Consider the following 279345-nt stretch of genomic DNA (forward strand, 5'->3'; position numbering starts at 1 on the left):
TGTCTGGAGGAGGGCCCAGGATGGGGGGAGCAGGGAGTGCTCCCCCGGGAGACCCCACCTAAGGTCAACATGAAGGACCAGTGGGGTTGTCCGAAGAGCGCTCCTGGCAGTGCAGACAGCACATGGAATGTCTGACCCTGGGAGGGGTGCCCCAGCCGGGGCAAGCAAGCATTCCCATTTATAGTGGAAGAATTGAGGCTCAGAGAGGGTCGGTCCTTCACTTGCCCCATGTCCTTCAGCAGGAGGAGAGGAAGCTGCAGTTGAATCGGAAGGCGGAAGCAAGGCTTACCTACTTTCTGGGGGTACAGTTCTAGGGCCCCAAGAATGAAGGGGAGAGGGAATGAGCTGGGGAGGAGGGTAATACAAGGTGACATGTTTCTGGGCTGGCCAGATGTGAGCCATGCGGCGGGGTGCTGGGCCGCGTGGGTGGCACTTGCACAAGCCACACGGAGCCTCCATCCTCTGGAACAGTCCACGAGTTCGTGGCTCCCCCTCTCTCCTGACTTCAGGACCCCCAGTTTGCTCTGTGGGTGCCGTTACTTGGAACCTCCGAGAAGCCCCTGGGGAAGCCGGACCCCAAGGCCTGCACCTGCTGCTTTATCCGAACTCGAAAATGGCAGAAGGGGCCAGAGCCTCCCTCCAATTAGTTTGGACCCAAGGGTCAGCTGCTGCAGCTCAGCTTGGTGGAGGCCATGCTGAAGACTGGTCTTCACCCCGGGGAGACTGAGGCAGCTGGGTTAGAAGACGAGGCAAAGGCAGAGGCCAGGCTCGGCACTGAGCGGGAGGGGACAGTGGGACCGAGTCGGCCTGGGAAGATGCATACATTGGGTCTGGTGCACCATGTGTGTCTGATTCCAGAACTTACTCACAAGTGCCAGAGCTGAGGTTGGATAGGCGGGTGTGGACCCAAGCCAGGAGAGGCCTTCTTGACTGACTGGTGGGGGTGGGGGGACTTGATCTGCAGGGCAATGGGGAGCCACGGGAGGATTCTTAATGCCTGGCAAGGTGGCCTGCACCAACAGCAACTCAGGACAAGCTAGATCCCACTGGCAGGAGTGGGCCCAGTGACCTCTGACCGGCAGAGTGGGGGGCTGCCCTACCGGCCCCACCCAGCGCCCCATCCCCCAGGCGCAGCCATGACGGCAGCGCACATCCTTCAGCATGACATTGCAACATCGCTGGGGGAGTGGAGGGTGACGGAACGCCATCCGGGACGGTAATGGCTCCAGCGCCAGGAGGAAAATGACATAAATAATATCCCATTAGAGGCGCCGAGCTGCTCTGCTGAGTGCCTTGTTTCGCGGGCGACATTATGGGCTTCATAAACAAACTCATCCATTTCCCAGTCCCTGCTCTGGCTGAGGTGGGGCACAGGGGCCGGGTGCTGGGGAGGTGATAGGGAAGCTCTGAGGGGCAGGGGCCAGTCGTTGCCCAGCGGCCGAGGCCCACCACGGTCCCTCCCTCCAAGCCTCTGCCCACACACCTCCCTTGGCATCACCGGGCCTGCCGGGCCCGTCCCACCTCCAGACTTTGCCAGTTATCCCCGTCTCCACTTGGAACCCTGTCCCCAGCTCAGTCTTTAGAAAGGCACAACTCAGGTGCTCCTTCTCCATGCAGCCTTCTTTGAGTCCCCATTCATAGGTGACCTCAAGGCTCCCTTAGCTCCCCATGCGGTAGCCAGGCCCACTGGAAGAAGCCCTGGTGACAGACAGATCTGGTTTCCAAACCTGCCCCTGCCCCTTATAAGCCTGCTGACCCTGGGCAAGTCCTCTGACCTCTTTGGGTCTCAGTGTCCCCTGTGGAAGGTGGTGATAGAATATCTACACTTGTGCGGAGAAATATCTTTTAGGCTCGGCTGACATACAGTACATTTCCATAGGTAATTGATCTTCTGGTCCCCTTTGTTTTGTACATAGAAAGGTGGGTTCTCCTCTCCCCAAAGGGACAGCGTATTTTCCTGTCTCTGTCCCTCCTGGAGTCTCGTCTTGGCCTCTGTGCACAGCAGGCCTTCGGGGCAGCTTTGAGAAGGAAGCGAGAGGGTAGTGAGATGGGGAATATGGGCGCCGGGTCTTGCCCCAGCTTGAACATTGATGAGCTATGTGACCTTGAGGGAATTCCTTCTCTTCTCTGGGCCATTTTTCTTCCAAGTGTAACACACAAAGACATTCGTGATTGCTCTTAGCTCCCATTTCCAGGATCCCAGGCTCTGGCTTTGAGATCAGAGAGCATCCAGCTAGGATCCTGCTCTGCTGTGTGTCCTTGGGTAAGGACTGAACATCTCTGAGCCTCAGTTTTTTCGCTGGCAAAATGAAGGGAATGAAGCCCACTTCACAGGGCTGGTGTGATATTTCAGTAAAATCATCAATTCGGTGGTATTTACTGAGCACCTATTATGTGCCAGGCACTCCGCAAGATGTTGGGTGTACAACAGTCTCGTGCTGGCGAGTGAAACGATGATCCCTTCCCCCTTCACAAAGCTCATGTTTTAGTGGAAAAGAGACAAAAGTTAACCGTCACATAAATAACGGTATAATTATCAGTGGTGACATGTGTTATGAAGAAACATAGAACAAGAAGGACCTACCCTCATGCTCCTAGTTCGGTAGGACTTCCTTGCAGAGGTGACACGTGAGCTGGTTATCTATCGCGGCAAAATAAATGAACTTAGTGGCTAAAACAACAGCAGTGATTTTGTTGTTGCTCGTGGTTTCCGTAGATCAGGAATTCAGCAAGGGCTCTGCTGAGTCCCTCCTGAGGTTTCATTCAGATGGAGCTGGGGCTGGGGCAGCTGGGGGCTGCTGGGCATCTCTGTCTCTCTGCACGTAATCTCAGGGCTTCTCCGTGTGGGGTCTCCTGCAGAGGCTGGCTTGGGCTTCCTCATAACATGACATCATCTGGCTCCGAAGCCAGTGTCCTTGACCCCAACTCAGAAGTCAGCATCCCAGTGTCACTTCTATGGCATCCTATTGGTCATAAGCCCACCGTGAATCAAGGGGAAGAGTGTCAAGGTCACACTTCATGAAGAACGTGTCGAATGAAAGATATTGTTGTGACCGTCTTTGGAAAATACGATCTGCCATAGATCTGAAGCATGAGGAGGAGTTAAGCAGCAAAAGAAGAGAAAGAAGAGGGTTCTAAGCAGAGGGGAGGCTGTGCAAAGCTGGGGTAGAAGAGCATATCTGGCTGAGAACTGAGGAAGCATTCATGGACATGGTGGTGAATAGAACAAAAATCCATGTCCTTTAGGAGCTTATGTTCTAGTGGGGGAAGGCAGACAATATGGACACAAATGCATAAACAACACAATTTGGGGTTGTAATGAGTGCTGGGAAGGGCATATATTGGGTGCTGTGATAGAGTGAGCTTAGTGGCTGGGGTATTATTTCAGGCTGGGAAGACCTCTCAGAGGAGGTGGCAGGGGAACTGAGATCTGTGGATGAGAAGGAGCAGGCCAGGCATGCAAAGAACTAGGGTAAGAGTTTTCCCGTTAGAGGGAACAGCCTGTGCAAAGGCCAAGAGGCAGGGAAGGACCTGGCAGTGTGATCGGAACTTGGTGTGGACAAGCCAGTGTGCCATGATGACGGACAGGGAGGGGAGGCCAGATAGTGTAGGGCAGGGAGTTTGGATTTCTTTCCAAGCGTGATAGGGAGCCACGGGGGTTTTAAGCCGGGGAGTCATGTGACCTGATTTTGTAACAAAGCTCCCTCTGGCTGCTGGGTGGAGAATGGAGAGCAGGGGCAGGAAAGGAAGCAGGGAGCCCTAGTGAGATGATAGGGTGGCCTGAGCCAGGATGTTCTCAGTGGGTGATGCTGAGAAACAGATGGGGCTGGGAGGTAGAACCAGCAGAACCTAGTTATCGGATGTGCAAATGAGGAAAAGGAGAAGAAAGATGACCTTCAGGTTTCTGGTAGAGTTAAATCTCATTTTACAGCCCAGAGAAGGTAAGTAACTATCCCATGGTCACACAGCACACCCATGGTACTACCAGAAACAGAAGTCAGACCTCATGCCCAGAATTCAGTGCTACCCTCTGGGTTCACCCTGGGCCTGGGATGCCACTGTCATGGGATTCTTGGTCCTCTCTGTGTCTCTCCTGCCCTACCTCTCTCGTCACCTCCCCTCTCTCCTCCTGGGATGCTGGAGGCTCTGGCTGACGCAGGCCCAGCAGGTGTGCCTTGCCAAGCTGTCGACATGATGAACAGCCTCCCTTGGCCGAGCAGATAACGGTACACACACAGGTCAGGGGGGGCCCATGTAGCCCATCCATCAGGCCCGGGAGCCGGCAGAGGGCCGGCACACCCTCATGCCTCTTATCGGCCATAAATGTGTTTTTCCCCCGAGGTTAACAGGAAGAGTGACAGCCAGGCACCTGACATCAGCAGGGTTGGTGCTCGAAGGAGCCAGCCAGGCCCCCCCTCCCTACCTCCCTCAGCCCCTGAAGGCTCCTTCTAGCCTCCCCCAGAGGGAAGACCTGGCCTCCTGGGTGTGGAGATACTCAGAGCCACAGAGCTGCAGACTCTTCAACCCTTGAGCATCGAATGTGCAGAAACCTCACTTCCTTTAGGCAGGACCATGCAGTGGTTAAAAGCATGGACTCTGGACCCTGCCTAGCCCTCTTGGGTTCAAATCCCAGTGCCGCCACTTATTAGCTGTGTGATCTAAGGCAAATTGCTTATCATCTCTGTGCTTCAATATGAGGATAAGGGTATCTACACCACGGGTGGTGGTTGTGATTAAAGGAGCTACTCTTTATACAGCGCTCAGAACATTGCCTGCCGCAAAGTGCACTGGGCCTGTGAGTAGAGATGAAAGAGTTCTTAAAGACACAGAGTCTTAAATTCTAAGTCATGGAGACACAGAACCTTAAAACTTTTGAATCTTCTTAGGGGTATGGATTTTCAGAATCTTGCTATTTTAGACTATTATAGTCCTACCTGTAGGGGGTGCGCTGAGGGCTGGCGTAGCGGGGCTTGAACTCTACATAATTTCCATCACCTCTTCTACCGTTCTTTCATGGGGACAATTGATACTATCTTGATCTTATGTAAGGTGTTCTGCCAATATAGTGTCAAGGCTCTCTTCCAACCAATTTATTGTACCCACATAGAAATTCTTGAGCATCCACTGCACAGCACTTCACAGTCTCTATATATCCATTCATCCATCCATCCTTCCATCCCTCCATCCATTCATGCAGACATCCCTCCATCTGTCCCTTCCTCCTTTCATCCACCCACCCATCCATCCATCCATCCATGCATCCATCCTTCTCTCTATCATCCTCTCATCCACCCATTCATCCATTCTCTCACCACCCACCTATCCATCTATCTATCCATCCATCCATCCAACCATCCATCCATCCAACCATTTGCCCATCCCTGTTCCTTCCCATCCATCTATTCATCCCTCCTTTTTCTTCTTTCTTTCCTTCCTTCCTTTTATTTTCCCATCCATTCATCCAGCCATCCAACCATCTATCCATTCGCCCAACATATTTGAACGTCTGTTAGATACAAGGCACTGGGTTGGGTTATCAAAGGGTATGAATTGGTTTCAGTTTTCACGTTCTCTGAGCTTCTAGTCCAGCAGGCCAGATAAGATACAAACACAAGTCAGCCAACACAAGATTGGCCAAGGAAGAAAAAAAAAACTATACAGAGTGACAGAAAGAGAACTTTCCTTTCTGCTGGGGCATTAGGGGTGACTTCATAAGGGAGGTGGTATACGACCTGGGTCTTGAAGGACCCTGTCCTGATGACATCACAGGTGGCTTCATGTTTCAAAGGCCTGGGTGGAGGGTAGAACCATTAATAGAGCTGAGGGGAGGAGAACTCGGTGGGGGGGTGGGGGCGGCCCTTAAACACCATTTAGTCCAACTGGATGACTGGTGCTAAGAGCCTCCCTTCAAATACTATGTGAAGTGTTGCTGCAACCCCTGCATGCATACCTCCAGGCTGGGGAGGCTCACTACCAGACAAGGAAGAAGGCTCCCAGAACTCCACTGTACTCCAGGCGCTGAACGGCACTTCCAGACTTGATTTGACTCAGTCTTTTTTTCAAGAAGTATCTTAACAGGACAACATCTTGAGGAACATATTCTGTGAAATAATGTTGTGCACTGTGCATACTTTAAGGATACATCCCATCTCTAATTTGTCCCCCCAGATCTTAGCACATGGAGATGGGTGGGCAGGAGTGAGGGAGAAGCTATTTTTGTCTGCTTTCAACTTTTCTGAGCATCTTTAGGAGCTGCATGGCCTCCTGATCCTGCAAAGACAGCCCCTCCCTCTGTGTTTCCAGCTCCCTCCAGGCGGCCCCAGCTCCTGGGCTCTCATAACATCACGTCCTCTCTCTGTCCCTCTGATCTTAGGGTCCTTTTCCCCATAGCATTCTATTCACATGCTGTGACACTTACCCATAAAAGATATTTTGCAAATGCCAGATTGGGAGATAAATTCTGTACACACACACACACACACACAGAGGCACTCAAAGATACAAATATTAACTATTTCTGCTAGATAGTGAAATATATATATATGTATTTAAAGATTTTATTTATTTATTTCACAGAGAGAGACAGCGAGAGAGGGAACACAAGCAGGGGGAGTGGGAGAGGGAGAAGCAGGCTTCCCGCGGAGCAGGGAGCCCGATGTGGGGCTCGATCCCAGGACCCTGGGATCATGACCTGAGCCGAAGGCAGACACTTAACGACTGAGCCACCCAGGCGCCCTAGATAGTGAAATATTAATTAGGGCTTTTAGAAACTGAGAATAGCTCATCTCTTGTTGCACTCTAAAATGACCACATTTTTTTTTTTTAATATAAATCTTGTCCTGGGACAGTGGTCAATGGCGTTCACTCTGGTGAGGTCTCCCTACAAACGGTGTGAGTCCTTCCTTCCTTCCCTCCTTCCTTCCTTCCTTCCTTCCTTCCTTCCTTCCTTCCTTCCTTCAACAAGCATTTATGGCAGCTCCCTCCTTTCCGTGCTGCAAGCCTGGGGGCGCAGAGATTTCTCTAGCTTGTAAAGAGACCATTTCAATTAATGTGTAAGATCAATGGGTCCTATATATTGGGAGCCCGAAGAGAGGCTGCCTACCTGGGACCATCAGGGAAGTCTTCCAGGAGGAGGTGATGCTGAATCTGAAGTTGAATAGAGTAGAATGTGGAGTGGAATATGAAAAGGTGAATAGAAATTACCAAGAAAGGGGGCCCCTAAAGATGTGGGTACTCCAAAAACCAGCCTGGTTTTGGCCTTGACTCCTTGAGATAAGAGCTACCTTAAGCCCAGGAAGAGGGCAGAAGTAAACTGAGACGCTCTGGCCCCTAGTGGTTATTCTTCCACTTTTGTTAGGGGGTTGGGGTCCATGGGAGGTACTCTGGGCTGGGAGTCAGACAATCCTGGGAGCAAGCCTGGTCCCCCCTTGCACCAGCAGGTGACCTTGAGTAACTCACTCTCCCTCTCTGAACCTCAGCTCCCTCATTGGTAAATTGGGGATAAACAAAGCTTACCTCACTGGACTGATGTGAAGGGCAAGGGAGACGGATGGATGAAGAAGTGCTTTGTAAACTGTTAAGTGCTTTATAAACTGTAGAGTGCTGTGCACACTGTAAAGCTATATATATATATGCAACATGTTAGCTGCATGTCTTAGCTTAGCACACAGCTCACAAGAGAAGCAGAAAGAATCTCAGAACCAAATTATTCTGCCACCTTTTAGCTCTTTTCCCCTCGCTCTTGAAATCGTTTGGGTCTTCCTGAGGCCCCTTATTAATATGCCATCACCCCGAGAGGTGTTAATCCTTATTGGCTGATACCTTACTTAGTGTGGGCACTTTCATTAGCAGTTAACACCATTAGTTAGCAGCTAACTCCTTAATAGGAATCACTTAACATTCAGTGGAGAGAAGAACCTTCAGGAAGGGGGCCAGGAGGGACTCTTCATGGTCTTGAAGCATGGGTGGGGGGGAAGGGGCTCTGAGAGGAGAAAGATTGTCCAGGAGACACCTCCCTGACAGAGCCATCAGTTGCCAATCCACAACTCCATCACCTCTCCCTTGGATCGAACACCCTCCTCCCCGTCCCTCCAAGTTAACCATCCCTGAATCACGTCTGCCATGTTCCCTAGCCGGAAGCCTTGGGCAAACTCCTTAACCACTGCAAGCCTCAGTCTCCTCCTTTGCTAAATGGACCATTCCACTGTCTTTTTGGGGCACCATGACGAATACCATGTTTTTCAAATGTGCTATGTATTTGTAGATGGTGCACAGACGTTTTTCATGTTGATAGTGGTGCAATTGTATCAGTCAGGTTAAATAAAGTAATGCTGTGGTAACAAATGACCCTCCCGCAAATCTCAATGACTTTCAACAATAAGGTTTTAGTTTTTGCTCACACTGCATATCAGTCATGGGTCTGCTTTGATTCTACTCTGTGTCCTCATTCTGAGAACCAAGCTCAAGGGGCAGCCCCTGCCTAGAATGCAACGGGAAAAGAACAAAGGCAAAACTACATGATGGCTATTGTTTTTTTTTTTTTAAGATTTTATTAAAAAAAAAAAAAGATTTTATTTTTAAGTAATCTCTGCACCCCAGGTGGGGCTCAAACTCATGACCCTGAGATCAAGAGTCCCACGCTCCACCGACTGAGCCAGCCGGGTGCCCTATGTGATGACTCGTAAAGCTTCCATTCAGAGGTGGCACACCACAGTTCTGCCCATATTTCACTGGCCAAAGCAAGTCTCGTGGCCTAACCCGAAGTATAATCCTTTGCAGGGAGGCACCTGGTAAGGAGGACAACGAGTATTTTTAAATAGTAATACAATCTACTACAGTATTTACTTGAAGGTGTAACGGAAAAATACATAGCTGTGCATACAGAAGTATATGTATAGAGAAAGATGGAACAAATGGGGTCAAATTGTAAGCAACTGGTGAATCTGGGTAAAGGGGTGTATGGATGTTCTTTGCAACTGTTCTGTAAAGTTTGAAATCATATTAAAGTTAATGGTTCCATATATATGGCGTATTGTTATATAGGATCTATATTCATATATGTGTGTGTATATGATAGATCAGATGAGATAGATATGTATCAGATCGAACCATGATGTCATGATGCCTTGGTTGCTTAAGGCAAGACAAACACAGAAAGAATAAAGACTAATGGAGCTAATGTAAAGAATATCAAATAATAGTTCCCAGTGTGACATTTGTAAACGCAGGACTTGAAGGATAGATATTCGAGAAACCCTTGGTTAAGGTGTATGATGTTCTTCACACTTCATGGGGGGGGAGGTCCTCTGGCTGGCAGCCCCCCCTTCTCCTCCATCCATTGCGGGTAACTTTGAACACCTACTGTGTGCCAACCCCCTGCAGGACACAGAGGATGCAGGGGAGGGTGACACGTGACAGCCATGGGCTCTCCTTGGAGCAGCTCACAGCCACACAGAGGTGTCAGATAGAAAGACACATGTTGGCGACCGGCCCAGGGAGCCCAGCTGCCGGCCGGAGCTGTCGTCCGAGGGACTGGCTGCCTGGTGGCTCACAGTGGGCAGCGGTGTTGGGGGAACCAACCACCTTGCGTCCTGTGGTTCTGGGTGTTCTAACAAGGAACACACGTGTCCTTGGGTCTACATGACAGTATTCGTGTGAGTGTGGGGGCGGGGAGCAGATAGGCAGAGTGACAGTGTAAATAAATACCGTACACTTTCCTGTGTTGCTTCTTTGATGCCAAGATCTGTTGTCACGGGGGCCAGATAACCTATTATTTTTATATTAAAAACAACAGAAGGACTGGAAGGGGCACAAGAGAACTTTTTAAGATAATAAAAAATTCATTTTCTTGATGGTGGCGATGGTTACATGGGTGGATACATTTGTCAAAAATCATTTTCTTGATGGTGGCGATGGTTACATGGGTGGATACGTTTGTCAAAACTCATCCAAATGTACATAGAAAATGGGTACATTTTATTATTCGTAAGTTACACCTCAATAAAGTTGATTTACAAAACAAAATAAAATGAAGCACTAAAAGCAGAGCAGTATGAAAATTATGCGTTTATTTTGGAGACGTTCAGAGAAGTTAAGTAACTTGTCCAAGATCACAGAGCTACCGATGGGAGGAGCAGGAAATGGACCCAGGTATGCTTGACTCCAGAATTGACGCTGTCAACTACGATTAATACCTGCCCTGTATTTACTCACATAAACCAAAGTATCTTCCATTTTTAAAGGCAGCATTCACAAATAGCACAAAATGTATCCCTGAAATAAAGATTTCAGGATTAGGAAGGAGTTAAGTGGTCCCAGAGTTCTGCCTCCTTCCTCCTCCGCCTTTTGACACACACAGATGCCCTTGTCCTTGATCCAATTTGATCTCCGGCCCCTGGAGGGCCTCCTGGGAATCCTCCATCTACTCCTGGGCCAGCCAAGCCTCCCTTATCCTCAGCCTCTCTCTTGCTTACTGCCCTTGTCATACCCCAGCTAAATGTCCTCATGTCGTCCTTATTTTTATTCTTCTATGGTCTGGGAGGCTGGGAGGAGGACTTTTGATTTAGGTGGGAGGCAGGGATCAAATTAGAGGGTTTACCATTGATCCTGTTTATGGATGAACTGAGAAGGCTCAGAGAGGTACGAAAGCTGCCTAAGGTCACACAGTTTGCATGGGTTAGAGTCTGAACCCACCAAGTTCTGTCTGATTCCAGATCCTGGTCCCTTGCCCGGGAAGGCAGGAGGAGGCTTAGTCATGGGGAAGGGGAGATAGAGAGGATGGGAGATGCCCTCCTAACCACACCCCTCCCAACTCCAGAGCCAGCTCTGCTCTGTCAACGGCTGAGAAATCCCCCAGTCCCCGAAGGAATGGGGCTGCTGGGGCCTTTTGCTGAGTGACTGTGGACCACATTTTTCTTAATCTAAATTGAAAACTGCTCAAGTAGAAAAATCATTTCACTGCTTCATCTCAGAAAGGAAAAGAAGAAGGGAGAAGGGAAGGGTGGGGGTGGGGGGGAAGAAAGGCTGGTGGTTGTAGAGGCTGAGTCCCCACCTGCCCTGAGCCTGCCACTGGCTTGACCCCAGCCCTGCCCCGTCTGGCCGCCCACAGCCCTAGGGCTCGATACAGTCAGTCAACAAACACTGAGAGCCCCACTCTGCACAGGAGACTTGGGCTGGGCTCCTGGGACAATAAAACCTTGTCAGGGGCAGCTCCTGTGCTTAGGGGGCTTCTGGTTTCTCCTCTCCCTCCCTTCCTCCTTTTATTTATTCCTCCCTCCCACAAATGTTTATTGAAGACCTATCATGTGTCTGGCACGGTTCCAGATACTTGGGATATAAAAATGGTCCTTGCCTTACTGGAATACCGTGTCTAGTGGAGAAGACAAATGATCAGATAAATAGAGAGCGACAGACTGAATTCAGCTCTGAAAGAACTCGAAGAGAGGGATGAGAGGGTACTCCTCAGACAGGGGTGGGAATTGTGATTTAGGCTGGACAGTCAGGGAGGGCCTCCTGGAGGAAGCCATATTTCAGCAGAGGCACGAGGGGTGGGTCGGAGTTATCCAGGCAAAGGCAGAGGAGTGGTCGGCGGTGGGAGTGGGGTAGCACTTTCAGGATAGAAGGAAGTACTGTGTAGATTTTTAAGCCAGGCTGGTCGGGTTTAAATCCCAGCTCTGCCACTAACTAGCTGTGTGATCTTGGACAAGTTGACTAACCTGTTTGTACCTCAGTTTTTCCACTTGTAAACATAGAGTTATTGTGAGAATTAAGTGAACATATGTACGATGCTTAGAATGATGCCTGGCATGCGATTTTTAGCTAACAAGCAAACCAAAAGTCTCAGTATGTGCAAAGGCCCTGAGGCAGGGAACTACAAAGTGAGAAGTGGGAGAAAGGTCTTGAAACAAGCTTTATCCCAGGACAAACACAAACCACGTACGAGCTGTGGAAATCCACAGATTGCCACAGAAAGGGCATAGGGTCAGCTCCTACATCTTCCAGGTCATCATGGCAAACGTGTGTTAGCACTTTATACTCTTTTTGATATCATTCCCACAACCTGGGGAAGTAGCCATGGTCACCCCACTTAACAGATGAGCAAACTGAGGCCCAGAGAGGCCAAGTGACTAATCCAAAGTCACACAGCTGGGTTTGAGCCCAGGTTCGGCTAACTCCAGAGCTAACGTTTCTCATCGCCGGGCTCCACTGCCTCATTTCTGAGACGTGACAGAATAGAGTTGGTGTCTCGGTTTGACTATCGTGTGTGGGATCTTGGACTAGTCATGTCACGTGGGAAGCAGTTTATAAGCTGCAGCCGAGGTAGGGGGAGCCATATAACACTTAGCCTCGGTGGAGTCACTCGGGACAGTGGGAGGGGCGCTATTCATATTTGAACCAGGGCAGCGTGTATAAACTGGGACCCAGGGTCACCCCAAGTATTGAGAAGGGTGATCAAAAGCATGGGGCAGGTCATCCTGGCTGGCTCAGTGCTCTTCGGCAAGTCAATTTAACTTCTCTGAACCTCAAAGTTTCCCCATATGGGAGGTAATGCTGCCTCCCTCCTGGAGCTGTGAGGATTGACCTTCTTTCAGTCTGTCTCTTTGCCCATCTCCCTGTTTCTCAGGTTTTCCCCTCCATGCTCCCTACTTCTTTTAGGACCCAGGTCTGATTCGCTGTGTGTCCTAAGGCAAATCCTTTCCAGTCTCTGGCTCTGCCCTCCCTCTCCAACCAGAATGTGTTGCCAAGGCTGCTGGGGTCCCATGCCTCTTCCCTTCCTCCCTCAGCTGGCCTTCCTGCCCTGCCATCCATCCCCAGACTCATTTTACAGGTCAGTTCCCTTTAATTAGGGAGGCTCTGAGCCTTTTTCCTGGCAAAATGGAAACTGCAGGTTCATCAAAATCTCATTAACCTCCATCCCCCAGTGGCCCTGCGGGGGTCAGGTCTGCCTCTGGCTGGGGGAAGCCACCTCCCATCAAACCGGGGGCTTGGTCTGTCCGGGGCGGGGGGTGGGGGCTCTGGTGTGCTGGTCCCCAACAATATTCTGGCCACGGCCCCCAGCCCTGTCAGCCCTCGCTGCCTGGGGGTCAAGGGAGAGAGTTGGGTCCTCAGCACTTTAATTTGAAAACTTGCCAGGGGACCTAGGGACATTGGGAGCATAAGGAAATGACTGGCTTCAAATGAATTAATACTTGGCTCGTAGCTGGCAATTTTCTCCGATTTCATGTCACCCGGCTCTTCTTTTTTATTTTTTCACTTGGAAGGCAATGCAGTCCACTGCTGTCTTCTCTGTCATGGTCCTAATGTTTAGTCTGGGACTTGTCTCTGCCTGGCTCTGGGCAAAGAGTGCTCACCCATGGCCCTGCTCTTGGGAGTGGCCACTCCAGGGGAGCTTAAGAGAGGGAGTTTACCTGTGGGAGCTCTGGGGGCCTAGCACTGTCACCTACTTACTGTGGGGCCTTGGGCAAGTTGCTTAGCCTCTCTGGGCCTCATTTTCCTCACCTACTCTGAAAATAAAATGAGATAATGTATCTAGTACCTGGCAACCACTTTGAAAAACACTGTGGCAGTTTCTGATGATGTTAAATACGCCCCTTTATCCCAGCAATCCCAGTACTAACATATGTATTCAAGAGAAATGAAAACTTATGTCCACCAAAGACCTGTATGCAAATGTTTATAACCGCTCCACTCATGATCGCCTGGAACTGGAAACAACCCAAAGGTTCATCAACTGGTGAATGGATACATAAATTGTGGTATGTCCATACATTGGAATACTACTTGACAAAAAAAAAGAAAGAAAGAAAAGAAAGAAAAAGAAAGAAAAGAAGAGAAGAGAAAAGAAAAGAAAAGAATAGAAAAGAAAAAAGAAAAGAAAAGAAAAGAAAAAAGATTTACTGGTATCCAAACAATATAGATGAATCTCAAAAGCATTCTGCTACGTGAAAGAAGCAAAATCTTCTTAATCTCAAAAGGTTAAATACTAAATGAGTCCCTTTAATGACAGTCTGGTAAAGATCAAGCTATAGGCACAAAAATCAGACCAGTGGTTGCCAGGAGCCTAGCATTGGAGAAGGGGATCAATTGCAAATATTTGGGGTGATGGAAATGTTCTCTATCTGGATCCTGGCGGTGGTTGTACTTGTCTGTCAAAAGTCACCAGCTGCACACTTTTTTATTTATTTTTAAAGATTTTATTTATTTATTTGACAGAGAGAGACATAGCGAGAGAGGGAACACAAGCAGGGGGAGTGGGAGAGGGAGAAGCAGGCTCCCCGCAGAGCAGGGAGCCCGATGTGGGACTCGATCCCAGGACGCTGGGATCATGACCTGAGCCGAAGGCAGTCGCTCAACCAACTGAGCCACCCAGGCGCCCTTACTTGGTTATCTTGATGACTTTTGACATTTTGGTACAATCCCATCCAGATCAAGATATGGTGCATCTCCAACCCTTCAGCTCCGAGACTACAACCCTCAAAGTTAATCACTATTTTGACTTCATCACTCCAGGTTATTGTGTGAAGTTTTTGGATCTCTCAGAAATAGAATCAGCCAGAATGTCATCTTTTGTGTTAGACTCCTAACTAGTTATGGAAGTCATCTCTTGAAAGCACAAATCAGATCATGTCATTTCTTGATTCTAAGCTCCTACTGGAGCTTAGAATCCAACTGTCTTTCCAATAAGCATTAGATCGAACCCCAAACCCTTACCCTGCCCACCAGGCTGTGCAAGCTTTGCCCCCACTGGGCACCCCGGTCCCTGCTTGTCCCCCCAGCCATACAAACCTCCTTTCAGTCCTGTGAGCACACGTGGCTTTTTCCATCTGTGTGGTCTCTGCCCTTGGGGACTCCTCTGTTGGGAATGTCCTTCTGCAGGACTGGCTCCTTCCTGCCCTTCAAGTCTCTGCTTCTATGTCATCGCCCTTGAGAGGCCATGCCCAAATATCCACCCCTCAATTATTTATCTTCTCCGTGCCTGGAGGCATCTCTATAACCCTCATCCTGCTTTGTAATGGTTTGTTTGGGGGTTGGTCCTTTATCCCTGCTAAGTCTGAGACTTCCTGCCAGGAAAGGGATTAGGTCAAATCTGTGTGCACATCCTAGGGGTCCAGTCCAGTGCTTGGCACATATGGGGGTTAATACATGTCGGCTGAGGGGCGCCTGGGTGGCTCAGTCGTTAAGCGTCTGCCTTCGGCTCAGGTCATGATCTCAGGGTCCTGGGATCGAGCCCCACATCGGGCTCCCTGCTCCGCGGGAAGCCTGCTTCTCCCTCTCCCACTCCCCCTGCTTGTGTTCCCTCTCTCGCTGTGTCTCTCTCTGTCAAATAAATAAAATATTAAAAAAAAATACATGTCGGCTGAGTTGGTACCTGCACATCGGTTTCCAGCTTAGAAGTTGGGTTCTCACACACCTCCTCACGCACGCCTCACAGTAACGTGGCAAGGACAGTGGGCATCAGCAGCAGCCCCTCCAGCTGAAGAACTTGGAGAGGGATCGGGTTGCCCAGATCACATAGCCAGTCTCGACAGAGCTGAGACCTGTCACCACCCTTTTGTGCCCTTCCCCACCCCCTTGGGTCAGCAGAGCCTGCTCTTGGCTCTCATCCATCTTCTTGTTGTCATTGCTTTAATGCATAACTTACGCACCATAACATCTAAGCGTACAGTTGGATGAACTTTCAGTTATGTATACATTTGCTGGACCCACCCCCAGACTGAGATCTAGGACATTTCCAGCATCTTAAATGCCCCCCATAATGGATCCCTTCCCAGTCAACACCATCCCCCTCCCAAAGGTATCCTAATAGTTACCTTCTCATTTCTAGGACCATGTTTGGTTTTTGTTTCTGAACTTCACATGAACGGACTCATCAGAATGTCCTCCTGGGTCTGACTTCTCTCACTGCAACAATATTGGGAGATTCAACCATGTTGTTGCCCATAGCAGGAGCCTGCTCTTTTTATTGCCAGATAGTATTCCATTGTATGAACGTATCATGATTTGTTCATCCATTCTGTTGATGAGCAACATCCATTCTGCTGTTGTTGTTCGTGTTGCTTCTAGGTTTCAGCAGCTATGAATAAAGCTTCTAGGCACATAGCTCTGGTAGACGTAAGCACTTATTTTGTTGGGTATATACCTGGACGCAGAATGGCTGGGTTGCTGAGTAGGCGTGTGGATGGCTTTCCTAGATACTAGCAAATAGGTTTCTAGAATGGTTGTTCCTTGCACGTTTTAGGAACGCAGAAGCCCCCAGCCTTCCTGAGATTGGATAAATTACAAAGTGACTCCTCTGCCAGCTGCTGGGACCCTGAGCCACTCTGCTCCATTAGCAGTCACAGCAGAGAGAGGGGGTCAAGCTGAGTGGTTGTGCCGACCTTTCTGGTGGCAGGCTGGCTGACTCGCTGAGCCCAGCAAAGGTTAGGCTGCCTTGCATTTTCCCCTCCAGTGATCTCAACTCTTAGGGACAATTAGCCATTAATGGAGCTGGGAGCTCAGAATACTAACCAGACCTGGCATATTCTGGGGAGCAGTTTTCCCCATTTACCCAGGCCGGGGCCCCCCTTGCAGATGGGGTGCCTGAGTGGAGGTCCAGGGGAGGGAGCCTTCATTCCTACTGCCCCTGTGCTTTTTGTTAGGGTTCTGGGTCACCAGACACCCTTTGGTGGGGAAATGGGAGCCACATCTGATGCCATACTGCTGTTGCATGCTCCCAGGGACAGAATGCTCATCACCACTCCTGGCTGCCGCTTGCTTCTCCAGGCATCTCTGCCCACCACACAGTACTTCTTTGTTCATCGTAATCCTATTTGTAACAGCCCTAAATGAAAGTAAGTCCAAAGTTCATTGGAAGGGGACTGACTAAGTAAATTATGTTACATCCAATTAAATATATAATGGATACTCTGTAGCCATTGTGTACGGGAATAAGACAGCCTGGCATCACATACTGCTGATAAGATGCCCTGAGAAGGGCACAACATCATTTCTGCATTATTCTTGCCAAAAATTCATACCCTCAGTCTAATCATGATGAGGTATCAGACAAACCCAAATTGATGGACGGTCTACAAATTAACTGATCAGTAATTCTCAAGTGTCAAGGACATGAAAGACAAGGAAAAACTAAGAAATTATCACAGATTGAAGGAGACCAAGGAGACATGACAAATCGATACAATGTAGGATCCTGGAATAGGAAAAGGACATCACATAGTGGAAAAACAAGCAAAATTTGAATTTGACCTGAAGATTATCGTTGACCTTTGAACAACATGGGTTTGAACAGTGTGGTACACTTATATGGGCAGATTTTTTTCAATAAATACAGTACAGTATTGTAAATGATTTTCTCAATAATATTTTCTTTGCTTTAGCTTTCTTTATTGCAAGAATACTGTATATAATACATATAACATACAAAATATGTGTTAATCGACTGTTTAAGTTATTAGCAAGGTTTCTGGTCAACAGAAGGCTATTTAGTAGTTAAGTTTTGGGGGAGTCAAAAATTGTGTAAGGATTTTTGACTGTGCAAGGGGCGGGTTTGGTGCCCCTAAGCACCCCCCACCCTTGTTCAAGGGTCAGCTGTACTTAATAACATTGTATCAGTGTTCATTTCTGGCCTTCAATAATTATTCTATGATTTTGTAACATGCTGACATTAGGGGAAGCTGGCTGAGGAATCCTTGTACTATTTTTATAACTTTTCTATACAGTTAAGATTATTTCAGAATAAAAACTAGGAGAAAAGATGATAGTGTAGATCCCAGCTTCCTAACCTTTGTGGCCATGGAGCCTTTAGGTGAGACCCATGGACCCTTTCTCTGAATAACGGTTTTAAACCCATAAAATAAAACGTTTAAGCTTTCCAAGAAGACTATATTAAAATACAGTTATCACGGTATTTTAAAATTTCCGATATAGTCATATACATACCTCTTGATTAACATATTCAGTAACGAGATCCAGAGGCAGGTATGATAAACATTGTAATTTCAAAGTTGGGATGAACGTAAACAGTATTTTGAAATACCTGCAACAATCTCCATTTGACGTGAAAATATCTATCCATGCTCACTGCTGGTGGTGAAGTCACAGATATTCACTACCATGGCTTGTTGCTTATATTCAAGTTGAAGAAAATTTGAAATTTCAGTTAGAGGTTAGGGCAAATAAGGAGATAATTTTTCCCTATTCAAATCCACAGACCCCCTGAATTCTATTTGCAGCCTGGCAAAATATCTATCACATCCCTAATGTAAATGTAGATTTATTGAACTGGAAAGAAGCTCATAATATACTGGTAATGGCGGAAAAGAAGGTTATAAAGCAATATGTACAGTAGGATTCCATTTTTGTAAATTAAAGATATGTGTGTGCATTATGCATTCATTCAACAAGAATTTCATGATCATCTACCTGGAGCTAGACTCTGGGAATATAACAATGAGAAAGACAGACACGGTTTTCACCTTCCCAGAGCAGGGGAGCTAGAAGTATTAGTAACGTGCAACAGTATGTTAAGTGATTATTTGGGTTTTTTTTTTTTTCCTTCTTGCTTATCTGTATATTCTCATTTTTCTAAGCAAACACATATTGTGGGTGAAATAAAATGTTTCTGAAAACAAAGAAGAAGAAATTAATCCCAAGCAGAACCCTGTCTGTAGGTAACACATTCCATTGTTCCTAGATCTGCCTTACAGAATGCAACCCCACCTCAGTGCCCCAGAATAGCCTCCAGGAAGAGGCAGATGGGGGATCTTCAGTCTTTTCTTTTTCCAGCTGACCTGCCCCAAGTCCCTTGATGAGTCCTCACCCAAAATCATCTCAGGCCTTTTCACCATCACAGAGACTTTCTTTGGACCCACACTGGTTTTTCCACACTCCTCGTATAGTGTGGCATTGAGACCTGAGCTCCAGACTTACGTTGTAAGGATACTATCACCTCCTTCTTTCTAGACTCCATACTTCTATTTATGCAACCTAAGACAATAATTATTTTTTTAAATACCTTTATTGAGCTCTAACTCGCACACCATGTGTATTAGTTTTCTATGACTGCTGCAACAAATTGCCACAGATTTAGTGGCTTAAAATAACACAGATATATCCTTATCTTACACTTCTGTAGATCAGAAGTCTGACATGGATCTCACTGGGCTAAAGTCAAGATGTCAGCAGGGCTGTGTTCTTTTCTGAAGGCTCCAGGGGAGAATCTGTTTCCTTACCTTTTCCAGCTTCTGGAGCCTGCCAGCATTCCTTGGTTTATAGCTCCTGTCTTCCATCTTCAAAGTGAGCAACACTGGGACAAGTCATTCTCACAATGCCATCTCCTTTCTTTCTCTCCTCAGACTCCCTCCTCCAATTTTTCAGGTCCCTGGTGATTACGTTGGGCCCAATGGGGAATCCAGGGTAACCTCCCTATTTTAAAGTCAGCCGATCAACAGCCTTAATTTTACCTGCAATCTTAACTCTTTGCCATGTAGCCTAACATATTCACAGGTTCTGGAATTAGGAACCCACATCTTTGGGGAGCCATACACACCATACAATTATTTATTAATTAATTTATAAAAGATTTTATTTATTTGACACACAGAGAAAGAGAAACAGAGTAGCAGAGGGAGAGGGAGAAGCAGGACCCCAGAATCATGACCTGAGCTAAAGGCAGACACTTAACTGACTGAGCTACCCAGCGCCCCGACAATTCATTATTTAAAAGCATACAACTCAGTGGTTTTGAGTTTATTCAGAGTTTATTCACAGAGTTGTAAAACCGTCATCACAATCAATTTTATTTATTTTTTAAACTATTTTATTTATTTATTTATTTGAGAGAGACCACAAAAGAGACAAAGAGAGAAGATGAGCGGGGGGGGGGGGGGGGAAGGGGAGAGGGGGAGGGAGAAGCAGACTCTCCGCTGAGCAGGGAGCCCGATGCGGGGCTGGATCCCAGGACCCCGGGATTATGACCTGAGCTGAAGGCAGACGCTTAACCAACTGAGCCACCTGGGCGCCCCACCACAGTAAATTTTAGAACATTTTCATCACCCAAAAAATAAATACTGTCCCTTTCCTCCCAACAGCACACAAGCCCTCCCCCTTCCCTCACCTAGGCAACTATTAGTCTACTTTCTGCCTCTCTAGATTTGCTGTTCTGAACACTTCATATAAATGGGATCATATAATATGCAGTCCTTTGTGACTGGCTTCTTTCACTTAGCATAATACTGTAGCATATATCAATATTTTGTTCCTTTTTATTGCCAACTAATATTCCATTATATACATATACCACATTTTATTTATCCATTTATCAGTTGATGGACAGACATACAGGTTGTTTCCACTTTTTGACTATTATGAATAATGCTTCTATAAACATTCATGAGCAAGTTTTTGTGTGAACGTATGTTTTTATTCCTCTTAGGTATACACATAGGATTGGAATTGCTGGGTCCTATGGTAACTCTGTGTTTATCATTTTGAAGAACCACCAGATTGTTTTTCAACACAGCTGCACCATTTTATGTTCCCACCAGCAATGTATGAGGGTTCCAATTTTGCCACATCCTCACTATCATTTGCTATTAAATTAGAACTATCTTAGTAAGTATAAAGTGGTATCCCTGGTTTTTATTTACATTTCCCTAATGGCTAATGACATAGATCATCTTTTTATGTGCTTTTAAGCCACTTATGTATCTTCTTTGGAGACATGTGTATTCAGATACTTTTCCCATTTTAAAAATTGAGTTATTTTATTATTGAATTGTAAAAGTTCTTATATATTCTGAATCTAAGTCTTTTATCAAATATATGATTTGCAAATATTTCCTCCCATTCTATGAATTGTCTTTTTATTTTCTCAATGGTATCATTTACAGTAAAATGTTTTTAGGTTTTTTTGTAAGATTTTATTTATTTGAGAGAGAGAGCACAGAGGGAGAGTGAGAGGAAGAAGCAGACTCCCCACTGAGCAGAGAGCCCAATGTGGGGCTCGATCCCAGGACCATGAGATCATGACCCAAGCCCAAGGCAGACAGTTAACAGACTGAGCCACCCAGGTGCCCGGTTTTTAGTTTTGGTAAGGTTAAATTTATCTATTTTTTTCTTTTGTTATTTGTGCTTTGATATTGTATCTAAGAGACTATTGTCTAACCCAAGGTGATGAAGATTTATTTGCTCCTGTAATTTCTTCTATGAGTTTTATAGCTTAAGTTCTTATACTTAGGACTATGATCCATTTTGAGTCAACTTTTGTGTATGGTGTGAGGTAGGGGTCCAATTTCATTATTTTGGATGTGCATATCCAGTTGTTCTAGCACCATTTGTTGAAAAGACAATCTTTTCCCATTGGCACCTTTGTTGAACACCAATTTACCATTAATGTAAAGGTTTATGCCTAGATTCTCAATTCTGTTCCATTGATCTGTATGTCTATCCAGTACCACACTGTCTTGATTAATATAAGTTTCTAGTAAGTTTGCTTGTTTGTTTGTTTGTTTAAAGTAGGTTCCATGCCCAGAACGTACAACCCTGAGATCAAGAATCAGACACTAACTGATTGAGCCACCCTGATACCCCTTTAGTAAGTTTTGAAATCAAGAATAGTGACTCTTCTTTTTCAAGATTGTTTTGGTTATTTGAGGCATCTTGAATTTTTTTTTTTTTAATTTTAGAATCAGCTTGTCGTTTTCTGGAAAAAAAAACTAGGTGGAATTCTGATAGGAATTGCAATAAATCAGTATTTCAGTTTGGGAGAATTGCTATCTTAACAAGATTAAGTCTTCTGACCATAAACATGGAATGTCTTTCCATTTATTTAGGTCTTTTTAAGTTTCTTTCAACAATAATCTGTAGTTTTTAGACTACCAGCTTTGCCTGCTTTTGTTAAAGTTATTCCTAAGGATTTTATTCTTTTTGCTGCTATTATAAATGGAATTATTTTCTTAATGCCATTTTTTGATTATTCATTGCTAATGTATAGAAATGCAATGAATTTATTTATTTATCTTAGAGAGAGATAGAGAGCGCAAGCAGGGGCAGAGGGAGAGGGAGTGAGAGAATCTCAAGCAGACTCTGCTGAAGTAGGGCTCCATCTCACGACCCTGAGCTCATGACCTGAAATCAAGAGTCAGATGCTTAACTCACTGAGCTACCCAAGTGCCCCAAAAATACAATGAATTTTTTAAACTTGATCTTAGTGACTTAGTGACTTGTGACTTTGCTGAATTTATTAGTTCTTATAGTTTTTTTCTTTAATATATGGATTCCTTGGAATTTATTATATACAAGATCATGTCATTTGCAAATAGAGATAGTTTTACTTCTTTTCCAGTCTCGATGCCTTTTATTTCTTTTTCTTGCCTAATTTCCATGGCTAGGACCTCCAATATAATCTTAAATAGAAGTGGTGAGAGAAGACATCCTTCTTTTGTTCCTGATCTCAGGGGGGAAAATACATTTGGTCACGTTAGTATGTTAGGTATGGGTTTTTTGTAGATGGCCTTTAGCAGAATTTGAGGAAATTTTTTTCTATTCTGAGTTTGTTGAATATTTTTATCATGAAAAGGTGTTGTATTTTATTTAATTTCTTCTGCATCTGCTGAAATGATCATGTGGTTTTTGTCTTTTATTCTATTGATATGGTGTATTATATTGTTTTCATGTATTAAACCAACCTTGTATTCCTAGGATAATCCCACCCGATCATAGTGTATAATCCTTTTCATATGTGATTGAATTTGTTTTTTTAAAGGTTATTTATTTATTTTTTAACTAATCTCTTTGCCCAATGTGGAGCTTGACCTCACGGCTCTGAGATCAAGAGTTGCACATTCTACCAACTGAGCCAGCCAGGGGCCTCTCAATTTGCTTTGCTACTATTTCATAAAAGACATTGGTCTATAGTTTTCTTTCCTCGTGATATCTTTAACAATCACTTTTTAAAAAGCCACATCACAGTGTTTTTTTTTTTTTTTTAGTGTTCCATGCTTCATTGTTTGTGGAAAAAGCCACATCACAGTGTTGACAGCAATTTTGTCGTCAGAAATTCCCTCCTGCACCAGCCGAGATGTTGGGAGAACTGGACTAGTCCCAGTGGTGACTACAATTTTGAACTTACCCTCTCTGGACCTCATTCTCCTGTTCTGTAATTACAAGGTTGTAAACTCTTCAAAGTCATAGAGTCTCATGGCTGGAAAGTACTCCCAGTCCAGGGCTCTTCCCCTGGGACCACGTCTGAAAAGGTCTTCATTGTCTCCACTGATAAATAAGATAGGTCAGTGCCTTAAAAACAAAGCATATACAAACATGTATATGAATCACCAGGGAATCTCATTAAAATGCAGATGCTGATTCTATAGGTCTAAGGAGGGTCTTACAAGCTCTTGGGAGATGCTGATGTTGCTGATCTATGGACTCTACTTTGAGTAATAAGAAACTAGAATATTGTTTCCCAAACTTTAGTCATATAAGTACCAATTTCATATTTTTTTGCCATATTCTTCTTCCATCTATATACTATTAAAATTTTTTTTCTTTTAATTGGCTAACAATTAAATAGCTTCTCTGGGCAAAATTTAGACTCATTCTAGGCAATAATATACATCAAATCACAGGTTTTATGGGCTAGTTATATTTTTTTCTAACACACATTAACATACCTATTCAAATAAAAAAAAAAGTCCGTCTGTGCATATCCAGAAATTATCTTACGTACCACTGATCCATGCACCCCCAAGAGAGGTGCCACATTAGAACTTCCAAGGGACTGAGAATGTGGTTCTTGCCCTTTAAACATCATCACACTTTAATTGGACACTTTTGACTTTGCGTTTCATGATTTTGCTCCATTTTTCTCTGCTGCAATTTGGCCAGTGATTCCTGTCTTTCCCTCTATTATCCACTCTGATGAACTCAGCTGCATCTGCCAGTCTTTATTCCTGCAAGCGCGTGGGGTGATGCATGCTGAAGACATTGTTAAAATGCTTGAGTTTGATCATATTCACTCTTTCCTGTCCTGAGCGTTGGGGGCTGAGTCCCTGGGCCCCACATCTGGGCTGTGTTCCACAGGCCTGGGGTTCGTGGTCCTGGGCGAGGACGCCTGTGGGAACTAGCCAGACCAACCTACAGGCTTCGCCTGGTGGACATTGCTGGGGGCATGGCTCGACTGGGGCTCTGAGAGCCTGTGAGTTTCCCCTGACATGTCTGCGGGGAGTAGGGACCAGGTTGTTCAGGGCCTTTGCCTGTGTTCTCCAGGAGCGGTGTTTATGAAGCTAGAACAAGGCTGGCTTAGGGAATTTTGATTCCTCTTGTTTCTGCTTACTTGTTTCTTTCTGTACTTGTAGGACAAATCACTTAGCCTCACCGAGCCTCCTTGTCTTCATCTGTAGAATGGGATAGGTGACGTGGGAGGTGCGGTAGTTGACAATCCAGGTCTCCATATCTAGTAGGCTGATTCTGTCGTTTGTGAGGTGTGTGATGTCTGTTTCCTCCTCTGTGGAATTGCGACAATAATACGCCCTCACAGGGACAACGGGAGGATGAAGTGGCGTTGAGCCAGAGCCTGGCACAGAGTGACACACTCAATACACAGCAGCAATCACTACCGTCACTGTCATCGTCATCATTACTGTATAATATTTTTAGCAAATCTGGAATATTCTGATACTTAACATTAGTTTCATCTTCCTCACTCTCTTCTCTTCTTTCCTGTCTTACCGCCTTCCTTTTTTCTCTGCTTCTCACCTTTCTAGATGCATCTGACTGCAGCTGCAAGGGGCAGCCGGAGCTCAGATTGAAAAAATGGATTGTGCTCAGATACTAGAGGGACTCGAATGTCAGGAGAAGGAGCTTGATCGTCAGTCTAAGGGCAATAGTGAGCCACTGAAGGTTGTGGAGCGGAAACAGTACCTAGTGAAAGTGGGGGAGATGAACCTGGCAGCACAGATTGGGAAAGAAGCTGGAGCCACAGAGATGAGACAGCCAGAGGGCAGGGAAGGAGGGGCTGCATCTCTGCCCAAAGCCTGTCTGGGAGAGGCAGCCCCATTCCCTACTCTCATCTTGCCCACAGAACACAGGCGGAGTGCCTTACCTCGCTGTGTGACCTCAGACAGTGCCTAACCTCTCTGAACCAGCAGTAAGGATGAGCCTAGGCCTTGCTGACACCTCCAGGCCTCCGCCATCTTCCAGGCTGCTCCCTGTGCAGAGATTAATTTGTTTACTCCCTTGCCTGGAGATGAACTGAGAGAACTAATCGTCCATCAGCCACGGCTCCCCCAACCCTGCCCCACCCCGCCCCGAATGTCCATTTTCTGGCAAAATATGTCCTTGCTGCTGCCAAGGCTGCTTGGAAAATGCTAATTTTATCCTCGAATTAAAATTTGTTCCCTTACCCTCGTTTTCATAAAAATGAAGCATCCAGAAACATTGCCACAGCGCAGAAGAGAAAGATCTGACATAATTTTTTAAATGCCTTCAATCACACCGCCTTCTGAACACTGCGTCCTCTCACCCTGACCCCCCTCCCCATCTCCCCATCCCCTGAGGCATCATTTACATTTCTTAATAACCCCTCATTAATATTCATGAGAAGGGGCGGGTAATAATGGCTGAGCACACGGCACTAATTCAATTTCCACCCGCCTCGGCGTGTTTACTTAATCACCAAGGGACCCGGGTTACTCAGTACAATTATTTATTCGGAATTAGATCTGGAGGCATCTGGACTGGAAACAGGGAACCAGGAGCAAAATGGAAATCGAATTCTCTTTGTCTTTCCCTCCCAGCCGCCTCCTCCTGACTGTCTGCCAAGGCTCCAGGCAGCCAGCAGGGCTTGGAGGACAAGCCTCAGCGCTGGTCAGGCTGTTGCTGTAGGCATCGGCTTGTGCTGGGGGATGGGGGGTGGGGGTGGGGGTGAATGCGTTCCAGGAGCTCTGGCCCCGGCAGGAATCTCCCAACAACGGTGGCCTAGAGGGTATTGCCAGGCCCAGCGGGGGACCAGGACATGTCCCAGCCAAGAGTGTGTCCGTGGGTGGCTGGCCAGACGTGGGGGCTTCCAGGGGGTGAGGCTGGGTCCTGGGGGTTGGCCCAAGCTGGACATGCAACACGGCCAAGCACTTGATCACAGGACCCCGTAGAGGTGAGAGTCTGTGACATGGGATCTAAATGATGCCCGCTCATCATTCACCCTCAGCTTAACTGTTACCTCTGCTAGGAAGCTTTCCCTAGCCCCCTAGAGTAGGTCACCTCCTATTACAACCAGGATGTGGGTGTTCACACAATGGTTTCCAGTTAGTTTTTCAGGGTCTGTTTCTCCCAGTAGACTGCCGGCTCCATGGGGGCAGGTGCCCTGGCTCTCCTGGTCAACCCCTGTGTCGTGAGCATCTAGAAGGCCCAGCAGAGAGGACATGCCCGACAAATATTTGTTGACTTGTTGACTGACTGACTGTCTGATTCTTGGGCCTCTGTTCCTTATTTGCAGAGTGCGGATAAGAATATCCCCCCTGGTGGAGTTGCTGTGAGGATTCAGTGACTTCAGTGTGAAGAGATTCAGAGGATTTCTGTGTAAAGAGCGCAAAGTGTTGAGCCCAGTATGGGACACATGACAAATGCTCAGTTAGCATGCGATGCTGTTATTCATGTTATTGTCATTTCTGACTGTGGTGGAGCACAGAAGGGTTAACTCTGCTCCGTGTTGCAGGGGGTTGATTCCTGTAGGCTGTGTTTTCCAGGCTTCTGGGATGACCGGTTTCCAGCTGGGTTTGGCCCATGGGAGGCATTGCTGGGAGACTGGAGGCTGGGAGGAGTGGAGAAGCCAGGGTATTTCTCCCTCTTGGCCTCGGGCGGCAAATCCAGCAGTGGCTTATCTCGTCCATGTCTCTAGCCCCCCTATAGCTCCACTGTGGTGCACTAGGGACTGTCCCCAGCTTCTCAGCTCTTCCACCATCTTCCATTTCTTAAAGTTCTTATTTTGTAAAAAAAATCCAGTATTTCCTGGTTAGACACTGAGCAATACACTTCCCTATTCAGCTGTCAGCTCCTGGGGGAAAGGGCTCCATCCTGTAACCCCATGGCCTGGACATAGAGAAGCTCTCAAAAAGTGAGTGAATGAGTGACTGAATGAAAACATTCTGATTATGTGACTTCTCTAGCTAGGCTTTACTCTTGCTTGGTAAGAGAGGGGGTATAAGGAGAAAGAATCTCTCCCTGAGATTAATAAATGTTTGGATTGAAACAACATCAATAATAATACTAATGAATTACTTTGTAAATAGAAAAGGCTTTATAAATAGTTCTGAGCCAGTACATTTCTTTGCAAACTGTAAAGTTCTGTACCCACTTCGGGCTTTCCTACTGTTTCAGCCCAGCTCAGCATTCCTGTTGAGGTGGCTTGCAGGCTGGGGAGGCTGGGAGGAGGGAACATAATGGATTGGAGACAACATCTCAGCCAAAGAACAAAAGGTGGGGAGGCACACAGGGGACAGTGGATGATTTAATCATTATAGATTCATTAAGGGAAGTCTCTTCCCTTCTTTGTTGCCTAGGTGCCCAGCCAAAGCTTTTCATTAGAATTTCTCAGAACTAGGGTCGGGTTGGAAGATGGTCAAGCTCTACCAGTTTGTCTGCCTGACAAGGGGAAGAAGCTGCAGGAGGGGCATTTCTCTAGGAGTCACCTGGGAATAGCAGGGCAGGTGACATTTAGGATTCAGATCAGAGAATGAGTGAAAGGGGATTTCAGAGACGTTAGGGAGTGACCCAGCCTGTCTTAGATAGGGTTCCCCTAAAGCAGAGCCTGAGACAAGAACGTGGGTACAAGTCATTTATTTGGGAGTCCTAAAGCAGACTTTAAGGAAGTAGGAAGCAGGAACGAGGCAGATAGGGAAGTAACTGGTTATTGCTATGGACAACTGAGGTTCGATTTTGGCGGACCCTCTGCTTACTATGTAGACTCATTCACCCAAAGGATGGGAGGCTGGGGCACTTATCCACCAACCCTCATTCCCCCAGGGGTTGAGCTTTGCCCCAAGGGGCATTAATTCCCTCACACTTCTATGCTTTGCCTATGGGTGGGCTGAGCAAGAGACCAGGGCCTCCAAAAAAGCCTTGAGGTGGACAAATTAAGAGGCTGGCCGGGCACTTGAGGGAGGATGCTTCCAGTGCACATGGGCACCGTGCACCCAACTACAGCCGAAAGGTGGAATATGGGGAGTGGCATGGGGCACCCACTCCATCTCCCACCTTCCGCTGCCCCTGATGTTCTCCAGCCCGGGTGCCCAAGCTCCATGGCCCTTCCTTTTTCTTCCTCCCATCCTTCCTTGGGGAAAGAAAAGCTCAAATGAAGAGCCTGCTTGGCCCCTTCCAGACTGAAGATACTGGGGTCCTTTAAGCGAGAGATTCCCTTATTCTAAGATTCTAGGAGCTGCTTGCAGTTTTGTGACAATGGCCCTAGAATGCAAACTCTCCCCTTCCAAGGTTCTAGAACTTTTAAGATTCCACAAAATGGGGAGGGGGTTTTTGCTTTAGGACTTGAGTGGTCTCTGCCATCAGGCCTCGGGACCCCAGATAGGCCGCTGGGGGCAGGGACAATTCTGGAGGAAAGCTCCACATGCCCCTGTCTTCAGGTCTGCTGTGACGCGTGAGGCCTCATTCATAATTGATCCAGTTGCTTGGCAAGCAGGGGGCTGCAGATGCGCAGGGGTGGAGAGGGTGCCCTGGAGAGACCCTTCTGTCCCCTCTGAGGAGGGAGCTGCCTCTGCCAGCCTGCAGGCCCCTTCCACCACAACAGCTGCTTAACTAACCTCTGGCAATTCCTGCACCAGCCTCCCCCGCCCGCCCCTCCCGCTTCCTTTTCTCCTTCTCCCGAGCAAGGAGCCAACTTCCGCTCAGCAATCCTTTACCAACTGCATACTAAGTGCCAAGTGCTAGGTGAAGCATTTGAAACATCTATCACGGATTGGGACCTCCATAAGCAAGAGTATGGGGTGCAAGATATTTATTAGGGATCCACACATGCGAAAGGGAAGGGAGGAGGCAGGATGGGACAAGTGAAGTCAACCGATCCAAGCCGCCGCCCGCCCTTCAGGGAGCTCTGGAGAGAGTACTGCCTGGCAGGACCGTTTTGCATCAGCCCAAATGGCCAAACCTTTAAACCCTTCGGCTTAGTCACCGCAAGCAGGCTGCCCGGGGAAGGGTGTGACCTCAGGCCACAGGCTCTCTGCAGCTGAGGTAGACCCTCATTGAAGGGGTGTCTGGGCAGCCCCTTGTTTTGCCCACCACAACAGCCCTGATCCCACCGGACCCCTGCCACAACCCATCTGTGCAGGAATTAACAAACTTATTTTACAGATGAGTTCACAGAGGTTGAGCAGCTTGCCCAGAGCAGCTTCCAAAAAGGAAGTGAGAGTTGGAAGCCAGGTCTGTCCATGGCCCAAATCTTATGGTCTCCTCACCATAGGATAGTTGTCTGTCTTTTGTGAGTAGGATCCATTTTTACCCATTTCCTGTAGGTGCAAATAGTAGCTGGATGGGGAGCACCAAGGATCACTTTCCCCAAGCTTCACCCCCAAAATGTGTCCTCAGCCTCCTTTCCCTCTCATCTTTTCCCTTTTCCCTCATCTACCTTTAGCACCCTTCTCTTCCCCTACTCTCAGTCCTCGAGTTCCCGGTGGGTCTCCACCTCCTGCTCCAGGACGAAGCATGTGACCAGGCTTAGCAATCAGTGCATCGCATTCCCTTAGCTGGGCAATTGGTCCATAGCTGTCACATGACCGGAGGGGACCCAATCAGAGTGAATTCCAGGACTGTTGCAGTAACTGCCAGAAAAGTCTTGCCCTTTTTAGTTGCACTTGAACCTGCAAAGGTGTAGAACTGTTGCTGTTGGTCTTACTCATCCCTGTGTAACAAGCCACCCCAAAATTTAGTGCTTAAAGCAACAATGACTTATTATTTCTTATGATTCTATAGGTTGACAGTGGTGCTTTTGCTCCATACACATTGGCTAGGGTCACTCATGTGGCTGCATTCAGCTGTGGCTGAACTGGAAGGGCCAAGAAGCAATAGACTGTGTATTGGGGGGGGGGGTTAGGGGAGGGAAGATAGGGGTTAGGGAGATAGGAGTGGTTAGCCCCAAATGCAAGTAATAAAAAGGAGCATTTTTTGCTGAGCTTAAAAATGATAATAACATTGACTACAAGTCAATCTGCTTTTTATCATCACTGCATGCTGGCGATCCTAAACAATGTTAGTGCTAAATACCCCGCCCCCTCCCACTAAGGCCACCTCTGTCCCTGCCCCACCTCCCCCCTTAGTACGAAGGCCTGTCTCAGAGCCTGGAGTCTTCGCGATGATTGTTAGCTGGGGCACCTCAGTTCTCCTCTGTGTAGCCTTTATTCCCATGTGACATTGTCACCTTCTCCAACCTCTTCACGCGGTCCTCCTCTTCTGCAAGATAGCCTGGACTTCCTCACAGCATGGCAGCAGGAGTCCAAGAGGGAGCACGCAGGTGTACAGTGCTCATAAAGCCTCCCCTTGCATCACATATGCTAATCTTTCATTGGCCAAAGCAAGTCACGTGGTCAAGACCCGGTCCATGTAGGAGGGACCCCACAAGGGCAGGATTACTGGGAAGCATGGCTCATTATGGGCCACCCATGCAGCAGTCTACCCCATGGGGCTTACCTATGACCTAGAAAGGAGGGGTCAAGCAGAGCCATGAGCTTCGGGGTGTATCAGGGGCACTCAAACTGTAATTTCAGGAGACTATAATAAAGGGGCTATTTATAAAGGTGTCAGCAGTGTTCAAGGAATTCCACAAAGGATGGTTCCTTTGGGCTAGTAGTACTGGGGAGCCTTCAAGACCCCTTGGCCTGAAGGGCAAGAACAGGATGTGCTTCCTAGGACCCAGAGAGAGGGGCTGTGGCTCTAAGAGAGGGCTGCCTGATGGGAGCTGGGGCCTTAGGTAGTGAGAGATGGCAGGGAGGAAACTTGGAGGGAGAAATAGTCTACTTCCACCTTCTTCCTCCCTCTGACTGCCTGCCATTGCTTCTCACTGGCCAAACCCTACTGGAAGCCAGAGGGCAGGGGAGCTTGCTGACGCAGTCCGTGCAGGTCAGCCTCCAAGCCCCAGAGCAGAGAGGACCAGGATGGAGGGCAGCTCTGCAGGACCTAAGGAAGATATACGTCCAGCACTAAGGACTACTCTTGGGAAACCGGAAAATGAAGTAGCACAGGCCTGAGATGCTAGGTGGAAAGACACTGGATCCTGAATATATCATCTGGGCTCCTGAATCCAGCAGAGCCGGAAGCAGCTCTATTCCTGGGCTTTTTACCTATGTAAGCTAATAAACACCTTTTTCCCCATAGGCCAGTCCAAGTTGGTTTCTGGCTTGTGCAACCTCAAGGTCCCTGAATGATATACTCTCATCGAGGAGCTGGCCCTCTAATGGAATGACTGCATTTCACTCTTACCAGAGTCCTAAGAGGGCCAGAGGGCAATGAACATTGCAGGTGAGCAAACTGAGGCTCGGAGAGGTTGAAGGATTGGGTCCAGGTCATCTGGCTCATTGGCGGCAGGGATGGGACCTGACCTCAGGCCCGTGTCAATGTTCCAGCCACGTTTAGCCACTCTCGGTCTCCTGAATATGCCATACTCTCTTGCCTCTGGATCCTTACTGGGTTAAATAGTGTCCCCCTCCCTAAAAAAGCCAAGTCCTAACCCCAAGTACCTGCACATGTGTGCTTGTTTGGAAATAGGATTATTGAAAATGGAATCAAGTTAGGATCTTGAGATCATCCTGGATTTAGGGCAGGCTCTAAATTACAACGACAGGCGCCCTTATAAGAGAAAGGAAAAGGAGATTTTCATCAGAGATACAGAGCTGAGGCCATGTGAAGACAGAGAGCAGTGGTAAAGACTGGGGTGATGCATCTATAAGCCAAGGAATGCCAAGGCTTGCCTACCACCACCGGAAGCTACGAAAGACACATAAAACAGATTCTTTCTCAGAGCTCCAGAAACTACCAGCCCTACTGATGCCTTGATTTTAGACTTCTGGCCTCCAGAACTGTGAGAGAAGAAATTTCTGGATTACTGAGATTGTAGTAATTTGTAATGACAGCCCTAGGAAACTAATACAGGATCTTTGCACATGCCATTTCTTTGGCCTGTAATATAATCCTCTTCCTTTCCTCAAACCTGCATACCACTCTAAACAAACCTGCACAGAAGAAAGGGGGCCTTTCAAGGAATCGCTCACACTGCCCTCTCGCATGTCTTTCCTTGCCCTAGAGATCTCGGCTCAAATGCCACTTCCTCCAGGAAGACTTCCGTATGTTCCTACCCTTCTCTGTGATTCCACAGTCCCCTAGACTGCCTCTGCCACAGTTGTGCTGGCATTATCTGTTGACATGGCTTGTTTTTCACTCCCCCATTGCCCTGGACACCTGCTCAAAGGCAGGGACTATGCATGATTCCCCTTTGTGGCTGCAAGCTGTGCCTAAACACAGGTCCAGGCACAGCAGGAATGGCACTAATGTTTGCTGCATGGATAAATGAGCGCATGTTCAGTTCCCCTCCAGTTCTGCTCCAACGATGGACCCCTGCCCGTCGGGGGAGTAACCCTTTCTGGGAGCACGTGTGAAATAGCTCGCGCTCACCAGTGGTGCATGGAGGCAGGACACCCGCCCTTGAGTTCAGCCATACCTTAGCTCAGCCCTCCTGCCCGTGATGCCAAGGCCCTGTCAGAGGCGTGACAAACAGCTTGGCTGATGGCTTATAATGTCAGAGATGATGGAAACAGGGAGGCGATGGCTGAAAGAATGGGTTGGGGACGCCTGTCATAACTTTATTTGTGGGAGGTGAGTTCCTGTCAGCTGGGTGATGGATGGTACCAGGGCAGGCCCAATGCAGACCCCGCCACTGCATCTCCCCTTTCTCTCTAAGCCAAATGACTTTGGGGATGAAAAATGACTTTCTTGGGAGAATCAGGGAGCGGGGAACTTCAAGGGAAGGGGACTGTGTGGTCGGCACCTTGGAGCGGCACCTCCTCCCTGAGAGTTGAGTTTTGCCTAGTCCAGCCTGATAGTGTCCTTTCTCCCTCCCTTCCTTCCGAGGAGATTATTGATAATAATCCCAGACACATTACCTGCCTTAATCTTCAAAACTGCCTAAAAAGGAATGTGTACTTTTGCAGATGAGGAAGCTGAGGCTTGAAAAGAGGAAGGATAATACTGTAAGTTGCCTGGGAAGGAAGTGGGGACCTGGGATTTGAACCTGGGTCCAATTACTCCAAACCCCGACCTCACTGCATAATGATGTAATAAAGGCCATGTATGTAGCATGTGCTAAGTTCTTTGGAAGCACAATGAAGAGAGTAATTTATTGGATGGGGAGAAAGTCAGGGAAGACTGCCTGGAAGAGAAGATGTTTGAGTTGATTCCTGCAGGGTGAATAAACTGTCAACTGGTAGAAAGAGGATATTAGGGATTGGGGAGGGAAACGAGAGAGTAGCAAACACTTTTGTTTGCTTGTTCCAAAGCAGTCACTGCCCTCTTTCTCCCTCCTAACAGAACCATACCCATTATTAAACCATTTATGAAATTCCCATTTGCCTCCTGAGTGATTGGTTTGGAAACAAGAATGGGTACAATTCTGGCCAATGAGATATAAGGAATGTTTTCTCAAGGACTTCTGGAAGTCTGGGAAAGGTTTTCTTGTTCTCAGACAGAGAAAGACCCTCTTCTTTTGCAGGATGTGGTCACATCTGTACTTGATGCCCGGAGGTGTGGCAGCCAGCTTCTAAGGGGAGAAAACTAACACACTGATGAGGGCTCAGTGGGAAGATAGGAGGGGCATCACTGAGCTGCTGAATTAATGGTTCCTGCAGCCACCAAACCTTAGAACTTAATCTTTGAGTTGATACACAGTTAATCAGCTAAGCTGGTGGTTTTCATTTTGCAACCTATAGCGCTCTGACTGATTCAAGAGCTAAAGAGGATACCAAGCCACACTGTTGTTTCCAGAGCTTAGGCTTGGAGAAGAGATAAAGCTGAGGGTTGAAGGTATAGGCTTTGCAGTTACACAGAGCTGGCTTCAAGTCCCAGCTTGGCCACTTCTTAGTTGTGTGACCTTAGGCAAGTCACTTAATGTCCGTGGGATTCAATTCTTGGGGATGAGATTAATACTCACATCATAGGGCTCTGATCATAAAATAAGGTAATGCACAATAAGGGCTGCTTAGCACAGGGCTGGGTGCATAGTAAGTACTCATTTTGTTACCCTGGTAACGGCTGTTACTATCATTATTGAATTTTTTGGCCTCCATGGAAGCCTTTATACTCACCTCATACACTCACCCTAACGCATATACTCACCCTAACACTCGAGTTGGCTGATCCCCACTTGCCCAAATCCAGTTTCCATTGTACTGTGATTGTGTAGTTTTTGAGGTCTTGGAACTGCAACCCAAGCTGGAGGAGGAGAAGGGAGGGGCTGGAGTCTGGTCACAGTGCTCACCACACCGTGTCATGTTTTGGCGAGAGTGATCATGCATAGGGTTGAGGTTCTGCGGCCATAGGCCAGCCCCAGATGGACTTACATAAGGGAATTTCCCCTTGGCTGAGGCTGCTTGCAGCTTTCACATCCTCAAGCAACTAAATTATTCTGCATCCTTAGGTCATTGATAGCAGTGAGAAGCAGGTGTCACCAAAGGAGAAGTGCATACCAGGCAGAAGGAGCAGCAAGCATGTCTCCACCCCAACCCAGGCCTTACCAACAGATACCCTTGTCGCTAACAGACAATTAAGTGAAGCTGTAGGCCCGCCTCACACTGTTTGAGCCTCTTTGGCTTGAATCAAGCCTCTGCTCTCCCCACTTGCTCTGTCTGCCTCTCTGTTTGGTTCCCTACCTTGGACTCAATTCTGAAGTCAGTATTTCCAAGGGTCGAGGATGTCCATGGTTGTATGGGCCTGCTTTCATCCTGCCATACCTGACTCTAGCCATATGGCTCCCAAAGAAGCAGGCATGTTTTTCCTTGGCTGCACACCTCTGATCATACTTAATTGGGCCAGAGGTGGGCACCCGACTGGAGCTAAGCCAGTCTGAAAACTTCCATTGGATTTTTATTTATTTATTTTTTAAGATTTATTTATTTGAGAGAGAGAGCTTGCAGCGGGGAGGGGCAGAGGGAGAGGGAGAGAGAGAATCTCAAGCAGACTCCCTGCTGAACACAGAGCCCAAAGCGGAGGCTCGATCTCACGACCCTGAGATCATGAACCTGAGCCAAAACCAAGAGTCTGACACTTAACCAACTCTACCACCCAAGCTGCCCTCCATGGGATTTTTAGACCTAGAGGCAGAGCCAATATCTTTCTTTGTTTTCTTTTTTTAAAAAAGATTTATTTATTTATTTTAGAGAGAGAGTGTGTGTGCATGAGCAGGAGGGGCAGAGGGAGAGGGAGAGGGGAAGCAGACTCCCCACTGAGTGTGGAGCCCCATGAGGAGCTCGATCTCACAACCCTGAGATCATGACCTGAGCCAAAATCAAGAATTGGACGCTTATCCAGCTGAGCCACCCAGGTGTCCCTAGCCGATCTCTTTCTAAGGTAGAAGACGTGGCATTTCAATCTGGAGGCTACAGGTAGTCATGCTTCCCTGCGTGTGGAAGGAGTCAGAATGCAATGTGAGAGGATAAGGAAAGCAGAGACAAATGATGACCAGATGGTCACCCTCTGAGCCCATGGTGCCTGGTTTCCTGAGGCCCAAAGGGGACCATTGCCCGGCCTCAGCCAGGAGTAGCCAATCTTTCTTAAGTAGCAGGAGCCAATACATTCTCCTTGTTGCCTTGAACTTCAAGTTGAACTTCTATCCCAATGTCAAGAAATTTGACTGACACCCTCCCACGTCCTTGTGCTGCCCAGGGCCTGCTTGCCCTTCCTGTTTCAGGGTCTCTTTATGACCACCTCCCTCTTTCCATTTCCAACCTACGCCAGGGGTCCAAACCAGCTCCTGAGGCCCTGGCATGGCTTCTGCCCTTCTTGCCCCACTCACTCGCCCTGGGTGACCTCATTCACCTCCATGGCTCAGCCTCCACAACCTCAGTGAACTTATAACTTCTCAACTTCTAAACTCCTTCATTCCATTCTGGGCCCCATCTGAGCTTCAGGCTTTTCAAGCATGGTGGAGCTATGTTGATCACCTTAACAGTGGGCACCAGAATTCTTCCTGAAAACAACTATTTGGGTTGAGGGGATAGCTTGATAAGCCTCCTTGGGGGCAGGTAGAGCTCCTTAGGGCACAGATGTGAGCAAGCACTAAGATGTCAGGTGAGGTGGCCAGAAGGTGATGAGGTGGGAAGCTGCTTGCCAAGGGCCAGGGGGAGGAATTTGTCATTTGGGCTGGTGAAGGGTTAGAGGAAAGAAGTGCAGAGATCAGGGGCGGGGGTGAGGAACCAGGGGGAGGGAGAGCAAGGTGTGAGACTGGATGCTGTGTTAAGGAAAGGTCAAGAGAGAGAGCAACCCCCTACTCCAGTAGCCTGGGGAATCACCCAACTAAAGGAAAGTGGCATATAGTAGTTAACAGAGCACGTGCAAGGTTTACACTGCTTTATCTGAAATCTGGCTATACCTGGCTGTGTAACCCTGGGCTAGTTACCTAACTCCTCTGAGCCTTGGCTCCATCATCTGTAAGAAGGGAATAGAGCAGCTGTTAGGATTAAGTAAGTGCTGACATAGGTTGGGCCTTGGAACAATAACATCAACAACAAAAAATTGAAGTTCAGAATGTCTAAGGACTCATCCGAGGTCACTGGGTCAACCAGTATGTGGGGAGGCAGGCTGCAGACCCAAGAATGCCTGATCTCAGAGTCCTTCCTGAAGGTAGGTTCATGGAGACAGGAGCAAGGCCAGGGCCTACAGCTCAGGGCTGGGTTTCTGGCAGCTGAATCCTTGCTCCCAGCTGCTGGCTCAGCCCACTGTGGCTGAGAGTTGACTTTGCTCCCCCCCCCCCACTTTTTCTCCTCCATGCTCTCCTGGACAGTATTTCCCTGGGGCTCCCGTTACCAATTTGCAGAGCAAAGCCACGCACAGGCAGTTCAGGGGTGGTGTGAGCTCAGTGGCTCCGGTATTGTTTTTAATTCAATATTTTGTCCCTGTGCGCCAGACTCCTTTATTGGATGAGAACACTGTTATTGGATCCTGCCCTGCAGGAGAAAACGCAAGCTTCCCTGAACGATGGCAGCTAGGTTGTTCTAGAGTCTGATGAGTCAAGGCAGGGCGAGAAGACAGCAGAGAGTTCCAGAAAATCTGGTGGTTACAAGCTGTTCTGTGAAACGCACAAAAATATTAACATATGTATTCTTGACCTTTTCCCTTGCCCTCCCTTCTAGGGAGGACAAAGCCCAGGAGGCAGCCTTCACATCACCCTCTTCCTTTTCCTGCACATCCACTGTGTAACTGGATCCTGCTGAGTTTCCCTTCTCTGTTCCCCATGCCCAATGTCACTCAGTCCAAACTCCGAGCATCTCCTGCCTGACAACTGGTTTACCCCATCCTCCTCTGCTGCCCTCTAACCCATTGTCTTTATGATAGATGATCTTATTTGGGGTCTCCTAAAAGATAAAGATTCAGATGTACAGAGTTTTATTTGGGGAGTGATCCCAGGAAGCACTGGCAGGCAAGTGAAAGCAGGACAGGGAAGGGAAGGCAAAGGGTTACACTGTGGACCCCTGGGCTTGATCCCATTGGGCACTTCCGGGAGCCAGTGAACAACACATAGCTCAGAGGTATCCCACCTAAGGAGTGAGGGAACTGGGTATTTATCTTCTAAGTCCATCAGGTGGAGCACTGTTCTGGAGGATGGGGAAGGGCTTTCATTCTCTGGTATCTCTGACCTGTTCCACAAGCAGGCAAAGCAGGTTCCAGTGATCAGAGAAAGTCCTCAGGTAAAAACACAGGTGCTGGCATTTGGAACTGGAAGTCTGCCCAGTGTATACAGAAATGTAAGGAAGGGCAAGGGCATATGGGTGAGAAGCACTGACAGCATATCTTCCATATAGACACATCCCTTGACTTAAAGCCCCCTGATGGCTTCCCTTTGCTCTTTGGGTTAAAGACCCAAATACTTTCCTATGTTCTACAAGGTCTCTGAGGGCTGCCCCCTGCCCACCTCTGCTCCTCCCTCACCCCTCCTCCTCCTCCTCCTCTCTCTCTCTCTGGGCTCCAGCCTCCCTGACCTTTCCTCTGTTCCTTAAATGTGCTTTGTCCCACCACAAGACCTTTGTACGTGATGGTCCCACTTCCTGGTCCTTCCACATCACCTAGATAATTCCTATACATCCTTTATGTCTCTGGGTCACACAATTCCATCTCCCAGACTGGTCATGTTCCCTCTTTTCTCCACTGAGATAACTGGATTCCTTCTCCTCTGAGTCTATATTAGTGTGATTATGCAGTTAATGTCTGTCTTCCTTACCAGACTCTGAATTCCAGAGCCCAGGAGACTGCCTGGGGTATAGCAAGAACTTGATATTTTGTTGACTGAATGAATGGGTGAATGAGGATTCTGTAGAGTCCTTTTTTTATGCCAGTTGGAATACTGGGTATAGAGATGAATTCAAAAGAAACTAAGAGCAGGGCGCCTGGGTGGCTCAGTCAGTTGAGTGTCTGCCTTCAGCTCGGGTCATGGTCTCAGGGTCCTGGGATTGAGTCCAGTGTCAGGACTTGCCCTTCCTTACATTTCAGTGAGCAGGGAGCCTGTGTCTCCCTCTCCCTTTGCCCCTCCCCCCACCCCACTCGTGCACTCTCTCGCGCCCTCTCAAAAATAAATAAATAAAATCTTTTAAAAAAAAGAACAGAAACTAAGAGCCTAAGCTCTTAACAAGAAGGCCATAGTTACAGGGAGGAGGCAAGGGAGAAGCAGGGAAGATTCCACAGGGAAGGATAAGAAATGAGAGATTGGGCTGGTTTGTGGTGTGTAGACTAGACAGTGGGGCTAGAAATGGGTGAGGAGGATAATTAGGACATTTCCATGTTTGCTATTCAAGAATGGTCCTTTGTGGTTTCGCCAGGAACTTTCCAAGGTTTGTTTGGTTTCTGTATGTATGGGTTCCTTTTGCATGTCACCTTTTATGAAGACCGGCCCAAGGCAGCTCACTTCCTGTGGTCCGTACATGTGTATTCTGTGTGTTCCATCAATATCACAATTTGGTGAAAAGATCACTTTCGAGTCACACTAACTTGGGTTTGAATCCTGGCTCAGCTCTTTCTAGCTGTTTGGCCTTGGGCAGATTGCTTACTTGTCTCTGAGTGCTGGTTTTCTCATCTGTAAAGAAAGGGTAATCTTCTGGCCTTGTGTGGTTGTTGGGAGGCTCAGGGACCAGACAGAGGCCCAGTGCCTGATACATGGTTTGGATGTTTGATAAATAATGCTATTATTGCCCAAACATAGCTCATGACTTCATACACCAACATTAACTGAGCACCTACTCTATGCAAGGCATATTCATTCTTATCGAATCCTCAGCAACACTGTGAGGTAAGTGTTTGAGGAAGACAGTTAAGAGTTCACTGAATCTTACCCCTCTCCTTCTTGAGCCCACGGAGAGACCACATTTCCTAATTTTCTTGTACTTTGTAGTGTCCATGTGACTACTTTCTGGACAGTGGATGAGGGCCGACGTGAAACGCATCACTTCCGGGCTAGGCTCCTATATATTACATCTCTCATGGGCCTCCACACTCTCTCTTTTTGCCCACTGACTGGAGGCTACGTTCCTCAAGGCCCCAGGGATGGAAAGCCACAGACTGGAAGGAAACCGGATGACTGAGTTAGTGTGTAGGAGGCCATGTGCCAAACATCCACTTCTATTTTATGAGCAAGAAATAAACATCCATTTTGTTGTTTATTACAGAAGTTAGACCACTTTGATTATTCTACTATTTTTACCCACATTTGAAAGATGATGGAAAAGAGTCTCTGGAAGGTGAAGTGACTTGCCCAGGGTTGTGCAGGCAGATGGTGCAAAGCCAGGATTCCAACTCCAGAACATATCCAAAATGTAACTGATACCGTTTTCCTCTTTGTCGGCTTTCAGTAAATATTTGTTGAATGGATGCAATTAAGAGTCTTGATTCCCTAGGCTTAATGTTAAGAACCTAGGGGAAAAGTAGCTTAAAGATAAATTGCAGAGTGTCCAAAAAAAAAAAAAAAGGAGAAAAAAGAAAAATCAAGATGTATGGATCTCCTTCACTATATTGTAAGTTTCTGGAAGTCATATGCTTTATTGTACTCACTTTTTAAAAGATTTTAGTTAATTAATTAATTAATTAAAAGGGAGTGGGAGTGGGGAAGGGGCAGAGGGAGAAGGAGAGAGAGAATCTGAAGCAGACTCCGTGCTGAGCGCGGAGCCCAACATGGGGCTTGATCTCAAGACCCAAGCCAAAATCAAGAGTCAGACACTTAATCGACTAAGCTACCCAGGTGCCCCTTTACTGTACTCATTTTAAAATATTTCCCAGCCCCTGTCACAGTGCTTGGTACGTTGTGGGTGCTCAAACATGGCTGCTCAATTGTACTGTCACGAACAGCACAACCTGGGTATTCCCCCAGCTTCTTCAGATGGTGGAGAAATACCTTGAAATCATGGTCCTTCTTGCAGAATACCATGAAATAGTGACAAACTAATTTTAAAATGAGTAAATATATAATTTTGTGCAAAAATCACATACCATCTTGTACTCTACCATAAAAAGTGGAAGCAGGTACTAAAGTTCGGGGAAATGCACTGGAGAATAATTTCCAATAAAGGCAAGTCTTCCCATTAACCCTTCCCTCCATGAATTAGCCTACAACTACCAGTCCTCCACAACTGAATTTTAGAGGAGGTGGGTCCAGTTTGTGGAAGTGTTCCATGGGAGCACGATTTGAAAACCACTAGATGAGTTGGTTGGAATAGGAGGGGTCCATTTATTAATGGACAAAATTTCTGTTTTCATACTTGCTAGTTAGCTGCTTAATACCAACTAGTGGCCTCCCCAGAGCAAGACAACAGGACTGTGTGTGAGCATTTTTGTATTAGCTTCATTTCTATCTCTGCTTTATGCTCTTCTCCTTGGTTCTCTTTTTCTTAGATCTTTTAATTTATGCTACCTTGCCATGTTTTATGTGTCTTTGTAAGCCACCTTAAATCCTTTCTGGAAGAAGGTGGTGGTATAAATAAAAACATATAACCTAAATATAAAATGTAACAAGCTCTATAAAAACCCATTCCTAAAATACCAACAGTGGTCAAGTTTATCATACAGAGAAATAAGATAATTAGAGGTATGTTGCGGGCAAAGGGGGGAGGAGTTGTGTATCCAAAGGGGCAGATCTATGTGATTATATGAAGCCCAAGGTGTGGCATTACAAATGACTTTAATAAATAGTGTGAAGATTAAAAATTAGTTTTATTTTATTACTTTTATAGATATTTCTATACTTTATACATTTATTATTTACTTCTGTAATAGTTCTTCAGGATAGAAATTGAGAAAATAGGGGCACCTGGGTGGCTCAGTCGTTAAGCGTCTGCCTTCAGCTCAGGTCATGATCTCAGGGTCCTGGGATCGAGCTCCGCATCGGGCTCCCTGCTCTGCGGGAAGCCTGCTTCTCCCTCTCCCCCTCCCCCTGCTTGTGTTCCCTCTCTCGCTGTGTCTCTCTCTGTCAAATAAATAAATAAAATCTTTAAAAAAAAAAAAAGAAATTGAGAAAATACAAATAAACAGCAAGAAGAACATTAAAGCCACTGATAGCCCACTACTCAAGAGATCATCACCACCTTGCATCTTCTTCGAGTAAGATTCAGAGACGAGGTCCCAGCAGATCTGATAGGGCTTAGAGTCTGATGGACTAATGCTCCCCAGCCAGGTGATGGGGGTGAGGAGGACAGCGGGGAGGAGGAGGGAAAAGAAGAGGAGGGAAAGAAGGGGAGAGCAATGGGAACAGAAAGAATCTTGTGTGTGGGCATCCAAGGGTAGATGTGGAATTGGGAGGACAAGGTAGTGTCTACTGCCTAGTCTGACTCAGGGATGAAGTCTGACCCTCATTGGGAGAGATGCTGTGGACAGAAGTGAGATGTGGGCGTATAAACTGAACTGCTTTGGGGCCCAGATAAGGGCCATCCAGCACCGAAGAGAGATGCCTAGAACCTATACCTCTGTAGGGCGCTGTCTGATTCTGCTGCTTTGAGGACCCAGTCAGGAGGTCATGGCACCTCCAGAGTCCTACAGCTTCTGGAGTTCCAGAGAGCAATGCCCTGGGCAGGGCAGCAGTGGGAGCAGGGAGGCTCTCATTCCGGTGACGTGGGGGCGGGGGGACAGGTGCCAATGAAGAGGCTGGAGCAGAGGATCCCTTGAGAGGATCATCCAGGAGTACACATGGGCATATGCACGCCCAGAAGGAACTCAAGTCATTTATGAGAGCTGGGCTGAGGGGCTAATACTGGTGGACATGGAAGTCGATGGGACATCATTTATATGCTCAGGATGTCAACCTTGGGGAAATTTAGGCCTTTTAAATATATACATGGATGTATACAGATTTTTTTCTAAACAAAAATTTGAAACTGAAGAGACTGATCAGTTTTTTCTTAATGTGTGTTTCTCATAACACTATTTCCATAGGACACTAATAGGCGTTAATGTGAAAAATGGCTTCTGTGGTCAAATGGGCTTGGAAAACATTGTGTGGAACAAGGTGAAACAGATTTCTCCCTGCAAGACTGCTCAGAGCTTTCAATATACTAAGGTGCCTTGTGATCCTCTATGAGAAGGTGTAAACTCAGGAGCTGCCCCTCTAGCCGATCTGGGGTACATGGCCATTCTCTGCCTTCATTGATATCTGCCAGCAATGGTTCACAGAGTCTAATGGGTACCAATCGAATGCTCAGTTTATCAATAAGTCACGGTGGCTGCCAATGATGGGAATGTCGCTCTTTGGTACCTAAGCTGCTTTGACTTTGTGGCAGTGAAGATGTCATCTGGGGTTGCAGGCATTTGAAAGCTTAACTGGAATCAGAGGCTCCACTTCCAGGATGGACCCAATGAATCTCACTTCCTGGCATTCATGCCCTGTGTGGTCCCTTCCCACGATGAAAGGCCTGGCCTGTGCCACCTATGGAATATTGTAGAAATGATGGACTGCGACCTCTGAGACTAGGTCATAAAAGACATTGTGGTTTCCACCTGGTCTTCGTCTTTCTTGGATGACTTGTTCTTGGGGAAACCAGCCACCATGTTATGAGAACAGTAAGGCAGCCAGATAGAGAGATCCATGTGGCAAGGAACTGAGGTCTCTGGCCAAGAACCAGCGTCAACCTTTGTGTAAGCCATCTTGGAAGTGACTGGCATCTTGACTACAATCTCAGGAGACCTTTATCCAGAAATAGCCTGCTAAGCTGCTTCCAAATTCCTGATCCACAAAAACTGTGTGAAATAATAAATGCTCATTGTTCTTTTTTTTTTAAAGATTTTATTTATTTATTTGACAGAGAGAGATACAGCAAGAGAGGGAACACAAGCAGGGGGAGTGGGAGAGGGAGAAGCAGGCTCCCGCTGAGGGGGCAGCCCGATGTGACGCGATCCCAGGACCCTGGGATCATGACCTGAGCCGAAGGCAGACGCTTAACGACTGAGCCACCCAGGCGCCCCAATGCTCATTGTTCTTTTAAGCCATTATGTTTTGGGATAACTTGTTACCCAGCAATTGATAACTCATATACATCCTTACTGCTAAGGCTGGGTATTAAACAGCTGCTTCAGCTCACTGGTTAAGGAGACTGCTTACTTCCCAAGCCAGAAGTGGTCTTGACCAATGTCCTTTCACTGACCCCAAATAGCAATTGCATAAATAGTTCTCTCCATCTCTTATTATGAAAGCATCTCTGGAAAGTCTGACTCATGAGGATCATTGGTGTGGGGCATTGATGAGGGGAGCCCCTCAGAATTAAGGGTTTATGAAACTCATTACATTTTTTTTTTTTTTTAGAGAGAGAGTAAGCAAGGTGGAGAGGCAGAGGGAGAGAGAGAGAGAGAATCCTAGAGAAGGTTCCATGCTGTGCAGAGCCTGCCGAGGGCCTCTATCCCATGACCCCAAGATCATGACCTGAACAGAAATCAAGAGTTGGACACCTAACCAACTGAGCCACCCAGGTGCCCCGAAACTCATTACATCCTTATGAGCCATTGTGAGTACTGGTTTTCATAGCTTTTCCAGTCATACATATTTGACTGCAGAATCCTTTCTTTGTGCAATGGACATAGTTGGTCCCTACCCTCATCCTGGCTTCCTTCATCCTTTATTCCTAAGACAAAGGCTCAGAAAAAGATGATCTCTCTTATTCTTCTTGATGTTGTTGTGCCTGGGACTGCTGCTGCCATCCTCTTGGCAGGAGAATAATAAAATGAGCTCCAATGTATCCTTCATCCAGCTTCTACAATTATCAACTCACCAATAACCTTTCATCTCTACTTCCATCCACACCCACACCAGCCCCCACCTTGGATCATTTTGAAGCAAATTCTAGTTATCATATTATTTAATATATAGAGTTTAGTATGGATCTTTAAAAGATTAGGACTCTTTCAACAACAGATCCAATTCTATCATCACATGTCAACAAAACCTGAAATAATTCCTTTTCTTTGCATATCCATGACTATTGAGTTCTTACTTGGCTCACAGTATATCTAAGAATATAAATTCTTGTGTCTAATCGAGACGAAGATCTTCTGGGAGAGATTATTACTCTTTAGCATTCAACAATCATCTGTGCCTGGATCATAAATGTCAGTATCATTTGAAGGTTACCTGAGCCCAAATCCCTACTGTGAAATGCATAGTCAGACAGGCTTGGTTTGGGGTATTTCCAGTTACTAACTCTATTCCTGTGGGCAAATAACTAAACTTTCTACGTTTCAGTTTTTACAACTATTTAAAAATATTAGAGTGGAAAGGATCCAGGGATCTGGATTTGGGTGATGAGAGGCAGAGAGAATAGGGACTCCTCCTGAGCCCTAGCAATTGCATTCTGCTCCCCAGAAAACATATCCCCCTTTCCACTGCCCACCCTATAACTCTTCCCCACTCCTTCAGTGCCTAAATAGAGGAGTCAGGCACTGTTACATGTTTTCAATCAGCCCACAATTGCAGGGTAGGAACTCAATATTGGTGATAAATATACTTTATGAGTGTTTTTTGAGGATATTTTCTTAAAGGCTGTTCCAATAAATAATTTACTGAGGCAATGAAAGATGGAGGAAGCTACTCTGATTACATCTTGGAGTAGCTAAAGCTTGAAGTTTAAGGAAGCTAGGCAGCCCACAGCTATTTAAAAACTTTCTGCAAGAGATCATTCTTCCAAGTTACGTTTTTTAAAAAGATTACAGCTCAGCAGTTGGTCTCTTGGGTGGTGCCCTTCTCCCATCTCTGTGGATGCCATTCTGAAATCATCATCATCATCATCACGTTTTTGGACTGCTTGGTGCACAGACCGTAGCCCCCCCTTTCCCCCGTTGTTAGTTTTTTTGAGGTGTAATTGACATAACATTATATTAGTTTCAGGTATACTATGTAATGATTTGATATTTGTATATATTGGAAAATGACCACCACAATAAGTACAGTTGACATCCATCATTATACATAGTTAAAAAAACTTTTTTTCTTGTAATGAAAACTTTCAAGACCCACTCTCCTAGTTATTTGCAAATATTTAACTATTAACTACAGTCACCATGCTATTCATTACACCCCCATGACATTCGTTTTATAACCAGAAATTTGTACCTTTGACCCCCTTCACCCATTTCTATGAACCTCCCGCCCCCACCTCAGGCAGCCACCAATCTGTTCTCTATATCCACAAATCTATTTTGTTTTTTGGATTCCACATATAAGTGAGATCATATGGTATTTACCTTTTTCTGTTTGACTTATTTCACTTAGCATACACTGTAGCTCTTCTGAACTTCCATTTCACATCTTTAAAATTGGAATAGCACAGCATTAGGATTTGGGGTAGGGGTTTGAAGGTATTAGTATTATTGCCCGGAATGAGTCAATCAATCTGTGGATTGATTGGCTCATCCATTAAACCAACCACTAGCTAATGAGTGCCAATTAAATGCTAAGTATTGTGTTAGATTCTGAGGTTATTGTGGTGAACAATCCAGCAATCTCTGGCTTTTTGGAGCTGAGAATATGGAAGGGAAAACAGACTTCAAATGAATGAAAAGCAAATAAATATAGAAACACCAATCACAAATGTTCTGAAGATAATGGTTAGGAATGCTGATAGAGAATCTTGCGGGAAGGAGAGGGACTGTCTTAGATTTTGTAAGTCAGAGGAGACCTCTCTGATACAGTGACATTAAGCTGAAACCTGAAGGACAAGCCTCTCAAACCTTATTTCCTGGAGATACCCAAGAAAGTATTAATGGACCCTCTCATCAAGATAAAATCAAAGTGCCCTAATATGATATTCAAGATCCTCCATGATTAGAATTGCCATAAGATACAGAATGCCCAGTTAAATTTGAATTTCAGATGAGCAACAAAAAGGTTTTAGTATGTTATTAAATATTGCATGGAACATAGTCATACTAAAAAATTTCATTGTTTAACTCAAATTCAAATTTAACTGAATGTCTTATATTTTTATGCACTAAATTTGGCAACCTTATTCAAGATCTTCCCCAGCCACCTCTCCTGCCTTACTTCCCATTTTTTCCTCTGTATATCCTATGCCTTGTCTACAAGAAGTGTTCCAACCTCTATGTCTTTGCTCATGCTGCTTCCTCTGCCTGGGTCACCAGTTTCCTACCATGTCTTCTTGGCAAACTCTTCTCATCCTTTAAACCCCAGTCCAAATAGCACCTTCTGTGGGAAACCTTCTTTATCCTCATTGCAGGGTGCTCACCAAATCTGGTTCTCATAGGGTTTTGCCTTATGATTCTATGTTTTAACGCCTGGTCTCTAAAAACACACAGACAAGATTGAATGCAAAAGAAAGAGTATAGGATGATCTCATTTTTCCTGCTTCTCTGCCCCTTCAATTCCCACTTAACTCCACATAACATTAACACCAAACAGTGCTGGAGTACTTTTCTGTGCCAGGCACCTGCTAAGTGCTTTGAATGCAGCATCTTATGTAAATTCCCCATAATCTTATGAGGTAAATGCAATTGAATCTCCACTTTGCGGGCAAGGGGATGAGGCACATAGAGATGAAGTCGGCTGATGATGTTTCCACATCTGTAAAATGAGGATCATAACGCTATATTCCTCATTAGGCTTTCTCTAACTAGAATGTGGGTTCCAAGAGGGCAGGAACTTGTTTTCATACAAACTTCTATATTGTCAGAGCCTACAATTGTGTCGGTCATTGAGGAAGCACTCGGTAAATGCTTGTTGAATGAATGAATGAATGAGTCACCTTATAACGAAGAGAGCACAATTTAGAGAGAGAAAATAACTTGCCAGAGAGCATAGGGCTAGATGTGGAACTTTGAGGAGAATTAGAATCAGTGGTGTATTGGTAAATGTGTAACAATCAGCTCTCTGAAACACCAAAAACCCTGTAGCATTTGTTTGATTTCCATGGTATAAATACTCCCACTGTGGCTAATTTCAAGCAACCAACCTGATATCAACTTGAAAATTTCCTGAAAATTTATCCATAGGCTCTTGCTATCCTGTTTATACAAGCTGGCTCCAGCTCACCAAGTACTGGGACATAATTCTAAAGGGTACACAGTTCCAAAGGGTACATTCCCAGCATTACTCATCCTGCCTCCTTGAATTAGGCACAGTCCCTACAGCTAAGGGGAGGGGGAGACACCCAAATAATTCAGTTCAAATCGGATTGCATAGGTGATTCTTTAAAAACATAAACCCAATCACAAAACTTTCCTGCTTAAAACCTTTCAATTTATTTCCAATGCTCTTAGCGTAAACCCAGTCTCCTTACCATGGCTCATAAAGCCCATCATGAAACCTCCTCCTGTTCCAGGCATGGTACTGGGCTTTTTGTACTAGGATATAATGGTGAACATGACAGACACAGTTCCTGCTCTCATCAAGTGATCAACCATTAAGTAGAAAATTACAGATGGAGAGATGTGTGCAATAGAGGACGTGCTGGGAAAGAGAATTATGAGGAATGAGAAGGGGCTGCTTACTTGGGCTGAAGATGAGTTGAGGACAACTACTCTAAGAAAGTGACCTTTGAGACCTGAAGGATGAGAAGGAGTTGGATGAGGTATGGGACTGGTGGCCAGGGAAAAGAGAAGATTTGGCCCTTTGAGAAGTTCTATAAAAATAACTTCTGTATAATTGGAGACATGTGGAGATGGGATGGGGAGGATGGCTCAAAATATTGCTGTGGTCCGAATGTTTGTAAACCACCAAAATCGATAAATGGAAATCCTAACCTTCAAGGTGATGGTATTAGGAAGTGGGGCTTTCAGGAGGTGATTAGGTCAGAAGGGTGGAACCCTCATGAATGGGATTAGTGCTTTTCTAAGAGGCTGGAGAAAAATCCCTCACCCCTTCCTACCTTGGAAGACATAGTGAGAAAGTCTGTGAACACAATGCAGCCACACCAGACAACAAATCTGTTGGTGTCTTGGTCTTGGACTTCCCAGCCTCAGAACTGTGAGAAATAAATTTCTGTTGTTTGCAGCCCACCCAGTGTATGATATTTTTCTCATAGCAGCCTGAACGGACTAAAACAAGTATCATGAATGTGAAAGTCAGGGGGCTAAATGGCTAAGAAGATTAAGGGAGAGGTGTAACACCCTTTGAAGGTAGAGCCTTATTTAAATCTCAGGAGCTCAGATGCACTCTTTGAATGATTCTCTTCCAATCATGGCCAACTTCCTCCTACAGAAAACCTTTTTATATCTCTGAAGTAGAAACAAGATCATCAGTTCCCATCAGGCCTTGCATAGATGAATAAGCAGAAGCCCAGAGAGGGAGATGTGATCACCAGCAGTTTCTCAGTCAGTAATAGTTGTAGGCCTTGGATAATATACTGAGTCAGCACTATCCAAAAAAACCAAAAAACAAAACCAACAAAACCCACAAAGGGAGCCACAAAGAGAGCCACAAAGAGAGCCACATACGTAATTTACACTTTCTACTGGCCATATTTAAAAAGTAAAAAGAAACGGGAGAATTAATTTTATATTTTATTTGACCCAATATATTCAGAATGTAATTTCAACATGTAATCAATAGAACTCTTAGAAATCCAGTGTGTATTTTATTTACATTTATGGCACATTTCAATTCAGACTAGCTGTATTTCAAGCCCTCAGTAGCCACATGTGGTTAGTGGGTATAGAACTGGACAGTGCAGTTCTATGCCTCAATTTCCTTATTTGTGAAATGAGGATAAAATTGGCTAGATCATGGAAGGATTAGAAGAGCACAAATAAAACACTAAGCACTCCGCCCTGCACAGTGGGGGCACCCAATAAATCTTAGCTTCTTTGGGTCTTTTCACTCACCGTACCGCCCTCCTTCATGTCTCCGTCCCCCTTTCCCCGCCCCCTCAGGCTCCGGGCGGAAGCAGTACCGTCGTAAATGCAGCGCGCTTTACGGTGGCATTGCCTTTTACCGCAGTGTGGCCGGCTTCCGTGTCACTCGCACTTTTACCTCATTGGCTCTGCGACCCGCTCACAGCGCTTTCCGGCAGTGTGGCTGGAGCTGTAGCGGAGGGGGCCGCGGTTTGGGCGTGAGTGGAGGGAACCCGAGTAGCAGGTGTTGGCTGGGCCTGGAACCATGGATGTGGGCGAACTTCTGAGCTATCAGGTATGAGGGACGAGGAGGGCCGGGGTACCGTCCCCTCCCCGGTGTAGGGGTTTCCGGTCGCGGGACCAGAGTCCCTTCATCTCACCTCCTCTCACCTCTGTCCCCGGCCCGCGAACCCTCACTTCTCATGTTCGAGTTCCTCATTTCACTTCACTCTCCTGAGACTCTCCTGGGTCCTTTCAGCTCATTCCTTCTCAGAACCCAAGCCGCTTCCTTTCAACTCCAGTCTGGACCTCTTCTTACCCTACCCTGGACTGGGGCCTGGTTCCCTTCAACTCTTCTGAAGGCCTCAGACCATCTTCACAACCATCTCGTCCCCCAGTCGTTGAGGTGGTGGTGGTGGGAGGGCACTGGTCTTTCCTGCACTTGAGCCCCGGCTTCTCCACTAACTGGCCATGTGGCTTTTGGACAAGTCATTTTCCGCTCTTTGAGCTTCAGTTTTTGTATATATAAGACGGAGACAGTAATAAGTACCTAGTAGAGTTGTTTGAGGACTCTATTAACTATTGGATATGAAAGCTGATTTTAAAGTGTAAAAGCTGTTCCCATGTTAACTGCCATTGTTGGGAGATGTTTGGAATTCTAGCATGGGATGGGACCCTAGGAATCTTGTCTTCCCTGCGCAGGCGACTTGGTGGGAATGGGTGGCGCAGAGGGCAGAAAGGACTTCTCCAAAGTCACTCAACAAGTAAGAGCTGGGTAATATTAGAGCTGAGGTCTCCTAGCTTCCAGTTCAAAGGTTTCCCCCTCTTTGACTTCCTAAAGAGGCTCCTTGTGAGAGGCAGTAGAACCCTGATGTCTAATATGGTAGCTGTCCATGTGGCTGTTAGACAGTTGATATAGGGCTAGTAGGAGTTGAAAAGTACTCTAAGTGTAAAATCATGCTGAATTTTGAAGATTCAATATGAAAAATAAAGTTTTTATACTGATTTTATGATCATATTGATCAAATCAATTACCTTGATTATTGATCATATTGATTAATCATATTATGGATAATGGGTGAAATAAAATTTAAAATAAATTTTACCTGTTTCTGTTGACTTTTAAATGTAGCTACTAGCTTTTTAGTGTGGCTATTAAAATTACATATACAAGTGATCTTATATTTCCATTGGACAGCTCTGCAGTAGAGAATGGTGATTAAGAGCTATGGGTCAGGGGCCGCATGTTCCTTGGAATCTCTATTTTGCTATTAACTGGCTGCTGTAACCTTGAACAAAATACTTAACCTCTCTATGCCTTGGTTTCCTCATATGTAAATAGGGGCAAAGATGGCACCTACCACATAAATCTGTTGTGAAATGTAAAGGGCTTAGACCAATACTTGTCAAAGAGTAAAAGTTCAGTACATGTTAGCAATTACATTCATGCCACTCCCTCTGCCAATACACAAAGAACGGACCTTGGTGACTCTAGACATTGTAGAAAAGAACTTTTAAACAATGGTTGATACATAGCCAAGAGAGTTCTCTTTTTAAGATAGTTATTGAACATGAAAGAAGAAAGGAAATAGGAGGATTGATGAATGAGTGGTTGTATGTCTGTTTGGGAGTTGTAGAATGGCTAGCCCATTGACTCAGAATATTAAAGCTAAAAGAGCTTCATTCATTTGCTCGAAAAACATTTATTGAATGCCTACTGTGCAAGGCACCAAATCCTCGAGTATACAACATTGAACAAAACAGACAAGGTTCTTGCTTTTGTGGAGCTTGTAGTCTGGTGGGAAAGTAACAAGATAAGTGTGTAAGCAAACAAGAAATTCAGATTGTGATAGGTGCTTTGAAGGGTACGCAGGGTTTACTGTAGGACTGTGCTGTTTGGTGTGGTAGCCACTGGGTACCTGTGACTACTGAACACTTGAAATGTGGCTAGTTGGAACTGGAGAGTGATATGTGTAAAATACACATTGGATTTCCAGGATTTAGTATGACAAAAATTAATGTAACATATATTAATAATCTTTATATTGATTCCATGTTGAAATGATGATACGTGGGATATATTGGCTTAAAGAAAATATTAAAATTAATGTTACCTTCTTTAAAACTTTTTAAATGTGGCTACTAGAAAATTTAAAGTTACATATGTGGCTCATTTGTAACTTTCAGTATATGTTTATTAGACAGTGCTGTGAAAGACAATAACCCCTGGCAGTAGGAGACAGGACCTATTACTTTTGGTAATGTGGTCTGGGAAGGACTCTGAGGAATTGTTGTTAAAGGACTGAAGGTTGAGAAGGAGACAATCATGTAAAAGGGCAGAAGGATCAAGGCAGAGGGAAAAGCAAGTATGTAGGCCATGAGGGAGAAGCTGGCGTAGCCTGGTAGAAGATCAGGAAGAGGATTGATGGAGGTGGAACATGGTGAGTAAGCAGGAGAATGGTAGATGATGAATAGGAGATGTAGGCCTTCCTGTAGGCCGTGATAAGGAGTTTGAATTTTATTTGGAGAGATGTTATAGATAACCTCATGCAGACCACTTATTGACAGATGAAAAGTGAATCCCATTCTGCTAAAGCACTTCCCTGAGGTTGTGGACTAAGGTGGTGGCATAGTTAAACCAGAATCCTGATCTCCTTATTTTCAGTCCTGTTCATTCCCCACATGCACTATTCGTGCAGTTTCCTTTCTGTAAGATTGATGTCCACTCCTCCTGTTCCTAAAAGATGGTACAGTCTGGAATCTAGTCCATAATCAATCAAATGCATCCATCCTTTTGTGGAAATGGTGAAGATCATTTGAATTAATGGATGCAAAAGCTCTTCAAAAATAGTAACATTTTATAGATATAAAAGATGCATTATTTACCTGCACCATCTCTCAAAATCTTTATAACAACCCTGTGAAGAAGGTACTGTCTTTAATCCCTGTTGTACAGATGAAGGAACTGAGGTGCAGAAAAGCACCTACCTCATAGCTGAAGCTCCTAATAACCGTGCTGTACTGCCTGCCTACTCTGTGCCAGATGCTGAACTAAAGTGCTCTTGGATGTGTTCTTACAGTTAATTCTCAACATGCCCTTTGAGGTGGGTGGCATGCCTATTTTATAGAGAAGGAAACTTGAGCTAGAGAGCTCGGTTACCTGCCCAAGGACAAACAGCCAGTAAGGAGCAGAGCCAGAACTGGAACCAAATGAATACCCAAATCTGGTTTTCCATTTTGTTTTCATACTTTACTTAAAAACTTTCATAATACTTTTAAAAGCTTTAAAAAATGAAGAATGGTACACCTATAGAAGAATGCATAAATTTTAGTGCTGTTGATTATAGTTGTGATTTTCAAAGTAGACTCAACATGACCACTGAAGTTCATTTCTTAGGGACATGTTGTCTGATTTGAACATCCCCACCCCCATAGTTTGATTCATTAAGTCTCCTGTGGGACCTTAGAATTTGCGTTTCTAACAAGATCCCAGGTGATGCTGAAGCTCTGGTCCAGGAACTACATTTTGAAAGTGCCCCTGGTCTAGAATGTACATACCTTTTAAAATTTTACCCAGCTGAGATTCTCCTCCCTTCTCATAGCTGTTAGTTTTAGTTTTTTGAGCTTAAGTTACACTTTTTCCCTGCCATCCAAGATATTGAGAGCAAATCACTTAATCTTTCTGGGCCTCAGTTTCCTCATATGCGTAATGAGGGGATTAAGTAAGTCTCTCTGAGGTCTCTTCTAACTTTAAGTTCTGTGATACTAATTATTTAGGCCAGGAATAAAAAAGCTTGATGTAGGAGAATGAATCGGGGCTGAAAATCTGGGAGATTTGAGTTTTAATCCTCCCTTTATCATTACTTATCTGGGTGACTCAGGACAAGTCACTTCCCCTCTCTGTATATCTTTTTACCACTTGTAAAATGAGGGGGTTGAGCTATAAGAGTTGTGGTTGTTTCCTTTCTTGGAATTCAGAGATTAAGGTAAGCAAGGAAAATATGTAATGTCAAGAAGTGTTTATTAAGAGTATTTAATATTTTTTGGGTGCTTCTTAAATTTCATTTTTGGGGCAGTGTGGTGGGAAGATTCCAATTTCCCGCTGAGATTGGTTCTTCTAGTAATAGGGTTAGGCAGTAAGTGCCTCAGTATATGCCTTATATCCTTGACATATGTTAACTATTCATTTGAGAAGACAGGAGAATTACAATGTGGACAGGAGGTGGTAGAAAAAGTCTTAAAGAGGAAGCCAGTTATGTTCCCAATATGGAAATGTACTTTTTTGATGCCTTCAGGCTTAGACATCTCATCAAGAAGTGTGCCCAGCAGTTCCTTGGCTGAGAAGTTTCTGCTGCATAGATGTGCATATGAAGTTCAGGGCATTCTCATTAATACTAATTCCACAGATGTCTGGAAAAAGTTCTTACCTTCGAAGTTTTGCAATAAAGAATTCACATTTAGTGCGGCTTGGCTCAGTGGGAATGACTTGCTTTGTGACATGAGAAGTATTCTCTTTGAGGCAGATTGGGGTCAGGGACCCTTGGTTTTAGCAATACTGCAGACACCCACTCCTTGTGACCTATCAGTAATATCATAGCATTTCCTTGGATTGCAGGGGCTTGTAGGAATTTATAATCTTGCTCCTTTCCCCTTATTTCTTTCCTTTGAAATAAAAAATTTTTAATGACAATAAACTGACAGGAATGGTATTAAAAGGAAGTATTTGAGAAAAGGAAAAGGACCCTAGTCTAACAAGTATTTTTATATTCCCACAGTTACTATATATTGCATGGCAATAATCATTGTGTCTATACTGTTTTGTGTTCTACATTTTTAATTTAACACTGCCAGAAATATTGCATGGGTTTCTACATGGTCCTCATGTTATTTTTAATATGTTCATACTTCTTGCACAAGTGATAGACCAACCATTTTTCCCTAAAATGTTCCTCCATAATTATTTAGAGGAATTATTTATAATTATTTGGTCTTAGGTTTTGGTTCTTGGAGATACTGTTGCAACGAACTTCTTCATTTGTTTGGCATTTTCCCCGTCCCACCTGCCATTAGAAATTACCATGTGCCATCTCCTGTGCTTAGTATTGCATGTACAAAAATTATTAAGATATGGTCCTGGACCTTAAAGAATTCATAACTTGAGGAATGAGACAGACATTTCAACAAGGAACTGTGTGAATAAAGTATTATGGGAGCACAATGTAAGGAATGATTGCCTGAAGAAGGGATGATTTAGTGGGGGTGGATTTGAATGCAGTCATTGAAGAAAAGGGAGATGTTGGAATCTCAGCCACGATGAATGAATAGGAATTCTGTGGGTAATGAAGGAGGCCGAGGACAGTCGTTCTTGACTAGGATTAGTGAGAGCAGAAGCATGGGAGTGAAATGTCAGAGCATTGAGTAAACGGAGGGGAGTGGTAGATGATGGGGTCATCTCAGCTGCAGATACATTAAGGAACACGTTGTGCTCATATGGAATGACTCCTTCATCAGTTTACAGTGCTAACAGCAGTGGGTGTTCCAGTTTTACCACAGTCTTGATACTACTGGTTGTCACAATTTAATTTTGTCTCATTAATCTAGTAGGTATGTAAAGTGTTAAAGTTTGCTAATGGGCATTTTTCCCCTTGTGTGTGTTATCATTTGTATTTCTTATCATCTGCCTCTTTCTCCATAAGGTAGTGTTGTAGTTTGTAATTGAGCTTTTCTGTTGTGTTTTTTTGTTGATGGGGTGTATGTAAGAAACGCTTTAGAAGCCTGAACACATGTGCTCATTCTGTAGTGGCCCCATTTCACCTATAACCCTGAGAATATTATCCTCATCATAATGTTGTTTTATAGCATCGTGCTATAGGCTCTTTTTGCATGACAGTTTAGACTAGTGCTTTTCAAAGTTACTGTTGTTAATGATGGGACTATAAACAACAGATAAAGAACTATTTTCATTGATATTCCCATTTCAGGGTGTTTTCTGTTTCATCTCTTGAGTGGTTTCTTTCTTAAGTTCATTTCCTCTCTTTGCAACTTTCTCGTCCTCTTTCTTCCTGGTGCATTCTCTTCATACTCACAGAACACATTTATGTGCCTTCTCATACACTACACAGTTAACTTAGAGGCAGGGACCAGCACCTAGCAAAGTGTCTCACCCATAATTGATATCTCATGAATGGTTGTTTAAGGATTGAGTGAGTGAAGCAGTATATACCTTCAAATATGTTCTGGTTATTTCCCCTCTTGGAAAGCTTTTGTTCTGATAATCGCGTTTGCTTCCTGCCTTGTATGTCTTTGTTTTCATGTTAGACATCAAGAATGTTTCATGTTAGACATTCAAATATGTTACTTCAGTTTCTGAATTGTCTTCCTCTTCCATATCATCTCTTGATACCCTTGCTGCAAAACCTACATTTTTTTAATATTTTATTTTGAATTAATGTTAAATTTACAGAAATTTGCAAAAATAGTAGAGAGTTTCTGAGTTTTCATATACTCCTCACCCCGCTTCCCCTAAAGTTAACATCTTCTGTAACCATAGTATGATGATCAAAACCAGGAATTCATAATTCTAGTAATTAAACCACAGACTTAATTCGGATGTCACCAGTTTTTCCACTAATGTCCTTTTCCTGTTTTAGGATCCTATCCAGGGTCCCACATTGCAGTTACTTGTCATTGTCATTTTCATTGTCTTTTATGATCTCGACCTTTTTGAAGAGTACTGGTCAGTTGTTTTGTAGGATGTCCAAAACCTGCATTCTTGGAGGTGCCAATACCCTCTGCCAAAGATTTTCTTGAGCCTCATTACTTTTTTTTTTTTTTAAAGATTTTATTTATTTGACAGAGAGATAGCGAGAGCAGGAACACAAGCAGAGGGAGTCGGAGAGGGAGAAGCAGGCTTCCCTCGGAGCGGGGAGCCTGATGTGGGGCTCGATCCCAGGACCCTGGGATCATGACCTGAGCCGAAGGCAGACGCATAACGACTGAGCCACCCAGGCCCCCCTCCCTGAGCTTCATTACTCTTGACTCTTCCTTAGAGTGATTCTATAATCTTGTACCTCATCATAGATGAACTCATCCCTTCTTCCATCTTTCAGCACCTCAATATAGACAACTGTTAGCTCTCTGGCCATGATCTAGGTTTCATGTATCTACTGAACATTCTGGCCAGATGTTCTGGGGTCACGTAATTCTCTGTATCTCTCCACCTGCTCCACCACCTACCCCCAATTCTGCGTTTTAGTCAGGGGTGTCTCTGTTTTGCAGACTTTAAAGAAGCCTTGGAGCTATTTCTCAAAGATGAAAGACAAGGTTTTTTTCCTCATGGATCATAAGATCCTGTGAACAAAGAGGTCTAGCTCCTTTCTCAGGGGTCAAGACGGTGTCAGGATCTGAAAATGTTTAAGCCACAGTTCTCGCTCTCATGGAGCTTGCAGTCTAAGGGTGGCATCCCACAGATTTGAAAACTGATACTCCAGTACACAGCATCATTGCTGTTACAGAAGAATGAACAAAATTTGGTGGCACAGGCAGGAGCAGCTCTGTCATCAGGAAAGCTTTGCAGAGAAAGCGTTACTTCTTCAGTTTTCTCTTTATTCCTTCCTATTTCAGCTGCCACCATCATAGTTTAGACTCTTGGAACCTTTGTCAAATAAGTAACTTTCTGGTTGGTCTTTTTACTTTTGTGGATCGCGTATTGGCATGGTGAACATGGGTTTATTTCTTCTATAGGCCAACAGAACAGTTTTCACCGGTCATAGACTTCAGTCCTATCTATTTCAGCTTCCTTGGAGGTAGGTTTTAATGAGATGCCTAATTTTGGAGGTGAACTTGAGGAAGACAGCCATACCTTTCTGCAGTCCCTCACTAGGTGTCGTTTAAATTGGGGGATGGAGGGACGCCTGGCTGGCTCAGTCAGTGGAGCATTCTTGACTCTTGATCTCAGGGTCGTTAGTTCAAGCCCCACGATGGGCATAGAGCTTACTTAAAAAAAATAAATTGGGGGATTGAATTTATAAAATTTACACCAATAGAGAAATTTTCAGATGTAAAAATAACTACATTGGAGAATGTGGATGGCTCAGAAAAGCCTGTCAGCTCTATTGGAGAGAATAATTCAAGGCACGTGCCCTCTGAGTGTGTCCGTTAGGTGTCTTTTAATGTTAGTGTAGTGAATGAACACTAACTTGGGGTCAGACTGCCTGTGTTTAAATCCCACCTCTGCTATTTGCTATCCATGTGTCCTTGGGTCAGTTAATTAACCTCTATAACCCTTAGGTTTTCATCTTTAAAATGGAGATTTTATAACAGTGTATCTCTGCCCACCATTTAAAAAAAAAATCTCCATTTTACCATCTGTTTTTAAATACAGGATTAAATAAGACAGGGTGGGTAGTGCTAAGTAGTATATAGTAAGCGCCCAGTAAATGTTAGCTGTTAATTTTTAATTATTGATATGATTACAATCAACACACATGCTGTAGCAAAAGAAAAAAATGTTTTTTTTGAATTCTACAAAGCTGCCTCAGTATTCCCAAGGTCGTTGGTCCCTTGGAGATTAAGGTTTAGAATGCTATAAAAGGAAATGAGAACAGTTTGTCACCCACACATGCCACAGTATAGAACTGTTCTCAGTAGATTAAAGCACAACCCTATTCCACCACATAGCAGTCATTGATATCAAGAATTATATCATCAACACAGTAATTCTTTTCCCCAGGTCTCTTTAATATTGCTGAGATATCTCAGTGTTCCCCTTTTCTGGTGCCTGAAATCTCATTTACAAATTACTCCTTTCTTTTTCTTTCTTTCTTTTTTTTCCCCTAAGGTTCCCAAAGGAAGTGGTTAGTTTTGGTTTGAGTCTTGTATGGCTGTAGAGACATTGGAGTTAGGAAAAGTATAGCAGAGATCCTCTTACTTTTTCCAGAGTCAGCCATTTGATTCTAGTATTTCAGCTGAATAGTTGAAAGCCATTTTCTTTTCTGTAGTGTTCTAGGAGTGACTGATCTGAAAGTGTGTTGGCCTAAATTTTAAAACCCCATCTCCATTGTGGGTTGGTAAATAGAAACTAGATTATCTTTGTCCTGAGTTCAGTGAAAGATCTAGTGAGACTACCACAGTATATTTTCATCTGTTAACTCATTTTAGATTATCAGTTGCCTGTGAGCAGATATCTGCTTGGGCTCCTTAGACTTCCCTTCAACTATTTGAATTGAGAAGGATTTGACATCAAGCACAGAGTATTATGATGCTTCCCTCCGAATATGTCTGACTATATTCTAAAGGCAGGTGTGCTTGTTTATTGAACAGATTGTTTGGCGTTCTTTTTTTTTTTTTTTTAAGATTTTATTTATTTATTTGACAGAGAGAGAGCGAGCGCACAAATAGGCATAGTGGCCAGGAGAAGGAGAAGCAGGCTCTCTGCTGAGCAGGGAGCCCGATGCGGGGCTCGATCCCAGGACCCTGGGATCATGACCTGAGCTGAAGGTAGCCACTTAACCAACTGAGCCACCCAGGCGCCCCTGTTTGGCGTTCTTTTTTTTCTTTCTTTCTTTTTAAATTTAAATTCAATTAATTAACATATAATGTATTATTGGTTTCAGGGGTACAGGTCTGTGATTGATCAGTCTTATATAATACCCAGTGCTCATTACAACATACACCCTCTCCAGTGTCCATCACTCAGTTACTGTATCCCTCCACCCCCCTCCACTCCAGCAACCCTGTTTGTTTCCTATGATTAAGAGTCTCTTATGGTTTGTCTCCCTCTCTGGTTTCATCTTGTTTCATTTTTTCCTCTCTTCCCCTATGATCTTCTGCCTTGTTTCTTAAATTCCATATATCAGTGAGATCATATGATAATTGTCTTTCTTTGATTGCCTTACTTTGCTTAGCATGCTACCCTCTAGTTCCATCCACATTGTTGCAAATAGCAAGATTTCATTTTTTGATGGCTGCGTAATATTCCATTGTGTGTGTGTGTGTGTGTGTGTGTGTGTGTGTATGGCATTCTTTATGTGTATATATATATATATATATATATATACACATATATGTATATATACACACACACACACACACACACACACATCTTCTTTATCCATTCATCTATCAATGGACATCTGGGCTCTTTCCATAGTTCGGCTATTGTGGACATTGCTGCTATAAACATCAGGGTGCAGGTGCCCCTTTGGATCACTACCTTTGTATCTTTGGGGTAAATACCCAGTACTGCAATTGCTGGCTTGTAGGGTAGCTATATTTTCAGCTTTTTGAGGAACCTCCATACTGTTTTCCAGAGTGGCTGCACCAGCTTGCATTCCCACCAACAGTATAGGAGGGTTCCCCTTTCTCCCCATCCTCGCCAACATCTGTTGTTTCCTGACTTGTTAATTTTAGTGTTTGGCATTATTTATGTGTTTGTTTTATTAATACATAAAATTGAGGATTACATTTTTTATTTGACCCCCTCCCAAGTTAAGAGCAACTAAGTTAAAATTACTTTTGGAATTTTTAATAAATGTAAGCATTAACAGTACATCAGTCTCCTGCTGGTGTATCATGTTGGAATTCTATTTTCTTCACAGCTTTGGATAAAATAGAAGAATTGTGGTTAGAGTTTGTCTTGTTATCTTTTACTGGCCTCTTCAAACATTAATACTTCATGGGAACAGCTAATAGCTTATCATTATTAATGATAAGGGAAATTTGAGCATTTTAAGGGTACATAATTTTTGACAGAGAAGCTGAAACATGGAGTGGGGGCTCTGGCCAGGAGCAACTGTTGCACAGAGGAAGGTAAAGATGCCAAAGAATCAACAGAATGCTAAAATGCAGCAATAAAGAAATAAGAAAAAGACATTACCATTGATGAATTGGGGGTTGTTGTGAAAAGAAATCCACATTGAGGTTCCTTATTTATTTATTTATTATTTTCAAAGATTTTATTTATTTATTTGACAGAGAGAGAGAGGGAGAGGGAGCGCACAAGCAGGGGGAGAGGGAGAGGCAGGCTCCCTGATGAGCAGTGAGCTGCAGGTGGCGCTTGATCCCAGGACTCCGGGATCATGACTTGAGCAAAGGCAGATCCTTAACCAACTGAACCACCCAAGTGCCCCTGAGGTTCCTTTCTGAAAAAGGTGATATGGGTTGTATTGAATTGCACTAACTCCTCTTTTATCTGGTGTCTTTGGAAAATGTGGCACTCCTCATGAACAGATTTTCCACATAGCAGAAACTTCCAAGTGGAGCAAGAGTGCCAGAACAAGAACTACCTCTTTTTACAAATGGGGAAGGCATGGCACAGGGACGGAGAGTGGCTTGCCTCCGGTGATAAAATGGGGTTCAGAACAGAACAGTGCTTTTTTCCATATTCAAAACTTGAATTTTTCATCATTTTGTTTGGAGTTCTTTCTAAAACAAACATTCTTGCCTTTCTCAATAGGTCAAACTGTTGTCTTAGGGTCATTATTATGAATACATGTTAATTGTGCCCAGATTCTCTCATGATCTTTTGAAGTGTGGAAAGTTTTTACTCCTGTATTAAAACATTGGGAGTGTTACAGAGAAATTTTGAGTTCTTGTGCCTATTGTTTACAGTTTTTCTTGCTTTTCTTTGGTGTAGCTGTCACTTCTTAGTGGTGTTATTTGTTTAATAGGATAAAATAGGATAAAATCTAACCTCTGAGGCCCCTTTTGCTTTCTTTTCACAGTGTCCTGAAAAGTTGTGGTTGTTGGATGATGAATGAAGCATTAGTATTCTTGGTCATCTTTGGATGAACTGTAAAATTTTAGGGCTCTTCTATTAGTTACTGAAGACTGTAAGATACTAGAGATCAAATTAGTGTAACCTGTCTTCATTTTTCATCCAGCATTTCTTCTAGATCTCTTTGCCCACCACTGCCATCTTGGGGACTGAAGAATATCTGAGCAATTACTAGTGCTCACTAATCATGAGTCTTTCAAGAGAAACTAGCACTCACAAACAAGCTTAACCTGGCCTTCTGTGGAGTGCCCCTTTCCTTCATGGCTGCTTATCTTTCTGGAGGGGAGCCATTTACCTGTCTGATGGCCTTGACACTATATCTTTAAGCTAGTCTTATACCCAAATTCACACACCCACTGGCCCAAGAAATCTAAATCGTAGCAATCACCTGAGACCCCATGTGTTTGTTCCTGACCTTTTCATACCTCTGCCCCATTTCTGTCTTGTGCTTTGCTCTTGGCTCTCTCATTTTCTCTCTCTTTTTTCCTCCTCCCAAGTATGTACATCTGTTCTCTGGCTCCCAACTGCTGCCTCATCTAGAAGGACTCTGGCCGACCGGGCTGTGGCTGCCTTATATGGTAAAGCCTGCCTTTGCTGGACCTTTAAGACCCAACCTTTGGGTCTTGGCCTCAGCCATTGGAAATCACTGTTGCTAGCTCATCTGATCCTCCTGTGAAAGGACAATTTGGGCAACATTCTATCCAAGAGGCTTGCAAATTTTCAAATTCTGCAACTTTGAGAATCTACAAGTTCATCTTGGTCTTGTCTTTGCCATTGTTCCTCATCATTCACCAGGGGTTGGCAAAGAACTAACCAGTGTTTCTACGGCATTGTGAAACATGCTGACAGCCTGTGAGCCAGTCTCGATTTTGGAGGGTTAGTAAATTTCATTTAGATTAGTGATCCATATTGAACCTTCCCTTCTTTAATTATTCAACAGATACTTATTAAATGCCTACTAAATGCAAGTTGTTATACTAGACACTGAGACTAGATATGCACAAGACATTTGCAGTACCTTGTCTTTATGAAACTTATATCTAGGGAGGCAAGGCAGACAATAAACAAGAAAAACAAATACAAATAAGTAAGAACTCCCACACAAGCAAACAAATACTACATACACAAAACCAAGATAATTTCAAATAGGGATATGAAGGGGAAAAAATGGGCTGATGTAATAGAGTGATGGTAGAGCATCAGAAGGTTCTAAAAGGCCTTTTTGAGGGGGTAGCATTTGAATTGAGAACTGAATGATGAGAAAGATCCAGCTCTATGAAGAGCTGTGGGAATAGCAGCCTAGGCCTAGGAAATATGCAGTACAAAAGCCCTAAGGTGGGAATAAGCTTGTCATGTTTGAGGCAAATGGCTAGAGCATGGTGAGTGAGAAGGAGACAATTAAGGACAGAGGTCAGCTGTGGGGAGGGGAGGTAACCTTAAAATGTTTGGATTTTGTTGTCAGTACAGTGGGAAGCCATTAGGGGTTTGAAGCTGTGGAGTGCCACAGTTTGGTTTATGTTTGAAAAGAGCACTGCATCTGCAGAATGTAGAATAGATTGTAGGGGAGCAGTCTGGCCAGCTTAGGTGTTCAAAGTGGGTAGAATTTACCTTTGTGCTGCAGTCCCCTGCAGCCGAAGCTCTGCTCTCCCTAGGATAATTGCTTTCCCACCTAGGTTGTTTTCAGAATCTCCCAGTTCTAAACATTTAATCTATGTTCTGGCTTAATCAAGAAGCAACACTCTCCTCGTGCCAGGCTTGGCACAGAAAACATGGGCATGGTGCCTTTTGTTGAGCACCCTGGCCTGGAGAGAATGAAGAAAGCAGCCCCAGTGGACCCGAGGACAGTGCAGCTGACCTTCAGCACCTGGTAACTTGTAGGAAGCTTTGGAATCCATAAACTTTGTGTGCTTCTGCAAAACAGTTGCAGATGGTCTGGACTGATGATTAAATATCACTGCAGTCTCGCCCAGATCTGCTGTGGCCATCCTCTCTGCGTCTGGTTTTACATTACAGTGGGTAATTACAGGGGCACAGCTCTTTCTGGTTGGCTTAGGGGGAAATTTCAGTTTCTGCCAGTTGTGTCGGTGACTGCAGTGAGCAGTAGTTGTGAATGGCTACTTTTTGTTTTCAGAATTAAAACAAAACAAAACCCAACCAAACTTAAAAAGAACTCTCTTTAATGAAAGGGAATAATTGCCTGCCTTTGCTGTCTCTGCTGATTCTCCAGTGGAGTTCTGCCATCAGACTTGTCAGACTTGGTTGGCAGGGACTTTTTCTCCTGAGTTAGCACAGAGATCTGAATGGGCAGAGATAACACAAATAAGTACTGGTACAAGCATATCTGCAGAGGAACAGATTTCCCTCTGACCAAAGGTGCCATTGGTGGGCACCACCCTGATTCTCAGTGCATCTCTTACCACTGATGACAGGACTTTTCAGCAAATAAAAAGAATTGCTTAAGCACCACCTGAGCTGGGCAGTTTTTACAAGACTTTTGAGTTTCAAAGGCCCTCAGGCTGCTCAATCTGCCAGTGTAAAGTCACTGAATATTATCTCCCTGGCTTCTTACTGGGGATCCTTATACCTCATTCAGCATAATGAACGTGGGGAGACAAATTGTGATTCTTCTACTTCTTTTTTTGCCCAAGATTTCTTCTTTCATTCCCACAGAACTTACAAGGACACAGAAAACTCAGTGGGGGAAGAAGAGATGGTGTCTGCCTTCTGGCCGACATGACTTATGCCAGTGGTTGCATGCGGGTTCCAGAATGAAGATTGCAAATCACTCTCCATCTTCTTGGAGCCTGTCCCATAATTAGAAGATTAAACATTTTGTTTAAATTAGTAATTTTCCCCCTACCTCCTCTGTGTGCTTAAAATCACCATTAGAGCAAGATGGAGACTGGTTGTTTGATATTGGGCTCCACGTGCTAGTTGTGATTGTCAGCAAGAGGTTCAGGAAGTCTTACTTTAATTAAAAAAGCAATTTTGGCCATGGTTCACCTTGTGTGAGGCAGAGGCACTTCTGATCATGTGAACTTTTCGATTGCTGAGTACAATGAGTAGAGCTTTCTTCAGGAGCGTGACACTGAGCCTAAAAGGACAGTATCAGGAGGCAGTGTGCAGCTGGCCTTGAAGTATTGCCTCTGCATTAATGGCAGATTTGCCTTCAATTGACAGATTGTGTTTGTGGGAAAAGAGGGTTACTTACAGGGATAGTATGGTCCTAATTTGAAGTGAATGAAAAGCAACTCATAGAGGAGCCTGTAGAAATTGTCATACTTTTAATGAAGTAAAACAGAATTTGTGTTTTCTACTCCCTGTGCCACCCCACCAAAAGAACAAAACAAAGGGCTGGGAACTACCAGCCCACTAAGAGCCAGGTATTGTGCTGTTTGATTTATAGGTGTTAGTGCATTTCATCCTAAAAGCAACCCTGGGAAAGTCAGTATTCTTATTCCCATTTTATAGATGAGGAAAGGAAGGTCACAGAGGTTTAGTAACTTGCCCAAGGACACGAGGAAGTAGATGGCAGAATCTTTTCCCTAATTGAGGGCCCTGGTGGATGAAGGGAGCTTAAAAACAGAAATGCTTTAAGAAATAGAACACAGCAGAATGCTACCATCACCCAGTCTTGGACCTGCCTCAAGTCTACCATGTGTATCATTCTTGTCCAGCAGAATACCATGCACTGGTTATCAAACCCAGGGAAGCAGAACACTCCCGTCAGTTACCAGTCCTGGGGGAGGACTCCAAATGCTTCTGCCCATTGCATCTTGGTATTGGAGTTGCCAGTGAAAACACCATGTGGTCAAATACTGGATGGAATGATGCTTTTTACTCACACAGAGAAGAGACAAAGCAAGACCAGCTCCTGGGATATATGTCAGTTCCTTGTGGCTAGTGGGGCCCTCGCCCTTCCTCTGAAGCTGGTGCAGGGCAGCGGCCTACATGCAGCCCTCTCGGCAGCAGAAGGACCCCGACCTGAAAGCTAGTGGTGTGCCTGAGGGACACTGATGTACATGCTTAAGCAGAGCAAAGGAATACTCACTGAGCATGAAACAGAGACAGACATTGTCACACAGGGTGATGAGCCTGGCACAAGCTGTATGGGCTCCTTACCTCTTGGTAAGGAAGTGTTCCAGGTCTGAGCCCCATTCCTATGCAGCCAAGTGGGGTTGGAAATACTGCATGCGTGGACTGCCTTTCCCAACAGTTCTGTACTGAAATTACTTGGTTTTGTGGCTTTCTTCCCATTAGACTTTGAATTCCTCAAGGACGGTGACCAGATCAGTGCATGCTATGTAGTAAATGCTCAATAAATGTCTGTTGACTGAAGAAAGGAAAGAATAAGGGTAATAAGGAAGAAGGAATAAGGAAATGAATGAAGCAGTGAATCAATGATTAGTGGCTAGATTTGGTTCTTCCAGGTATCTTTTTATGTTGAGACTTAGTGCCTCCACAGTTGCCTTCTCTTTCTTGCCTCTTCTTTCTCAATGGAGAGAGTAGATTAAGCTATGTTTGTGAGTGGCAGTGACCCGATCATTGCCTTAAAAAAACAAACAATAGATGATCTTCATAAAAGCTCGATTCTAATACTGTGGTAATCTGAGAGTTGATGGGCTTTTTTTTTTTTTTTTTTAAACTGGAGTTGTCTGACTCCAAAGCAACAGATTGATTGATCCATTTATTTGCCCAAGATTTGCTGCAAGTTTACTGTGGGCCATAATTGCTGTTTTCTCTTTACCCAGCCTTAGAGGCAAAAAGTAAGAGATAATAAAAACAACAAGATTAGTTTTTATTTCATGTTGTTGTATCTGGCATACCTATTTCCATTTGATTTTTTTTTCTTATTTAACATGTATTAAGTACTTTTTCTGAGTTAGATGCTTCCTCACTAGGAGGGCTTTTTCTGGGGATGAGATGGTGATTTACCCAGGGTCACGCTCTAGTAACAGACTTGGATGTCTGATTACTGAAGTCCATTTTCTTCTCAGTGCACCAATCTCCCACCCCCCCTTTTTTTCAAGGATTTTATTTATTTATTTGACAGAGAGAGAGTTAGCGAGAGCAGGAACACAAGCAGGGGGAGTGGGAGAGAGAGAAGAAGGCTTCCCGCCGAGCAGGTAGCCCGATGTGGGGCTAGATCCCGGGACCCTGGGATCATGACCTGAGCCAAAGGCAGAGCTTAACGACTGAGCCACCCAGGCGCACACCAATCTCCCCTTTTAATGGGACTAGTTTAGCATCAGTTTCCTATGTGCTTTATGTTTTGTACAGGCCTGGGACACACATTGGTTTCTAAAACAGAAAGTAGTAGAGCTGCTAAAAGTTCATGTAAGTTTAAGTAGCCTTGGGAAACAGATCTGTAGTAAGCACAGAAACTGAGTGTTTCAATCCCAGCCCCTCTATTTTCTAGCTGTTTGACCTTAGGCAATTTGCTAAGCAAGCCACCGGAGCCTTGGTTTCTTCACTTGAAAAAACAGGGAATGGGTGTTCCCTACCTAGCAGGGCTGTGAGAGGAGTAAAAAGATAACATAATAAGCACACAGTTAATGGTAACTATTACATAGCTTGGATGATCACTTGGTGAGGAAGCGGTGGAGGAATTCTTTATGGTTTCTTTAAACCCTAAGATTCTCTGACCTCAGTGCCTCCTAAGAAGCCCTTTGTGAGATTTATATCTGACTTTGCCTGTGGAGGCCCATCCTGGCTTACTTACGCAGCTTTGTTTAAAAGAGGTGGCCAAATTCCCTTGTGTGCAGGGTTTTTCAGCCAGTGTCTGTGTTTTTTGGTATGTTTGCCGGGATTCTCAAGTTTCTAAGTAATTTCAGTCTGAGACGAGTTGGATTGATGGCAGGCTGCTTTAACACAGGCGTTACAAATAAGATTAAGGGGTTGTTGCGAAGGTACCAGTGGAGCTCTGGGACCGGCTTTCTGGAGTCCTTCTAAATTGACAGCTAATGGGTAGTTTGCCTTGATGGCTCTCTCTGAGCTGGTTGTAACTGACTAGAGATTCATCCACAGAGGTAACTTTGCTTATGAAAATTCACTTTCCTTTCCTTTCTCCGAAAGTAAAGCTACCATAACGTGTAATAATGTCTTTGCATTGTGCAAAAAAACCATTTGCCTTTGCACTGTTTTCAGATACCTTTTTCTAAGGCAGCCAATTCTTTTTTTTTTAATTTCATTTTATTATGTTATGTTAGTCACCATACAATACATCATTAGTTTTTGATGTGGAGATCCATGATTCATTATTTTCGTATAACACCCGGTGCTCCATGCAGTACGTGCCCTCCTTAATACCCATCACCGGGCTAACCAGTCCCCCCCACCAAAACCATGTTTGTTTCTCAGAGTCCATAGTCTCTCACGGGTTCATCTCTCCCTCCGATTTCCCCCCCTTCATTTTTCCTTTCCTTCTCCTCATGTCCTCCATGCTATTCCTTATGTTCCACAAATAAGTGAAACCATATGATAATTGACTTTCTGTGCTTGACTTATTTCACTTAGCATAATCTCCTCCAGTTCCATCCATGTTGATGTAGAAGTTGGGTATTCATCCTTCCTGATGGCTGAGTAATATTCCATTGTATACATGGACCACATCTTATTTATCCATTCATCTGTTGAAGGGCATCTCGGCTCTTTCCACAGTTTGGCTATTGCGGACATTGCTGCTGTGAACATTGGGGTGCATATGGCCCTTCTTTTCACTACATCTGTGTCTTTGGGGTAAATACCCAGTAGTGCAGTTGCTGGGTCATAGGGTAGCTCTATTTTTAATTTTTTGAGGCACCTCCACACTGTTTTCCAAAGTGGCTGTACCAGCTTGCATTCCCACCAACAGTGTAAGAGGGTTCCCCTTTCTCCACAACCTCTCCAACATTTGTTGTTTCTTGCAAGGCAGCCAGTTCTTAAGGTTTTTTTTTTTTTTTTTTTATATACCATAAGCCTGCCAAGCTTCAAAGAAAACTTTAAAAAGGGGAGAGATGATTCACATAATTTTATTCTTTATTTATATTTCTGTATAAGACAGTTATTTGATTGTCTTAATCCTTGGTAGAGTCCCTTCCTGCCCAGCAAAATATGCGTTTTGCCTTATCTGGTCTACTAGATGCTACTGCTAGGAAGTTGAGTGTCCTAAAATGTTCTTGAAGTGAACAGTTCTTAGTTTAAAATCACTTTAAAGTCAGTTTTATAGCCTTCTTGCAAGAGAATTGTGGTGGGGATAGGAACTTGCAGGGGGAGTTTGTAGGGCAAGAGGCATTCACCCAGGCTCCTAGAGAATTCCTTTTGATCATATTCCATGTGGCCAGGTGGTCAATGTTCTTTCTTTGTTCCAGGTGGAGGAAATATTTCTGACTCTAAGAATAACTCATTCTCCATACTTGTCTTTATTGGGAATGGAGGTGCTTTGCTGACTTCAGTGGTTTGTAAAGCTTCTAGAAATAGTAAAACCTTCGAGTTGAGGAAAATAAAGTGCATCTTAGACAAAGGTAGACATGAAAGCATCTCTTTTCATTGTTTTTGATGGGCTCATCAACAGGCATGTAGTGAGGCCATAACACCAGATACTTTGTTCAAGCTGAAAGAGGTAATTCGGCACTAGAAAGAAAGTATATTATATAATCATGCTATGTTTTCAGACTTTAAAGTATTACCCATAATATTGAAAAATATTCTTTTTAACAGGATACTCAAGGTAAAGTTTGATATGAGTTCTTTCTTCCTTGAAATAAATGTGTCAGCTATTGTGTAACAGACTTATGTGGATAAGTTTTAACTTTTAAAACAAGTAATGGTAATAGCTAATGTCCTAGGCTCCTGGGATCAAAACTGTGTCAGAACCGTTAAGGAATTAATGAGCAACTGTGAAAGACCTTGATTATGTAAATGAATAAAATTATTTCTTACTTATGATTTGGTTCTCACTAATTCAGTCCCAGGTTATTCATCCCCCCTCCTTCCCATTTTCTCAACACATCTTCACTTTTCTTTTCTTTCCTATCTGTGTTCCTGAGAGTATACATCCTTTCTCCCCAACCACTCTTTCTGTTTGAAAGAGGAATGAAGTTTTAAGTCTTGGGAATGACCTCAGAGGCAACTTATAGAAAAGGTAATTAAAGATTACCTTGCCCCACTTTAGTCTTAATGAAATTGTCCATTGCTACAGGCAATATTCCACTGGCTGGAATCTTCTCTGTCAGCATAATTACATGTAACAGGTGTGCCATATTACGTGCAAAACCACTCTGTGGGGCTGCTGGTTGCTGAATGAATACTCCATCTCTCCCCAACCTCTGTGACGAGCGCTTATAGTGTATCTAACCTTTGTGTCACCCGAAATAATAAAGTGAACTTACTGTATCTGAGCTTTGGTTTAAAACTATAAATAATTTAGAATAGCATTGCCATAGTAATTTGTTATTTAATGTTTAAAGATTCAGAGTGGACTGGGTGGGTTCCCCAAATGGTCTGGGGGAGGAAGTTCTTACTGCAGTCTCCATGTAGATGGCACTAAGCTATTACCAATGGGCAAGGAGCAATGACAGAAAAGAGCTTTCCTGGTTAAAGCCATAGAAAAGTAGCAGAAGAGACTTTAATGTTGGTTGAAAGACGATCGCAACAGAGAGAGATGATGAAAATTATGCTTTTAAGATGATAGTTTCTGGGGTTGTGACTAAGAAAGGGATCCGAAGGTTGTGTGTACTGCTCCTGCAAAAGTGAGAGATTTCAGACCTAGTTCTGTCTATGACTTCAGGCTCAAGTCCTGTCACTTCCTTGAGTCTTGGTTTATTCATCGGGAAGTTACAAGGTTGTACTGATATTCTTTGTCTGAATCTGAGTTTTACTATTCTTATCCTTTATATTGGTGCCACCATTAGAGAATTAACTAAGCAATACATAAAATATAACCCAGGATGGCATAAAATGATCAAATACGTAGGTGCAAATAAATCCTGCCTGGCTGTAGGCACGCTAACGACCCAAGGACCTCTGAGAATATGTATACCTTATATACATTTGCTAATAATAATAAGTTATGATTCCTGGGTTTAGCTGGTTCATTGGTTTAGCTGTCCTCTTCCCCCTGTCTCTCACTGATTTAGCAACGTGGGTTGAGTGCCTGCTCTGATGTTGGGCACTGTTGGGTGCTGAGGTGTTAGCAGCAGGGGTCAGATCCCATGGTTCCTGCTCTTGAGGACCCAGTTCATGAATTAGTAGAGGAGGTAGAGATTTATTAATGCATGCATTATGTGCTGGTAGAGGTATAATATGATACACTGCTGAGGAAGCTCAGAGGTCTTACTGGAGTTTTGGGAAGACTCTTAGAGAAGGTGACCTTAGCGCTGGAGCTTAAGGCTGAGTAGGATTTCTCTAGAATGAAGGAGGAAAGGAAAGTGATCTGCTATTCATGGTAGCACAGTATGTATTTACCCCATTCCAGGGCATTGTTTAAATAGCCCAAGGTGACTCCTGGGTCCTTCCCTGAATCTTCTCTAATTCCCTTATTGGTTTTTTGTATAGCTGGGTTTCCAGACCCTGTACTATCCTTCTCATGCATTATTTAGATTTAATGCCTCCTTTTCAAGTGTGGTGGCTAATTCGGTGCTGCAAGACTGTAGCCAAATTGGATGTTATACTTCTAATAGTGTGACCTTAATATGCATTAGCTTTAAAAATATTTAAAGTTGGTCATCCTGTTGATTCATTGAATTGGAGATTTACTGAAGCCATCAGCTCTTTTCTGACTGAATTGTTTTTAAGTCACAGTTCCCCTGGTGGGGACTTTATATATTTGCTATTTTGAATTTAAACAAAGGACTCCACAGTGCTTATACTTTTTTGGTTCAACTAATTATGGTTCTACCTATCTGTGCTGCCATTCATCCACATTTCTCTTTCTGCCTGCTTGAGTAACTTTGTGAAAGATCGTGTTGAGATAAAGGTGTTGTGAACCCTTAACCTTAGTGAGCTGCAACAACATCAAGGAACTGCAACCAGTGGGGCATGACTTGCTCTGCGTGATTCCCTGCTAGCTTCTAGTGGTCCCCCTTTTCTCCAAGTGTGTGCATAACTGTACCATTTTGCCAAATTTACTTCAGATCTTTTAAGAAATAAAATTTTATAAATACAGTTGAAGTCTCCTGTATACCCTCCCCTAATCCCATTTTATTGTGTGTCCCTCCCTAATCCAGTTTATTACCCTTTTAGAAGCAATCACTATCTTGAATTTGGTGATTATTATTCCCACCATTTTTTTATTATTATGTGTGCAACCAGTGATGATTGAAATTTTCTTTTCTTTTTTCTTATTACAAATATGTTCCAGTGAACATTCTTTAAGTATCTCTTCGTGCATATGTCTGAGAATTTCTGTAATGTATATATACCTGGGAGTAGAATTGCTGGGGCAGTCAGAATATATGCATTTTCAGTGTTATTAGGTATCACCAATTAGACCTATACTCATTTACACTCCTATCAGCAAGTTTTAACAGCTCCTGTTTCTCCACATCTTCACCAACACATTGCTAGATTTTAATTTTTTCATTTTTGGCCAATCTGATATCTTATGGTTTTTATGTGCATTTTTTTGATTTCTAGTAACATTGGGTCCCTTTTTATATGCCTATGGAATGCTCAGTGTTTTTTCTTTTGTGATCATAATTGTGATAACATTCCTTGTCAAAAGCTGATTTTAAGTAATTCTAAAAGTGTTGTATATATAGGACTTTGCATTAGCAATCATTAAGAGAAATTTAAGCTTTGGTTCTAGCACCTTTTCAAAGTGCTGTATCTTTATCTTATTTAATCTTACTCTCCGTTATCTTACCAAAGACAATCCTGTGAGATAGAGCAAGGGCAGAGCATTTTTATAAATGCTGCACTGATAAGTCAAATGACTTATCTAAGGTCATGTGACTCTTAAGTGATTCACAAGAACCTAGATTTTTTTCTGATTATTGGTTTGCTGCTCTTTGCATTGTACTATGCTACTTCTTTTAGATCAGTGCAATTCTGTTGTTATTGTTGTTTGGATTGATGTCTGATATTCCCTCTAGCACCTAATGGAGTGATGTTCAAGTTCTATTAGCTTAGTAAACACTCCTTAAGTGAATGAATGAATGATGATGGTTCTGGTGTAACTGACAAAACATTCATAATAAGTCTGCTAAAATGGAGGTAGTTTACCTTCCAGTGATTTTACAAGTATCTGCCTCTGTTAGCCTTGATAAATAAAGAAACTGAATCAACATTCAGCTTTCTGATGCAGCTGCAGAATTAATCAGAGAAGATGTCAAAGTAAATCATGGATGCTAAAGTATAGTTTGTACTTTTAAAAAAAGAAATCTATACACCCTTTGGAGGTGAGATGAATATATATTCAGGCTTTAACAAGAAGTAAGAATTTTTTTGGTGGGGAAAATTGATTAAGTAGAGTCTTGATGACTAGTGATTTAAATCATAAATCACATCCATGTTACTTGTCAGCCAATCAGATTATAGATCTTAAGTGAGAGTCTTGGTGATTTTAATTTTTGATACATTGATTTTTTTTCCCCCCTCCTTGTGGGCAGTTAAAACCCATGTTCTCCAGTAATTATTGTGTTCTCAGTACCTGTTGTTTTTTTTTTTTAATTGGGAATTAAGTAAATGAGAGTTCTGTTTTATATTTGCAATAACTTTGCTTTGAGATTTTGCGTTTCTGGTACTTGGTTTTTCTTCCAGAAAAAAAAGGTAGTAAATTGCCATGATTCATTGATTTTTTTTTTTTTTTTTAAGCTTTAAGTCTTGTAAAGACATAATATGTAATTGTATATGAATACCTGGAATATTTCTCAGATATTTCTTAAAATATGTGTGATAACCCCTTGTTGATATAGCACTTTATAGTTTACATAGGGCCCCTTTGTAAGGTGTTTTAGTCATCACAACAATCCTTTGCGTTGAGGTAGGTAGCATTTTCTGTCTCTGATGGCTTTGATCCCGGATTATGAACTTTGGCTGATGGTAGTTGCAGCATTAGAGACTGTGCGCTTTTTCAGTTCTGGTGCCTTAAGCAAATTTGCAAGGGAGCCCTGATGTTAACTTTGGCAGGTTTCATGCCTGCAAATATTGATTGAGCCAGAAGTCCTAGTTGTAAAATGTCACCAGTGAATGTGCAGCCCGCAAAGGCAAGGGAAACTCATGACTACAGCTCACCTGTGACTTCCAGGTCAGGCCACTCACTACCATCTGGGAAAAATGAATGTTTGAAAACTTCCTTTTATTCTGACAAAATGTAATCAGGCGAGGTTAACAGCAGATGATTTCTGAGCATTTCAAATTGGTTATACCAATCCGTCCACAGCCTGGGTTTGTGACATTCCGTATGTCTAATTACCTTTAGAGGTATCAGAAGGCTTTAAAATTATGAAGCCTAATGGCAGGAAGGAATTTAATCATGTGTATACCTACCTTTCCCCCTTGTATGCGCCCCCCCATATTGAAAGTATTTATTCTGAAAAAGAAAAGGCAATGATAGAGGAAGAAAGAAATAGGATTACTGTCTTGAAATAATCCAAAGATTTTTTTTTTTTAAATGTGAGAGTGGGACTAATCATGTTTATATTGCTTTAAAGAGAAAGATTAAGGACCAAGGAAGAAAGTTGTAAGTTGTAAGGTTTCTCCTCTATTTAACAAACTCTCTGAGTGATCCAAAGATGGAAGGGGCACAATTTAGGGAGGGGTTAAGTTTCTGGTCACTGGAAGTGTTAGGAAGCCCAGCTTATACCCAGTGAAGATGTTTTAAAGGGGATTCAAACCTCAGACGATTGGGTTAGATTCAAGGCTTCCTAAAGTCTGGATGTCTCTAGCGTTTCAGAATTACTGCAGGAGGTTGTGAATCCATACAGATGTACACAGGCATTTTCTGTAGAATGAATCTTGGTCTCTCAAAATTAATCCTTCTCTCTCTCTCCCTGTCTCTCTCTCTCTCATACATGTAGGGGTTAAAAACACAAATGCAATGAAAAGTATTGCCAAATAGATAGTAATATATTTGTCACTGTGTTCTTTCTCAGTCATTGGATATTAAAAGGTACAGTAGGGGGTAGGGTCTGTCATATTTTGACATTAAAAAAAGATTTTCCTTTTAAAAAAGTCTGTTAATGGTCAACACCCTTTCCAACCTTGAGGTTCTTTGATTTTTGAATCAAATGTGTCCAAGAGAGGTGGGAAGCTACTTGTATTATCTTCTATGAGCCAAACTCTGCTGGGCACTTTAGAAACATTGGCCTTACAATGAATCATGGAACACTACATCAAAAACTAATGATGTAATGTATAGTGATTAACATAATAAAATAAAAAAAATTAAAAAAAAGAAACATTGGTGTTTGTGTGCTTAATATATACATATATACATAAATATATGAAAGTGGTTATTGTTTCTAGCTTATAGATTGAGAAAACTCAAGCTTAGAGGGGGTAAGTTATTTTCCAGAACTGCTAACTAAGTAGAGGGACTAGGATTTGAATTTAAGAAAATTTGACTCCTAAACTAATTCTCCATGTAGGGTATCACCAATTGCAAATAAGTTAGCTAGTTAGTATTGCAAAGTAGGAAAAGCATTATATTGGGACTTAGAAGCTTTGTATTATTGCCCATCACAGACAAATTGCTTAAAGCCACTGGGCTCAGATTTCCTTATTTCTATAAAGAGAGGGATAAACTAGATTACCCTTTGAGCTCAACTTTCTGAGTCTTTCCCATTGTTTGATATTTAGGAAATAGTACTTCATGACCCTAGTTGAAAGGCCCTTTTCTGAAGTTCTGAAGCTTCCTGGTGCTAGGTGAAAAATTCCTGGCTTATTATGATGTTATAGAAGATTTTCTTTGACTTTTTCCATTTTTTAATAGAATTGAACATATTTTTTCTTCCATTAACATGAAAGTACATTTTATGAAAATCACCTCCTCCTAACCCAGGTAACTTGGAATATTGAACTTACTTAGACACCCCCCCCCATACACATCTCCACTGTTATATCCTGGTATAGATGTGCTCTTCACATTAATAATTGTGCTGGGTGTTTTCATAATTTATCGTAATGACGCCATTATTGCTTATTATAGAAGGCCCCTTTCTCCCACCCCCACCCCCAAGTCTAATTGAGGTCAAGACAAGACCATAAATGCGATAATATAGATTGCATGCTCAGAGGAAATGGAGTTGGTTTCATAGTGGAGTTTTAATTTAGGATTCGTTCTGGTGATGTAGCCTCTTCCTATGGTACATTACTCTGAGCCCAATATAACTGCATTTTCCCACAGCTCCTCATTATAGCTACAGCTTCTCACTGCTTTTTAATTAAGAAAAAAAAAATAGAGAGGGAGAGAGGGAAAAAGGAAACCTGCAGCTTAGGTTGGATATTGTCTGGGTACGCAGGGAGTATCCTAGGCAGATTACTTATTTAATTTTTTAACTCTTTCCAAGCTTTCATGGAGATGTCTTGATTTCTGTTTCCAGGGGGATGGATATAAATATCATCCATCACACATACACACACATACTAGGCTTCAAGATCTTTGGAAAGTGAAAGCTTCTCATATATATAATCTTGAAGCTTACCATAAGCTTTGAACAAGTGGAAATCCTTTATGTAACCTAGAAAGGCAACCAGCTGTGTGGTTGGATGGTGGCAAATGCTTAGTGAGCATTTATACCGCTCACCACCTATTGGGAGTAAGGCAGGGAATGTAGAAGATTTTTAAAATCGTTAAAGGCTGATGTTCTGGTACATCAGAAGTTAAGAGTTAATCATTTTTTCTCTAGTCTTGTGGGCAGCAGAAACAAAGAAATGACTTTATGAGGAACAGTTTCTTTTGTCATTCCTTCATCTTGAGGGATTCCAAACACCTTTCAGATACCAAAACAAATTAATCTCCAAAGGTGACTGCTAAGAATGGCTTAATCCTCTTGGGATTGGTTTTGTAAGACACAAGGAGAGCTCATGCCTGAGCTGTTGACCTCTCTGACAGGCTGGAGTGTTACATTCCCTTCCTGAATCCAGAGCCCTTTGGCTCTTCTGTAGTGGAATCGGTTTGACAGCTCTGAGATTCTTCCCCACTTATGTATTCTTGCTTTGTTTTGTGTAACTGATCATTCTCTCAGTAGCGAATATTGGTAAATATAATGTAGAGGTTTATTTCCAGGTCAGGGTATTGTTAGCTTTATCATTTTTTTGTGGGGACCTTTCACAAATAGGACTTCAGCTTTCTATGAGTCCATATTTTATGTAGTGTTGCTGGAAAGACGGTTCCATTTTGGCTTTATCAGGGAACAGAAAGCCCTTGGATGAAAGTCCTCTAGACCTGTGGAGACCTGTGGTAGCCAGTATGGTAGCCGCGAGCTGTGTATGGCAGTTGGGCATATGAAATGGGGCTGGGGCTGGGTCTGGGTCGAGACACACTGTGAATGTAAAGTAATATGCCAAACTCCAGAGACTTATTTAGTATGAAAAAAAAGTAAAATATCACATTAGTAATTTTTAAAATACTGATTACATGTTAAAATGATAATATTTTAAATATATGGGATTAAAAATATTAAAATTAATTTCACCTGCTTCTTTTTACTTTTTAAAATGTGGCCCCTAAAAAATTTAAAATTACATCTATGGTTTGCATTTCATTTTTTTTTTTTTAAGATTTTATTTATTTATTTGACAGAGAGCGAGCGAGAGCAGGAACACAAGCAGGGGGAGTGGGAGAGGGAGAAGCAGGCTTCCCGCCGAGCAGGGAGCCTGATGTGGGACTCGATCCCAGGACCCTGGGATCATGACTTGAGCCGAAGGCAGACGCTTAACGACTGAGCCACCCAGGCGCCCTGCATTTCATTTTAATTGGGCAGCTATGTCCTAGACTGTTAAGCCCCTTGATAGCAAAGCAGCATTTGTCTTACATTTATGTCCCCAGTTGCCAGCACAGGCCTTATACATAGTTGGCATTTAATAAATATTTGTTAAAGAAATGAATCCCAGCCTTTATTCTTCAGAGTGGTCAAATTTCAGAAATGCATAGAAACTTCTCTTTTTGGAGTGTTAGTATCTGAAAAAGAGACAACCCTTGTTGGGAAGAACAAAAGTTTTTAAAATTTTGCCTTGGGAGAAAAAAATGGCTGAAATAAAATATCTCTGGGCCTTTGAACAGCTTACCTATCTGTTAGAGGTGGGAGCTGATAACGTTGGTGAAGGAATCATGGCAGAGCACCCTAATGGGTTCTGCTCTGCTCTGCTGGAGAGTTGTCATGAGGGGAGCTCAAGCTGAATGTCTGACGGAGAAGGGAGTTGTAGAAACAGTGAACCTGGAATTTGCCCTCTTAGGGATGTTCTGCTTAGACTATTCCTTATGATTAACAGAGCTATTCTTGTCTCAAGAATCCATCCTGGCCCTTTCTGTCTCCATTTCCCCATTTAGACATGACCCAAATGGAAGCCTGGGACTGCCACTGGGCCACCTTATTACTTGAAGATCCTTTAAGCTCTGCAGTTCTTTAATACATTATTTGTTTTATGAATGGTTTACCAAATATTTTAATTTGGCCAGGGTCTTACATGACTTATATTTACGGGTATATGTTCTTGACTGAAAGTCCCTTGGGCCTATCTTAGTTAGGGTCCTGGAATCATGGTAGATTAGCACACTTCCCAGAGATCAGGTTCAACTTTGAGAAGAGACCAGGTTGTCTTTGCAAGAGTTTATTAAAGGATCTCAGGCGTCCCCTCTCCCTGCTTAGAAAATAGAACTGTTAACCTACTTCTCTTGCCCAGAGATGTGGTGAAGATTAAGAGAAATGCTTTAAGTTCTGCAGGAGGGAAGTGCTATTTCAGGGGAAATTATTAGAGGTCAAAGTGAAACTCTTCCCCTACCTTTGAGATGTTTGTTTTAAAAAAGTAGATTGGAAGATGTATTCCAAAGATGACACTGCCAGTATTCTTTCAGGTTTGCATTTCTTAACTATGGTGGTATTTAGCTTTTTCCTTTTAATTGTGGTCCACTGCCTTTTCTCTCTGCCCTCAGAGATAAACAATCCAGAAATCTCCTTTCTGTGGAGAACTATGGAGCCCGTGCTTTGATTTGACTGCTGCAGCAGCCTCACGCTAATCAGAATCGCAGCAGGCCTCGTTTTCTGCGCCTGAAAGAATTAGTGCTCCCAGGGGGCTGAAGTTCCTTACCTGCTGGGGAGCTACAGATTTCTGGTTTGAAGCCTGCCCTCCTTTAGGGATCAAGCTACCTTTCCTTTCTTTCTCACATGAAAACCACCACGTCCTTTTGCTTGTGGTCCATGGTACCCGGCATATTGATTTTCTTCTTTTTCTCCTCTTTTTCTAAGTGCCAGTAATGACAATAGATTTTTATAATTTTTGTGTTTATAAAAGTAGAATGTTATCATATCAAATGATAATCTATCTCACGGAGGCTAGGAACAGAGTGAAAAATAGCAGGTGGTAACCTACAAACCAAATTGTCTAATGTGAGTTTTCTAAGCAGTGTCATATGCTTAGACTTACTGGCACACCTGGTATGTGGAACCAGCAGGGTATGTGAATATAGAGGGAAATGACTTTGCACACTGGGATAGTGCAGTTCAGTAGCAGTGTGGGTTATAAGTCACAAGGTGAGATGTGTAATGTGTATAGTAGAAATTTGTCTCTTATCACCACCAAACAACTTAGCAGGTTGGCAGCAAATGGGACATTCTCTTCTGTTGGTCATAATAAACCATGTCGCACCTAGCACACTATTAGTGTGTGTAGTTATTATAACATATAAAGAAAAGCTCGTTGAACCTAACACAGATGTCTTCTGTTGAGGAAGACAGAATTGTGTGTATTACCTTATAGTAATAATCTTTTATTTTTGTTTAGTACTGTTGTTGTTTAGCGTTTTTTTTTTTTTTTAATATTTTATTTATTTATTTGACAGAGAGAGAGAGACAGTGAGAGAGGGAACACAAGCGGGGAGAGGGAGAGGGAGAAGCAGGCCTCCCGCGGAGCAGGGAGCCCGATGCGGGGTTCGATCCCAGGACCCTGGGACCATGACCTGAGCTGAAGGCAGACGCTTAACGATTGAGCCACCCAGGCGCCCCCCCCCCCCTTTTTTAAGACTTTATTTATTTGAGAGACAGAGCATGCGTGAGTGTGGGGTGGGGGGTGGGGGCTGAGGGCGAGGGAGAAGCAGACTCCTCGCTGAGCAGGGAGCCTGATGCGGGGCTTGATCCCAGGACTCTGGGATCATGACCTGAGCTGAAGGCAGAGGCTTGACGGATGGAGCCACTCAGGCGCCCTTCATTTAGCATTCTTTCACTAAAGTTTGCAATCTTTTGGTACAAGCTTCCAGTTATGAATAAGTTCTAGGAATCCAATGTATAGCAGAGTGACTTTAGTTAGCAATACTGTATTGTATACTTGAAAGTTGCTAAGAGAGTAGATCTTAAATATTCTCACCACCAAAAAAAAAGGTAATTTTGCGAGGTGATGGAGGTGTTAACTAACTTATGTGGTAATCATTTTGCAATATATATATGAATCAACTAATCACATTGTACACAATGTTATATGTCAATTATATCTTAGTGAAGCTGGAGAAAAAATGGTAAACATATACACACACACAAGCATCCTTTGAAGTTCACAGGGAAAAGGGTTATAATTTCCGTTTGCCATTTGTAGATGAAGAAACGAAGGTTTAGAGAGGTTAATGACATGCCCAGAGCTGCACCAGTAGTAACCTGAGCTGCTTGGATACGTTGGGCTGTTTGATTCCTGGTGCAGTGCTGTTTCTCCTCAGCTCTGAAGCCCATTTCAGTAGTGCTTCATTTTATTCCAATTTAATGGAAGGCCGCTGTTAAGAACTCCTCCGTGGACTGCAGCGTCAAAGGCAAAACGAGGACCTAACAGTGTGGCAGCCAGAGCCCTGGACCAGGAAGTGCCGATTGTGTTTTCAGTGCAGCTGCTGGCTTTGGGACTCTGGGTAATACTACCTCTGGGCCTTACTCTACCCTATTCTTCCATAAAGTAGGACTTCGGAGTCCAGTAGACCCTTGGGTGTTACATAGGTAATCTTCTCTGCTTGAACTACTTGTGAGTGACTGTAGTCTTTCATAGACATGAATTAAAACCATGTGAAGGGATTGGTGTCGGGAATTGTATTGTAACTAGTAAATTGAGCCTAACCCATCTCAACGTGGCTGTGTTCCCTGTGATTTCTATATACACAGCAACTTTTGTGAAGTGATAAAACTTCGCATATTAAAAAAGTTCTGTGAAAAAAAAAGCAAACTACCTTGTAGGTGACTTTAGTCATGTATTTATAGAATCACTACGGGTCTGAAAAAATGACCACTTGGAGCTTTACTTCATTTTGTGGGAGAAATCGTATTGTATGGAGCTTTTCATCAGTGAATCCTTGAAAGCTTTTATAATGTCTGCTACGTGTGCCCTTCTAGTCTTTTCCAGCTCTGGAATCCTGTGTTTCTTTTTTTTCTTTCTCAGCCCAACAGGGGCACAAAACGTCCCCGGGATGATGAAGAGGAAGAGCTGAAAATGCGTCGGAGGCAGGCTGGTCCCCGAGACCGTGGCCGCTATCGGGAAGAGGAAATGGCGGTGGTAGAAGAAACAGACGATGACAAAAAGAGACTGCTGCAGATTATTGACAGAGAGGGCGAGGAGGAAGAGGAAGAGGTAAGGTGGCAGGCGAGGCTGGCCCTGACACGCAGTGTCTGTAGAGTGTCATTTTAGGTTAAATACTTCATTCCTCTGAGCTTTTCAGCTTCATCTATTAAACAGGGCGAAGAATACTTACTGCACAGTATTGACGGGAAGGTGAAGTGCGCTGATGGGAGTTGGGAAGTATTTTTCAAAGTGTAAAGATCATTATAGATAGAGTTTTTAAATTCTTCTGGATTATGTGTCCTAATTGAGGCCCGAGCACTGGACTGTGGGGCTGTCGCTGTTGACTGAGGAGGGTCAGGGAGGCTTCCTAGGCTGGGCACACTGAAGGCACTTCCATTTTTTAATGTAGTCGGTAGTCTTTGAAAGAGGAGTGGCATTTTATCACACTAGTGGAAGGAGGCTTTTCAGTTGAGATGGTGTTAGCAAAGCAGCAAAGGTGGAGAAGTTCAAGGTGGAGCTAAGAGATTAGGTATTTAGGTGTAACTGAGAAAATACAGTTGAGGAAAAGAGGTGCTATTTGCTGTTCCTCAAGATGCCTTAAGGCATACTCATTCCTACCTCTGGACCTTTTGACTTCTGTGCCCTTTGTGGAATGCTCTTCCCGTAAGGCTTTGCATGGTGGGTTTCTTTCTTCTCATTTGGGTCTCAGTTCAGATGTTTCCTCCTCAGAGAAGCCTTTCCTATCTCTGGGGTAGCCCTGTAAGTTATTCTCTTACCACTTTGGTCAGTATATTGTCTTCATAGCATTTTACCGTTATCTGAAATCCTGGTTTGTTTATTTTACTCATTTGCTGTCCTCTCCCCCACCTCTTATGAAAACAGGGACTGGCTCTGTTTTGTTCACAGCTGTATCTCTAGCACTCAGTGCAGTGCCTAGCTCTTGGTAGGCCCTTGATAAATATTTATTGAATGAATAAATGAAGCTAAAAAGAGTAGAGGTAAAATACCAGTGATTAAAAATAAAATGACCTTACCTAAGTGTCTTTTTATATCCATAAGTGTTAACTTGCATGTTATTTCACCCTGGCATTTTGTTAAAAATGAATTATGGAAATGGATTCTTAAGAGCCAGCTGTTTTTTGGTTCCCTGAAAGACATGATGCTAAGTTTGGATTTAAAAAGTGAAGCTGGAGTGTGAATCTGAGAAGGAAAAAAAAATGGATTCATATTCCAAAAAGGTCTTTACTGTGTTGTGACAATAACTCTCTCATTAGGATTTGTACCAGTGCTAATTTGGGGGTCTGCCCCTAAAAGATGGTGACACTTTGGAAATCTGTGGTGGGAGAGGGTCCTGAATTTCCTCTCTGAGGGCAGCAGCCCTGCTAGGCTTAGACAAACCGTGTGTGTAGCACATCCTCTCTCCTTCCTTCCCTCTCGGCTCCCCCTCCCTGCCTCCCTCCCTCCTCACTAGCTTCGGCTCAGTCTGTTAGCCCTGCAGCAGCAGTTAATTGGCAGGTATGATTCCCATGTAGGGCAAGGCTGGTACTGGAGGATTAGGATAGTAGCTGTCATGGGTAAGTGGTTTCTAGCCTGGGAGACAGACATGTAGTGTGGGACCAGGCCTTCTGTTAAGGGACAAGGGAAAAAGAGATCGCTTTGTAAAAATGACACATGGAAGACTACAAGTCCAGGAGTTATTTTCTCACTGCCACCAAAGTCCCATTTGATGAAAAACAAATGATGTTTGCCCCTGTAAAGTCACGTGGACTTGTAAAATATTATTGTCCTTTTTGTGCTATATCACCAGCATTCATCTTTCTGAAATCTCCCTCTGGTTTCTGACGTTGAGCTATTGGAGATACTGCTGTGGTCGATGACTAAGACTGATAATTCAGTTTTCCCCCAGCATTGGAGGGAAATTAAAAGAGGGAAGGCCAAACCCTGGAGAGGCTAGGATTTGGGGGATCCTATGAGAACTGTATTAACACTATTACATTTTTTTTCCTGCAGGGTGGGCAAGATGTTAGCTAAGGGAAAGAAAAGAAGTGGAGATTGAGGTTTCTTGAAAGTGATTTAACCCTTTCTAAAAATTTAGATTACTTAGTGAAATCCTCGTGATACATTGGGTGCATCGTGCCTGTTGCTAGTAGTAACAATAAGGGTTTATGTTAATGTAGTGTCCTGTAGTTTGTAAAACAGTTTTATGCACCTCATCTCTTTAGGTCATCTCCATGACCTTGAAAGAGACAGGTAATATTTTCGCCCTCCCTCTCTCCCTGCCTGCCTGCCTGCCTGCCTTCAGCACATCTTCCCTGGCTGCTTGCTGTGTGCCAGGCACTGTGATGGGCACTGGAGAGTCAGCAGTGAACAAGTAGACATGGGCCACCGAAAGGGATGTTTACTCTGGTTTGGGGTTGGAGAGATTGTCTGGGCTAGATCCTGCCATACCTTTTTTATATGGGTCATGTGAAGGATTTAGAATTTTATTCTGAATGCCAAGTGGATGAATTCAAGAAAGACTTGTGAGGTAGAGTCTGTTGGACTTGGTGAGGGTTTGAGGATTATATTCAGCAAAGTAACATCACCACGTGCCTAGTAAGTAGTGAAGCTTGACTCTGAGTCTTGACTGAGCCAGGGCACTGAGTTCAATTTGTGAAGCTTCTCTTTAAGCTACAGATACTGGGCATGGGGTGGGAGTCCAACAGAGGTCCTCAGGGGCCAGGAGTCATTGATAGAATCTAAGAAATCTGTCATGCCCAAAACGAATTTATAGATAACTCCTACTTAAAACCCAATATATGTTGGCTAACTGAATATACAAAAACAAAACAAAACAAAAAAACCCAACATATGAACATTGAAATTTAATAAAATCATAGCTAACACTTTTGAGTACTTATACAATTATGAGATGATTCAGTGCTTTCCAGAAGGATCAGTTTCTGGTTCTCTTAATAGCAGTCTTTGTATTGCTTTTAGGTGTGAGTTGTGGTCAGTGGCCACAAAAGCTGTGAAGCCAGGAGTTGGGTGTCAGAGAGGCAGAGTGCACTGTAGCACGTGACTCTAACCTTGAAAAGAAACTGAGGAGAAAACATTCTTGAAATTTTATTGTTGATTTTTTTGGGGGAAATGATTCCGTTTACAAAAATTCATTTTATTTACCTTTGTAGTTATTATTCCAGTGTTTGAAATAAGAAAACTGTATGTTCTACTAGTTTTTTATGTCTCCCCTGAGTGAGGTTACTAAATTCTTGATGCTATATCGGGCCTCTCTGATTTCCTTCCCAGTAGCTAGTAAGGACCTGAAACAGTAATGTGTAAGAAATGCAAAGCAGTGACTGTTGCTAATTAACAAGCATTCTTATGGTATGCGCTGTACAAAAATAGGCTGTGAGTTGGATTTGGCCTGTGGACTGGAGTTTGTCGACCCCTGGCGTGGGGATTCCCAAAGATTGAGGTCCACTGTCATTGACTCAGGGTTTGACCTTGAACGAGTTCTTTTAAACCTGAGTGTTATCTTACCTGTACAACAAGGAGAAGGATGGGTCAATATTAAATTAAACTATCTAATACTCTTGCTTATTCCATGCCATACAGTATGCTCAAGAAATATTTGTTGAATGAGCTAGTCTTTAAAACCTTAAACTGAGCTTCCTGAACTAGTTGTGAGACAGAGTGATACAACGTAGCATGTGATCTAGACCCTTAACCTTCTTTCCAGTGGGGGAGATAATGTACTGTATATTTAACCCAGGAAGGTGAGTGGCAGAATGGCATGAAAGAGCCATAGAAAAGAAGTAGTGATTTGTGAATAAGAAATCCCTTTGGACTGAAATTGTTGCTGTTTGTTTCCTTTATACCAGGAGGAACCACTAGATGAGAGCTCAGTGAAGAAAATGATCCTTACATTTGAAAAAAGATCATACAAAAACCAAGAGTTGCGGATCAAGTTTCCAGACAATCCAGAGAAGTAAGGCTCTGTTTTGCTGAAACCCTCTTTCCTCCTACATGTTATGTTTGTTGTTTTTGTTTTGTTTTTCATTTGTTTCGCCTGCTTTGGTTTTTGTGATTTGTCTCAGGAGTGCTAGGACAACCCACATGTTTGGGAAATCACTGGAAAGACTCATAGGGCTCAGAGTCAGTGGTACTCAAGGGCACACAACAGGATCAGCAAGAGGGAAAGACAGATAAGGCTGGACTCTGGAGAAATTCATGTATAGGCTCCTTGTCTTTTTTCTGCCTGGGTTACACGCAGACATGTTCCTTTCTCCAACAGTGAAATACATCAGCACGTGTGTAGTGTTTCTGTCCAGGGAAGCGCATTTGAGTGAGACTTAAGAGTCCAAGATATTTTTGAAAACAAGTTATGTAGGCCTTCTCTGTCAGCAGTGACTATCAAAATTCCACACTACCAGAGGGAAAGCAGAAGTTAAGTGCTCCAGGTGGGCAAAACACCCTTATCATTTAGGGAACCTTTCAAAAGCCAAGGTCCCAGATACCAGCCTAGGACTAGATGCTTGTAAAGATCAGGTCTACTATGTTAACTCTTTTCTGCATTGTTCTTCTCAAGGCGCAAAGAAAACTGACCATGCCTGTCATTAGTGATAGCTTTACTGGTGAGAAAATTTCAAAGGCTTTGCGGTTAGACAGATATGGGTGTGACTCCTACATGACCTTGAGTAAGTCACTTCTCCTTTTTTAGCCTCAGGTATCTCATCTGTATAAAGAAATAAAACCTCCTTCACAGGGTTGTTGTGAAGATTGAGTGAGAATGATGGCAGGTGTTTAGCTCAGTGCCTGGCACACAGTAAGTGCTCACTGAGTGACAGTTCATGTGATTGTCACTGCACCAGCACCTCCGTGTACTGTGAGGTGCTGTCATGAGGAATCTGGTGTCTTTCAGTCCATCTTGACAAGTACTAACATGGAAAGATCACCTGTTGTGTGACCAAAAAAATCAAGGTGTGGAATGTGTACAGTATGATCTAGGTAGGGAAAAAAAATGAATTCTAACTAAAGGAATTGCATATTTATACAGATTTTAGTGTTCTAAATCTCTCTTCCCTCCCTGTCTTTCTGCCTCTCAGGACATACACTTTTAATAAATCTTAATAGGCCCAAGGCCCCTAGGCAATTAAGAGTTGAATAGTACAGTCTTTGTACTCCAGTTTATAGGTTACTAGGGAGACTGACTATAAATGCAGGGTAGAAGGAAATATACTTTAAAGAGATAGAAGCAGAGTGCTGTTAGAGCATAGGGAAAGAAGCCATGAATACCAAGTTAGGGGCTATTGAGGGCTTCACAGAAGAGGTGGTATTTGAGCTTGGCCTTGAAGAATGATTTTTATTTTAATGGGCAGAAGAGAACATGGAAAGGCCTTCCAGGCAATGTGATTAGCGTGAACAAAGGCACAGAGGTATCAGAGGGCATAGAGTCCTCATGGCAACCTAGTGAGGCTAATGTGATTCAGTACGTCCTCTCTGTGCTGTAGATGAGGAGGTATAGAGAGAGGAGAACCTCGTTAACTGGACCCAGGCCGCAACCCTCTTTGATCAGAGCTCAGTCTTCCCAACACCAGAGTCCTGTCAGTTTTGTGCTGACCTCTACCTTATCGTAGCACTTGTCATACTGCATTGTGTCTGTGTGTGCATGGGTGTGTTTGATTATACAAGTAATACATGAATAGACTGTCATAAAAAACACCAACAATGCATAAGTAAAGTAAAAAATGAAAGTTCTCCTTCACTGCACAGACCCCCTTTCCGTTCCGCTACCCGGAGATAGTCTCTGTGAGTATTCCTTTAGATTGTTTTCTGTACATATATTTACATATGTAATTTTTTCCCCTACCTAAATCATACTGTACATATTCTGAACCTTGATGGTTTTACTTACATAACAGGAGATCTTTCCCTGCATGTTTACCTTTTGTTTTGTGACTGGTGCGGTGTGTTTCATGGTGTGGAGATACCGTGATTTATTTACTATTTTTCTTTGGATGGATATTTGGTTATTTTAAATATTGACTTTTGTGAACAATGCTGCAGTGAATGTCTTAGTGTGCATTATTTCTGTGGGATAGATACGTAAGTGTTGAATTCTTCAATTGAAGGGGATGTATTTTAAACTCTGATAGCTCCTGCCAAATTCCATACCCTGGCCTTTTATTCTACCAGCTGGTTTCTTTCCCTAAATTTTTGCCCACGGTGAATGTGATCTTTGTCATTTGTTCTATTGTTACTTCCTTCCTCAGTGGTTTTCCTACATTAGAATCTGTGCCTTTCAGGAGGTAGACTGTGTCTTGTTTGTTTCTGTTTGTAGTACCTAGCACAGTTCCTGCCATACTGTAAGTGCTCAGTAAACAGGAGAGGTCTTACATAGTTGAGGTCATCCATAGTACATTCCCAATGCTTGGAACCTGAGGATACATTATGAGAAAGCTATGCTATAGGTTGATAACACTAGAAATTTAAGAACCACAGTACTTTTTGGAATGCCAATATTGCCTTTCTCCGCTTCTAAGTATACTTCTGTCGGTGTAGAGCAGTGAGTTTCTGCAGGTTATATTCACCATCTACATCTTAGCTACCACAGATGCTCCAGTGTTACAATTCATAAAGTGGTTTTAAGAAAATGTTATTGCATTAAAAACAACAACAACAACAGTGTTTTCCGTCCAAATTTATACACTATTTTAGTTTTTAAGTCACAACATTCAAAAATTGAAATTATGCATAAAGAACATTTTTTTTCATATCTAAAAGCAGGTAGGAAACTGCATTGTGTTTTAACCTTGAGTTCTTGAATTCTTACTGGTGCAGTGTCTTTTATAATTCTCTAGACCAGCGAGGTGCAATTAAGATGAAAATTGCTAGAGCATATTTGAATGAAACTTTCCGGTTGAGATCAGAAACGTTCAAATTTATTTTCCCATATATGCAATTGTCATTTTGATTGCATACCCAAAAATGCCTCTCTTCATTTGGCTGCATTTCAGATTCAATTGACAATTCTTATGCAGCGTCTACTTGGCACTGTGTGATCATTCTCCCAAACATCACAAAAGTAGAGTGTGCTCCTTCTCTCCTTCTCTTCATTTTTGTAGGGCTGGAATTACTTAGTTTATTGGTTCTCAAACTTTTTAGTCTCAGGACCCCTTTGCACTCTTAAATTATTGAGTACCCCAAAGTGCTTATCTTAGGAAATTTTAGAATATACAAGCACACATTTCATTAGCCCTCAGGGCAATGATAGCACCACGTGTTGTGCAGCCCTCTGGAAAATTCCACTGTACACTCCTGAGAGAATGAGAGTGAAAAAGGCAAATAATGTTTTGGATTTACCATAAAAATAGTTTTGATCATATAGACTCCTGAAGGATCTCCGGCCAGCTCCTACCCCACCCTGGGGTCCTAGGACCACACTTTGAGAATTGTTGATTCATTTGGGTGGAAGAAACCTCATGCTTCCTATGTATTGATAGCTGGTTTTATGATTGCAGGAGAACTCACTGGTTTCTGTTGCTTTTCTGGTATTTTTGACTTCACTGATCATTTGCTAATATTCACTCTTGTGGTTGAATGAGAACATCATGCTGGTCTGAAGCAAATGTACATGGGCAGACGAGCAGAATATTCTCTGTCATACCAGATGGAATTGATGACCCCGCCTCAGCCTGGGTTACTGTTTTAATATGTTGCTCTATTGCTTTCTCATTGACCTCTAACTTGATCCTTTCTTCCAGCTGTGCATCAGCTGTTGTTAAAGGTATGCCTAATCCCTAGACAGTCAGTCCTTTACAAATATTGTAGTGTGTGCTTTAAATGAGGAGGCTTATTCTTGGTCAGCCAAAAGAGAAGAAAATTTTCTTTGTTATAGCAGAGCAGACTTGAGGGTACCTAGATTTATTGAGCACCTGCTATGTGCCAACTGTTATTAGGCACATTATATTTATTATCTCTTTTAATCCTCACTATAATTCAGCTAGGAAGCTTAAGGAAGTTGAAGTTTAGAGATAGGTTAGTTAATATTCTCCATCTCCCTTGTCCAGACTGGGGCCCTATGTTCTTTGTTCCAATAACAGTTTTCTTGGGCAACACTAGACATCCTTACAATTAATTGCATTGAATAGGTTGTTTAGATTTGTACCTTGCTAGAAGCTCCATGAGGACAGCAGCTGGGATTGTTTTGTTATTTGTTATTTCCTCAGTACCTAGCACAGTGACTGGCGCTTAGTATGTGCCCCATGAATGCTTGTTAACACACTGCTCTTGGTTACACAGCCTATAAATGTTGTGGCTGGGGTGTAACCCAGGTCAGTCCCATTCCCAAGTCCAGGGGTTTCCTACTCTAGTTCATTATTAATGTAACATTGGGCCCCAGTGGTATTTTTGTGATGTTTCCCTGCTCACAGTTGACTTTTTGCTTGTTTTGTTGGTTTTGTTTTGATAATTTTATGACTTTCTAAACTTAAAAACATTGGGTTAAAACTGCATAGTTGGAAGAAGAATTTCCAGGTTGGAAGGGACTGAAAGGTGCAGTCCATTCTCCCTTCTCCTTCTTGATTTTTTTTCATGTCACCCTTTATTAATTACCCCCAGTGACAAGGATCTAACTTTACAAAGAAACCTGTTTCATCTTTGGCAGCTCTGACTCATAAGATTTCAACTTGGAATGAAAAAGAATTTCAACACATTCTTTTATGAGAGGATGTCTAGACTCCTTATAATCTCAGTTGCTTCCCCAAATTAGTTTCCATAGCCCTCCTAAATAAAGTATGGTTCCCGTAACAGATGTCATATACCTTAAGGGTTATCTGATCTGCATGATAACTCTTGTATTTTCTTCTAAGCAGGCTAAAACCACAGCTGCTTTTGTGGCAGCTGCTTTCCTCTGCTCCTTCCTTTGGCAGGTATCTGCTAGATTTCTTTGGTGGACTAGGGAGTGTGCCCGGTGCTGGGTGTCTGGAGATGAAGGAGTAGTAGTTTCCGTCCTGGCAGAACTATCTCATGGTCTGATTTGTATTGCAGTTACAATTGACTAACACCATCAAGTCCTTTCTACACATGTGCTCTTACTAAACCGTATCTTTCTCACCCGTGCATTTGTACCTGACTTTATGGGTCAGTGCAGTGCTCGGTGTGGATCCTAGGTAATTTTCCTCCTGTTAGATTTGGCCCATCATTATTGCTTGTCAGGAACTTTTTGAAATGATTTTGTCAGCTGCTGTGTTCACTGTCTCTATAAGCTTTGTGTTATATGACATTTGTTAAGTTTGCCATTTATATATCTTCACCTAAGTTCATCAAAAACAGGTGTAAGGGGCACCTGGCTGACTCAGTCAGAAGAGCATGCGACTCTTGATCTCGGGGTTGTGAGTTTGAGCCCCACATTGGGTATAGAGATTACTTAAAAATAAAATCTTTAAAAAACAAAAAACAGGCCTAAGGATGGAGCCCTGTGGGATACTACCAGAGGCTTCTCTTCAGGCTCACATTCATTCATTGATTATACCCCAGGTCCCCACACCTTTTCCTTGTACTCAACGTGACTTTGCTTAGTACTATTTAGTGCCCTTGTCAGTTCTTCCCAATGAACTGTAAAAGTCTTTTGTCAAGTTACTCTCTAGTACTACTCATGTAAGGCAAATAAGCCTTAGGGATTTGCTGAGCCTTTTAGGTTCAAAGATTATACAGATCTGCTGCCCCAATATCTGAATTCTGTGCCAGCCCTTCCAAGTCATGATTCTGATTTGGCTTCCATGCTTTAGGTGATAAGGAACCTAGTGATCTAAAAGGGTAATCTATTTGTAAGCATAGTGAAGGAGCCTTAAAAAAACTGGAATCTTGAGAAAAGTAATTTTGAAATTAGAATAATAAGCAGGTGAGAATAGACAAGGAAGCATTAGAAGAGAAGAACAACAGAATGTTTTGTGGTAACAGGTAAAATATGCCATGATAATGTGGAAGTGTGGTCCTGGCTCAGGAATTTGCAAACAAATCTGTGAAATGAAGTGAAAAACCCATAAAAAGATTAGAGTACGCATTAAAATTTAGTGTATGATAGAGGTGGTATTTCTTCAGATCTGTGGAAAAAGGATAGGTTATGGTATTGGGACAATTGGCCAAACATTTGCAGAAAATAAAGTTGGATCTTTGCCCCATATCATATGCTAAAATATATCTCAGATTTACTAACTCCTAAACATTTAAATATGTATAAACATAGAGATAGTATATCATAAAATATATTTGATCTTAGTGTAGGAAAAACCTTACTCAGGGTGCATGTAAGATAGAGTTCATAAAGGCAAAGATTTAACTACTTAGGCTTTTAAAAACTTTTATGTTAAAAAGCACAATGTACAAATTAAAGGGCAAATATTTTTCGTTGGTTTATTTTTTTGTAACATATGGCAGAGATTAATTTCCTTAATATATAGAGTGCTTATAAATCAGTAAATAAGATGAGCACCCTGATATAAAAATGGTCAAAGGAGAAACAACATTAACAGAATTTTAACTTAATATCAGAAGTGCAAAATAAGAAATAAGTTATATTTCTCATCTCAAATTGGAGGAGATTTTAAATAGATAATACTGGTTTTGAGGAGGCTGTGGGGGAAATAGGCACTTCATAGACTGCTGGTACCTTTCTGGCAGGCTAGAGCAAAATCTGTTAAGTTATGCATACTTTCTGACTGGGCACCTTCCTGGGAATTTATCCTAACAATAATTATGAATACATACATCGTAGTGTCATTTGTTGTAAGGGAAAAGATTGAAAAACCATCTAAATGACAAAGGGGGATTGGTAAAATAAATTATGATAGATCCACATAAGGAAATACGATGTAGCTTTTTAAAATGTATTATTTAGAATAGACATTTCAGATAGGCTTAATCTCCTACACCCGCTCTTGGATTGATTGGTGGTTTCTTCTTGGAACACTGTGTTGAGAAGGATTCTGAAGCCATGTCTGGGCTCAGCAGGGAAGGGCACTGGGTTCAATGAGGGATTTTGCCATGGAAGGAGAAGGAGTGACAAGTGTTCGATACTGGCTTTTCCTGTTGTAGAAGAATGCTTAATGATAAGGGAAATTGTTCAGCCTATGTTAACAACAATGGCAAAAATTGAATATAGAACTGTATACTATGTAGGCTACTTTTTTTGGTCGGGGGGGGCAGGCTATGAGTTGAGAAAAACTACTTAAACCTACCAGAATATTATCAGTGGTTATTTCTGGTCACTGAGATAATGGATGGATGATTTCTGTTTATTTTTTGAAAGCTTGTCTTTTCCCAGTTTTCTATAGAAAGTAGTATTTTATAACTAGAAAAAATATATATAAATGTTGTGATTAAAAATAATAATGGGGAAAAACAGTGGTAAGGATATTGTCTGAAATACAGGCATGTTTTTAAAGAACTATAGTCTCCAGATTTTGTTCCTTGCAGAATCCAGATTTTTGGAGAGGTGGTTTTTGCCCAGCGCCTCAGCATCTGAATGAGGCATATGTAACTTCAAGAGTCCCTGCTTATGTTCCTTTTCTTTTTTTAAATTAAAGCACACTGATATAAAATTAAATTGAGGCCATTTGATTAAGCAGGCATCTGTGGATATAGGGAGACAAAAGATATAATTTCTGTCTTTAAGAAGCGTACATTCTAGAAGGGAAGATAGACATAATAATAACAGCAGTGGCAGGAGAAGAAATGAGAGCAAACATGTAGTGCTTTTTATAGGCCAGGCATTTTTCTTAAGTGCTTTATGTATTCATTTACTCTTTACAGTAGACCTGTGAGATAGGAACTTTATGATCTTATTTACAGATGAGAAGTTGAGGCATGGAGAAGTGAAGTAAGTGACTAAATCAGGTTCAAACCCAGGCAGTCTGACTCCGGAGTCTGTTAAACCACTGCTGGGGCGCCCGGGTGGCTCAGTCGGTTGTGTCTGACTCTTGGTCTCAGCTCAGGTCTTTTTTTTTTTTTTTTTTTAAGATTTTATTTATTTATTTATTTGAGAGAGGGAGAGGGAGAGAGAGAGCGCACGTGTGAGCAGGGGGAGGGACGGGGTGAAGGAGAGGGAAAGAATCTCAGGGAAACTCCACACTGAATGCAGAGCCTGACACGGGGCCTGATCTCACAACCCTGAGATCATGACCTGAGCCAAAACCAAGAGTCGGATGCTCAACTGGCTGAGCCACCCAGGTGCCCCTCAGCCCAGGTCTTGATCTCAGGGTCATGAGTTCGAGTTCAAGCATGTGCAGTCTCTCCTTGGGTTACTTGGACACGATAATACAGATATCCTTTTAGATCTGTCCTCAGTTACTCTCAGTCAGGTATTGTTCAGTTGCTTTACATGGATTGGCTCACTTCCTCCTCAGAGCAAACCTTCCTGTCTTGTTCATCAAAGGCTTACTGGGCATTTCTGATATGTCAAACACCGGGGGAGGGCTGGGAGAGGTGAATGCAGAGCAGTTTTGTTCTTAGCACCTGGGCATAGGTTTGTTGAAAGGTTTGGGTGTGGAAATGTGAGTGGAGTATCATGCTCTGTAAGGTGTGGTGGTGATTACAGGATCCTGGAGACCAGCACTGCTTTACTTTGGAATCTGCCCCCTAATGGGCTTACTGAAGGGAGAGGGTTTGGAGGAAGGCAGGGTATTTTTGGATGGCAGGAAAATCTCAGCATCGTCCTTTGGGTAAGGGGAATAATTGGCCCTTGATCTGAAGTGGCAGGTAAGAGAAACCCTTTTTGGGTTAGTAGGATAACTATGTCAGGGCAACACAGTGGTAATGGTAGCTAATCCACAGGACTGGTGGGCAGGTCATTTAATGCTAAAAATGTTTCAGGAGCCTCTAAAAGGCAACTTGTGACTGCAAGAGTAAGGGGAACCCTGTAATGAGATCTGAATCCAAGATTGATTTTTGTAATGAGGAGATCGATTTCTCAAGGAAATTGTGTGACAGTATGATGTTTGGATGAGTGTACTTCCTGGTTGGTCTGTTGCAGACACTTTGACAGATTGTTTCTCTGTCTGGATTATGTTGCTGTTTGCTCCTCAGTGCTGATAAGTAACCCTTTCCTTTCACTGATGCTGTCATGTTTTCCCCTCCTAGGTTTATGGAATCCGAGCTGGACCTAAATGACATCATTCAGGAGATGCACGTGGTGGCCACCATGCCAGACCTGTACCACCTCCTGGTGGAGCTGAATGCTGTGCAGTCTCTCCTTGGGTTACTTGGACACGATAATACAGATATCCTTTCAGATCTGTCCTCAGTAGGAAGGCTGACAGGGTGAGGGAATACTGTGTACTCTCGTCTCCTGTCTGTCTCTGCTGATGTCTGCTGTCACGTCTGGTGTTCTATTTTCATTCTAATTATCTCCCGTCTTGAAACACACGCTGCTCTTTACTCATTTGAAAATCTGTTTTTATCTATGACTAAATCTTGGGCAATCCTTAATTGTCCTATTTTCTCTTATTAGTGCTGGAATTCATTGTGATGTATCTGTTCATACCTTAATAGCATTAATTTCTCAGGATCTTGATTTTCCAGGTCCATTATAGCGGCAAGGCCAGATAGGATTTGAATCTGTTGATCTAGACATCATTCTGCTAACAGACGGCCCAGTGGAGTTGAGAAAAGAGGAGGCAGTGAACCATGGTAGAAAGCACACTGGAATGTCCAGGAAGACAGGGATTTTAATTTTATTTTGTCCAGTGCTATGTTCCCTATTCCTTAAAAAAGGCTTGGTGCACGGAAGCACATAATATTTGTTGAATGAGCATTAGACCTAAACGGATGATCTAGCTTTGGCTCCCAGCTTCATTTCTAGTGTGAAATTTGATGCCCCTCCAGCCCTTAGTATTGTCCTCTGCAGGAGTGGAGTTAATAACTTTTGCCTTTCATTGTTACGGAGGATTAAAGGAGACCATGTGAGGGCTAAGCAGTTTCTGATACACAGTAGGCACTCAGTGGATGTTACTTTTACCTGAATCTGAACCGTGACTTCCAAAACCATTTTATACTTTGTCTTTGCTCTCAGATGTGCAGCAGCTTTCTGCAAACGGCTTTTGATGTGCCCTTGGTCGGGAATATGTTCATTAAAGCAGATTCTCTTCCAGTAGTTTTTCTGTTTGAATCCAGATTTCCGAAGGTAGGAGACAAATTTAGTAGTCTGCCTGAGTGATATTCACGGGGAATCTGCTGCTGCTTCATGTTATTTTCATCTTCCTGGTAATCTCTCTCCTGAGAGCATGTCTGACTAGGTTCTTTCCTGCTTGATAATTCTCATAGAAATAAATCAGTGAATAATTTTAATGCAGGCTTCTTGAACGGTGCTCTTAAGCCATTTCTGAGACTTGTAAGGTTAGATAGTATTAAGAATCACTCTGTCAGTCCCCAGGTTGCTGAATGTGTTCCTCAGGGTTTACTTCTGGGTTCTGGGTTGTACGAGAACCCTGGTCGATTAGCTTGTTTCTGGATCAGCTTAGTATAGGGTCTCATGAATTCATATAGTAGACATGCTTGGAGTGCTTATTATGTACCAGGCACTGTAGTAGACCCTGAGGGACCATGGACTAGACTGGATGTTCAAGCAGTATCAGTCAATAAACATATATTTGGGTGTCTACCATATGATCAGCCCTATTCAAGGTACTAACTAGTCCTCACAGAGTTAGTAAGGTAGAAGGAGTTCTAGTTATGACTTTACATTTTAATTCATCTACAGAATGGTAGATTTTCAGGATCCAAACAGACCTGAGAGATGACTTAGCCCAGTGCCTTATTTATTTAGTGACAAATCAGAGGTCCAGATGTTGGACAGCTAACTGTTGAAGTTGAGGCTGGCCCTCTGGGCCCCCCCCAGTTTCCAGTCCAGTGTTGTTTCAAGTGCATCTTGAGCCCTCCCCCTGTAGGATTTATTACATCCCTGACAGAGTTGCACAGTGTCATCTGCTACCTTGTGTATTCACACAGGAATCACCAAGTTGTTTCTGGAAACACAGCTCTCGTTCTTTTTTCTGTTCCTGCTAACTCAAAGTAATAGTAGCAGCTTTCCGAAGATCCTGACATTTTGCTGATTCACCAGCCTGGTTCCTGCTGGGGAGAAGAATGACACAAGAAGTGCTGTTCGACATCGGCATACTTGGGAAAGGCAAGGGCACAGATGTTCCAAGTTGTTAAGTTCTGGTCTTTAAAAAGGAAAAAAACAAGTCCCCCTGTAATAACTTTGACAGATTGCCATTTCCCTCCTGTTTTCTGAGAGCTAAACTGAGTTTTTGTTTTTTTTTTCCCCTCTAGTATGCCAACCTTCACCCTACTGCCCTAATGATATTTTTTTAAATCTGATTTTTAATTATGCCCTACATCAGATTTAAAGTGCATTTGAAATTTTTTTAATTACCTAATTTTAATTAGCTGCAGCAATTAGGGTAAATGTCATCGTCCTCAAAGTACAGTTTTTCTTGAAAGTGGTTTCAGGAAGGGGTAGGCCCTCTTGACTTGCGTCTGACACATCCTCTACCATTTCGGGACGTTGATCTCCCAGTAGCAATGCATTCTGCTTCCTGTCTTATCTGTGATCTATAATGGAGATTTTTCTTCAGGAGACACTTGTTAACAATTACTGTTGTACAGCTGTAACTGCCCTGAACACCTTACCATGAATAAACAATTTCATGGCAGTCATGACTTAAATTTTTCATCTTTTTTAACTCTTCATTTATCAACCAAGACCATACGTGGCTGGTTGTGTTCCCGGCAAGCCCAGGTCATCTTTGCTTTGTCCTTCTCTGAGAAAACATAAACTATAGGGATTTTAATTGGATCAGAGGCTGGTTTGTTGTAACCTTAAGAAGCAGAGTTGCGAGAAAACAGCTTGTGCCCCGTCCTTTCAACTGTGAGAAGCAGCTTCAGAGTTTATTCTGGCGCTCTGCATCACTGCTGCTCGTGAGGGCCTGTCAGCGCTTCTGTGCCTCGTCTCCCCCCTTGAGAGGCTGGAGCCCAGCCATCGGTTGCTGCAGAGTGGAATTCTGGTCTGTGAAGAGCATCTCTGGGGGTGAGGGGCAGAGAGGGAGGGGCATACCCCTCACACACTACTGAAGAGTCACTCTGAATGTGCTAGAAGGGAACACAAGGTAGGATCCAACAGCTGCTGCCTTTTAGAAATACTGCTTTTTAGAACCATTTTTCCTTTGAAGTAGGTCGTTTAAATATGTTTAGAGTCCTTTTTTGTGAACCTTTTGGAGTGTTTCTACAGAAACATAAAATCAAAGGTACATTTAAAGATATTTTCTTAAGGTACTGCTAAACAAACAGTTTTTGTGGCCCAGTTTAAGCCATATTTCCTCATTTTGCCTAAAGGAACAAGGAGGAATAAAACAAGGGGAAGGTAAAACCCCAGATGGTGGCTCATCACCCCTTTTACCACCAACAAAAAAATAAATCACCACAGCACCAAATCTATAAGCATCCTATTTTTGTATGTCATTAGCTGCATTCTCAATTTGAGTGACAAGTCAGTGGAATCCTTTCTAAAGTCTTTGTGGTAGATCACGGCATTTATGGACTTCCTCCTTTTTGTGATAAGCCCTGTTGGGTCCTATTGGGGAAACAAGAAATAATAACTCCAGTCGAGCAAAAACACTCACCTACTTACAAATTACTATGTGTGGTAAGTGCCCTTGGAGTATTATGCTCATGAAATGCCATTGGAGTTTTGAGGTGTGAGTCATTTCTGGCTTGGGGGTGATTAGGGAATTGGGCATTGGAGAGGGGTAAGCTTTTAACAGATGTGGAGATCAGAGTGTGTTTCGAGTTTATTTTTATGGCCTGTATCTTGCCGATGGAAATTGCCATTCCTTACATGCTAGAAGCTGATGTGCTCATGTAATCACTACAAACTAACCAGGATATCAGGCTCATGACTTTACTTAAAAAACAAAAAACATCAAGACTACTGCTTCCCAGGTCAGTGCTCTATTCTTTAAAAAAAAAAAAAAAAAAAATATATATATATATATATATATATATTGAATACACCCAATTTGTTCACAGTCTGTTTGTCTCCACCTGTTTGTGACTCAGAAAAATTAGGTCTCATTGTAATAATGTCAACCTAAGGCATTATTACAGTGGGTTGCATACTAATATGCGGGAAGGGAGAAATTTGTTAGTTACAGAGGAGATCATTGGTGCTGATAGGACAGCTCTTTTTTTTTTTTTTTTTTTTTTGGTCTGGGATAATTTTAGGAAGTGGTTGTTAGCGCTGTTCCTTTCTAAACAACTGCCTAGTTTTCTTAGACTCTAGAAAGCCAGGAGGACTTGCAAAGTTGTCCTGTTGGATTTTGTGAAGGACTACTGTGGGAATTGGAAAATAAAGAGCAGACAGACTTTTTTTAGACCAGCAGGGATCAATTGAATTTGAGCAGTTTGGGTCTGAGAAAGCTAAAGCGGAACAAACTGACTGCAACACACCATATTGTCCCAGGGGGTGTGTACAATAGTCAGGGGTGCCATGTGTTAGAGCCCCAGTGTTAATGAGCAGGAATAGGGCTGGGAAGGGTTTGAGCCTCTTAAGGGCTTTCTTCTAATTGGACTGGGATGGAGTTGGCTATTGCTCTAGTGCTTTCCTGCAAACACTGTCTAACAAGACTTGTGTATCTTGAGCTGTTGCTTTGCTGGGAGCTGTTCTCATCTCGATATTTCCAGAATCAAAACTACACTGAAGAGAAGGTACTTCTTTTTCTCATCAGTAGTCTGACATGTCTGATAATCTGTGCAGATAAGTCACCCATTTTTCTGGAGCCTTTTAAGTATGCTCTGAAGAAAGGTCAGGTAAAAAGTGCCAAAATGGCAATCTAGGAAAAGGACCTCTTAATATAACTTTTGATCAGGGGCGCCTGGGTGGCTCAGTTGGTTAAGCGGCTGCCTTCGGCTCAGGTCATGATCCTGGGGTCCTGGGATCGAGCCCCGCATCGGGCTCCCTGCTCCGCAGGAAGCCTGCTTCTCCCTCTCTCTCTGCCTACTTGTTCTCTCTCTCTCTCTATCTCTCTGTCAAATAAATAAATAAATAAATAAATCTTTAAAAAAAAAATATATAACTTTTGATCTTGTTTATGAGTTTTAGGTGAATTCTATGTCCCTGGAAGACTAGGGTGGTTGTAGCCTGCTTTGGACATTTCCCCTGTGGCAATATAGTGCCCTTAGCCATTAGTAGGTACTTAATGAATCTTGAACGAGTGCATTTTCTCCTTCATATTAGTTTGATCTAGGATTGGGAGAAAATTAAGAGTCCAGGTTTATTCTAGGTAGCTCTGTGCCAACTGTTTTAAAAGGAGAAAAAGACCATTGTGTCTGTGTTTTAAAATTCGTCTGCATTAAATGAGCCGTATCTAATTACTGTCCTAATCTAGGAGTAAAAGAAAAAAGTTTTTTGTTTTTTTTTTTTTAAACCCAGATTTGTTCTAATAAATCAGGTATATTCCCTGAATCTAGACTGGTTCATTTTTCTTAAGGAATCCTATTTGAAATGCCTTTTTTTTTTAAAGCTTTTATTTATTTATTTGACAGAGAGAGAGACAGCAAGAGAGGGAACACAAGCAGGGGGAGTGGGAGAGGGAGAAGCAGGCTTCCCGTTGAGCAGGGAGCCCAATGCAGGGCTTGATCCCAGGACCCTGGGATCATGACCTGAGCCGAAGGCAGACACTTAACGACTGAGCCACCCAGGCGCCCCTGAAATGACTTTTTTAAAAAAGCCATTTGCTTACTACATCTTGTTCTTATCTTTTTGTTTTTTGATTTTTTTAAATAACTTTGTTCCTTATGGACACATCTCATTGGAGATTAATGAGATTAACGTTCAGTTTCTGTACCAAAACTCTACATGGATCATACCCAAAAGCAAATATCTAAAGCCAAAAAGTGGAAGTAAATACTCCTCTTTTTCCAAGAGCCTTTGTATTATGGACCATCTTGTGCCCAGCTGGTCTTTTTTGCTTCACCTCTTATTACACTAGCTTATTGCCCCTGTAGTGGACAGGTACAGAGGGAGTGTGCAAGGTGGCCTTTCTACTCGACGTGACAAAATAGGCTATCAAAAACTGTGTTTTAGTAATTCACAGAGAGACAGGCTCTCTGTTTTCCTATTATACTTGGACGGGAGAGCCTTTTACCTTGTGAAATGAAATTGTAACTACAGTGGAAAAACCTATCACTCATGCCCAGAGTCTGCTTGTGAAGAAATGCTGGATGGGCGGCAGACCATGCTGAATTTTCTCATCAAGATTGAGAATCTGCCAGTCTATCTTTAGTTTTGGTTCTCATTCCTCTTTCTGGTCTTCAGATGACCTCTATCTTCCGGGTAATATTACATTACCCAGGAGTTGATTACAATTATGGACTTGTTACTGCCTTGCTGAAATGTTAATTTGGTGAAAGTTAGGAATTTATGTAAAATCACTTAGCGGTAGAATTGATGAAATATTCACCAGACCCAGTAACTGGTAACTGGTTTCATATTTGACTTCTCAACTGAGGCAGGAGTGTAGGCAAGGAGATAACCACTGGAACATTTTTAGAAATGACTTTCCGTGGTAAAATTTAGACACTTATCCTGTCCTATATAAAACCACCACCATTGTCAAACTCTTTTCCGTTTTAAAAGTAGTTCCTAGGTTTAATGTGACACATCTGTGAGCATGGTATAAGACTAATCAAAGAAAAATATGATACCTGGCCCATAGACCTGAGAGGCTGAAAAAGGACTTGATCGATCTGAATGTCTGTAGCATCGCCAAAATATAAAATTAGATCTTCCAACTCATTGTGACCCAGAAAGGAAGACCATGCTGTTGTTAGCCTACATTTTAGATTTTAGAGGCTTCAGGAAAAAGTGAAGGCAACAGTGAGGGCCTTGGCCATTCTGTGGGAAGACTTGACTAACAATCTTTTTTTTTTTTTTTTTTAATTTTAAAAAAAAATTTTTTTTTTTTTTTTTTTTTATTTGAGAGAGAATGAGAGACAGAGAGCATGAGAGGGAGGAGGGTCAGAGGGAGAAGCAGACTCCCTGCTGAGCAGGGAGCCCGATGCGGGACTCGATCCCGGGACTCCAGGATCATGACCTGAGCCGAAGGCAGCCGCTTAACCAACTGAGCCACCCAGGCGCCCGACTAACAATCTTTATTAGAAGACGCTTTCATATTTTCTTTTACTTTGATTTGCCTGGCCTTCGACACACGTGACCTTACTTATTCCTTTTGGCTACTCAGCAAGATGGGCTGGGGAGAGACCATTGCCACCATTGTACAGGCGAGGAAACTAAGCTATAAGGAAATAAAGGGGCTTGGACAGAATTACACGGCTAGTGATAGTTTTGGGATAGTTCAGTTCGCTGAAGATAGGAAGCAAAGATGAATACAACATGACTCCTGTCCAACATGACTCCTGTCCTCATGTTTGCTCTGACTCTTCATCTGTTGTTCTTTCATATACACCCCACCTGTCTCTTGAGGCTGTTGTTTAATGAATATCCATCACATATGAGTTAATAAATACTTAGTTCTGCATGGCATTGTTCAAGGAAGGTAATGATAGTACTTATATGCCTAATTCATATTTGTGTCCTATAGACCTCTGACTCTACAGTGGATGGATGGATGGATACATAGATGAATGTCATATATATTAAATAAGCATGTGAATCGATAAGATTTTTACAATGTATATTTAAGAACTTTTCAAGAGAATATATTTGAGAGTTTCTTAGATGAGGAGGAGGGGGAGTTTTCAGCATCTTGTTTCTTCCTGAAACTTTTAATAATTTTTGGTGGAAATACGTGACAGATCTTTGTAATTACAGTAGGGTCATTAACTAGGATTTACCTGAACCTAGCCCTGTTTAAAGCTGGTATGTATTCGCCTGTCCATTAGTATGAAGTGTAGTGGCAAAAGTATTGTTTTTGGAATCAGATGGACCTAACATTCTCCCCTACTATTGCAGTGACCTTTAGCTAAGTTACTTAACCACTTTGAGCTTTTAGCTTTCTGATCTGTAAAATGGGGATCACACATATCTTATAATGCCCTTGTGAGAATTTGGTAGCACAGCACTTGGCATACTGATGACTTTTAGACATGGTGGTTATTACAGTGGCAACTGTTGCAGTCTTTACTACTAATTCCTACTAGTCAGGGGTAGCTCTGGGGTTTCTAGGGGTTAGTTGGGTAGCCAGTTTTTGTTTTTTAAAATTAATTCAAACAACTTCTGTGTTTTGGTTTACTGTGTGTCAAGTATGATACATGGTCTTTTGTGTCAACCGCTTTCTGGTTACTTGGTTAATGAAGAATAGACTAGACACATAAAGGAGTTTTGTCCAAAGACCTTTAAGCTCTTTTACATATTAAGTTTTGTAGCACTCCGGTGTTTTGGGTAAATATCACTTTAAAGAGTGAAAGAAGACACAGATAGCTTAATTACTTGTGCGTGATGATCAGCTAGTCGGTTATAAATGAATAAAACAAACCTTCCAATAGTTTTTCTTTCAGCAAAAGATGTTCATAAAATACCTGGAACGTCAGCTGGCAGTTGCTAGCAAATCCTATCATTCCTATTACTCTGTCCTGTATCTTTCCTTTATTTTTTTCTTTCCAGTTCTAGTGAAACTGCCCTGATTCTGACCTTGTCTCACTCTGGACTGGTGTGTGTATCTTTTCCTCTAGACCTGGCTCCCCGCCCAGCCCTCACCCTCCAGCTACCTGCTCATCCTGCCTCCCATCTGCCCACCCCTGCCCCTGGCACTCAGCGCTTGAGTGCAGCCTGTATACAGCTGTTAGGTTATTCTTTCAAAATATTATTTTCTTCATAGAGTTCTAGTTGTAATTTTCTCTCTCTCCTCCCTTTTCTTCTGTCCTCCCCTCCCTTCCCAAATCCTCTATGTTCTCCTCTTCACGTGCCTTTGTACATTCCAGTCTCTTTGCCCTTACTCCCGTGGCTTGGCTTTCTCGCCCCTCTGCCCTCATCCTTTTTAGTTGCCGGTTTTCTGATCAGTCTTCTCTAGCAAATCATTCCTGATTTCCGACTTCAGTTTGATTGCTCCTTTTTTAGGCCGTCTGTATTCCTCATTTGTTACATGTTGGCAATTGTCTGTGGTGTATAATTTTTTAAATGTCTCTGATTATTGAATGCTCTCATTTTGTAGATGAGGAAACTGAGGCCCAGAATGAATAATGTATTTGCTTTTGTCACCATCACAGTGCTTTCTTCATCGTAGACATTCAGAAATGCAGGTCGGCAGTGCATGGTGTCCATGTGTGTCCGTGTGTGTGTGTGTGTGTGTGAGAGAGAGAGAGAGAGAGAGAGAGAGAGAGGGAGGGAGAGAAAGAGAGAGAGAGAGTTTCCAAGGTGAGGAAGGGAAGCAGTTTAGTTCTGCCTTCCAGTTTCCAAACATCACTCCTTTTTTCTCTCTTTCATGTTTTCTTTCTTTCATATATATTTTCCTCTTTCTATTTTTGTCTAGTGTTTAATTCTCATTGTTCTTCCTTTTATGTCCATAGTAGCTCAGTATGTGAGAGGAGGGAGCTGGGTGGGGGGGAGGTCTAGCTCAGTCCAGTGTAAAGCCTTCCCTCTACATCTGAAACTGATTTTGTCCTGCCCCGCTCTCTGCCGACCCCTAGCTGAACACCAGCCATCTCATCTCAGAAATCATAACTGCCTTTGAAGGTGAACTGTACAGGGTAGTTCAGATTATACTGAGTTCCAAGAATTTAAATTGTGAGATAGGGTTAAGGGTATTGGCCTGTTTCTCACTGGAAAAGCAGCCTCCTGAGCAATTTATTTGAAATTTTGAAATTTATGAAAATGCAGTGAACCTATGGAATAAGTGACCAGGAAGGCAGCATAAGGAAAAAGACTGAGTCAGTTAAAAACATTTACTGAACACCCACTGTGAGTAGAACCTTGTTGAAGAGATGTTAATAAAGCCACAGTGTATTAAAGGTGAACGGTAATAAAATGATTGACAAGGAAACAGAAGGGAAGCAAAGATTTTATTAAAATGTCAGTAAGGTTTCAGTATATATGTGATACCCTTAACACTTTTCACATGTGTCCATAGCTGTGGTTGATTTGCTTCAGGAATTAACAGATATAGACACCCTCCACGAGAGTGAAGAGGGAGCGGAAGTACTCATCGATGCTCTGGTAAGTTGCACATCCCTCTGGGGTTTTGCAGGTGTGTGTAAGGTGTTAACATCATCACCATTGTCTCTGTGAGTGACACCAGGTGGGTGTGAGCTCCGTGGCAAGGCTACACTGAATGAGGAGAGTAAGAAAGTAGAAATGCAACTTGTGGGGTACTTGATACTCTGGAACTGGGTTAAGGAAGGGGTTACAGAGGCCTAGCATTTATTAAATATCTGCTGTAGGCAGGCCTTTTCTCATTTTTTTTTCACTTTATGTGATCTTCACCATATCCTCTCTGCTACTAGTCCCATTTCCAGCTGTGACACTGAGGCTTAGAGAGGCGAAACAACTTGCCCGTGGTCACACAGCTGGGATTTGAACCTGTGTTCTCTTGGCTCCGTGTTCCTCTTCTTCTGCCCCCATGTGGTGCTGCTGACCCTTGCACAAACGTTTCTCCTCTCCTCCCGGAAGCAGCAGTGAGGACAGATACCATTATCATTTTACAGATAGGGAATCGGAGAACGTTATAAGCAAGAACAAACCTTCCAGCCCATCTGGCCAGAGTTGCAGCCCCTGCCTGTAGAGCCCGGGCTGGTGGATTTCTCTGTACCTTTTTTGTGGAGCCTGGGTAAGGCTTCAGAGTCTTCCAGGCAGCAGCCAGTCATATGGGGTTTATATGTGAGTTAAACCAGTCTGTTCTCATCACCTCCCTTTACACATGAGGAAACCCAGATACAGAGGGGCAGCTCTCCACCGGGTCACTCAGCCCGGCCCTGTGCAGCTGAGATGAGAGCCTGCGTGTTCGGATCCCCAGCATACCAGCTTCCCTCTCGACAGTGAGGCCTCCAGGACTGGAAAGGCACCCCAGCTGGCAAGTGGAGGAGGGAGTCCAGTCCAGCCTCTTACCCAGACACCTCCTGTGGGGCTCTGTCCACCCATCAAGCTGTCTCCCTCCTCTAGGCTCTGTTAATTTTCCTTCCTCTCTGTTGTCTTCTGTGGTCTGGTCTTTTCTTTCTGCTAAGAATGTTAGTAAATCCTGGTTTTGATGCAGTTTACAGTTTATCAAAAATGGCTGCAGTCCCTTGTATTAGAAGCACCGGGGTGTTTGTTAGGCTATATTCTGGCCCCATCCCAAACCCGCTGAATCAGAATGGTTGGGCCTGGGGCCCCAAATGATTCTGACACCCCACTGCTGCTCCACCCACCCTCTCCTCACTCTTTCTCTCAAGGTCCTTGACACTGGCAGTTTCCCGTGTGCCATGCTTGTTGCTGGTGTTTGGTGTGAATAGAGAGGCTCTGAACCCACTGGATATGAAGGCCTGTCTCCTACAGAGTCTGAGGCTGGAGTCCAGCAGGGCTGTTTGTGACTGAGTTTGATGAAAATTTCTATTGCCATTTTTCTTTCAAGCTCCTTCCTAGAGCAAACTGCCACTTTTGTAGAATTCAGGACCTTTATTTTTCCTTTGAACCACTGAGCAGAAAGAAAAGGATGATGTTGGGTTGTCCTTTTGTTTTGAGGACCATCTGAAGGAAGGCTGTGGCACTTGCCCCTGCTCTGTCTCCCCACGGTGTCATTTGTGCAGTCTAACCTTCCAGAGGTTAATTACGGTGGCCCTGAGTGAGCCTTCCTGCCTGGTCCCTGGGCTGATTTTAATTACCATCCGTTGCCTGTACGAGTAGAGGAGACGAGAGAGGAGCAGCAAGCCCGGCTGCTGCCTGTAAAATGTCCCCAGAAACAGCAGTTCCCACAAAAGCCCCCTTTGTGTTTTCTGTGTTGCTAAGCCCACCAACAAAAGCTGGGCCGTGCAGATTTTATTGTTTGTTTGGAAAGAAACAGTTCATCCTCAGTCTGGGGAGCCGTTAGGTAGCTGCTATACAGGGTTTTCTGTTTGTTTAGGGTTTTTTTTTCTTTATTATCATTTTAAGATTTTGACTCTTACAGCTTAATACTGGTGGGGCTGGTGTGAATCACATTTGAACATCCCTAGACTTCTATATATTATTTGCTTGTCTGCAGCCAGTCAGCAGCTATCAGTAAATAACAGAGAACAGAACTGCTGGGTGGTCTTTCATTTATTATTTTTTTTTACCCTTGTGCTGCATTCAGGAAGAAGTTTGATAAGTATTCTCATATTACAAGGGTTGAGTTGTCTTTGTAGTTTTAATTTGGGGCCAATATCAGAGGCCTGGAATTGCATGAGCAGAGGCTAGAGGGCACGGGGCAGAATTTATTGTGGTGTGCAGTTTGCAGTTATTGCCTTGGTCTTTTTCCCAATTGGAAGTCCTGAGCAATAAACTAGCACATTTGTGGGGAGGGAGTGCTGTCCTGGCATTCTTGGGGATCTTTGGGGCTTAAAATTTGGTTCACATCCACTGCTGTTACTTATGCAAAAGGTGAATATTTGTGCTTTGTAACAAATTGATTTGGTAGCCTGGAAAATAGAGTCTTTTCTAAGAGTAGTAAATGCAAGAGTGTATTGCTTTAATGGCACTTCTCTGGCATACCTCTCTAAAGAAGTCTTAGGACTTCTTTAGCATTGTGATTAGATGACAGCCATTTCTTACTTTCTAGTCCCTAAATTTGCCATGTGCTTGGCAGCCCCATGCCTTTGCTCACATCTGCCTTCAGCTTGGCAGGCCTTGCTTCTCCTGGGCTACCTGGAATACTCCCACTCATCCTTTAAAACCTAACTTAAAACTTATCTCTTCTGAGTTTTTTTTTTTAAAGCTCATTCCCCTCCCCCCCCACCCCGCCCCAGGCAGAATTTGTGTTCTTTTAGCACTTTGTATATCCTGGCACTTGTCACATTGGCTTATAGACATCTGTTCATAAGTTTGTCTTTCCTGAGATGTGATTCCCATCAAGAGAGTGGCCAAAGTGGTAGCTCTATCATTTACCAACTGTGTGTCCTTGGGAAAGTTACCTAATCTCTATGTACTCAGTTTCTTCTTCTGTAGAATGGTGATAACAGTAGTGCCTATTGCATAACACTGAAGTGAGGAATAAATGAGATATTTAATAAATCTTTAGGATCGTGTCCAATACAAACACCCAATGAATGTTGGCCATTATCTTCATAAAGGTATTATGCCTGGAACATATTAAGTACTAAGTAAATGTCAAGTTAAAATGACATATTTATCATCTGCCATCAGCGAGAGGTTGAGTTCAACAAACATTTTTTTCTTTCATTTTGACAGATGTTCAAAAAACATTTTGAATGAATACTCAAAAATTTTTTTTTGAAGGGAATGGACCTAAATAAGGCATGGGAGGATAGACGTTTAGCTTTAAAAAAAAAAGGATGAAATGAGTAATGATGATAATGCAAGGCAGAATATTAAGAACAGTTGTGAGAGATGTAAGCTTCTGTGGAAGTAGGGAGGAGGGAGCAATCACTTGTGAGGGGGAAGAATCAGGAAGGACTGCGGAGCTGCAGGTACTTTCTATGGCCTCAAAGGGAAGCTTTAACTGGACGATGTGTGCAGGTGTCCCAGCAGAGGAGGTGGGAATGTGGCCGGGCCATGACATTGGCCATAGTGGTTATAGGAGCCACCATTTGGTATGAAGAGTTTCACAAAAGTGGCTTTGATGTGGAGACTTGGGGGACTGCCCTCCATACCCATTCTTGCACTCAATTAACCCTACTTAAACATTCAACTTTGAAGTTCTTTAGTGGTTTGGTTTGGGCTGTTTGGCAATACATTTGTGCTGCTCAGGTGAGGCTGGGGTTGGCAGGTTTTCAGTTGCTCTAAAGGTATTTATTATGTAAATTTCTGGATTCTATCACTTTTATCCCATTCTCATTTCTGTTAATGTCTTCACCTTCATTTGTATTTGTTCCCAAGCAAAATTCATTTGTTCTTTCATTCACTGAATGTTTATTGAGTGCTTTGTGTGTTCTAGACTCTAGGAATGGCTTATATGGCAGTGAGCAAGACTGACAGAGTCTGCTTTTGTGGAGCTCAAATTCTAGTGTGGGGAGAAGCAGTAAACAAACCAGAAAGCAGATAGTGGTTCTCTTGTTACATAAAGAGTTAAAATAGAGTGATGTGATGTACGGTGAAGTCACGTTAGATTAGATAGTCAGGGAAGGCCTGAGTTCGGCATGCAAGAAGAAACCAGCCATTCGGAAAGGACAAGTGCAAAGTACCTAAGGCAGGAATGAGCTTGACAGATTCGAGGAACAGAACTGTTGGAGCACAGTGGCGGGGAGGAGAGAGAGCGCATTCAGGGCCAGATTGCTCAGGACTTTGTAGGCCAGGGTAGGAAGCTGGGGTGGAATTGCCGGTGTGAAGGGGAGTAACCGGAGTATCTTGGGCAAGGGAATGTAACATGGTCTGACCGAACATTTTAGGAAGTCCATTCTTGGCAGCTGTGTGGATAATGAATTGGAGGAGCAAGAGGAGAAGCTAAAATATTACTAGGTAGGTGGCAACAGGCATAAGTTTTGCATTCTGACCATATTACCATTTGTATCCTCAAAACTTACTGCTTGATCAAGATTCAGTGGATATGTGGGAGGTTTTTTCTTAGTTTTTTAAATATGAAATTTTCAGAACTCATAGCAGGTAGAAAAATTTACTCCACACTCTTAAGAAAGGTTATTGGCAGATTGTACAAGATAGAAAAAGAATCCTTCAAACCTTCTCATCTGTCCTTTTTTTTTTTTTTAATTTCCTCCTTTTCTCTTATATCCGTCTTCCCTGGTCAAGTGGAAAAGGATATCTGAACATGCCCTTGAACTTCGTCTTAGTAGGACCTGCTGGAATATTGTTTAGGAGACCTGCTAACAAGGAGAAGTATCTGGTGACTTACCAGAAAACGTCAGGCTTAAGACAGTCATGATTTTTAATGCCAGAGTTCTCTGGCTGACACTTTGGTCCCTGACCAGGATTTGGTTTTGGTTTCAGGTTTAGTCACAGATCCAAAAAATTGGCATGAAGGTGGTAGACCTAGAGGGAGTAAGACAGAATGCTAATTTGTGCTTCTTACTAGGTGATATCCAGAGCTATGCATAATATAAATATTTTTCCAAGGGTTTTCTGAGCTAAATGTATTTTGACTGCTTTGGCCCTCTTACAGTCAGATAAAATTGCATTTAACCTAGATAAACGTAAAGTTTTATACTTTACAAGCTTGAAAAGGCTGTCTGTTAGAAGTTAGATTTCTGTGGCAAGAAAAAAGATTTTCCTCCAGCCAGATACCCATTCAGTTCTGGGATTTGAATGCGTTGCATACCGCCACTGTACCCGCAACATTTTCCAGACAGCAGAGATGGGAAACATAACTAAGAATCAAGGAAAGGGGAAAAATAATGCAGATAAAGCAGCAAGAAGCAACTGAAACGGGTGAAGCAGTTTGCAGAACCGACAAGCAGTGTGATACCCAGTGGATTTGCAGTGTCTGCTGCTTTAGGATTCAGGGAGATTATAAGTCAATCAGGGTGATTTAGGGAAAAATAAACTGTGACATGGTTCATATTTTCCCCCCAGATGTTTTTCTGTTTCCTCTCACATACTCAAATTGTCCAATTAATTAAGGAAAACATTGCAGTGGATTTCTTTGGTGAAGCTTTTGCTGGCTGCGAGATTTGAGAGTGAGATTGTATCTCTCCTTGGGATAAGAGGGGAAAACCGCTCATTCTCGTATTTACAGGCACCCTCAATTCCGGCATCAGTATCCCCTCAAATCTGCAGCTGGTGTCCTACATTGTTCTTCACACCATAAAGGGCAGAGCCTAGAAAATTCTACCTCATTTATGATTCAGGTTTGCAAATTAGTCAATAATTTCAGCTTTCCCCCCTTGCCAGATACTTCCTTTAAGTGTCACCAAGAAAAAGTAAAGAGGCCTTATTTTAAGATCTGTTTCTCTTGCCATTGTTCCATCCTCCGGCTCAGTTTGAATTGTGTCGTTGGGTGTCTTATACACAAGTGTTCAGGCAGTGTCAGTCAAAGGAGACGTTTCCTTCTCTCTCTTTTCCCCTCCCCAAAGTGACAGGGTATGACTGGAAAAAATAGATGCTTAGAGTCCGTCACTTCTGCCACAACCTTTGTGACTTTGGCCAGGCTAGTTAACCTGTCTGGACCTTTGTTTGCTCACTGTAAAAGCTATGAGGATTGCATGAGAGTAAACAGAACAGTTTATATAAAAGACCTGACTGCAGTACACAAAGTAAGTGTTTTGTTGGTTTATTTGAATTTAGCAAAGTGACTGTCTGTCATGTACCGTAGCATTGCACTACCCCTGGAAGAATATGCCAGGACGAACAAGGGTTTGGTGACTGCCTTCAAAGGACTGGAGTTTTTCTTGGTCTGTGGGAGATACGAATAGTGAATGATCAGATGTCAGAAGGGGTCGAGAGCTAGATTCAAACTCTCTACTTAATTTTTGATCTAGACCCAGGGTAAGGCATGCCACATAATTTTATTTAATCGTGATAACTTACTTCCATTTCCTAAGTGAGGCCGTCAGAGAGGATATACCACAGACGCACGGCAGGTTTCATCTTCCCCTACAGGTTACTGACTGGCTACTGATGAGAAAGTTGTTACCAGATGGATAATCACTTCTTGACTGTGCAGTGTTTCCTTAGTTACCGTCCTGGTTTGTATCAGGCTTACCCAGAGGGCAGTCTCCCTACGGGTACAGATTGTGTGCACAGGGAAGCATGCAGGAGTATAAGCGCTATTTCACCAAAGAAGGAAGCTTGGGTTTTGCTTTTCCTGCTACTGCCCGGTAGCCATTTGGTCTTGGCTAAGCTGTTAATCTCTGAATATCAGCTCTCTATGACATGACTACTGACAGTTTCCTATAAGGTTGTATGAATCAAATTAGAGAAATTTAATTGCTGTTCTGTGCGTTAAATGTAATACAAATGTCAGGCATTTTATTATGTTAATACTGTTCTCAAGAAGGAATTAGAAATTCATCAGAAGTAATAGTTTCATAAAAGCTTAGCGTAGAACGTTAGGAATGTTTTGAGTATAACCCTAAATTTTGAGGTCAGTGTAATGTATGGCAAATAAACTTCCCAACTAAACATCTCTTGGTGCTGTGGTCTAGAAACACGCTTTTGACTTGAGCAAACTATTGACCTGACTTAAGATGGTGCTTTTGCAAGGTGTTTGTTTCAATTACATAGGGAAGTACACTGAACTTGATTTCAGAAGACCTAGGTTCAAGTGCTAGCGCTGGTACTCACTAACTTTGTAACCTTGAATTTTACTTTGTCTCCTAAAGCTTAGATTTACTCATCTTAAGTTAGGGAAAATGAAACCTCCCCTTTCTTTGCCTTGGGGTCACTTCAAGACTCAAAGAGGTAATGGGATGGGAGAGCAGCACACTGTAAACTATGGGTGGTCGATTAGTTCTTTTGTTCGTGCAGGTGAGAAGAAAGTATGGGAATGGGACCATTTTGGGACTGTTTTGTGACATGTATCCCTCTCTCCTTTTGCTTCCCTGTTGCTGAAGGTGGATGGGCAGGTGGTGGCCCTGCTTGTGCAGAATCTGGAGCGCCTGGATGAGTCCGTGAAGGAAGAGGCGGATGGTGTCCACAACACTCTAGGTGAGGGGCAGGGCGACCAGTGATCAGAGACCTTCGTGTTTGTTTTGGGCTTGGTGCTCATTTCTTTCTTCCTTCATAATAGAGTCAACAGCAGCAGTGTTTTCTTTCCTTCTACTCCCAGACTGCCTCTCCAGAAATGAGGACCCTTGTGTAAATTTCATATAACTGCAGCTTTGGTTTGGCTTGGCAAGTAATAAAAGCAGAAATCCACTAAGTAGGGTAACTTCCTGGACAAAAACTGGCTCCTTTTAGCAGAACTTTGCCTTCAAATGTTAGGGTCATGTCTATGCAGGGTGAATTTTTTTTTTTTTTTTAGCTTTAGAAAGTGTATATTTTACAATTTTTAATCCCCCATATTGGTTTTTCTTCCTACTTTCCTTCAGTGGGACTACAAACTTTGGAACAGTGGAGTACCTTTATAAGACAGCTTATTTGAAAAAGAGTTAAGTGTTTATCTTCTTATGTGTAGTTTGCCACATAAACTTAGTTGAAATATTGCTGTTAACTTGGATGCACTTTCATCACATGTTAATTTAAGTGGGTGTCTTTGTAGTATTTCCCTTCCTCCTCCTTGAATCTCCCAGGTCTTTCTCCTGGCAAAGTTGTCGAACCATTAGCCTATTTAAAATTGTGGTTTTGGGTAGTTCTCCTTTATCACTGGTCATTGTCTTATAAAAAAACCAAAGGTGGCATATCTTAAGCAGAGCTTGAGAAATGAATGAGGCCCAGCTGAAGCAGAAATTTTGATGAGATTAGATTTTTCTCTCAAGTCTTTTTGTCTACCACAGATTTCTCTTACAGTTTTATACTCTCTTCTGTGAGCATTATCATAAACAAGAGGGAAGACAGCACCGAGGGAGTAAGAGAAGAGAGAACACAGCAATCTGTAACTTGGGGGCTGGCTGTAGTCTAGAGCTAGAATTTGGCCTTACCATCTGTTAGCCTAATGCTGGATTTTGCTGAATAGAAAGCTTATCAAAAGTCTTCACTGACTGTTAATAAAAAGGGCCTGGTATAATGAAAAAAGCACCAGGCTGGCTGTCTGTAGAGATCTGTCTAGTTTCAGCACGGTCACCTACCAGCAGTTCAGGAGGTTCATCCCTCTCTCATTTATTGAGCACCTGCAGTTTGTGAGGCACTGTGCTAGGCACTGGGTAGATTAAAGATGAATTGGGCGTGGTCTTAACTCCCTAAGAAGCAGGCTGATGGGAAAGCCTTGAACAGAAAGGAAAGATAATACAGGGAGACAAATGGTATAATAGGAGTCAGTGGAGAGCAGTGTGGAAGTGAGGAAGGGTCTCCAAAGGTAGCTGATTGGGGCTGAATATGAAGACAGGTGCGTTTTGACAGAGAAATGTAAGAAGGACCCTTGGGTAGGAGAGAGTCACAGTTGTAAAGCTGTGAGTGGGCGTGGGCTTGGGGAAAGTGTAGAGCTGTACTGTGGCAGTGGGAGGTATCGGTAGCGGGCGACGGGACCAGAGGCATGAGTTTGCCCAGATGGTGGAAGACCTTGTAAACCGAGGCAAGATGATTGGATTTGGCTCTAGTGAGCAACGGGAAGCCATCTAAAGTGTAAGCAGAGGAATAAGATAAGGGCATTGGTGATTAAAATGCATGAGTTGATTTTCCTAGAAAGTGTGAGAAAGTAACTTAGGGGTCTCGTTGCTACTCTGCTAACATGGCTTTGTATTCCACTCCCTGAGGGGGCTGCCCACTGAGTCTTTTAACTTCCCACTGGCTGACACCGGCAGAGGAGTGAGGATGAGCATAAGAGGCATGGGGACTTCTTTATCCCTTTCTCCTTCAAAATTCAGATCTGATGTGTTCCGGGCATTGGGCTTAGAGAACGTGGACCTAACTCTATCTCCTTTATAATAGTCACGTATCCTGGGATATGGAGCAGAAGGGGCCCTGAAGGAAATGAAAGCATTGGATGTGTTAGAATGGAACTATATAGGGGATTTTTAAAAAATGTCCCCCTTTTTAGTATCATGGTTATGTAATAACTTTTTTTTCCTTTGGCCTCCTAAGTTTTAATTTTTCTATTTAGCAGCAATTTGGCCCTTGTAGGAGATAGCAGGACCAATTATATTTGCTTCTGAGTACCTGACAGTTACCTCTGCCAGCATGGCCTTTCCTCTCTCTGCACATTTTTTTGTTCAATTAAGAAGATCATGCTTGCTTCCCTTGCAATATCCAGAGAAAGAGAATTGAAAGTGAATGAATCAGGAAGGGAAGAGACTCTGAATTCACCATCCCCTGATTTTTTCCCTAGGCTTCCTGCCTAGTCAGTCCCCTGTCTCTTCAGTTACAGGTCTCTGGGACTCCCATGCAGTGAGGACTAAGAAGGTCTTCCTGGGCAGATATCCACCTTTCTCTGTGTTCTGCTCTAGTGTTGTTCCCTATTAGCACAGAACATCTAGCACATTCCTTTTGTAAATTTCATCATTTTCAGTTATGAGTTTTACTTGCAACATTACTTGAATTAAAAAAAACCATAGCATCTCCCTGGTTAATCTAATAATGACAACACATCATCTGGCTAAGAGGAATACAGGAAGTGGGAAGAGGAATATGGTGTGTGTCACGGGAAGGGAAGCAAGCTTGTTGCAGATGGAAACAAAATTGCCCTCCCAAATGACTGCTGTCTGTCTCCCTTTAGCTATTGTGGAAAACATGGCAGAGTTCCGGCCTGAGATGTGTACCGAGGCCGCCCAGCAGGGTCTTCTGCAGTGGCTGTTGAAGAGGCTGAAGGTCAGTTTGGCTTTGTGGGACTGCAGCTCACACTGCTCTTCGCTCTGGGCCTGGCTGAAGCTGGCTCACCGGCACAGATGTTTGTCCCTTTCGCTGTGGGATCTAGTTTGGGCATCTTTACTGAAAGATCTCTTGCGTCTTTCTTTGCTTTTCCCCTGTTTGTTTTAAAAGAAGAGGCTTTGAAAGTAGCCTTTAATACCTCTGAAAATACTAAAAACATTTTGTAAATACAAATAAACTCATGTGGTACAGAAGGTATAAAACTGAAAGTAAAAGCTCCCCTCAGCAGATTCCTTCTAGTTCCGCTTGCCAGAGTCTGCCACTGTTAACAATATTTTACCTGTCCTTCCAGAAGTTTTCTGTGTATCTAGGAGTGTGTGTGTTTTTCACAAACAGAATTATACAATATTTTATTTTGCAAGTTGGTTTTTTCACTGAACTACTAGCTGCCTAGTATTCTGTTTTATGCATATACCAAAATTAACCATTCCCCTTTTTATAACACTTATTCACTGCTGTGTAACAAGTTTCCACTGTTACAAGCAGTCCTGCAGTGAATATTCTCATATACACACTTTTTTCTTGCACCCTTCTTCTTCTTTTTTTTTTTTTTATTTATTTGACAGAGAGAGAGAGAGAGAGAGGGAACACAAGCAGGGGGAGTGGGAGAAGGAGAAGCAGGCTTCCGGCTGAGCAGGGAGCCTGATGTGGGGCTCGATCCCAGGACCCTGGGATCATGACCTGAGCCGAAGGCAGACGCTTAACGACTGAGCCACCCAGGTGCCCCTCTTGCGCACTTCCGTTAGTTTAGGATAAATTCCTAGAAGTAGAATTGATAGAGATGGAAGGATATACACATTAACATTTTTGGTGGGTATTGCAAAGTTGTTCTGCATAAAGGCTGCCCCACTGATTTTTTTTTTTTTTTTAAAGATTTTATTTATTTATTTGACAGAGACAGCGAGAGCAGGAACACAAGCAGGGGGAGTGGGAGAGGGAGAAGCAGGCTTCCCGCTGAGCAGGGAGCCCGATGTGGGACTCGATCCCAGGACTCTGGGATCATGACCTGAGCCGAAGGCAGATGCTTAATGACTGAGCCACCCAGGCGCCCTGCCCCACTGATTTGAGAGTATCTGTTTCCCCTAGCAACACTGGGTACTATCAAACTTAAAGTTTCATTAATCTGCTAAATGAAAACCGGTATTTTATTTTATTTTGGAATTTTAAAATCAGGGAAAGAATATTGGCTTCTACTTGTTTGTTAGCTATTTGTATTCATTTCTTTTAACTTACTATTTATATCCTTTTTTCATAATTATATTTCTGTTGGATTGTTTATTCTCTTTTCTTCTTAGTATAGCCCTTTTGACTATCTTTTTTTTTTTTTTTTTTAAAGATTTTATTTATTTATTTGAAAGAGAGAGAGAGAGCACATGAGAGGGGAGAGGGTCAGAGGGAGAAGCAGACTCCCTGCTGAGCAGGGAGCCCGATGCGGGACTCGATCCCGGGACTCCAGGATCATGACCTGAGCCGAAGGCAGTCGCTTAACCAACTGAGCCACCCAGGCGCCCAACTGAGCCACCCAGGCGCCCTAGCCCTTTTGACTATCTTTTTAACAATTAGTGCGGTCCTATAGAGTAAATGAGGAGCAAGAGAGGCAAGAGCTTCTCTTAAGAGTAGTGTTAACCAAAGGTGTGATGGGAGGCAGTTTGGGACTGCTTATATGCTACTGAAATGATCAGCAAGCAAGGATTCTTAGCTTTTCTGTGAGAAGGAGGCATTTGTTCTTAGCAAGAATGATTCTCTAAGTATTCATGGCCTTGCTATGCTTCAGAGTGTCACAGAGATCCAGAAAGTCTGAGGTATGTCAGGTCAGATTTACCCCCCCCCCCTCACTGTCTTGGCAGGGCTCAGGAAGAGTGTTCTGCCTAAGATAGCATATGCCCCATGATTACCCTTCTTTCTGACGATTTAAGTCTTCCCCAATCCTACTTATTTAACCATTTGTTCCCATGAAACCTATAACATAGACTTATATAGCATGACTTGAACATACTCATATTCAGCTAGTCCAGATACTGTCATCGGTGGGTATGGGCACATTTGCCTGGCAGAGTATAAACTCAGTGCATAGTTCAGTAGATTGCAACTCCCTTCACACACACACACACACACACACACACCCCTACCTTTTAGGGGAAAAAAAATCAGGTCTGGTTAATTCATGCATTGTCATCTTTGCAACTTCCTTTTGATCTCCTCTCATGAGTCTTGATGTCCTTTGGTTTTAGGACTAGACTTGTTTCCCCATGTAATTCTCAATTTCTTCTTTCCTCAACATTCAACACATTTTTATTCTCCAAAGCCTTAAAACATTTTGGGAGTGAGGAGTGGAGGGGAAGAAAGTAGGACACAGAGTTGAGGGGATGGGATAGATGACAGGGACCTGAGCTGTTCGTGGGGTGGCCATAGGTGAGAGCTCCAACCTTAAAATATACAAAACAATCCAATAGCTTTTGTCTCTGAAGTCAAGACCAATTTCTTTCAGTTCCTTGAGACTTGATACTACTTCAGGGATCCTTCATTAAACCAGAATGTTAGGCCTCCTCTGCCCTTCTAAAGGTGTTGAAACTTGCCAGTCTTTTTTTGAACTGGTAACAGGAAGGGAAATTGAGACCTTTGGGGGTTTGGCTTGGATTACATTACCCTAATGAGAGTAATAAAGAGTCCCACTTGATAGTCTAGCAAGCTAGTGACTCTTGCCTTTTAGGCACAGCGTTTATGTAATCCTCGGGGCATAAATAGTTACATTGCTGTCTCTAAAACAGTTTTTCAAGGTTTCAGGGTATCTAAACATTAAAATGCTATTTGCTTATTTTACTAGTAAGCAAGTGCCCTTAGAAAAATCCTGTGCTGCCCAGATCATTAATGAGAATCCTGCTTAAGGGTAAGGCCAGCAAGAGGCATGTTTTTAAAAACAATGCCTTGCTCTTTTTTCTCATCATCTGGGAAAGTGCTTGCTATAATTTTCACCATCATAAACATACTGAATCTGAGTGCTGGACCTAGATCCTGACTTTCACCAGTGGAACTCTAAAAAATACAGATTTCCATGGGGCACCTGGGTGGTTCAGTCGGTTAAGTGTCTGCCTTCAGCTCATGATCCCAGAGTCCCAGGATCGAGCCCTGCATCTGCAGGCTCCCCGATGAGCAGGGAGTCTGCTTCTCCCTCTGACCCTCCCGCATTTCATGCACACTCTCTCACACACACTGTCTCTCCCTCAAATAAATAAAATCTAAAAAACAAAACAAAAGCAGTTTTCCAGACCCTTTGTCTCAGTCTCCGTCTTTGGTATATTTTAGAGAAGTTCCACCTACGATTCTAATGGACAGCCCTCACTACTATCCTCTGCTCTCTGGAGATGTGAACATTACTCTTAGCCATTTTTATTCTGCACTACTCCTGCACTAGATTTAACACCCCATTTTCAGTGTGCCGTTCCCTGTTCAAGAACCTCTTTCTACACGATGCTGATGACCTCTCCAACAGATCCCACCTTTTCTGCTTACTTTTAAAGTCCCCTTATACCTGGCCTAGTCTGACTTTTTCATTTCTCATTTTTTAAACATTGGTCTTATTACTTTTCAGACATTTTTTACCTACCCCCTGCTCTGCAAAGGTCAGAATGATTTTGACCTCTGTATCTGTTGTTCATGCTCCTCCTTCCACCAGGAATGACTCCTGTCTTTCTTACATACTTCTCAGTTATTATACACAGCCTTCATTAATCAGTTTAAATCCCTACTCTTCCATGTAGCCACCATCATTTTTAGAACTGAAAGGAAATTTATAACTTCTATCGCAAATTTAAAAAAAATCGAGACCTATAGAGATTAAGTGCCTTGCCCAAATTCATACAGCTAGTTAGAGATAGAGCTGGGATTAAATCCAAGACTCCAGACTTTCTTCACACACCCTTTCCATGGCATTACTTTGCCCCCCAGCCCATTGCCACCCTCTTTCTTGTCTGAATATCAGACATTTTACTTTTTCCATACTGGTTCACTTGTGGGAGGCAGCAGATCTGGGTTCTGACATTTACCTATAACTGTGTGACATTTATCCTCATGAAGCATTTTTTCTTCATCACCCAGCAGCAGACCTTCTTGGTATATGTGCTTATTGTCTTTCTTTAAGTATCCATCAACTCTTTAAAAGCAAGGACTGGGTCTCCATTATTTTTGCATCTCCCAGTTGTTCTCAAGGTGTGGTTCCCGTGGCAACATGTTAAAAATGCAAATTCTTGAACCTACCCCTTGACCCGCTGACTCCACCCATCTTGGGTGGGACTGGCAGTTAGTTTTAAGAAGCCCTCCAGGTGACTTGGTGTCTGGTTAACATCTGAGAACCACCATAGTTTATGTTGCCTGTTAAGCCTTGCTGTTTGACTGATCATCCCATATTTATTCAGTAGTCTTTGAGTAATTCTTCAGTGAGTGGCACCTTGACGAGTCCTCTTTTGGTGCTGGTAGCCTAGCAGTATATAGAAATACTCACGGATTTTTCATCCATTTAATGAAATGTCACTAATTTGTGCTAATGAGGATGAAACCCATTGCAGATGATTGCATTAAATGGGTTAGCAGGTGAGCAGGTAACAGGAGTGTGAGCCAGACCATCACAGTTCATTTTTATGGGGAATACCAGCTTATTAGGATGTTGTGTACTATTGAAAATAACACCAAAACCTAAAGTTTTATTTTTCCTTTTCTAAAGAAACAAAATTAAGATTCCCTTTGTTTCCCAGTTAAATCAGTGTTTCAGAAACAGTTGCAACATTCAGCATATGAGCTAATGAATTGAGAATTGGCTACATGATACTACGTGTACAACTGGTTGATGGGAAGTTCTTAGCCTCCTATGACCAGGAGCTGGGATTTTACAGGGCACAATCTGCTTCAGCAATTGTACAGAGCTGTGGATGTGTCTGAACCTGCCCCATGTGTTCCAGGTACCAGAGGTGAGCTGCAGAAATAACCTGCAGCTTCTGGCTGCGGGTGGGAGCATAATTGTTTTGTACTTTCCAAAAAAGCAGCAGTTCCCAAAGAGGTGAAGTTTAATTTTATTCGAGGCTAGTACATGCTGAGTACAAACCTATGCTTGACTCTATAATTACTCTGACAGCTGAAAGATTTAGGATCACCAGGCTCCTGGATAGAAGAGAGCCCCCAGAAGCTTCAAGTTCCCTTGGTTAACTTTGCAAACTCCAAGAGACCATATCTCCTAAATGAGTTCTCCTTTCTCCTGATTTTAACTAAATATCCTTGTAATTTGGCAGTTTGATATTTTGTAAGCTTGGAGGCCATCGTCTCTGGCTGATATTTAAATAGAAATAAAACTTCCTTGGTGGCTTTTTGTCTTTGGCTAGACGTGAAAGAATAGACTCCTTCCTTCCCACCTGGCCCACAGTTTCCTTTATTTCTTTTCCACAAGATTAAAATACTTGGTTGTCATTATCATCACCATTAAGTTTTCCCCATCTGATATGAGTGTCATGTGTTGGCTGTTGACTATGTGGGAAGCGTTATTCTGGATACCTCACATATATTATTTCTGATCCTTACAACCTTCCAAGTGGGTGCTGCTATCCTCAGTTTACAGATGTGGGAAGAATTCCACAGAAGAGAAGTGATTGCCCCAGCCCCACAGGAATTATGGGGCAGAGCCTGTGACAGTTGGGCCCGGGTATCTCCAAAGCCTCCCCTTCTTGCCAAGGTACTTTCCAGCTGGTACCCCTTTCAGGCTCTGAAGCATTTTAGGGCTCAGTGTTGGGGAGTTACGGGGTCTAATCATTTTGACTTTCTGATTAGATTCCTCCTTCATGCCAGTTTTTCAAAGAACCTATATTTTAATAGAAAAAGTGATGAAATTATAATTTTGATTTTTAAAAGTTTACTTTGGGCAAACTGGAAACTCCTTGAGGTGTCACAGCAAAAGCTGGAGATTTCCTGGGGCAATCAGGAATTCTCAGTAGAGGGGATCTAGCTGTTGGGTGCCTGTGATGTATATACTGTTTAATTTAATCCAACTACCCCATGAAGAAATTATTACTTATTTTTACTTAACATAAGAGGAATCGGGCGAGAGAGGCAGAGTAATTTGGCCAAGATCATGTAGCTGAAAACCGTAAGAGCTGAGATTCTAGCCTGGATGTTTCTGATTATAGTCATGAGAAAAACTTACGTGTTAGGTACTTCCATATTACCTTATTTAATTCTCATAGTAACTCTCCTGATGTTATGTTATTTATTTATTTTATTATTTTTATTAGGATGTTTTTTATTATTTGCTTTTTACAGATAAGAAAACTTAAGACTGAGAAATGTTCCTTGGGTCATATATGCCCACTCTCAGTTCATGGTGCCCTGGATGTCTTAGGAATTTCGTTTTTACAGTGCCCCTCTGCCAGGAAGGACCTAACAATCGTGTTTATTAAGTAGTTAGGTCCAAGCAATTTAATACGTATTTATGTCCTAACAATTTAGTAGCCATTTGAAAAAGTAATACACATGAATTAAAAGAAAAAAAATATTTTTATTTTATACTTAAAGACCACAGTTACTTACTAATAGATGTGTGTGCCTTTGAGTGCTGCACAACTTCTAAAACCTTGGAATCCAGTTGAACACCACCACCCTCATTCCTGCTCTCCATACTGATTTTCACACAGTTCTTTTATTACAGCAACCACCAAAAACCAGCTTCACAAAGACAGGATGTCATCAAAAGAGTATACCTGGAGCTAGTAGTTAATGCAGTGTTCAACAGATGTCAAATGTCACTGTGCTTTCTTTGGAAATTTTAAAGTATCCTGCAGTGCCCCTGTGAATTGAGTTTGACACCCCAGGTACCTCGGCACACAGTTTGGGAACTGCAGACTTTGTGTCACATGGGTGGTACATGCTCATGAGTCAAACCTAGGTGCATCAATCCTAGATTCATACATATATTTTTTAAACATGACCGTGTTAATTATTAAAATTATTTTTAATTCAGTGTAATATTTTTAAATGCCGTAACAATGGACAAGGTTCATGTCTAATTCACCTGTGTGCTTTCATGTTTAGTTCTTTGTCTTGCGTATAGCAGATGCCTAATAAATACTCGTTGAAAAAAAAGAGAAAATCTCCCCCTCATCTTGGAGATAGGATTTATAAAATCAAATAAAGGACAAGAGGCATTGAAACCACAGAAAGGCTATGATGTCTTTTGGCTTCTTTTAGTTACGTGCATCTTGTTTCAAACAAGAACCCTGGTCCTTGAAAAGCTGCATATAAGTGAAGTGGTGTGGCTTAAATCATTTAAAAATACCAATACTTGTAATTTAAATAATTTGAGTAATTTTATTAGCAAATCCTTGATTCTGATAGAGATGCTTACCCCTTGGCTTATCACTGTGTTTTGATTTTTATAAAACTGCTTTCCTTAAAGTGAAACATACTACAGATTGCATTTAAACCCTGGCTGTTATATACTGAATTTCTTGAAACAAGGCCTCAAGCTTGCCCAGGGAGCATACCTTGCAGTCAGTACACGTAAGACTTTGCATTAACAGATCTTTTAACCTAAGATGGTCAGCTTCCTGAAACCCTGTGGGGTGGACTTAGGCTTGACGAGAAAGACGTGCATAGAAAACTGAAAAGTTGCTGGGTGTTGCTTCATTAGGGGCCACTCTTCCTTCTTAAGTACAAAATCAATGTCCAGACAGAACTGTGAATAGCACTAAGGTGATGGAGGTGTTAGCTCTAAGACGAACACTTCCCTGTCCTTTCCAGGTACAGAAATGATTTGTCATTTCAAAAACCTGGATAGGTAGCAAGACTGCTGCTGATTAACAATTGTTGTCTATGTGCCTGCGTTTTAAGGATCAAGGGACGGTAAATAAAAACACATCGATGAGGTTTGGTCCTCTCTGTGCACCTTTATCCAAAGGGGCCTTATTAATGGTGAGATAGTTGAGTCTCGCTACCGAAGCAACAATGTGGACAGCCATAAAAGATAGTCTCTGCAGTAGATATGTCCCCTCTGAAACACCAAGTAGCAGAGCATGCAGCAGGGAAAGAATTGTGGGTAGTAATTTGGGTGTTAAAATATTAACACATTTCTGCATTTTTAATGTGGTTTCCTTTTTAAATAGTAGGCAGATTATGGCACACGAACAGATAGGTTTATGATTTCAAATTAAATTTTAAGCATTAAAAAAATGCAAAAGGAACTACTTTATTATAAATACATTCAACTAATCTAAACAAGAACTTGCTTTCTTTTCACCTTCTCTGATCATCTGTCAGCTAATTTACAGCCTAGTTTTGTGATTGTAATATGTGAACAAAGCTTCATAATGGATTTTAGTCTTAAAATTTCAAAACTTTCAAAACTTTCAATCATTCCTCTAGTTCACATTTGAGTATATACTATGTGCTAGACAATAGTCCCTGGACTTAAAATGGGGAACCTGGGAAGGCTTCACTGAGGAGGTGACTTTCATACCTGGACATTAGCAATGTGAGAGCCATTGTGTACATCTGCCATTTATGGTTTTACTATGTAGTATTTGAGTCTGATTTCTTGAGAGCAAAGGCAGACTTTTTTTTTTTTTTTTAACCATTAACCTGCCTTTTTGCTTTCTAACTTCTACTTCTTTCTAACTCAGATCCTAGTTCTTGTGAAAAATTCGTCCTGGGGAAGGAAGCATGGCCCCTTAACGTTTTTTCTCATTTCTCCTATTTCCCCACAGGCAAAGATGCCTTTCGATGCCAACAAACTGTATTGTAGTGAAGTGCTGGCCATATTGCTCCAGGACAATGATGGTGAGGCTCCCTCTCAGTACTGATATTCTGTTAGGATAGGAGCCAGGCTTGTTTCAGATCATGACAGCAAGCTCTCTTGCCTTTGGCATCCCCTTGCTCTCCCTCTCGCTCTCTGTGCAGCTTTTGTACTCTGTCAAGCTGTATTGATTTTGTTTGCTGATGTATCAGTGTTAGACGGCTGTAAAATCTGACAGTTAGCTTCATTTTTTTCTTCCTCTATTTTTTTCCCCTTTTAGAAAACAGGGAATTGCTTGGGGAGCTGGATGGAATCGATGTGCTTCTTCAGCAGTTATCCGTGAGTAATTCTTATGCTTCCTGTCTGCCGTGAAGATACATGGCCTGCTTTAAATGGGAGGTGGAGCTGGAAAATGTGGGAAGAAATAGGCCGTGTGATGCAAGCCATATGGAGTATGTTGGCAGGTTTGAGGTTACAGTGGAGCTACATAGTTTGCCTCCTTTTCTTAGTCATTTACTCTTTATGACCAGGTATCACTGTGTATCTGCTATGGATTGATTTTCTCTGTCTTCTGATATTTGTCAATTCAGAAGAGGTGTGCTTCCTGCTTAAGTGTATATTCTTGGGCCGAGAATACCAAATTATTTCCAGTTGACCCAGTCCCAAGATTAATCACTTTCTTTCCTTTCAATCTGCCAGTAAAATGGATTCTCTTCATTTAGAATCCAGATAAGCTCAAGGAATACAAGTTCCAATGCTGTGGGATAGAGGTCACGGAGGAGGATAGGGAAGGATGTGGTTCTAGAAGCTGGAATAAGAAATTAGAAAATGGGGGCGCCTCGGTGGCTCAGTCGTTAAGTGTCTGCCTTCGGCTCAGGTCATGATCCCCCAGGGTCCTGGGATCAAGCCCTGCATCGGGCTCCCTGCTCGGCGGGAAGCCTGCTTCTCCCTCTCCCACTCCCCCTGCTTGTGTTCCCTCTCTCGCTGTCTCTCTCTCTCTGTCAAATAAATAAATAAAATCTTAAAAAAAAAAAAAATTTAGAAAATGCCATTTTCTCATTGTAAGAAATGTAAGTCTAGTTGAAATGTTCTGCTGGCATTCTGAAAATACTGTTAAGATTTCTTCTAACAAATCTCTTCTGAATCTCTTTGCTATGCCAAAACCAAGACTGAATATAGATCATTTGGATAAACTCTTGAGTGTTGGGAGTGTCTGAGATGTCAGTTTGCATACATCTGCCATCTTGGTGCCAGCAGCCTGAGTGGCTTGGCCTCCACCCCAAAAAATAGAGCTTTGAAATGTGAATCTGTTCCCAGTGTTCTGGGAAGGTGCTTAGTCCTGTTCCTGCAAGATTATTGATCATTTTTTAGTAGAGTCTATGGGTATGCATATACTGTTAAAAGGCTTTCCTCTTAACATGCCGTATATCTCTGGCAGGGACAAAATGTCTGCTTTTAGCTGTTTCCATGACTTAGAGCCACAACTGCTGTGTGAGGCAGTTCAGTAGCCCCGACGGTTAGGAATCTTCCTTAGGTTGTGGCCCTTGCAGATTGTGGTTTCTTTTAGAAGGGGTGAAATGGGTCGTGGTTGGGCTGGGCAAGTAGAGGGCTTTGGAGGTAACTGGCAAAGTTGTTTTTTGACCTGGAGATGGTGGTTTCAGCTGTATATGCCTTTTATGGAATTTTCTATATCTGTGCTCTATTTCACAGTAAAAGGGTTTTGTTGGTTTGGGTTTTTGGTTTTTTTGCTTTGTTTTGTTTTTAAATCTGCCTCCTTGGAACTATCAATCACTTATGGACCCAGTGGTCAGTTGAGTGTTTTGGTTTTTTGTTTGGGCTGATAGCTATCTAATACCTGTGACTCAGAAAGTCCAGTTTCTCTAACATGGAAGCTGCAGAGAATTTTGTTTGGTGAGCTTCTGCTTCCTCAGTTGCTGGGGTTATCAGGACAGGCAGACTTTGGAAATTGTTGAGTGCTGACTGATGAAAAGATGTTCTCTTATGGCTCTGTGTTTTCTGGTGTCTTTGCTTGACAGGTGTTTAAAAGACACAATCCTAGCACCGCTGAAGAGCAGGAGATGATGGAGAATCTGTTTGATTCACTCTGTTCCTGCCTAATGCTCAGTTCCAATCGTGAGCGCTTCCTGAAGGGTGAGGGTCTGCAGCTGATGAATCTCATGCTCAGGTACGTTTCTTATCTCCTAGTGCTCCGTTTTTTTTGTCCAGCTCCTCACCGTTAGCCCAAATTCCAGAACACATATCTATGGTCTTTTAGTCCATTGAGTTTATTAGATACGAAAAACAGTAAGGCCTTCAGGGGTGCGTGTGCGCGTGTGGCACGTGCCTGCGTGTGTGTGTGTGTGTTTGGTGGGGGGCGGGAGGGTCTTCTCTCAAGTTACAGTGGGTGAATAGAAAGTACATTTTGGTCTGTTTGTGCCCTGTTGTATCAGTTGGTGATATGACTGCTCTCTTGAAGGGAAATGTCTTTTTGCTCCTTCTCTTACTGTGTTGGTTTTGGGAAATCTAGTCATGATCTTCTAAACATACCCTATGTTAATTTCTAAACTTTATATCACATAGACCTATCTATTCCATATGTTTGTCTGTATTTTTCTTGTTGATAGCAGAATATCATTTTTTATTCATATATATTTTTCATTATATATTTTCTGTGAATTGCACATGTGCTATGTGGCTAGCATAGGAGATAAGAAAATGTGCAAGACAGTTCTCAAACTTTTCTTTATAGTAATTTCCTTATAGATCTTCTTCTTATTTATGCTCTAATTCCTTAAGGTATTTAAAATGGATATCATGTTGGGGTGCCTGGGTGGCTCAGTCGTTAAGCGTCTGCCTTCGGCTCAGGTCATGATCCCAGGGTACTGGGATCGAGCTGCGCGTCGGGCTCCCTGCTCAGCGGGAAGCCTACTTCTCCCTCTCCCACTCCCCCTGCTTGTGTTCCCTCTCTCACTGTGTCTCTCTCTGTCAAATAAATAAAAATAAAATCTTTAAAATGGATATCGTGTTTAGTATATTTCATAGAATCCTAATGTTGGAAGTAAATGGGAGGTAGCTTGTGTCAATAACCCTTGAGAAATGGGAGCAGGGGTATGGTGACCAGTGTGGTGTGGGGTTAAGGGGCAATTTTTTAAACTGAGAGCCACTAGACCATGTTTGTGTGGCTGGAAGACACTAATCATTATTACTCTTCATGAAATCGAGCTAGAGTCTGCATTCTTGAAACTTCTATTCATGTACATGCAAACTATGCTAAACTAGATCTTTGAAAAAAAATTTTATAAATTCAATAAATGTATCTATTAAATATAATTTAGAATATAGACATGCAAAACTGCTGTTAAAACACTGATAAGGTACTATGTTAAGTGCTGCGCTTATAAAAGAAATGAGTAAGACAGGATTCCTGCCTCTAAGAAGCTAAAAAAACAGCTCTTGTCACGTAAACACAACCCAACTTTGAGTGTAGATTTCTTTCACTCTTTTTTTCTGTAATTATTTCCTTGTTTTTGCCAGCTTTTTAGTCCTGTCACACATGTAATTTTCTGTACTGTTTCTTTTTAAACTTAACATGGCATTTCTCATGTGGTGACATAATCTTTGTGAGAGTTTTCAATAACTGTATAATGGACTCTAAGGAAATGTAGCTTACTTAGTATTCTGTTGGTGATATTGAGACTATTTCCATTGTTTTGATATTGTAGCAAATTCTTCAATGACCATGTTTTTGTTTAAAACTATTTTTGTATTTAAGATTATCAAGGTATATGTTTCTAAAACATCTTCTCTTTAGACATGTGTAGGGCTGGGGGCACAGTAGACCTCTTCGTTTGTCCAGTGCATACGAGACCTTGGATTGATTGAAAATCTTCCTTTGTGGAATTGCTTTAAAAAATCTATTTTAAAGTGCAGAGAGGGGCATTGGAATTATTCGGAGGCCTTTAGTGTTCAGCTGATTTTTGCTAGCTTTACTCTCTTGAGTCTTTTGTTTGTTTATCTCCTTTACCCTTCTAATTGCCTGTCCTTTTGTTGAAATGACCCGCCTTCTCTCGAGTAAATAGCATATAAAGAAGATGCATTTGGCTTCCTGGGCCTTCTAACCTTAAAACTGTACTCTACAGGGACTTTTTCCTAAGCTTCTTAAAGGTCTGAACTGCCAATGTCTTTGGATGGTTGAGTGCAAATATGAAGTGATGTATTCCTGTAGCATATGGGTTGGTAATGTGCGGCAGTGGGGAGCTGAATAAATAACCAGAAATACGGATTATTCAAACAGGAATGCTGAGATTCTGGGAGCCTAATTAAAAAGGTGCTCCAAAAGCCTTAGAAATTGTACCTCTGTAGGATCTCCTAACTTTTCATTTTTGAATGCTGAAGTTACTGTTAGATTAATTCTTTTCATTAACTAGCTATTTTAGCAGATTCAGCATTCCCTTTTCTCTCTTTCCCATGCTTCTTTGTTCTGTGTTATTTTTCTTCTTCAGACTCCCAAATGGAAAGTTTAATTGGGAGGGATTTTTTTTTTTTCCTACTAGATTCATCCTGATCTAGCAAGAGTTGCCAAGTTGCTCTCTGTTTAGAGAGAAGCCCGTTCAAGACTTGGAGGCTGTAGCACAAGAAGTTTAGGAAAATTCTGTGGTTCCATTGCTCCTAAGTACCACTCTTTACTGGGATTTAGGCATTGAGCAGTCATGAAATGCCCTCCTGGAAAGGTGGCAGTGTGATATAGCATGGAAGAGTGGGTTTTGGGAGTTGAGGTAAATGTGGGTTTGGAACAAAGCTCTTTCACTTACTAGTGGCTATTTGGTGAGTTACTCCAACCTTTCTGACCTCTGACCCTCAGTTTTTCATCTGAAAAATGGGAGTAACGATGCCAAATTTGCAGGGATTTTGTGGAAATTAAACTATATGTAATGTGTCTGGGACAATTCTGCAGCTATTAAAACACTGATAAAGTACCATGTTAACTTACTATGTTAAGTGCTAGGCTTAATACAGAGATGAACAAGACAGGATTCTTGCTTTCGAGAAACTCAATCACTAGTGAGGGAGGCCGATGTTAAGTAACTGCAATATAATTTAATGTGTCACATGAACTGTTCCTCTTAAAGGGTTTGCATATCTGTGAATTTTTTTTTTCTTACATTTCTGATTATTGATAAGTAAAGGTCATTAGCAAGATAGTCATTTACACACACACATGATCACACATGCACATATACTACCCAATTTAGTATTTATCAACTTTATTGAAGCATCATTTATTTATAAGAAAACATGCCCATTTTAAGTGTACAGTTTTAATTTTGATGGATGTATCCATCTTTGTTTTCAACACAATGGAGATATAAATGGCAATGTCCAGTAGAAAAGTAATGCAAGCAAGGTATATAGTTTTATATTTTGCAGTAGCATGGTAAAAGGGTTAAAAAAACAAAATTAATATTAATAATACATTTTATTTAACCCAGTATAATAAAAATCATCTCAACAGGTAATCAATAAAAAATATTATTGAGCCATTTTACTTTTTTCCTACTAAGTCTTTGAAATCCCATGCATATTTACGTCTCAATTCAGTGCTAAATTTTCGTAAAGCACTTGCTTTGTATCTAGGTTTCATAAGATTTATAGTTGAAAAGTAGATTCCCATACCTAAGTTTCTCCAAACATACTTAAATGTTTCCTAATAACTGAATCAAGTATCAGTTTTTAAATTTAAATTTATTTAGTCTGTGTTTTGTTTAGCCTGTGTCACTCAACAGGTGGTTTTTGAGATTCATTCATTTTGCATATATCAGTAATTTGGTTCTTGTTCACTTTTAGCAGTATTCCATTATATTTCTGCATTCCAGTGTATCCGTTTTTTTAATTTATTCACCTCTTGATGAACATTTGGGTTGTTTCCAGTGTCTTGCTATTATTAATAAAGCTGCTTGAAAATCTTTAGACATATATTTTCATCTCTCTAGGGTAGATACCTAGGAATGGAAAGACTAGGTCATATTGGAAATGTAAGTTCACTATTAGAAACTACCAAACTGTTTTCCAAAGTTGTATCATTTTCTATTCCTCACCTTCCCCCCACCCCAGCAAGGCATGAGAATTCCAGCATATCCTCCTCAACAGTTGATGATTAGGCTAAATTTCTTTAAGAATCTTCTCCCCTATGTCACTTCCTCAGCCCTCTCCTTACGCCCACCCACCTACCCACTCCCAAATGTTGAGGATTAGGTTCTAGCATCCTGTGCTTTCCACTATGGGAGCATTTACCATCCTGTGTGGTAGGCATCTGTTTGTCTCTGACTGTACTATAAGACTCTTGAGAACAGAAACCATGTCTTCTTCCTCTTTTATCCCTAGTACCTAGCAATAGATACACATTAGGTTCCCAGTAAATATTTTCTAAATGAATGAGAAAAGGATCTGAGAAACATTTTTGCTGTTTTAAATCATTGGGTTATAGAATTTCTAGCAAATCCCATTCATAGACCCAAAGAATGAGGAGTGATTTATTAAAAGCCATATAGTTGAGAGCTCAATCTTCTGCCTAGATATATTTAGTCCTAGTTTTCCCTGTCAGATTTTTAAAAAAAGATTTTATTTTAGAGAGAGAGCATGTGTGCAGGGGGAAGGGCAGAGGGAGAGAGAGAGAATCCTGAGCAGATTCCACACGGAGCGCAGAGCCGGATGCAGGGCTCAATCCCAGGACCCTGAGATCATGACCTGAGCCGAAATCAGGAGCTGCTCAACCGACTGAGCCACCCAAGCACCCTTCCCTGTCGGATCAGTTTTTGAACCTGACCTTCAAGGCTCTGGGGAATCCAGGCATCAGCTGCAGTGCTGGGCTTGCTGCCCTGTTTGGCCCGTGCTCATGCTGTGCAGCAGAGCAGAAGCCAACACAAGTGTCCACACTTCAGTTTATCCCCCTTTGGGACATTTGAACCTCTCAATACTCTTCCTCCGTAATCCTCCAAGGTATTTCAGGGTTATGGTTTAGGCATTCATTTCTTACAACCTTTCTACTCAAGATCCAGAGAATTCCTTCATGCAGATTTGCAGTCCCTCAGCATTTGTTTATAGGGACTGTAAGGAGGTCTACTACCTCTGCCTTTACCGGACAGGCCTTTCTCCTCTGCTTTATCCTCCCACCCAGGTGTTAGTTTAGTTGTCAGGTGACTTTCTTTCACTCCTGTGTTAAGAGTGTTTGGATTCTACAGTAGTCGACAGAATCAATAAGAAAAAAAAAGCTTTTCATTTTTTGTTTTTCCTCTGTCAAAGGACAGATGAAGACATTTTGGAAAAGAAGAAAAGATTGTTGAGGTGATATTTAAAAAATGGAACTCTTGCTGTAGAAAAAGCAGCAGATAGCCATCCTAGCATCTAGGAAGCCCCCCCAAAAAAGGAATATCTCATTTAGTCATAGTGTTTTGATAAGGAAAGAAAAATGATGGGGTGAGGGTAGAAGGCACAGAACCTCTTGGACAGTATATGCTGTGTATATATAGTATATCCTCCCCTGATGGAGAAAATACTTCTCCTTGTGTGTCCTCATTCTTTGCTTTGAGTATCAAGAATTATGGTCCTGAGAGGATGTTTGCGTGGTCTTTGGCTAGCAGCAGAAGAGTTAAGATATGACTGTGAGCCAAGTGGTATTTTTGTAGTCAGGGATAGTTGAGAGAAAAAGAAAATTTAGGAAAGTCACAATTTATTGTGAAGTTTAACAGAATGATCAGATTCAGAGAGTCTAATTCTCAGTAATAAAACTAACTGATACTTAGTGGGGGGTGGAGGGTGGCCATTATAGAATTTAGCCAGACATGAAGGTAGAGCTATACAAATGCCCTCTTGCCCCCTGGATGGAGACTGGTTTGCCTTTTCTACACTCTTGGTAAGATGGTTGCTGCAAATAGAAGATTTCAATATATCAGGTTTAATTATAGACCGTACTCCAAATCGTTTGCTTCCTGCCACCACAAAGCACTTTTTTTTAACAGTATGTCCTTGTTTCAAATGGTTCAGTGTTCTTTAAGAAACAACAAAGCCAGTGGGAGACAGAAGAATTACATTGTCAGTTTCCTTGAAAATGTTGACATGAAATTTATTACTTCTGTTGTAAAACCCTGTTGCAGTTAGAAAGAGAAGAGACCACTGAGATCCCAAGGGATGTGTACAAATGCAGCTTGGGGTTGTGTAGCGGAAACACAGTGAACCCATCTTGGTTATTAACTGTATAGACAAAAAAAAGAAAGAAAGAAAGAAAGAGAAGGGTACAGAGACACATCCCTTTAGGAACTACCGATTTTTTTTCCCCCTGAGGTTTCTCAGTAAGATTTTCCTTAATCTAAAGAAAAGTGTCTCTGACAAAGAGAACAAAAAAATGGCGATGGTGTACCATCTACAAAGTAAGCTTTTGCAGGCCCAGTTCTGGACTTGGGCTTGAACCAAGTGTAAAGGTAGGCAGGCCAGCCTGGGGAACTTTTAAATCTTGAAATTTTATTCCCTTTGTTTTTGTCTTGTTCTATATTGGTTTTGTTCCTAATGAACATGGGAAGGTCCAAACGCAATCGCACTATTAGTACTCTGGTCCTTTTCAGGTTTTTGTTGTTTTTTAAGAGCTAGAGCTTTTTCTTCTTACTTTCAGTCTCTGGGATTTAACTGCAAAAGCAAAATAATAATGCAAACATTTTAGAAATCAGTTGAGCTTCCTGATAGGGTTGTATACAGTTTGTGCTCCATGCTGCACATACACATCTTGCTTGTTGTTTGTCCAACAAGCAAGCGTTCCCTTTCCCCATTCACGGAATATTATCATTCTTTCTAAGATGGATAATAGTAGTTTGTACCTGTTCTCTGGGAACCAGAAAAACGCTTCAAAGCACAAAGTAATCCTTCCAACAGCCCTCCAGGCTGACGTTACTTCTTCATAAATGGAAAGTGCTGGGGCTAAGAAGGCAGATTAAACTGAAGCAAGATTACTTGGCAGGAAATGGTGGAGGACCTGTCGGAGCCCTTCCATCAGACTTCATAGCTATTCATCATTCCAGGGCTGCTAAATTGTACATATTTAAAGTACACAAGTTGATGAGTTTTGCAGTGTGTGTCGACCTATCATAACCATCACTGCAAACATGACAACAAACATATTTATCGTACCCAAACGTTTCCTTGGGCCCCGTGGTAATCCATAACTCCTCTCCTTCCACCTCAAGTCTCTAGGTAACCATCGATTTGCTTTCTGTCCATTATAGGTTAGTTTGCATTTTCTAGAACTTTATGTAAATGGAGTCATACAGTATGTACTCTTTTTTTCCCCCCTCTGGCATATTTAACTATAATTATTATTTTAACTATAATTATTTTGAGATTCATTCCGTGTATATCAATAGTTTGTTCCTTTTTCTTTGCTGGGTAGCATTCCATTTTATGAATATATCTCAGTTTGTTTATTCACTTGTTGATGGACATTTGGGTTTCTAGTGTTTTTGCTCTAATGAACAAAGTTATGAATATTCAGGTACATATCTTTGGGTGGACATATTTTTCATTTCTCTTGGATAAATGCCTGTGAGTTGAATGTCTGGGTCATATGATAGGAATATGGTTAACTTTTTAAGACAGTATCAATCTGTTTTTACAAAATTGTTATACCCTACCATTTTTATTCTCACCAGCAGTGTATGAAACTTCCATTTGCCCCGTATCCTCACTAATTCTTGGTGTGGTCAGTGTTTTTTGTTTTAGTCATTCTAGTGGGTATCTTGTGCTTTTAATTTTCATTTCCCTTGTGGCTAATGATAATGGGCTTTTCCCATGTGCTTATTTGCCACTCATATATCTTCTTTGGTGGCGTCTGTTCAACCTCTTGCCCATTTTGGCAGGAGGAGGGGGAGTTGTTTGTCTTATTGTTGAATTATAACAGTTCTTTATACATCATAGATACAGTCTGTTGTCAGGTAAATGTTTTACATATAGTTTCTCTGAGCCCACAACTTGCTTTTCATTTTCATAGTCTTTTGAAAAGTTTTAAATTTTGCTGAGATAAAATTTTTAAATTTATTGGAATGATTTTTTTTTTTTCCCCATTTGAGTAAACTTAGGTAGTCAGTGTCTTTCAAGGAATTCATTTTATCTTAGTGGTGGAACCAATTGGCCAAAAGTTGTTCATGAGTACTCCCTTATTTTTTAATATCTGTAGAATCTGTAGTGGTGTGCTCTCCCTTATTCCCAATGTTGGCCATTGATGTCTTCTTTTTTTCCTAATCAGGCTGGCTACCCATTTTGTTGATCTTGTCAGAGAATCAGGTTTTTCTTACTGATTTATCTCTACTACTTTTTGTTTTCTACGTCAGTGATTTCTTCTCTGATCATTTTTTTTCCTTCTGATTACTTGGGGGTTTAATTTGCTATTCTTCTGATTTCTCAAGGTGGGAATTGAAGATCATTTAATTGAGATCTTATTTTTTTTTAAAGATTTGTTTATTTATTTTAGAGAGAGAGAGAGCACACAAGCACGGGGTGGGACAGAGGGAGAGGGAGAGAATCTCAAGCAGACTCCCTGCTGAGTACAGAGCCTGATGTGGGGCTCGATCTCACCACCCTGAGATAATGACCTGAGCCCAAATCAAGAGTTGACCACTTAACCAACTGAGCCACTCAGGAGCCCCGAGATCTTATTTTTTAACATGTTTGATGCTATAAATTTCTCTCTAATTGCTACCTTAAGCCTGTCACACACATTTTGATATGTTGTATTTTTAGTTCAGAATACTTTTATTCAGTTCAGAATACTTTCTGATTTATCTTTTCATTTCATCCTTGACCCATGAGTTATTTAGAAGTGTGTTATTTACTTTCCAAATATTTAGGGATTTCCCAAATATCCTTCTATTTTTTATTTCTACTTTAATACCATTGTGGTCAGAGAACATACTTTACGTTATTTGAATCCTTTTAAATTTATTAAGACTTGTTTTTGGCCCAGAACATAGTTTATGTTACTAAATATTCCTTGTGCATCTGAAAAGAATGTTCTGTAAATATCAACTAGGTAATACAAATAACTCTTATGTATTGATCTTATATTAAGCACCTTTGCTATGTCACGTTATCAGTCTGGTTTTGTTGCAATAGCAACTCTGCAACCTCAAGGACTTTCAGTGACAGATGTTTATTTTTCACTCCTGAGACATCCATCACTGGCCATCTGAAGTTCTGCTCCACATCTTTATTTTCGGATTCATACTAAAGGAACAGTGTTCAATGGGATGTGACTTTCTCATAGCAGAGAGAAAAGGCTGATTAATGCAATAAATCTTTAAACTTCTCCTCTAAAGACACCTATATTACTTATGCTCTCATTTTATTGGCCATAAAAAGTCACATGGCCAAACCTGATGTCCGTGGTGCGGGGAGGGAAGTATAAACAGTGATGTGTTTGAGCTAGCTCATACAGGCTCATGAAAGCTTACTGTGCACCTCTCTTTCCAGCACCATGTTTAGTGGGATCACATTGGTAACTTGAAATCTGGTAGAGTGGGAGTATTTATGCCATGTAAACTGGAAAATAAAACAATCAGCACTTTTTTCCTGGAGAACTACTTGTTGAACTTTTAGTAGCAAACCCCTGGGTATGTACCCTTTTTAGGGAGTAGCAGTTAATAAGTGGGAACAAGATTATTTTCTGTCACATTTCATTTCAATAATTTATTAGTTTGTGCGTGTGTTTACATTTTACTAGCTATGACTTTTAATGCAAGATTAAATAGGAAGGAGTAGTGATCAAGGGCAAACTTTTCTTATTCCTGGGTTAAAGGGAATGTATTTTATTGAGTATAATGTTTGTTTTCAGAAAGGGAATGTATTTTATTGAGTATAAGGTTTGTTTTGAGTTTTTTGGAGATAGCATTTATCAGATTAAGGAGATTTCTTCTCTTATTGATGTCACAGATTTTACATAATTGATCATTCAGTTTTATCAAAAACTTTTTCTGCATTTATCGAGATAGTTTTTTAAAGTATGGTGAAAATTGCATTAACGGATTTTCTAATGTTAAACTAACCTTTCATTCCTGGGAGAAGCCCATCTTTTTTATGTTTTTTAGGATTCTGTATTTTATTTAGGAATTTGATACCAATACCTGAGTGGGTTTGGCCTGTAAGTTTACTCTCAGAAAGCTTTTGTTTGTTTGTTTTAGCTTTATAAATGAGTTGAATGATGCTTTATTAAATGAGTCGAATAATGTAGGAGTTTAATATTAGAATTATTTCCTTCTTGAATATTTGGTAGAACTTGATAGTGATTGCTTCTGGACTTTAAATTTTCTTTGAGAGAAGATTTTTAACTACTGATTGAGTTTTCTGAATGGGTATAGACCCATTCAGGTTTTCTTTTTTCTTTTTTTTTTGAGTCAGTTAGGGAAATTTATATTTTCCTAGGAATTTGTCCATCTTACCTGTTTTCCAAGTTTCTGGTTTAAAATTATTCCTTATGCTCTGTTGGCTTAATATCTGCTGTATCTGTAGTTCTCTCCCTTTCTTATCATACCCATTACTGGTTTTCTTGTGTGTGCCTTTTCTCTCTTTCTTGATCACTCTTGCCAAAGATTTGTCCATTTTATTGGTCTTTTTGAAGAACCACATTTGAGCTTTGTTGATCCTCTTTATTAGAGATTGGCAACGAAGCCAATCAGAAACAGATCTGGCTGAGGCCTGTTTTTCCAAGACCAACAAGCTAAGAATGGTTTTTTGTATCTTAGAAGTGTCACGTATATTTTAAAACACACACAAAGAAAAAGATGCTACAGAAACCATATATGGCCCATGAAACCTACAGTATTTTCTGTCTGGCCCTTTGCATAAAGTTTGCCAACGTGTGCTATTTAGAGCCCTGGTTTTTGGTCACTTGATTGTTCATCTTACTTTACCATCAGCTCAGCCATGGCATAAGTAGTTTCTCTGCATACCGGGCCTACCATAGTGCTATACACCAAAATCTTAACCTCTGTCTTCTACATATTTGTTTTGTTCTCTGGCAATTAGTTGAGCAGTGGTTGGTACCAGTAGTTTATGAAAAATGGCTGGGAATAGAAATGGAAAATTGAAAAACTATGTCTAGCAACATAGAAGACCACCATTATTCTGTTTTAGCGGTGGAGTGTCTCTTAGCATCTCCCAGAGCACCAGTGTTCTTTGGCACAATAGTTTGAGAACAACTATGAATTTGGTTATTTTGATCTCACTGTCTCATTCATAGAAATCCTGGATCCTGGAAGGTGATCTTCTACTCTGGGAGCTGAAAGGAAGTGAACTTTATCGTGTACATTGTAAAGCAAACAAAAATTATTTCATATGGCATTATCCAAGTTTCTTGCCAGGATTAATTTGTGGTTCACAGTATCATTTAAAGACTGCCTGCCTGTCACCTTTTTTTTTTTCCATTTGTCAGTCCCTTTTAATCTCATTCCTAGACTCCAGACCCATATGTTTAAGCTGGACATCACTGCTGTGTCTCATAGGCACCCCAGGTTCAATCTGAATTCAGTCCTTTTCACTCCTAGTACACTATTACTTTGCCTTCTTTTTTTTTTTTTTTTTTTTTTTTACCCATCTCTCTGCCTCTGATACATTTTCCCTCTGTCTTCTGCTCCCCGCCACCAGCAAGTACTTTTCGATCCACAGGTGTAATCTTTCTAATACACAAAATCAGCAGGCTTCATGTTTTGCTGCTGTCCCTTTTGCTCTTTGTATTCTAGCAGTACCGTGCACCGCTTCCCTGAATGTGCCCAGCTTACTGTGTCTTTGCATGTGCTCTTCTTTCCGTCTGCTTGAAACACCCTCTCCCTTTTCATCTCTCTGGGAAAGACATCCAGTAAAGCTTGGTTCGGGCGTCATCTCTTTTGTGAGGCCTCTCTGACTCAGATACGGTCAGCCCTCCTTCCTGCGTTCATGTTCTACTTTGTAGAAGAAAACCTTCACTGTGGTGCTAGGCTTTTCTCAGTATACCCATTGTCTGCATACCTGTCTCGCCTGTGAACTGAGTTCCTGACACACAGGAGCCATGCCTGCCTCTATGTCGTCACCTTCTGTCAGGCACCTGTTAGGTACCTCATGTATTTGATGGAAGAACAAATGAACAAAAAAAGTTATACTCAGAATGCGTGTTTATTGCAAAAGTGTTTTTGTATAATAAAGAACAAGCTAATTAAAACAACAATGGAAAACTTCCCTCTCCCCATCCCTTCCTCCTCGTCAAAAGGTTCATTTTGGCAGGATAAGGAGCAGTAGATGACTGTGTGTCATTTCCCACAACCGCCCACTTTCATAGAGGCTAGCATTCATTTTGGTCCTGGCGTGATCGACAACCTGATGAACCCAGACAAGACTAAGATAAACTACTTGTCCTCCAGTAGAATAAATATTTCAAATAAAGTCAACCCAAGAAAGTCAGGCCAAACAGCTATTGATTGCTAAAAGCCTGAACTTAAGCCCAATGAATATTCCAAAGTTCACCTCCATGCAGCTTGCCTAAATGGTGATCAATATGCAATTACTGCCCCCTTTAAACATGTCTTACACTGCCGACGTGAAGAAGGGTTTTACTTTTTAAATCTTTTGTTTGTTGAATTTGCTTAGGCAGGAAAAAAGAGAGAGAGAGACTTGGCTAAATCAGAGTCTTTTACCTTTAGTATTTCCAACAGTTCTGTGTTATTTGTGAAATGGTTTGAATGTATGCTGCATGGTAACTGAAGGTGTCCTGGTACATGACCATCCTTCATCTCAGGAGGCCTTTTCCTAGTGACTAAACAATGAGGATATTATAGCTTGGTTTCCTAATTTCTGCTCACATCATTATGTGCCCTAGTCATAACCTTTGCAAATTCAGGTTTGTGAAGTAGGATGCTCAAGTCCAGCTGCACCACAACAAATAGATTATTTGCCTAGTTTCCTGTTAGAATTCCAGCTTGGTGTCTTTTTTTTTTTTTTTACCAGTATGGTGTGCAAACTCTTTGTCATCTTTCACTTACACCATTGTCATGGTCTCCTAACTGTCCTCCCTGCTCCCCAGCTCTGTCTTCACTCTAGTGCCTTCATCACATGGCTGCCAGAGTAAGCTTTCTAGAATGTATCCATCTAGTGCCCTCCTTTTCTTCAACATCTCGTGGCTTCTCAACATCTGTGGCATGGAGCCCAGGGGCCCCAGGCAGCACATCTAGGGCCTGTTGTGACCTCTGCCCGCCTCTCCTTAGTCATCTGCTAACCCCGGTCATTCACAGCTACCTCTGCTTTGCCTAGGTGGCATGCTCTTAACGGTCTCCCGTACCTTTGCGTGTGCTGTGTACCCACTCTGTCACCACTGACTTCACTCTCTCCTCTCTGCCTGGCAAATGCTCATTCTTCAGACTGCGTTCAGATGTTATCTACCGTCCATGTGACGCCTTCACTGACTTCTCCCGGATAAAATTAATTATCTCCACCTCTCACCTACTTGGACTTAATCTCCATTGCTTTGGGCTTTTGAAATTATTTATATTTAACTGTCCTTAAATTGCTTAAAGACAGGGAGCTTAGAATTGCCAGCAGCTGGTGTAGTGCCTGCTGCATGAAGGCACATGCTCAGTAGTAACCTTTTTTTTTCTTTTAAACTCAGTAGTTGTGTTGAATGTCATTTGTGAGTATCTGTGGGTTATTTTGATTAATTCTATGGCAAGGGGAGTAAGGTAAGAATATTTATAATACATCCTTGGTCTTTTGAGGTTGGCATCAAGTAAGATGTCCAGCTTTGCTCAGTCCAGGTTTGCTGGGACTGAGAGGTTTCCCAGGATGTGGTACTTTCAGTGCCAAAAATGGAACAGTCTCAGGTAAACCAGGATGGGCTAGCACCAACGGGCCTTATCAACGAGCTTTTTACGCACTCCCCTTTTTTCCACTCACTGGGACTCAATTTTGGCTGGCTGTTTGACCTAAGATAAGCATGCCTTGTCATCCTTAGCACTTTAATAATGCCATGTCTTAATATTGTTTCCTCTACAAAAGACTATCCAAAGGGATGCTATTTCTGATTCCTTTTCTTTGGCTTTCAGGTGAGAAATTGGGTGAAGGGCTTTGGGTTATGTTATTACCACCTTTTTGGTAAGGCTTGCCTCCCCTTGCCTGATAGTCACCTTACTCCATCTGTCCATTCTCCCCTTTTATATCTTTAGTATCCTTATCACCACCGGCTTCTTGATGCTCTAAAAATATGACTGAATTTTCCATATTCTTAAAAATAATAATTAAAAAAAATCTTACCCCGGTTTCCCTCTTAAGCTGATGGACTTTCTTCTCCAGGCTTTACTAGGAGTAACTCACACTCACCCCTCTTACTTTCTCACCTGCTTTGAAATATTTACATATATATCTTTCTTTTCCTATACTCCCCCACATATACATAATCTCTCTCTCCCTCTAAAGTAACTAACACATAATGGTCTCAGAATAAGTGTGTTGAATTATATCTTAACTTCTAGAACCAGTTCTTTACTTGGAGGTCTTATTGTGTCATACAAGGCCTTTGGTATAGCCCATGTTTTCCCCTCAGATCTAAGCTAGGAATACCGTTCCTTTATGCTTCAAAAATGCAGGCTTCTGTCTCTTCTTTGACCATGCCGACCCATTTCCACCGTAGGGCCTTTGCACGTGCTATTCCTTCTGCCTTTAATGTTTTGCCCCTAAACTGTACAAGACCGATTCATCTCAACACTCAGATCTCAATACAGATGTTACCCTTAAAGAGTCCTTCCTTAATAACCTAACCTAAAATATCCTCTTTCATTCTTTTACATTGCATTATTTCCATGACAACACTATCAAGTATCTTGATTTTCCATTTGTCTCCTGCAGTTAAGAATGTAAGCTCTGTGAAGACTGGGTCTTGATCTGTCATATTCACATGAGATGTATCCAGTAAATATTTGTAGATTGAATAATACATGGGGGAAAAAATTATTTGCCGACTTCTACTTTTGCCTGATGATTTCATATTAATTTAGTCTCCCTAAATAGATTTACATGTTTTTGAAAGCAGAAGCCATGTCTTAATTTTTGTTTTTCTCTTGTGTCTACTACAGTACTGAGTAATTCCTCAGTAAATACTGAATATTGGCTTGGTTGGTTGATTTACCAGGTATACTAAGATATGAAATGATTGACTTGTTCCTATCTCATTGAGTGTTAAAGAAAACACTGTAAGGTTATAGAAAATTATACTCCTTAGAGAACTGTTTGCAAGAACAGTAGCCAGTGACAGGGGAAAAATCACCTTTATTTTTTCTTGAAAACAATTTAACTTTCCTAAGTCTAAAAAGTAATACATGTTCATTATGGAAAAATGAAAGATACTGAAAAATAGAGAAAGGAATAATAAGATGCAGAAAGCATTTGACAAAACCCAGCACCTTTCATGATAAAAATAATACCTAAACTAGGAATAGAAGGGAACTTCTCCAACCTTTCATATTAGAGCATCCACAAAAAATCCATAGCTAATATCATACTTAATGGTGAAAGACTGCATGCTTTCCCCCTAAGATCAGCAACAAGACAAGGATGTCCGCCTTCACCACTTATATTCAGCATTGTACTGGAGGTTTTAGCCAGGGCAGTTAGGCAAGGAAATGAAATAAAAGGCATCCAGATTGGAAAGGAAGAAGTAAAACTATTTCTATTTGCAAATGATGTTATCTTGTCTGTAGACAATCCTAAAGAATCCACCAAAAAATTATTAGAACTAATAACTGAGTTCAGCAAGGTTGCAGGATAATGTAAAGATTAATGTACAAAAATCAGTTGTATTTCTGTACACTTGAAATGAACAGTCCAAAAATGAAACTACGAAGACAGTTCCATTTAGAATAGCATCAAGGATACAATACCTAGGAATAAATTCAACAAAAGAAGTGCAAAATTTATACTCTGAAAACTACAAAACATTGTTGAAAGAAATTAAAGGAGAGCTGATAAATGGAAAAATATTTTATATTCATGGATCAGAGGCTTAATATTGTGAAGATGGCAATACTCCCCCAAAATGATCTACAGATCCAGCACAATCCCTATCAAAAAGCCAGCTGACTTCATTGTAGAAATTGACAAGCTGATCCTAAAATTCATATGGAATTGTAGGGGACCTAGAATAGCTAGACAGTCTTAAAAAAAGAAGAACAATGTAGGATTCCCAATTTTAAAACTTACTACAAAGCAGTGGTTGGTAATCAAGACAGTGTGGAACTGGCATAAATTAATAGAATATATTTGAGAATATTTGAGAAGATAAAACTGTGTGTCTATGGTCAGCTGATTTGCAACAAGAATACCAAGACCATGGAATGGGGAAAGAATAGTCTTCAAAAAATGGTACTGGGACCGTTGGATATCCCCATGCAAATTAATGAAGTTGTACCATTATTTCATGCTACATACAAAGATTAACTCAAAATGAATCAAGAACTAAATATCAGAACTTAAAGTATTAAACTCTTAAAAGCAAACGTAGGTGTACATCTTCATGACATTGGATTTGGCAATGGTTTCTTGGCTCTGACACCAAAAACACAGGTAACAAAAGACAAAACAGATGAGTTGGACTTCATCAAAATTAAGAACTGGTGTGCTTCGAAGGATACCATCAGGAGAGTGAGAAGGTGGCCCCTAGAATAGAAGAAAATATTTACAAATCATATATCAGGGACTTGTATCCAGAATAAAGAGCTCTTGCAACTAAGTAATAAAAAGAATTAAGCTAATTAAAAAATGGGAAAAGGATCTGAATAGCCTTCACCTATGAGATAGGAACAAGTCAATCATTTCATCTTAGTATACCTGGTAAATCAACCAGCCAAGCCAATATTCAGTATTTACTGAGGAATTACTCAGTACTGTAGTAGACACAAGAAAAGTAGATATTTCTCTGAAGAAGATATACAAGTTTGTAATAAGCACATGAAAAGATGCTTGACAGCATTAGTTATCTGGGAAATGCAAATGAAAACCACAGTGAGATACCATTTCACACCCACTAGGATGGCTAGAACCAACAAATCAACTGACAAGTATTGGTAAAGAGGTGGAGAAGTCAGAACACTTATACATTGCTGGTGGGCATGTCAAATGGTGCAGCCAGTTTGGAAAAAAGTCTGATGGTTCCTCAGAAGGTTAAACATAGAATTACCATATGCCCCAGCAATTCCACTTCTAGGTGTACATACATCCAGGAGAAATGAAAACATATGTCCACTCAAAAACTTGTACAAGAATGTTTTTAGCAGCATTATTCATAATAGCCAAAAGGTAGAAACACCCCAAATATTCATCAGTGGATGAACAGATAGACAAATTGTGGCATATCCATACAATGAACTATATAATTCAGCCACAAAAAAGAAGGAAGTACTGACACATGCTACAGCATGGATGAATCTTGAAAACATGATGCTGAGGGGAGGAAGCCAGTCACAAAAGACCACATATTGTATGATACCCCTTACTTGACATGTCTGGAATAGGCAAAGCCATAGAGACAGAAAGTAGATCAGTGGTTGCTAGGGTAGGATCGGATGGGAGGGGAGGGGGGTGACAGCTAAAGAGTAGGGGATTTCTTGTCAGGATAATAAAAATGTTCTATAATTGACTGTGGTGATAGTTGCACATATCTGTGAATATACTAAAATTCATTGAATTGTACATTTTAAATGGGTGAATTGTATGGTATGTGAATTATATTTTGATAAAGCTGTTAAAAGAAAGAAAAAGGAATAATAAGGCAATTCATAATCCCACCACCCTGAAATAACCTCTGTTAGCATTTTGATCTATTTCTTCCCAGTCTTTTTTAATACATATTTTTCACATGATTGAGGGAATGTTTCATATAGAATTTTGAATATTACCCTTTGTGCTTATCATTCTGGCCATAGGAATTCATTCATTCTATTATAGACTTTCCTAATTAACAAGTATATAATATTCTGTGCAGATCTATCATTATGTAATAATATTCTCATTGGTGGATGTTTAAGTTGTTTTGTTATTTCCTTCTTTTCCCCCCCATTTTAATGAGTACACCCGCCCCCCTTTTTTTGGAGACTAGAACATCCCCATGAAGTGCCTTATATGAAACTTCTTTTGTTCCCAGAGAAAAGAAGATCTCCCGGAGCAGTGCCCTGAAAGTGCTGGACCATGCCATGATTGGACCCGAGGGCACAGACAATTGCCATAAGTTTGTTGATATTCTTGGCTTACGAACCATCTTTCCCCTCTTTATGAAATCTCCCAGGAAGATCAAGAAAGTAGGAACCACTGAGAAGGAACATGAAGGTAGGGTTCACTGGAGAAGTCAGCCTACTTTAGGAAGAATGGAGGGAATGAGAGCTACTTTGAAAAACTGTGATGTGCGGTTGAGGAGCGGACTCTGAGACCGGAAGGGTCCCACCTTTTTCTTTTCTTCCATTTTCTGTGCATGAAAATGCAGCCCGGAGACCCCAGATCACTGATGGTCTTTGTTGCATTGGTTCTCTGCTTCCTTCAATCCTAGTGGTTTCATTTCCTTCTGGCCTATTAATAAGTCTGTGCGTGAGGGTTTTGTTTTCTTCACTGTAATTTGTAGTGAGGTGTCTCTCTGATGGAAGACCCTTTTGAAAAGAGAAATGAGGTGGCAACACATGTCACCTCCAGAGTGGTGCTTTCATGTATTTCTGTATTAAAGTATGATTCAGCCAACATCAGGAATTGCCGAAATAAACTATTTACAGCCAAGGTTCCCCTTTTTATGTTTCTCCTCCCTGATGGTGCACACTCCCAGCAAAATGCTGCCATGAATTTCGATGTTGTAACCAGAGTAGTTATTGCTCGGCCGATCTCCTCCTCCTATTGTCTGGTGGCCTGCTGCATCCCTCCCCCCACCCCCCGTAAGTAGCTGCAGTGCAATCTGGAAGGCCAGGAATTTATGAGCATTGACAGTTCTGCTGGAGACTAACAGACACTTGCACTGGGGAATTTACATGGTTGGATGGTTATTTTAAAGTGTGGGGAGGGGGCAGAGGAGCTGGTGTGTGTGAAAGAGGAGGAAAAACCTGAGCTGATTGGCCCATTTGGTTGTCTTGTCAGAAGTTAATGTTTGTTCCATGGTTTGGGTGATTTTTTTTTGTCAGTGATTGGTAGAATTGGTGTGGATATCTACAGGATCTTTTGGATTCCTCACCCTTCTGGGTAGAAGTTTGAGAGTTCCTGTCTATCCCTTCTCAAGTGGATTTGGCTTAGCCTTTTCCAACTCAGTGGCTAAAGGGAAGGTGACGTGACTGTCTTCAGTGGTCACTTCCAGCAGTGTCTTCTCTGATCACATCAGCTCTCCAGAGACAACAGAAAGTCAGGCTGGGGTGCAACTGGCAGGGCAAAAAACTGGACTTGAGATCTGAGAACAAGGAGAGAGTTTGGTTCCTCCCCCATCAGTGATTGGCCACACACCAGCTGTGAACACGTTAACCCCACTGCCAGTCTGTTTTCTCTCCTCAGTGGGAATTTAGCAAAAGGAGGCCCCGGGAAAGTGAATGGGTTGTTTTGGAGATCTAAGAGAAAAGTTTTGCAGACAGTCATCAGTCATTGGACACCTGCCGCATTTCTGGCACTACTGGGTTATGGGCTCTCTTATTTAGGCCTCACAACCTCTGAAGTAGATCTGGTTTTTAGGTAAGGGAATCAGCTGAGAAAGGAACCAACCTGTGGTTCTACGGCTCACTGGCTGTGTGACGACAGACTTTTTACTTAACTTCTCTGGACTGCATTTTCCTTTCGGGTCTGTAAAATGAGGAAACTAGACTAGTGAACTAGAAGCTCTGCTACCTATACCTTAAGATTCTGAGGCACAGGCCCTGGTTGTCAAGGCTTCATCCTATCATCCAGGAAACTCACCAGGAACTGCCGTGGCTGACTCGGGATTCTGTTGAGAGACCTGATGCATCTTGAGCATGCTTGAAGAACGGTACAGTAGGAAAACAGCCCTTAGCAGGCTCTTGCTCTGTGTGCATGGTACTGAGTAGAGGAAAAGTGACAGATTCCGTGAGCAGCTGTTTCCTTCTGAAAAATGTGCCCAGTGGCGTGCTGGTAACAGTACATTTGCTTTAGAGTACCTGCATTAGAAATTTGATAACATTATATTAGTGAGGGCAGTGGCTTGGTAAGACAGCTCCTGGAAGGCATGTTTGGCCTGTAATGGCTGGTGAGGATGAGCTCTGCATTCTGAATACAGCAACACCCAGATAGAAGAAATGAACCCCAAAGAGAGAATGCAGTCCTGGGCCTCCTCCCGCCCCTGCTGGCTGGCTGGTGCTGCTCCTGGCACACTGGCCCTCAGGCCTTGATGGGAGTGTGAGAATGGAGGCAGAGCAGAGTAGGGCAGGGGCACATGGTGCAAGGTTTCTTTGTCCTGTCCTCGGGGTTATTCTCCCTGTGCTGGCCCTTCTGATGCAAGTGGACCAGGTGTGTGTAGTAAGTTAGAGCACAGCAGCCTCAGACCACCAGGAGTACCTGCAGACATGCCCAGCTCCTTCTTGCCCCCAGGCTTCTGCCGTGCTCTCCCCTCCGTCTGCAACAATTTTCTCTGACCTGTCTCTCTGGATGCCTTTCAGTCATCCTTCAGGTCCTTAGTTTTTTGTTTTTTGTGTCTTTTTAAGACTTATTCATTTTAGAGAGAGAGACAGAGCATGAGAGGGAAAGAGAATACCAAGCAGACTCTGGGCTGAGCACAGAGCCCAACACAGGGCTCGATCTCATAACCATGTGATCACAATCTGAGCCAAAACCAAGAGTCAGATGTTCAACCGACTGTGCCACCCAGGCACCCCTTCAGGTCCTTAGTTTGGATGTCACTTTCTCAGGGAAGCATATGATGAGCCCCTGGACTAGAATAGAGCCTCCTATTACATGGAGTCTTGGTCCTAGGACTTTGCCTTCATAGCCCTAAGATTATGGAACCAATGGCCTTGTCACCTCTGGGTCCCAGGGCTTAGCCTGGTGCTCCGCATGTGGTAGACGCACAGTAAACATAACTGACTGCATGAATGAACAACCACTTCTCTAAAGGACTGATGGTTAAGCACAAACATGGATTTGGGACTCTCCCTAGAACCCTGCATGGTTGAAGTCAATGCAGTTGACTTTAGTAGATTGTTTGAAAGCAAAAACAAATGGGTTGCTAGCCATAAGTTTTACTTTATTTCGTTGGCTTTGAAATTATGGCAGAAGCCCTCCTTTAGAGCCATGCCCTTAAGAACCACGTCTGAAATTGAATAAAGGAAACCTCGTTTAAAATGGAGTGAGGAGGCCAGAAGGGGGAGCTCTCGTCCCCTAACACTTGCTGTCAACTGCAGACCCCAACGGGAAGAGATGTATCTTGCACTCCCCACAGGAAGAAGTTTATACTTTACTACCCCAGAGGAGGAAGAAAGATTTTCCCCTTGCCCAGCAACAGCCTAGCCAATGAAGAGCCACTACACTCCAAACTCCTGGTTTATATGGGTGTACTTTTGTTTATAACATCCCCTCAGGACGCCCCCCCCCCCCAATAAAAGAGCAGTCTTCTCCTTTGTTCTCTGGACTTGCTTATAGTTTTGCCATAGCTTGAATGGCCTGAATTGTAATTCTCTACTAATCCTGAGTAAAACCATTTTTGCTGGTAAAATAACAGTTTTATTTTTAAGATATCGTACATTATGTACATTATGGATAGAACTTCCTTATATAAGTGAGGCCACCCTATGACAAACTTCTTTTGGTAATCCAACAACTCCTAATTAAGCACTATAGGCTGAGAATTAGCTTGCCAGTCCAGAACCTCTAGAGGGCTGCTCTGTGCTCCCTCCCTTTCTTGTCAAATCTCAGGGACTCGTCACATATGAGAGTGAACTGTCTTTAAGTTCATCCTGGTCCAGTCTCAGCACTTGTCACCTCTCAGCACCTTCCCCCAAACTCTTAGGGTAGCAGTATAGCCTGGTGTGGTACACATAGATGTGCTGCTTATCAACCATGCGATCTTCCTAAACTCTCTGAGCCTTAGTTGCCCTGTCTGTGAAATGCTAGATCTACCACGTGAGGTGGTTGTGAGGGTCAGGTGAAATGACCTATGTAAACTTAGTGTGGACCTCAGAATAGAGTAGGTACATTAAGAAGTACAGGTTCTCACCTCTACCAATCCTGTCTCCACTTCTGCCCATCGTGGCCTTTGTTCCATGCACCCATTCTCCTTAGAGGTCACCAGGAAACCAGGCTGCCCACACCTGCGGGGCGGGGTGGGGCCCGAGGAGGGGGCTGGTATGTGACTGGGAGAGTGAGTGGATTTTACTGGCCTGTGGTGTAATTACTCCATGATAGCTGCGTGAGACTGGGCAGACTGCTTGTTGATGGGCATGTCAGGCGTCATGATATGCTAAATAGTGGGGTGGCGTAAAAACAGCTGTGTTCCCCAAGCCGACAGAAGGGGTTGGGAGAGGAGAATCTCTAGATTAAGGTGACTCTAGAGGGGAGGTAAGAAGCAAAAACCACCCTTATGGCCTAGAATTGCTGGTAATTTAGTTCCGCTTTTGTTGAGTTGGGCTGGAGAAGGACAAGAATTATTGTAATTGAAATCCTTTCAGGTTTGCATAATAAAACCTTCAGAAATAGATCAGGGGAGGCACTTAACTTGGGGGTTGGGTTGGAAAGAAAAAAATTTGCCCTTGGGTATAATAGCATGATTGGCTGCCTCCTTGATTTTATAAGGATTAGTATAGTATGCGTCGTCTGCTTGGTTTAACTGCTTTAGAATGGGAGGGAAGAAGAAAAGAGCTGGGATCCAGAAATGGCATTTGACCTTTACTTCTTGTCTCTTTTAAAATTCTTATTAAAATAGGTCCAATTTTCCTTGTATTGCTTCATTAGGTAGGTGAGTTATTGAGTTTGTAGCAGTTCTAGTTAATTGCGCTGTTTTAACATGGTTCCCCTGGAGGCTGTTCCGAGCTTTAAGGGAGTGAGCTACGAAGCAGTGTGTAGGTGTGTGGTGTGCATGCTGGCATATGCACACATTCTACCTCATCAGCAGTGACAGCAGTTGATAACAGGTCAGTGCTTTAAAGAATGCTCTTCTGTCATCTGCAAAGAACTGTAAGTGATTCCAGCGGACTCCATGCATCAGTAAGTGTGTAGTTGTCTGGTGCTTCTCGGACTCCCAGCAGCCAGGAAGCACAGACCAGAGCGCCTGCCACCTACCCACGTTGGAAGAGGGAAATGGCAAAACCTTTGCTACCATCAGAAGAGAACCGAGTTTGGTCAGCATCAGCGAAAAAGAAACATTTTTGATGCCTCCACAGTGGCTTGTGGCAATGACATGGCATCGTTTGGGGCTGCCTTTTATCAGGGATCCTGCTATGTTCAAAATTTAACAAAGACAGGAACGAAATTCTGGGGGATGTGTTCTTCCCCGGTACTCCATCTCCAGATCCTTTTCCTTGGCTTGTCCCTGTCCCTCAAGCGTTCGGTTTTGCATGAGTTGGCAGTGTCTTCCCTCAGTTGTTTTTGTGTTTTACTGTTTATACTGTCCTTGATTTCATCTGCTTCCTGCAGCTTTAACCCACATTTCTTTGCTGTTGATCCCCAAATCTTCCCAGGCTCTAGTCAGTTCAGCTAATTAACCAGCAGACAACTCCCATCAGACAGGCCAACTCAGCTCATTCAAAACCATACTCATTCCTTCATTGCCCAAGGCTCATCTGCTTTTCCTGTCTGGGTAATGGTCACAGCACCCCCTCCACTCCACCACCCAAGGCAGAGATCCATGCGCCATGCTTCACTCTCATAGTCCCCACATGTAATTGATCATAAGTCCTGCAAATTCTGCCTGAGTCAGTCCTCTCCAGTACGACTCTGCCCTTTATCACCTCTCCTGTCACTACAGCTTTAAGAAGTCTCTCTGCCCTAGCCTCCCAGCTCTGCTGTCCCCTCAAAATCTGTCCTGCATGCCCCCACCCAAATGAGAGAGACACTCCCAGCCCACAGCTGTAAAATTACAGTCTATGGGAGGGGGGGACTAAACATAGGGAATAAAGCAGTTTCACATGTATTTACCAGAAAACCATATTAGCAAATGCAAAAACATACCAAACAAGAATTACTTCATTATTAAGGGGAACAGGAGAACAGGAATGCTTAGCGAGGAAGGCACTGCTGGTGGAAGGCAGAGGAGGGGAATAGGATAGAAGCAGACAGTGCAGGGATTTCAACCTACTGGCTTGTTGTTACCTGTATTCAGCACCTGTAGGAGTGCCTTTACACATCTGATCATGTTTGAGTCTTACAGCCACCCCACAAGGGTAGTGGTATTTCTCATTCTGAAAATGAGGAAGTTGTCATGACTTCAAGTCATATAACGGGTGTCTAAACTAAGACTTACACCCTCAGCTTCTGACCACAAATCCGACACTCATTGCATGAAACAATGCCATCAGTATGTGCTCTTCTGGATCCAAGCCAGCTTGTTCTTCTCTGGGTTGCTGGTGAAATCAAAAGTTCTTGACCAGAAGACCTTGGTTCTAATCTTGGTGCTTTGACCCAGGGGCAGGTCATCATGATGGTGGAGGCTCTATTTACTTCCCCTTTCGAATTGCACAAGGTATTAGGAGCAAATGGCAAAATGACTCAGATTGTGTCTAGGCAATGCTAGTGCCCTTCACGGGGCTCACTCACGGTAGATGCTCAGTAAATATTGGTGGGATGTATAAATGAATTTATTTAACACCAACATAGCATTAACCATGACAGGATCAAGGCAAATGTCAGTAGTTAAGAGCATTGCACAATTCAGGGGATTCTTACCATGTTAACCAATGTATGGTTCTCCCACAAGGCCACTCAGCTTCTGTCCCACAGTAGTGTTTAAAACATATTTGTTTATTCATCTGTAAGAATAGGATTAATACCTACCTCCTTGGGTTAGTGTGAGAATTACTACTGTGAGATGACTGGCTTAATGCAGAGCTAACATCATGTGGGGGTTTGATAAATATTAGCTTATTATAGATTATTATTTTAATACTGACCCTAGACATTATACTATACTAATACTTGTTATCCTAGAGGTTGTAAAAGCCTAGAGGAAGGAGTATTCTAGGGATTCTGGGAATGCTTAAGAAAAGAGATGGCATTTGAGTGTTCCTTGAAAGATACATAGCATTCCTTCTTATACCAGTGAAGGAAATGCCAGAGGGACAGTGGGCGCTGAAGCATATATAGCTAGTTATTGTGATATGGATGATAAAGAATATGGGCTTTTGATTAAGACAAGACTTATGTTGGTGTCTTGGTCTTGTCATTTACAAGCTGTGTGACTTTGGGAAAGTTGCTTAACCTCTCTGAGTCTGTATTTCCTCAATTGTAAAATTGGGATGATATTGGAATATAGCTCATAAGGGTGCTATGTGAGGATTAAGTGAAATAAGACAGATGAAGTGCTTATTAGCACAGTATCTGCTTCCTTAATATTAGTGGCTGGGATGAAGATGGGTTTCCCATTTGTGTTCTTCTTTTTTCTACTCTGTTGGTGATTTTTAAAGTTATCTACCTAAAGAAATGCTTTCCCTCCCTGAATCTGCCATTCATAGCTGTCTGTGGACTATAAACATGTCGGTCCCATGTGGAAGGTAACAGAAAAACCTTCCCCAGAGAGGACATACCAGGGACCCCCTTGTCCCCACGTCTCCATATCGTCTGTAAACAGAAATGTCGAAGATTTTTGTCCCCCTTTTTATATTCCCCAAGCTTGAAAATTACAAAGGGTTGGTTACAGTGGTCAGAACAATGAGCAAGTGAAGAGCGAACGGTATTTAATTTTAAGAATAGCATTAAGTCATGTACTAACAGGCACTTTATGTTAAACAAGGATGGAAATGTCTTGCTGTTGTTTTTGTTGCTATTTGAAAACCTCATAATTGAACAGTTTCTGGATCAATTCCTTTTCTCTCCCTCCAGCTGCTTGTCTCATTCCTGACCTCAGATGACAAAATGTAGGGATGCCGAAATAAGCAATGTGTTTGGGTTCCTTTCATCAGGCTTGAGGGGATGATTTTGAGTGTTGCACATCTGGCTTGCTAACTGGTTCCAGTCATATTAAGGATTTACCCACAGGTCTTTCCCAACTAGAGCACAACATAGTTGTTTGCCAGTGAGGAAGATCGTGAAACAGAGGATTTATTTGCCATCCCGGAAGAAACTGCTCTTTTCTTTTGTGCAGGGGAAGAGGGAAAATAAGCTCATGGCCAGCTCATATTTATTGGGCATCTGCTAATAGACTCAGGGCTTTACAGGTGTACATACTTTATGAATTAGTTTAATCTTTTTAGAGATGAGTCTTAGAGAATTTGTTAATTATCAAATACCTTTTAGCAGGTAAGTGACAAAAGCAGAATTTGAGCCTAGGTCTGCTTCCAAAGCTCTTTCCCACACCAGGTTGGCTCCGGGGGTCTTCTGGTTGGCATCCAAAGACAACGCAGAGCAGGGGAAGGAGGATTATCTTTGGAGGCCGACAGACCTGGCTTCAAATCCTAGCTCTACCCCCAAACTAGCAGGTAGCCTTGGGCAAGTTATTCTCTCTGGATTTTGAATTCCTCTTCAATCAACAAGCCTGATAAAACCTTTCTCAAAGAGTTGTGTGAAGAATAACGATCAAGAGCATCCTACATAGCCTAGCATGTGACAGTTTAATAAATGATAATATAGCTACTGCATATCAGTCTCCTTTCAAAAATAGTCCTCTCAACCTCTTCCAGTTTTTATGTTTACATGTAGGATGCCAATTCATTAACTTTTGTGGATGTGAAGCCCAGTTGTGGACCAGGACTTCATGTATGGACAGGCTGGGTCCTAGCAAGGCTTCCAAAGAGATCGGACAGCCACTATTTATCTTGATGGGCCCTCAGTTATAATCCTGATCATGCTAGCCCCGTCAAAATATATCATATCACGAATGAGGTACCAGACCCTTCTATTTGAATTTGACTCACATGTCTGTTTCTATAGATAAGAGCCCTGAAGGTAGGTTAATGAGGCTTCATTCATTCTTTTATTAACAGACCTAATAAATGATAATATAGCTACTGCATATCAGTCTCCTTTCAAAAATAGTCCTCTCAACCTCTTCCAGTTTTTACGTTTACATGTAGGATGCCAATTCATTAACTTTTGTGGATGTGAAGCCCAGTTGTGGACCAGGACTTCATGTATGGACAGGCTGGGTCCTAGCAAGGCTTCCAAAGAGATAGGACAGCCACTATTTATCTTGATGGGCCCTCAGTTATAATCCTGATTATGCTAGCCCCGTCAAAATATATCATATCACGAATGAGGTACCAGACCCTTCTATTTGAATTTGACTCACATGTCTGTTTCTATAGATAAGAGCCCTGAAGGTAGGTTAATGAGGCTTCATTCATTCTTTTATTAACAGACCACTAGCCCCTGTTTTGTGCCAGGCTTAGTGCCGTAGATGGAAGGTGAACAAGCTCACAGCTAAATTAGGGGGACATAGAAACCTGTATTTATATTGCAAGGTAAAAGGTGGAAGTAAGCGTGAAGCGCTGTGGGAGCAGGGACCAGGGGCTTCCCATCTGTCCTAGGTGGTGAGGAGAGCAAGTGGAGATTAGAAATCACTCCACCTCAGATACATGGCTCTTGAGCCAGTGGTCAGTGTGAGTTAGCCAGGTGAAAGAATGTCAAGTGAATAAAGCAGCATGTATAAATAAAAGTTGGAAAGGGTAGACTGTAGTGAACCTTAAACCTAGCTGCCTATAAGAATCATCTGGAATCTTGTTTCAAATGTATTCTTCTGGGACACGTTCTCACACTTTCCGGTTTCACCAGTCTGCATAATGTCGGCAGATCTGTATTTTTATTAGGCTTCCCAGGAGTATCCTCTGAGACCAGTCTGGCACCAGCCATTGGTGAGAAGAACATAGAGCCGGAGTTGAGGTAGTTAAGCGGAAGCCAGACCTTGAAGGATCCTGCAGAGCTGTTGTGAGGACTGACTTAGTTAATACGTGTATGATGCTTAGGACAGTACCTGGCACATAGTAAGCATTTATTGATGTTGGTGATTATTGCTGTTCTTATATTATTTCATTATGTTATACCAAGAAACGGACTCCCCCCAATTTTTACAGATCATGGTATAGTAATAATTTTAGTTGTTTTGACTACCTCAGCTAATTTGGCAAAAATCTGAGTGGAAAGGATGAAGGAGAAACAATCACTCCTGTTTTTCTTTTGTGTTTTTCATTTTGCCAGGTAGAAACTTAGTTCTCTGGTGACAGCATTAGCTGAATTCTTATTTTGAATATAGAATTTTCCACTGGTACATTTATTATTTTGTCAATATAACTCTGTTAGTTTTCATTTATAACCTTGATGAAATTTTATAGAACTAGTTTAGTATGCAGTGCATCTCCTTTATAGAAGTAAGACAAATATCAGGAATGTAGAAGTAACAGTAGAGAAGTAGCCAAACTTTTTTAGGCTATTTCTCCAGCATTTTTAGGTGGTGCCAAAATGAGGAAGTAACTTAGGGGCCATGCAGCACCTGTGGGCTCTGGTTTATTAAAATTCAACACATAATCTTTACTCAGATGTGCTTCCTAATGTTCTCATTTGGGAGCGTTTCTTGTTCTGAGTACTCTGGAAAGTTTTTACATTCATTATCTCATTTTACCTAATCCCCACAATAACCCCATGAAACTTGTGTTATTACCCACATTTTACAGGTGAGAACACTGAGGCACAGAGAAGTTGTTGTCTTGAAAAATCACACAGCTAGTACATGGCCTTTACTAGGATTTTTCTATGGCTTCGGTTTCTGTTCCTAAACAGTCCTGTCTGCTTCCGTTGCAATTGCCTGCCTTTAAACACTTCAGTCAGCACTGGTCTGTTTTCTCCCTCTGTGGGGCCCCTTTTGAGAATGAGACATAAATCCATAGTTTTTGACCCCCCACTGATCAGTATCACTCAAAGAGCTTTGACAAAATATGCATGCCTGGGCCCCACTTCCAGAATTTCTGAGGACTGGGACTCTGAGCACCTATCTTTGTAAACAGCTTCAGAGCCTGTTGCTTGGCTAGTTCTGAGAACCACTGGCTAGAATGTTCAGAGTGCAAGCATAGATAAGCATCCTTTTTGCTTTCTCTCTGTGCCAAGAGAAGATTCTTGACACGGTGGGTCTTAGGGGGAGGCTTGCTAGAAATGGCTTTGTTGCTTTTTCTCAGTATGAATAAAATAACCTAATGTAGAAAATTCAAGCATTGTGGAAAGGATGGAGGGAAAGTAAAAATCACCCCCAGTCTCACCACCCAGAGTTATTTACTGGAAGCATCATGGACACCATCCATTCAGACATCTATGTTAGGAGTAGGGGTTGTGTATATGTGCATATAATTTTGTGTAAATGGAATCATGGTGTGTGTGCTGTTTTGTAACCTGCTGTTTTTACTCAGTGTGTCTTGGGCATATTTGTCCGGGTGAGTCTTTTATAACAGTTAGGAAGCTAGACTATATTTGTAGAAGGCAGGCTAGATTTTAGGTTACATGATCAGCTTGTGGAGGTGATAGTTTGGAAAGGTCAGCTGTGCTTGGATGGTGATACTGGCTTTTTCAAATATTGTGAATGTGCAGGGACTTTAGGATGGTAAGGAAATGAGGCATTGACTGAAGGCTAATGCATCTAAGGTCCCTTGGTTACAGTGTAAGGGGAGCCGAAGAGGCTTTTCAAATGGTATTTTTTTTAATTGTGTGACTATTTGAATGTGTTAGACATGTTGGCATCTAGCAGTAGATATTATGTGGAAGGGGATAAACTGAAAATAAACTTGTATACATTTCACTGGTCATAAAGAATACAGTTACCTGTGTGAGATGTTTGTTAGTGTCCACCTTCCCGGACTCTTGTGATATTGGATGTGATTTTTATATGCAGCAGCCTGCAGGTTGCTGGGGAAATGCTCTGTGTATTTAATCATGTTGCAGTCTTACTTGTTTGTTTTTTGTTGTTGTTGTGTTTTATGGTGAGAAAATGTCTTTGGCTTGCTTTTATAGTCAGATTGATTTTGCTTGTGGGTGTCCAGATGCTGATGAGCTGTAATTAGCATAAGAAGGAGGTTGGAAAGATGTTGAACATTCTTTTCTGGTAGCCAAACATGATCCCCAAACAGAAATTATTCTCAGGTATCAGGTCCAAGAGAAGCAGCTCTTTTCTCTTTTAGGTGTGGGTCTATTAAAGTATAGGAGTGTTGGCTGAGGAGATCACCACTGAGAATGGGGCTGGAGAATCTTGCTATGATCCATCATGGGGCATGGGGGTGATTTTCTGCAGCTGAGTGCCCCTGTGAGCATAGTAACTTTAAATCCCTTAAGTAGCCTATTAGAAAGGCTCCCTGGGCTGGGTTCAGGGGATTTGTGTTTATGTTTCTACCATAACTCAGGCTCAGGCTCTGTGACTTGGGTTAAGTAGTTTGCCCCCTCCCAACCTGTTTCCCCACCTTTAAGAAGGAAACCGTAACATTTCAGTGTGTCAGAACTGGATAAGATGATGTATGGGGGGAGTGCTTTGTATACCGTAAAATTATGCAGTGTCTAGTGTGGTGGTGTATGTTACGTGGTTTTTCCCTGGTCTGTTCTACATTCCTTATATATATTTTTAACACTTTTCTTCCTTGTCCCTGGCTCCAAAATAGAAAGAAAATGATTGTTAATTTGTTCCCTATTTGCTGCAGGGTTACCATAAAATAAATTAAGCGTATCATTTTGATAATCACTAAAAAATATGCCTACAACTTTCTTAAATGTATTGATTACTAATAAATCATGCCACGGTTAAGTACGCCTGCTGGCTGGCAAACTTGCCAAATAACAGTGTTTGCTAGCCTCGGTAACAGGCTGGCTTTCCTGATGGCGTGTCAGCCAGCGTGAGGTTACCACTGTGACGAAGGCGGCACTGGTGTCATGTTTATGGAGTATTTGCTGTGTTCCCGTGTAGACCTGATGTCAGCATCCCTACCATCAGCCCCGTGTGGGGTGTCGTTAGCTTGTTTCATTGCTGAGCAAACGACCTCAAAGAAGTTAAGTACTTTTTCAAATCATGCGCACGGTTTAAATTAACATCTGCTGGAACCCAAAGCGCATGTTCTTGATCCTATGCTTCAGTTCCCCAAGGAGACATCTGAAAACCAAAAAGTTAAATGACTTTTAATCACCAAAGTGACAATCCAGTAACTTTAGTTATTTCTAGAAATAAAATAGGGTAATTTATAATACTGGCAGGGCAGGAAAGTTCTATTACCAAGTTTTTTGGCATTTGGTAATGTGGGTTGTGAATTCTTTTTCTTTTTTAGGGGCGGGTGTATTTTGTAATGTGGGACATGAAATTTTTTTTTTACTTCAATCTAAATTTTTGAAATAATGAACCTTGTTATAATAAAGTTTTTTCTGTACATTTTATATTAAGTTGGATGTGTTTTTCTAAGCCAGAGGCTTGGCATGGTTCTTAATAGCAGAATAGCACAGCCTTATAGAAAGAACATATGCAGACTTGAGTTCAAATCCCTCACCAGTTGTGTTTTGAGACTCAGTTTCCAGTGTGATGGAGGGGGGTTTCCCCACAGCAACAAGCAGTTCTTGGACACCAGCATGGTCTGCAAGAATTCAGCTCAGTTCTGACACTATCCACCCAGAGATAGCTTCAGATTCCATGGATTGGGGGCTCAGTCCTACAAGACTACGCCCCCCCCCCCTTCAGATGCCATTCGCAAGCCCAGGTTGTTACCTGTTCTTCTGACCAGGTGGCTATAAAATCAGAGGTTCTCAAAACCCCCTCCTCAGGTTCGATTAATTTGTTAGAGCAGTTCACAAAACTCAGAGCAACATTTTACGTACTAGGTTACCAGTTAATTATGAAAGGATGAGTCAGGAACAGCAGATGGAAGAGCTGCACAGGGCAAGTTATGGGGAAGGGGCGTGGAGCTTTCATGCCCTCTCCAGCTGCCACTCTCCCAGCACCTCCATGTGTAGACCAGCCTAGAAGCTCTCCAAACCTGTCTTTGGGTGTTTAGGGAGGCTTCCCTATGTAGGCACGGTAGATTGAACCTGCAACCTTTCTCCCCTCCCAGGAGGTCTGGGGGTGGGACTGAAAGTTACAACCCTCTAATCACATGATTGGTTTTCCTGGCAATCAGCCCTCATCCTTAGGGCATTCCGGAAGTCACCTAATTAACAAAACAAAAGACACCTTTATGGCTCTCTTAGGAAATTCCAAGGGTTTTAGGAATTTGATGCCAGAAAGGGGGGCAAAGACCAAATATATGTATCTTATTATAAGTCACAATACCACAGTAACCTTAGGCACATTAATTACCTTCATTGATCCCGACGAAGGTTGAAAGTGAGTAGGAATGTCCCGAGTGGACAAGAAAGGGAAGAGCTTTGAGGTAGGGGGATAGCATATACAAAGGTACCAGAGCTGTGGTGTGGGGCTCTGGAAGAGGCAGGCGTTCAGTGTCGTGGTCTTAGGGTTAGAGTCTAATAAGCACAGTGAACCAGACTGCTGACTGTATTTGTCAAGGCTAGTTGAGGTGACCAGGAGGGCAGAGGACCTGGGCCAGGACAGCCTTCTCCTAACGCAGCCGGGGGCAGACAGTCCTAGCCGCAGTGTCATAGCTCTTATCTGTGCCTAAAACCTTCAAAAACTGAGAAAGGAAGGAGCCATAGCCTGCATATTGTTGTCTTCCTTGGCTATCATCGATAAATCTACTAAATTTATTTTATTTTTCTAGACCTTTTATAGGTTCTTCTCTGTTAATCCCAATTTTGGTATCCTTAAGGCAGACCTCTCTTTCTGTCTCTTTGGAGTTAATTTGATGGCATTAGTTATAATCATAAATACCTTCTGAAGTTAATCCCATTATAATTCCTATACGTCCACACTAACCCCCATTCTCTTTTAGTTCCTTTCTCAGATGACTACAACATTTTTCTCCTCTTATGGGCTCATTATTGGAATTCTTTCCTCTCTCCAGTCTGTCTTTGCTTCTTCCAAAGCACAGGTGAACTGCCTCTAAAACACATATCTGATCACATGACTCTGCTGCTTCCTTGAGGGCTTCTTCATGGTGGTCTAGGATGAAGTCTAGATTTTTTAGCATGACCTAGAAAACCTGCCCGTTTGGCCTTCTCTTGCTGTTCCTCATTCTCATCCCTGCCCTGTCTCCAGCCTGAACTATTGTAGTTCCTCCATGTCTTGACCACCATGTGTTGACACTTGATGCTTTCCCTTGACTGAGACACTCCTTTACTCCCTTTTCTGTGAGACTGATTACTTACTCTTTGGAATTTCCCCCAAACCTGCTTCCTCCTTGAAGCATTCCCTGGTTTTCCACATTTGTATTCAGACTGGTCCCTTTCTAACGCTCCCAATAGCATCCTCATGTGTGGTGGTCTTTGGCTGGCTTGTTTCCGCTCATTTGTGAGCTCTGCCCCAGCATAGAGTATGTCTTAAGCTGAAGGGGGCGGGGGGGTAGAATCCCTTTGATCTTTTATATCCCTTTGAATAAAAACTCACTTGGAAGAAAAAATACTTTTATTATGGAAGATTTCAAGGACACTTGGATGGTTCAGTCAGTAGAGCATGCAACCGTTGATCTCAGGGTTGAGTTCAAACCCCATGTTGGCCATTGAAAAAAAAAGAAGAAGAAAAATTATATTATGAAAGATTTCAGAAACACAAGGTAGAGAAAATTATACCTTGAACTTTATGTACCCATCACCCAACTTCTGTGATTAACATTTGCCAACCTTGTTTCATTCCCCTCTTTTTTTATTCCCCTCTTTTTTCCGCTGGAATATTTTAAGGTAACCACTAGACATGTAATTTTACCGTATGTATGGAATTTGTAATTTACAAAATTAATAATTTATATGAATGAGAGCCTTGGATTTAGGCATTTTTTTAGCTAGAATATATATGCTAACATTGGGATCTATTGATAGTGTAGTGTCATACTATTAGATGTCAGAAGTAGCTTAGATTGGGGGGATTCTCAGCCTGGGCACTACGGACACTTTAGATTAGATAACTCTTTGTGGTGGGAGGCTGTCCTGTGCATTGTAGGGTGTTCAGCAGCATGCCTATCCTCCACCCAGTGGATGCCGGTAGCACCCCTCATTTGTCACAAGCACACACATAAAAATTGCAGACCGCCTCCGACAGTGGAATCTTCCTCTCACCCCACCCCTTCATTGAGAACTTTTGACATAGAGAAAGAGAAGAATTTTGTAGATTTTGAGAGCTGAGAGCACTGTTCAAAAGACAATTGGGGAAACTGAGGTCCCAGAGAGGAAGAGTGCCATTCTGATTATTATTGTGCTTATGAGTATCATGCTGGAGAAGAAAATGTTTCCCTGTCCCTGTGCCAGTGTGTGTCCCACTCTACCACACAGAGTTTCTAGGAGCTACCAGGGTGACGTCAGAGGCCTGCTGGGGGTGTCTCACCGAGCAGGGAAGATCACGTGGCTAGGCTGAGGGGAGTTCTGGAATACCACAACCAGCAAGGACACACTGCTGCTATTTGCTGCTACGCCCAGTATCCACCGAGGCCGCTCATCATCCCCCTTTACCAAATATTTATGATGAAGCAGGCTAGGGAATTCTTTCCTTGGGAATGCATCTTGGGTTCCACGGCGGTAAACAAGTAGGATTTGTTTCACAGAAATTACTTGGAAGTCACTTTTTGCCAGAAACCATCTGTTTTATATAGAGCAAAGGGACATTGGCAGTTTAGTTTGTAGCTTTGTTCAAAACAGGGTCTCTTTATTTCTCACAACTCAGTTTGCTAAAAAGTACCCTGGAAATTTGGGTGCTAGTAAATTTAGTTCACCACTAGAAAGGCAGATTTGGGGTGACAGAAAGCAAGCTGGCTTTGGGGGGAATGCCTGAGTGGCTCAGTCGGTTAAGTGTCTGCCATCAGCTCAGGTCATGATCCTGGGATCCTAGGATCAAGCCCTGCATCGGGTTCCTTGCTCAGCGGGGAGCCTGCTTCTCCCTCTGCCAGCCCCTCCCCCTGCTTGTGTGGGCGCTCGCGTGCTCTCTCTCTCTCTCTGACAAATAAATGAAATCTTAAAAAAAAAAAAGCTGGCCTTGGGGGTCAGATCAGTCTCTGACTCTCACTAGCTCTGAGAACTTGGGTAAAGCACGTTAACTCCAGTGGGCCTTATTTTTTCTCATCTGTAAAATGAGGAGAATATTCCACTCCAAGGGTGTCACGCATATTAAGTGAGAAAGAGTATGTAAAGCACCTAGCACAGGCACCTGGCACATAACACTAATAAATGCTTTTTTCCTCTTGAGAAAGACCCCTTGGGAAAGGCACATAGACCTCAGGCCCTTCGTGCTTTATTTGAACAACTGTAGAATGGCTGCACTGTGTGTGTGTGTGTGTGTGTGTGTGTGTGTGTGTGTGTGTGTGACAGTGAGGGTGGCAGACTCCTTCATCTGTTTGCCAGTTGTTGGTGGTAGCCTCTTAGTAAACCGGAGCATGGAGTCGTTGTTCCTTAGGATTAACCAGCTTCCCTTATCTCCTCCCTATTAAAAGCGTCATCCCTGGGCGCCTGGGTGGCTCAGTTGGTTAAGCGACTGCCTTCAGCTCAGGTCATGATCCTGGAGTCCTGGGATCGACTCCCTGCTCAGCGGGGAGTCTGCTTCTCCCTCTGCCCCTCCCCCCTCTCATGCTCTCTCTATCTCATTCTCTCTCTCAAATAAATAAATAAAATCTTTTAAAAAAAAAAAGCATCATCCCTGTTAGAATATGATCAAGAAGCATCTTCACAGAGATCACCACATGTTTTTGCAGTGGTTTTGTGTGTGCAAGATTGGAGAACAGTTTAGTTCGTTAGCCTCAGACTGGAAATGAAAGTACTGTGTTAGTGCGGCCCCGAGATGCTCCTGTCCTCTCGCTCTGCCGTGTTACTGGCTAATGGAAGAAGGTTAAGAAGTCAGACTTCAAGAAAATGAACATAAGGCCGCTTTGGGTCTGCAAGCAGGGTTTTCTGGTTTCTGTGGAAATCAGCCAAAGCCCCGGAGTCTGGAGGAAGAGTGTGCGGAGCTCAGCAGTTGGTGAGGCCTCGGTGGCTAGAGGGAGGGCCCAGCAGCCTAACTGTGGGAAGAATGGGAGGAGGAGCCCGTGGCTGTTTGAAGAGCGCTAAGGCAGGCCTGGTGAAGCAGATGAAAGGAGTGAAGAGCTAGGTTTAGATCATTCCCTGAAGGCCCTAGAAACAGGCTCTTCTTTTTCTTTTCTTTTCTTTTTTTTTTTTCCTTTTCTAAACTGAATTTCTAACCTAAAGCAGGCATCCAGGGATGGCTTTCAGAGTGTGAGAACACCACCCTTGCTTGGGGCTGTGATGATCAGCTCTGCTGAGTCTTGGCAGGTGGATACTTGGAAAGTGGGAATTGGAATGGTGGAGAGATCATGGCGAGGGGAGAATGTGGGGGAATTCTGGTACCCAGGCTTAGCCCCACGTATGTCCAAACCCAGGTCGGCTGCCTGGGTTGTGCTGTTCCTTCCCTGACTTTGAGGACCACCTGAGAATACAGGAAGCTAACCATTGAAAAGGACTCTTTTAAAAAATTCAGGGGGATTGTCTCATTTTAGGGCCTAAAGGTTTTTTTGTTTTTGCCTGGGTGTGGGTAGGGAGATGATGGTAACTGTATCATGTCCCTTTCAAACCCCAAGAGAGCTTCTAGGCCACAGAATCAGTTTAAATTCATTTAGGTGGAATACCCCTAAAAGTGATAGGCTACGGAAAAGTACACTATAACCAGCCACACCTGACATTCAGCTGTCTTCATCACTAGAGGTACCAGTCTAGGGAGTCAGAAACCCTGCCTCTGGGCCATCTCAGGCCATTCATACCAGTTCTTAAAAATACTGCCGGGTGTGGGTGCTGCTAACCTAAGTATTGGTGGGAATGCAGAGATAAAACAGAGGTCCTAAAACAACAGGCATTTATTTATTTCTGTCATTACAAGAATGAGGGCTAATAACTTAAAAAACAAAAACATGTTAGTGCTTCCAGCCAGGTTCTCCAGAATATAATGGAAAAGCGTTTAGACCTTTCGAGACAATGAGTCAGAAAAAAAGGGACTGTACCTTTTTACTAGCAGTTACTCCTGGTTCTAGGACTTTCCCCACTGGGATGTCTGGCTAGTTCCAAAAACAAATGAGACTGTACACTCAGCTTTCTTGGAGTAAATACCTGACTTCTAGGCACACAGTGTCTCTTTGGACTTCCTAGAAAAGAACTTACCGGCTTAGTGTTATCAGTTGGGAAATGCAGTTAATTGCTAGTAACAGAGACTGGAAATAACAGTGGCTTAAATAAAATAGATCACATAGAGGTTTATTTTTCTTTCACATAAAGCAAGTCCAGAGGTCAGGACTGGACTGGCAGCTTTAAGATGTCATCAGGAACCCAGGTTCCTTCTGTCATTCTGTTCTGCCATCCTTCTCACAGGGCCAGGGATATTTGTTTGCTTGTTAATGCGCCCCAAGCACATATAAATGTGCCTGGCTTCTATTTTCAAGATTGCCTCATGGTCTTGATCGTTCCTGGAGTTCCAATTACTGTGTCTATATTCCAAACAGCAGGAAAACAAAAGGGAGGGGGCAGGGCAGAAGGTGACATATCCCCACCTGGAAGTTCCAAATCCCCGTTTGCCTTAAGTCTTGACCCAAAGTGAGTCAGTTAGGTCAAGCTAGGTCATACCTAGCTATAAGGGAAGCTGTAGTTTGTTTTTCTGCCTTTGTTTTTTTAAGCTGGGTACATTACCAAATATATATGGGTTCTATTAGTAAGGAATCAGAGAAAATGGGTAGGTAACTGGCGGTCTTAACTAGTCAGGATGCTGCCAGTTGGCATAGAACATCTCTCTTGGGTAGAGATTGTCCAGGCCTTCTCAAAAAAGTTCCTGAAGTCCCTGGTGGCCAGTTCATTCTTCATGATGCCCACCAGAACCAGCATCATTTCCCAGTGCTCACTGCTGCCACTAGAGTGATGGGGTGGTTGTACTGACAAAGCACATTGTAGGAGCCATCGAAAACTACAGGTCGGAGTCATTTTCCAACTGGAGATGGTTGGGTATGCACATAGCAGGCACTTAAAGCTTCATGGACCTCTCCTTCAACCCATCTGAGATATGGGCCTTCCCTGATGCACGAACACTTGACCTAGGGAGCTTCATGCCTTGAGCTCAAACCCTGGGAAGGAATGTTAGCTACCACATCATTCTGTTCTTTTCACTCTGAGCCCTTGGAGAATAGTTGTGTAGCAGAAAGAAGTATTTTTTGAGCATATGTATCCCTTTCTTGCTGCAAGGCATATTTTCCCACAGATTCAAGGTTGTAAATTAGTTAAGCTAGCACTTAAACACTTTCTTAAATCCATAGTGGTGCTCAAACTCTGAAAGGAGGGGGAAAATCCCATGGGAAAGAGAAAATAAATCAACCAAAGGCAACACTTATCATATTGCTTTGCAGTCAGTAGGTGATTAGGCAATGTTTGTGGAATCTCATCGCAACTGAAAAATGAGAATACTGAATTAATTTTGGCTATATTTCAGGTTAAATGGGTTTCAGTGGGCCTATTTCAATGGAAAATGCATTCAAAATTTCAAACAACAGACACATTAAAAACTACTTTTTGGAAAAATAACCTTTAGGAATCTCATCATTTACATTCCAAGTGCTCATCTCTCACTTCTTTTCTTGCCTTTTTCCTCCCGATATTTTCTTAGAAAAATTTTCAAACATACAGAAAAGTTGAAAGAATTGTACAGTAAATGCTCACATACCCACCACCTAGATTCCATAGTTAACATTTTACTGTATTTGTTTTGTCACTTCTATCCATCTCTCTCATCTGTCCATTTTATTTTTTGATGCAGGAAGTAAGTTACAGACATCAGTACGCTTCCCCTTAAACCCTTCAGCAGTAGTATTAGCCTGGGAGTAGGCTACTAGCCTAGAGTTTAATTTAAAAAAAAAAAGCACATAGAGTGAAATGCACACATCTCGAGTACACTGTTTGGCAGATTTGGACAAATACGTAGTCTGTCGAGGTCCAGAACATTACCACTACCCAGAAAGTTCCCTCGTGCCCTTCCCTAGTCAAGTCCCTCCTCCCACAATGGCATCCACTGTTCTGAGGTTTTCACCATGTCTTAGGTGAGCCTCATCTAGAGCTTCATTGTCCACAGACTCAGGCCACGAATACTCTTTGGGGATAAAGCTTTCACTGAGCATACTGTTTTTGAGATTCACCCATGTTGTCGAGTGCATCAATACTTCGTTCTTTTTTGTTCCTGAGTAGTGTTCTATTGTGTGGGCGCATTTTTCCTGTTGACAAACTATTTCAGGTTTTTGACCATTATGAGTGGAGCTGCCCTGAACATTGTTTTTGTGGAACATTTCGTGTACAAGTCTTTTTGTGGTCATATGTTTTCATTGTCTCTTGAGTAATATCTAGGAGTGGAATTGCTGGGTCACTTGGTAGTTGTTCGCATCTCATTTGGTAAGTAGAATCTTGTGATTCAATTAAGGGAAGACTTTACTTATGTATTATCCAGGCCACTTCTCTCCTTTACAGACAAGGATACTAAGGCCCAGAGAGTAGATGGACAAGAGACCTATTCAGAGCCAAATAGAAGACTTTTTTCAAAGTTTGGACTAGAAATCCCTGTCTCTTAACTCTTTTCTGGTGTTCCTTATGTCATACTTTACCTTTTCCCTCCAGAAGGGGGCAAGGAAACTGGACTTCTTTCTGAAAGATCGTTAACTATTTCGATTTTTGCTTAGGGAGAAGTAACTCTTAAATATACCCAAATGCAATATATTGTGGGTATTTGTTTCGTATGTTTCTGTAATGATCTGGATCTGGTCCTGCTTCTCCTCCAGTGTACATTTTAGTAAATCTTCCAGAATGATCTTTCTGGAACACAAATCTGATCATACTACTTATTCTCCATCATGTGTTCTATAGGTCTTATGGGATAAAGTCCTGCCTCTAGTTGAGTGTGCAAGGTTCTTGCTTGCTTCTCTTGCTTCATCTTACACTCTATCACCCACCCCCTGCAGCCTGTCCTCTGTTGTGCTCCTTCATACCTCCATGCCTTTCAGCCTCTTGTGTTTTGTCTAGAATGGTGTTCCTCTTTTGTCTCTCTGATAAATTCCTCCTCGCTCTTCAGAGGAGACTGAAAATTCCCTGATTGATCCAGACCCTCTCAGGGATTCAGTTATTCCTTTTTATGCATATGTATCTCTGACAGCTAACTCTTAAAACCATGGTGTTCTCTTAGGATATCACATTCAGTTTCAGTTGAATTTTCCTGGCACAAGACTAGATGCTGAAGGTATAGAGGTAAATAAGATGTGGGCCCCATTTTGGAGGAGCTTGCCATCTGTTGAGGAGAATCATACAGCAGAGTGGTGGTTTCAGTACGGCATCCTTAGTACTCATGTGGCCAGCAGTGTAGGAGAGCTCTCCTCCCTACAGCCTTCCAGGCATCAACTATTTTGAAATTTTCATCAGATGAAACTACCTCATGACTTTATCTGCAACACTAGTGAGGTTGAATGGTTTTTAAATATGCTTATTGGGTATTTTTAACTCATGAGGAAGATAATCAAGTTTTATTGTAGTGGAACTAATTAGGTCACTTCCTAGCTTTGAAACCCTGGGAGGCAAACGTTTTTTCCTGGCTGAGTCTCTAGTTTCTTATCCATAAAATGGGGAGAATAATAAACATGTTTCCTAGGATTGTTGTGAGAATTAAATGAAGTAACATATACAGAGTACACATAGGCACATAGTAGGTTTACAATAAATATTGCCTCTTTAAGTCCCCGGTCTCTAGCCCAGTGCCTGCCACATTTTCAGGATTCAGTAAATATTTATGAAGAATAGGAATACATGCATTTTGTATATGTGTCTAAAGGGCTATATATAGATGCTAACACAGATCCATCTGTCTCGAGAAGAGTGTTTGATTTGACCTGCATCAATATTCAACTAGAGTGGCTCAGCACACACGCGTGTCTCTTCTTGGGTTACCACATCCACTACTAAGCAGATGTCCATTATAATGGAATGTGAAAGAGGAAAAAAATAATAATAAAGGCAGGGGAGTGTAATGCTGTGGCTTGATTTGACAGGGCGTCCTGCTACTCCAGCTGCTAGTGCTGGGCATGAAGCAGATTAATCTGTATTCTAGCACACCGCTGCTGAAGTCAGGATTGGTTAAATTAGGGTATTTTAAACATCCTATTTGCATCTAGAGTCTTACCAGGAAGCAGGATGTCTGTCCGTCTGGGGGAGATCAGGGGCAGGTGGGCAGCAAGGATGGGCACTAAAACAGAGATGGTTTTAATTTTAGAAACAAGAGAAGAGCACTTCTGTATGATCGCCTTAAGACAGAAGAGCTAATGGCCTTAGACATTCCATGGAAACAAAGGCAGCCCTGCCGCATGGCCTCGAATTTTAAAGTGGCCCCACAAGATCTTGCCAGGACATGGGCCTTATGGTTGAAGTACAGGGACCATTTCCATCCTAAGAATAGAGCTGTGGCTGACCCCTATCTTTCTTAACCGTTTGGGCTGCTGGAAGGCAGGTGCAGGCTCTGAAGCTGGATGTGCCTCAGAGGGGCCCTGAATTCATTGTCCAGCCAGCCAGGCTGGGCCAATATTTAGATGCCAGGCTATCAGGTCACTGGTCAGGGTCCACTTTCCATAGTCCAGCATTTGTATTTATCCGTGATTGGCACTCCTCCCCCACATTTCCAACCTCATTGCTTTTCATCCTCCCTTCCCTCTGCCACACAGATCCTTTCCCAGTTCTTCGTCCAGACCCCCTGCATTCCAGCTTAATGCCTTTGATGCATGCTTGTCCATCGGCTTGGATGCCCTTGTTCCCATTGCCCTTCCTCCCTTCAAGGCTCTTTTCTTGCTTTCTTCTCTTCTCCCAGGCTCAGCTCACATGGCATCTTGCCCACCAGGCTCCCCAGACACCCTGGCTCGCAGAGTGTTTGCCTCCTCAGTTTCTGCCTCTTTCTCATCACTACCACCTCCTGTCAAGTAATTTTAGACATGATAGACTACAAGCACCTGGAGGGCAGAGTCAGTGTCTGGATGTCTTGGTCACCAAACACTGTATCTTATACATTGTAGCGTTCTATTTTATGAATAAATGAATGAATCTGTGTCCGTTCCTGTGTCTAAGACACCTAGAGGCTGCCTCCTGTGGCCCACCTCAGCTTGTTAGGACCTCTTCTTCCCTTTTGGTGGCCTCCTGGAACCAAAACTTCAAGAGATGCAAGCAGGGCACCTCTGACATCTCGGAGGCCTTTCTCTTGGCACAGAAGGAGAAGGAAGTCATTTAGGGATTGTCACTGTGCTCCCTGTCACCTTCTTCCCCCTGTTCCGCACCTCCCACCCCAATCCCTACCTTGGGAGACCTGTAGGAACTAAATGTGTCCATAGAACCCAAAATCCTGGCCTCTGTCTCTCTACCAACTTTCCCACAGAGAACTTGGAGCTATGAGCTCACAACCGTTCACTTGCCAGTGTAACGCACCCAGCTCTGCGTCACTCCCAGGAGTCTGAGAAAAATAGCCAGCCCTGCCCATTCCTTCCTCTTTCCTACCCTATCCCCACCTGAGTTAGGGACCCTTCACACGTGTGCTTTGCATATTCCACGTGTGCCACATAATTGTGTACTCGATCGTAGCTGTTTATTTCTTAGCCTTGCTCCTAGGATGATGAGCTCCTTTAGGGTGGACTGTCTTCTTTCATCTCTGTAGTCCCAGCACTTGCTACATTGCCTGGCACATAGTAGGTACCTAGAAGTTTGAGCTGGTGTATGCGCCACTTCATGCCCTGTAATTAATTGTCCTGTGGCCACAAAACTCATAAAAGAGAAGGTATTTTTCATTTCCTCTACAGATCATGTGCTGTGTTTTCAGTTCTACAGCAAGATCAAAAGGCAAATGATTACCATGGCCGAGTACATTTATTTTTATTAAAAGGTAGGACCATCTCTGCTTCGATGTGCTGTGTCCTTCAGCTTACTAGTAAATAGCCACCGCCCGCTGCAGGGCTGTGTGCAGGTCTCCCAGAACTTGTATTATTTGGCTTTATAGGCAGTCATATATAAGCACTTTATTTTAATTTATTGTGGGATTTAAGAGTCTGAGTGAAGTTGGCCTTGCTCCATCTTAGGGTTAGAACAAATCTCGAGTTACAGAAGATAACCCTACTAGCTGAGAAAGTCAGGCCACCTAAGTTCCTGTCTTTCTCTGCACAAGCTAGTGAGGGTGGCGCAGGCCGACTGAAGTACGTTCAGTGGCAGGCACGCGACCAGGAGGCACTATGGAAGGAGCTAGGTGGTGATCTACGACAGGTGCATGGGCGGAGACTCTTGCGATGTTCCTCTTCAGTACAGCAAATCTCAGATGAATGTCTGTTGGGTACCTGTTGTGCACCTGTCTCATTTGATGCAGTGGATTTAATAGCTGGAAGGGACAGCCCCATTTTACAAACAGGAAAACTGAGACTTAGTGATTAAACAATATGCCCATGTTTTAGTGAGCACCAGAGGCAAGATTCAAATCCAAGTCTGTCTGATCCTAAAGCTCCATATAAGGTTAATTAATTGTTGGCCTTTCTAGAGCAGGTCCTGGGAGTTAGACTTCTTACTGTACCCATGTGCCTTTCTCAGCAGTGGGCCACTAGTAGGCCTGGTTGTTAACAGGCCTACCTATGGATAAATAGCTCTCCTCACACAGAGAGGTGTTGTTAACCTCCTGGGATTTGGACCACCCTTTTTTAAGAATGGGGATGGGAAACGTTAGTCCATCTCATTCTTTACAAAAACAGCGCACACTGTACGAGGCTAGTTGGAGTGACTGCCACAGTCTGGTTTGTACCACTCTGGAAAGACCTCAGATCTGGGTATCCTAGATCATGGGTTCTTAACCAAAGGAGCCATCCCCAAGAGATGGGAACACTCTGAAATTCCATGGAAATGTTACATTTGTATATAATACATTTTGCAAGGGATAGCATGCATAAGGGTTCATCAGATTCTCAAAAGTTTCTTTCATGATTTTTAAAAAAGATAAATTGCAGGTCTAGATTCCAGTGGCCCACAAAGGTATTTTTGACCTGAAGCAAATCACATCCCTTATCAGGGCTATTATTTCTATACTCAAAATTCCAGAGGAGTTGAACCAAAGATTTCTAATTGTCCTTCCAGCTCTGAAAATTACAAAACTCTATGACCCCAGAGAATCGAGCTTTCAGTCCCCTTGCAGATACCCAGGGGTCTAACCCATTGCCAATCACCCTTGAGAGGCCCTTAAAGAGCTGTGAGCTGGGGAAGAGGGGACAAGGGGCCCGAACCACCTGTCTAGGCAGTTTCACTAATTAGTGTCTAAGGCTGGCAGTTGTCTGTTGAGCAGGCGCCCAGCAGGCAGGGGCTCACACTGGCCCAGTTTCAGTACTGGCTCTGTAATACTTCACCAAGACCCTGACCTCCCTACTGAGTGACTTGAAGTTGTAGATTTGCTTGGCCTTCCCCTCTCGGGAGCCTTGTGAATTCCTTTAATGTGTGTGTGTGTGTGTGTGTGTGTGTGTGTGTGTGTGTGTGTGTGTGTGTGTGTGTGTTTTTTCTGCTCTCCCTGGTTTCTGAAGTGGGAGTCACCACATCCACCCCATCTGCGTTGACAGCTCCATAGCCATCCTTCGACTCCATTTTATCCTGTCAAAGTGACAGAGCAGCTGGCCAGCAGATAAACCTGTTATCTTCCCTGCTCTCTGTGCCAGCAGCTCTCCCCGTCTTCCTGGTGCATGAAAAATTGACACCACCTTGGGCTGAAATCTGTTCCTAGGGAGGCTACATTTATTAGTGGCTAATGAAACTGTGTGTGTGTGTGTGTGTGTGTGTGTGTGTGTGTATAAAACTTGGGGTAGCTGAAGCATTTTCCTATCTGTCAGGCACCAGTGACCTACAGCTAACCACAGCACCCAGAGAAAGAGAGACGGAAGGTACCTAAGCTACCTAAGCAGCTTCAGGTCTCCTGAAATTAACAACCTGTTCTTTGCTTAAAATCCCAAATAGGTAAATGCCGTTTGTTCTTAGTATATACCTCTGCAATAGATTAAGGTATCTCCTGCTCCAGGCTGGGATGAGCTGTAAAAATGCATGCTGATATGATCTAGTGCCAAAAAAGATGATTATTCTGTATATTACATTTTCCTCTTTGAAAATTACAGCTCCTGATATCCTCACTGTTCTACCAGCACCCCACCCTCCCATCTTGTTCAGGTATATAAAGAACATTCTCTTGCAACTCTTTCCCCTCCATCTTAATCAGCAAGATTAAAAGGGAAATTTGAGAAGTTCTGGTTCAGTATTTGCAGAACTGCCTAAAACCCAAAGTCTCTTCTTTATTTGGACTCTGGTAGAAATCACCTCTGGAAAGAGTAATTCAGTAGAAAAGAGAAGAGGGGTTGTTATTCACGTCTTACTCCATATGGCCTTTTGCTTCATTTTCTCTCATTAAAATTGTTCAATTTTTTTTAAATCCACATTTACATAATGCCAGTCTTTTGGACACAGTGAGCCCCACATGAAGCACATTGTCAGGCTTTGCATGGTTTAGTTTCTGGTCTCTTTTATCTTTCTTAGTTAAAAGCTTTGATGGTTACCTTTTATATCTGGAAAGCATATAACAACATAGTAAGAAAGCTTACTGTTTAGAGTCAGGCATCTTGGGTTCAAACCTAAGCTCCCCCCACTGACTGAAGGACATGACCTTAAGTAAGTTGATTAACCTCTCTGAGCCTTGGATTCTCCATTTATAAGAGAGGAATGAGAATGGTACCTTTCTCATAGTTAAATAGTGAGGATTCGATGATAAAATTGTGTACAGACCTCAAGTCATAGATACACAATTGGTGACAGTTATTATTGTACCCTACTTACTTTCAACTAGGTATTTGAAGCTGCTTATAGCAAAACAATATGGTGATACTAAATCTTAGCTTTGAATAACAATTTGTCAAAACACAAATGTCAAACTGGGGAAAATATTTGCAGCATATATGACAAAAGGATAATATTCTTAATTTACAGAGAACTCATAGAAATCAAATTGGCAATAAGGCCAAGGCAGTTCACCCAGAAAGTAATACAAGTGGTCAGTAAACATCAGAAAAGCTGCTTAACCTTGTTCATAACAAGAATAAAAACATGCTAATCAGAAGAAGATCCCACGTTTCAACCCCTAGGTTGTCATAATTTTTAAGTTGGATGGTATCCAATCTGAGTTGAGGATATGGGAGAACAGATACTCTTTATATATAAGAGTGTAAATATATATATATTTATATATGAGTATATATACATATACATGTATACACTCATATCTATTATATATATCTATATAAAATTTTGCTTCCATTCTGTGTGTGTGTGTGTGTGTGACACTGAGAGTGGACATAGAATTGGTACAACCTTTGTGGCAAATAATTTGTCCACGTCTTTCAATATATTCTATGTGAATACCTTTTGACTCACCCAATTCCACTGCTAGGAATTTGCCATAAGAATACACGTGCAAAAGTATATTCATGCCAGAAAAAAAGTACCTGTGCCATGATATGTGTACATGGATGTTTATTGCAGCGTTGTTTCTAACAGCAAAAACAAAACAACCAACCAAAAACTGGAAACCACCTAAAATACTCATTATTGAGCAGGGCACTAGTTAAATTATGATAAATAAGGTCAGTGGAATTCTAGATAGCCATTAGAAAAAAAATGAAGTATGTACTGATATGGAAATATATATATGTATTTTTTTCCCTCTCCTCTAAGAATGTACACAAGATACCTTGTAGATTTTTTTTTCCTTGGGAGAGAAGAAAAGGATAATGAGAAGAGTATGGGAAAAGACAAATATTAGGTGTTCAATAAATATTTGCCGAATGCGTTTTATACCTTTATGTATAGTCTGGTTTTTACCATGTGTATCCATTACTTCTATTTTATTTTATTTTTTTAAGATTTTATTTATTAGAGAGAGAGAGAAAACACAAGCCGGGGGAAGGGGCAGAGGGAGAAGCATACTCCCCACCAAACAGGGAACCCCACATGGTGCTCGATCCAGGACCCTGGGATCATGACCTGAGCCAAAGGGAGATGCTTAATGGACTGAGTCACCCTGCTGCCCCTATTACTTTTATTTTAAAATCCATTGGTGGATCATGGAATCACTAATAAGGCAGTAAAAGAAATTGCTTCCTATAGTTGAGCATAAAGCCATCTTTGAGCTTCCCAATAGCCAAGGCAAAGAGGGAACCCCGATAAGCATAAAAAATTCATCAGGAAAGAGAAACATTTTCCTGATCTTCGTCTCTAAAAGGACTCTAGCGCCAAGGGTTGGCCTAAACTCAGATTTCGTCTTGTCTCTCCCCAGCTTAAAATTCATGGGTGGATTCTTGCCACTTTTTTTCATGATCCACCCTTTGCAACCTGACTGGCCTCCCCTCCTCCATGTGGATATGACACTCCATCCAAACTGGCCTTTGCATATATTGTTCCATCGGCCTGCAGTGCTCTCTCCTCTTCTCTACCTAGTTGTCAGCCATAGGTGTTGTATTGGGGCTTTTTGAAGATGTTCAGTTGTTTGTTACCTCCAGTGGGAATCCTTTTAGGTCAGATATCCCTTCTCTGTGCTCCCCAAGTCCCCTGTGCCTACCTCAGTGATGGGACTTGTCACACTGCACTATTATCATTGTTTTGTTTCTGCACTAAATAAGGAGCTCTTCAAGATTAGGGATAATGTGTTGTTTATTTGGGGGCCTGAGCACCAAATGCTTGCCAGGCACAAAAATAAGCAAGTGGTCAGTGAATGAGTGAGTGAGTCGTCTGAAGTTTGAGTTCTGCCTCTTTCACCAGTTAGCTATGCCGAGCCGTCACTGCACTCTTCGCTCCGTCTATACAATGAGAGATTTGGCCCAGATAATCTATGAGAATCTGGCTGATTTCTTTTTCTTCCTCTGTGGTTGTCAGATTGTCATATATACACATGGAGAGTGTTGCCAGTTGTTATGCTGAGTAATTTCAAAGTTTCAGAACTAACACTGCATTGATTATGGCCTGTCCCACATCTGCTCACCAGCTGAAGAGATCAGAGCCTACGATTGGAGAACTGATTATGTCCTCTATTCTGCCTTTCTCTCCTCTCCTTGGCATGCTTAGAGGTTAGAGGACTTTCCCTGACATGTGCCTCCAAAGATGGCCTTGTCTTATCCTACTTTCTCACCCAGCTGAGCTGTTTGGTTCACTGTCCTTACCCTGGGTTCCATGACAGTTTTTGCCTTTCTGTGAAGACAGGTCCTGTGCTATCCACTCTCCACTCCCTGTTCTCTAAACCCTTCATTTTGTTCAAGATGGAGATTATACCACCTCAACCTCAGCTTCACACGAAAGTTGAGAGAGATTGGGGTGAACCTGGGGCATTGTTTTGAGACCAGGGAGGGATATACCAATGAAAAAAGCAGACAAGGATTCCTGCCTTTGAGGAACTGATATTCTAATTGAAGGGAGACAGTGAACAGAATAAATTAAATAAGTAAATAAATAAATAAATAAATAAAACAATGTTTTAGAAGATAATCATGCTGAGGAGGAAAATAAAGCAGCTAAGACTTGGAACTAGGTAGTGTCAGGGTGTTGTGTTTTTAAATGGGGTGGTCAAGGAAAAGCCTCATTGAGAAGATGACAACTGAGTAAAACTGGGCGTGAAGATGGAGCCATGCAGATAATCTGGTGAAGAGCATTTCAGGTGGAGGAAACAGCAAGTGCAGAGGCCCCAGAACAGGAGCTTGCCTGACATTAGAAACAACATTTAGTCCAAGTGAGCTGGGGAGCCATCAGAGGGCTTTAAACAGAGAAATGATGGGATCTGACTTTGGGTTTTAACCTAAAGGATTGTTCTGACTGCCCTATGGAGATTAGGCCAGAGGGAGCAAGGGTGGAAGCAGAGAATATTGAATTGAATATTCCAAGCAAGAGATGACGGTGGTATGGACCTGAGTAGCCACTGTGGGAGCGGAAGGAAGAAGAGGTGGGATTCTGGGTATAATTTGAAGGTAAAGCTGACAAGGTTTCCTGTGAGACATCTCCACTGTTTTTGGCCTGAGGAACTGGAGAACCTGGTTGCCATTAACTAGGCAAAAGGACTGTGGGGAACATGTTTGAGGAGGCAGATCAGGAGCTGGATTTGGGATGTGTTCAGTTTAAAGGACCTGTTGACAACCACGTGAACAGAGCAGGTAGAAAGGTGAACACATGAGTCTGCTTTCAGAGAACAGGAGTGGCCGGTAGACCCAATTTTGGGAGCCATCAGCATGTAGGTGGTTTTACAGCTGTGGGACTAGCATGGGCCTCCCAGGGCGGTGAATGCAGATAGAAGACAGGATGCCCAACTACCTCCGGCAGTATGAGACTGGGGATGTGAAGAGGCAGGGAATGCATCGTATCTGTGCTATGGTGAATGCCTACCGGCGGGTTTAATTAATAGGTGACTTTTTGAGAACTCAAGGGAAGTTTGACATGTGAAGATGTTCTTCAGTCACTTTTCAAATAGAGTATTTGTTGCCCACGCTCTGGGCATTATCTCAAAATAAACTTCACTCTGTCATTTCTCCACGACTAGACTTATGCTGCCTCCTTTTCAAGGTCATTATTCTGGATTTTTAAAAATTCTTTTTAAAGACAAGAATCTCTTCACAGCTAAAGCCTATAACATACCCTTCAATTACCCTCTTCTTCCCAAGGTAGAAAAATAGTAGCTCATAATAGAAGCCTGTGGGTAATGTGAGCTCAAAAAGCATTGTTACCATTTTGAAGTACTTACTGGCCAGCTGCTTCCAAACCTGAAGAAGGAGTTTTAGCTGCACCAGAATGGAAGTGCTAACCCTGGCACCCGATCGTGTCTCTGACTTAATCCCACGATCTTTACCTGGGGAAATTATGAGGTAATTTGAGAATATGATAGAACACGTCTTGTTGTTCATTATACACTCATCTCCTAGCAGACATTCATACTCTGTTCACAGGTTATTTCTGTAAATGGGGGGTTAGTTTAAGGTTCTGTTGTGAACAATCAAAATCAATTAATTCCAGGCGGACTAGAATTCTAACTTAGTTTTGATTTACTTGCTCAAGTTGTCCTTGAGGATATCATCCCTTTTGAATACGTTTCTTGTGCAGCTTGTGAAGATCAGTTCAGGTTTCCAGTGACACAATTTAAGTTCCTGTCTTATTAATCAATAGCAGCAGTCAGGGAAGGCCTACTTATTCGTCCTCCAATAGAACCAGATCAGGCTTAAAGAGAGGTAATAATTACCACTCTGATCACAGCATGTTCCCTTTTCTCCTTCCCAACCCAGAGCATGTCTGTTCGATCCTGGCTTCCCTTCTCCGGAACCTGAGAGGGCAGCAGCGAACCCGGCTTCTGAATAAATTCACTGAAAATGACAGTGAGAAGGTGGGTGTGCCTGCTGCATGGTAAGGCTGGGCCCAGGGCCGGGGGCGGCGGGAGGGAGTGCGGCTAGAAGGGCTCTTCACCTGATGCCATCTGGGGGGTGCTGAGCTGAGCGTTCCTGCCCTAAAACATCTTCTCCAGCATGGCTTTGGATCTCAGGCTTTTCTGTGGCTCTTCCTCTCCTCTCCAGACACATCCTTCTGGGAGTGGTAGCGCCTTGGCTGGCAGCAGCTAGTACCTCAGGGAGATTTTTAGACCCAGTGAGAGTGGGTTGTAATAGGATTTGGATTGGGGGTTGCACAGCATGGCAAAGTCATCAAGAACCACAGGCTTTGGATTCAGATGTTTGGATTTGAACCTGGTTTTGCCAATTTCAACATGTGTGCCACTCTGAGCCTCATTTTCCCCGTCTTTGAAATGGACACATTAATTCCCATCTTGAAGAGTCAAGGAGAGGAAGACTAAATGAGACCTTCCTAGGTGGCAGTGATGGAAGGTTCTGGTATGAACATAGGGAAGGGAGAGCCTGTCCTCGATGGCCTGTGGGATAAGGGAAGGATCACGTAAATGAGATTAGATGCATCATTTACATTGTGATTTAGCATGCCAAACCATAAGAGTTTTAACAGTAACAAGAGCCAGCATATATTTAATGATTGGGGGGCTTAGCAGGTCCCTTTCGTTGTTGCACGTATTCTCCCAACAGCGTGGGGTTTACCCTCTGTGTGGCTTTCGTCCACATTTGCAGGGCAGGAAACAAGCTTGGAGGCATTATGTTACTTGCCCACAATCATGGTCTACCATGGTCACGCTGCTAGTTATGAATTAGATCATTCTAGATGAATAAAATTAAGACCAAAACCCCTTTTATAACTTAACATAATTTCTTTCCTTACTGTGTCCAAGGAAAGGCTGAAAGTTTGTCCTCCTTCAGAGAGAGGTTTATGACCGTCTCTCCGAGCTTGCATCTGACCGTTTTTCCAGCCTCCCTAGCTGCGTAGCACGGGGAAGAGGCCATCATGAGGTTAGGCACAGAACACCTTAGCAATCATGTCACCTGGTGACATTTAACATCTGTGCTTCAGTGTCTTCATCTTTAAAATTAGGGTCACTATCTTTCCTGCCTACGTCTCAGGTTTTTTTAAGGTATAAGGAAAATACTCCATAAACTGAAATATATAAGATGTTGGGGTCGTCATTGTTATCCAGAGAGGATTTGGGCACAGTCCTCCTGGACTCTGATGCCGTGTTGAAGCACCATCTGCTGTTAACCACTATAAGCTCTTGAGTAAATATCAGGGTTGCCAAGAGCCGTGGTGGTGCCAACCTAGTAAAGAGATGGTTTAGAAATCTAGGCTGGTTTCACGGTGTTTGTTCAGTCTTTTGGAAGTCTTAGGGAAAAATGAAACTTTTTCAAACCCACTGAGTATTCCCCGGACCATGTTTGAAGCATGACTTTTGCTGAGTTGAAAACTGCTTTTTAAGTTATTGCTGAGCAGAAGTCAGGGCCTTTTTTCAAGTTGCTGAAAGAATTTTTTTCGTGTACTCTCTTCTGACTCAAAAGCAACTAAAGAGATTTTACTCAGACCTTTTTAAAAAAAGATCAGCTCTGGGGTAGAATCTGAACATGAAAGGTTTCAGTTGGAAGAAAGAAATTTCTGTAAAGTTCTAAGTGAATACCAAGTATGTAACTTCAAGCTCCTTCTCTTTGCAAGAAGGGACTTGAATTTTTTAAAATTTATTTATTTGTGTTTTTAACAACTCAAATTCATGGGAGCCCTCAAAGGGCTGGGAATGCAGCGTCCTTTGGGGAATGGACCTGTGTTCAGACTGTACCCATTCCAGGTGTTGGCTTGTTCTGCCCCAGCTCTTTAATCCATTCCTGCCATGTTCCTAAGCAGAGCTCATCCCGATGTCAGAAGTGGGAGAGTGGGTCTCCTGTTGTAAGGAGTGACAGTGAGATGAATGGGAGCCCCACTGTTCTCTTGCCTTGGTATTCTTTTTCCTTCTCACTCATGTCTCAAATATCTCTCTTTCAGGTTGACAGACTGATGGAGTTGCATTTTAAGTATCTGGACGCAATGCAGGTGGCGGACAAGAAGATTGAAGGGGAAAAACATGTACGTATCCCTGCCTGTCTTTTACTGACTATCGACTCGCATTCCATTTGGATCCCTTTGTACCTTCTCTGTCCACACAGGACAGGCAAGGGCACGGGTACCATCTGCCCTCACGTGCTACCTCACCTGTTGTTAGAGCAGAGCAGGTGACAGTCTGCCAGTGGTTATACCTGCTCTTCTAATAGGAGTGCATGTCCTTTTAAGAGGGAGGACGTGTCGGATTGATCCCTGTCCCCCAGGCGGGGGGTCTGGGTGATAGCACGAGTACCCTTGACATGAGCTGCTCTTAAAAAATCTGGCCAAAGTGCAGTGCAGTGACTTGGTACGACGTCGGCAGAGCTGGCAGAGCGCGTCTTGGTTCACACTGCTGCTGGCTTCTGTAGTCATACGGGAAGGGAAGGAAGGACGCGTGGGAAGGGTGATCACAGGGGATAAGAACTGGAAGGAAATTTCGAGGTCACTCATTGACAGTTGAAAAACTGGAGACCTGGAGAAAAGAGGCTCAGATGCATCACAGCAAAGCCTGCAGACCAGGCTCCAGAGGACCCACCCTCATTTCTTCTGCTCGTGGCTGCTGAGGGAAACGAAACCTGTCAGGTTTTTTCTTGAAGAGCTGTGCTCGCTGTGCTAGTATCCTGCCTTATGTACTTTCCACCTGCTTCCCTTTTGTTCTCTGCCATCTCTGGCCTCTACTTTTCTCATCTGTCACCTTCATCGGGGCAGGCATTCATGTTGCTTAATGTCCAATCTGTATTCTCCCTGCAAGACATTCCTCAGTCTTTGGTCACATCGCCAGAGGATCCTTTCCTTGCTTTTTACAAAGTCTGTAATAGACTTCATTTTCTTTGTGATCTTGATTTGCTATATCACTCCATTCTCTTTTTGTTCTTCTTGCCTTAAGGATGCACTGGAGGCTTTTGACCCTCACTGGTGGGAGAGCCAGTTCAGCCCCTGCTCACATCTGTGTTGGAGCAACAGAGCTGTGGGGCAGACCCAAGTGCACAGGGGACGACGACGCTAGCATTTGCCCTCAAGCTAGGCCTCAGGCGAGGGTGAGAGCCCAGAGGGAGGACACAGTGACCCTGTTGTCTGTGTCCTGTTTCTCTTCACCCCTTCGTATCCATCCCTCTCCTTTCACAAGATATACCTTCATTTATGAATGCCAGTGGACAGGTAGCTGTGGTTATCATGCTCGGGATTTCCCTCAACCTAGTAAGTCCTCAGATGTTTGTTGATTGATTGAATTGACTGACTGGGACATTCTTCGTTTATACAGTGATACTCCTACAAGATAAAAGGCAGGGGCTCTGAATTTTGAGGCTGGACTTCAGATGCTAGCATGTTGCACTCACAGCTCTTTTGTTCTGCCCTCCCACCCCCTTTATTTTGTTCTTTGACTGAGGTTTCCTTTTCCATCTTTTCTTCCCTTTACAGTAACTTGTGCATGATGGACACTTAGTGACTGTTTAAGTGCCAGAGTAATGTCTTCTTTCTCTTCGTCTGAGTGATAATTAGAAAGAATTGAAATTTCCCTAGACTTTTGTAGGGAAACAGCTACGAGACAATGAGAACTCCAGCTCTGACAGAAGACCTGTGTTATCTGCTGGAGGAGATTTTCAGGGGTAGAAAGAGCACCTGGGAGTCGAGGGCCCTAGAATTTCAGGCAGGCACCACCTCTCCATCACTGTGTGCCGTGGCTTGTCACCATGCTTCATGTACATAGCCAGATTCTTAGCAGTAACACGGTATCAGCAAAGGTGATCTCTCAGGTCCTCTTCAACTCAGTGTTGTCCCTCAGGTTCAAGTGCACATCCTTTAGTCACTCTGCCGGCTTTTAGCAGTGGGGTGGAGTTCGAGCACCGTGAGAGGGTGACCAGTGACCACACGGTCCTTCGTACAGAGGAGCAGCCTCCGAGAAAAGGTTGGGTGAGTGGCGAGTCGCAGAACCCTGGATTTGGATTCCAGCTCTGCCACATCCTAGCTCAGAGACCTTGGACAAATGAGTTGACCTCTCTAAACTTTGGTCATCCCATCTGTAAAATGGAAATAACACTTCCCTTTTGGGGTTATTATAAAGTCTGTAAAGCACCTCAATACATTTCTAAGAGCCGCTGCTGCTTGGTGCTCCTAGCTTCCTTTGTCGTTCTTATGCAGCTTTTAAGCTAGCCAGGCAGTCCTTCTCCTGAGGGCATCTTCCTTGCTATCTGTCCCGGAGGGAGTCCCCTAACAGACCAGAGTGTTGGCCCCGTCATATACTTCATTTGAGGGGAAGCTGGAGTAGACGTTTTTCTGACGGAGACCAAGTAAGCTGTTGGGCGTGAGGGAGCAGCATGCGTGTAGCCGTTAGGAAACTTGGCCCGCTTCCCACAAGATTATCTATGATCAGCACTGAGAGGGTGTGAAATTGATTAGCACCGACGGAGAGTAATCGCCGCAGCGACTCTCCCCCAGCCTCCACAGAGCTCCTGTGTGCCATGGGCACCGGGCTCCTGCCATTTCCTGACAGACATCTGTCTCCTGGATGCCAAGGCCGTTTTGCTGGGCACTGGCGAACATTCCAAGGCCATTAGTGCTCAGCAGCCTCAGTGTTGCTCAGAGAGACAGGGCAGGGTGGGGGACGAGGGACGCATTTGTGAGCTGTGCTCTCTGCCAGCACTCGGGCTCCGTCCTGGCAGGTGTAAAGTGACTCGGAACACAACGACCTCTTTTTCACCTCTCCTTCATGCACTCTTCTCTCTTAAGTCATAAACAATTTGCTGCCTCACCCCACCCCATCTCCATTAAACTTGGATGTCCTACACCCATTGGGAACTCAGCAAATATTTGTTGACTTGAATTGAATGCTTATTTCTCAGGCATTTGATGACATTGACTGTCACATCAGTAATGAATAAATATCTCACGCACTTCCATACTTCACCAAGTCTGCAACAAAAAAGACCTTAGGGGGCACCTTGGTGGCTCAGTCGTTAAGCGTCCGCCTTCGGCTCAGGTCATGATCCCAGGGTCCTAGGATCGAGCCCCGCGTCAGGCTCCCTGCTCAGTGGGAAGCCTGCTTCTCCCTCTCCCACTCCCTCTACTTGTGTTCCCTCTCTCGCTGTGTCTCTTTCTGTCAAATAAATAAAATCTTAAAAAAAAAAAAAAAAAGACCTTCGATAACAGGGTCCGGTACTGCCCCAGATAATGCGGGTCAGGTATTGACAGTTTTAGTGTCTCAGAGCTCCCATCTTCCCTGGATACTTGAGACTTCCACGGGCACAGTGCAAATGGCCACGGTTTGCAATTGACCAGGATTCACTGGAGAGAATCCAGTCATTTGGCAAATATTTCTCAGGCACCTGCTCTGTGCGAGGCACCAGGCCAGCCACTGGCAGGGGGTGAGAGTTAGAAGTGCCCGTGGGAAGAAGGGGCCCCAGGAGCGGTGCTGCTGGCAAGGGCTAGAAGTGCCCAGGGAGCAGGGAGCAGTCGACTGCGCCTGGGGGCAGCCTCAGCTGTTTCGTGCAGGAGGCCAGGTTCAAGCTGCACGTTAAGAAATAGACACACATCAGGCATTTCCAACTGAAGAAGAGCAGGAGCAAAGCAGGGGCAGAGGGAGCCAAGTTTGGGGAGCGAGTGGGAAGTTAAATCCAAGGAGCAGAGGGAGAGAAGGGAGAGCGTGGGCTCTAGAGCCCGGCTTCCTTCTGCTTCTGACTGCGGACAAGTAACTTAAACTTTTCAGCCTTATTTTCTTCCTCAGTGGTGTTTTCTTTCTAAGGTGTATGTCCCAACCTGTGTACTTTGGGGAATTACAGAAGGTGGGATTTAGTGACCTAACCCCCGAAAGCTGTTTCACAGGGCTTGGCACATAGCCGGTGGCCAGAGAACCTTTCATTGTCTCTTTAAGGACTGTCTGCACCCCATCACTCCTGCGCACACACACGCGCGCACACACACTCTCTCTCTCTCTCTCTCTCTCTCTCTGTCTCTCTAACTCCCCTGGGACTGCAATATTTTGCGTGATCTGGGTGCCCTCTGTTTCATTAGCTTCCTCTCCCGCACCTGTGCTCTCCTTCCTGCCTTAGCACCTTTGCATTTGCTTCTCCCCACTGACCTCACTCTTCTCTTGCTGGTGCTTCCCTCCATCTTCAGGTCTCAGCCTAAATGTCACCTCCTCAGAGAGTTTTCAGTGATCACCATATGGAAAGTAGCATCACCCCATCTCCAGGGCCCCTTCATAACCTCTCAGTATTTGCTTGTTTACTCTCTGTCTCTGGGGCTGTCATCTCTCTTGTTCATCATATTCTAAGGACTTACATAGTGACTGACATGCATTAAATGAAGGACCATCGCTCATGAGATGAAATTAACATTTGTCTGTGGGTATTAAGGAAAATTGAAGGTCCCGGGTTTTTTTCTAAATTGTTCCTTAACTCTCATTTTTAACCCTCTTCTTTTGTTTGCTCTATGATTAGCCCCATCATCAAAAATATCTCAGGTCATCTATGTAGATTCTGTGGCCTACCTGTGGCAGTGTTCAGCAAGGTGAAACACTCCTCTTTAGAATAGTCTACAGGACAAGCTGATAATTCTACACACATTCAGTTGGAATCACATTACTGCAGTAATCTGTAACTGGCAAAGACTTCCACGTCTGGGGCAGTGGCCCACTGCTTTCATATTGTCTTCAGTGACTGCTCGATTCCAGGGCCACAGTGTATCTGGACATGCCCTTGGGGCTCCTGGTTAACAAGATTTGACCTGAACTTTTAAAGGGCATGTAATTCTTAGTCTTCTAGTGAGCAGCAGTTCTCCATGATCTGTAAATATCCAGGATGCTTGTCTCAGCAGATTTTACCTGACTCCCCAGACAACACCAAGTCCAGAAAATACCAAGGTCCTTGTTACTGGGAAGATGTCCTGACTTCTCATTGGTTCCTTCTGGCTTCCCTCGGTTAAATGTACAGAGATGCCTGGCTTCTGATCAGAAGTGAGACATAATTATATAGGTACTGGCAGGGATTTTTAAAGAGGGAGGAGAGCCTTGGAGAGAGGTTTCCCTTTTTTAGTTCCTGGGAAAATTATACTCAGCAGGTTTATTCAATAAAGTGTTCTCACCACATACTTTGCACTGTAATGACTTACAAATTGCATGCTAATTTTGCCACAGTTAAATCATTCTAGGCTTTATCCTGGAAAGAGAAGGATGGACTCCTTGTAATGAAACAGTATCCACAGGACTTGATGTCTGAAACAGACTTGGACTATTTCCTTAGCATTTGAAACTCATTTAAAGATCTGTACAGAAGGGGATGGAGCACAGGAATGGATGCGTGGGGTATGTGATCCTAAAGCACTGGGTAAGGATGTAGACAGGAGAAGTAGGAGACTGCCATTGATTCTTCTGCTAACTGTGCTGGAGGCTTCTGGGGCGTGCTTTAAAAAGAGGGAATCTTGCTGAGAGTTCCTCTCAGCTGTTCTTTAAGCTAAGTCGTTCCCAGACTTTCTCTGTCCAAGAATTTGCCAGAACACAGCTGGTAGCCAGTAGAAGCCAGTGATGGTGGGTGCTTTTTCCTCTCCTTTAGACACCCACCGATGTAGCCATATGCACGTTCGCCCTCCGTGGCCCCCCTGCCAGCCCCCTTCCCAGTCAGTCATCCTTTCTGCCAGTGGAGAAGTCAGAGGAGCTCAGTTCTGGTCCTGTGCCTCTGCCACTTACCTTGCAGTGTGGCCCTGCGTGCTCTGTTTGGCTTTTGTCATCTTCCCTGCCCTCCTGTTCCAGTGGGGTTCATAGGCTCTCCATTGCTGTCCTCACAGGCTTGCTGCTGGTTAGATCAGGGCTGTGTGCTGGGGACTCCCAAGTGTCCGCTGACTCCCTCCCACGGGACATCACCCAGAGTTTTTTGTGGCTCAGTGAGTTCAAAGCCTGGTCTGTGGCCCTAGCCGTGTATCATCCGCTCCCCTCCTTCACTGCACCAGGGCCAGTCACCAGTTTCACCAGGTCAGAAACCTGGGCTGCATCTTTTTCCTCCTTTCTCTCCTGCTCCCGCCGTGCATCCATCTGGTAAGTTTTACCTCTGATCTCTGTGCAGCCTCTTCACGTTCCCCTGTCCTCGCTACCACTGTGGCCACCCGGGCAGCCAGCATCTTTTCTTCTTGTAGGAGTGCAGCGCCCTCCTCACTAACTAGTTTCCCTGTCCCTAGGTTTGTCCTCTCCAGTCCATTTCCCACACAGTAACCGGAGATTTTTCTAAACTGAAAATGCAGCTATGCCACTCCCCTACCCAAACCCAGTGCACACTGGCTCTGTGTTACCTGCAGGATGGGCTCTAAATTCCTTCCGGGTCTTGCCAGGCCTCTCCCGCTGGGGCCCCTGCCTGCCCCCCTCCCCCGGGCCGCATCCCTCACCACTCCTCCCCCTGTGATGTGCAAAAGCTACTCTGTACCACCTGTGCCTTCCTAAACTTTCTTCCTTTGCCCAGAATGCCTCTCTGTGCCATCTTTCCCATAGCCCTCTCCTGCAGCTGGCTAATTCCTCTGTATCCTCAAGAGCTTTGGCAGAAAAGTCCGTCAATAGATGCATGTTGAGTGTGTACCATGTGCCAGGGGTGCTGCTTAGTGTTGCCATGCCAGGCCTGCAGAAAACCTCCTGGGCCCCCGTGGCCCCCGTGGCCCCCCGTGCTCCCTGTGCACGGCAGCCTGCATGCCATAGACCCAAATCCTGCCTCTGCCTTCAGTTTCCTCATCAGGGAAAGGAGGAGAGTGGTAATACCTATCTTGAAGGGTTTCAGGGAAGATGAAATAGATCAATATATAGAAATCACTTAGAATAGTTTCTGGCACAAGGAAGTATGCCGTAAGTGGTAGCTATTATTGTAAGTGTTTTTGGCCTCTATACTTGTCTCTCTCTCCCTCTAAAGCAGAGTCTCCACAAGCAGGGCCTGATCTTCCTTCCTCAGCAGTCCCAACAGGATTGTTATTTTCTGGCCTTGTGTTCTTGTATCTGCTGTCATGGAAGCTCTGGTTCTCTCAGGGCTGGCTTATATGTTGTCAAGATTCAAATGAGCAGTCGTGGGTATTTTTTGTTTTGTTTTGTTTTTCCAGCAAATTTAGAAGTGGAAGACACACCCATCATGGAGGCATCATGGTAGCTAGAAGGAACATGAATCCTGAGGTCATACGGCCCAAGGTTGAATCTCAGCTCAGCCTCACATGAACTCTGGCAGGGGATGACTTGCCCCGTGCATATTTTAGTTTTCATGGTAACTTTACCGAGGGTCATTTTGAAGATTAATGAGATTGTTTGTAGCAACCAGTCACATGCTTATGTGGGTGGGCTTAACACATAGTCAGTTCTCCTGTGTGGGCCAAGGTCTGGCCTGAGACCAGAGCTGCTGTCAGCTAGTTAGGCATTCTCCCTCCTCCCCCCCCAAAAAAATCCCCCCCTTTTTATTTATTTATTTATTTGACAGAGAGAGATAGCGAGAGCAGGAACACAAGCAGGGAGAGTGGGAGAGGAAAAAGCAGGCTTCCTGCCGAGCAGGGAGCCCGATGCGGGGCTTGATCCCAGGACTCTAGGATCATGACCTGAGCTGAACGCAGACGCTTAACTGACTAAGCCACCCAGGTGCCCCCAAAAAATCCCTTTTATTATTTCTTCAGCCTCAGTTTCCCCAGCTAAAAAGGACTGGCCATCTCTAGGATCCTTCTCTAACAATCTGCCCTATTTTAGAAGCTCTTAGAAGGTTTTATTTTCTGTAGTGTTTGTGTGCACCCTCCCCCCCACACACACACATCTCCACTTACCTATCTTTCCCATGACTTAAACTCTTCCCTTGCTTTTGAAGAAAAAGAGATGGGCCTTTTGTAAATGGTGGGGCAGTTCTTGCCCATGACTACAGACAGTAACTGTGACCCATCGGGGCTCTGAGTCACGTCCCCTCTTATTAAGGCAAGAGGGATTCTTATTGGTTTCATAGCAGCTTCTTTTATGACTGTCTCCTTCCATCAGCGAGGGGCAGCTCGCTGCCTGTCAGGGGCAGATTAGAAATGGCATCCACATGTTCATTTGGAGGCTTGCGACTTGCCTGCTGAGAGAGATAGAGGCGCAGGTGGAAAGGTGGTGATTCGGTAGTGCTCCTGAGGACAGATTAACATTTAAAGTGAGGATATGGCTGGGGGAGGGGAAAACAACACACAACCCTGCAGAAATGGCACCTTGACACCATACGTACCACCTCCTTGTGTATCTTTGGAGATGAATCTGTTTATTTTAGCAGCCCCCAAACAGGCTTATGCTGCTGTGAATTGCAGTCTGTTCTACTTAATGTGCCATTCACTGAATTACCATCTAAGTTTTTATTCTAGCCCTCTCTCATGGAATGAGCAACACAAAACCTTTCCGAGTGTCTTCTGTGTTTCTGACTTTCCCAAATTACATGTGGAATTTGCTGGTCTAGCTGTAGATTCACACACACCCCCGCCCCCTTTTTTATTTTTTAAGATTCATTTATTTAGGGGCGCCTGGGTGACTCAGTCGTTAAGCGTCTGCCTTTGGCTCAGGTCATGATCCCAGGGTCCTGGGATCGAGCCCCACATCAGGCACCCTGCTCAGCGGGGAGTCTGCTTCTCCCTCTCCCTCTGCCCCTGCTTGTGTTCCCTCTCTCACTGTATCTCTGTCTGTCAAATAAATAAATAAAATCTTAAAAAAAAAAAACAATTAAAAAAAGATTTATTTGAGAGAGAGCATGCACTTGTGAGCAAGAGAGCACAAGCAGTGGGGAGCAACAGAGGGAGAGGGAGAGGCAAGCTCTCAGCTGAGCAGGAAGCCTGTTGCGGGGCTCAATCCCAGGACCCTGTGATCACAACCTGTGCCAAAGGCAGACAGTTAACCACTTAACCAGCTGAGCCACCCAGGCACCACTTGCCCCTTTTTCCTTTTTTTTAAGTTTCTTTAATTTACAAGGAAAAGACAGGCCCAGGAAACCACAAGATGACCTCACATTTAATACAGCTGGTTGGCATTAGACCCTAGATACGGCATCAAGAAAAAAATGCTATTTGTTCATATGCTAATACTGGAAAAGGTCTATAAAACAAACTTTTTCCTTCTTTGGACTATGAAAGGAATCGCAGGCTTGGAGCCAAACTTTGTCTGAAGGGTGGATGCAGTCAAAGTTCCCAGCTCCTCGTGAGGAAAAATGAGAAATCCATGAAAGTGCTTAGCTCAGCGCCTGGCACACAGTGAGGATTCGGGACAGGTTGCTGTTGTCATTATCCGTGTGTTGCATCCCATCTCTTGCCGGAGTGAAAGGACAAATAGAAAAAGGTCTTGGACGAGGAAATCACGTTCCACCAGAGTCTTTAACCGAAACTCAGTGACAGTCATTTGACATCTGTCTCAATTTTTCCATCTGTGAAATCTGAAAATGATATTTGAAATGTGCATACCCAACACAGGGCATACCAGCAAGTGAGGTTAATGAAGATACTCTGCTTTCAAAAGTAGAAAGTGCTTCTGTGGCAGTTGGGTTGTCATTGCTTCACAAAGAAGACAGTCACCTTCACTCTCCTCAGAGGTGAGAGTTGAATGAATTAATTTGTGAAAGACTTCCTTTAAATCTTAACTCTCCTGTCTCATTTCAGATACAGTTTAATGTACACACAGATTTTCACTCTGAAATATTTTAAAGTAAGATATGTTTACAGTACTTTAGGAGGTTACTGGATTTTTGGAATTTCTCTTTAATCTCTGTTAATCGTATTGCCGTTTGAAGAGCACTCGATTTTCATGTCCAGATTGTTTCAAGATGGCCTAAAGTAGCAGATCCAGGTCTCGTCTCTTTGTCACGGGGAAGTCTAATTTATTGCCAGAGGATGAGCTCATTGTCAGTGACCATTGTGTCATGTCAGGATGACGCTTCCTGGCTCCTACCTGAGGCCTTTGTCGTGGTGGCTCTTCTGACTGTCTGGGCGCACAACTAAGTCAACCACTTCAGCCCGTCCATATAGACACCCAGATAGAGGCAGAAATCCATCCCATCTGGTGATGGAGGTGCCTCAGTCCTAGATTTGTCCTGGGTTATCAAAGCTAAAAGGAACCTTCTAGAGCATGAGATCAAGGAAGACAGGTGGGGGCCCCTGCCATTCCCCACCCTGCAGTCAGCACAGACAGAGCTAACTGGTCTCAGAGCTCCTCTCGAACAAGCTCCAGTCGGCCCCACAGTCCTTTCCCACGTAGAGCACTTGACAGCCACTGCGGTGAGTTAGAACGGGCGCTCCAGGTGAAACCTTGTTTCCCTTCCCTGACCCAGCGCGGGCTTCTCGTTTCCAAGCAAAGAAGCCAAGGCCACGAAAAGTTAGATGACCTGCCTAAGGACACTAGTAAGTTAGTGTTAGTTTGTTTAGTACTCTGTCCTGTCTTGGCAGAGGAACCTATTTGTAGAATTAATACATCATCATTCAGAAAACTCCCAATGTCTAATTAAATGCTTCTTGTGATGTCAGAGGGTCTCTTAAGAGGGAAAGAAGGCAAGGGAGATTGGGTATCTTTAGAATGAGGTATTTGTGGCCTGTTGTACCCATGTACTAAGTTTAGTACCCACATGCTAAGGGTGTGGAGCTGCAGGTTTAATCTCTACATGGGCCAGCCAGCTTCACTCTTTTTTGTCTAGTCACTTGGAAGCATATCTTATTGGTCAGTTGGGCAGAAGTCATTCCCTCCCTACCGCTAGTGAAGCAAGTCCACTTGTGTGCTCAGTGTTCTAAATCAGACTCCTTTGGTACTTCCAGAGCCATCTATGAGGGAAATAATAGGGTGGGGAGAAGCTCATGATGATCCTAGAATGTTTATATTACTTTTATATTACTTCAAAGACTGAATCCTAGCCAGACGATCATGAGTTGGGTTGTACCGGCAGCTATCTTGGAGTCTCAGATACCCCGAGAAGTCTTTCCGGGGTTAGTTCTACTTCCTTATCGCCAGATCAGTTTTTTTTTTTTTTTAATCTCGTGTCTTAGAATCCCAGAAATGGAGCCAGAAATTCATTAATCCATTTATAATAAAGGTGATATATGATCCTACTTCTTCTTAAGATGTTCCTACAAGAACTGTCCCCAAACTTTCTTATTTTCCATCAGAATGATACATAACCATCTTGCTTCTTTTATTTCCCTTTAAACACAGAGTGCACGTTTGTGCTCAACTTTTCTGAATCCAGTCAGCAGTAAATATTCCCTGCCCACAGAGTTGTAACAGGCTAGATAAGGTGCTATCCTGACAGCAGTCACCTTCACTGCTTGCTGGTTTCTATGATGCTTCTAAAACTGTCAGGACAGAGACTTCGTCTTAGAAGCCAATCTCTGTTTCATCTTTGTGCATGTTCAGCGCATCGATGGTGATGCCTTTCTTGGAGATGAGCTAAAGTCGTATCTCAGATCTACATTTGAAATTTTCACTTTCAAATCATCTGGCCGTATATCTAAAAGTAGAATGTTGAATTGAACGTTGTCAGAGTCTTGAAGTTCTAAGGAAAGAGGAAAAAATGGAGTTTGGCATTGCTCTCTTGGGTCCATCCTTTCTGGATGACAATATTTAGAGAAACGGGAAAGTACGGTATATGCCTGTCTGGTTAAAAGAAGATCAGATTGTGGGGGAGAGTATGAAAAAGGAGAAATCACCAGGGCTCTTCTGACCTATTTGAAGAAACTTAATTTTGCTGCACTCCATTCTTGAGCCTCTACCACTCTTACTTGGCATCTTTCTTTGTTCTCGAAGACAGCTCCAAAATCTGCCCCCACACAAACATGGAGGTGTGAAAAGAACACGGACTTGGGTTTGAATCCCAGTTCTGCCACCCGCTGGCCTTGGGGAGGCTCCTCTGTCGAGTCCCGTTTCCTCATCTAAAATGGGGGTAATAATCCCTGCCCTCCAATATTTGTGAGAAGCAAAGGAATTTAAAAGCACTCAGACTCGGTCTGACACATCACAAGCCCTCAGTAAACACTGGCTGTTCCTCCTAGGGGGATAGATGGTGGCAGCAGTGGGTTTTATTCACACTGTCTCACACAATGCCTCGTATGTAGCAATCAATCAAAAATAACATGATCTGCTGATAGCCAGGATCTTTATAAGCAAAAAACACACTCCCTTACTCCTTTCTAACCTTTCTTTTAGTGATATTGGTGTTCCACTGTTGATCTCTCTCACCCTAGCCAAGTTGACTTTTCTATGCCTTGATCCATGCTGTTACTCCTTCTGCTTAGAATGTTCTTTCCAGCCTGTCCGACTCCTTCAGAGTCCACCTCAAATGTACATTTCCTTTGAAGTCTTTTGACACACACCCCCCAGACAGACATAGTATGTCCTTCTGGATGCCCACGGCACGCAGTACAATTTGAGAGGCCCTTGATCATAGATGTTACTACATTTTTAAAAATTAACAACCTGGCAACGTTATTAGGCTATAATCTCCTTGATTATTGTGGACTCTTTTGTTTATCTTTGCTGCCCCCAGCACATCATACAATACCTGGCCCACAGTCTGGTGTTCAGGAAATCTTTATCAGGTGGATGAATGGAATGTGTTCCACTCCAGTTTCCATGTTGGCAAACCTCTAAGGTTTTGTCACCTCCTCTCTCCTCCATCTGATCTGCTCCTCACAGAGGCTGGTACTATGGCCTCCCAGCCATGCACTCTGCATGGCTCTCAGTGCTGGGAGCCAGTGTGTCTGCCACACAGGAGTTACATATTCTCATTCAGGACATCTCCCTGCTCATGCAGTCTGTGGCCCATCGTGTCTCACTTCTCTGGCCAGCGTTCAGGCCCCCACCAGCTGGCCATCCGAGGTCCTGTCCCGCACCATGTCTAATGCTCCCCCTTCTCCCCATCCACAAGAGTCTTAGCACACACAACTCATTAAACAGCGCTGAACTTCTACCTGCATTTTTCAGTCCTATTTGACAAATGCTCTCCAAGAGCCCACTGTGCTCAAAGTACTATGCAAGGTGTTTTCTAGGGTACAAAGAAGAGTGAAACACACCTCTTGCTTTCAAGGAGCCTACACAGGAAAGAGACACACATCGGAATAACTGCTGTAAGGCAGGTCATGGGAGGTGCTGTAAAAGAGGTATAAGTCCAAGTCTTGAGGGTTTTCAGGACCGAAAAATCCTAGTATCTAGCTGGAAAAGTTTGCAAGTTGGAAAACTTTGAGAAGTTTTCAAAGCTCTCAGGAAAAGTTTTGAAAGGAATATCGCATTTTAGATTTTAACTATATTATGATAGAGATTGGGGGCTGGGGAAAGTACCAACATGGCAAGCAAAGGTGAGTAGACAGAGAGCCGAGGGCAGGCCTGTCTGTTCTGTGTGCAAGGTGGGGGGGGGGGCAGGCTGCTGGTGAGCAGAGAGCAATGAGCAGCATGAGGCCTCTGGAGACCTCATGAGGCCTCATGAGACCCCTGGATGTCCTCATCCTTAAGGCCTTCATTCTGCTGTCTCTCAGGAGCCTGGAAGGGTTACCCAGGAGTCACTTCTTTCCCAGATGCCCTCTCAGCTTAGCCAACCATGATCAGCACACCACCTGTCATTATCTTTAATATCCCCTTACTCTCCGGTCATTTCCTGTGTCCCTGTGGCCTCCCCAGACAGTCGGCCCCTCCATGACTAAGACCAGGGCATCCCCTTACCTCCATTTTCATTCTTTTTCTGCCTTAAATCAATGCTCAGAATGGCACCCTTGCTGCTGGGCGCTTAGCTGGGCTGGGATCTGAGCACTTGGTATTATGTTAATCATTTCTACCTCAGAGGTGAATCAGACAGGATTCCTGTCCCCAGGGAGTCCATATTCTAGTAACTGGTAATCCTGTAATTACGAGCAACTTACTTAACCTCTGTGTGTCTTGAATTTTGATTTGTACAATGGGATTAATAATCTCCTCCCTGCTCTCTTTAAATGTGGTACTCAGGACCATATATATAATGACACTTTAAACCCTACAGCATTATAGAAATGTAAAGTGTTAACAGCAAATGCTTTTTGCATGAGTGGAAGTCCGGAGTAATTTTGCTTCCTGTGCCCCAGCTGCTGAACACTTAGGAGTTCTGGAGCAGGAAGTTACAATTATGAGTAAATGAGAAACTAAAGAGACCCTTCTATTTTTAAACTCCTCAGACATCAGTCCAGTGTTCCATGACTACCTCATGAACATTAGCACTATTACCAGGTTACCAAGGAATTTGCTACTAAATGAAGCTAGGAATTAGCGGTGGTGATTTGCCAGGAAGTGCAGCCCTCCTCTGCCTCAGACGGAGGCCTTCAGGAGTGAGATGAGAAGTCGCCTCGTGTGGCTGCAGGCTGGCCCCTTGGGCAAGTAAAGAAGTGCATTGTCTGCGTCTAAATAGTCTCTGAAGGGTCCTTGTGGGAGATTGATGACCAAGTGGTAAGTCCTTCAAGTTTGGGAGAGTGCAAAGCAGGGTCCCAGGGGCTTTTATCAGTGACAGGAGCCCGAGTTGTCAGAGGGAACCACGGCCATAAAACTACTGACAGAATTAAGAAATGGTGTTGTCGTCAAAAGCATGTGTCAAGCACCTGTCTTCTCAAGCCAGTCTGACAATCATGTGGGATGAGTTCCTCACCCAGATCTTACTCCTGAGAGCTGACAGCCCAAAACAGAGATGTCTTTTCCCCTTCATTCAGTGCATGGATGTTTACTGAGTGGGCACATGAAGACAGAATTCAGTCCCTGCCTTACCAGAGTTCATAGTCCACCCTTATGAAATGAAGGGAGTTGTAGATGGGAGTTAGCAACGGGGCAGGGGGGTGATGGTGGAAATCACTGTGCGAGAGGAGGTCATGCAGGGGAGAGGCATGTTGAGGCATGCTCAGGAATTTCGGAAGGGAGCAGTGTTAGCCTTCCATAATCAGGAAAGGTGTGGTAGAGGTAGCATAAAAGTAGTGCTAGCTTCAGAGATACCCCAGGATCCTAAGGAAGGAAGGAAGCGAAGGCCCAGAGATGGGGAGAGGAGCTCTGGTGGCAGAGGCAATAATAATCCACTAGTTGGGGAACTCAGGGGTGGTGGTGAAAATGTCCTAAGACAATTGTGCCGGTTGCACAGCTCTGAATATACTAAAAGCCATTACATTGTGCACTTTATTTTTTTTTTTTTTTAAGATTTTATTTATTTATTTGAGAGAGAGAGAATGAAAGAGAGAGAGCACGAGACGGGGGGAGGGCCAGAGGGAGAAGCAGACTCCCTGCTGAGCAGGGAGCCCGATGCGGGACTCAATCCTGGGACTCCAGGATCATGACCTGAGCCGAAGGCAGTTGCTTAACCAACTGAGCCACCCAGGCGCCCCTCATTGTGCACTTTAAATGGGCAAATTGTATGGTATGTGAATTGTTATCTCAATAAAACTGTTTAAAAAAAAGAATCCACTAGAGAGGAATAGATTTGAGGACAGCAAGTCTGATAGGTCTGGGATTGCAATGGTTGAGGAAAGAGACTCCTGTTGCTCGTTGGGGTGTTGGCCTAGGGGAGTGCCTGCTGGTGACGTGAAATGGAAAGGGTGGTGGCATTTGCTACTGATGCAATGTGAGCCCAAAGGGGCACGTGTATGTACAATGGGTGTCTGTGCCATCACCATCAGCCTCACCAGGGCATCAAGACAGAATTGTGGAGACAGGACCGCTCTGCCCGAGTTTGACCCGACTGGGGAGGGAGAGAGAAATCTGTAGGTCTTTTAGAGAGGTGATGTACCGGGGCTGGAAGCGAAGACTAGAGAATGAGTGGAAGCAGATAAATAGCTGAGATTTGTGTCCCCATCAGCTTATTTTTTTAGATTGAATATGTGGATGAGATCATTTTGGCCTTGACTCATTGCGCAGGTAAAAAAAATGGGCTTTGATCTGACTCCCTGGACCTTTAGTCCATTAAAAATGAGAACATAAGAAAGGTACTTTAGAAGATAATGGGAGGAGCAAGAGACATCATGGTGGAATGGTCTTCTGGTGGTGGTGGTGGTGGTGGTGTAGTTGCTGTTCTTTTGTGTATTATGGGCTCACTGGCCAGTTCATTTGTCCCAAATGCTCATTCGCTTGCAGGACATGGTCCGGCGCGGGGAGATCATAGACAACGACACGGAGGACGAGTTCTACCTCCGGCGCTTAGATGCGGGGCTCTTTGTCCTTCAGCACATCTGCTACATCATGGCGGAGATCTGCAATGCCAACGTGCCCCAGGTAGGAGGGGCTGCCCCTGACGGGCCTGTCCATGCCTGCCTCCTTCCTGGTCCCCTGCCTGGGCAGAGACTCCAAGAAAGAAGCGGATCCACCCTCCTTAACTCCCTGCACTCTGTGTGGGCCCGCTCCATCAGGGGTGGGCGCGAGGTGCACACTTTGCACAGGATGGATGCTGGTGTCTGCCAAGACAAACAGTGCTTTTCCTTTCTCTCCCCTCCCTTCCCCTTCCTCACAGATTCGCCAGAGGGTTCACCAGATCCTGAACATGCGAGGGAGCTCCATCAAAATCGTCAGGCACATCATCAAGGGTGAGTTGTGTGCTGCTTGTGTGTGAGGCTCTGGGAGAACTAAGTGATGCTTACTTTCTGAGTCTCTGTCAATATCCCTGGCATTTGGTGCACAGCATTCTCTGCACTGCAGGCTTAAGTGTGTTGTCACATGCACTGTGTGTCCAGGTCATCTTTGTCCGGATACCGAGGACTGGCCTAGGTATTCATTCTATGCCTCTGACCCTTCAGTTCCAGCATTTAAAATACATAACAAACAAGAGGCAGCAGGGCTTAGAAATATTTGTTAAAAATTAAAAAGAAAGAAGAAGACAAAACAAGAAACAAAAAGCCCAGTTCCAAACTACATGTAGTGGAAGGAAATTGCTTTCTTAGGGGGAAAAAAACAAGGAAGTAACAGGAAATACCCGGAATTATGCAAGACAGCAGGAAGTGAATCTGAGGCAGTGTGGTGTAGCAGAAAGAACATACCTGCCATCCAGCCTTGGCTCTGCCTTCCCCCAGCCGTGCGAGTGTGATCTAGAAGAACTTTTGCAAAGGTTCAGGAGACACTACAAAACAGCGTCCAGTTCGTACCCAGTGATAGATGGTGCCTGGCACACAGATAGTGCTCAGTCAGGTGAGCGTCCCTCCTGCCCTCAGCTACCCCAGGGAGTCCCTCCAATGCTGTGACATCTTTGGGACCTTCCTCAGCTGGAGGCTCCCAAGGCCTGCATTGGTGTGCAGGCTCGCAGTCACAAGGGTACCTGAGCTGGACTCTGTGCCCGTGGGCCCCTTAGCACAGACTCACACACACAGCAGTAGAGGCCCGTGCTGGACACGGCTCCTGCCAGAGATCAGAGAGAGCCAGGGTAGACTGGTAGCTGTGGGCAGATTTTCATTTTCCCGCTCTGGCCCATGTTCTGCCCATTTCTAAGGTGAAGGAATAGGCTAAATTTACTCAAAGGGTTTGCCTGTAAGTGGCTTATAACTCCCATGACAGGTGGGAGATGAAATGTGAAGATAAAGGGTACATACAATAAAGTGAAGAGAAGTTAAGAGCCATGGTCTCTGGGATCCGGCTCCTGGGACTGAATCCTGGCTTTGTTACTTACTGTGTTACCTGGGGTGAGATACCCAATTGCTCTTGTGACCTCATAGGATGGGTGAGAAGATTAAATAAGATGATAGATTGAAATGTCTGACCCTTAATAAGTTCTCCGTAAATGTTAGCTATTATGAATATTATGAAATATGATGATAATTGTCATCATCATTATCATAAGTGAGGCATGGCTACAGTCTTACGGGAAGTCTCGTGAAAGTGGCATCGAGCTGGGTCTTAGAGACTGGGACCGGGACATCCCAGAACAAAGGAACAGTGTGCGCGAAGGCATGGGAGCAGGAAACCCCGTGTTTAGCACGGCCACCCCAGGCCAGTGGCAGTGGGACCTCCACTGTGTCCGTGTTGCAGACAGAGAGTTTGAGGTATTGGGATCTCGTTTTCTCCCTCAGAGAAAGAGGAAAGGGAAACCATTCAGGAAGCAAGCCCAGCACCCTGTGAGCCCAGCACGGCGGCATCCTGGGTGCTCCTTCCCCGCTCCGTGTCTCGCTCGCGTGAATTACTACACAGCGTGTCAGGCTGCCTCCTCCCCGAGGTGAAGCTGTGGTGATTGGCAACTCCAGTTTGTAAATGGCGTTTACGTCTAACACCCACTTGTTCAATTAGAACTTTTCATCGCTCTCGGCTCTCCTGTCTTGCATTTAGGCTTCTCCCTGCACTTCCATCCTTGCAATCAACACAGTGATCTTCTGAGAAAGAAAGGGTGTTTTTAACGGATACTGACATGTAGTAGGTGGATGTTTTCCTCTGTGAAATCCTCGCACATATACCTTAGGTTACTCAGAGTTTTCAGTTGTTGTGAGCCAGGCTCTGTCTCCCTCAGGTCCCGGTCTAGCCCCCCAGTGCGTCGTGGGCTGTCGGGCACAGACTGGATGCGGAGTGGAGATTTGTTGATGGAGCGGCCTGCGCAGATGCCGCGTTCGTTCCCGCCGCTCTTGGTCCTCTGCTCTGTTGCTTTCTTTCCCCCGAGGTCTGCCAGGCTAATCCTTCGGTTCTCCCTCCATCACGCTGCCCAGCCAGTGGGGTAGTAAACCCGCCAGTCCCGCCTCTAGCCTCCATCCTGAATCTGTGCAGCGCTCTCCATCTGTTACTTCCCATCGGAGCACCCAGTTTATTTCCTTCCTAGCCCTTATCCCAATGTGTAATTGTTTTTATTTATGCCTTTGTTTACTCTTTTTGTGTGTCTCATACATTAAAATGTAAGTTCCGTGACGTGGGGACGTTGTCTGGCTTGTTCACCGTGTCTCCTCAGCACCCAGAGCAATGCTGGGCACGTAATGAGAACCCAGTGAATATTTTACATATTGTTGAATTCAGCCCCACCCTTGTGCAAATTGAATTTGGCAGATGTTTGCTGAGACTTGTCTCGGGGCTAAGCACCATGCTAGATACTGTACTCAGGGGCCACACGGCGCCTGCCCTCGTGGAGTTTATAATCTTCTGGGGACATGGATGTGTAAGTGACCAGCCGTAATTCAAGCTAAATGACATACATGCTGCAGCAGCTACTGAGCCGGCATTTGCTGAGTGCCGGGCTCTGTGTTCAGGACTAGAGATGCAAAGAAGAAAAAGCAAGAGCCATATTTTTGAGACGTTCACAGTCGAGATACTCGAAACTAATTACAACGTGCTAAGTGCTGGTTGAAGTTGTGAACAGTGTGCTAACGGAGTGGTAAGAGCAGTTCTGGAGAGCCAGGCCATTCCGTGGACTCCCAGAGGAGGGAGAGGCTCCTCCCAGGACTGGGAAGAGTGTTCCAGGGGGAAAGACACATCCCAGGCAGAGAGAGATGGCCCAGGGATAGGACAGTATATCAAAGGGTTATCGACCTTGCGTGCACTGGCAGGCGCCCGCCGTGGCTCACTCCCACCTCAGGGAAGCCCTTCTGCCTGTGGTGTTGTGCGGGGGAGCCGAGCCCATGTGGCCTGCCTGTCTGCAGCCAGCGAGCCCCTCAGGGCTGTGTTGGTGTTAAAAACAGGTCAGGCTGGCTGGTGGGGTGGATGGCTAGACTGCTCAGGCCCTCCCCCTTAAAAGCCTTCACTCCCTCCCCCTTCTTCCTCCACCCTTCCTTCCATCAAAAAGCATGAGAAAACAAAGCCTCATAAAGAAAACCAGCTCATCAGTCTGTCCTCTTTGATTTTAATTTTGTTTTCCAGTTTGGGTTGCTTCCTTTTTTTTTTTTTTTAACATACTAATTAGATGCAAGCTTTTTCTTTGATTTTATGGCCTACATATTTCCTAAGTTTTGCTGGCAGGATGACAGCTGATGTATCCCTTGAGGTCCCAGGAAAACGCTGATGAGGCAAGCCCAGCAGGGGTCTTTTCCCTTTGTATCTCAGTCCCCTTTCTCAACCATTTTCCTCCCTCCTCTTCTGTTGGGGGTGCCAAGAGAGCTGGGAATAATTGATGGCTCATTAAAGTCCTTCTTTCTGCAGACTGCTTACTCGGCGGTCCCAAAGTCCAGCCTTCCCTGGAGCTGGCAGCTGTTCCAGGCCTGAGCACTGTGGCACCCATGTAGGAGAGGGTGGTCTCTTTGCCAGAGAAGGGCAGGCCACACCATGTGCCCCATGAGGGCGGTGACAGTCTTCCTGCCTGTCATCTTGTGCCTGGCCCATGACTGGTGCCGACAAGGGGCTCAGTTAGTGCTTACTGTGGGTGGGGTGGGGGGGACGGCGGTGAGCTAGTGCTTCAGGCTTCTTTGTGCTCTTCCAGAAATCCAGGACCGTGGTAGGTAGAGGGGTCACTCCTGAGCACGTCCTCTGGGCCAGGCTTCTGTGTGTATTCTCTGGTTCTCACAATAGCCCTAGAAAACAGGATTACAATCTCCATTTTGCAGATAAGGAAACCAAGACTTACGGGGGTTAAGGGACATTACCTGAGTCACTAATAATGTTGGAAACCAGATCAAAACTCAGAACTATACACAGTCGTTCTTCCATCTGGCAGGAAGGAAACCTCTAAATTGTTGGTTGGCTGATACAGTCCTCCCATCTTTTAAGAAAGAAAATTGAGGGCATCCACTTTTATAGAGCACCCACCTGGCATCACAGGGCACTAGGTGGGCTCCTAAGATGAATGAGACACTTAGGAGGCCCTGTCCCTGGGGGGCATACAGTCCCATCACAGGTGAAATGACTGATCACTACACAAAGCAGCATGAAGTCAGTGCTAAGACACAGAGCAGGAGTCACGAAGGCAGAGTTCATCCTGCTGCAGATTAAAAGGAACGAAGATCCAGGGAGGCTACACAGAGGAGTTACCTTTTTTTTGGTGGTAAAATATATGTCAGGATTTACCATTTTAACCATTGTGACCGACACCACCACTTATCCACACATTTGATTTTCATCTTGCAAAACTGAAACTCTGTACCCATTAAACACTCACCCCCCATCTCTCCTCCCCCCATTTCCCTGGCCCCTGGCAGCCACCCTTGTCCTTTCCGTGAAGCTAATAAGTGACTAAGGAGGTGGCTTCTGGAAGCATGTGACAGACCTCTAAGGGCAGGCACAGATGTCCATCCTTGAGGGGCCACCTCCTTGGATGTGGTGTAGGAACTGTGACCTGGAAATACTGTTTAGTGTAAATACTTGTGCCAAGTGTTACCGTGGAAGCTGCTGGCAAGTCTCTTCAATGTCTTAGTCACTGGCGAAAGTTGTCGGAAGACCGTGTGCCTGCCGGGCTGTTGTGCAGGGGAAAGCTCAGAGGATTACTGACTCAAAACTCTTTGATTGGTGGCAAAAAGACTGAGCCAAAGACTTCAAAATGCTTTAAGAAATTGGCTCCTCGCCCTTTGATTTGCTTTTGGGCTTTATGGCTTGAAATCTCCTCTAGAAGCTCATAAACATGTATTTCCATATTGATTTGGGGCTCTTGGTAACCTTAGCATTGCCTCTGAGATTTTGAAGCTGCAGAAGCTGACAGGATTTCTCTTCTGATGACGTGTTGATGTGTGCGTGACTTGCCCCAAGTCGTGGCTACTTGTGACCACTAGAGTGTTCGGAGGCAGGAGAGAATCCTGGAGAGGCGTGCATTTCACCTTGGGCAGCTTGTTACCCTCTCTAAGCCACAGTCTTTCATCTGTGAGGTGGAGATAAGCTGCCTCACCAGGTTCTCTGAATCCGGGGAGGCACCATGCGCACGCACATGCTTGCCACAGGTCAGCTGCTCTACTGCTGGGATCCGCGCGTGAGCTCCTCCAGCAAGAAACAGATCGGAGACACACAGACCCGCGTGATTCTGGCTCTCTGTGTAACTTTGGCTAAGTTAGTAGATAATGTGTTTGAGCCTTGGTTTCCTCTCGGTAAAACACGGACCTGGTGTGTGTGAATATTGCTCAAGTCGAACTACAGTCAGGCGCCTGGGACAGAGTACGTGCTCAGCAAATGGAGGCTCCCTCCCTGGCTTTCTTGGCCTAATCCTTTGACCTGGAGGTGACAGCAGCCTGGACTCAGCACATGGACCAGACTCCTCGGGGCCTGGTGGGGGAGGGGAGGGTGCTTTCCCGGCAGCTCAAGTGTCCTCAGGACAATGGGAACATGACCCCTGTTAGCATGATAAGTATCCTCCTTTTTTTTTCTTTTTAGTCTTTTATTTCTTTATTTCTTCTTTTTTTTTTTTTAAGATTTTATTTATTTTTTTGTCAGAGAGAGAGAGCACAAGCAGGGGGAGCTGCAGGCAGAGGGAGAGGGAGAAGCAGGCTCCCCGCCAAGCAGGGAGCCCGATGCGGGACCCGATCCCAGGACCCTGGGATCATGACCTGAGCCCAAGGCAGACGCATAACCGACTGAGCCACCCAGGCGCCCCTCTTTTATTTATTTTTCATGTGCTTGCTTCTTTTTGCTTTTTTTTTTAATTTTATTAATTAACACCATAGAGTACATCATTAGTTTTTTGATGTGGTGTCCCATGATTCACTGTTTGCGTACACCACCCAGAATCCTTCTCCTTTAAATGGGTGTCATTTTAGTGGAATCCCTGATGCACTTGTGTCCTGTAGCTACAGGTGAGTGTCCTCCTCCTAGGGAAGTGTGACACTAGACCTTCCAGGTTCATCGCTGTCATTAAGGAATCTGTTGGACATGGACTTTCCTTTCCCAGTTTCTAGTCTGTGGTGATGCCTGTGTCTTCCAGAGTTTCCAGTGTGAAAATAGGGGCATTCTTCTCCTCCCCCACCCCCTTCCTCCTGCATTTTTTAAAGGGTGAGCATTTGAGGCTTCAGTTTCAGGGGTCTGGACCAGGCTTGTGAGCTCGGCCCAAGTCTCTGCCCTGAAGACAGTTCTCCCCACCCACCAGCCCCAGGGCCCCTCCCTCTCCCTCTTAACATAAACAGAACAGCTTGTATTCCATGTCTGAATAGTAAACCCGCTGTCTAAAGTTTGCTTTAATATTTATGCGTTCAGCACTGCTGCCTGTTTTTGAGCTCCATCAAAGCCTTTATTATAAGAGCATTTGAAAATGCTGGGGCAGGAGAGAAGGGAGTTGATGTGCACACCATCTTTTTCACTCTCTCCAGCCCGACTCACCCTCTTCTTCTCTCCCGCTCTCCCCCAGCCCGCTCTCCCTCTACCCCACTCCCAATTCCCCCTTCATCTAGCATCTCTCTTTTTCTGCATTCTCTCTTCCTTTCTTAGACACACACACACACACACACACACACACACATACAGCAAAGAGAACTCTTCCCCAAGACCTCTGGGAGGAATCTGTTCAATATTTATGAACTGCTGCAGCAGCTACAATAACCAGAGGTAGCTGGCACCACCAAGATTTGCTCCAAATAGGATTCTACTATGGAAACAAAGAATGAGTAGGGGTAAGGGGCGGAGAGTGAGGGCGCGGGGCACAGCTATGCCGGCTGCCAATGGCCGGGGAAGAGCACTGGGGCCTCATCTGACCTGGTTCTGGGCCCAGCTCCATGGCTGGCTTGCTGCGGGACCCTGGCCAGTCACCCGCCCTTCAGAGTTGCACTGTGTTTCTGAGGGCCCTGCGAGTTCTGACATTCTGACCCGCTCCACATCTGTGGCCACTGGGGCCCCTTTACCACAGGACATGGCATCCAGAGTCTTAGCCTTTGGGAGGACTTTGTAGCCAGAAGCCCTGTGGGGCTGGGCTGCTTTGGAGCACTCACAGTGCAGTTTCTCCCCAGAGGGTAGGGAACAGGCAAGGTGGCATATTGCTTAGTAAAAAGATACCACTTTGGGGACTGGCTCTCCCGCCCACTGGCTCTTTAGGTGCCTTTTTCCCAACTCACACATGTTTTGGTTTGAATTTCAGCCTCTCTACCGTCCCGAACTTGGGCACGTTGCTCCAGTTCTCTAATAAGCTTCAGTGTCCTCGTCTGCAGACAGGGATGGCATTCTGTCCCTTGCACAATTGCTGCCAAGATCAGACAAGTCATCATACCTCCACACCTGGCACCCACTGTGGAGGAGACAGCCCCTCTTCCACACTGTGCCTGTTCTGTTCTCAGCCTGTTGCCAGACACCAGCGAATCTGATGGTTTCCCCCTTCCCCACAGAGTAACAGGAGATGGGCCATGGGATGGGTACTCTGTGTGCTTGTATTTTTTTCTAAGGCCTTGGCCTTTTCTAATCCCCTTGATACGGACTTTGGTTTCCTCTACCTGTGGGTCTCTAGAAAGAGATTATGTCCCTACAGGGAAGCTGGCTTGAGTTGGAAAATCACTGCCCCAAAGGATCAGACTGTTCCTCCACTTGCCTCCCTCCTGGGTCTGAGAATACATTAGGAGAGCAAAGTGTTAGTTCAATCCATTAAGACTCTTGCTTCCAGACCATGCCTCTGGGGGTATTAAATGCTATAATGGTCTTTTCTCTGTCTCCTGGGGCAGCAACTACTAGATCATTCACATGTGAGTAAGAGATAGCACTTACGTACAGCCCTTTAACTGTCTCTGCAGCCCAGATCCTGTTCTCCCATCACCCCAGCCCTTTCTTGAAGGGGCCTTTAATAGAAGGCATCACAGCCATTTGCTGGTGGAGGTGATGAATGCATCTCATGGAAGAGGACGATTCCCAGGGGGAGACACACAGCTGGCACATGTCTGAACCCCAAATCCCGTTTTCCGGCACATGCCCAAAGTAATAAAGAGGAAGGAGGAAAAATGAAGAAGTGGCAGGAGCAGAGTTATTCCCCAGCACGGTGGGGGTGGGAGGGAGCAGGGGAGGGGTTGCACACTTTCTTCTCTCTCCCCAGTCTTTGTCTGATTTGGATCAGCGGATGTTTTATTATGTAAAAGCCTCTTGCCCAGAGTTGTCTATTCTACCTGAAGCTGCCCAGTGTGGGGAGCGGGGCAGGGACGCAAGCAGTCACCCTAGTCCACTACTCTGAGAGCTTGTGCACCACGCCACACTGACAGTTCACTCTCGGCCAGACTCTGCTCGGTATTCAGCCAAAAGTAAGGCACATGCCTCTGCCTTCCTGAACCTCCCCATCAAGTTCAGGGTGGTCTGGAAGTCGGGCCTGTGATGGGGACCCTGGCCTGAGGACAGGAGCCAGAGGAAGAGGGCACCAGGTGGGCTTCACCAAGAAGAGGGCCCTTAAGAGGGGCCTGCAGGGATATGTGGGCTCTCCACATGTGGCCCTGCTGGCCTGAGCAAAGGAGCCTCGGGGAGGGAGCTATGTGTCTTGAACATCTGTTGTTTGCCAAGTACTTTCTATACATTTTCAGAGGAGACCCTCCCAAGGTCACTTAGGATTGTGAGTCGGAGACAGGGTTCAAACCCAGCCCACGATGTCACAGTCTCCCTCTGTGAGTCTGTGGGCAGTGAGAACACTGTCTTCCCTTCCCTTCCAGCACATTCTCTGTCCTTCCTCCTGGGACTCACTGTAGGAAGCCCACCCCCACCCCCATGCCCTGCACTCCAGTCCCTAAGTCCCACAGCATTTCTGCACCGTATGCCCCACCTCCTAAAACCAGGGTGACTATATAATTTGAGGGGATACTTTTGAAAATGAAATGGAGAGCTGTAAGTATTGTGCTGGGATAACTGGGTAAAGTCGATCACGTGGTGACCTACCTTGATGCTCTGATGGTGTTCTCTGGAGATCTGTCTTCGCTGTCATCCTCTGTGTCCTCCTCCTTCTTAGAGCATTCTCCTTGCCTTTGTGCTCTAACTGAAACCCACCTCTCCCAGGGGTGGGCCCTCTCCAGTGGTGGCTCTTTTCTCCCACATCTTCCTGCCACTGAAGACAAGGGAGGACCATCTCGACACCATTGTTTCTCCCACCTCCCCATTTACCTAAAAACTTCCAGCTGTGTGAATCTCACATCCAGAGACTGTACCCTAACCCCTCCTTGGTGGTGCAGCACCTGTTCCCCTCATGGGGGAATTCAAGGCTTACTGTCACCTTCTCCACTATTCTGTCATACTTCTTGGTGATGTCCATATCCACGTGTCTCTCTAGCACCCCACTTCCAGCCTATCTTCAGAATGCATGTAAAATCTGAAGACTTGTCACCCCAGCTGTGACCTTTTTGGTCCCAGCCACCATCAAATCACATCTCCCGCTTTCTGCCCTTGTCCCCTTCAGGGCATCTCCCACACAGCCACTGGAGTGAGCCGTCACTCTTTGCGTAGAGCCCTCCCACAGCTCTGGGCGCAGGGGAAAGGCCAGAGTCCTTGCAGCGGCCCACAGGCCCTGTGGTCTGTGGCCGCGCCTTCCTGTCCCCAGTGCCGAGCTCCGGCCACACGGACCTCCACATTCACCGTCCACGCTCAGAGCCTCTTCACTGGCCAGCCCTCTGCCGCTCGCTCCCAGGCCTGCCCAGCGGAGTTTGCCTCAGGTCTTCATCACGTCTCTGTGAGGCCTTCTGACAGCCCCCCTCTCTGTGCTATTCACTTGCTTGTTCCCCCACTAGAAAGTGGGCTTCACAAGAGCGGAGATTTTTCATCTCTTTTGATCATTACTTTATCCCTATTGCTTCAAATAGTGGTTCTCAAATTTGCGTGTGTTGTCACTCCCTGGACGGCTCGTTCACACGGACTGCTGGGTCTGTGCGTGGGTCTGAGTTGGGCCCCAAATCTGCGTTTCTGACAAGTTCCCGCATGCTGCTGCTGCTGGTCAGGGTCACCCTCTGACAGACACTGGCCGGAGCAAGCGTGCCTGTGGCAGGCACCCGCTTCTCGTGCGCCAATGACCGCGTGTGTGAGTGGGGGATGCGGCTGGGGAGGACTCAGTGAGGACAGGTGAGCCGGGCCCTGTGCACCGAGCGCCTCCGGCCACAGCGGCCCCGGGGGCTGCTGTTGGAGGTGTTAGCACAGCATGCGAGGCAGGAGCGGGGATTTAGGGAAGGCCATGCCTCACGCTGCCTTTGTCTCCCCCAGAGTATGCGGAGAACATCGGGGACGGCCGGAGCCCAGAGTTCCGGGAGAACGAGCAAAAGCGCATCCTGGGCTTGCTGGAGAACTTCTAGAAACCCCCTTGGCCTCAGCATGGACTCTCTCTGGGCCTCCATCCAGAAAGTTTTTACATGGCGCCATGTGACTTTTGGGCAAATTAAAGCTAGTTTTGGTATTCCTGGCTGGCATTCTTTGTAGCAGAGCAGTACCCTCTGCTCTTCACTCGGCACTTTCCCAGCAGCTGTCCTGGGACGCCTCTGAGGAAGGTCAGTGGTGGGCCTCACTCGCTGTGAGGGAACGGAGGCTCAGAGAGCATCACGGTGGCCCCCGCGGCTGCTCCGGAGTCCTGCGGGGAGGCTGCCCAGCTGGAGCGGGGAAGGGGAGCGTGTGGACTGGTGACCTCTCTGGGCCTCCCAGCCCTGTCCCGAAGAGTGACACAAGGCTTGTGGCTTGGGCAGAAGCAGCCCCGGGGAGGCTTCCAGGGCACAGTGAGGCCAGCCACCCAGAGCACACAGACCTTGGAGCAGCATTTCGAACCCTGGCCACCCATCAGAATCACTGGTTGGGAGGGAGCTCGAACAAACACATCATGGTCGCGCCCCCCTCCCCCCGAATGATGAAATCGGGATCTCGGGTGCGGCCCGCGTGCCGGGACGAGTTCTAGCTCCAGGCAGTTCCGTGCATCGGGGGGAGCACCACTGGGAGGGCGGAAACAGGCCTTGGGCCCAAATTCCAGCCGCGCCTGCCAGCCTACCTTCCTTGCTCTGCAGAGGAGGGGTGGGGCTCAGGGGCGAGCTAAGTCATCTAAGCGTGCGGCGCCTAGTGGGAACCTGAGAAGTGGGGTCTCCTTTGTTCTTCCCTTACACGGCTGGGGCTTCGCATTGGAACCCCACCCATTTTACACGGGGTGTGAGAAAATGGCTCAGCGGCCCGTTAGCAGGTTTTTAGTGTCTCCTCATGAGTGAGGAGGTGGAGGAACAACCGATCCAGAAAAGCAGTATTTCGTTAAATGGCGTGTTTAGCCCAGGGTCAGCACCCAGGCTACAAAGGGGATACCACACACCCTGCCTGCGCCCGTGGCCAACACTGCCAGGCCGCCCAGCTCTTGCTTCTCACTGAACCCCAAGTACAGGGTTGTGGGCGGCCCCCACCATCTGGCCGGAGCCGGTGTGCCAGGGGAGACCCGGGCAGCCACCAGGGAGGATGCCGAGTAAGACGGCGCCCGCATCGTGCCCGGCGTTGGGCAGGTGGGAGGGCATCAGGTAAGACCACCCCCGCCTGGCAGGAAGGCAGACAGCATGCCCGTCCTTGTCGTGAGGCGGCCGTTCCAGCAGGGCGGTGGTGGGCAGGTGCACCAGGACCTAGCCCAGAATCAGAACGGCCTTACAGTCTCATTTTGGATTTAGGCGTTTGGTTTTTCTATTTCACTTTTCTGTGACTACAATAGCGACTGTGTATCAAACACCTGCTATGTGCTCCTTGCTGTACATCCATTCTTTTAACATGCACAACAGTCCTGCGGGCATCGTTATCCCCCATTTACGGAAGCGGACACTGGGGTCCCGGAGAGGGTAAGGACCTTGTGCGAGGTCCTGGGGCCGAGAAGCAGCAGCATGTACGTTCAAAGCCGGGCCTGCCTGCCTGTGCTGGCCGCACTCTCCCCTCCACCCAGCTGCTCCGTCTGGGAGACCACCACGGGTCACTGACTGACATGACGCTTCCATCGGTTCCGCTGTCGATATGTGGTGTAATGAATTCACAAAGAATAAAGCATGTCCAGATGTAACCTGCAGAATCAGAGACTCTTTGAATTAAGGATGATACTTCAGAGAGCATTAGTCCTTCAGCATTATCCTCTTTTTTTAAATTGTATTTGTTTTTAGCCAGGTAAGGCTTGTCCATGGTACATGTTCAAAATTCAACAAAAAGGCAGCGAGGAGTCTCCCCTCCCATCTCCCGCCCCCTAGACCTCCCTTCCCCTGTCGCCTGGTCATCCATCCAGAGTTCTGTCCAGTGGTTGTCCAGCTGCCTTCTCCTGAAGCTCCAGGTTTCCCAGAAGCACATCAGAAGCCAGCATAGAAGGGAGGGTGGGTGGGGTTCGGGGCCGCTCACCCCGCTTCAACCAGTCGCTCCACTCTGCCTTGCTTCACACGTGGGGGTGCCTCCTGAGGTTTGTTTGACAAGTCCCTCTGCCAAAAGCAAGTTTCAACTCCTGTCTTCACTTTACAAATGAGGAAGTGGTCTCCTTTTCTATCAGTTTTGTGACAGGAGAATTTGGGGGGCGACATGAAGTATAATCCCTTAGGATTCAGAAGGGGTTATAGTTCAGAGGTGCTGCAGGGACCAGAAAGACGGGATGAGGAGAAATCTTGACCCTCTGCTCTCTGATTTTAACAGCCCACCACACAAGGCTAAGAAAAGCTTTTGAGAACAAGGTAAAGATACTCATTACTAACCTTGCTAACCCGTTGGCTCCTGGGGTGTGGTCCTACCTTTTGTGGCTGCTCATGACTGAGACCCTGTCTGCCTCGCCAAGCAGCCCCACCCCTCCAGAAGGACTTCTTGGGCATCCAGCAAAGGCCGCCCTTGCCGTATGGTTCTGAACTTGACTTCTGCGTCTGCCCACTGTTGGGGCTCCCAAACTCTTCCCTTCAAGCAAAGCCCCCATGGCCCTCCTTGTGCCCGTAGCTGAGTGGTATTGGCACCCACCATCCCAGCAGGGCAGTATGCCTTTTCCTATTCAAACACGGCAATAAAGTAGCCTTTAAACAGTATTAGCCAGAATTACTTTGCGAGGGAAACGAGGATGTCACATACCTCTTCCTTCACAGCTTGCTGCTCTGTGGTGGTCAGCATGCCCGAATTCAGTGGCAGCAAGATGGGCCATGTCTAATTTAAAGAGATTGGCATGCAGACTACATTCCCCCTTCATCTGGGCGGAAGCACTTTTGGGGGAGCTGGAAGCCACCCTTCTTTGGTCACCCCCCACAGGAGCACCCGTGCCCAGGTGTCGTCCTCTGCCATTACGAAGAGCATCAGTTTAGTGTCTGACAGAGAGGTGAGACTCACTTTCTTAAAGGCAAAAACTTCTTGATTAGATTTTCTTACCCAACAGTAAAGGTAAGAGCAGAGCCACAGGTTTCAACCTGTCTTCCTCCTTGGTACACACGGGAAGTGGTTGGTGTCTCAGCGCTGGGCCTCCATTCTCATGCTGCGGAAAAGACATGTGCTCCTCCAGCCAGCTTTTTCTTGATTAGGTGACACATGCCCTTGGTGTAAACTTCAGAAGGTCCGTAAGGGCATTCCGTGTGTGGATCTCCCAGGTGCATCTCCTGGCCCCCCAGTACCCCTCCCCAGAAGCAACCGCTGCTGAATAGCTGGAGTATCCTTTCAGGGATGTGTTTTCAAGTGAATAAAAATATAACAAAATTGGGAGTATATCATGTTCTCTGTCTGCACCTTGCTTTTCGCTCTACACTCGCCAGACGCACACAGCGGCCCCGCTCCTTCCATAGCTGAGCTTATCTCTAGCAGGGCCACACGTAATTTAGTTAATCACATTCAGGGACATTTAGGTGTCTCCGATCTTTGGCTATCACAACGCTGCAGTGAACGTCCTTGGTCATTTCACACACGTGTGAGTTTAAACTCCCAAGCGGAATTGCTAAGTCAGAGAGAATGCGCATCTTTCACGTGATACATACCACCACGTGGCCCGCCCTCCATCGACGGCCCGCGTGCGCGCCTCCCCGCACCCTCTCCAGCACGGCGTCCGCCCTGGCGTCTCTGCCTCTCTGTTGGCCACAGTGCTTGTCGTCTTCATCTGCATTTCTCTTACGAGTGAAGTCATCGAGTGTTTTAGAACAATGAATTGATTGCGTCTGTGTCGTATTAGCTAATACTCATCGAGCTCATTCTATGAGCTCAGTGCTTCTCTCCAATTAGCTCATCTCACCCCCATTCCTAAGGGGTAGGTACTTTATCATCAGCCCCCTTTCACAGATGAGACCAGATGACGGGGCCTGGGGCTTACAAAGTGACAGAGCTGGGCCTGGAACAGAAGCAAACTGGTTCCGAATTCCACACTCCTGACCTCAGAGCCGCCCTGTCTCCCAACCAAGTGGCAGGGAAGGGGCTCGAGTCAGGCTGGAAGAGAGGCGGCGGGCCATTGTGGAGTCCCCCCCACCCCCACCCCGTCCGTACAGAATGCATTGGAAGCAGAAAGCCTTCGGCACAGGTTTGCAGGAAGCCCCGGAGAAGCAGCCCGTCGGCGGCCTCACGACTGAAGCCACGGTGGCTGTGCGGGCCCGGCTCCCTGAGCCCCTCACCCCCGCATCTGAGCAGTTGGCTGCAATACTCACCTGTATGGGGTCCCTGGCTGCTCTACCATGCGGAAAGGGAAGTCCAAGAAACATCTGGAAGGTTAGGCTTTCTCTCTGTAGCTATGGGGAGGAGGAGCTACCTTCCAGCAGCTTGTAGTGAGGATCCTTGCCCCCCCGCCTGTCCGCTGAGCCCAGACTCCTACTCTGCACCCCCCAACCCATGTTACATGTCACTGTAACCTCCCAGGGCACGTCTTCCAGCTGCACCCCTGCTCTGGGCGGGGCCCCGTGCTGGGCACGGGGGGCGTGCACCCCAGGCTGAAAGGCAGTGTTAACTCCGCACAGTTGCCCAACAGGGTGTCACAAGGAAGCGATAACGAGCTTTAAGAGAGACGAAGGACAGAGAAGGCCCCCAAACCTGACAGGAGGCATCAGGAAAGACAGGCCAGTGCACCGTATCTGTATCTTGAGTGACGTTCACAGGGGTCTTAAGATGGCCATGAGTCTCAAAAAATAAGAGGTAGAAAGTCCTTCGAGGCAGAGGGAATTGCACAGGCAAAGGGCTGGGGGCCAGATAAAACAGACTCTTGGGGATGCTGGGGCTGCCCTGATACATACCTGGGCAGGGCAAGGGTTGAATGAGCTCCTGGCTATGGCAGAACCCAACAGAATCACAGGCATGTTGATTCCTGTGCTTTCTGGAAGCTTGGGGTCATGTCTAGTCACAGAGCTTGTTCTAGGACACGTTGCCTCCCCTTCTTGTAGGCTCCCACAGTCCTCGAATGATGGGGAAACAGATTCTGACCCCCGAAGGAGGATCCAGCCTGGCAAGTTTGTCCGGGGAGTAACCAGGCCCCAGATACGCTGGTAATAGCTGAGCAACAAGCAAGGCCTCCACCCCTAAGGCAGCAGGAAGGCTGTGGGAGGCCTCTAGGAAGGAGGTGGGAGAAGCCACCAGAGGTGGGTCTGCAGAAGCCAGGACCCAGGTCTGGCCACAGCCGAGGAAGGCTTTATTTAGCCCGGCCCCAGCTCCTGGGTAGGGCGTCAGTGAGCATGCCCATCCAGGAAGTGCCCAGGAGCAGAAGGGCAGGACGATGGGGCCTCGAGTCCAGCCTCTGTCAGACAAGAGCATGGCCCTTACCCTCTTGGAGTCTCAGCTCTTCTTCATTCCAGGACTGAATGCGAGGGTCTCTGAGAGGTCAGCTTGTGGAAATCCACACCTGCGACCAGCTCAGGGTACCCACCCCATCATTTACTGAACACCCACCATAAGCTGTGTGGGGAACAAGACAGACATTGTCACTGGCCTCAAGGAGCACCCATCCTCGTGGGACAGACCGAAAGACAACAAACAGGTAAACAGAATGAGTACTGGGGTGTTCTAAAAGGAGCAAACAGGGTACAAAGTGATAGAGACTAGGCAGCGGGGGGCCTAGCTGAGGTTGGGTGGTCTGAGAAGTCCTCTTTGGTGAGGTGATTTTGAGCTAAGCTCTGAATGACATCAAGGAGCCCAGGGGCCTGAGCTGGGGAAAGAGGGGTCTAAGCAGAGGCCCAGACGCAAAGGCTTTGAGGCAGAGGGAGAGCGCCATCATTCTCCAGAAAATAGCCAGGAGCCATGGTGGCTGGACCCACGCGGGAGGCAGGGGCTGCTGGGGGAGCAGGCCAGAGAGGGGGGCAGGGGCCAGATCTTGCAGGGCCCTGAAGCCCACGGAGCAGTTTGGGCCAGGAAAGAATGCCATCTGAGTTTTGAAAAGATTCCTTTGCTTGATGGAGGGCTCGTTGTGGAGAACAGCGTGGAAGCAGGAGCCCCAAGAAGAGGCTGGTGCACGCACCCAGGGAGGAGATGCTGGTGCTGTGGGCCAGGAGGAGGTGGTCTGTGGGGACAGGCTGAGGCAGAGCAATGGGTCACCATGCAGGGAGGGGCCCTGCTCCGGGAGCCGGTCCCCAGCACCGAGGGCTGGGAGCCACTTCACAGCCCAACCAGAGGCGGGTGGGGCCGGCAGAGCTGCTCAGTATATAAATATCTTTAATGAATAAATAGAAGTGCTTTTAGGGCTGGCGGAGTCATATCATTTCCACCTGCCGTAAAATTTCATTAGAAGCGGGCGCTGCAGGGGGAGAAGAATGGCTGCAATGAATCTGCCTGCCCACCCCCAGGCGCTGCCTCCACTCTGGGCCTACTCAGCTCCAGTCCCTGGAGAATCCGGACCCAGGCCCTCCTCCCCAGGCCTTCCTGGGGCCCCCGTGGAAGTCTGGTCCTTTCCTGCCCCAGCACCCCCACCAGGACAGGCAAGAAGCAGCAGTGGGCAGGGACCTCACTCCCCTTGGGAATCAGACACAATTCCTCCCCCCGCCCCCTGCCTTCAGCCCCTCCCCAGGACGGCAGGGACTTCACCCCCTCCCCACTAGTGCAGATTAGATGGGTTTCAGAGAAGGTAGGAACCAACGCTATTGAATTCCAGGAACAGAGCTGGGGGAAAGCGTGCCTGGGGTCAGACTGTTTGACAAACGAGCAAACAGAGGCCCAAGAAAGTAGGGGACTGTCCTAAGATCACTCAAGATCAGCAGAGCCAGCCCTCCCAAACCACCATAGTGGGGGCTACATTATTTAGCACCAACTATATGTCTGGCTCTGTACTAAGCACTTGGTAGGTGCCATTTTATTGCCTCCTGCCTACATTCCTGTGATGGGGAGACAAGCACCATACCATTTTGCAGATGAGAACACTGAGGCCCAGAGAGAAGTAGGATCCAGGTCACTGCCTGTGTTAGCGACAGCCAGATGAGAGTCTGTCTCCACCCGACCACAGCAGCCTTTTTCTCCTTTACGAAAGTGTTCTGGAGCTGAGATTGTTTTTCCTGAGACCTTCCAGAGACTGGAGTAGAAAACGTACTGACTGCCTACTACGTGCCAGGTAGTCTCCGAACTGAAGGCCACCGTCCCCAGCACCTGGCTGCGTCCCTGGAGCATCTTCCAACGGTGCCATGCTCACCTCCATTTTATAAATAAGAAAATGAAGCACAGAGAGGTCAAAGAATGTGTCCAAGGTCACACAGCTGTGCCACGGAGGCCGGCCATTCACTTGGGGACCGTCAGGCCCCTCCCCGGGCCCCACGGCCACCGTCCCCCAGCCAGTGGTGTCCGGTCAGGAAGCCTGGCCAAATGGACGAGCATAGCTGGCAGCCTGCCTGAGCCCATGGTTATCAGTTAAGCTCATTAAGTGGCCATGACAGGACATGGCCTGGGCCAGCTGCCTTCCCTCCTCACCTCACGCCAGCCCTCTTGGGATCAAGGCCTGAGGACAGGTTTCTGCTTTTATCAGCTACAAGCCAATGTCTCTCTGTAATCGAGAAAGATGAAAAGATATGCAAGCCAGCTTCACCCGGCTGGCCCCGCGGACCGGTGGGCACTGGGCATGGGTGCTGGAGACAGGCTTCCTGGGTTCGAATCCAGCCCTGCTCCTCCCCAGCTGTGTGACCGGGGCGAGTGACTTCCCCGCTCTGAGCCTCGGTCTCCTCGTCTATAAAATGGGGATAGGGCTCTAAATACTACTCACCGTCTAGATCTGAGGCAAGCTGATATGTAGAAAGTCCTTGACCAACGGTTAAGTGCTGATCAATGGTCACACCATCATTACCGACATCCTTATGTTACTGTATTTTCTTGTTCACTTTCCCCACTAGACTGTAAGCTGATTCATCTTTATTTATACCTTCCAGAATGAGCGAACCTATGAGGGCATCAGTCCTTCCAGCAGCAAACACCCGTGCCAAGGTCCTTTAGGAGCAAAGAGTGAGCAGTGTACCTATATACAACAGCTGTCCTCTAAGGGACTGGGGTGGTGAACCAGAGTGCCGTGGGTGGGCCTCCCCGACCAACTGTCCAGCCGCTGCTTATGGCCTCCCTGGCGCTCCGTCACCCCAGGCCTTTGTCCGTGTGTTCCTGCTCTGTGGCCTGCCCGCCCCCTGCTCCGCTTCCCACTCTCCTGCTGATGATTCTACTGTTGCTCAAGACTCACCTGGGGCCAGAACTAGCCCTTCCTGGGGGCAGGAGCATGGGTCCCGTTCTCAACGGGCTCTAGCCTCCTGGAAGAAACAGAGGCAGATACACCCCTCATCAACCAGAACACGACAAGCAGAGGTTCTGAGAACCCCATGCACTCTGCCCACAGCCCCGAGGCCTCCAGTTCCTCTTTCATCCCCTCTCTGCTCTCCCCAGACCCCCAGTGAGCCTTCCCTGAGCCTGCTTCTCCTGACCTGCCCTGTGAGCTGCCTGAGGGTGGGGGCTGCCTTCCTCCATTTCTGCACTGAGTGCCCAGCATGGGGCTACCACCCAGCAGGAGCCCCTGCAACATTTCCTCAGCAGATCTTTTCTGAGCACCTACCATGTGCCAGGCCCCATCATGGCTGTGGGGATAGAGAACAAACAAGGCTCCTTGTCCTGCAAACCAGCTCGAGGTGGCACTGGGAGTTATACACAAAATAAAAGAGAGTGATAGGAAGGAAGAGTAGCTCCTCTGGTCTGGATGGTCAGGGAAGGGCTTTCTGAGGAGGTAATGGCTGGAGCTGAGACAGGATTGACGAGCAGAGCAGCTGCCAAGGGAAGTTGGGAATAGGATTCTAGGCAGAGGGAATAGCAAGTGCAAAGGCCCTGGGGCAGGGGTGTGATTTGCGTATTTAAGGAACAGCCAGGTGCCTCCTGAATGAGGAGAGCTAGGTGAGTTTGCAGAGATGGGCAGGGAGCAGGCTCTACAGGGCCTTGTTAGCCACAGTGAGGAGTTTGGATTTTCTTCCACACACAGTGGGAAGCCATTGGAGGGTTTTAAGCAGTGGAGGGAAAAATGATCACAGGGAATGTGTGTGGAATATAATGACTGAGTCAAGGAGGGAGAAAGGGAGGGGATGGGTGAAGGAAGAGAAGATAAAGGGATGAATGGCAGAGCAAAGGGCAGAGGACCCAGCTGGCTGCCTGCATGAAGGAGACGCCACCACGGACGCAGCAGGATCTGGGCCCCTCCTGTCCTTAACCTCTACGTCCCTTCTGGCCCACTGTCTGGAGTGGCCCCACCTAGCCCAGGCTCGTAGTGGTCAGAGCGACAGACACGAAGGCAGCTTGAGTCGGTGGGAAGTGGTGGTTCTGGGAACATCTGACCTGAGTCTTGGGAGTCCCTGACACGTCGTTTCTGGGAGGAGGCAGCCATGGCCCAGGGATGAAAGGGCAAGTGGAGCTTCACCAGGTAAGGAGACAGGAGGGGCTCTCAGGAGAGGCTTGGAGAAGGGCAGAGGCAGGGAGGCAGGGAAGAGCCCAGCTCTGAGCTGGGGGCCTTACAGATCCAAATCCAATTAATTGTCACCACAACTCTGTGAAGGGCAAGCTGCTGTCCCCATTTTATAGATGAGAAAACCAAGGCTTAGAAAAGGGAAGAGGCTGGATGGTCATACAACTATTCTGGGCAAGAGCTGAATCTTGACCTCAAAGCCCAAGGGCGGTCAATAAAATGTATCTCAACACTCCTGTGGGTGCTGGGAGTCCACATGGCAGGCAGGAGGGAGGATACTATCAAAGACACACACACACACACACACACACACACACACACACACTGCAGGCATTGCTGAGCAGCTCATTCTTCCTGGGGTATCATGGAGTGCATCGTGGAGGAGGTGGCATTTGAACTCAACCATGAAGGGTGGTAAGAATTGGGCAGGGGAGGAGGTTACAGAGGGAGGAAGCACGCTGAGGAAGCGCTAGGTGAGTAGGCAGGGAGGAAGGAGAGGAGGTAGTAGAAAAGGGGACTGGGGGGTGGGCAGGAGTCAGATTGGGAATGCTCAAATGTCAAGGCCAAGCGATAGTACTCTATTCAGAAGGCCCAGAGGGGCCCTGGAAGGGCTCTGAACCACTGAGAGACAGGTCGCATGGACGAGTCTGAAAGTCCCTCCTGTTTCATGCGTGACAGACGGAAGGGGGTAGGTCAGGTGGCTGGAAGATCAGGAGAGGGCTGGTGCTGTGGTCTAGGCAAGCCTTGGTGGTGACCTTGAGGACAGGGAGGAGAGGGCATATTTGAAAGCTATTACGGAGTTAAGAGCGGGCCAGACTTGGTTGGGGAGGAGGAGTGGGAGCACTGGTTGCATCCCCGAGAGGGTCAGTTAGCTTGGTCACCTCCCCTGGCCAGAGACTAAAGCCATTCATTCATCCACCTCTCTGACCACCAGTCCACCCACCCACCGCTTCTTCCTTCCATCCAGCACGCGTTAGTCTCCTCCTTGGGCCAGTCCCTCTCTGTGTTGGGGGGTAGGGTATGGGAACGCCTGCATTGGTCCCTGGCCCTCTGGAGCCCTGCACGGTCTAATGGGAAGACCACCGTGACAAGAGGCGATCCAACCCAGTGTGCCGAGCACAGGTGATCAGGCAGACAAAATGGGGCGGAGGGAGTGGGGAGAGCAAGGGGGATTGAGGTTGAGGAGGCTCAGCACGGCCCAGCTCCACCTCCGGAAGGTGGGTTTGCAATGTCATCATCCCAAACAAAGGACAGTACATTATTAACGTTATTAATTATCATTAATCTAATTAAATGGCAATTACAATTAAGAACACAGCGATAAAAATGCCACCTTGGATTTAAATGCATCCATGAACGACTTTCCGTGAGCTCAGCCCACCCCCCACTGCAGTACCGCTCGCTCAGTGGGTGCGCGGCCGACCCTCCTGTTTCAGAGACACCACGGAAGGATCACAAAGTCCCACTCCCCTCGTTCTACCATTGAGCACACTGAGGCCCAGGAAGGGGACATGACGGCCCCGGGGTCACCCCCAAGTCGGTGGCAAAGGGAAATTCAAGCCAAGGAGCCAGATACCGGCCCGCCCGCCTCCCAACTCGCCCCATCCCTAACAGCCTTTTTTTTCCCTAGGAAAAACAGCTGTCAGAGGCAGCCATCCTGTTACCGATTAAACAAGGCAAATTCTATCGGAACAGAATCAGAGACACCCCTGGACACCTAATTACACAGTCTGGAACGAGAAACATGGGCAGGGAAATAGGAATATGAACAAACAGTAGCAGGCAGCCCAGTGCCCTCCCCATCGCCAGAGGCTGTCATTTCCCCGAGGCCTCCAGACAGGAGGACAGGGCGCATCTCCTGGTCCTTGAACAAGGTCCCCACTCCCAGGAAGGGGCTCCCCAGCTGGAGGGAGCCCGGCAGAGCCCCCCACACCTCCCCTGCTCCCGCCAGCCAGGGCCCCACGACAAAGGAGCGTGTGGACGGGAGCCCCTCTCAGAGCCTCCTCTGGACCCCGTGGAGAACGAAAAGGTGTCATTCCAGGCCTCCAGCAGTCGGGGCAGCGAGATGGGGCAGAGCTGGGCTGGAGCCACACTGGCCTGGCCCCAGAGCCAGGGCTCCGTCTCCCAGCTGGAGGGCTGTCCCGGCAGGCTCTGTCCCGGTGGCAGTGCTGGGTGCGGGGGCTGGGCTTGGGCTGGGCGGGAGAACCTGTGATTTTATACTGAGCAGGATTGTGAGCTAGTGAGGGCAGGGTGATGGGATAAAGAGTGAATTGAATCGGGGAGGAGAGGGGGCTCCTTGAGATACGATGGTTCTGGAAGGCCTCTCTCAGGAGATGTTTGAGCTGAGACCTGAATAGTGCGTAGGGCCAGCCAAGGGCAGAGCCGGGGGAACATTCTAGGTAAGTGCAAGTCGAATGAACCAATGGGTGGATATGTGGGCAAGTGAGTGGGAGCAGAAGGGGGTGCGCTGTGGGAAGACAGGCCTGGAGCCCTCAGGTGTCCCCACACTCTCCGCTGTAGGGGGCCGTGACCGGATGGCTCACAGGCTCCTCTGAAGTCCCCCTGCACGGCAGGCACTGTGTGCTCAGTATGGGGCGTCTGTCCTTCCCTCCTCCACCTGCCGGCCCCGCCCCGCCGCAGCTCCCCCGCGTGCCACCCCCAGGAGGGACCTCCTCTAAGGTGACTCTGCTCATTATTTATTGTCAGTATTATTGGTGTGCCATTAATAACCATTACCCCTCACCTTCCTCCCTGCTTCTTTCCACTGCTGAGGTTTGTGCCCTCAGAGTAGGTCAAGAAGCCTAAAGACAAGTCATGGGGTTTTCGGAGCCCCCGGATCCATCTCTGAGTGGAGAACGTGAGACCCACCCATGACTCGGGGCTCTGCCTCTTCAAGGCCATGGGATCTGACTGCGGCCATCATGCCACGTGACCTAGAACAAGGACTGGCCTCCCTGGGCCTCCCTTTCCGCCTCCAGCGTGGACAATACCTCTCACCCTTGCCCCATTTTGCTTCCCGTGCACCGGCTGTTGACTTCACACAGCCCTGCACAGGAGACTTAGGGTTATTACCTCTCCCACCCCCTTCACAGATGCCAAAACTGGACCTCGGAGGGGTCATGTGGCTTGGCTGAGGGCACACGACCAGTAAGAGGTGCAGTGGGAATAAAACTCAGGCCCTGGCTGAGATTAGACAGCAGTGATGTTTCAACATGAATTTCCTGATTCCGGTGGCTGTACTGTGGTTATGTAAGAATAGGTCTTCGTTCTAGAAAATGCACGCTAAAATATTTGGAGATGGTGGTGTACCACATACTGTACTTGCAACTTTCCCATAAGTTGAAGATGAATTCAAATTTTTAAAAATTTAAAACATCCAAAATATGGAAACAAAACCCCACCAAACAAGGCCTGTGATCGTTCTGTGCTGGGCTCAGTGTTCAGGCCCAGCTGGGCCGGGCTGGGGCTGGGGACTCCTTTTCGACTCACCACCTGCCTGCAAAGGAGGGCGATGTTATTTTTTTTTTTTTTTTTTTTAAAGATTTTATTTATTTATTTGACAGAGAGAGACACAGCGAGAGAGGGAACACAAGCAGGGGGAGTGGGAGAGGGAGAAGCAGGCTTCCCGCCAAGCAGAGAGCCCTATGCGGGGCTCGATCCCAGGACCCTGGGATCATGACCTGAGCCGAAGGCAGACGCTTAACGACTGAGCCACCCAGGTGCCCCGAGGGCGATGTTATTTTATCCCTGACTTTGCAAACAGGGAAACAGAAGTTCAGAGGCATTTTCTGAGGTCACACATCCAGGAAGTGGCCGTAGGCCTGCCCACGAGGAGCTTCCCACCTGGTCGGGTGGAAAGACCAGAGGGAAGGGATCCTGCGGGAGCCTGAGGGGTACGGGGTGGCCTCTGGGGTCAGGGGTGCTGGATGCCAGGGCACTGGGCCAAGTGGTACCCCCCCACACACCCCTGCCCTTTAGAGCCCTTGGGCCCCCCTGGGAGGGGAGGGGAACCGGGGCTCCCACCCCTGGTCAAGGGCTGATTGATCTGCCACGGTCCCCGGAGCCAGTCCCCACGTCCGCACCTGAGCTGCTGCATGTTTTCTTGTCTCTGATTGTAAACAGATTTGACTAAAGAGGTAAATTAGAAGTTAATTAGAGAGAACATGATTGATGAGGCAGTTTGCCGTGATTGGGAGGCGTGGAAAGGATGGGGCTCCCTGCAAGGAGGTGAGGGAGGAGGGGTGCAAAAGGAAGCATTCACAGGCCCATGGATGTGGGGGGGCACCAGCAAGGTGAGGGGCCTGCTCAAGCCCGCCCTTTCTCCTGGGCATGTGGGTCCATCCAGGGGAGCACCCCACACACCCTGTGACTGGAGGCCAGGCGCTTGCTGGACTCCGGGGATGAAGCAGCCAACCTGTCCTGTGTGGGACCAGAACTTTCATCCTGGACATGCAGGCCGGGCCGGGGCAGGTGCTGATGCTTATCACACACTTAGACCGCTCCAGGCCCTGTGCATCTTCTCTAAACATCGCAAGGTCGAAGCTCCCCTTCTGTGTTCTGGAGATTCAGAGAGCTGAAGCAACTTGCCCAAGGTCACACAGCTAATAAGAACGGAGCTGAGACTGACCTCCAGAGCCTGTGCCTTTCTGAGATCTAGACTGGGTGCCCGGTCATGAGTCCGACTGCCCAGGCAGTACGGGGGTCCTCCCTATGGCACCCCTGCTTACACACCTCCAGCAATGGTGAGCCCACTTTCTCCCAAGGCAGCCTGTCCAGCGGCAGGACAACTCTGGCTAGGGGAACGTTGGTCCTTGCATGGACCTAGTCTAACCCTCTCCAGCCCCACCTGCAGGGCTCTGCCATCTGCCCGCCTCCTTCACATCCCAGAACAGAGACCCCCAAGGGGAGGGGAAGCCTTCGAGGTCTCATGCAACTCCCTCATTCCCCTGGGGAAACTGAGACCCAGAGGAGGACCGAAATGCCAGAGCGACACAGGGAGCTGGTGTCACAGTGGGGCCCGACTCCCCCATGTCTGAAATGCAGTGATCAGGCCCCACCGGGGCCCACAGCTTCTCCTCCTCGAACTGTTACAGCTCTTCATTTATCCGCCATGACTTCCCTCCCCTATTCATTCAGTGGGATTTACTGGGGCCCAACCCTGTGCCAGTCTCGGAGAATGTGAGCGTGAGGAAGATCCGACCTTCCCCTGGAGATGCTCATGGCCCTGTCAGGGTGGCAGGGCTGCAGAGGAGAGGATGAGGGGCGAGGAGAGCCCTGACGGGGGAAGAATTGGCCCCTCCAGGAATTGGCACAGGAGCCAAGTTCTAGAAGAAGTGCGAGCATGTTCTAGGCAGAGGGAACTGTGGTGAGAGGAAGCGTGGTACATTCCAGAAACTGCCAGAAGTCCAAATGGCTGGAAGCAAGAGTGAGGGGGAGCTAGTGGGAAGTGAGGTCACCTAAGGAAGCTGTTTGGATTTTGTTCTAAGCAGTAGAAACCATCCAGAGCTCTAAGTGGGGAAAGATGATGGGATTTGCATTTGTAAAAGCGCTCCCTCCGACTTCTGGTGGGATGTGGGGTGGGCACCGGGGACACGGAAGTTCCTGCAGCTGGTGAGATGCCCACCGACCCGCCAGCTCGGAGAGCGTGCATGACGAGAGATGTTCCATGGAAGCGGAGCTTAGGGATGGATTCCATCTCTGGGTGCAGGCTAGCTGGGGGGTTTGGCAGGGGGCATGCCTGAGACAGGGAAGCCTAGGGCAGGGCAGGGAGGGGAAGAGCAGAACCTCGGATGGAGGCGTGTTGGATGTGAGGGGCCATTCAAGAGGAGGTGTGCTGTAGACAGAGTGATGCCTGGGTCAGGGCTGATGAGAGCCAGAGCCAGATGGGTCAGTCCTCCCAGAGGCTGAAAACGTGTGGTCCAGAGGCCTATCCCATCCTCATGCCCCCTTCCCTGAAAGGGGCAGAAGAGTCTGGGGCAGGGACAGGGGAGACCAGAGCTGGACAGAGAAGAATAGGACAAACCATCTCCTCCCTTGTTCTAGGCTGTATGCTCCTGTTAATGCTACCAGTGGCCACATGGCAAGGTCAAGGGCCTCATCTCTGTTGTTGCCAGTGGGGCTGGAAGCCTCCTGAGGGCCTTGAGGCCCAGCCTGACTCTCAGCTTCCCTCACTCCTCAGACTTCTCCAGCCCCAAATAGGAGCCCACCTGGGGAACATCCACTGAATCAGACCAGTGACCCAAGAAGTTGGGCCATGGCAAGGGTTTGGGGCAGGTGGTATTTGAGGAAGGGCATGGACGGGAGCATGGGGAGAAAAGTGCAGTGGGTGTGAGTGGAAGTGAGCGAGAACAAGCAAATGTGCATCTCTGGCCAAGTTCCTTGACCTCTCCAGTCTCCGATTCTCCATCATAAAACAGAATCATGGGCCCCAGCCCAGGGCTGTTTCAATGAGCTGGTATGCCCAGAGCTGGCCCAGTGCCTGCTTGTTAAATTGGTTCCCCGGATTCTATGTCCTCTGCTCTTGCAACAGCCCCAGGGTGAGGGGAGAGGAAGCGCACATCTCTGATGGGAAACGGAGGCTCAGAGGGGTGAGGAGACCTGCCCGGGGTCCCATGGGTTAGGATTTGGACCCTATGGGCAAGTGCTCATCATTGCACCAGCAAAGAGTAGATGCTGGACGGATGACCACTGTTGGATGGACAGAAAAATGAAATGTGCATGCAGCCCTGGGAACTCTCTTCCCTCCAAACCTGCCTTGCTGTTCTGAATCTGCTTTCTCATGAGGGGTAAGAGGGCTTCAGCCCCAGGATCATGGGCTTTGCTCCTGGAAGGCTGCTTTTCCCTTGGGGGTGGGGAGGGTCTGGAAGCCCCCAGGTGCTGTGCTGCCTTCTGGATCATAGCTGGAGATGTTCCCAGATTAGAGAGGAATTTATCCCCTCCTTGAGCTGCCGTGGCATGATGTACCGGCCTTGGCAAATGCCATGAAGGACTGGAGCAGTTTCCAGCCATTGAAATAGAATTAGCCAGCACATCCATCCAGATTCTGCCAATAGATCATTAATACAAGAGACCCAGGACACCTACTGGTGCTTCTACTCCAGCAGGGACCCCTGGGAAGACCCCTCTGCTCTGACCCAGGCCCAGGAGTCTGGGTCAAGTTGGTCATGCTTTGTGTCCACCCCCATCCTTGCCTGAAATTTCACCAGTAGAGTGTCATTCCTTTGGTGTAATACTACAGTTCTGTTTTTTAAAAAAAATATGCCTCAGTGGGGAGAACATTAGCCTGGGTCTCTGAAGATCAGTGTTGGAAACCTTGTGCATTTTGGTCAAGTCACTACCCCTCATTTCCTTCTAGAGCACTGAGCTGGAAAGGCTCTGCCGAAATGATCAAGCCGGACCCTCCCACGGTAGAGACGGGAAAGCAGCGGTGCAGAGGGTGGTGCGGGGGGTGAGCTGAAACTCGAGCAAGAGAGCCTGCCTCCCCTGGTCCATCTGACGGGGGCACCACATCCCAACATCAGGAGCTGGCCGAGCTAATCTCCACCCAGCTGAGATCTGGGCCCCAGACAACACCGTGGGAGCTAAAGAGACTTCCTTCTTGGGGTGAAATGTTCAGGCCTCTCGGGGGCCACCAGCTGTCATCTTCAGCACAGGCTCTGCATCCCTGGCCCGGGCTCCTCACCAGCAAATAGGATGTCAGTGGTGCAACGTCACAGGGGCGCTGTGGGCGGGAAGGATAACGGGAGCAGTGTGCTCAGCTCAGCGACCAGCAACCCAGGCTGCCAGTAAGTGTTGCTTACCGTTTGGAGTCAGGAAGATCCAAACTGGACCCTGGATCTGCCACTTGCCAGCTGTAAGATCTTGGACACCCCTCTGGGCCTCAGTTTCCTTATCTGTAAAATGGGGATGAAAATGCTTACCTTTCCCTGTTGTGGGGATTTTTAAAAACATGGCAAACACTTGGCGTGTGACCTGCCACATCCTAGACCCCCAACAAAAGCGGGGTGCAGGTCATGGTAACACAGAAGTCATAACCCTTCCCAGGGTGTGGGGTGTCCAGCTCCACTCAGTCAGTAGCTGCTGAGGGCCTGCCGTGTCCTGGGCCCCGCACTAGCAAGGGGACGAGCAGAACCGGCCTGGTCCCTAACTCGAGGGTCTCCCGAGCTGTGGGGGAGACAGGCACAAACACGTTTCCAAAATCACACTTGTCTGTTCACTCAGTAATCATTTATTGAGCACACACTGTGCCCCAGGGTCTAGGCTGGAGCACAAGACAGACACAGCCCTTGTTCTCCTGGGGTTCACACTGCAGGGAGGGAGACAGAAAGTCAAGAAATCAACAGGTACAGTGGCAGATAATGGTAAGCGCTGAGACAGAGAAAGGTGAGTGGCGTTGGCGGGACGGGGACGACATTTTAGGTAAGATGGTCAGGGCGACATTTGATCAGAGACCAGAAGATCTGAAAAAACCGTGTTCCAGGGAACACGAGGAGCAAATGCAAAGGCCCTGAGGCAGGAGCATCCCTGGGGCATTTGAAGAGCCACTAGGAGGCCAGTGTGGCCAGAGCAGGGGGGCCGGGGGGCAACAGGGGAGCCGAGGGCAGACTGGTGAGGGGTGTCCAGCCCAGGTCACGGTGGGTCTTGTGCAGTGTGGCGAGCGCCCTGGTCAAGGTGCTGTGAGGAGTCACCTGGCTGGCGCCAGCCCTGGGTCCCCAGGGTCTCGCTCCAGCGCCGAGGACACCCTGCATGGGATCCGTGGACATACTCGTCCCAGGCCTGCCCTTGGAGTGGTCCAGCTCGGCGCTGTCTGCTGGGGGAGCCCTGCCCCAGGGGGCTGTTAAGCGCCGGAAGTGTGGCCAGCCCAAAGTGTGAGAGGCGCCGTGTATAAAATACACCCCAGATTCTGATGACGTGGTACATACAAGGAATGCAAAATATCTCATGAACAACGTTTTATATTGATTATGTCTTGAAATAACAATATTTGGAGGTATGTATATATTATTAAACTGATTTCACCTGTTTCTGTTTACCTTTTTTTTTATTGTGGCTACTAGAAAACTTAAAATTACACCTGCAGCCTGCTTTGCTTTCTATTGGATGGCGTCGGCCTAGCTAATTAGTCACAGCTGGGGAATATTTAGACTGGCATGAAGCATGCCATTAAAGTCGTTTCAGCATTTTTAAAAAACACTCCTACAAGCAGAGCCTTGAATCGGCAGAACCTCTGCTGTCCCGTCGTGTTTAACAAGCACCCAGTTTGCGGGGTGAAGGGCCCAGGAACCCCGTCTCTCTGATGCAATTAATTGCCTTTGATGGAGATTATCACCAGGCTCCTCGCTGGGATAACACAGATGCACACCACATGCACATCTTACTGGCCTTGGTAGGGCACAACTTCTGGGCTTGGGTTACAATTGGAGGGCCAAGGCCTCCAAAGGTTCTCTGGCCCTCGGAGAGGTGCCCCCTTTGGGAAGCCACAGGGTGGGAGGTCTTCGGACCCTCTCTACCCTCCTCAGGCAATGACATGTGGAGGAAAGACCCCTCCTGGACTCAGGGGACCTGGGTCCTTGGCCTGGCTCTGCCATTTCCTCCCTGTGAGATCATAAGCTTATCATTGTCCCTCTCTGGGCCTCAGTTCCCCTGTCTCTACAATGGGAGAAATAGGGGTTGATCCTTGATGACCTTCTCTGTTAAAAAATGGTGACATTTTAAATTCTAGGTTTTAGATGATGCCTTCACTCTGTGTGGTGCACCTGGGCTGGAATCCCGAAGCAAAACCTCCGAGTGGCCCGACGGGTCTTCACGAGGTTACGCAGCTTGGCAGGGGCAGGGACTGGCTGGACGACCTCCCCCTACCCCTGGTCTCTGGCGCAGACCTGGCCCTTGAGTGAAGACGGAGGCTCCGAATCCGCGCAGACGGCAACCTGGGGCCGCATCGAGGGGGGGGGGCACGTGGGCCGAGGCAGAGAACCTGGAGGCTCCTAGGACAGGGACATGGCCCAGCTGCGGAGGCCACTCCTGGATCCTGCCTCGATTGTGGGGGAACGGATAAAACCATCAGCAGAAAAGAGGAGCCCCCCAGACCTGGGTGGGAGTCACCGTTCGGCCCCCCGTGCCGCCCTCTGGATGAGCTCAGGGGCAGGTGTCTTCCTCCGCCCAAGAGGCTGGCTGGGCCCAATTCAAGGAACAGGAGAGCAAGAGCCTATGTCCTCTCAGCTTGTTGCAGTCCTCACTGTGGCCCACTGGACCCCTGCATGAGATACACCTTGGTGCCCGGTGAGACACCTGTTCCAGCCAGACTGAAAGAGAAGCCCCTCCCCGCCCCGCCCAGCGGGGCCTGGGCCTCTGCAGGCACAACTAGACTCCTCGGAGGCGTTGGTCCACCAACATCTCCTAACTCTGTGTGGAGGCCAGTGGTGCCCAAGCCCAGCTGGGCACTGGCATCAATCACCTGGGGAATGTTTTAAAAGCCTCATAGCCAGGCCTCAGCCTCACCCAGATCAATTGTGTCAGTATTTCTGGGGGTGGCCTCAGCATTAATATTTTTAAAGCTTCCCCAAATCATCCCAGTGTGCATTCAAGGGCTACCCCAGCCCCAAATCAGTTCTAAGAGGTGGATGTTTATGGAAAGGGGGGAATTGTGAGGCTCAGAGAGGGGAAGTAACTTGCCCAAGGTCACACAGCGAGGTGATGGAAAAGCCAGTCCCGGAACCCAGGCCTCTTTCCTGAGCCTGGGCCAGTTTCTCTCCTGAGGCTCCATCTCATTTTACAAACCAGAGCCCGGTCAGGTAGTGCTCACAGTATTTCACTTTAATAATATTGGCACGTGGTACAGTCAGGGCCACCATGGTGAGGGGCGAGAGCTTGCAAGGGCCGTTAGCGGAGCCGTAAGTCTTCTGCTTTATCCAAATCTTGGGCAGTAATTTAGGAAATTTAATTAAAGGGGGAGAAATGGGGACACCTGAAGCTCCTTGCCTCCTGTTGTAATGAGTGAAATACACCGGGCTGTAAAAGGAAATGCTGTCTGAGACACAGCTCCGATGTTTTATTGCCAAGTTTTATTCGCTGATGTAAACGTAATCGCTGGAAACCGAAGCTCTATTAACGCACATATTTTCACACATCCGGGGCCCCGCCTGCCCCCCCTCCCTTCCTCTGGGTTTGTTCACCCACCTCCTAGGGTCAGCCCCCGTGCTTTCTGGGCATGTCCATGCCAAGTCTGGATTTCCCTGCCGGTTTCACACCCTCCCATGGCAGATAAGAATTTAATAGAATTCCAGCGCTCCTCCGAGCTCAGTAATGCATTCTGGAAATTAGGCGACTACATACTGAAGCCATTGTTCCCCCTTATAAATGGGCTCCCTCGAAGCCAGTGACTGTGGGGTCTCTGATAAGCTCTCATGAAGCCGCGCTCCACATGTTATTGGTGTGTTAAAAGGCGCAACTCCGGGCTCACATTGCTCATTGTTAGGGGCTGATACATTTAAGTAGTTTCTCCATGAATCAGGCAGCTTAGGTATTTCCCCCCTCTTGACATTGATAGATGAGCGAAAGGAAGCCATTTAGACGGCACTATATAGGGCCCTGGCCCACACGGTGAATGATTTCCAATGCCTGGTTTAATTTATTTTTAAATGAAATTTGTTATTGATTCTGGATGAAAAGGACAAATCTTACGGCTGTTACCACTGACAGAGCCATGGTGCTCAAGTGACACCTCTCAAGGAGGGGAGGGAGAGGGTGGCCTCCCGGAATCAAGGGGAGGGTGGCGGCTCTCCAGGGTGCTTGGGTCAGAGGCAGGGGAGAGTGCAAGATGCCCTGCTTGGGGTGAACTTGAAAAAGATCATCTTGGGGCGCCTGGGTGGCTTGGTCAGTGAAGCGTCTGCCTTCGGCTCAGGTCATGATCTCCGGAGTCCTGGGATCAAATCCCGCATCGGGCTCCCTGCTCAGCAGGGAAGTCTGCTTCTCCCTCTCCTTCTCCCCTCCCCTGCCCCGCTCTTGTGTGCGCATGCTCTCTCTCTCTCTCAAATAAATAAAATATAAATATATATGTTATATATCTTATATATATTAAAATAAAAGGATTGTCTTTCCCACCTGCAATACCTGACATGAGGTACACCTTTGGAGTCTCATTTGGGTAATGGGAATAGCAGTAATATTTGCCTCATGGCATCCACGTGGCCACTGGATGCTTGTTTAATTGCCTCCAGGGATGGGACATTTACTCTCTCCTGGAGCATTCCCAGAGTGACAAGAGTCACCCATCCTAGCGATTTTCCGGGATAGTCTTCCATTCCCTCCTGCCTCCACCAGGCAATTAGCTTCCACAGTGCCTGCACTTGAATCCATGAGCAGAAAAGTCAGAATTACGCAGGGGAGGGATACGGGCTGAGGATTCTTCTTTCACCTCCAGCTTCCGCCCTGCCTCCCTGTGCCACCTTGTGCGTATTATTTCATCTCTCTGAGCTTCTGTTTCCTTATCTGTAAAAGAAGGTAGGTAATAATATTGGCATGAATTACATGAGATCATGGATGTGAATGTGATTTATAAACTGCAATCCAGGTGCTGAGGGAAATACAAATGGGACAGTGTGGTATAGTGGGAGAGCCCTGAGCTAGAAGGCAGGGGACCTGGATCTAGTTCTGTCCTGGTTAGCTGTGTAACTCTGAGGGAGTCACTTACCCTCTCTGGGCTTAGTTTCCTAAGGTGCAAAGAGGGTGGTTGAGTTAGATGTGCTTAGGTATTATGCCTAAGAGCATGGGCTCTAGAATCAAACATATCATGGCTCTACAACCGCTGTGCTGTGTGACATTGTGACATTGGACAAGATACCTAACCTCTCTGAGCTTCTGGTTTTTTGTCTGTAAATAATAATAGTAATAGTGATAATAATAATAGCCAACATGTGTCATGTATTTACTATGTGCCAGGCACTGTTCTAAGGGCTTTCCATCTAGTGCTTTTCATTTAGCCCTCACAATAATCTTGTGATGAAGGTATTATAATCTTTATTTTATAGATGAGGAAGTTCAGGCACAGAAAGGCTAAGTAACTTGTCTAAGTCACACAGCTAATAAGTAGCAGGATTCAAAACTAGTATCCATACTTACAACCACAGTATTCTACTCCATTTCGCCCAGTCGTTCTGAAGATTAAGTGGGATAATTAAAGTTCTCAGCACAGTGCTGGGTACAAGTGATGGGCCAACAGTCTTGGGGGCTGGGAAAAGTCATTTCTTCCTATGGGGGACTCAGACTGGACGTTGGTCAATGGGGGACTCAGCTAGACAGAGGGGAAGGCATGCAAGAGGAGGCGGAAGCACTGGGAAGGGTAAGGGCATAATGAAGTTCAGGCATGTTCAGGGAGGGAATGTGGCAGAAACGGTACTTGAACCAAGGGCATGTGCAGGGGGTGAGGCTGGGACCTTGAATGCAAACTAGAGAAGTTGGGATTTCTTTCTTTTTTTTTTTTTTAAGGTTTTATTTATTTATTTGACAGAGAGAGACAACGAGAGAGAGAACACAAGCAGGGGGAGTGGGAGAGGGAGAAGCAGGCTTCCCGCAGAGCGGGGAGCCCGATGCGGGGCTTGATCCCAGGACCCTGGGATCATGACCTGAGCCGAAGGCAGACACTTAACGACTGAGCCACCCAGGCGCCCCTGAGAAGTTGGGATTTCTGTAATAAACAAGGCCATTGGAATGTTTTGGGCAGAGTCTGCACAGCATAAGCCTTTTCAAAGTCAGAAAAGCCCTGGATGTCTGTCCTTGAAGGAGATTTAGAGGTCACTATGTTTAACCCTGTTCCAGACTATGAGGAGAAATGATTCTTGAAGGTCAAGCAATGGGTCAGTGCCAGAGCAGCAGTGTGCTGTGGTCCCACCCTGACCTTCTTCCTTGGCAGCCCCCAAGTGGAGTCTCTTGTTTTCTCTCTTCTAATCTCCTCCCTCCTTGGTCCCTTGCCTGGGACCCCTGCCTGCAATCTGTGGGTTAAGAGGAGAAAGCCCTGGGTTTGAGCCCAGGTCCTACCACCACATTGTCCTGGAGAGGCCTCAGGCTGGGTTTCAGTCCTGGTGCTGCTATGTGATTTCAAAGATTCTGTTTCTTCATCTTTATATTGGGGGCATTGGAGCCCATTTCTATTGGGAGTGAAGCTCAAGTTAATGAATGAGAAAACACTTTTGTAGAGTCCAAGACACCTGACCGTCCCTGGATAACCTAAGTACTATTTCTGTGTGCGAAGGATGTGACAAGAAGTGGGTCAATCAGGCAAAACCAGCCCCTTCCTCTAGTGAATGTGGGCGAGAAGGAGTTGGGTCCATGACGGGGATCTGTCCGCGGTGCTGAAAGTAGCGTCCTGTTGGGGCTCAGTTGTGCTGAAACATAGCATTTGTAATTGGGGGTTTCAAGGGGCTGTCCACAGTTTTGAACGAACCTGATTGCTGCTGGCGACGACAGGCCCCATCCAGTGTGCTGCCCGCCATAATATTGGAAAGGCGGGATGCAAGGACAGAGTAAAGATGGGGTGGGGAGCTGTCTCTCGGACTCTAACCTCATTCTCAAACCTGGGGCTCTGTGCACAATGCTAGATCCACCTGTAGTCTGTGAAGAGGGGAGTGGGCTGTCTGCAGTGCTCACTCCCATTCGGCGGGGCGGGAGAGGAAACCGGAAGGTCTGTCCATGGTTCTGAATCCTAGAATCTAAGAGCCCGCCCAGGCAAGGTCCTTGAGGCCAAAAAGGATGGGTGTCGGAGTTAACGCTGTCCTCCTCCGTGATGCTGAAACCGCGGAGGACAGAACCACGTCGGGAACGAGGCCTGAGAAAGGATAAGGGATGAGAGCAGGAAGGGACCCTTCCCTGGCATCAGCGACCTCGCCTTAGACTCGCTGTGGGACCTCGGAGAAGCTATGTCTCCGATTTAATGTGCTTCCTCGTCTTTAAAAGGAGGCCACTGGTCTACCTTCGTGTCCGTACTGAAGGTCTGTCCCAACAGCCCAGTAAAACCGTCAGGGAAGGAATCAGAATCGGAGGATCTCTTTGGATTCCTGGTCTTGGGAATGGGAGTGGCTTTGTTACCTGCCCGCCCCTCCAACATTTCATCTAGGCCCATCGGTCCGGGGAACGGAGACTGACAGCCCAGAAGGGGGCGATCCAATCCACCGCGTAGGGCCCAGCATCTTTAAGCTAGAAGAAGCCCCAGCAACTGGCCTGCCTCACTCCCATTATGCAGACGGGAAAACTGAGACACGGAGAGGATAACAACAGTAATATCTATTCAGCTCCTACCATGAGGATGGCATTATGCCAAGCGCTTTAACATAGACGATTTCATAAATCCTCACCAGGACCCCTGCAAGTAGCTGCTATTCCCATTTCTTAGATGAAAACTTTGAGGCTCAGACAGGCATAGACATCCGGACACGATCACACAGGAAAGTAAAGGCTGCGGTGGGGCTATCACCAGGTCCCCTGTGCCTTAGCCCAGGTTCCTGCCCTACCTCACCCCCACCTCCCCCGACCCCCTGACCCCGGCACCGCCCTGCTAGCAAAGTTGGGAGTCCCTCTGAGCGCGCTGAGTCTGGTGGCAGGTGGATTGGTTTTTCTCCTTCTCCTGCTTGATAGTATATCTGTTTCTGAAGCCAGTTGTGTCATGCTTTGCGGGAACTGGGTCCCTAGTGGGGGGCTTCTTCCACCCCATCTCTCTCTCCCATTTGCACTCTCGGGCGGGGGAAGTTGCGGGTACCGCTTTAAAAATCCCAGCCTGGGCAAAACTTTGATGATAAATCAAGCGGCAGATCCCTCCGCCGCCGCCTCCTCTGGGCGGGCGGGAGGGAGTGGGAGGAGGGGGTGCGGCGGCGGCGGCGCCGAGCGGAGTGGCCTTCCGCGGAAGGGAAGAGTCCCGCAGTCGGAGGCGGCCGGCTGGGCGTGCGCTCGCTACCCGCAGCCGGGGCTGGGCCGGAGCCGGGCGAGGGCCGGGGCCGGGGCCGGGCCAGGTTCGGCGGGCGAGGGGCAGCGGCCGGAGCTGGGCAGCCAGGCCGCATCGGGCAGGGAACGGCGGGCGCGGGGTCTGCGGTCTCCGGAGCCCCGATGTGAGGCGGCGGCGCCCCGGCCCGAGCGCGCACCATGGGGGCCCCGCTCGCCGTGGCGCTGGGCGCCCTCCACTACCTGGCACTTTTCCTGCAACTCGGAGGCGCCACGCGGCCCGCCGGCCACGCGCCCTGGGACAACCACGTCTCCGGCCACGGTGAGTTCGGTCGCCGCCCCCGCGGACTTCCCCACCAAACCCCACCCCGGGCTGCGCCGCTTCAACTTGGCCGTCCCCAGGGCTGGAACCCGCGCCGGCCCTGGCGGGAGTCCCGTGGCGCCCCCTGCCGGGTCCATGGACCCGCCCTGGCACCCCGGCCACCCGTGCAGAGGAGGGGGCACCCCGTGTGCAGCCCCGATCCCGCTCTCGCGGAGAGAGACCCTTACTCCCAAGCACGCTCGCGCCGATACACACACCTCCAGGACTACACAGATATTTGCAGCCAGGGGCACATTCACTGTTCTCACACTCACAACTCCTGCCCTCACACATCTCCAGACACCTTCTCGGATCGCCGTCCTCACTCACAAACACTCGCACTTATGCCCGCTGCACACACATAGGCATTACGGTTGGTGGGCTCACACCCTGCCAGCTGGCGCCCAGGCGCGTGCACTCTGCACAACTCTTGCCCGCCCTTCTGCCTGCAGACACACACACACACACACACGTGAACACACTTGGCTCGCCCACTCCTCTCTGCCCATCTGCCTTTCCCTTTTGTGGGCTTAACCCTGCAGCTGCCCTCATCCCCTCCCATTCCTGTCCTGCCCCTTACACCCCTGGGGAAGGTCCTGGGGGACAGCAGACCCTGCCTCTGGAGAACTGGTAGTCTCGGGCTGCCGCTACCCCTGCAGGGTAGGGGATGAAGGCTTGTGGGGAGCCCCTCAAAGTCACTGGAATAGTTGAGATTGCTGCTTCTAGCCACGGGCATGGGAGGGGAAGAAGGATGCCGGGGGCTTTTGTCTGTCTCTGGGGGTGGAAAGCCCCTGCCATCCTTCTGTAGGGTACCCAGCCCTCCTCATCCTCGGCCCCCAGGACTGAAAAGTGGGAAATCAACTCAGCCACCATGGCAGCCAGGGAGCAAGCAAGCAGCCCCACATTGGTTGCCTGAGTGTCAGAAGCTCCTTTCAGCCCCAAGGAGCCCAAGTTGGTCGCAGAGTTGTAGCATCTGAGGCTGGTAGCTGTGGGGGCTCCCCCTTCCCCTGTGAGCCAGGCTCCAGCATGGGGACCAGAGCATAAATGAAAATGGAGACCCTTCTTCCATCCATCCCTCCCCATCTGGTGGGGGAGGCTGCAGCAGCAGTACTGGGCACTGTGGGCCCAGGGCTGGGGGGAGGTTTGCACAAAGAGCAGAGAACTGTGATTTATTCTGATGGGAAAAGCGGGGGGAGAGTAGGTAATTAGAGGAGGCTTTGCTGGGGCCTGATGCACCAGTGGGATTGTTGCAGGAGGTGTGGGGGCTTCCAGGGTCTCTGCTTTTTGGGAACCATGACTCCCTGTACCCTTCTGCCTCACCACGTTTGGTGTAAGTGCTCTGTGTCTCATCTCTGCACCCTTCATATCGCTCATCGGATTTCTACTGACCTGGCTGGAGCACTGGTAAATAGGGGAAGGGTTATTTTGACCCTCAACTTACAGATGGAGAAACCAAGGCTCAGAGAGGTGAAGGGACTTGCCCAAGGTCACACATTGCGTGAGTGTTTGAGCTGGGACTGGCCACAGGGTCTGTTGGGCAAAGACAGAGCTTTTTCCCGGATATTCATCTCCCTGTCAGATTCCCTCCCATTTAAAGGAAACTGGGGATTCCTCCTTCCGTTCTCCTCCTCGCTCTGCTCAGTTCCTTGGCACGGTTAGAACTTAGACTAGGAGGGTTTTCCAAGGAAGGATTTTCCTGAGTTTGCAGTCCCAAGAGATACGAGGACTAGGGCTCTGAGGTTTATGGTCATCCTGTCCCTAGAGCGTCAGGCCCCAAGGATTTGGGTGCTACTCTGTCATTCCGGAGGCCCCGAGGTGGCCCCCCACAGGAAATCAGGCTTTGCCCTTTGTGTGGTAGTCTCTGCCTGCCCCCCGGTGCCAGGCATGCTTAGGGGCACAGCTCTGCCCCGCCAGCTGTAAAGGTCGCCTCTGAACCCTGGCCAGGTCCCGCTAAGGCCCAGAGGAGGGGCTAGACAGAGAGGACACAGCACTGACTGCGGGGGAACCTGGCTTCTCTCACTGACCCCCCTGTGCACTTCTGGGCAAGTGGGTCAACCCCCTGGGGCTCCTTCTGTCCCTCCTGAAACGAGGAGGCCAGGCTGCTCTGCAGGGGCCAGGCTACCTTCTCCCAACATTGCCAGGTTCAAAGTCGCCAAGTAGTGGATGCCGAGGAGCCCCCACGGCTGCCCCTCTGCTGGGCCAAGCACCCGACCACAGGAAGGTTTTGGAGCCACTCACTTAATCACAAAAAGAAACTGTTATTAATGATAGTGAGACGCGGCGAATAAGTGGGTCATGTCTAATAAGCCATTTGTGTTCAGGAGGAGAATACCAATTTGATAAAAGCTGTGTGTGCTGAAAAAGCCCAGAAATTGCTGTTTAGCAGATTGGAGCCTGATCGTTTTATTATTCCTGGGCTCCGCGTGTCCTCAGCTGATTCAGGAAATGTGGCCGGGTTAGGGAGGTGTCTATGTCTGGGGGTGGGGATGGGAGGCTGGAAGTGGGGGCTCCTCCTCCGGAGCCCATGGACCCCAATCACTTGGTGGCTCCTCACCACTCCAGCTCAATCTGAGCCCAGCCCAGCCGCCAGGCTAACGCCTTGCCCCTGCCCGCCCGGGACTTGTCACAGGGAAAGCCCGTGGTCAGATGGGTCAGCAAGGACATCCGTCTCGCTTCCCATCTCTCTGCTACTTCCACTCAGCCCACTTCACAGAGGGCCTTTTAAAGGCATGAGGAATGAATGGGGGTGAACACCCTCTTCGAGAGGCATAAGGGATTGGGAGGCTGGGGTCGTGGTGGTCCGTGTTTGTACCTACTAGGTACTCAATTAATGGTAGTTTTGATTATTCCTTATGAGAAAGGGTCAGCTCATTGCCATCAGCACAGCAGAGGTGGGGGGCAGGGGGCGGAGCTAGCATTTATGAACCGCCTACTGTGTGGTAGCTGCTGCCAAACCCCTTGCCAGTGTTAACTCACTAAGGCTGACGTTATTCACGCAAGGCTGGTGTTGGGCATATGAGGATACTGAGGTTCATAGAGGGCCAGTGACTTGCCCAAGGTCACTGAGTCTGTACAGAGAGCCAGAGAGCAGCACCTGCCTCCTCCAGGATGACCTCGAGGCAGGCTGGGCCAGTCACGTGACAGGACTTCTTCCTTCTGCACAGCCCTATCGCAGCGCTCCCTTCCAGCTCCCCAGAGAACTGGTAAAGTCGTGGGGGCCACCAAGAGGAACCAGCAGCTTAGAAAGGTGACGCACGGGATCTTGCTGAGGCCACGTGCAAGTTAGAAAAAGACAGCTGGGCTGGACTCCTTCTCCAGTTCTTTCTCCAGATCTTGGCCAGGGCAGGGGTTGCGGGGGGGGCGGAAGGCAGGATCTTTGTGAGGATCTTTGTAGACCTCCTGCCTTGGAATCACCAGGGAGTTTTGTTAAAATGCAGATCCCAGGGTCGCCTGGGTGGCTCAGTCAGTTGAGTGTCTGCCTTCGGCTCAGGTCGTGATCTCAGGGTTCTGCTCAGCGGGGAGTCTGCTTCTTCTTCTGCCTCTTCCCCTACCACCCCCATCCCCACCAGCTTGCTCACTCTCTCTCTCAGATAAATAAATGGATTCTTAAAAAAAAATGCAGATCCCAGGGTCCCCCCACCCAGACCCATTGGCCAAAATGATTGTTGATGAGACCCTGGAGTCTGCATTTTAATAAGCTTCCCCAGATGATTCCCGTGCAGCCTGGAGTTTGGGAGCCACTGCCTTAAGCACTCAGCCAGGCCTGATGACACGTGTAGGGACGGGACATCGTCTGGCGCCAGGGGCTGCTGGGTTGGTTTGGGTTTGCGAGAGAGGGAGGGGGCCATGCTGGAGCGGGCATGTGGACCCTGAGAGGAGCCCCAGGAAGCCTTGTACTGCAGCAAACATCCATCCTCCCACCCCCGCCCGGCCACACACACACACACACACACGTAGGCCAGCACCTTCAATTATTAACACACCCCAATGCAGACACGGATCCTGGCTTGGCCTGGCGCTTTGTCCATTGAGTGATTCACTGCCCTGAGGTTCTCTCCGTTGCCTGGAGGGAGCAGCGGGGTGCTGAGGCAGGGGCGGGGGCCACCGGGCCATTTGGCAAACAGCCCGTGCCCTGAAAACCCACCCTGTCATTCTCTCATTCCTTACCGAACTGTGGATATCTCGCCATCAATAAGCCGGCTAGTTTGGTGGCTGGGAGATGGAGAAAATTGAGCGCTGTCTTCCGAAGGTTATGATGTTAAAAATGTGTTCGCATTGTCTCGGGTGTTGGTGATTATTCTATCAATTATGCCCGTAAACAGTCGGCCTTGGGCTGAGGGTTCCCGGCCTCCTGTGGGGAATTGGCCCTCACAAGCGGTTTTCCCCGAGTCCTTCACACCAATTGGTTTTGACACCTTGCCTATCAGCGGCTCCGGCGGCCTTTTCCCGAAGCAACGGGAGCCGGGAGCTGTGGGCGGCCAGCAGGACAGGAATTCGGCTCATCTCCACGGTGACACGGTGACAGGCTGACAGTAGGGGTGTTGGGGGAAGTCTCCCGTGACAAACAAGTGGGCCGGGTCAGGGGTGAGGCAGAGTGGTCAGCCACCGGGACAGGAGATGCAGGCCACGGGCCAGGGTGCATTTGCCCAAATTGCCGGGGGAGGTCAGTGCTTGGCTTTTGGGGTCACCTTATCCAACTCTGTGCAAATTAGGTGAGAGATGTACGGAAGCAAATGTTGACTGAGTGTCCTGCCAGGGCCTTAAATGGCGTTGTCTCATTTGACTCCCACAAGAACCCTCCGAGGACGAGACTTCCCCTGGCCCAGGGTATTTTTGAGGGAACTGAGTCTCGGCGAGGTTAAAAGGCTTGCCCAAGGTCACTCACCTAGCAAGTGTTGGAGCCTGGATTTGATCCCAGGAACGTGACTCCAGAGCCCAGGCTCACAATGCTGTTGAGTCCCAGAGAAGAGGAGGGAGAAGTGAGGTCTGAATGCTAAAACTTCTCTGTATTCCAAGTTAATGCAGTTTTAAACATTCACATAATTTTAATTTCATAAGGAATCCACATTTTTAGTAGAACGATCACAAAACGGAGCCCCTCCCTCATCCTTACTGAGCGGTACGAGGACATCCTGGGGTGGGCAAGGCTGACCTCACTTTGCAGTGGGCGGACCCAGGCCCGGCCCCTTGGAGTGCATATGAGATGCTATGACCCGGAGGGTAATGGGGTGCCAGGGTGTGTCCTCTCCCCAACCCTGGTGAGGCAAGACTCTTCCATCAGAAGGGGCCGTGACCTCACTGGGGGAAGAAATTTACCCCTCTACCAGCTGGCGACCCTGGGGTCCCTTGGGCACCTGCTGCTGTGGGGAAGGGAGGTGGGGCTGGGGAGGGGGAGGGACTGCCGCTCCTCCAGGACCCCCTCCCCACGACCGGGCCCCCTCCCCTTCCTGAAAGTCGGCAGAGGAGTCTCTGGGACTCAGCCCCATCACGCCCAGTGGAAACCCCTTTTCAAGAACCCCCAGGACCCTCAGCAGGATTGGGTCCTACCTGAGAGATGGTTTTAGGCAGAACCCAGATAAACCTCTTACATTTTAATAGTTATGCATTTATTTTAATGTGGATTGGAAAAATAAACCCAGCACATCAAAACTGTGATTTCACAGATATGATTGCTTAGATGAGGCTAATGGGGATATTAAAAAAAATAGTGGGTTAGTTTATAGGAAAACATTAAGGACAGAACAGAGAGGGTACACGGGCAGCTGTGTGTGTAGGAATGACTGGACGTGTGGGCTGTTGGCCCACGGGCTGCCCCCCCACCTCGTCTCTGTGCTGTCAGCGGGAGCTCCTGGCCCAGCAGGGGCTGCTGTCCGCTACTGGAAGCGACCATTCATTTATTCCTTCATTCATTCAACAAATAGCGCCTGAACACCTGCCATGTACCAGGCTTTTACCCACGGGGGACATATCAGTGAAGAAGACAGATAAGGTTCTTGCTCAGACAACTAAACCTATAAAAAATGTATAAGTATAAATTGTGATAAGAGTGAAGAAGCAGAGATGATGTTCAGCCCCGAAAAGGCACTCCCAGGACAGCGAGGGCAACTGGTAGTGAGCTCCCTGTCACACGAGCGATGTAAGCTGGAGCCAAACATTTATTAGCTGGGGGTGTTATGGAGGGAATCCCTGCTTTATTTCCCCAGGGAGCACAGACTGGTGAAGTGGGCAGAGAAGTCTGAACACAGTGGGTGGTTCATAACGATCTGTCACACAGCGATTTAGTGACGGGGCCCCCCGTGGGCAGAGCTCCCAACTCCAAGGATTCCTGGCCCCCCACCTGGGGGGACATGGCAGGGGTGAGGGCCTTTGCTGTCTCTTGTGTAGAGAGGTGGGGGCAGCGACTCCTTTGTGACTTCACTTCAGCTTGAGTTCAAGCGCCCGAGTTCGGGCAGGAGAAGTAGACCCAAGCCTTGATCCACCCTCCCGCGGCCTCTGCCTTGCTGGGTAGCTTGGCAGGTCCCTGCCCTTCTCTGGGCCTCAGCAACCCCCAACAATGGCGAGTGCACCTAGGCTTTTAGCCTCCAGAATCTTTCCACCTGTGGCCCTTTCCTCTGTCTTCCAGGCGGCAGGTGCGGAGGGAGCCCATGGCCACATGGGATTCTGTCTGGCACATGGTGCTTAGTCTCAGTGGCCTTCGGGGGTCTGGGAACCAAGACGCCAGACAGCATTCATCGAGCATTTTCTCTGTGCCTGTCATCCCCCTCACCTCCTCCTTCCAGCCTCACACACCCCATGTGGAGGATGTTCCCATTTTACAGACCAGGACATGGAGGCTTCGGGGGTGTTGGGACCCGCTGGGGGCCACACAGCTTTTGAATGGCGGAGCCGGGCTTGAGCCCAGCTTGTGGGGCTGCAGGGCTGGAGTTCTTCCCTGCTCATCTGTCCTGCTCGTGGCTGCCAAGCCAGGTGGGCGTGTGGACAGTTGCTTTGTTCCGGAGCGGCACCCTGATTTCACTGGATTCTCTCGGGGTCCAGGATGCCAAAATGCTGGGGAAGGCCTGGGTCTGGCTGCACGAGAGCGGTCTGAGAGCCTAGGCTCCTGGATCCAAGCCCAGCCCTGTCAGTGGGGCTGCTGGGACCTTGGGGGTACGCGTGGGACCCTGGGTGCACCTGCCTGGGTGTTCTGCTCGGGGCTGGTGGTTTTGCCTGAGCATGTGGCCGGCGTGCGTGTGTTTGGGTGTTGGATCGTGTGCGGTGGAGGAGCTGTGGGCGGGAAGGAGCCTGGGCGCTCATGTAGCGTCCCAGCCGAGGGGCCAGGCTGTGCCCTCAGTGCCGTGGCCTTGGTGTGCGGACCCGCCTCCCCGGCCCCTCCAAGCGGGTGCCCTTGGGACTCAAGGCATCGAGGCTCTGGGAGCATCTGGAAGGTTAGAGCTAGAGCTGGGGGGGGGCTTGCTCAGAGCTGTCAGTTAGGGGGCTGGCGGTGCCCATCTGCGGCAAGTGCTCTGCCTGCCCCTGTCTCCGCTCGCTCTCTCCCCGGGTTGGACGTTCGCTCTCTCTCTGTCTTTCAAACTCTCTCCATCTTTCTTTGTCCCTTTCCCTGTGTCTGCTGCATCCATCTCCCTCCCTCTTCTCATCTCTCCACCTCCGCACTCTGTCTTCACACGCACGCGAGCACACACACGCACACACACACACTCCTGTCTCCAGGTGACACCTTGGGATTACACATGCGTCTCTTCTTTGTATCATCGTGACACCCACGCAGAGCAGGCACTCAAGAGATGTCAGGTGAATGAATGAAGTGGACGAACGAATGACCAAGTGGTGGAGTTACAAGGGGCGCCGGAGCTTGTCTAGACTTGTGGTTCCTAATTTTCTTGGAGGTCACCGTCCTCTGGAGCATCTGATGAAAACTGGATCATTGTCTCAGAAAAATGCCACATCGTTTGGGTTAGTTCCAGCGGGTTTGGGAGGCCCCCAGAGCTCACCTGTGGGGCCTGGGACGCAGCCTTCATTTTACGGGGGAGGAAACCGAGGCCCAGAGAGGAGCCAGGCCTGGCCCCGGGGTTCAGGGCCAATGCTCAGCAGAGCACCCCGCCCCCCCCCCACTCCACCGCAGCCCTCGCATAACAAGCTTCCCTCTAGTGTCTTCAGCAGGTGGGCATGGGGAGAGGTCAGGGAGGACAGCAAACCAGGATGTGAGCCCTGGAAGTGGCTCAGGCAGGTGAACTCTCCCGAGGGGGTCTCTCCCCTCTCCTACCGGAGTGGTGGCTGTGTCCTGGTGCAGTCAGGAAGACTTCCTGGAGGAAGTGGGCTCCTGGTATCCAGGGTCTCCTGGGACTGAGAGGAGACTCCAGAGGCCGCAGGAGCAGGTCTGTCAGGGGCTTCATCCAGAGAGTTGTGCGTGTGCATCGGGCGAAGCAGGCGGTGGAGCTCGCCGCTGACCTCGCCACCCGGAGGTTTCCGGTGGGGAAGGTACGAGGTGTGGCTGGTGATCGTGAGGGCCTGGCCGTGTGACTGAAGTGGGGGTCAAATAGGACTTGGAGGCTAGGGGGGGACTGGTGGAGCGGGAGAAGCTCCTTCCAGGACTAGGGCCGAGTTTGCGGGCTCGCAGGAAGCCGGGGCTGGCCGCAATGTCCGGGGGCTGACGGAAACCTGGGCTGCGCAGGAGATGGGAGCTGGGCGTGCTTGCGTGCCTGTGTGTGCGTGTGCGTGTGCGTGTGTGTGTACCTACACTGCTTCCTTCCTAATGCTTGCACACACCGGGCTCCCTCCTCAGGGACCTTTTGCCCAGCGATTTCGATTTCGTCTGCCTGGCAGGCTCTCCCCCTGCCTCTCCCACCCTCTGGCTCTTTCCTTTGTGCTCCGCGGACCTCCTCCCGGGGCCCCAGCACCTGTCAGAGCCTGGCCGTGGTCACTCCAGCAGGCACCCCAGGCACCCATCAACATGCCCATCTTGCAGAGGAGGAGACTTGGGGGGGGGGAGACTGGGGGCCCACAGCTCGTTCAAAGCAAGGGAGCAGAACCCAAACTTTGTTCCCTCAGCCATGCGTGCTAAGGCTGTAGGGGATGGTGCCTGCCTGGGCTTTGGGGTCAGACACTCTCGGGCTCAAATCCCGGCCCCCACTCAGGCTCTCAGAGCCTCACTAGCCAACTTGGGGTTGGGGTTCTTGACTTAAGCCCTCTTTCTCACAGCCCTTGGGCTTGGTTGCTGGCCCAGGGCAGGGAACGTGAGAGAGGACTGCAGGGTGTCTGTTCTGCTTTGTGAGGTTTTAAAAAAATTATTTCTGGCCTTAGAGGTGGCAGCAATTAGGGCTGGCTCACCGGGGAGCCCTTTGCCGCCTGTCATTGGCCCCAGGAAAGGGTCCCTAATGGAGGCTCAGCGGCCAGAGTGCACGGTAGTGGAAATTGCGCTCAAAACAACCCGGCACTAATGGTTTCCTGGCAGGCAGAGGAGAGGGAGGGGGAAGGCAGGCTGGCAGACAGCTAATGGAAGTCCTTTGGGGCAGGGGCCCTGAGACTTACCAGTTGGTCTCCTTATGTCCCCAGAGACCCCAGCAGTGGTCCCTAACTCCAGTTAGGCGCTAGGAGTCCTGAGCCCCATCCTGGCTCTGCTGCTTTCCGTTGAATCCCCTCCTAGGCAGAGGGAACAGTAAGTGCAAAGGCCCTGGGGTGGGGCAGAACCCCTTCAGCTAAGGATTCTCTGGTTCTAGAATAGTCCTTGTGTTTCAAAAGGCCAGGCCAGTCTAGTCTTCTAGATGAGGAAAAAGGAGGTGGGAGCCTTGGGGGAAAGAGAAGCTGGAGCAAGGCCATCCTGTGAGAGGCGGTATGAATAGCAACCGGATCATCACCAGCCTAATAATGCTCCACGGAGCCCACTAGGTGCTGGACATTTACAGGCATGTGCGATCCTGTCAAGTCCCCACAATACCCATTTTACAGATTTAAGACACTGAAGCTTAGCGATTTGCCCACCACAAGGAGGTACAGTTGGGGTTCACATCGGGGTCAGCCTGACTCCAGAGCTCATGCATTTACTGCTGCGCTGCTGGATTTCCCAAACACAGTTGGGCAGGCGTGGGAGGGCCAGGGCAGGGCTGACACTGGGTCCCAAGTGGGGCTGCGTTTGCCCCACACCAGGTCCCGGGGAGACAGCATGGCCGTCGGAGTCTGCCTCAGTTTCTCCCTTCCTATTGGTCTTGGCACCTGGTTTTCATGTGCCCTCTCCTCTTCTGCTCTGGTCCTCATGGCCGTGGCGCTTGCTGGCCCCACCCTTGGTGCCTCCCACCTCTCTCCCTTGTCTTTCTCCTTCTCAGTGGACCTGAGGATGCTCCTTTCTGGGCTCCGAAGCAGCTCCTCATCCCTGTGGCTGATGCGACCTCCCTCTGCTTCCCCCATTCACCCCCTCTCTGCCTCTGGCAGGCAGCAAGGATGGTGCATGCCTGGGCTTTGGGGCAGACTCTTAGGCTCAAATCCTGACCTCCCTTGAGCTGTCTGAGCCTGACCAGCCATGTGTGCAGTGGGCTCACCCCGCAGGCTTCGCCAGCCGTATAGGTGAGGAGGAAAAGAATTGCCATCTGCATAAACATCAGGATGTCTGTTTGCCTTCTCCTGTGCCCGGCTCCCCCATTCTGGTTCCTGCCCTGTCCCGGGCTCCCCGCGCATTCCCACCCTTGCCTCCCTCCCTCCCAACCCTTTCCCTCCTTGTGGCCAGATGTGTGGGAAGAGAAGGTGGGAATTCCACAGGGGAAACCTGCTCAACTCCCACAATCCTGCAAGTGCCAGAATATTTTCACTCTCCTTAAATCTCCCCAGATTTGTAATTCCATTGCTGTCTCCCTCAATATGTGCCCGTGGCCTTGAGAGACACCCTGCACCCAGCTGCAGGCACCAGCTCTGCCCGCCCAGCGGTGTCAGGACTGCAGGGCGGGGGACTGCACATGTCCCCACCACTCTCCGTGCCTCAGTTTCTTCATCCGCAAGAAGAGGAGAGTGAGAGTGGCTACTTCCCAGGTTGTTTGGGGATCCGGTGAGGGATTTTATCTGATGAAAGAAACATCTCTATAAAAAGGAATGTGATCTGATATATGCGACAGTGTGGACGAGCTTCAAAAACATGATGCTAAGTGAAAAAAGCCGGTCCTTAAAGACCGCGTATTATATCGTTACATTCGTGGGAACTATCCAGAATAGCAAATCCATCCAGAGACTCAGCATAGATTGGTGGTTGCCAGGGGATGGGAGAATGGAACATAACTGCTTAATGGGTGCAGGGTTTCCCTTTGGGGGGAAGAAAAAGTGTGGGGACTAGATGGAGGTGGGGGACACAGCATTGTGAATGTACTCAGGGCTGGCAGCTCGGTCACGTTAGAACGGTTAATTTTGTGATGTGAATTTTACTTCAGTTACAAAGTAAGTACAAAGGACACACCTCCATAGCAGTCCTCGGTGCCAGATCGTCCACTTGATAAATGTCGACACACTTGGTACTTACAGCGACCGCGTGACGTTGCTCTTACCCTTGCCCCCATTTTACAGATGAGCACACCAAAGCACAGCATCACCAGGCACTTAGCACCCAGTAAGTGTTCAAAATGTTAGCTATTTGAATTTTTTTTAAAGATTGTATTTATTTATTTGACAGAGAGAGACACAGCGAGAGAGGGAACACAAGCAGGGGGAGTGGGAGAGGGAGAAGCAGGCTTCCCGCCGAGCAGGGAGCCCGATGCGGGTTTGATCCCAGGACCCTGGGATCATGAGCTATTTGAATTTTTTTCTAAAAATTTCATTTATTTGAGAGAGAGAGAGAGAGAGCATGAGAGGGGGAGGGTCAGAGGGAGAAGCAGGCTTCCAGCTGAGCAGGGAGCCCGATGCGGGGCTCGATCCTGGGACTCCAAGATCATGACCTGAGCCAAAGGCAGACACTTAACTGACTGATCCACCCAGGCGCCCAGCTAATTTGACTTTTTATTGGTTGGGGCCGCCCTCCTTCCCAGTTAGCAGGGACCCCCACCCCCACCTGGGCACGTGTCCGTGTGTGTGTGTGTGTCTGTGTGTGTGTGTGTGTGTGTAACTCAGCGGTGCCTGGCGGCGAGGAGGCTCTCCTCTGTCCCACAGCGGGAAACAGACTCTTCACCTGCATTCATTCATTTCATCCTCACAATGAGCCATGTGGAAACTGACGCTCAGAGAAGTGAGGCAACTTACACAAAGCCACACAGCAAGTCAGGGCAGGGCTGCAGCTGGTGTGCCCACATGTAAATCCTAGGCTTCACTGCCCCCCACCCCAGTCCCTCTGCTTCCTCCTGGTCCGCCGCCCCTGGCAGCCAACACATCAATACTCCTGCGTGCAGAGCAAGGGCTGTTGGAGCCAAAGGAGGCCTCTGCCTGGATCAGGCAGAGAAGGCCCTGGACTGGGGGGTCGGCCCCACGCGGCAGAGTGAACGGCTCCCCACCAGGGGCAACGTTTCTTTGATGTTCTCCTATGTCATTCAAAATTCATGAATTCCATAATCTATTCCATAATATATTCATGTTTGTTTTAATACAAAAATTATGTTCTTTCCCCACTTTGGGGGAGGGAAACCCATGCCTCCGGAGGTCACATCCCTGGTTTGAGCAGCAGAGACCATGAGGGCATCCGCCCTTCCTTTCTTTGTTCACTCCTTCTGCAAGCGGGCCGTCTGCGGGCCTCCTCGGACCTGAAATGGGTGTCAGTCCTCCCCACGTGCAAGACACAGGGAGGCTGCGGGTGAATCAGACAGGAAGCCGGACTGGCAGGGTCCGTAGGGTTGTGACAGGTGAGTGGCAGGGAGGCTCCCGTCCTTGGGCCTCTGCAAGCCAGAGCTGGGAAGTGGGGACGAGGGATGAAGGTGGGAGGGCGTCAGTGGCTGAGGAAGCCAGAGCTGGTGGTGACCAGTGACCGTGGTGGAGGTGGCTGCCCGGGGGCCCGCCCCTCAGCAGCCCTGCCTCTCAAGCCCTGACTGAGAAGAGTCTCTGCCTGGCCCTGCTCCGCATTTAATGTGTAACTCTCGCCCACCTCCCCTGTTCCTGCGAGAAAATGGACACTGAGGCCCGTAGCCTTCAGCAGGCAACCTTCCCTGGCTAGAATTGATAGACGCTGTGTGGTTCTCCCAGTGTTTATTTTTACAGTTCCCCTCTATTTATGGTAAGCGATGCTGATTCTCCATTTATGGCGGCAATAAAAGTCTCCTTTTAAGCTGAATTTATTTAAGTAAAAAGGGAAAGGTGTTTGAAAATAAATATTAAGTAAATAATAGTGCAGGTGCTTTAGGGATCCTGCGGAAATGGTGAGGCTGGTTCCCAAAAGGTTGGACTTGTGAGACTGTCTCTCTGTGGGGCATGCCTTTTCCTGTTCGGAGCTCCTCCTAACTGTGCCGACTCCAACCAGGCTTCGAGTCCAAGCGTGGCCCACCTCCCAGAAGCCATCCCCGAGTCCAGGCAGATGTGGGCCTGCCTCCGTCTTCCCTAACACTTGCACCTCCATTCTGAGCTTCTGCGTATCTCTGGGGAGTGGGAGGGGGGAGTATGATTCATGGCTATGTGAATGGTGCACACGGTGAACAACTGTACATGGCGATGCAGGCTCAGGCCTAGCCGTTGTCCATACAGTAGTCACCGGTCCGTGTGTCTGCCCTTCCTGTGGACTCTGGGCCCCTTGAGGGCCAGGGCCTGGCCAGAGCATCCTGGGAAGCCCAGCACAGGGAGGGGTCCGTGAAGGTTGATCTCCTTCATTCCTTTTGCGGGGAGGACTTGAGCTCCTACTGCATGCCCAGGCTGCCATCTTCCCACTAAGGAGCGCTGCAATTCCCCGAGCTTTTGTACAAACGGCCTTCTTGCACTTCTTGAGAAGAGGAAAACTTGTCCGCTCCAAGATCAAACAACCTTCATCGCCTCACACCTCGATCCCTCTTGCTGCACGCAGCCAGCCAGCAGCCAGGGGCCGCCCCGAGGGAAACGGAGAACCCTCCCCTGAGCCCTGCCCGTCCCAGAGCAGACACTGCACCCATCCCCAGGGAGGAGAGGGCTCTGGCTGGTGCCCGCCAGGCTCCTTCTATGAAGCCAGGCTTCTCGGTCCCTGGGGGCTTTTTCATTCAGTTTATCTGGGTTTTCCTCTTAGGGACATTTTACATCTCCTGATTTCAGAAGCAAGGTGAGATCGATGGATGAGCTGGGGCTCCCTCCAGCACTCCCTCTGCAGCCTTTCCCTTTCTCTGCCTCCCAACCGAGAGTTAAGGTGGCCACGGGCCTTCCTGACTCTGTGCCGTACATGCTTGCAGCCCTGGCCCCCAGCTGAGCTTGCTGGAAATGACCCCCAGGGAGTCACACTGTATAGAGCTGAAGGGGAGGAGGGCTGAGGGAGGACTCGGGTTCTGCTTGGGAGACTCTCCAGTCAGCCTCGGGGCTGGCATCTTGCTTTGTCCCTTCATACTGTGTGACCTCAGGCACGGACACTCACTCTCTGAACCGTGCACCCTCCCTCTGTGAGGTGGGGCCTGGCCATAAAGACCACCACCTCCTCAAGTCTTTGGGTCCTGTGCATGGTGCCTGGAGAGGTTTGCTTCCTGCAGTCCCGGGGTGGCCCCCATGTTCTCTGAGCTTTGTTTCTCAAGTCTGGAAAAGGCTCAGGTCTGGATGGAGGGGGTGGGCGGGGGGAGCTGCAGGGGCCCTTACGTGGACCCACCTTACTTCCTGCCTTCCTCACTGCAGCACCTGCAGAGAAGAGGGTGGGGTGGGGGGAGACTTTGCATTCTGGGGTCCCAAAGCCTGAATCTGAATTCTAGCTCCCCAAGGCCCGGGTCCCAGTCCCAGCTCCTGTCGCCTACCTGCGGTGAACCTCAGTGAGCCTCAGTTTCCCCACCTATAGTAAAGAGTCAAAGACCCCTGACCTGCAGGGTCGCTCTGAGGATTATGTGGGATCAGACACATCCGCTGTCCGGCGCCTTGCGGGCCTCGGGGGAGAAAGGGGAGCCCGTGGGCCTCAAGGGTGCAGACAGCGACCCGCGAGGCCGACACCGCCCTTCCTGGCACTGCTGGCCTCTGTTTATTGCCCCATTTCATTCCCGGTCACATTTCATATGACCACTTTCTGGGCCCTCTCGGGGAGCCTCCGGCTTGCTTGTCAGTTTAGCGGGGCGCCTGTGGGCCAGGCCGGGCTCGGGCGGCCAGAGGTCAGGAGGGCCAGAAGGAGGGAGGTTGGGGAGGGGTCCGGCCTGCTGGAGCCCCACTCAGAGCCTCCCAGGATGCCTGGGTCCACATTGTCCATTTGTCCCTATCCCTGCTCTCGTGGGCACAGCTGCCCCAGAAACTCCCTTCTGGCGCATAGTAGGTGCCCCATAAATGAACGATGTCTGGCTCCGTGGTTTTTTCTTACAGTTTCGAGAAGTCCTCTGGGTTTTTGTCTGACCTTTCTTCCTTCATGCGTTCATTCACTCATTCAGCACATGCCTAACAGCACCTCCCATGGGCCTGCCCCATGCTGGGGGAGCCACCAGGTGGGGACAGACACAGACACCTTAGTGTCCGTCATAGAACCCGCTCCAGTGGGCCAATCCGGGGCCCCAAGGAGGGCTTCCACCCCAGCCTGGGCAGGGAAGGCATGTGCGGGCACAGGGCCCGCTGTGAGCCGGGACTCCGGGAACCGTGCCCCGGGGGGGGGGGGGGCTGGGGGGGCACACATAGAAGTGTCGCGAGAGGCAGGAGGGGCACACAGCTGGGGTCCCGCAGAGCCAGAGCTGCAGACTTTGGATGCCCAGCCCGAGAGCCTGACTCGGGCTCTGAGAGCCGGCAGGTTCCCATTGGGCTCCCTGAGTGTGAGGCTTTCCTGGAGCTCCCAGGTGGCCCGGGGCCGAGAGGACAGGATCCCACCCCTGCTTTCTGCCAGAGCCACCGTGTTTGTCTGGTGTCACAGCAGCCAGCGTCCGTCGAACACCTACTGTGCGCCCGGTGTGCCTGGTGTCCTTCTAGCTGCCGGGACACAGCGGTCAACCAAGCCGACTCCGGTCTCCCGCCTATGGGGGGCTTGCGCTCAGGGTGGGAGAGGGACAGCAAGTGAGAGACGTCAGAGAACGTGTTAGTGGTAAGGGAAAAGCATGACGCAGAGAAGAGGGGGACAGACGGGACAGACCGTGGAGCAAAGACTTGAGTGTGTGTCCCCCCCCACACCCCCACCCCCACCCCGTGCACGTTGGGGCTGGGGAGCACTCCCGGCACAAGGCCAGGGAGAGTCTTGTGGTGTGGAAGCCACCGCTGCGGGCCGGGGAAGCCACAGGAGGCTTTTAAAAAAATTGTGATAAAACATATACAGCATCAAATTTACCATTTTAACCATTTTTAGGTGCACAGTTCCGTGGTGTCAAATACGTTCAGCTTGCTGTGCGCCCATCCCCACCATCCGGCTCCGGAACTTTGGCATCTTCCCCAGCTGAGGCTCTGCTCCCATCCATTCAACACTCCCCCATCCTCCTCTCCCCCCGCCCCAGGCAGCCGCCCTTCCGCCTTCTGTCTCTGAGTTTGCTTGCTCCAGGGGCCTCATGGAATCACACGGTATTTGTCCTTTAGCTCCCGGCTTATATCACTCAGCATCACGTCCTCCAGGTTCATCCATGTTGGAGCCTGGGTCGGAATGTCCCTCCTTTTAAGGCTGAATAATATTCCCTTGTGTGGAGAGACCACATTTTGTGTATCCATTCATCAAGGGAGCAGGCCACAACACAGTAGGACCTGGCAAGAGATGGGCTGACTGGGGACCAAGGGGCCAGCGGAGCCACACTGGTTCTCTCTGCTCTGCCCTCCCTCTTGCCTCCCTCTAGCTCCAGTTCTGCCTTGGTTCCCCTGACAAGGAACTGATCCTTCTGTTGGTCCTCAAGGGAAGCCTGCTCTCACTCTGGCAGAGACGGATGGATGGCCTGGGGTCCAGTCCCTGCAGGCTTCCTGGAGGAGGCAGCCTCGAACCAGAGATTTGAAGATTAGAAGGGCAAGGAAGGCTGTGGGGAGGGAGAGAGGAGATTTGGGGCTGGATCAGAGGGTCTGGGCTGGGAGGGTCTGGCCTCAGAGGTGGAGGGAGCTGGGGGCTGGGCTGAGGCTGCCTCTGGTGGACAAGTCCCCTGAGGCTTGCCTGTGTGTCACCGGCTGCTGGGGGGACGGAGCTGTCGGGAGCCAATGAGGAAGGAGCGAGGAGGTACAGGGTAGATAAGAGGTTACACACGGCCCAGGCGTGAATGAAGTAGAGACGCCATACCCACTGCATAATCTGATGCAGCTACAAGGAAGCATCTTGAAAATCTTTCTGGAGATGACAGAATTTTGAGCCAGAAAGTGAGTGAAGGGAGTGATACTTGCTGAGCACCTACTGTGTGCCAGGCACGAGGCATGTGTCGCCTTGTGTCATCCTCCCCTCTGCCCTCTCTTTCTCTCCTTTTTTCATATAAAGAACTGAGGTTCGGAGAGGCAAAGGGGCTTGTCCAGGTCACACAGCTGGGGAGTAGAAGAGACAGGATTCAAACCCAGGCCTGAGGGCAAAGCCCTAGATGTGGTATAGAATCAGGGCCTGGAAGGTTAGGAAGGAGGTCAGGCCCCGGTCGTGAAAGGCAGACAAGATCTTCCAGGTCTTCCTCTGCCTTAACTAGAAGTCGAACCCACTGACTCGGGCCAGGATCCCAGAGCTGTTTCCTGCCGACCGAGGCCCGATACTCGGGCTTGGGGTTAATGACTACATTGCTCCCCCAATTAAAGGCAGAAAGGAAGAAGAGGTTGCATTCAATCAAGCCCCTTTCTCCTTCTCCTGCAGAATCCTAATTTGTGGACACCGGTTTTAATTGTCTTCCCAGCAAGCCCAGCCCTGCTCAGGCCCTGGGGCAGGAGAACGCAATTGCATCCTTCTCAAAAATCTATAATTATACGAGCCTCCCCGGAGACCGGCTATGAGGAGTTTCCTGAGCTGGGAGGGAGGGAGGGCTTAGGACAGGAGGAAGTCAAGGAGAAGAGATGGATTTTATGTGCCAAACTCAGCAGGGATGCTAACTGGAGATGGGGGGGTCTGGGGGGCTGGAGAGAAGGACATGGGGGAGGGGATAGGGAGAGGGGCTGCAGGAGCAAGGTCTAGAAGTTATGGGCTCCACTCTCAAGTGCTCTGGAACTGGGTTCAAATGTAACCGTTTTCTCTGTGGCCTTGGGCAAGTCCTTAACCTCTCTGGGCCTCGGCTTCCCCACCTGAACAATGGGGATCAATGACCCCCCTTCCCCCACAGCATCATGGTGGGAGCAAATGTCCAGGAAGAGTTTGGCACAGTGCCTGACACAAGTACTCTGCATTTCTTAGACGTTAATACTGCGCCATCATCGTCATCAAACTTAGTGCGGACTGCCTTCCAGTTTCTGGTGTTGATGTGGTACCCTTTCTCACAGAGCTGGGACAGGGAGCAAGAACCTCTTGCTGCTTAGAGCTGCCTGCTTGTGGTGGAGGTGTGAGGAACTGAGCTCCCATCTCTGGAAGTGTGCAAGTGGGATGCAGAGGTGTGGAGCCCGGTGGCTGAACTTTTCCTGATAATTCAGACCACATCCTGATGGGGGCTGATGGAGCCCTGGGTCTTGGTCACAACTGCTGGTGAGACCCAGGTTCAAAACCCAGCTCTGTGTGAACTTGGGCAAGTCCTGTCTCCTTTTTGAGCCTCATTTTCCTTATCTGTCCAATGGGGGTGAGCGGATTAGAGACAGTGCTTGCATAGTGTTAGGAGTGTAGTAGATGCTTCATCAATGGTATGGATTCTTTTTAAAAAACAATGACAAAGCTCTCTGGATTTCCCGCCTCCTTGTCTTGGCTCACACCATTCCTTTTCTCCTTGCCTCTGCCTGTCAGGATGCACCCATCTCAGGGCCCAGCTGACATGCTCCTCCTCCCCCAAGGAGCGGTGACCCCTCCCCTTTCCAGTGCCCAGGACACCGCTTTTAGGACCTACATCACTTTCTCCCTCAGACTGTCTGAGCTGATGGGGTTCTCAGACCATCAGCACTGACCTCCATTGTACAGAGGAGCAAACCGAGGCTCAGAGGCGGGGAGAGATGCTCCCCAGGCCACACAGCAGGTCTGTTGGCAGAAACAGGCTCAGTCCTCCATCGCTGGTTCCAGCCCCATGCCCTGGGTACTCACCTGCATACGCTGCCTCTCCATCAGGGGCTCCTTGGGACAGGGCCGGGGACAGGGAGACTCAGGTTATGCCCTCAAATGCCCAGAACCTCATTTTGCCACGTGTCTTGAAGACACATCGCCCCCATCACCACTGAGGTTGGAGACAACGGGAGATCCTGGCAGATCCTGGCAGGGTCTGAGGAGATCAGAGAGACCCTGGGGCCAGAGTCCACTGTGGGGGTGGGGGAGCTGGTGGCTGCCCCCACAGATGACTCACCTGGTTCCATGAGTTCTTGCAGCCAGATTTCTATCCCTCTTCCTCCCCGAAGCCCTTCCCCACTCTTGGCTCCAAACCATCTCCCCACCTGGGACAGGGGGCATGGGCAGGGAGCACAACACCTCCTTTGAGAAGTCTGCCCTGATTGCCTCAGGCTGGGTGAAATGCCTCGTCTGTGCCTCCCAAGCCTTTGCCCTCCCCAGCCGGCCCCACAGGACCCTGCAAGGTTGGCCATCTTAAGACTGTTACTTTGTAAGAAAGACCTCTACAGCCAGAGGAGTTTAAATATTCTGGGAAGAACATAGCCTTGGGAGTGAGACAGGCCTGGGTTCAAATCCAGGTTCTGCCGTGTGACCTTGGAAGGGTCACTGCCCTGCGCTGGGCCTTGGCTGCCTCCTTTGAGCAACGAGGACATGTGATGGGGAGGGGAGAGTCACCTGCTAGGATGCCCCCCAACCAGTGACAGCTGAGCACCAGGAATGTGGCTTGTCGAAATCGAGATGTACTGTAATCGTGTCAAATTCATTCTGGATTTCTAAGACTTGGCACAAAAGCGAATATAAGATAGCTCATTAATCATTTTTATTACATGTTGAAATAATTTTTTTGATATCTTGGGTTAAGTAAAATACATGATTAAAATGAATTTCATCTGTTTAAAAAAATTTTTTTTTAACTTTTTAAATGTGGCTACTAGAAAATGGCAATTTCCATGTGTGCCTCCCAACCCTGGCTTGCGTTCTGGTTCTGTTGGACAGCGCCCTCTAGAGGACCGTTACTGGGATGGGGGCGGGGTCGTCCCTCAAGTGTGTTTGGGAGTTAGAGCGCCTGGTCAAGGACTCAGGACCTGGGGCTTGACCTTGCTGTCCCCTAGCTGCTGTGTAACCCCAGGCCACACACCGCCCCCTCTGAGCCTTGCTTGCATCAGTAAAAAGAACCGATGGGCCAGGATTGGGTTTTCAGTTTGGGGGTGCCCATGGGCAGGGGAGGCTGAGCTAGGGTAGATGGAGGCTTGGCCCGTCTCCAGGTCCCCCGATGGAGTCCCCACCCAAGGACAGCCCATCTCTGCCCTTCGTGCCACCCATGAGACCCCCACATACCTGTTGGCAGACATGCTTCCTCCACACATACACACATCTCTAGGTGGGGGAGAAGCAGGGGCGGAGTCAGACAGGCCTGGCTTCGAGGGCTGGCTCCACCCTTCCTAGTCTGTGACCCAAGCAGCCTGTGGACCTCCTTTCCCCTGGTGAAGGAGGGAAAATGGTGAGCACTTTCTGATTTCTGTGGCTCAGCAATGGCACCTGGAGAAGGTCACAACTGTGTCCCTTTCGCTGACCCGTAGCCAGCCAGGTCCCACTGCTGCTTTGGATCCAACTCTCCTCCTGCCCTCTTTGCAAAGGCCACTGGGTCTGGATCAAGGCAAAATCCATCCGTCCCAGGACAAGGGGCCAAGCGCTCATTGTGATCCCCTCTGAACCTTACTGGTGGCTCAGGGCCTCCATGGCCCCCGCAGTCCTGCTTGAGCCGGCAGGTTGGCATCAGGGAAGGTGAGGGGGGCGCGGCCTGGCCCAGGACACTCAGGGTGGGAACCTCTTGGCTCTGGACGATGCTCCACCACTGCCCAGTCATATCTGTTCATTCGTTCACTCAACGAGTATTTATTGAGCACCTCCTAGCTGCCAGGTACTGTTCTAGGAGCTGGGGATAGATCAATGGATAAAACAGGCACAGTCCCTCCTTTGGGAGAGCAGACAATAAACATAAAACAAGTGTATTCGCAGTGCTGTCCAGTACAGTAGCCATTACGCACAAGTGGCTATTTGTTTAAATTTAAATGAGTTAAAATGAAAAATTTAAAATTCAGTTCCTCATTCACACTAGCCACATTTCAAGTGCTCGGTAGACATACGTGGCTGGTAGTTTCTGGATTAGCTCAGATATAGAAGATTTTTCCTTATTTCAGAAGGCCTGTCAGACGGCACCAATAATGTATTGGAAGGGAAGAGGGATTTGAAGCACTGGTTTTGGGTGAGAGATGCAATTTAAATGAGGTGGTTAGGGTACGCCTCCTTGAGGAGGTGATATCTGAGCGGAGTCCTGAAGCAGAGGAGGTTGGGAGCTATGTGGGAATCTGGGGGCGGGAGGAGGGTGTTCCAGGCAGAGGGAATACCAAGCAAGTGCAAAGGTCCTGAGGTAGGGTCTCAACTGGAATGTTCAGAGGACAGCAAGGAGGCCATTGTGGCGGGAACAGAATAAGCAGGGGGAAAGCAGAAGCTAGCGCCGGAGGGGACAGGCCCAAACATGGAAGGCCTTCCCTTTCATGGTAAAGGCTTGGCTTTTGCCCTCAGTAAGAAGACACGGCAGGACAGTTTTGAGGAAAGAAGGAATCGGGATTGGTTTGTGTTCTGCCAAGATAACTCTGGCCAACCAGTTGCAAATATATTGTCGGGGAGGACGGGTGGCCACAGGGAGGCCAGTGAGGAGGCTGCTGTGCCATTACGGGCCGGAGGCTGGCCCAGCGCGGGGGCGGTGGGGGCGGGGGCGGGGTTCCGGAGACGCTCAGGAGGCAGCATCCACGGGGCTCCCTGCAGACTGAATGTGGGCCATAAGAGAGGGTGAGGGGGGTCAAGGACGGCTCTACAGGTTGGGGCCTGGGCACCCGGCAGGCAAAGGCGGGCGTGGGAATAAGGACAGGCCCGACTTTCAGATCGACCGCACGTGAAGGCCCCTCACACCTCAGGGGGCACATGTTCAGTAACTCAAACAGCCATTCTTACTAAACAGGCTTTGTTTATGGGACAGCGGCCGGTCCTTCCCAACCTCACCGAATGTGAGAAGCCTCCAGCAAGCATCTCACGAACCTTTAACCTCAGGGATTAGGGACCTTGCTAACTTTCTCTTAGCCCAGAAACCAGTTCCTGGAGTCAAGCTCCACATGGAAACCTGCGTGTAGAGCAGAAAAAGCAGAAGCTTCCAGATGGAGGTGTTTGTCAATCCTGATGCTCCCAAAGCCCTCAGAATCCTGGGGAGGGGCGGGAGGCAAGTGGCCCCAGAGCCGGACCCCTACCTCCCAGCCCAGGGCTCCCCGTTCCTCCTGTCCCACGCTGTGCGGGCACGCGGACATACAGGAGGGACCCCTGGGGCTGGGTGGTGGCACGTCTGCCGCTGCGGGGGGGTGGGGGAGGGGCACCCTGCAGGCTGCAGCATCCCGGAGGGGCAGGGGAGGGGGGGACTGATGGACACACATTCCCTGGGTGACCTGCACATTGCCAGGCGTCTTTCCGGGGCGAGATAATCTCTCCTGAGAAGAGGAAAGAATTCTAATTACTTCTCAGGACAATATTTGTTTGGAGAGAGGAGAGACAGAACATATGGTGGGGAGGGGCACGGGCCACATTAAATGGGGATTTGTTTTCTCATTTACCTGGTGACGTGGGGGTGGGGGGTGGCGGGTGGGCGGGGCTCCTGCTGGGTCCTGGGGAGGGGGGCGAACCACCTGCCCTGGGATTTTCCTGGGGAGCTGGGCCTTGTGGGGGATGGGAAGATGTGGCTCCCACTGCACTCTGGGGGCCCTCCGAGGATGGAGAATGTTCCACCGGTTTAGCGCGCACGGAGCGTCTGCTAGGTGCTGGGAGCCGCACGGCCAGCAGGAGCTCCAGGTCCCTGTTCTCAGGGAGCTCGAGGGGCAATGTGTGCAGTGAAAGGATATGTGGTCTGACCGGGTGGGGCTGGAGGTCGGGGTGAGGGGGGTCCTGCCCCGGGTGGTCAAGGACGGCCTCTCGGAAGGGGCCGAGTTAGAGCTCTGAGTGACTTGAAGGGGCCAGCTGGGTGAAGAGAGACCAAGGATAGAACGTTCCAGCCACTGGGCACAGGGCAAAAGTGAGGGGAAAGCGAGGCATGCATACAGGACAGAGAGGAGACCAGGGGGCAGTGGGCGGGCCCCGAACCCCAACCTGGTGGGCTTTATCCCAGGTGCAGTGTGGGGAGCCAGGGCAGGTTCTGAGCAGGGGGTTGGCCTGGCCCGACTTGGTTTTACAAGGACTGCGGCACTGGGTGCTGTGTTCTGGGCTTGGGAATAACCTGGGAGGGAGACCGGTGGGGGTGACTAGAAAAATCTGGAAGACTTGATGAAAACGGCAGCTTCCTCCCTGGCCTCCAGGGCCTCCGTGCTCACGCCTTCCAACCCAGCCCTCCTCTGATCCCTCACTGCCCTGGGTGGGTCTCCCGTGGCGCCCATGGACTCCGGGATAGAGACCCAGCTCGTGTGGGGCCCTCAGGGCCCTGGACCTGCCCCGTCGTCCCCATGTCTTGCCCTCTGCTGTCGCACACCCCTTGCCTGGCCTCACTGAACTCCTCTGGAGGCCCCACCTGAAGCCAGGCCATCCCCCCTGCCTCCCTCAGCTGCTCCCACTCTCTCCACCTCTCCCGGACCCGCCAGCCCTGCGCCCATGGGCCCTGCGGTTTTCTGAGCCCCGGCCACTCCTCCCCCCTTTCTCCACACAGCCCTGTTCACAGAGACGCCCCACGACATGACGGCGCGGACGGGCGAGGACGTGGAGATGGCCTGCTCCTTTCGTGGTAGCGGCTCCCCCTCCTACTCGCTGGAGATCCAGTGGTGGTACGTGCGGAGCCACAGGGACTGGACCGAAAAGCAGGCGTGGGCCTCGAACCAGGTACCGCCCCTGGGGAGACCCCCGAGCTGGGCTGGGACCACCCTGGCCCCCGGGGGTACGGACGTTTCTCCACCCTCCGAGCAGGAGGCAGAGCTAGGCTGAACCCTTGGGATGGCCAAGTCCCTCCCGTCAGTGTACAGGTGGGGAAACTGAGGCCAGGGGTTCCGGGCAAGGCGGGCAACCCAGTCACTACACACGCACTCACTGGAGCGGCTGCCGTTGGTGCCCTGCGCACACCTGCCACTAGCCCCACGGCCAACTGCCAACTCCGCCTCAGAGATTTCTCTGGGTGACAGCCCGCTGGCTGGCAAGGCAGCCCAGCAGTGACGGACAGAGCTGGAGGACACGTCCCCCAGCGGCCTCGCCCGCAGCTGGGGTGACGGGACAGCTCCCCATTCTCTCCCTCGGGGCCCCACCACCCACAGTGGTCGCCGGCTGGATAACAGGCACGCTACTGACTTCCTCCCGCCCACTCCCCTCCTGATGTCCCCTGGGATCCCCTCCCAGGGAGACTAATTGCACTTGAACCTTTGTCTCAAGGTCGGCTTCTGGGGGAACCCAAACGAGGTCACTTCTGTTCTTACACTGGGGTAAATGCAAATAATATACGAACACATGCCTATCTGCCCGCCCATTCACGTATGAACACGTACATTCACACACCTGCACGTGCACACACGGGCGTGCTCGCACATTCTTGCGTGTTCATGAAATAGCCTCTAACACGTTCACAGACACATAGTAAAGATTTTATTTATTTATGTCTTTATTAGAGAGAGTGCGCACAAGCAGGGGGAGTGGCAGGCAGAGGGAGAGGCCGGCTCCCCGCTGGGCAGGGAGCCCGATGTGGGGCCCAGTCCCAGGACCCAGAGATCATGACATGAGCCGAAGGCAGAGGCTTAACCCACTGAACCACCCAGGCGCCCCTCACAAATGCATATTAAATTCTGTCTTGCTCCTGGGGGTGTCGACTCTCCAATACTTGCAGCCTGCCTCACAGGGCTCAGAGGACTCTGGGGGGTCAGAGGAAGCCCCGAGGCAGAGACCTGCAGATTTCTTGCAGTTGGCAGCATCGGGGGTCAGCCTGCAGGGAATAGTACGTGGGCAGGACTCTGACAGGATTTGCCACACACGATCACGGGTGTGATGCACCTGAAAACGCAAACACGTTCGCAGACGGAGACCCAAGTGTAGAGACCGACATTCCAACAGGCACAGCAGGCAGACTCCCCCACCCCCGTAGATCCCCAAATACCCACATATCTAAATGCGCAGCACGTGCCGCTTTACAGGGACCCCCTTCATTGTCCTTGGCTCTGACTCACCACCCCCACCCCCACCCCGAGGGGACACGGAGCCGAGGGATGCCCAACTCCGGACCCCGGAGCATCACTTGTCGCAGCTACTATCTTAGTTATTGTCCATACTCCCACCCCATGATGCTAACGCCTTGTCTCTGCTCTCTCTGCCCCTCCCGCTCCCTCCCGACAGCTAAAAGCATCTCAGCAGGAAGACACAGGGAAGGACGCCACCAAAATAAGTGTGAGTTTTGGTAATGACTTCTTGCAAGGGCTCTAATGGAGGACACAGCTGTAATTAAAAAAAAAAAAAAAGGGTCCAGTTCAGCTGGGAGCTTGGGCATGAAGATGGAGGAGAAGAAACAAGAAATGGGGGAAAAAATCGGCCTTGTTCTGTTTTTAAAAGATGCAGATTTTTCAAGTTCATTGAATGACAGGCATAAAAAATGACGGGGGAGAGAAGACACATTCTCTCCTGTCAGGGCCAAGGCTGTGTGTGGCCCGGGTGCTTTGTGGCTGTCTCAGCAGCATTTTTAATTTGAGGAACCAATAGGGTCTAATGGGACTAAGCTGGCTTTTTTCGGCCCATCATGACTGATGGTGGTGGCATGTCAGGGTCACTTGGGTCATGTGGCTCCCGGGGCTGAGGTGAGGCGGGGAAACTACAGCTGAAGGATTTCAGGACTGGTCCGGTCTTCTTCTGCAAGAACTCGTTTTATCATTGCTACAAGTCTGTAGGGAACGGCCAAGCATTCACCCATTTTACAGGTAGGGCAACTGAGACTTAGAGGGGTCAAAGATTTGCTGGAGGCCATGACGTGGCTGAGCTCCCTGTCTTCAGGACTTGAGCTCCTTGTCTCCAGACTCTTCTGGGGCCTCTGTGGGGACCCAGGGGACTCAGGGAGTGCCAGTTTTTTGCGGAGGGGGGCTGGATCGGTGCGGGGGGCATCGGGTCAGCCTGGCAGGAAGCTAGTAAGTCCACTAGCAACATCAGAAATGCAAATGCAGGTGCCCACAGGGGTATGAGTGTGTATGTGGGGAGAGTGACCTCCAGATTCACTCTTTTCTGCTGATTCTTCCACAACTTTTCAAGGGTTTGTGATGGAGCTCCAGACCCCAAGGCCAACGAGACACAGATGCTCAGAAGAGCCTGGCCCCAGAGCAGAAGTCACAGTGCAAAGAGCGGGCACCAGCAGGCATGGGGGGTGCCATGCTGGGCAGTGAAGATGGGGGAGAGGAGGCAGAGAGGCCAGGGAGGAGGCTCCCGCAACCACCCTAACAGGAGGTGGGCAGATTAGAGAACGAGGGCCTTCAAAGCAACATTCGTGCAGTCTGCCCAAGGCCCTTCCCAGCCGGGGTCTGGAAATTCAAGCCACTTCCAGATTAGGGCAGCTGCAGCTCCCCTACACCCCTGCCCCTCACCTTTACCCTCTGCCAAGGGTACATCCATGTGCAATGCCCCATTCCTTGTCCAAACACCCACCACTTAAACCTGGGTAGGTAGAGATCTGTGAATATATTTATATACCTGCAACTCTCCTATGATTTTGTTTGGGGTTCAAGGAGTGTCTCAGGCAAAGGGAAGAATAATCTAATTGACTTAGAGGATTAGAATTCGAGGCTGCTAGGCCCCACGTGAGGGGAATGCGAAGATGCTAATTAGTTAAATAAAATAAATGTGCTCAGTATGATTGTGCAATCACTCCCCACCCCCCTGCACCAGCCGGGGCTCTGGGGGTCTGGTGAGGAAACTCTCACGCAGGCAGCTACTACCTCCTTGTCCAGACAGCGTCACGCACACCACAGTTCTTAAATACACAGACGCGGAGTTAGCCAACACCTGGAAACAGATGCACAGCCCGGTTTCCCGCAGGCTAGAAGGCTCAGACTTTTCTCCATGGCCTTCAAGGCTCTGCTCAGCTCGTTCTGGTCACCCTCTGGGCTGTCTCATCTTGCTTGGCCTGGCTCCCTCTCTCCTCCCAACTCTGGCTGCTGTTCCACCTTCCCATTCCTGCCCACCTCCTGGCCTTTGCATGGGCCAGTTCCTCTGCCCAGAAAACTGTTCCTCTCTCTTCCTTCAGAGCTCAGCTTAGGACGCCTCCCTTGATCCCGGGGCTCAGCTGGCACCCATTTCTATGCTGGCTGCATTTCCACGTGCAATCATCCGTGTGTGTATTTGTTTCATATCTGTCCCCCCAAACCCCCGGACTCAGTGGGGCTGGCACTGTGCCTGCCCGATGAGCTGTTACATTTCCAGAGCCTAGTACAGCACCTGGCACCTATAAATAATTGAATGACTGTCACACACCCAGGCCAACAGTGGTATAAACCCAGACGCAGATTTTGGTACACGGACCTGCCGACATGCTGTGCATCCGTGCCCGTCTGTCTATGTGTGCCGGTGGATGAAGGCACAGGGTGGCTCGCGGGGGGCCACGGAGCCTAGAACCCAGGCTCTGTATCTGTAGGAGCCAACTGAGCCAGGCAGGAATTCGGCCCCGTAGCTCCGTGTCTTCTAAAAGTCCTGATGGCGAGGGGCAGCTCCTGATTTTTAACTGTCAGGACCTACTTTGAAAAACTCTGTGGGAGCTGAGCACGTGTTGTGTGCTGGCGGGGTGGTATGGGTGCTATGGGACCCCAGGGTCTGGGGGCTTCCTGGAGCCTGGAGCAGGAGAGCTCCGTGTGACCTGTTGGGGCTGCCATGGTAACCCTGGGAAGGATCCGAGTAGGCAGTGCTGAGGACACAGTGGGGCCCGGAACCTCGAATCCCTGAGCCAAAACACCTTGTAAGCTGGGAAGTCCTAGAGATCGGCCGTGTGAATGACAGTGGTTACTAGAGTGAAAACCCTTCATGAATTTGTGAATCACAAGACTCCTATTCCCAGCAGGAGCATGAAACGGGGCCCAGCTTCTCTGCAGGGAACAGATGAGGGAACGAAAGAGCTCAGCATCTTGTAGGGAGATCGGTTATGTAGTAGGACAGGTATCTGTGATAAAATAATAATAATAATAATAATGCAGCTAACATTTATTGAGTGCCTGCCATATGCCAGGAACCATGATGAGCGAACTTTACATGAATTATCTCATTTCACTTGGGACCTAGGGAAGGATCCTGGCCTAAAAACATCTCCCTTGGTAGCTTGCACGTGCTGAGGATTTCACCTTCGGGGCCTCATTTCTGTGGCTCGGGCAGATTCTTTTTCCTATTAGCTGTTTTCAAGTTCTCGACGTTTTTCTTTGGATCTAACTGAAGTTCTTCGTTTTCGAGTTTAGGTGAATTTCCCCTTAGCCAGTTTTGCAAGCAGCGTTGACTCTCACCTTCTTAATTTTAAAGCAAGCTGAAATCCATCCCCACCCCCATTCCCAGACCTTCTTTACCTGCCTTCATCATGTTAACTGCTTTAGTGGGAAAGAGTCCTGGGCCACCCAAGTCCCCAGATGCATGTGGCCCAGTGCTCTGGCCCGCTCATCCTAAAGCCTGTATGCCTTCCAGCCAAGCCCCCCAAAGCTACGTACAGCCCTGAAGAGTCCTCAGGAAGCATCAGCAGCCCCGCTCTGGGATCTCCGTGAAATCCCCATGAATGGTTATAAGATGATCCCATTTGTTACATCAACCAAGCCCCTGCCAACCCTGCCCAACTGCTCCGTGTGTGTGGTGCACTCAGTGTTTTGGTGGAAGGCTGGGACGGCTGGAGCAGTGCGTGAGGTCTGCATCCTTCACAAAGAAGTAACAGGCCAAGTGGTGGCTCATGGTTCACTATGATTTTTATTTTCTGCTCTGGATGTTTCTCTCTTAAAATTCTGGTCCACAATATACACAAGGCATGAAATTCTGAGCTCCTCCAGGGAGGTGAGAGTCACATGGAGCCAAAAATCACTCCATCTATCTCAGGAATGCCTAAAACATCCTAGCGTGGTCAGGGACCTCGACCCTAGTGCTCCCAGGCCAGTGTGGGAGATGGATGTTGACCATGATCATCACCCAATCATCACCCATGATAAAAAGTAAAATGACAACTGTGACCATCAAAATGAGGAGAGCTGCCTGGGGGGTCTGAGCCAGTAACAGAGGACCTGGGTCTGGAGGGCTTCCTGGAGGAGGTGCTATTTAAAGTAAGCACTGAAGTATAGAGGCGTTGACTAGGAGCGGGGAACATTGGCTGGGTGTGTGTTGGAGGAACTGCAGGAGGCTGGTGTGGCCAAGGAGCAGGTGTGGGGAAGAGGCCCCAAAGGGCTCGGTCAGCCCCTGCTAGGAGCCATCAAAGGAAGGGCCCTAAGTTGGGGGCATTGTGTAAAGATCTGTCTGGCTGTCATGGAGAACAGATCGGAAGGGGCCACAGTGGCTCTGGGGAGACTGGGAGGAGGCTGGGACGATGACCAGATGGGAGAAGCTGGGACCCTAGTCAGTGCAAGGTGGCTGGACTCTGGAGGAAAGGGGAGGGGTCCAGTGATGTTCAGAAGGAAGATCCGTGGAATTCTGGAATTGATTGTGCTGGAGTGCACGAGGAGCAAGGGCAGTGATGACTTGGAGAGGGTCTGGCTGGAGTGGATGAGGCCTTCTGGGGTCCAGATTCAGAAGGACTCTGAGTTGGATCCTGAACACACGGGGGGTTGATGGTGAAAGTGTCTGGGTGCTGGTGATGGAGGCCTAGGAGTGGCAGAGCTCAGAGCAGGCCCTGGCCTGGGGCAGGGACCACCTGACCCCTGCTCCCCATCCCAGCGCCTTCCCGGAGCCACCCTGTCCCTTGCGGGCTCAGCCACGAGTCAGCATGTAGGAGAGAGGTCTGGCACTGCGGACGCACATCAGCATCACTCATTCTTCCCGGCCTGGCTCTGGAGACAGACCCCAGCCTTGAGGGCCCCTGCCATGTCCAGAAAGGCCCGGGCCATGGGTGAGCAGGGAGGAGGCTGAGCTTGGTCATGGCACAGACTCGCCGTGTTTCTTTCAGCATAATTAGGTGCTTAATTGCACTGCTAAGGCCTGTCGATGCCTGTGCCGAGGTGATTATGATTTACAGCCAGGCTGTGGCGCGGGGTCTCCTCTCCTTCTGGCCTCTCCGGTCTTGCTGGACGGCTGGGCCATAGCGTTTTCTGTCGTTTGTGAATGAGGAAATCCAAGAGGCTGCTGCCTCCAGCCCCAGAAGCTGGGCTAGGATGTTGGGCCCCCTCCCATAGGTATGCCTCTGAGGATGGGCTGGGCTCCCCGCAGACAAGGAAGGCTGGGGACCTAGGGAAGGAGGTAGGAGGGGGTGAAAAGGTAGCCCTGTGGTTTACTGGTCATGCGAGGCTCGCCAGATGTGTCTGTCCCCAGCTGGGCGGCCGTGGGCCCATCACTTTACCTCTCCGAGCCTCAGTTTCCTGACCCATACAAAGGGTATCCTGGCAGGGCCTATATCTCGGGGTTATTGCAGGGCTTAAACAAGATGTATGAGGCTTTTAGCACATCACCTCGCAGTGATCGAGTGCTCTATAGACGCTGGCCGTTCTTACTGCTGTTGGGGGTTTATTTGCCTTCTCTGGATGGCGCTTTAAGGGGTAGACACCAGGGCCGGAGAGAGCGGTGTCTCATGCATGAGTCTCCCCAAGGTGCCGGGTTCGGTGTGGGGTCTGGTTGTCCGTGAGTCCACGCAGCATTGCTGGGGTCTGGCCGGTTCACAGCTGTGACCCCAGCACCCAGCTCAGAGCGGGCGCCTGCTGAATGTCCGCCAGATGCATGAGGAGTCCGTCCCAAGAGCCTGGGTGCTGGTGACTGGTCCGGGTCAGACCCAGCCTCCCAGCACCCTCCCTGACTCCCTCCTCTCCTCTCCGAGGGGAAGGGCTCTTCTTCTGAAGGCCACCGTGTCTGCTGACAGAGGGGGCGACAGGGTCAGGGGGGTGGGGGTGGGGGGCGCAGACTGCTTGGGGAGGGCCGGTCCAGGTCTCGCCTGGGGTCTGGGGGTGGGAGGGGTGGGCTGCGTCTGGTGCTCCCTCCCTAGGAGCGGCTGCTCCCAGCGCTTCGCATTATTACTCCATTAGCGCCTTGTAGGGTTGACAAATGAAGGATAATTAATATCCGTGAGGGAAACAGATGTTGAGGTAATTCGCTCCCCGCTGTGCATTTGCAACAGCATCTCCTAAGTCGCCCGAGAGCATGGCAGGGCCAGAGGGCCTCCCTGTGCCCTTGGTCAGAGGTGATGGAATCAGCGGGACCTGTGGCCTCCAGCTGGGCCCAGCCCGGAGCTGGGCAGGGAAGCCTGGCTCTCAGCCCCACACCAAGAGGGGCGGCTGGGAGAGCTTCCCGCTGCTTCCTACTGGGAGCTCTCCCTGTGTCCCCCCCTCGTGCCTCCTGCTCTACCAGAAGCCCACATTTTCCTTCTTCGTGGGGGTGATGGCCAGCTGGAAGGCTCAGACGGGCCAGGCTCCTTGCTGTTGCCCACCCACCTCTCCTCTTCCCTTCTGGAGCCTGGGACGCGCCCCCTCTCGCCCTGTCAGCACTGGGTGACCATGGATGGACCGGTCGCACCATTTGGAGGGGTAGCGTGCATGCAGTCAGGCCTGGGTTTAGTTTCTAGCTCTGCCCTTTGCTGACTCACTGCCCACGGGAAGCCCCTTCTCTTTCTGAGACTTCATTTCCCCATCTGTAAAGTGGGTATAGAGGTGCGTATGTGCCCTCAAATTAGAAAGCACGATATCTCCACTTCACTTGAAAAAAGAAGGACCTAGAGCGAGTCCACTCATTCAATGACTGTTGTCATTGTCGTTTACAGGGCACAAGGCCCTGGATGGTCACTGAGATGAACAAAATGGGTATCATCCTTGCCCTCATGGTGTTTACAGTTTGGCCAGGGAGAGAAACAAAAATCAAGTCAACAGACAAATAAATGGTTCTCAGACTGTAATGACTGCTATGAAGAAGATAAACAGGGGGTTGTGATGGAGGGCTTCTTGGAGGAGGTGATGTCGAAAATGAATGGGAGTCGAAGAGAGGCGGGGAACAGCACTGGAGCAGAGAGACCAGCATGTGCAAAGGCCGTGAGGTCAGAAAGTGCTTGGTACTTGGAGGAGATGAAAGGGGCCTGGAGGCCCGAGCAGGTCAGTGAGCTATTGTAAGTCACGTGTGCACATGCCCAGCACAGGCTCAGGCATGTCTGCAGTGAACGCACCCCCATGGTCCTCTTTCGCATCCCGGCCTCCTCACGGCAAGGGTGACCAGCAGGGGCCACCCCTCCGAGTGCCAGGGCTTGTGGCAAGAATACAACAGCTGGTTTTCTATGTCCCGCCCCCCACTCCGGGGGGGGAAAGGGGCCAGGAGGGCTCAGGGCTGGGGCTGCAGGGCTGACACCCACTCGGCTCCAGCCTGGGCCTGGCGAGGCTGCAGTAATGCCAAGTGGTGACTGGTGGTGAGGTCAGTGACTCGGGGCTGGGGACTGATCTCCCCGTTCTGTCTGGGCAGGGTGAGGGCTGCAGGAGGCAGGGCGGGGCTCCTTTGAGCTGCAAGTAAGAAGGGGCCAGGGAAGGATGGAAGCCCCTTCCCACCTCTCCTCTCCAGGCCCGCATCCCCCCTTCCCACTTTCTAATTTCCTACGTTGAAATGTGAACTCACAGGAAGTTACGACGATAGATCCTAGGGTCCCCTGTGCCCTTCCCCGGGCTTCCCCAGTGAAATACCTTATAAAACTGGCCAACTGCTTTTTCTCTTCTCATTGAAAAAAAAAATTTAGTAGCATTATAGTCACCACAGGTTTACTCATAAGAGCTCTGATCTGGAAACTACCCACATGCCCATCAACAGGTGGCTAGAGGAACAGATTTTGGGGTGTTTCTCTGGATGCAATACTGCTCAGCAGTGAACAACCACAGAGCTTAGAGCAAACAACACAGAGCAGCCTCACTGATATTGCCTTGCGGGAAAGCGGCCACACACACAAGAGTCCAAGAACAGACCAAACTAATCTAGGGTGACAAAAGTCAGGGTAGGTGGGGGTGTTGAAGAGGAAGGGCCACAAGGGTGGGCTCCAGAGGGTTCTAAGTGTCCCCTGCTTTGCTCTGGGCGGTGGTCACACAGGTGCACACAAATACAATTTCGTCAAACTGTATGCACTTTACTGCCTACAAGGTTTATTTCAATTTTAAAATAAAAATTTAAAAACCGAATCAGATAAAGAAGCAAAGAGCCAAATTACAAAGACAACTAGTACAGACACTCTTGATCCCTGCAACAGGTGTGAAGTTATTAGTATCCTGATGTATTTGCCGTCAGCCTTCTTTTTTGTTGGTTTGTGTGTTTGAGGAAATAGGACCTTTCACACGAAGCTGAGACTTGACTTTGCCGTGTCTCCCGGGTCCCTGGCCCTCCCCTGGGCTCCAGCCTGGGCACAACCACTGCTCTGGGGCCCCCGCATTCCCTCCAGTCTGTTTTCACACTTGCACACACCTGTCTCCAAAGCCAGGACCGAGTGTTTTTATGCGTTTGTTTACAGAAACGGCCTGGCCCCGAGGGCTCTGCAGTGAGATCTTCTCCCTCCCCGCGTGTCTCGGAGCCCAGCTCTAGCTCAGGCTTTTTAACTGCTGGGCAGTATCCCATCCAATCAACTGCCTACTGCCTACTTATTCGTGCTGTTGCTGGACACTGGAGTAGTTTCTGCTTTTTTGCTATTTGACTCACTTTCCCGCAAGCCTCCCAGTGCCCTCGTGGGAGTGGTCTCTGGGGCCCCGGTCTCCGGGTGCGCTCCCAGAACCAGCGCTCTCCATCTTCCCAGCTGCTACCTGATGGCCAGGTCACGGTCTCTCTGTCCCCCTCCCCAGGTGGTCAAGGTGGTGGGCAGCAACATCTCCCACAAACTGCGTCTGTCAAGGGTGAAGCCCACGGACGAAGGCACCTACGAGTGCCGTGTCATCGACTTCAGCGACGGCAAGGCCCGGCACCACAAGGTCAAGGCCTACCTTCGGGTGCAGCCCGGAGAGAACTCGGTCCTGCACCTGCCCGAAGCCCCGCCCGCTGCGCCCGCCCCGCCCCCCCCAAAGCCGGGCAAGGAGCTGCGGAAGCGTTCAGTGGACGAGGAGGCTTGCAGCCTCTAGACTGATGCCTACCCGGCCACCCACCCGCCCCGCACCCCCACAGCTGTACAGAGTGCATGAGGAGCCGCTGGACCGCTGGGGACGGGACTGCCTGGGTCCAGCCGCCTCCCCATCCCCAAGACTGCCTGTGGCCACCACGTCGGCCCTCTGCCCGCCACTCCCTTGCTCAGCATGTAAGCCCTGCTCAACCCTTCCTTTTCAGACCCCTGCGGTGACCTGGCTCGGAGAAGGTGGCCCCGGGCACCAAGGGGACGACCACCCCAAATGCTGGGGCGGGCACCGTGCCGGGGCCAGGCTGCCTCTCTGTCACCAGCTTCAGTGGAGTCCAGTGTTTTGCTTTGCTTGCTTGTCCCCCATCCTGTCCCGAGCCGGGGCCTCCCAGCCTTACTCTCCTTCCTTCCCCATCATCCCCCACTTGAACCTGGGGGTGTGGACTGTGACCCCTCCCTGAATTTGGACTGGAATCTTCTGAGCCCTGGCGAAGAACTGGGGCACAGAGCCCCCAGGACAGCTTTGCTCTGAGCCCGTGGCCCGTGAGCAGGGTCACTCACAGGGGTCCTGGGAGGAGAGGGAGACACCCCATTGCCTCCTGGGGGTTGTCCTTCATGTTCAGCTTCCTTATACATAAGAAACAGCTCCCTGTCCCACCCTCCGCAGAGGTGGGGGGACCAGGAATCTGCTCTTTCACATGGCAAGTCTGAAGGAGGGCCTTTCCCCTCTGACCCAGTGGCCCTATGCAGAGTTTTGCACCAGCAGGACCCCTTCCAGGGTCTTCGAGGCTCTCCCAGGAGCCCCCCTCTGCCAGCTCCCAATGTCCCAGCCCCCTCCTGGGGCCCATGCCACGCCCACCCAAGGGCCTGGGGCTGTTGGGAGCCAAAGGTCCCCCAGTACCAATCCCCTCACAATTCCCGATTGGGGGACACCCACCCCCTGGTAATTTGTAAATATTTCTATTGGGCCCCCTGGAGGGGGAACTGGCTCAAACCTCTGGCCGCCCCTCAGTGATGGAGTTGGGATGTGGGAGAGGCCGAGGGCTCTGCCCAGGGCTGTGTGGGTAACCCTGTACACATGATCCAATCCGTGACTAGCAGCCAACCTGAATAAAGTGGTTTAAAGAAACCTCTGGGCGGTGTCTTTCTGGGGCATTTGGGTCTGGTCGGGGAGGGGTCAGCCCACACCCAGCCTCCCTCAGCCCCCTCTCCCTCCTGCTCCCTGTCCCCCACCCCCCAGCACAGAACAAGAGCTGGCTGGGGCACAAAGAGAGGGTGAGGGGAAACCGGCCTTTGTCCAGTTACCCGGTGCTTGAATTGTTCTGAGCTTTTGAGATAGTCACACATACAGAGGAGTGCATAAGACACGTTTACACTGTTTTGTCAATAAATGCATTAGAAAGCAAATAAAGGTGAGCCCATCACCTACCAAACACGGCACTCCAGCACATTTTTCATGTTCTTGTTATAGCTTTACTACCTATATGTATGTCATCTTAAGCAATATAGTTGAGTTTTGTCTATCATTTAGAACTTTCTATGCATGGAATCATATCACATCCATCCTTGCATGCACCACTCTGTGAGATTCATCCATGTTGTTGCATGTCTGTAATTTGTCCATTTTTATTACTGCATGAATATCCCACAATTTAACTTATTGATTCATTCTACGGTTGACAAGAATTTGTGTTCCCGTCTGGGTGCTCGGCAACAGTGCTGAGGGCATTCTCGCCCGTGTCTCCTGGTGTGCGCGAGCATGAGATTCCTGAGGTCGAGGCACAGCACGGTAGGGATCTCGTTTGCCCCCACCAGGTATCACCAGCACCTTCTTACAGTTGAGGAAACAGCATCAGAGAGGTTAAGTAGCTTGCTCAAGGTCACCCAGTTGTGGAACTCTGCTCTGCAGGATCTGGACCACCCCCCAACCTCCCACCCCACCCATGGAACATCACCACTTCTCCCCTAGTGCCCTGGGCTTGGATTTCCCTTGGCTCATCCCAGACAAGAGTCCCACCCACCACAGTCCTGCTGAGAATCTGCCTGAGGGTGTGTCCTTCTGGGGCGCTCAGGTGAAACCCTCACAGCCAACACACCCAGCTGGTCCCTCCTTGGCACCTACAGGAACCACGGCCGCCACCCACACTGTCCCTATATCCATAAGGACATCCTCAGGATCTCCAGCAAGGTTCCTCACGTCTCTGAGCCTCAGTTTCTTCTTCTGTAAAATGGGGAGGCTCCCAGGAAGATACAAATCAAAATCAAGAAATACCCCTTTGCACACACTAGGATGGCATGAATAAAAAAGACAGATAACAACAAGCGTTGACAAAGATGTGGCCTAACTGGAACCCTCCTGCTCTGCTGGTGGGATTATAAAGTGAGGCAGCCGTTTGGGAAAACAGTTTGGCAGTTTCTCAGAATGTTAAACATAGAGTTGCTGTATCACCCATCACTCATGTATCACCCATCACTCCTGTGTATATACTCAAGAGAACTGAAAACCTATGTTCACACAAAAACGTGTGCATGAATACTCTTAGCAGCATTATGCACAATAGCTAAAAAGTGGGAACAACCCAAGCACCCATCAACTGGTGAATGGGTGGATAGAATGTGGCATATCTAGACACTGGAATATTATTTGGCAATAAAGAGGAACGCAGTACTGACACATGCTACATCATAGATGAACCTTGGAAACATTATTCTAAGAGAAAGCAGCCAGACACAAAAGGTCCCATATTGTATGATGGCATTTATATGAAATGTCCAGAATAGGAATATCCATAGGGACAGAAAGCAGACTGGTGGTTGCCAGGGCCAGGGGAGAGTAGAGTGGGTGGTGACTGCTAATGGCTATGGGGTTCTTTTGCGGGTGATTGAAATATTCTAAAATTGATTGTGGTGATGGACACACAACTCTGCGGATATCCTAAAAACCGCTGAATTGTACACTTTACATGGGTGAACTGTATAGTGTGTGAATTATATCTCAATAAATCTGTTGAGAGAAAGGAGGTGCTCCTGACTACAGCACCGTGCCCACGGGCCCACAACAGGCACACGGAGGCCCCCAGGAAATTCTGACTCCTATTAATATTGCTGTGATTTTTATATGGAAGCCAGAGCCAAGTTGTGCCCCTCCCCAGGGCAGCCTGGGGGGTGGGTGTGAAGGGCAGGAGAGAAACATGAGTCCTGGGGGAGGGCAGTTCCTAACAATCATACCTAGTCCTGTCCTAAAGTCTCAGATAAACCTCTGCACACCCCCAGGTTAGTTGCAGGCCACGGTCCCCTTTATGCCCCGCCCTAAGAACAATAGGGCAGTGGTGCGCTTATTATAAATTCAGATGTCCCAGCCCCCTCTTGGCCTTCAGATCCCTGCCCACATCAATAGCTAGTGCCCCCAGGTGGTTCTGTGATGGGGAAAGAGAGCAGACCCCTGGCCAGGGACATCTTCCCATACTCTTGCTCAACTCTCATACTCTTACATCCCCAGCCCCCAGCTCCCTTGGTCTCCAAGGCCCTGAATTCTGGCCCCAACGCCTCCCACACCCTGGCTGCCTGCCCCCCTCTCAGTGCCCCTCTCAGGGCTCCCCTGCTGACCCTGTCCTAGAGCTTCCCTTCTTGCCCTGTGCAGCATGGGGATAGGGTAACTGACAGTAAGGACAAGGCTTCTGTTCCCCTTCTTGGTCCTAATTTACCTCAGGATTCAGAGTGTGAGGCAGGAGTGCCCCCATTTTAGGAGGTGAGAGCGTGTCCACTAAGTTTCAACCCAAGGGCTGGCCCTCCTGGTTCAGGGCAGGACTGACTATACTAGTTCTGACAAGTGCTGGCTATGTGATTAGCTACCGAAGAGGGCAAGGGCCAGTTCCAAAATCATCCCCGCACCTGAATAAGGAATGAGGTTGGGGGCAGGGGATGATAGGGGCCTGGTCCAGGGGTAGATGGGGAGGGACTCAGCCCCACCAGGGACCCTGGAAATGAGTGCGGTCTGCTGCCCGCCCAGGCCCACACTTCGCCCAAACCTGGGCATCTGAGTCTGGGGAGCTTGTGAGCAACCCAGGTTTTGGGGCTCTATCCCTGGAGATTCTGACCCAGTAGTTCCAGAGCGGAGCCCAGAAATCTGTGTGTCCAACGGGATTCTGATGGAGGTGGCCAATGGACGGTACTTCGAGAAAAACTCTACCATATGATCCTTGAAAGAAATAGACATGAATAACTAAAAAATAATACTTTTTATATAAAAGCGGTTGTTTGTTTCACTCAACCACAAGCAACAGACCTTGCTTCTTACCAGCGCTCATTTTGGCTGCTAACTGAAGAGCATTCCAGCGCCTGGATGCACCACAATTACCCTAAGGACTCACCTACTGATGGACAGCTAAGTTATTTCTAGTGATTTGCCGTTACAGGTGATGATTCTCCAAATATGGTTCTATGAACTGCTCAGCACACATGAGGTATTTTAGGTGTGTGGGAAATCCTTCAACATGGAATCATTAGCACCAGATAGATGAATCTACACTTTCAGTCCGAGACAGTCTAACAAACTGCTCTCTCCAAACAACCTTGACAATCTTAAAAAATTGGGGGGAGAATTTAAGGGGATAGCGTGAAATTAGCTTTTGGCACACTGAAGCTGCTTTCATTCACCCACACAAGTGAGGGCGGGGCCCAGGAATCTGCATTGCTCACAAGCTTCCCGGCATGCTCGCTTGTGAGCTGTTGGGATACCATGCATGCATAGTAAGTTGTCTGAAAAGACACCATCAAGCTGAGTGAGAACTGCGGTCGCTCCTAAGGAGAGGAATAGAAGGGACACACCCCAGTAGGCTCAATACTTGTAAAGGGCAAGTATTACACCTGTAACTTGATATGCATAGAGATATTTTTCAAAAACCAACCAGGAAACAAAAGTAAATAAAATGGAGGGAATCCTGGAATGTGCACCGTGTGGGGTCTGAGTGGCCTTAACCAGGTCTCACCTTCCGGTAGTGAGGAGGGTTCTCCTTCTGAAGGAGTCCTTGACACTACATGGAGCAGATGCTGGAGCCACTCTTCCTCCACGCTTCTCTGCCATCCCCTCCCCACTCCCACTTCTTGTTTTGCTTGATTTGGCCCTGATTTAGCTTAGGAATCTACGCTTGTTTGAGGCCACTTGTCTCATTGAAGGCTTGCCCACTCCCAGCCTTAGCGTGTGAATCTTGATTAATCTAAGCTAGGGGCTCTTCACGTGGAGTCCACAGATCACCCCAATCAGGGATCCGTGGATGGTATGCATGGGATTCACAAACTTGAGTGGGGAAAAAAAAAACCCTCCATCTCTATTTTCACTAATCTCCAACTGAAATTTCGCATTTCCTCCTACTATGAATGTAAGCAAGAAACCACAGTAGTGTTAGAAGGAACTTTGTGACTTTGTCCCCAATAGAAATCACAAATGTTTTCATATCACAAAAGTTATTACAGTATCTCAGAACATTGTTCACACTCATCACCCCTTCAAAATTATGGCTGTTATTAGATCTGCTGCTAGAATTTGTTATTTAATGCACTAATAAAAGAAGCGTGTTTATTCCTATATCACACGTTTTCAAAAATATATTTCAGAAACCGTATTTCAAAATAATTGGTTTCCTTTGTAATCCTATCATTTTATTTTATGCAGTTAAAAACGGTCTTCTGAGAAGGGGTCCACAGGTTTCTCCAGACTGCCAAAGGGGTCCACGGCCCAGAAGAGGTAGATAAACCATGGTCCAAGACAATGCTGGCAATTGCATTATCCTAGCTGGGGACTAGCTTAGGAAGTGTCATGTGACCTGGCGTGTCACGTTCACAATGAAATTTGAGGGGACATCTGCTGGAGGGAGAGTGGAGCCCCTCTTGGGAAAGGTTTCTTAAGAGGAGGCACAAGGAAGTCATACTTTCTTCCTCTGCTTCTTAGTGTCTGAGCATGTGTGCTGGGAATTTCTTCTACCATTGGGCAACCATGCAGAGAGCGACTGATCCACTTGAGATGTAGAAGCAACTGAGGATGTGGGTGATCTGGTGAATGAGTCAGATAAGAACTTCCCTACCCCTGGATTCCTGTCATCAGTGAATAAATCTCTTATGATTTAGGCCAGTTGTCAATTACTTGCAGACAAGAACACTTTCTTTAACCTACCATGTTATTTCTGTTCCCTCACATTTTCCATGCTTGATGTGAATCATCACTGGAGTGACATGGAGAAACAAGTCAGCTCCTTCTTCCTTTCTGACCCTTATTTAGATTGGTCACATCTCCTTTCCTTGAGGCTGAACATCTTCAGGTCCTTCAACTGGGCTCAAGAGACATGGTTTTGAGATCTGTATCCACCCCTAACATGTATGTCTATCTAGGTCAGTGGTTCTCAAACTTCAGCATGCATCAGAATCATGCTAATGTTTGTTAACATTAGTTGTTACACGTACATTTCTAGGTCCCACTCTGAGAGTTTCAGATTCAATAAGGCTGGAGTGTGTCCCCATAATTTGCATTTCTAACAAATTCCCTCATCATGCTGATGCTGCTGGTCTTGGGGACCACCATTTGAGAACCACTGGTCTAGGTCCCTATAAAAACATGGCTTCCCCAGATGAAACCACTACTCAGGCTGGGGTCTGAGTAGTGTTAAGCAGAACTATCACCTCTCTCAATATCAACAGCATGCTCCTATTATTGCAGCCCAAATTACAAACTGCTATTTTATACTGTTGAACTTCAAGTCACCAAAACTCTGAAACTTGTATCATATAGGTGGCTCCTAAATTCTCTCCATATTCTAGAGAACGGGAAGTATCACTTGTTGAGTGCTTATTATGTGCTGAGTACTTTAATGAGTTGTTCCATTTAATTCTTACAACAATCCTTGAAATGGGCAGCTATCTCTCTCTGGGGAGACTGACACCCAGAGAAATAAAAAAATTCCCAAGGTTACCTAGCTGGTAAATAAACGAGGGACCCAGGATTTGAGCCTGGCTTATAGAACTCTACAATTAAGAACTCTCTTCCTGCTTAACAGCATCTATTAATCAGCTGCCCTTTGGGACCCAAGGCAAATTTACCTAATTGTGCCTCATCCAGCTCATTCATCTTTCTTGTCTACAAGGTTGTCAAATGTGATTTTTGTCAAATGCCCTAGCTTTCTTGAGTCTCCCATATCTCCTTCAACCACAACTCAGCCCTTTTACTATCTCCACTCCTGCCACAAAGAGTAGGTTAGGCTTCCTGAGTTGCACTTGGAGCCACATGAGTTTGGTTTCTGAAAGTGTTAACTGTGGGCACATTTTAATAAAGACCATCTTCTAGGCTACAGTTACATAAATGTTCTCATTTAATATGCAAATGTACCACAAGTGATTTAGGGTGTGCTAGGCCTTTATTGTTCTAGTTGCAGTTATGTTGATTTAGCCCATAGCTTTACGGTTAATAATTTAGTAAGCAACCTTATTTTTTAATCTCCCTTTGTCCTCATGCCTCATCTTTTTCCACATTAAGGGACCTAAGCCTGCACAAAGATTCAGTTTAATGAACCATCAATCCTTGAATAAGTGTAGCTGCAAAAGGATTCCATTCAAATTCTAGGGAAGGCGTTAAGTTCATAAGTTTTCACCTTCTTGATAGGATTCTTGGTTTCATCATGAATATAATGATTCACTTTATCCTTAGTAGTGCTTTTGGCATTATATTCTAATTTGCCTGATATTAACCATTGTTAGACCAGTTTTCGTTGGTTAGTATTTGCCTGGGATATCTTTTTTGTCTATTTTGAATATTTGTGTATCATTGTCTTAGGCATAGTATCTCTTATACAGAGCTCATAGCGGGATTTTTATTTTATTTTTTTTTTAAATTCAACCGGTAGTCTCTGTCTTTAATAGATAAGTTTAGTCCACTTACATTTATTGTGATTACTGATTTATTTGGATTTCTTTTCTGTCATCTTATTTTGTGTGTGTGTTATGTGTGTTTTTCCTGTTACCATGAGATTTGGTGGGGGGCAGGGTGAAGAGCATGTGCGGTTAGTTTAATTTTTTTTCTTCTTTCTTGACTTTTGATGAATAGGGTTCTTTAGAACCCCATCCCTTTTCCTCCCCATTTATTTGAAGGCTATAAGTCACATTTCTTTTAGTGGTTTTATTTTAATTTTTAACATACTTATTTAGCTATGTATTTTCTTAACAGTCTAAAGTTATTCAATATCTCTATTTTCCTCTTGACAAGAAACCCCTTTAACACAGTGTAACTATCAGTTGAACTGCGCCCCACCCCATCTTCTTTGTTATTGCCTAGAATTTTAATTACACTGTTTTTCACAAAAGTTGATATTTGTATGATCAGAAATTAATTAGATTTACCAATGTATTTTACCAATTTCTGACTCAGTGATTTTCTTCTTTCACTTTCTGTTTTGCTGAAGTACGTGCTTTATTAATCCTTTCAATGAGGATATGGGTGGTAAACTCTCTTAATCTATGAAAGTCTGAAAATGCCTGTAATTTGCTCTTCTTTTTCAATATTCCTCTAGCTGTGTATTGAGGGAGGTTGATTATGCTTTTCTTTTTCTTTTTTTTTAATATTTTTCTTTTTTTTAAGATTTTATTCATTTGAGAGAGAGAGAGAGCAAAAGCATGAGCAGGGGGAGGGGCAGAGGGTGAGAGAGAAGCAGATTCCCCACTGAGCAGGGAGCCTGACGTGGGGCTCAATCCCAGGACCCTGGGATCATGACCTAAGCCGAAGGCAGGCACTTAACCAACTGAGCCACCCAGGCACCCCTGATTATGCTTTTCCCTCTGCATGTTTAGGATATTACTCTCTCGTCTCTGTCATCCATTGCTGTTGATGAGAAATCTGCTGTCAGCTCAACTGGCATTCTTTCATAGGCAATTTGTCTTTATTCTTTTGTAACTCTTAAGATTTTTCTTTTTGTCTTTGACATTCTGCTCTATCATTACAATATTTCTGGTTGATATTTATTTTTTATCACCCTGTTTTAACCATTGGTATGTGTTTTTCATCTGAGGACTTTCTTTTTGGTTCTGAAATATTCTCAGCCACCATACCTTAAATATTGTAACTCCATTATATCCTTTATTCTATCCTTCTAGAATTTCTATTACACATATGTTGGAATCTTTCAATCTATTTACTATGTCTTAACTGCTCTTTCATATTTTCCATTTCTTTATCTCTCTCTTTGGGTGAATTACTCAGGAATATCTATCAATTCACTAATCGTCTCTTCAAATGTGTCTGATTTAGAGTTTATTCTATTTGAATTCACTTCAATAATGGTATTTTTTATTTTTAATATTTCTCATTGTTTCTTTTTCACATTGATAGTTAATTCTGTTTTGGGGTGCTTGAGTGGCTCAGTCAGTTAAGCGTCCGACTGTTGGTTTTGGCTCAGGTCATGATCTCGGAGTCATGGGATTGAGCCCTGTGTGGGCTCCATGCTCAGTTGTGGAGTCTGCTGGAGATTCTCTCCCTCTCCCTCTCCCTCTCCCTCCCCCTCTGCTCTCCCCCTCCTCCATGCACACAGGCACGCATTCTCTCTCTAAAATAGATAAATAAAATCTTCAAAAAAATAGTTAATTCTGTTTTACTTCATAACTTTTTCCTTTTTATAGGAAAGGAAGTCATTCCTTTACCTTTGTTAAAGTCTTAAACTTATTTTTAGAGTCATTTCCAGATTGCTCTTTTTACTTGCACTTATCACAAATGAATCCATTGGTTAAGAGTTGAGTTTACTGACCGTCTCAGTGTCAGTTTTCTTCACAGGCTTATTTTTAAGAGGAATCTTTCTGTCCATTTTCTTTCTTTGCACTTGTCTAAACCCAGACCCTGGGGACTCAAGTCCCAAACCAGGCTTCCTAAATGTAGCTCAAGATCCCCAGTTTTGGGTGACATCAGAGATATCACAGAGGAGGTTAATGAGTCAGGGTGGCTTAACTCCGATCCCACTTTCCAGATCCGCATCTGTTCCCCCTGTTACCTAAGATACAGTTTTAAGCAGTGAGTCTGATGCTAGGCCTCCAGTTCTCAAAGAATCCTTTTGGTCCTATTTACTCTGCAGGACTTGAATTCCTAGTCACTTCTGGGTCTGGAGCCTGGCAGGTCTGAGGCTTCAGCCTCCATTTACTTTGTATTTCTCATCTCTTTCCATTCCAAAGGAGAAGTTTGCCATATTTCTGAGTGTGGCTATGTAATTTCATTTTAAAAACATAATTTATATATTATTGCAGTGTATAAACAGAGATTATTTTTCCCACTAATTCATGGGCAATGTGTTTAATTTTTCCTATATCAGTTTTATTGAAGTATGATTTATATCCAAGTAAAGCACCAATTTAAAGTGTAAAATTCAATGACTTTTGATAAATCTATAGTCATGTAATCACCATTACAATCAAGAAAAGAATACTCCTGTCACCCCCAGCCAAACTTCCCTTGTGCCCCTTTACTATCAATCCTCTTCCCCAAACCCCAGCCCCAGGTAATCACTGATCTGCTTTCTATCTGTCGATTAGTTTTGCCTTTTCTACAATTTCAAATAAATTGAATCAGACAGTAGATACTCTTTTGTGTTTGGCTTCTCTCACTAAGCATAGTGATTTTGAGATTTATCCATATGGTTGTACACCGATACTTCATTCGTTTGTACTGATGAGTAGTATTTTGTTTGTGGATTTATCACAATTTGTTTATCCATTCTTCTAGTGATGGACATTTGGGTTGTTTCTAGTTTGAGGCTATTATATACAAATCTGCCACGTACATTCATACACAAGTCTTTGTGTGGACATATTTTCATTTCTCTCAGGTAAATATGTAAGACTGGGATTACTGGGCAGTAAGCTAAGTGTATGTTTGACTTTACAAGAAACTTCCAAACTGTTTTTCTAAGCGGCCACACCATTTTGCATTTCCATCTGCAATGTGTGAGAGTTCTGGTTGAGAAGCAGGTTATTTTTTAAAGCATGAACTCAATGCCATCTTGACTGTAGGTGACCGTAAAAACACTTTAGAATGTATACTGAGCTACAAAATGCCAGGAATGGTAATGAAGGCTCTGTGAGGGCACATATTCTTAAGTGTCCTGTTTACTGTTGCGTCCCCAATGCCTGGCACCAGTCTGGGCTTATGGCACACACTCTGTAAATCAATCAATGAATAAAGACTTGCCTCTGACAAACATTAACAGCTCCTAAGAGTTGGGTCAAAGTTTGGACCTACTGCATCTTATTTAACCAAAGGAAGTTTTGGGGAGCCCTGTTTTCTCCTTCCCTAAATGTCACAAAAACCCTTGTTTTGAGCTAGTTGGCATTTCTACCCTGAGCTCTACCATCATTTCAGCCAGGCTTCTCTTAGCTCAGGAGGGCCACCCCACCTCCCTGCACTGGGTATGCATTTCAGCCAGCAGGAAGGAGAAAAAGGGTGAGAAGAGCACATCTCTCTTTAAAGACACTTGTTTGACAATGAAGATCATTTCTGCTTATCTGTCATGGGACAGAACTTAGTCACGTGGCCACATCTAGCTGCAAGGGAGACCGGGAAACGTGGCCCTTATTCTGACAGCTGTGTGCCTAGATAGATAGCAGGGTTCTTTTAGTCAGAGGAAAGGGAAGATAGACATTGGATCACTTCCAGCAGGCCCCACTGCAAGCCTGACTTTGTCCTGAACTCTAGGCACTTTAGGCTCAACACACTGTATTATTTGAAAAACATGTTTATTCCTCAACTCCAGGGAGAAACTTTAAATTCACTATCCAAAAGAACAGGCTGGTGGATATAGGAGGTGTCTCATTCAGCACCTCTAGGCCCAACCCCATGCCCAGACTAGCTATCCTGGCTCCTCCCTCAAGGTTGTCTGCTCCAGCTATAAGGGGTGGGGAGCAGTTGAAGGATGGTGCATTTACAGAAGGGGGAAGTTAATGATGGGATCTGTAGGCGGCTCACACTGCTGAGTTCCCTGGTGCCCTGGGTGACCTACCTGAGGAAGCTCTGGTGGACCCTACCACTGAGCTGGGTGCAGAAGGCTGGGTCCACTTGGTTGCCCTTCTCACAGTCCATCAGGCTTGAGTTCTGGGAAACTTAGCAGCTTACAGGGGATAAGGCATGTCCCAGAGCTGAGTGTCCAATACAGTAGCCACCAACTGCATTGCTCTATTGAAAATAAATAAATTAATTAAAAAAAAATTCAGTTCCTCAGTTATACCAGACACATTTCAAATGTTCAATAGACACATGTGACCCATGGATACTGTATTGGATAGCACAGATACAGAACATTCCCATCACTGAAGAAGGTTCTATTGGATAGCACTGTTCTGGATGAAAGACATCTCGGGTCATATTAACAGAGGCAGAGTACCAAGAAAGAGGGCATCTGATGGGGCTGGTCTACACTATGCCAGGCAGACCCCAATTGAGCCACTATGGTCTACAGGCCCCAGAGTCTGTGAGGGAAGCAAATGAGAGAGAGGAAGATATCCAGGCAAGGGTGACCAGAGTACAGAGGTGTAGGAAGTATATACGTGTCTTGTTTAAAGTTGTTTTAGCATGGGTTCCTCCAGAAGCAGATGCTGGGCCAAAATATTCAGGGCAAGGAATTTACTTGGGAGGTGATCCCAGGAAGTACCAGTGAGGGGATGGGGAAGTGAGACAGGGAAAGTGTGCATGCTCAGGCAAGTGATCATTGTGAAGAAGTGGGGCTCCATCCTACTGGGGAACTCTGGGAGTCAGTGCAGAGCACGCACCTCAAAGTCATCCTGCCCAAGGGCTGGGGGCCTGTGGTTTTTCTACCTCAACTTCCTCAGTCATTGGCTGAGGGCTTCTTCCGGGTGTTAATTCACCAGGACTTCTGGCCTGCAAAGTATAAAGACAGAGGCCTTCCTTACCTGTAGAAAGTCCTCAGGCAAAGAGATGCAAACATGGGGCAGCTGGAAGTTGGCTGGAGCACACTGGAGTGGTGAGACTAGCGGGATATGGGCTGGGCACTGAGCACTGTCTGCTACAAAGGGGGAAGACCAACATCCTTAACCCTAGCCTCATCTCATACACACACACACACACACACACACACACACACACACATGCCCTTGTACATTTCTCACACTGGCTTCTTCCTTTTCCTCGGACTTACTCTGCTTCCTTCCCACCATTGGACTTTTGCAAATACCTATTCTGGATGTCTGAGACACTCTTCTACTCTTTCTCAGCCCCTTTCATTTAGTTAAGTCCTACTTATTCTTCAGATCTTGGCTCAAATGACCTTTCCTCTAAGGAACCTTCCCTGAGGGACACCCCATCCCCACCCCAAAGCAAGAACAAGTCCTCCAGGGAGTGCCTGGGTGGCTCAGTTAGTTAAGCGTCTGCCTTCGGCTCAGGACATGATCGAGGGTTCCCTGTTTCTCCCCCTCCCTCTGTCTGCTGCTCCCCCTGCTTGTGCTCTCTCTCTCTGTCAAATAAAATGAATAAAATCTTAAAAAAAAAAAAAAGCATCAGTCCTCCTGTTGCACTTTGTCCCAGCTCCCTGTCCTATAAGGGTGTCATTATATGTGAGGTTAGTTAATCCTGCCTTCCCCGTTGGACTGTAAGGAAGGGATCTTGCTTGTCTTGTTCACAGCAACACATAGT

At 46.3% G+C, this 279345-nt stretch overlaps 2 protein-coding genes and 1 long non-coding RNA gene across 3 annotated transcripts; 2 read left to right on the forward strand and 1 right to left on the reverse strand.

Annotated features, from left to right (window-relative positions):
* The first annotated feature begins 49711 nt into the window (after window positions 1-49711).
* CTNNBL1 (catenin beta like 1) lies at window positions 49712-205526 on the forward strand. Its single transcript, XM_036101565.2, has 16 exons — window positions 49712-49855; window positions 81104-81292; window positions 85087-85193; window positions 94343-94482; window positions 104332-104429; window positions 111887-111980; window positions 114643-114734; window positions 123533-123605; window positions 123842-123900; window positions 125598-125746; window positions 143750-143931; window positions 176175-176272; window positions 178309-178389; window positions 194465-194602; window positions 194838-194910; window positions 205337-205526. Exons 1-16 carry the CDS (start codon window positions 49826-49828, stop codon window positions 205423-205425), a joined length of 1692 nt encoding a protein of 563 aa, XP_035957458.1. The 5' UTR covers window positions 49712-49825; the 3' UTR covers window positions 205426-205526.
* Window positions 205527-207338: 1812 nt separating this feature from the next.
* Window positions 207339-208511, reverse strand: LOC144379285 (uncharacterized). Its single transcript, XR_013442027.1, has 3 exons — window positions 208460-208511; window positions 208169-208240; window positions 207339-207540 (listed from the first exon to the last, which is right to left on the reverse strand). It is a non-coding gene; the product is annotated as an uncharacterized LOC144379285 (long non-coding RNA).
* A 22424-nt stretch (window positions 208512-230935) lies between these two features.
* Window positions 230936-266811, forward strand: VSTM2L (V-set and transmembrane domain containing 2 like). Its single transcript, XM_036101576.2, has 4 exons — window positions 230936-231198; window positions 255165-255334; window positions 256826-256876; window positions 265420-266811. Exons 1-4 carry the CDS (start codon window positions 231078-231080, stop codon window positions 265690-265692), a joined length of 615 nt encoding a protein of 204 aa, XP_035957469.1. The 5' UTR covers window positions 230936-231077; the 3' UTR covers window positions 265693-266811.
* The last annotated feature ends 12534 nt before the right edge of the window (window positions 266812-279345 follow it).

This window comes from Halichoerus grypus, chromosome 10 (assembly GCF_964656455.1).
Source record: "Halichoerus grypus chromosome 10, mHalGry1.hap1.1, whole genome shotgun sequence".
In the NCBI taxonomy this organism is placed as follows: domain Eukaryota; kingdom Metazoa; phylum Chordata; class Mammalia; order Carnivora; family Phocidae; genus Halichoerus; species Halichoerus grypus.

Excerpts from the sequence above, each read along its gene's own strand:
- CTNNBL1 (XM_036101565.2), top strand. The coding sequence starts at position 49,826 with ATGGATGTGGGCGAACTTCTGAGCTATCAG. Across the intron at positions 123,606-123,841 it reads ATTGCTCCAGGACAATGATG|AAAACAGGGAATTGCTTGGG; the intron begins GTGAGGCTCCCT and ends TTCCCCTTTTAG. Across the intron at positions 125,747-143,749 it reads CTGATGAATCTCATGCTCAG|AGAAAAGAAGATCTCCCGGA; the intron begins GTACGTTTCTTA and ends TTTTGTTCCCAG.
- VSTM2L (XM_036101576.2), top strand. The coding sequence starts at position 231,078 with ATGGGGGCCCCGCTCGCCGTGGCGCTGGGCGCCCTCCACTACCTGGCA. Across the intron at positions 255,335-256,825 it reads AGGCGTGGGCCTCGAACCAG|CTAAAAGCATCTCAGCAGGA; the intron begins GTACCGCCCCTG and ends CCCTCCCGACAG. Across the intron at positions 256,877-265,419 it reads AGGACGCCACCAAAATAAGT|GTGGTCAAGGTGGTGGGCAG; the intron begins GTGAGTTTTGGT and ends CCCCCTCCCCAG.